This window comes from Lepidochelys kempii, chromosome 13 (genome assembly GCF_965140285.1).
Source record: "Lepidochelys kempii isolate rLepKem1 chromosome 13, rLepKem1.hap1, whole genome shotgun sequence".
Lineage (NCBI taxonomy): Eukaryota > Metazoa > Chordata > Testudines > Cheloniidae > Lepidochelys > Lepidochelys kempii.
The window spans coordinates 15,905,317-16,171,574 of NC_136392.1; the positions used below are offsets into that span (position 1 = coordinate 15,905,317).

General features: G+C 41.4%; 6 protein-coding genes across 21 annotated transcripts; 3 read left to right on the forward strand and 3 right to left on the reverse strand.

The window, feature by feature from the left end:
• The first annotated feature begins 22,415 nt into the window (after positions 1–22,415).
• Positions 22,416–38,781, forward strand: KCNG1 (potassium voltage-gated channel modifier subfamily G member 1). Of its 3 annotated transcripts, XR_012154680.2 has the most exons (4): positions 22,663–22,848; positions 31,067–31,871; positions 32,411–35,598; positions 36,398–38,781. XR_012154680.2 is itself a non-coding variant. In XM_073309392.2 (3 exons), exons 2-3 carry the CDS (start codon positions 31,113–31,115, stop codon positions 33,179–33,181), a joined length of 1,530 nt encoding a protein of 509 aa, XP_073165493.1. In that variant the 5' UTR covers positions 22,416–22,467; positions 31,067–31,112; the 3' UTR covers positions 33,182–36,355. The 3 variants fall into 3 exon arrangements, 2 of the variants coding, with proteins under 2 accessions (XP_073165493.1, XP_073165492.1); XM_073309392.2 differs by lacking the exons at positions 22,663–22,848; positions 36,398–38,781 and adding an exon at positions 22,416–22,467 and having other exon boundaries at positions 32,411–36,355; XM_073309391.2 differs by lacking the exon at positions 36,398–38,781 and having other exon boundaries at positions 32,411–36,355.
• Positions 38,782–64,447: 25,666 nt separating this feature from the next.
• Positions 64,448–66,421, reverse strand: MOCS3 (molybdenum cofactor synthesis 3). Its single transcript, XM_073309393.1, has one exon. It carries the CDS (start codon positions 66,077–66,079, stop codon positions 64,703–64,705), a length of 1,377 nt encoding a protein of 458 aa, XP_073165494.1. The 5' UTR covers positions 66,080–66,421; the 3' UTR covers positions 64,448–64,702.
• On the forward strand, positions 66,204–84,218 carry DPM1 (dolichyl-phosphate mannosyltransferase subunit 1, catalytic). 4 transcript variants are annotated; one of them, XM_073309394.2, is made up of 9 exons: positions 66,204–66,433; positions 67,553–67,652; positions 70,092–70,125; positions 72,422–72,498; positions 72,614–72,639; positions 74,195–74,290; positions 76,663–76,731; positions 77,001–77,115; positions 81,716–82,301. In XM_073309394.2, exons 1-9 carry the CDS (start codon positions 66,315–66,317, stop codon positions 82,103–82,105), a joined length of 1,026 nt encoding a protein of 341 aa, XP_073165495.1. In that variant the 5' UTR covers positions 66,204–66,314; the 3' UTR covers positions 82,106–82,301. The 4 variants fall into 4 exon arrangements, with proteins under 4 accessions (XP_073165495.1, XP_073165498.1, XP_073165497.1 ...); XM_073309397.1 differs by having other exon boundaries at positions 66,206–66,433; positions 81,610–81,850; XM_073309396.2 differs by lacking the exon at positions 81,716–82,301 and adding an exon at positions 82,308–84,218 and having other exon boundaries at positions 66,208–66,433.
• Positions 84,219–97,324: 13,106 nt separating this feature from the next.
• Positions 97,325–141,889, forward strand: ADNP (activity dependent neuroprotector homeobox). Of its 9 annotated transcripts, none has more exons than XM_073309408.2 (6): positions 97,325–97,697; positions 111,518–111,676; positions 114,146–114,217; positions 133,839–133,951; positions 135,456–135,548; positions 138,050–141,889. In XM_073309408.2, the coding sequence occupies exons 2-6, from the start codon at positions 111,640–111,642 to the stop codon at positions 141,188–141,190; spliced, it is 3,456 nt and encodes a 1,151-aa protein (XP_073165509.1). In that variant the 5' UTR covers positions 97,325–97,697; positions 111,518–111,639; the 3' UTR covers positions 141,191–141,889. The 9 variants fall into 9 exon arrangements, with proteins under 9 accessions (XP_073165509.1, XP_073165513.1, XP_073165507.1 ...); XM_073309412.2 differs by having other exon boundaries at positions 111,521–111,676; XM_073309406.2 differs by having other exon boundaries at positions 97,325–97,693.
• Positions 109,959–210,008, reverse strand: BCAS4 (breast carcinoma amplified sequence 4). Of its 3 annotated transcripts, XR_013634506.1 has the most exons (9): positions 209,111–210,008; positions 198,076–198,147; positions 186,010–186,144; positions 169,560–169,609; positions 149,979–150,056; positions 127,253–127,296; positions 121,910–122,085; positions 112,389–112,452; positions 109,959–111,593 (listed from the first exon to the last, which is right to left on the reverse strand). XR_013634506.1 is itself a non-coding variant. In XM_073309417.2 (8 exons), the coding sequence occupies exons 1-8, from the start codon at positions 209,240–209,242 to the stop codon at positions 122,006–122,008; spliced, it is 693 nt and encodes a 230-aa protein (XP_073165518.1). In that variant the 5' UTR covers positions 209,243–209,985; the 3' UTR covers positions 121,910–122,005. The 3 variants fall into 3 exon arrangements, 2 of the variants coding, with proteins under 2 accessions (XP_073165518.1, XP_073165519.1); XM_073309417.2 differs by lacking the exons at positions 109,959–111,593; positions 112,389–112,452 and adding an exon at positions 188,015–188,116 and having other exon boundaries at positions 209,111–209,985; XM_073309418.2 differs by lacking the exons at positions 109,959–111,593; positions 112,389–112,452; positions 127,253–127,296; positions 169,560–169,609 and adding exons at positions 132,167–132,248; positions 188,015–188,116 and having other exon boundaries at positions 121,914–122,085; positions 209,111–209,444.
• Positions 210,009–219,628: 9,620 nt separating this feature from the next.
• Positions 219,629–250,657, reverse strand: PARD6B (par-6 family cell polarity regulator beta). Its single transcript, XM_073309416.2, has 3 exons — positions 250,395–250,657; positions 238,163–238,385; positions 219,629–223,027 (listed from the first exon to the last, which is right to left on the reverse strand). The coding sequence occupies exons 1-3, from the start codon at positions 250,458–250,460 to the stop codon at positions 222,201–222,203; spliced, it is 1,116 nt and encodes a 371-aa protein (XP_073165517.1). The 5' UTR covers positions 250,461–250,657; the 3' UTR covers positions 219,629–222,200.
• Positions 250,658–266,258: the final 15,601 nt, after the last annotated feature.

Consider the following 266,258-nt stretch of genomic DNA (forward strand, 5'->3'; position numbering starts at 1 on the left):
GAATATGCTAAAACACTTCCGTTCCTTTTCTGTTATTAGGGGTCCAGATTTCCAGTTGGTATAACTCAGGGCAGTTTCACTGACTTCAGTGGACCTACATCAATTTACACCATCTTATAGTCTGGCTCTAGTACATACCTTAATGCAGAGGTTCTCAAACTGTGGTCTGAGCCCCATTCAGGTGGTCCGCATATAGTTCCTTCTAAGATGTGCACCTGGGCAGCCACACACAAGAGAATGAAGGGCTGCCCACCTAATTAGTGGAGCTGCGCAGGCGTGGCTCCACTAATTAGGTGCCTGGACCCTGGAGAAGATGCACATGTAAGCTGAGGTGGTGGACTTGGGGGGAATAGGGGGTAGGTGGGAAGGGGCAGTGGGGTGAGGTGGGGGAAATAGGAGGTAGGTGGGGGGCAGTGGGGTGAGCAGAGGGGGTAGGGGGAATTTAGGATGTGCAGGGCTGGGGCAGCCAGAGAAAGAGGTGACTTGCTGCAGCCCCAGGGTTGCGGCTGCCGGGGAGAGAACCCCTTCCCAGCCCAGCTCGGTGGCTGCCACAGCAGGGGAAAGACTACTGATATTAAAATATGAGTTGTGTGCTTTTATTTGTAGAACAAAAACATGTTAATTATTATTTAGTTTTTTTATATAGCACTTTTATCCAAAGCGCTTTACAATAGTTAGCTTATGGTACAAACAACATTTGGAAAGACCATGAAGTGGTCCGCCAAGACCCTCAGCGATTTTCAAGTGGTCCACGAAAAGAAAAGTTTGAGAACCATTGCCTTAATGCTTAAAACCATGCTAAAAAGTTACGCAACCATATGGATGTAAATTACACCCATACCTCAAAGAGGTACCTCAGGAATGCATCCGATGAAGTGAGCTGTAGCTCACGAAAGCTTATGCTCAAATAAATTGGTTAGTCTCTAAGGTGACACAAGTACTCCTTTTCTTTTTTCTCAGGAAGGCAGTTGCTACTAAACAACGCATGCAGAGCTAGTACTTGGGATGAAATGAGGATGGGGTTAGCTGTGCACTGGTATATATAAAAGGATTAAGGATTTCATCTTCATGAATTCTCTACTGGTTGGTTAGTTCTTTCAGGGTATTTAACAAAGCTTCCAAAGAAGCTCCATCAATTATATGGCTTAATGCCATTGAAAGATGTTTGCTTCCATCAACCTGCTGATTCATTTCACTTTGTGCATCACTTTTTTCCCCTCTCTCCCCTCTCTTTAATGAATGATTTTTGGTAAATATTTTTGGCTCATTTATAATTGTGCCAGGAGGTGGAGAAACAGTGCTGGGAACTGAACTCTCTGGGTTTATGACCAACCAGCTTGGTACAGGGCCATGGGCTGAAATGTGAGAATCCCATGAGTGAAGTGGCTCTTGCTGTAAGTGATCCAGCTAAGACTTTGCCTGGAAAATGCACCTTTCATTCTTACCACCTCACCCTCTTTGGGATAAGGATGCCAAAGTATTCGGGAAACACAGTGGGGAGAGAGGATTGGAGGGTGAAATGGGAAAAACTAGGGGGATAAGGAGTTAATAAGATCTGCCTTAAATTGAATTGAATAAAGGCTCCATTTCCAGGGAGTCTCCCTAGCTTCTAAAGAGTCGCTGATTAAAGAATTATATCATGTACAGCATGGTCAGAAAGCATGCTCTGAGAACTAAGATCATGCCACTATCATCAGTCAAACTTATGGAGAAGACGGAAGTAACTGGGATGGGACAGAGAAAAAAACTAATCTGATCTATAGTTCTGGTCCTTTAAAACTCATCCTATCCTTCAGGGTGGACTCCAGTAAATAACATTGAGCTCCTGTTAAAAATAAAAACACAACACTCTCTTCCTGAAGAGTAGTTGGAAATTTAACAGCCAGGACTGTCGTTAAAAAAAATGTTTTAAGTCATTTATACCAGTGCAGCCAGAGGTATTGTCTAACCACAGGGCTGGATTAAATTATATATTTCTATATTGCACCTAGAGGTCACAATTCAGGCTCCATTATGCTAGACACTATATATATATACACACACACACAGAGTAAGAGACAGACCCTGCACAAAGGGTTACAGTGTAAACAGACAGAGGGTGGGAGGAGAACCCAGAGATGAAGTGTCTGCCCAAGGTCATACAGCAGATTGGTGGTAACCATGGGATTAAAAACCAGGTCTCCTGACTCCCAGTCCAGTCCAGTGCCGTGTTCACTATGCTCGAGCTGACACCGATTTCCTGTGTCTTTGAGAGTGTAACTCAATCTGACAATTATCCAAAGTGGCTGCTGTCCTTTCTTCAGATTTAATTCCCAACATGCATTGACACTTTCCAAAATTCCAATAACATCTGGAAAGGTAGGTTTAGAATGGAGCACTTGTCCCTGCCCAGGAATTTTTTTTTAAATTATGCCACTTCCAACCATGCAGGACCCCAACTGAAATGGACCCAGGGCCTGTTTCACAGGGTCATCATGCACTTGCACAGAAACAGCTCTATCTGTGTTTTTTAAATTTTTGTGCCATGTTAAACAGTCTTGCCTGATCTGAGTTTCCATCCATCTGCCCTCACACGAGAGAAAATTATAAAGACACCTGGATTGATCCTGGGGAGTGCTCCACACAATTGCCTGAACTGCTGTGATTCATAAAGGATACAGTTTGCAGGTTTATAACTAGTATATTTAGAGGAGATGATTCAGAATGGATATTAAACAGGGAACCTGAACATCCAACTGTTGGAGACAGAATACTGGACCGGATGGGCCACCATTCTGATCCAAAAAGGAAATTGCTTATCTGAACGGGCCAAAGAATTGTCTGTCTCTCACAGTTTAGTGGCCATGCCCTTCAGATGTCTCCCATGGTGAGGGAGAGCACTCATTTTACTCCCAAAGTTACCTATGCCCCACACATCCCACTGAGTCTAATTTATATCAGAAATGAACTTAATGAGATTGAGGTTATAGTAAGAGGAATGAATCCAACAGCATTAACAGTTTCCTGCATGAATAATTTTTGTGTCACTCCTTTTGAGTCTTTGTCACACATTTAGGCCTTAGAAGCCTTAGAGGGGGTCCATGCTGGGAAGTCTAATGAGGTTCCAAGCCCCATGAATAGGCAGTTGGGTAAAGGCACTAGACTGCTGCTGTGCAGGCAACATTCACCTCTAGAGACGTGTTTCTTTTGCCTCGTGTTGCTCTTTATCACCTCCTTTTGGCTGAATCAGAGTCAGGTTCCTTGACTAGGAGGTTGACTTGGCATGTGGAGTAAAACTGGGAAGATCCTGCTAATTCCCTCCAAGAACAAGAGGATGCTTTAGTTGTACGCTATTGGTATGGTACAGTCGTTGTAACAAAGCAGCTTATTTCTTCAGTGTAATTTATTGCAGACTCTCACAATAATAACTAGTGCCTCAAGCTCCCTCTGCAACAGCACAGTCTGGCATTAGATGATATTCTCTCATCTAACTCAGATATCTGAATGCACAGTCCAGCTCTCAGGGACATCATAAGGATTTGTGATACTCCTTGGAGGACTGTAGGTCCATAAACCAGCAAATTATTACAGCAAAACATAAATACAGTATTTTCATCCGTGACAGATACAACCCTGTTCACAGTGTGCCTACGAACATCGTACCCATCTTGCTGAGACCAGCAATCAGAACGTCTCAAAGACACAAAGTGCTCCTCAACATTTGTAAATTAAGTAGAGTATTCAAAATTGAAGTGTAATTAACAATGATTACAAAAAACTGAAATTGAGTAATTAATTGGCTGTCAGTTCTTTGCTAAATTTCCAGTTTAGATGGCAAGCTACAAATATGGTCACATTAAAAAGAAACAGAGATCTGTGTAAATTACTTCTTATATGTACCCAAAATGTTGTTTTATGGATAATGTTTAATTTTTATGCAGCTCTTCATTCATCAATACACCCACACGAACAGATCACAGATAACGTGTGCCCCGAATAAAACATCTCCAGAAAACTGAGATACCTTTTGTGTATTTTTAAAGTACACACAATATCCAAAGCCATCAATATTATCATGATGTATAAGGATCAGTCAATAGGTAAACTTTTCAAAAGTGTCTAAGTGACTTAAGAGCCTAAATCCCATTTTCAAAAGTGACGTAGGTACTTAGAGCCAGATTTTGAAGGGGTTTAGGCACCTAAAGATACTTCTAGGCACCTAGTGGGACCTTCAAAAGCAGCTGAGGTGCCTAACTCCCATGGGAGTTAGTCTTATTCTAAGTCAATGGGCATAAGGCCTGGTCTACACCACAGACCTATATCGGTATAACTATGTTGCTTGGGGGTGTGAAAAATCCACACCCCTAAGCAACGTACATATACCAGCCTAACCCCCTATGTAGACCGTGCTATGTAGATGGGAGAGGTGGATTAACTATGTCCAGGGGAGAAGCTCTTCCTTCGGCATAGTAATGTCCTCACTAAAGCGCTATAGCCACGCAGAGACTGTAGCGCTGTACGTGAAGACAAGCTCTAAGTGCCTACATCACTTTTGAAAATGAGAAATGCTCCTGAATCTCTTAGGCTCTTTTGAAAATTTTTGCCAATATTCCTGTTATGGGCCTGGTCCAAAACCCACTGAAGTCAAAAAGAAAGACTCACATTAACTTCAGTGGGTTTGAACTAAGCTTCAAATCCCTTTTATAAAGGATTCATAAACTACCACAAATTGTCATGCCGGCCTAAACTGCGGCCTACAAGCCCACTCCAGTTAGGTACAAATTTCTTTATTTTTACAATATTAAAAGATTGGCTAACTGTTCTTTCTCTAGGCAAGTGAAACATTTAACAGCTACCAGAGCCCATACACATTTGAGAAAGTTTAAACAAAAATCCCCAACTCTGATTTTTGTAAAAAGGATTATTGAAAATAAATATGAGACCTATCAGAGCCCATAAACTAAGCAGAGTCAGGTCCAGTCAGTAGTACTTTGCTGGGATGGGGGAGCTGTCAAAAACCATCAGGATTCTGAGAGAGCAATTATTGGTAATTCAGTGTGTGGCAAACCATCTAGTGAGTTACCACTGAACCAATTCCCAGCACAGTATGTGGGAGCAGGGAGCTGTCAGAGGGGCCATTGTTCAGAAGAGGGCCAAATTCTTTATAGTCAGGCACATTGGCAGGTTTAAAAAAATAAAGTTATTGGGTCTGGAGTTCTGGCCAAATTCCAGTTTGGGGAATTATAATCTACCTACATTTCTTTTATAGTTTCAGCTGTTTCATATTCTTCACTTCCTGTCCAAACTGTGTAGTGTTGCTGCTAAACGAGATATCACATTCCACCCTAGAGCTGATTGCAGTTCACTGATGTCTGAAGGGACAGTAACAAAGCATTTGTAGATTTACATGGATAGCCTAGAGCCGGGGGACGGAGGGGGGGCAAACTTTTTGGCCTGAGGGCCACATCGGGTTTCCAAAATTGTATGGAGGGCTGGTTAGGGGAGGCTGTGTCTCCCCAAACACCCAGGCATGACCCGGCCCCCGCCTCCTATCCAACTGCCCCCTGCTTCTCACCCTGATGGCCCCCGCAGGACTCCTGCCCCATCCAATCCCCCTGTCCCCTGACGGCCCCCTCCCGGGACTCCTACCCCATCCACCACCCCCTGCTCCCTGTCCCCTGACCACCCCCAGACCTCCCATCTCTGACTGCCCCCTGCCGCCTCATCTAACGCCCCCTCTCATTCCTGACTTGCCCCCCGGGACCCCTGCCCCATCCAACCACCCCTTCTCCCTGTCCCCTGACTGCCCCCCTCCTTCCTGACTGCCCCCCCGGGACCTCGTCCCCATTCAACCCCCCCTGTTCCCTGCCCTCTGACCGCCCCGACCCCTATCAACACCCCTGCCCCATGACCACCCCCGCAACTCCCCTGCCCTCTATCTAACCCCCCACACCCCCGCCCCCATACCGCACTGCCTGGAGCACTGGTGGCTAGCGGTGCTACAGTCATGCCGCCCAGAGCACCGGGTCAGGCCGCGGCTCTGCAACTGTGCTGCCTGGCTGCCCAGAGCGTGGCGCGGCGTGCTGAGGCTGAGGGGGACGGGGAACAGCAGGGGAGGGGCCGGTGGCAAGCCTCCCGGGCCAGGAGCTCAGGGGCCAGATAGGAGGGTCTTGTGGGCTGTAATTTGCCCACCTCTGGCCTAGAGAGACTGCGCCTAACATTAAGACTGTTCTGCAGGCTACCAACGGGGGGGCACTTGTGGAGCAGTAATATAATAGAGAGCCTTTGAACTCTTGAGGGTAGATCAGTGATTCTGCAACCGGCCTGAAATGAGTTGACAGTTTCAGTCCAGTTCCTAAAACACAGGTGTCCACAGCATAAAAATCATTACTATAATGTTTTATCACTACATCTACAAAGAGAAGTGACAGGCTTAACACACTGAATGGTTGAGTCATTTTCATTTCCTGAACGTAAAAGACTTTAATTTATTGCAGTTGTGCATGCAAGTGAGGAAAAATATGCATGCATATGACAAATTATTAGTCTAACTGCTGTTTTATATACATACCTGCTGTTTTATATATATACTAACCATGAGTACATGCACAACTGCATTAAATGCACATACTGTTAAAAACCCGATCTTCCAAAGCCTTCAGCATGTCCTTAAGTTTAAACACATGAGAAGACCTATAAAATTCAGTGGGACTATATGCATGCTTAACATTAAATGCATGCCCAAGCTTTTGCAGGAGCAGTGCCTACGTATTCAAATACATTCATGTTTCTGCACATACATTTTCACACACAGGGATCTGAAATTATGTCCCCAAATTGCCATGATTGCAAAAAGGAGGGAGGGTTGTACATAAGTAGGTTATCCACTGAATTGATAAAAGGATTTCTGAAAGCCTTTTTGAAAATCTGAACCACATTTGTTTTATTTCTGTTTACTTTATACATCATTAAGGAAACAAAGATAGCATGGAATATGCATAATATGTAGCAGCACTGAAATCAGTCTCTTTCATTTGCCTTATTATTTTAAACATCTGAGGTATATTTTTATGCAATGGAAAATAAACATTACTTTCATGCCATTTGAGCTCATTTTTCTACTTTTCTGTGATAAATCATTCTTTTAATTTATAGTTTGGAAAAGAGACTGAAAAGCTATTTTCTGCAGACTGAAACATCATTGTCAAAGTAAAATGAAATCTCCAAGCTCCACAAATCTAGGGCTATTCGTAAGCATAAGTGACTGATGAAATTCCTGTGCTGTTCTGAACCCATGCGGCAGGTAGCGATGGTAACAAGACTAACAATGATGGAACCAAACAAAGATAATTGAGCACATGTATCTTTTTATTATTGCTATTTTAAAATGTCCCTGCTCTCTAAAGCAGTACTGTTGTCAATAAATGCTTTCCTTCATAAGAACATAAGAATGGCCCTACTGGGTCAGACCAAGGGTCCATCTAGCCCAGTATCCTGTCTTCCGACAGTGGCCAGTGCCAGGTGCCCCAGAGGGAATGAACAGAACAGGTAATCATCAAGGGATCCATCCCCTGTTGCTCGTTCCCAGCTTCTGGCAAACAGGCTAGGGACACCATTGCTGCTCATCCTGGCTAATAGCCATTGATGGACCTATCCTCCATGAATTTATCAAGTTCTTTTTTGAACCCTGTTATGCTAATGTTGCTAAAAACTATATATGGTTAAATTATCAAAACATTATGGGCCAGATTCTACCCTCAAATTAATTTGGTCCAACATGTAAATCCCTTTTTATGATGCTACCATGTAATTTATTCCTCAGATCTAAACTTACCCTAAATCATATTTTGCATAAGTAGGCCTGTGTGACATTGCACAGTATAGCCACTGTGCTTCCTCCCCTCACAAAGGACATCTGTTTTGAACAGCCATGCCTATTTGGACTGATCATGCTATCTGCATTACTATGGTCATGTTTCATTAAATATTGACTCTAGAGGCTCAATTCTCCTCTCCAACTGAGTTTTGCTCAGCCCAGGAGAGGATGAAACATCTGGGAGACATAACCAGCTCCCTGATTCTGCATCAGCTAGCCCCAGCTTGAGGTGTGCTCTAACTCATACCACTGGCATAAGGGGCATTATTTCAAAGAAGGATCAGTGTAGCAGAACAATGCTCCGCCACAGCCCCAACATGCCACCTCCCCATGCCCCAGCATGCCAACTGTACCAGGAGTGGGAAGAGCAGCTGGTGTAAGCAGGAAATTTCACCTGCTTTATGCCAGTTGGGGAGGGAGTGGGAATATCTACGCTGTTATTTTTAGCCTTGTAGCCCAGACCCCGGCCTGAGCCCAAGTCAGTTGATCCAAGCTCTGAGATTCAGTACCACAGGTTTTTCTTTGTAATGTAGCCATATCTGAGTAATGCTGAGTCTTGGACTATGGGAACAGCTCATCAGCATGAGTAGGAGCAGCTTCTTTACATAGAGCTCCTTTAGCTTCTGTGGAAAAAAACGAGGAGTACTTATGGCACCTAAGAGACTAACAAATTTATTTGAGCACAAGCTTTCATGGGCTAAAACCTACTTCTGTGTTTCTTTTGAATTCATCAGCACAGCCAGGCATGTAGCAGGATAGAAGGACATAGTTTCGCTGCCACCCAAAACAGCAAATGTTTAAGAAGAACAACAATAATCCTGATGTTTAAGCTTAGCAACTCAGTCAAAGATATTCCTGAGATCCAGGCAACTCAGTAGAGATGAAGAAAGAAACTCAGCAAAGCACAGCAGCTGAAGTGATTCATTTGCAGTTAGGATTCAGTTACCATCCGAACAGATAGAAGCACCACACCAATTGCTAAAACATAGGGCATGCCAAAGAGAGACTGCACCACCCTTTGAGCTGGAAGTTGAACAGCAGCATTATCCACTGGCCAGCCAGTGATCATTCTACACCATCCAACAGAATACCTATTCCATCTCAGTTGTTCAAGGTGCTATAGGCCAAATTTTGATCTCAGTAACACAAAAATAGAGTTTACTGTCTCTGGATTTATACCAGTATAGCTGGGAGGAGAACTGGACCCAGCTAGTCTATCAAATTTCTATGTTCAGAAAACTATGAGCAAGCAGATAGGTTTCTCCATTTTCTTCCGGCATATGAGCCTCACAGCAAAACAGCAAAGACTGAGAAGAAAGAGAGTCTAACCTTCTCAGATACTGGAGATAACTAACATTAAATTCTCTCCTTCATTGCCTTCAGAAGGAAGGCACTGAGGCAATGGAAGAGCCCCAGTCTAGTCTAAACGTGATTTTTTTTTTACCAGACAGTTATATTGGTACAACCCTAACGTGAACAGTTATACTGATCCAGCTTATTCCCCTTCCTACACAGGAAGAGCTATACTGGTATTAAGCACCATGATACCATTATAACTATATCCACACTGGGGAGCTTTAACTAGACCGAGAAAGTTATAGGAGTTTCTATCGATGTCAAAGGGAATTTTGCTGCTGATTTCAATCGGAACAGAATCAAGCCTTCCAAGAGCATCCTCTGAACTGCAAATGTATCCAACTAAAATGCATTGCCTAGCAGCGTTTCTAGGAGGAAGACAAAGCCGAGCACAATCATAACTTAACAGGAAATGTCAAGCCATAATATTTATTTTTAGATAAATACTTGATTTTTTAAAATATGGTAAATATGAATGAGTAATGCATAGTAAATTACCAATACAGAACCTTATTATATTTCTATGATTCCTAAAATAAGAATTATTTTAGAGGAATGTTTCATAAACTTAATAATAAGAAAATAAATCTTATTAACCAGAAAGCTGGTCTACATTTTGTGGCAATTTTATTGTAAGCAAGATGTATGGCTGAACAGTAATTAGGTATAATAATCACATTATGTGTGTTTTGCTTCTTGAATATTAGGTTCCATTTCTGAATTATAAGAATTATGTATTGTTTGAACTTGGAATTATATACCAAGTACCGTTGTTAATTTCATTCATAGGGAACGCTAAATTGCCTGTCTGAGGAGGTTTGCTGGAAAGATTTTTTCTGGTATTCTCATTTTTTATAATTGCTAATAAGGTCCATAGATAATTTAATCACAGTAACTCATCCAATCCCGAGAGGAGCTAAGCACCCACGCTGCCTCTAAGTCAATGGAAGAGGTATGTGCTAAGCACCTCTCAGGATCAGGCCCAATAATATTCTAGGGAAGAATATTTCCACACAATTCAATAACCCATAAATAAGCATTTGAAAATTCGTGAAAGGAATTTATTTTTGACACTACTTATAGGTAGAATTTAGCCAGTAGCTATTACCAGCCACAAAAGGAGGCATTATAGATGGATTTATTACAAGATACTATATGTAGCTGGGATCTAGCTGCAATGTAAGAAATTCTCAGGAAAGTTATTAGATTACTGTATAATCTGGTCACCAATTGTACCCAATTGTACCCAGATGTTCTGCAAAGATTCTGCAAAAATATCAATTGTAAACAAGTATTCCTGCGCAATGATTCTGCAAAATTGTTCTGCACTGTGGTTATCAATTTTAACCCAATATTCCTCTGATGGGATAAAATTTTGATTATGTTTGGATGACTAATGACTATCCCTTATCATGGAGTAGCCTGGTTAACAGCTCTCTGAAGATCTGTCATATTATCTGACTTATATGTACATTACTTTATCTATAACTCTTCCTTCTACAGACTAAGACAATACCTATGCTGCTGTTAAAACATCTCAAGGACTGCAAGAGACCCAAACCTTGCAGGTTACCAGAAGGCCCTTTTATGGTGCTGTAATGGGTTGCTTACATCAGCAAGAGAAAAATTTTAGGGTAGTCACATGTATAACTAGGTCAATAACTATAACTAAGCTGACTTACGTTGACCCAACTTCATAGTGCAGACCAGGCCTGAGACTGAAATGTTAAAATATTACACTAATATCAGACCACACATTTGGCCTTAATTGCAGTAGCAATGAAATTTTAAAAAAATAATCCCTCGAGTACGGCTCGAAGCTCAGGTGATTGGTATGTAAGTTGCCAGTTCAAATATGACCCAGGCCAGTACACCCCAAAAATTGCCACACCTTCTGTACATAAAATACATTGACACATGTCAACATCACAATTACCATTGAGCCTCCCATTCAGAGGGGGTTTAACTAGCAAAGGACCCATTAGGCACCCAACGGTATAAGGAACTGAGGGCACTCAACTGAGAGGAGAAGGCCCAGGAGAGAGGTGGTAGGAAGTGTGTGCTCTTGCTCTCTTGGAAGGGCCTGAGGTAAGCAGACTAAGGAATGCCACAGGGACAGAACTGATCCCTGTGGTTGGCCCTGGAAAGGGGCAATACCCAAGAAGAGTTTGCAGAGGACTCAGGACTCTTCTATGGAAAAACCCCCACAGGGAGTAGAGTAGGCTCCTGTGGGGGACAGCACTGAGAGAGGGTTTGCAAGTGGAAGCAGAAGATTTCTGTAGCACAAGGAGGCAGAAGAATTATTAGTCGGATTTTCATTCGGACCTTTCAGTTATTCCTGAAGGGGGATGAACTTTGTGATGTGGCTGGAGAGGGCCGAGCCATGGAACACCTGAAGACAGGCAGATGGCCTGCAGGAACTGAGAATAATGGCCACGTTATGCCCCGATGAAAGGGGGCACTCTAAGGGTGTACAGTAATAAAAATGCAGACAGTGAGCCAGATTCTTAGTTCATGTAAATTGGTGTCGCTCCACTGAAGTCAACAGAACTTTACAGCTTTACATCATCTGAGAATCTAGACTATTTTAGGTGTAACCCAGAGTAAGGCTCAAATCTGACCTACTTTACTCAAGTGAGTAAGCAAAATCCTTTCAAAGTCATGAGTGGGTAAGTAAGGTGAACAATTTTGAACCCTGTGGGCCTGTTTGCGATAGACTGTGAATAGGGCCTTATCCTTGAACATTCCCACTGAAGTCAATGAGACTACTTGTGGAGTCAGAGTCTCATAATCTGACTTTTTGTGTTTAAAATGCTGGCTTTCATTTTCATTGAGCCACAGTATGCAGAACATTTGTGGAGGTTCAGAAATGTCACCTACAGGGTTAGCCTATTATTATCCAGCTAAATCCTTTGTTTTGCCACTTTCAAAATTATAAGGAGTACTTGTGGCACCTTAGAGACTAACCAATTTATTTGAGCATAAGCTTTCGTGAGCTACAGCTCACTTCATCGGATGCATACTGTGGAAACTGCAGAAGACATTATATACACAGAGACCATGAAACAATACCTCCTCCCACCCCACTCTCCTGCTGGCAATAGCTTATCTAAAGTGATCACTCTCCTTACAATGTGTATGATAATCAAGTTGGGCCACCTGGATTTGTGCTGGAAATGGCCCAACTTGATTATCATACACATTGTAAGGAGAGTGATCACTTTAGATAAGCTATTACCAGCAGGAGAGTGGGGTGGGAGGAGGTATTGTTTCATGGTCTCTGTGTATATAATGTCTTCTGCAGTTTCCACAGTATGCATCCGATGAAGTGAGCTGTAGCTCACGAAAGCTTATGCTCAAATAAATTGGTTAGTCTCTAAGGTGCCACAAGTACTCCTTTTCTTTTTGTGAATACAGACTAACACGGCTGTTACTCTGAAACCTGTCAAAATTATGGCAATTTATTTTTTCTACACAGCCTTCAACCAATCAAACGTGTATTTACATTAAAAATGCAGAGCACAATGTGAAAGGTACAATGAAACATTCACACGCTGCATTTAACAAGCAGCACTGAGACACAAAGAAACAGCAAAACACTGTTTGTGAACAATGAAGGAAAATTAACAGGAAGGCCCCCCATTTGCACAACTCCATGCAACAAACAGACACACACTATGTGTTCACACACTGGTTTACCTCATCTGAGCACAACATTAACAATAATGTATGTGAGCATATGCTAAATTTGTGTGCAAATGACCAGTCTGATGCTTTTATTAATAACAATAATAATAACTAGCTGCATTACAGTAGAGCCCATCAGTCCCAAATGAGATTGGGGCCCCGTTGTATTTAGGCATTGTCCTCCAAATTACTTACAGTCTAAGAGGAGAGGTTTCCAAAGTCATAATGTGCCCTATGTGCCTTTAAAAATCTTCCCCTTAAGCAAACGATATAGACTAAGGTTGGGAGGGAAACAGACCCACAGGAGGTGACCTGACTTGCTCAGTATTGCCCAGAATTAGGAATAGAACACAGATCTCTTTACTCCCACTCTAATGCCCTATTCACAATAGATCCTGCTGTCTACCTGTGCAATTGCACATGCAGTCATGGCTACTGAATGAGTAAATTACGTGTATCTGTGCATTAACAAGTATTGGCAGGCCCCTCCATAAAGGGGTGCGGGGCCCAGGGCGAAAGTGACGTCACTTCCAGGACCGACCACACCCGGGGCGGAGTAGGGGAGGCTAGGGGAGGTGGTGCCTCCCCAAACAACGAGGCGTGGCCCCGCTCACACTCCGTGCCCCCACCCCCAGGCCCAGCTTCGGTGGCACCGCTAGGCTCCAGGGGGATGGGGCCACACCACCTGCCTTCCCAGGGCTGCCGTGTGCTCTTCCTCCCCATGCACTCTCCCTTGGGATTATGTCACCAGTTTTAAAAATGACTGAGATTTAGAAAAACAAATGTAATAGAAGTCCATCTCATTTCCTGAATTAAGAGTGTGACCAGAAGGGATTGGCTGGAAAATGTATCCTGAGTGACACTGGGTGACACTGATAGGCACATCTATCCAGCATTGTTTACTACAGCTCATTAAAATCCACACTTGCATCAATCGGGTTCAAAGACATATCATTAGAGTCATAAAGACAAATGTATCAAACTGGTATTTTCATAGTGCCTGAACACATCATAGGGGAAATGATTTTCTTGATTTAATTTGATACTGACCGATTATCTTTGCATCTGAGTATTTGGAACTTAATCCATTCCAACTCACAAAGCCACACAATATTCAGCACATATGTGGAAAAGCGATTTGCAGATCCTTACAATGCTCCTTCAGCTCAGCAGCTCCAAAAAAAGAGTGACTTTATGGAACACTGCCAGGACCCTGATAAACAATACACTGTCCCTGATAGTTCTCTATACAGCATTTCCCTAAGCTCATTATAGCTGAACAGCCTTCCTCTTCTGAAAATACTTTCACTGGTTATTGCCAGTACATGACGTACAATAATATTTACAATAAATAAATACATGAAATATTTTATTGCATTGAACTTCTGGAAGCTTAATCATTTAAAAATGTGGGTTTAACATTTGTGCTTAATTTGCTCTTGCAATAACAATGATTGTGCACAAAACCTGCATAGAGATGTGCAAATGGCTAATTATTATTTGCACATACAGATACCTGGGATACCCATGCAGTTGCAGTAACTGCATATTCAAATTCAGCAGAGATTTTGCGCATGCCATTGTGTGCGCAGGTCGCTGTTTTTCAAACTATTTCCCACATTCTTTGTAGAGTGAATGCTTACACTGACTGCATTTTTATACCCACATGTGCATCTCATTTATAGCATGTCAGACTTCAGCATGTTAGGACACATCCATCAATTGCACAGTATTCAGTCAGAAAAATAGGCAGAATACTTATCAGTGCATCTGCACTGGGGAGGTAAGAGGAGATTAACATCATAAAGCATTTGAGTAAAACGTAAGATATCTGTAAATTAATTTCAGTCACATCGGCCACCTTAAAAACATAAACAGAATAATTATGCAACCACAGATGGAGGAGGAGTACATTACCTTTGTACTCCATCAGTGCCAAAGATAACACAATACAGAAGTGGGGAAACTCTAGCACAAGTTTTATCTGATCATACTCTGATTTTGTTCAACAGCAAAAAGGAAAGTCTAATTCTGCACACACAAAAATCAAAAACAAAAGCTACAGTTTATTCTAGCAATACTAATACCCTTGTAGCTTTGTTTAAAAGTTAAAGCAGGGATTGTGTGTTCGGATATTGAGGCAGTAAATCTGGTTCTGCTCCTGAACCCTATGTGAGCTTATTCAAATGATTTTCCCTCACCAGGCAGCAGTTCCTCACCTACAAAATGAGGATATGACACTCACTTATCTTGCAAGGTGGCTGAACTAATATTTGTAAAGCACTTTGGGTTTCTCTAGAGAAAGACACTTAAGAAGGGGAAAGTATTCTCATAATCATTATGAAGACCTTGTGTTATCTGCCACATATGTTCCTGATGGATTATGTCAGGTGGATCCTGGAAACAGAGTTTGGAACAGTGGGTCAGAGGCAGTATAGCTGATTGCTTCGGTCTGGCTGTCTGCTTTCAGGGGCAGAGCAGGCTACGTCTCCTGGAAAAAAGATCCAGAAAGACAGGAGAGGGTGCAAGATAAGCATGCATCAAGGTGGCTGGGAGAGAGACTCCACCCCAAAGACTCTGGGCTTGGAGGAAGTATCTGCCTGTTGTGTGGCGAGTTTTGTGGGAGTTCTTTTGGCGGTTCAAAATGTTGGACCCATGCCCCTGCATGCCTTCCAGTTACATGAGAACAAAGGAATTGCCAACCAGAACTAGGAGATTTGTGAGGAAATTTCAAGGGGCCAGATTTTGAAACTTTTACTCTCATCAGTAGCTTTTATTCATTCATACAAACGTTCTATGTGAGCACTCATTCAAATAGTACAAGGAACATCTGTTACTGACCTTTAGAGGGCTTCTTAAGTTGTGTTTTCTGTGAATTCCTTCCACCTAAGAACAGACTCTGCCTGAAGCCCTGCATTCTGCTGCTTACAGTAAATCAGAGAGACTGTCCCTTCTTGAGCCTATACCTCATGAGTTTTAGAGCAGGTCATAATTCCACACTTCATTCTGATTACCCCCATTTAACCCCCTTCCATCCCACTCAGGTTCACACACAGTGAGACTGGAGCCTGGAACACTACTTAACACCACAGTGGCTGTAAGAGGTGCTTGTGCCTCAGGTGTTGCATCCCCAGAGGCTAAAAGCATGAGATAGGTGTGCTGTTTCTTTAATAAAGTAGCAGAAAGCAGTGGACCTGGGGAAGGCTCTGAAAGGAACTCTGATGCCTGGAAATAGAGGGACAGATTTCTTTATTTCTATTAATGGACCCTTGCTTAGTATTAGAAGAAAGCAACTCTTTGTCCCTGTGCATCCCAATCCATTCTGATGTGTGTGAGCAAAAGTTTGACTCAATTATAAGCTTCCAAAATGACTGTAGGCTGTGTGTGTTACCCACTGAGTCAATCAGTCAACCTAACATCTGGTGCATGCACTGAACAACATCTGCACTGTTAGAGGCAGAAGTATTGGGATTTCTAAGACCAGGTAAACAATTTGTAAAGAATAATTTAGTCAAAGAGTTTTGCCTCCTTCTCTGTTTACAAAGGTACACTCAAACAGATGGCATTTTTCTTTAGTGTACTCATTAGCTGAAATTGTTTGCTGAATAATTTTGTGTGGATAATTCTTGGTCTGTAGCTTGGTATTGGAACCCCTCACTACTTGACTTAGCAGATATCCTAATCCTACCTCATAAGAAATGAATTTGTTCTCCTATTTTATTTAGGGAGCAAGAAGGCAGAGGTGCCACAAAGATGAAATACTCTGTTTTGCAGGTACCATCACTCCTGACTGCAGAGTGATGCTAGAATTATCTGCAGCAGCCAGAGAGAAGGTAGAACAGCACTTCAACTTCAGCATTCAAAGGAACAGAAGGAAAGGCAGCCCGCAAGCAACAAAAAGTCATGAAAAAAGTATTAAAATTTTCCTCTGCAGCAATGTTAATTCTTCAAGGAGCACAGAGTGTTTGGTTTCTCAGGAAATCTCCAGACAGTCAAACATGCCGTCAATTTATCACTACAGAAAAAATGTTAGCCCCCTCTTCATCATCTTCATGGGCATGTATTTGAATTTGTTTAACATGTCAATTCACTACTCATGAAAGATGCTGGTATGACATCCTGCAGATCAAAGTCCTCTATTTACCAACAGAACAGATATACAGGCTACAGGATCAAAACAGAAGCTACCTTGTTTTCCTTGCCTGTGTTTAAGTTCTTTATGCATGCTTTTTCTTCTCTCGGAAGTTTTAATGTTAGCACCCAACACTCAACAACAGGCTTACAATAACTAAAAGGTTCACACATTCAGTGGTGGAATAATAATAAACAAGAATTATTTAGGCTCCATGCTTCTGCGAGGCTAACAAAAACCTATTTTCATTAGTTAATATTGTGCAAAAAGACCAATCATTCACTGTGTTTTTGCTGCATAAATGGCCTTCCCTACCCTCGATGGAGGTGAAGATAGGCACAAACGTAACCCAGAAAAAAGATTTACCTACATGACAAGAAATAAATCACAGGACGTAAATCATGGTGTCTCTCTGATTGCCGCTCGCTCTGTCCAGAACCCCATTAAAGTTTTACAGTCCTGGTCAAGTAGACCTGAGATTGGTGTTCATTGGTTCTGCTGTGTGTTACGGTGTGGGACAGGACTGAGTCTGATAGCTGCAAGGAGGGAAGGATCAAAAGAACTGCCACAGATTGATGGGGAAAGAGAAGCAGACCCTGAGAGCCTTGTACATATTTAGCCATTTTAAATAATTGTTGAATTATACTATTTTAGCAACATAGTGTTTCATGTGCCATGTCTACGTAATAACATTAAAACACTCCCTGCTTCTAAAAGTAAACTGGATCTTTATTAAGAGGAACTTTTCACAGAGATGTTGCAACTGTAGCCAGCATTTCAGCCATGTGCACACAGACAGACTTCCTGGTGCCTCCTCCAAACTCTTCCCTCTGCAACCTGTGCTCTTCTCTCCATCATTCCAAGAGGTTGCTGCATCATTTCCTTTTTCAATTTTTATTATTGTTGTGTCTTTTGTGCAAGCCTTTGTGGACTTGATAAGGTCAGAGATTACTAGTTCATAGACCACCTTTAGGGATATGACCTTTACCGTTAGGCATCAGAGTCCTTCAAGCATGCTAGCCTTTGAGCCAGTCTCACACTTTTTGTTTGTGTTATTGTTATTGGTAGGGAACTTGTTTCCATCCTGGTGTTATCGTCACTCTGTTGGGTGGTGTCCTGTTGGTCCTCCATATTGGTCATATACCTCACTTCTTCTAACTCTCCTAGGTTAGGTCAGCCAATGGCTGAGGCTGTTTCTGTATCCTTCTGATCCTGGCCTTGGCCCTGTCTGACTAGATGTGCCAGCTGCCAACCACTACTATGCAATTGTCTAAGTTTCATTTCCACCACTGTCCTGAGTCTGTAACTACTGCATATGACCAGCTTGGACTGTTGCCTTTTGCCATTGCTTTCTGTGGCTATTGGCAGTTTGGAACCAGACCCGCTCACTTGTGCATTGAGGCCTCAGGTTCTTGGCTCCTTTGTTGTAGCAGGCTGCCTGCCTACTTTGGTATTCCCTTAACTGCTTCTGTGTACTGGCTATTGACCTCCCACTAGGCTCCAAGAAATTACTCCACATGGGAAGCAGTCATGTTTCTCCAACCCCTCAATCCCGTCTTCCACACAGAGCTCATCCCAATCCTAGTAGTAGGGGGTGATCTTGTGTAGCACTTGCTCCTTACGACATAGCCAACTCTGGAGTATGAACTGTTCTACTGTCCGCTGTGGGCTGCTGGCTTTGCATCAGTGCTGCTCCTCAGCCTCCTTCTGAGGCATCGCACTGTAGCGCTAGCTGCTCTTCTGGGTTGTCAGGCTGGAGGACTGGTGATTCACATTTCATTTACTCCTTTCAAAAGCCAGTTCTTGTGTCTCTGGCCATTCCCACTCTGCATTGTGGCTCATTAACTGTTTCAAGAGTTCACAGGCTTCTGATAGCTGTGTGCAGAATCTGGAAAGATAGATGGCCATTCCTATCAATAACTGAACTCCACTCCCCACTGGCCTAGGCATTTCCCTAATGGCTTCACCTTCTCAGTATCCTGCTGGAGTCCCACAGAAGTCAACAAACATCCAATATAGGGGACCTCAGTCCCACCTTGTCTGCGTTCAGCTTAATATTCCACTCCTGACACCTGTCAGGAGTTGTTGCAGATTGATATCATGATCCTGGATTGCCTCTTCCTTGACATCTACTACAATAAGAATGTCAACAGCTACAGTCTTCATGTCTAGGAATCCCTCAAGTACCTGGTTTGGTTTACCTTGGAACACCTCTGAGGTGGGGCTGCTGCCCATAGGTTTTTGTATCCAGCAGGTCCTGCCAAAAGCTTGTCATCTTTCCATCACAAACTGTGCACAACTGAAGACATACTGTCTGGATAAATCAGACAGTATGTCTTCAATTATTGGTAATGGGTAGTGACTTCTTTTCAATGCTTTGTTCAGTGGTTTTGAGTCCATGCAAATCCTCAGTTTACCTGAAGATTTTCTCACCACTATTAGGCTGCTGATCCACTCTGCACTCGTTTCAGTGGGTGCAATGATGCCTGTTCTTGGCAGGTTTGCCAGTTCCTTCTTCAGTGGCTCCACTAGGCCTAACTGCACTCTGCATTTCGGTAGTCTCACAGGCTGCATGTGGGCTCTATTTCTAATTTACTCTTGCCTCTAGGTATCCACCTTCTTGAAATACATCCTTATCTGCTGTTAGAATGCTAGACAGGGCCCTGGGTGACTATTATCCCTCCTTGTCACATTGAGAATATTGTGGTGTTATACTGTGATCAAATCCCTGGCCCGCTCTGAACTGCTAGTGGGTGGTATTCCTGTGTGCCAATTACTATAAACTCCAAGTGATAATATCTCTTGTTACATGGGTTTCTTATCTACAGCCTGCATTTGCTCACTGGACTCAGAATTTATTGTACACCACCTGCATTTGGTTGCACTTCCCCAGACTAATATTGCTGCTTATCAGTGTTGCTGGGATTACATTGCAGCTGATTCCACAATCCATCTGGAATCAAATAGGTCGCTGATCTTATAATTTAGTTGCAAATGTCAGCTGAATGGCTGGAAACCTTCTTCTGCAGTACATATACACTTAGAGTCTTTGTACCTGCTAAAGTCACACTCTTTATTGGAAGTCTCTACTTCCTCAGTCACTGCATGTGGTGTCACTTTTTTCTTCCTGGGGTAGCTGCAGCATTGGGACATAAAGTGGCTCTGTTTTCCACACCTCTTGAACAGCTGCCCTGGCTGGGCTTTTTTTTTTCTGCCTTTCATGTTGCTTTCCATGGACCATGATGCATTCTCAGTAGGTTTCTCTCTGACCTGCTTCCTGCATTCCTTTAACTTGAACCTGTATATCTTTCCCTGCGCAGTTCAGTTACCCTTGCTATGGGAGACATTTCTTGAAGATTAGATCTGTTTCTCTCAATCTTTCCTTTAAGCCAGAATCATGTGTCCCACAAATGATCCTGTCTCTAATAAGGAAGTATTTTGTCTCCAAAGTTACATGTGAATGCCAGAGTTCTCAGCTCTGCAAACTAAGTCTCTATTCCCTCTTCTGCTTCTTGATTTCAGGCAAAAAACCAGTATCTCTCTATGGTGTCATTCTGTCTGGGACCACAGTGCTCACCAAACACCTTGATTAGTTGTTCCAGTGCTTCAGGCATTATTTCTGGCACCAGTGTCTGCTTGGCACAGTACATAATACTTTATAGTAAGAGGTAGTCCCTGCCCTAGGCTGCTTACATTCTAAGGTCCCAGTCCTACAAGTAGTTACATGTGGGTCCAGGGGTATGCCTTCATGGGTCTCTTCACAGGATTGAGGCCCAAACAGACAAGAAAAACAGATGGTGGACAAAAGGAAACAGTATTATCTCCATTACAGATGGAAACTGAGGCACAGAGAGATTAAGTGTTTTGCCCAAGCTCACACAGCAAGTCTGCAGCAGAGCTGGGGACTGACCCCAGATCCCCTAAATCTCAGTCCAGTTCCCTAACTACCTAACCAACATTTAACATAAAGAAATACTCCTTTAAAATCAAGATTAAATCCATACAAATGGATCTGTACATACGGTATAAGGGATTCTTACCTATCTGCTAGACCATACATCTTTCGTGAGAAATATAGCAAGGACGGTGAGTCATGTATTTTTCAAAACTTGAATAGGAGATCATTAATTTTAATCAAATTTTGTGACTTGCCATAGGAATGATACGTATGAATACTCATTTAGTTTTTATTGGTGTGGGTGGGATTATATTATGTGATTTATATTTTTAATTGTCATTTGTTCTGACTATTTTTAAATAGCATTCAGTTGCCTTGGCACAGAATGGGGGATGGAACCAAGGGTTTACTGTCAATAGTATTATGTGATGCAACCAATGTGTCACTGGCTGTCTCCCACAACTTCACAAAAATGTTATCAATTTGAGGTTACCCTGTTAAGCAAACAGCAGTGCAGCGACACCATGCGGTACAATGGCCCAACTGCAGGGCACAGCACCAGCTTTTCCGCATCCAGAACCACGCAGGCTAGTGTTTGCAGAAGAAAAAGGTGAAATGTTGCCATCAATTTAGCACTGAGAGCCTGAGGCCTTAGAGGTTTCATCTGAGTGGGACCTGGATTTTCCTTGGAGAACAGCCTGTAACAATCGAATAAACTTCTAGGCAGTCACCTGCCCACCCTAAATAGTTTGGTGCAGAAGGTGCAAAGTATCTCATGTATGTAGCAAACAAACTGCTTCTGTGGAAAGACATGCTCAGCTCCTCCCTTCACTCCCAGTCAGGTCAGGTCCTCAGAGGCATGTGGGCAAAGTAAAAACTGAAAGTCTGTGTAACAAATATCTGCAAAATACACATTCTCAGAAGGTAGCTTGGCCAATTTCTCTGCAGTTTTAACATGAAGATGTAGTGTGTGCAAATGTGCTGCACATGAACTATGTACATGCCTGTGCTTGCACAGGGAACATGCACATTGTATGCAGGTATTTCCAATCCACATACACACTTAGAATGGGCCAAAACTTGTCTTTATATTTGTGTGTAAAATACCTACCACAATGCTGGTATACTATACACAGAGTGTGTGTATCCCTCCTCGGAGTTTACAATGTCCATAGGCGTATTTTTGGGCAATATAGGTATGCATGCAGGTAAGCAATGCTGCATGTGTGCCTGCAAAGTGTGTTCGTCTGCCCGCTGGATGCACTGTTGGTGTGTATGCCTGCGCCCAGCGTGTGCACTATGGTGGGCGTATGCCACTGCCTGCGGCGTGTGTGGGCCTCTATCGCCTGTGTCCATGTTGAACCTGAACTGGATTCAGGTGGGGCTTGTCCTACTCAATACATGTTCATAGGTGTGTGTGCGTGTGAGCACAATGCACGTTGCACGCGCGGGGGAAGGGGGGGTGCAAGCCTGCAGAGTGTGCGGCGGCCTGTTGCCTGTGCGGGATGGGCACGCGCCGGTCGCCCGTGCGCGTCTGCGGTAGGTTGCATGGGCCGGGGGTGGCGCGGGTGCGCGGCTGTCGCTGGCGGGTGTTGCCGGCTGCCCGTGCGGTGCCCGACTCTCCGGAGCGTGCCGGCGGCTCCCGGGCGGCCCTGGTTGCTGCGGCAGCCGCCGGTTGCGACGCGAGCCACGGTTACCATGACTCTGTCCCTCTCCGTCAAAGGGACTGGAGCAGGGAGCGTCCTGTGGGCGCAGCCCCAGCCCCGCCGCCTGCGCGCTGGGCGCGGTGCCTCTGCCCTGCTCAGCGCAGCTCAGGCTCCCTCCGGAGCCGCCGCGCTCGCTGCTCCTGCTGCCCGGCTCCTCCACGCCTGCCCGGCTCCTCGGGGGACGGACCCAGCCGGCCGGAGCCGCCACAGCACAGTAAGCGCGTCCCGTTCCCCTGCCCAGCGCGGCCCCCCTCTCCCGCACAGCTGCGCTCCCCGGCTCCCTGCCCAGCCGCGTCCGGGAACTTCCCGGGCAAGTTTCTAGCGAACTTTCCTCCCCCGCGACGAGCCGCCGGGGCTGGAGCCCTGCCTGGCTGCGGCTCCTTGGAAGAGCGTTGAGCGCGCGTCCCCCCTCCCCGGGTCTCTCCCTTTCAGGCTGTTTATCGGTGGAGACAAAAAGAGACCAGAGGGCAGCCAGCTGCTTTTTACGCTCGCTCCAGTCCCCAGGTCACCAGCACTCATGGGACAAGAGCCACCGCCGCGGCCGGAAAGCCCTGGGAGGCTGCCCCTTGGCCGGAGGCTTTGATCGTTTCCCCGGAACATTGGGATGATGATTTCAGACTCATACACATCTCGTTCAAGCAACAGGTTTTAGCCCTCAGCAGGGATTTAACAGGAGGAATCCTGCTCCTTCACCCGGCCTCCGTTTCCTACTGTTGCACTAAAATAATGGCTCTTTAGCTCATTAAAGTGGCTTATCCGGGTAGTGAAAGTGCCGGGAGCTCCTGAACTTTCCGCTGCTTTCCAGCCTATTTTCTGTTTCCTTCCCTCCTTTCTTTGAGAGCCTCGCCGACAGCTGCCTCGGCTAATCCATCAGCTAGACATGGCTTTTTATTTACATCCGCTTTCATTCCTTGTTTCCTTCTCCGTGTCTTGTTCCCTCTCTCTGAGCTGTCTGTTTGCACAGTGCGATTTCCTGACTTTCAGAGTCGTGTGTCCTTTGCCCGGGCTCTGATTGTCCTTTATCCAGTTCATTTTAATTATTTTAAGTTCTCTGTTTCATCCTGTTAATTTCATGACTTTTTGTTTGTTTTGTGTTTATTGTCTTAAAAGCTGTTTTTAACAAGTAGTAGTGTGCTTCAGTCTTATTTATCCATCAGAAAGGGTTATACTGGGGGGGAAAGCTACTATATGTACTATGAGTACCCAGTGTTCACTTTTCATTTCGATGGCAAAAGGTGAACTAATTGTTTATATCTATATAAACACACTACAAATCTCATTTACTTATTAAAACCCTGCTTAAAATTTACTATAATATCTCATTTAAAATTCCTTACAATGAAAAAACTATTTGGAAGTAAGAAAGCAAGTTATCAGTTATAATCAATACTGAAGTAATCTCTGAGGAAGATAGGGATTCTTTTTTGGCAAAGTTGCTTCTCTTTTGGTTGTTTTTTGACAGAAGCATTAGTCTCAGTAACATGCTCAAATAAAAGGAAAGTCAGCATTTAGTTTGTGGGTTAGCACAACATAACATGCCCTGGCCTTAAGTATAACTGCTTGCACCAGATCAAACAGAGCAGCAGATATGTGCTTATTTATTTTCATAGGATATATTTATTAATATGATTTTAATGTCAGAAACTAACTTTTCCAAGTCTTGTTTTGATGAGAAGTAATAACAGTTAATCTAGTGGGGGAAACATATCGCTGAGGAACTTCCTTAGGTTGCAATGTTTAGGGTGTGTTTGTAAGTAGAGTAGAAGTTTGAGTACCCTGTCACTACATAAGTTGTTGTGTCCCTGCAGTCTGGAGTATTTCAGAATGGTAGCCTCAGACAGGTGTTCTAGTGTGAGCGCCATATGGTGGATCGATGAGCTTCAGGTCCTGGAGAATAACAAGCTGGATTTCCAATACAGCCTGAGAAGCATATGGAACTTTTCCTTTTTTTTTCATTTGGAGAAGTATAACACAGGGATAATTTTTAAATGGCAGGAAAGCTTTTTATGGCAGAGCCTTTTTTGGAGAGGTAATTATATAAGTAGTCGTACTGCATTGGAACATGTTTTACAAGAGGAAGTGGTAAACAGCAGCAAATGTAAGAAGTACTAGGAACCAGACTTGGGACAGAAGTCTGGGGAACTATTCAGATACTTTATAGGCTTTATAGGACCCATGTCCCCCTAGCACTGTTGTTATTTATCCAGGCACAACTTTGACTTGTCTCTGCAACAGAACAGTAACAAGGCTTCTTGCAGGATTTCTGATTACATCAGAGATGCACTGCAGAAATCAAAATGCTGCAGAGGACATTCAGAAAAATTTGGAACTGGAGTTTTAACAAGTGACTAGTTGTTTCTGTTTGCTTTAGAAGGGCATCCTTAATAATCCCTTCCCCCTAACTTAATTAGTCTGATAGTCTCCCTCAATTGTGGGGATAATCAGAGCAATCAAATGGATTTCTAACTTGGTTTACTTACTGAACATAATTGATAAGAACATACAAACTGAGCATGAGATATTTCTGAAGAGGTTGTGTCTGTCTCTCTCTCTCACACACACACACACACACAACTGCAACCTAACAAAGTTAACCAAGGATATTTCCCACACACACACACACGAATATTTGTTATTATGTATTACTTGTATAACAGTAGCACGTAGAGGTCACAAACAAGATCACAGCTTTCATTGTGCTAAGCACTGTACAAACACAGTGAGAGACAGCCCCTGCCCCAGTGAGCTTGCAAGCTAAATAGACATGACAGAAAAGGGTGAGAGGGAAGAGAGCCACAGAGACAAGTGACTTGCCCAGGGTAACACAAAAGGCCAGCAGCACAGCCAGGAACAGGACCCACATTTCCCAAGTCCCAGTCCACTCAGAACAGAGAGAGTGTTGTCTCAAAGGCAATGAAAGGAGCCAGTGGATTTTTATCACTGGGCATTACCCAGAGCTGTTTCTGTAGAGCAGGCTAATACAAGAGGACCTGTTTAGAGCTTGACCTGTCTCATCACGCAGAATAATTACTGATCTGGGCTGACTAGTTTGTCTAATGCGTTAATGTTCAGATGCAGTGTCTGACTTAAAACATCTCTTAATTGAAATTGATGTTTTACGGTGCTTTTGTGGAACTGGTACAAGGCTGATTTGCTATCATGGTAGTGTTGCTTGGTTCTTGGTCTGTTGTGTGTCATGAAAATATGGTTGTAGCTTATTGCTTTTATACACTATTTGGGTTGGGCTGAAATGGGATAAGTTCATTCCTGGTATAAATCCACTGCAGCCAGTAGAGTTACCCCAAGGATGGACTTGGTTGTTATCGAGCTTTGTTGTAGCTTCCTTGTAACCACAGAACATTTTTAATTTTCAAACTGACATTTTCTTTGAAAAGGGCATAGAAGTCAAATTGCTGAATGGAAACTTTACACAAATACAAGGGCTGAATTTACCTATCTTTTAAAGAAAAAGCACACTCGTAATATTTGCTTATAGTATAGTGTTCCTTGAGAGGTGAATAGAATTTGCTCATTGCTGATGAGCTTTTCAGCAACAGAAATCTGCAGTTGGTCATGTTTCTCCTGACCATCTTGGTCTTCTGGCAACACCTATAACCATAGCATAGGCGTGCCTCCCAAGGAATAATACAAACAGCACATACTAACACTGTACTGTTTCATTTTCCTTCCTGCTTCACACAGTCAGGGACTGTGGGCTTGTTTTTTATTATCTTTGATTTTCTTCTACTCTCTTGCCTCCTTCTCCTCCCTTTTTTTCCCCCTTCTTTGTCATATTCTGCCACATTTCCAGGAATGCCAAGTTGAAGGAGTGAGTTTTAAACCTCATTTTGAAGATTATGGAATATGTGGCCATTCTGGTCTTCCCCAGTAAGGAGTGCCAGAGACTTGGCCCTGTTGCCAAGAATGTCCTGTCTTCTGCTTTCACGAGATCCATCCTGGACGTTGACAGTTCCACATTTCCTGAGAAAAGCAGCTGTGGAGGGTGGTGTTGTCACAGCGCTCTCTGAGGTACCTTGGGACAATCCCCTGTAAGGCCATAAAGCTTAGCTCTGAGTTTTGGCACAGTATTCCACAGGAAATCAGGGTAGTGAGTGGAACGGGGATGGATGGATGCAACAAAGTGCTCCTGGCGAATTTGGTGTTGCTGAAGAGAAAGCGGCTGTGTTCTGGAGTTATTGAAGCATTGCTGATGATGGAGTGTTCATACCTAGATCCAGTGGTAATAGCCTAGTGTGGAGGGTAGGGTTCAGTTTTCTGGCTAGTCCTAAATAAAATAATTTTTGTGGCTCATCACTCTCCATGAGTCCAGCAGCATTGAGAAGACCTTATGTTGTGGACCAGTTTGGCCATTTTGGGGTAGACTTCTTCCATGGAGGGTAAACAAAAAGTGATAGCTAGCTGTTCAAAGTGTTTCCCACCTTCCAAATGTTACCACCTGTGGCTTGCCTGTGTTCAGCTTCAGCCAGACATAGGGATGGTTGGGAGGTTGTGCTTTTTGCATGTGAGGTAAATGAGATGTAGAGATGGATATCTACTAGGCATCCACCATTGTAGCATCTAGTTGTACTATCTAGGCTTCTCAACCTCTCGTTACAGGAAAAGGGTAGCCAATGGCCAAGTTTTATAGTCCCAGCCATTCAGTGGGTTACATCACGGATTAATTTGGCCTGTTGTCTTGCACACATACAGAGACAGAGGTGGGAAGGCAATGAAAACGCATTTTTATGGCTTAATGATTTCACAGTTGGTGCCTGTGGGTTACAGTGCAAGCCTGACACACGCATAACATTTACATTTTTTCTCCCATTTCCTCACGTTGTATCAGTGGATGTACTGGGAGAGCAAACCAATCACAGAGATTAGCTGCCTCCTCATTTTTTTTCTGGCTGCAATTAAGGGCATAAGCTGTTATTAACCCACATCATCTGATATAGCAGAAGCCCTCTTTGCTTACCTCAGAAGGGAAAACGGTTAATATAACTCCTCTTCTGGTTATTCACAATTTCCAGGAACTGTAAACGTATCAGCGTTCCCTTTGGCCCAACCCCACAATAGACACAGTCAAGTTGGTAAGAATAAAACATTTTTTTGAAACAGAACACTGGGGAACACTGAAGGAGGGGGTGTGGGTGTCAGTTCAGCATCTGACAGGGTCTCCCACATCTCAGCAGGAGTTATAGCCTGAATTCCCCAGGGCATCATTCTCACAGAGAACATCATCTCAGGAGTACTTTACTAGTAGACTAGCTGTAAAGTCAATGGGAATGCTTTATATGGTAGGACTATATCTCAGGGTAACTGCAAGTTTGGTTGTTAGTAAAAGCATTCTCTGAGAAGTAGAAGCTAACACCAACCTACCCTTGGAGCCAATCTTTGAAAAATGACCTCTAAATTTGCACCTCTTGACCTCTGTTCTTTGCAGGTGCAAACTTTTGCAGTGCAGCTGTCATTCTATACAGGATTTATTAGCTTATCTGAACTCTGCAGCTTTACCAGTAGGTAATGGCAGAGAACCGTCACTTGTCATGAAGCTTCACTAATAATCTCACTATTGGCTGGAATTTCCCAGAGCGTGTCTGTCATAAATATAAAGGGAAGGGTAAACCCCTTTAAAATCCCTCCTGGCCAGAGGAAAAATCCTCTTATCTGTAAAGGGTTAAGAAGCTAAAGGTAACCTCGCTGGCACCTGACCAAAATGACCAATGAGGAGACAAGATACTTTCAAAAGCTGGGAGGAGGGAGAAAAACAGAGGGTCTGTGTCTGTCGTTATGCTGCTTTTGCCGCGGACAGAACAGGAATGGAGTCTTAGAACTTTTAGTAAGTAATCTAGCTAGGTATGTGTTAGATTATGATTTCTTTAAATGGCTGAGAAAAGAACTGTGCTGAATAGAATGACTATTCCTGTCTGTGTGTCTTTTTTGTAACTTAAGATTTTGCCTAGAGGGATTCTCTATGTTTTGAATCTAATTACCCTGTAAGGTATCTACCATCCTGATTTTACAGAGGTAATTCCTTTACTTCTATTAAAAGTCTTCTTGTAAGAAAACTGAATGCTTTTTCATTGTCCTAAGATCCAAGGGTTTGGGTCTGTGGTCACCTATACAAATTGGTGAGGATTTTTACCAAACCTTCCCCAGGAAGTGGGGTGCAAGGGTTGGGAGGATTTTGGGGGGGAAAGACGTGTCCAAACTATGTTTCCCAGTAAACCCAGATAAAGTTTGGTGGTGGCAGTGGAAATCCAAGGGCAAAGGGTAAAATTAATTTGTACCTTGGGGAAGTTTTAACCTCAGCTGGTAAAAGTAAGCTTAGGAGGTTTTCATGCAGGTCCACACATCTGTACCCTAGAGTTCAGAGTGGGGAAGGAACCTTGACAGTGTCTTTTTACATAGGATTACATTTTGTGTTAATGTTTCTGCAGAAAATATGACATGTCAATCAATAGCCCATTACTCAGTCTTTATTCAGGCAAGACACTTACTGAACCTTGCCTAACAACCAGTGGATTTGCCCCTTTGTTTGCTCTCCACCTTTCAGTTCCAAAGGTTTTTTAGAATTGTATTTCTCTTGCCTTGGGCATTGCCATACGTGTATGTTCCTGGCCAAGACAGAACAACTTAGAGCTCAGTTTTGTGAATGAGAGTTTGTGTAATAAGGCAGGGAAAGTTGAACGTATAGGAGTTTTTGGCACCTTTCCTGTGAGTTGTGTTCATGGAGCACGGGGGAGCAGCAGTGGAGATCCTACTCCATGATACAAACAAGACGACAAAGCCCTCTTTGCTTACCTCAGGCCAGGAAAGAGTGCTGTGGCTCTAGCAGGATCTGAATGAAGCTTTGGCTATACTTGTGTATTCTACATAGGTTTTCCTTACCCAGGATCCTCCATCTTCTCTTTAAGGGCAGGTGATTATTGAATTCCTTTTATACTGAGAGGTGTCAGAGGCATGAAGGTATCACTCCACCAAGAACATGAGTCCATCTGCCATGAGGAAACAGGAAAAGGTTAGCTCCGGAAGGGGGATTAAACTTCAGCGTAGAGAATAGCTGAGATAATGGTAACATTAAAGTCTGCCATGTACAGAGAATTTGGACATGCATGAGCAGCCCATCATGCTGAGATTGAAATGCAGCTGTTCTGCAGCGTGATACTTGTGGTGCTTCTGGCTATAAGTATACAAGCTTTTAAAATAAATGGCTTCATTCATAATCTTTAACACCAGAGAAGAGTAGTTCTGTGTCTAATGGAGCCTACTGTCGCTGCTGTCTCCCTCCCCACCCATTAAAGGAGACAGAGTAAGTGTCCCAAGCACATGCAGCAAAAATATATTGTTGTGGAAGGCTGGAGCATGGAATATTTGCTGCCCCTCTGTGAGCCTGTGACTAGCAAGTGTGATTACTAGTTATTTATTGCACTCAATTGTTTTTCAGTGAAAACACTTCCCCCCCCCACCCAATAAAATTAAATAGCTACTCATGTTAAATGTGGCTGAATATACAGATGAGAAATCTAGAGCCAGCGTGGCATATTCCTTTCTTATGTGACAGCCACCTTCCAAAGTAATTCAAGTGAATGTTGCAGTGCAGCAAGTTAGGCAGAGAGAGTTTAGCAGTTTCAGGGCCAAATTTTTATATGGGCATGAACCCAAGATCACTCCATTCCTTGTGTGAAGTCACTCCAAATTTACACTAGTGTAACTGAGAGCAGAATTTGCTCCTTCATATTTTCAGAACCATATCATAAGAACCTTTTGAAGACTCTTAGAATGACAGAGAAAGGTACCTTTGCTCCAACTATATTAAATATATTAGCAGTACAGTGAGAACAATGTCTATTAAACAAAATTATTGAATCCAAAGAATAGTATATGATTTGTATGAAATTCATATAAAGTTATTAAACTATCTTCTCTGAATAAGGTTTGAGGCTCCAGAGAGCAAGCTGTCATGCTATTTATATGTCCAGTTACACATAACTGGCAAGCATTATATATGAATAGCAGTGCAAATGTTTTGTCAACATTGTTTCCATTTGACTTCCTTGAAAGCAGTCTAAGACTGCTTGAACAGACAAGGATACTTAGTGAAGTTCATCATAATCAACTTCGGATTCTTTTATATGTACGTAATTGTTACTAAAATATTTAAGAAGATTTTTACATATAGTAAACAAACAGGAATGCTTTTTTCCAATTCCTTTTCTGCACCACACACTTGAACTCTACATGTCTGTGCGATAACTTCTTTTTTACATTCGCATTCTGCTAAATATACAGAGCCACTTGCAGGCATACATTTTCTCTGTGATTTCTTTAGCAGCCCTATAGATAGTCAAGTTTCAATCACCATCTTTGTTTCAGATCCAGAGGGCAAACATATACATTAACACCAAACATCTGTATTTTCTTTGTTGCAGAATACTCTTGCTGGAGTGTCTAAGGGATGTGAAGTTAGCTTCCAAAATGACTCTTTTAACAGGAGAAAATTCTGATTATGACTATAGCGCCCTGAGCTGTGCTTCAGATACCTCCTTCAACCACACGTTCTTTCCAGAAACAGAAACCCTCAAGGGAGTTTTTTACCAAAGAGCCAAGCTAATTCACCCTAAAGAGGATCTCTTTAAAAGCATTCAACCTGAGGACCGGAAGCATCATATCATCATAAATGTAGGGGGCATTAAATACTTGCTGCCCTGGACCACACTTGATGAGTTTCCCCTGACACGCTTGGGCCAACTGAAATTTTGTAATAATTTTGATGACATTTTAAACATTTGCGATGATTACGATGTGACGTGCAATGAATTCTTTTTCGACCGCAACCCGGGGGCATTTAGGACAATCCTGACATTTTTGCGGGTTGGGAAGCTTCGGCTCATGCGAGAGATGTGCGCTCTTTCTTTCCAAGAGGAGCTGCTCTACTGGGGCATTGAGGAGGACAGTCTGGAATGGTGCTGCAAGAGGAGGTATCTGCAAAAAATGGAGGAGTTTACAGAAATGAACGAAAGGGAGGACGACCTCATAGAGAATGAAAACCCAGGTGAAACAGTGGAAGAGACAAGAGCCAGCCTGTGCATGAAAAAGTTACAAGACATGGTGGAGAGGCCTCAGTCGGGGCTTCCTGGGAAAGTATTTGCATGTTTGTCTGTATTGTTTGTGACCATTACTGCAGTGAACCTATCCATCAGCACCATGCCCGACTTAAGAGAGGAGGAGGAGAGAGTAAGTTGACTTTCAGGATGGTAAAACATCACTCTTTGGAAAAAGTAAAGCAAATACAGGGCCTAGTTCTGCTCCCATTGAAGCAAGTGGGAGTTTTGTAATTGTCTTCAGGGCAAGCAGGATAAGGCCTGTAGATAAAGATACTGAAAGTTGTAAATGACACTTTTCTCTGACAAAAACATTTTGTAAATATGCATTCTTCTGGACAGCCATATCATGAATTTTTGAAGCTTTGTTTGTGCTGCTTAAGAACACCATAATTACTGATAGAAACTAGGGAAGTTGGAGCCAGACCTCACTGCCTCTGAAGTCAAGGGGAGTTTTGCCATTGACTTCAGTGGAAGAAGTATTGGGGGTCTGGTAAGTTTTGTATTTAGCTTGTAATTCAGCGGATTTGCCAAACTGGTTACCCCTTAATACAGCTTCAATTCATTTAATATTATGGCTTTAAAGACCAAAAAAATATCATTCCTGTCACTTTACCAACTAAAACAGTGACTGTTCATTTACTTAGTATAAACTCCTTCTCTTTCTTCTAGGGTGAATGCTCCCAGATGTGCTACAATATTTTCATCGTGGAATCTGTCTGTGTGGCATGGTTTTCCTTGGAATTCATGTTGAGATTCATTCAGGCAAAGAGCAAGTTTGTATTTCTGAGGAGACCGTTAACCCTGATTGACATTATTGCCATTCTGCCCTATTATATCACTTTACTAGTAGATACCACTTCGGTGGGCTTTAAAAAGCCAACCTCTGGCAACATCTATCTGGACAAAGTAGGTCTGGTGCTCCGCATACTCCGTGCCTTGAGGATTCTATATGTCATGCGGCTGGCCAGGCACTCTCTCGGCCTGCAGACTTTAGGACTCACCGCTCGCAGGTGTACCCGGGAGTTTGGACTCTTGCTGCTCTTCCTCTGCGTGGCCATTGCACTTTTTGCGCCGCTCTTGTATGTCATTGAGAATGAGATGGCGGACTCACAGGAGTTTACCAGCATCCCTGCGTGCTACTGGTGGGCAGTAATCACCATGACAACAGTAGGCTATGGCGACATGGTTCCCAGAAGCATTCCAGGCCAGGTGGTGGCTTTAAGCAGCATTCTGAGTGGCATTCTCCTCATGGCATTTCCAGTCACCTCCATCTTCCACACGTTTTCACGCTCCTACATTGAGCTGAAGCAAGAGCAGGAAAGACTCATGTTCAGGAAAGCACAATTCTTATTAAAAACTAAGTCTCAGCTAAGTAATGAATCACAAAGGAGTGACATTTTATTTCCCAGTATCTCTTCTGAGACTAGGGACAACAACTGAAATTTAAGTTGCCATAATTGTCTGATATTGGGCAAAGTTATGCAGTCAGAGATCCCATCTTACCATTTGCTTTGGAAGCATTTAAAGAAATCTTTATACAAATAGCAAGAAAGGGGGTTTTAGCCATCAAGCTGATGTGGTTTTAAAAGCCTATTATTAAAGGCTTTTTCTTTTCTTTTCAACAAAATGTACAGTTAAGACAGTTTTTCCCCATGAGATCATGCAGTGGGATATTAGGAATTTGAGTTCTCTGACTGAAATGAGAACAATGTAAAATACATACTTGACACAGGCTGTGTTGTATTTGTAATATAAAGTGATGTACCCTTTTCCAACCAAGACATTATGTAGGTATTAATTTTGATAATTAAATAAGTTTTTCTTTAGTTTCTTCATGTATATAAATACTATAAAGATAACAAGTTCAAGTCTAAATTCATCCCCAGTGTACCTCCATTGACTGTAGTAGAATTAACCAAGTATGTAAATTACCCATTGTGCCCTTGGAGAGGATTAAACCAGGTGTGTGTCATTTAGGGCAGGCAAACATAGTATTTTCCTTGTGAGCCTTTCCTGAAAATAACAATAACAATGAAGAGGAGCTATTGGTTTGTGCGTGCTTTGGGACAGGCATGTGCTGAAGATGTAATTACTTATAGCTCAGCAGCTCCAAAACTTAAATGGGCTTATACTGTAGCTCTGATATAGTTCAACAAAATATTCCCAGTGATGGGTGAGAGGGTCTTGCGTTTTGTGACATCCAGTACAGATGACAAGGAGGTAGCTAGCTGCAAATTAAACCAAATGTGCATGATAACATCATAGTAATGATGTCTGTTTCAATGTTATCCCTTTAAACCAGATAGAAAACAGAAATTAAAAAGACTCTGTTTCTAGATGAAGCTGCAGCATTACTAATCAGGTTGATTCTGGTGCTGTGCATTGACTGTATGGCATCTGGCTTCTTTTAAAAAAAATCAAGGAGTATTACAACAAGTTGCCAGTGATGTAAAAAGGAAATAATACCAATTGAGTCATGGGAGACTAAGTCAGTCTCCAGTGACTCAAGACTATAAGGTGGAAAGCCTTCAGCTAATTAGCTCTTCCTTCACTGTTACTTGTAGCAGGCATCATAGCACTGAAGAAAAATTGTTTTGGGAAACTTAAAGACAACTAAAGAAGCGCGATCCTGCATCTTTTACTTTACTAGTCCAAAAACAAGTTGTTCTCTTGAAGTCAATGGGACCACATGGGTGAATAAGGCTTTCAGGATTGGGTCCTGATCTGGCTCCCCCAGAAGTCAATGACAAACTTCCCATTCATTTCAATCAGAGCAGGTTTGGGCTATATGGCAGCTCAAGAGACAAAGTCCAGAACTTTAACAAAGAAATCAAATTGGTTGATTTGTCTCTTAGAGAGTGTGTATTGTGTTGAAAATCTTAACTTTAGGTGAAGTTTCCCAGTTTAAAAGAACAATGTCAATTTCCTGTTCATTAACTGTCATGAGCCAAGAAATATGAAAGTTCCCAGCATCTCTGCCATCTCACCTTAAACCTATTTTTCAGAATCCCTGTTCTGGTCTCTGATCTCTCTCAAACAGGGACTTTCAATTGTGTTAAACTGTATGATGGTTTTGTCATTTATATCAAAGAGGTTGGGGATGAAATGCAAAACTCATCTTCACTTGAATTTTTGTCTGTGAAAGGTGAAACCTAGTGTATTGGCCTACACTGAATGGCCAAGTCTCCATGTTACAGTGACTTGACTTAAGTTATAAATAATAATAAAATAATATTAGATGTATACAATTATCATAATAGACATCTTATGTTTTCCTACTAAGAAATAATAGTTCAAACCTCCTTACCACTTTTTAACCAGAGTTCTCAGAGCACTTTACAAATATTAATGAATGAAGCTTCACAAAATTGCTGTGATACAGGTAAATATTCCAATGAAACTGAGACATGATGAGTCAAATGAGTAGCCCAAGGTCACAGCAATTGTGTGACCTAGAAGAAGTGGGTTATAGTCCTAGCTGACCCCCATTCTTGTGCTTTAATTAGAGTTGAAAAAAACAGGGACTATTTTTTCATGAAAAAATAGTCCCTTCTCCATCAAAAAAAATTCCAAATGTTTTGACCAGCTGTAACTTTAACCACAACACAAGCACTCGAGGTCTTTATTCCTTTGTATTAGCATCCATTATAAAAGGATTTGTTAATGGGACTATTTGAAAGAGTAAAATTACTTGTATGTGTTTGCAGGACTGGGCCCTAAAGGAGAAGCTGTATGTCAAAATAAACATGAATCAAGAGATTATGGGCCACATCCTCTGCTGAGCTCCATGCTATGCCAGTTTACACCAGCTGAGGATTTGGCCTAATTTCATCAATTTATGTTTAAATCAGCGTTAAGTAAGTTTAAATCAGCGTTAAGTAAGTGTATTTCAGATATTGTTTTTTCTGTTGTAAAATTATGGCCAGATCCTGAAGTCATGACTTGAGTCAAATCCTTAAGGGTGGGTACTAAGCACCAAGCCGGAGGGGGATTTGCCTGAGTAGGAAACAAGTAAGGATTTCAGGATGTAGCCCATTGTAATTTTGCACTTGGCAACAAATAACTTGTACGAGAATCAACATGTTGTACTATGAATCATTGTAACAAATTGCTTATGTTTTACAGCAAAGTGATACATACTGTAGTTCTTATGCTAAATTAATACAGCTATATGTCTTAGGAATACAACATTAGCATGAATCCCACATGCTGAATTCCAGTTTCTACTGTGAAGCCTGAAGATTTTAAATTATTATAACTCTTTACAGTGTATTATCTCAATTTGTAGACAAATTTATGAAATTGTAGATTGATTCAAAAGCTGACTCTGAAATGTTTCCAGCCACACAGCTGACAGCTACTGAGTCTGATAGCTTTCCTTTCTTGCTTTTTAACAGCATGTGAAGTTAACAAAAAGTTCCTTTAAAAACACTCTGTGCTTTCATGAAGTACAAAGGAATTGTTTAAATTGCCACTGATAAAAAGTGGTACTTGTCAAATATCCTACTAGAGCTGGATTCGCTTTGCTATTTGTATTATCCTGTATATACAGCAATAGTATGTATATTTTCAAATTGAATGGTAGTAGCTATATTAATTTTGATGAATAAAGAGTTGGGCTTTCTTTATATTTTCATGTGCTTGCTTATAATGCAGGCTGGCTACTACAAGCAGCTGAAGTGTCATCAGTGGAGCAAGATGATGATGCAATAGTGGAGTAAATCTCAGAGCGGACGAAGACTTTCATTCACCTTTATCCTCTGTTGGTGACACATTTCTCATGCCTGGCTGCAAGAAGGGAGGGATGGAAGAGGGTGCAAAGAAAGCAAAAGTGGGAGAACTTACATGGGTGATTGACGTTCTGAGGTCCCACGTAGGAAGTGACTACCAGTTGGGAGAGAGGATTTGGGCAATGAACATCACTAGCTGAAGCAGGTTGGCTACAGAAGAGAGCATTAGTCAGGAGTCAAAATCTCTCTATCTGCCTATGTACTTCTAGTGCACCCTTAGGCTCTAAGTGCCAATTCACCAGCTTGAGTACAGGAACTCTCTCTCTCATGTGTTTCTGAGAGCCAGAAACTTACGCATTCCCCCTGCCAGTCAGAACATAACTTTAAAATTGTTTGTAAAACTAAGTAAGAATGAGAAGAGAAGAAATCAGGGAGAGAAATTGAAGGAATGAATAGGAAATAGATGGGGAGTTCAAGTGAAGAGAAGAATCCCCGCAGAGACCTGCATTTCCAATTAGGATGACAACTCATTAAATTACACTCCTGAAAATCTCTTCTTTTTTCCCACTTTTCTCAAAAGTGGCAAAAAATAAAATTCAGCAGATCAGTGTAATATATATTTAAAATCATTTAAACACATTTCTATAGCAAAAAAATAGAGATACAGTGAGGTTCTCTTTGATTTTCCCTCACTGAACATCATTTGATGTGGATCGTTGACTGCAGTGGCAATCTGCACACTGCCATGCATTTGGAAGAATGGGAGACTTGCATTATACTTCCCTTACTAGAGGTTTACTCAATGCCACTTCACCATGAACCGTGTCCTGCAATTCTTACTCAGGGAAATCTCCCTTTGTGGCAGATGTAGGAATTGGGTCCCACTGTAATGTCATTCCATTGTACTCTCAGTCTTTCCTATATGAATATTCAATGCCTTTGGCTATGTCCTATTAAACAAAAACCTTTTGTGCAGGGCTGAGTCATGGATTCATGCATCATCTAGTACACGTGTCTGAGAAGGAAAACTGGCACATCCTGCACATTCATGACGTGTGGGCAGAGTTTAGCTGAGTGTTCAGATTGATGTAAAACTAAAAATTGCTGTGGTGGAACAGTACCTCTTTTCCACTGCTTTTCTTGTCTCTTGATAAGAGTTAGTCTTTACAGGATACTTCAATAAAAATACCCTATCATAGGTGAGGAGGTACTAACCCTTGAACAACAGTTTAAGTCTTCAGTTGTACAGTACCACCAATTCCATCCCTCATCCCCCATTCAATTGCTTACTGAACATCCTATTCATTACATAGTGCCCATTAAATCCAGATGTAGTGCCCAGAAAGGAGCTGGCCTCTATCAACTCAGAGCAGCTAAATAACACAGTAGCAGATAACAGATACTAAGAGATTCAGGACTGACCACTGATTAACTATACCCTATATTATAGGAGAGGAATTAAAAAAAAAAAGTTAATGAGTTAAAAAACAAAGAAACTGATAAATATTTCTGATAAAGCTAAGAAACACCAAATCCCACTCACAGATTTGCCAGTAGAAGTTAGCACAGCAGAACAGACTGAAAACTGGACAGCATACTCCCAAATCTGTGCAGATTGAAATGAACATATTCAATCAAAAACGAAATTTAAAGAGTGTCAAATACAAATTAGAAGATGGGAGGAGGAATCTCTGAGAACAGATCAGCCAATGGTATTAACTAGAACCTGAACTGTTTACTCTAGGGTCGTGGAAGGGACTGTCCACATGGCCATTTTAATTTACACCTTGTTAGCGAACACATATATGTTAGGCGTAGAGCATACCAGATTAATACTGTATTATACCCAGCATGTGGGCAGTTATGTTAACCAATTTGTATTACATCTTTCCCACAATGTTTTCCACTGCTCACTTATGTCAAGATATATACCCCACCATACTCTGCAAAGCTAAATGTAGCTTTTGCCATTAGCAAATATAAAGGCTGTCAAAGGCAAGATACATTCATTCTATGTCCTTGTCCTGGTAACTTCATGGGCAACTGGTTTAAAATGTAGTATCCAAAAGAGAGATAAGGGAAGGTACAGAACCACAAGGAACTCGGCAAACTGGTGGGTTGGATCTCAGGTGACACAAAGTGCATTCTAACTTGCAAGCAACAGTAGTATAAATATAAGTGACTTTGGGGGTATATTTTGAAGACCACCTACTGTGTAAGGTGAAAATGCTGTGAAATAAACATTTCTTTCCAAAAGGAGAGGTATGTATGTCTGTTTCATATTGTACTACTATGTCTTAAACAATAAACTTTGGCTAAGCTTTTTTATTTGGTGTTCTGAACATTTTTCATAATGAACTATAAATGTAGTCAATCAATCAATCAATCAGCTATACTATTAATCAGCAGCCTGGAACTGACTGAATTAACAGATGTCCCAGCTGCTGCATTTTAACAGCCCTTTTCAATTGCTTATCCCATGGAGGATTTTGCAGGGCTGCAGCATCCAGTTATCCCAGAGATGAATTAGGCCTCGTGTCTCAGAAATACAAACCATCAGTGTTTAAAACTAGGATGTAGAGTGTATTATGGAACAGTGAGTTTGAAGTCTCCAACAGAAGATCTCCAACATGAGATCACAAAGGGTCTGGCTACTCTGCAATTAAAAACCCACAGCTGGTCCATGCCAGCTGACTTGCGCTAAGGGGCTCCGGCTAAGGGGCTGTTTAATTGCGGTTTAGACATTTGGGCTCAGGCTGCAGCCCGGACTCTAGGACTCTGCAAGGTGGGAGCATCCCAGAACTTGGGATGCAGCCTAAGCCCCAACATCTACACCACAATTAAAACATCTTGAGTCAGCTGGCATGTACCAGCTGCAGGTGTGTAATTGCAGTGTAGACATACCCAAAGAGAGCCATTCCCAGAGATCAGGTAGTGTCACAGGGCATGAAACTGGAGTCATGTTTTATAAATCCTGCCCCACACTGGGAAAAAAGCCTGTAAGGGCATATTTCTATACTAATGCTTAAAATGCCTAACGCTAGACCCACCAGCTCATTTACTTATCATTGTTCCTTCATTGCCTTCTGAGATGCTATGGTAATGAGCAGTCTGAAAACCTGGAGTGCAACAGAGACTAGATGAGATCCTTCTAAAATTCAACCTAGTTCACTGCAGCATGCAGGCTCTGTGCATGTTCTGTATTGACTTGTACTGTTACTGTCCCTTTGGGACAATATTGGTTATCTGTTTGGCACTGACCCACCAGTGTATGCAAGTTTAACCATCATCAGTAAAGTTAATGGGCATTTTGTCTGTGTATTGATTAAAGAAGGAGTTCAGAATCTGACCCAAAATAATTAATAAAATGACAACTTCCTACTATTGTGTCTGTTTCTTTTGCCTTTCTTTGGAATGCTCCATTATCTCATATTCTCTGAAATCCTCCACAGAAATCACCATGGACACCATTAACCATGCTGAAAGCACAGCTGATAAGCTACAGCCCTTACTGATGAGGAAAGCTAGCAAGCTCACATGATATTGGCAGATCTTTCCTCATTCTCTGTCCAATAGCTATTTTGCCTCCTCTCTGCCTCAAACACCTAATCCAGAAATGAATGTCACCTGAACAGAAATAAAGTTCTGTCCTAGCTAGAAGCACAGAGACCCAAACAGACTAATTACAGAATGTGTGTTACATGTATACAAGCTACCACAACCACATTGTTACCCTGTAGCCCTGCTGATAGGCTTTGTATACCCATGTGACTCTCTGAAGTTAGTTCTGGCACTGTAAAATCTTAGCACCTTAAGGCCAAATTTTCAGCTTCTCCTTACCCAAGCCTCTTTTTCTGGTAATCATTTTGTTCCTACTTTTATTTTTGAGTCCAAAAAACAGCTGGAAAATTTGGTCATTAGCATGCATCAAATCTGATGCTCAAGTGGCGAACTTGGAATACACAGTATTACTCCATACTATCATCTGGGGATCTGAGTTAAAAGCCAAGGTTGTTTGCTTCCCAGGCTACAGAGTTGTCAATTTTTGAAACTTCTGTAAAGTACAGCGGGTCAGCAAGTATTTCCATATTTAGATGTATATCACTTTCTGCTCCACAGCTCAGTATATGTTTCTGCAATAAGCACTTCACTAAGTATATGGACATGCACGTATTTCCTGCACAGTTAATTATATTGGGATGGTAGCTGGATATTGTGTTTTGAGACATACAGTGTTTAAGACATGTTTATGTCTTACATTAAGACATACAGCTGCTGAGCTATGAATCTAAGCAGTACATACATATTTTCATTAGCTAAATACTTAATAAAAGAGTCTGATGTATTTCATCCTACAGCTTTTACAGTGAAATCTATCAGGTCATCCCAGGGAAAGATGACTCACTGCAAGAGTCACCAATTGCCATACCCTGTGGAGTGTAAAAGCAGCATTAACCCAAAGCAAAATAGGCCAAATGCTGTGCTAGTATAAAGGGTATTTTAAGAAACTAGGCAGGTACATTTTAGAGGAGCACTAGAGTGAGGCATTGTGTGGCAAAGTAAATGGGTCATAAATTATTTTACTTCTAGGGAGTGGTGGAAATAGGGCGAATAAACTAAAAAATGGACATGACAGTAAAAGAGGGCATGGTATAAGCATGGAAAGAGCACCTAAAGAAAAGAAGTATAAATTAAGGTTAGCACCTTGCCCCACCATAGGCCTTGTCTGTACACAAAAATTGCACTGATATCACTTTTCTGCACTGGGGACTACCATGAGTCCATACACACATCTTCTCCCATTACTGGTTCCCTGGCCTTCCATTTATAGATGCCGCTTGGTTCAAAACCAAGGCAACTCATAAACACTCACAAGGCCATGCTGCTCACACAGGCTTAGTGGATGCAACTGATATCCAATGCCAATGGGCAATTTTCCACTGTAAGCCAAAATTCTAGTCAGTGTTTGTAAACTTTGTAGAGGTTTATACTGCTCATTTTAAAAAGGTCCAGCCTCAGAAGATCCATGATAAACCACAGGAGCAGCTGTGTTCAGTCCTGCTAAAAGCTAGAGGTTCTGTGATTTGTAAAATATACACTGCAACAGTGCTTCAGTCTACGAGATACATAGATAATGATTTTCATCAGTGGAGAGTTAAAGAATGAGTCAAATTCAGGATTCAGATTTATGCATCCTACATTGCCATCTACAGCCCATTCATGGTATTTCACTCCAGAGGCTTGTAACCTAGTGATAAACAGGGATCCTAGTTTTCCGTGATTAATCAGAGAATTAAAAAAAAAAATCCATGTTTTTCTGCTATTAAAATGAATCACTGAACTTTAGTTTCCCTGGCTACAATAAGTATCAGTTGAATACAATGTTTTATTGATATATTTAAAGTTTTTAAGCAAGTTTGAAGCCTACCATCAAGGTTAGGGTTAGGGTTAGGGTTAGGATTAGGGTTAGGGAGTTTCAGAGTAGCAGCCGTGTTAGTCTGTATCCGCAAAAAGAACAGGAGTACTTGTGGCACTTTAGCGACTAACCAATTTATTAAAGCATAAGCTTTCATGAGCTACAGCTCACTTCATCGGATGCATAGAATGGAACATATAGTAAGATTAGATAGATAGATAGATAGATAAGTTGGAAGTTGCCATACAAACTGTGAGAGGCTAATTAGTTATGAGCTATTATCAGCAGGAGAAAAAAAACTTTTGCAGTGATAATCAAGATGGCCCATTTAGACAGTTGACAAGAAGGTGTGAGGATACTTAACATAGGGAAATAGATTCAATATGTGCAATGACCCCGCCACTCCCAGTCTCTATTCAAACCCAAGTTAATGGTATCTAGCTTGAATTAATATGCAAACTAGATAACATTAACTTGGGTTTGAACAGAGACTGGGAGTGGCGGGGTCATTGCACATATTGAATCTATTTCCCCATGTTAAGTATCCTCACACCTTCTTGTCAACTGTCTAAATGGACCATCTTGATTATCACTACAAAAGTTTTTTTTCTCCTGTTGATAATAACTCATCTTAACTAATTAGCTTCTCACAGTTTGTATGGTTTCAGAGTAGCAGCCGTGTTAGTCTGCATTGGCAAAAAGAAAAGGAGTACTTGTGGCACCTTAAAGACTAACCAATTTATTTGAGCATAAGCTTTCGTGAGCTACAGCTCACTTCATCGGATGCATAAAAGTGGAAAATGCAGTGAGGATGTTTTTATACACACAGACCATGAAAAAATGGGTTTTTATCACTTCAAAAGGTTTTCTCCCCACACAAACCCACTCTCCTGTTGGTAATAGCTTATCTAAAGTGATCACTCTCCTTGCAATGTGTATGATAATCAAGGTGGGCCATTTCCAGCACAAATCCAAGATTTAACAAGGATGTCTGAGGAATGGGGGGGGTAGGAAAAAACAAGGGGAAATAGGTTACCTTCCATAATGACTTAGCCACTCCCAGTCTCTATTCAAGCCTAAGTTAATTGTATCCAATTTGCAAATGAATTCCAATTCAGCAGTCTCTCCCTGGACTCTGGTTTTGAAGTTTTTCTGTTGTAATATCGCAACTTTCATGTCTGTAATTGCGTGACCAGAGAGATAGAAGTGTTCTCCGACTGGTTTATGAATGGTTTCAGAGTAACAGCCATGTTAGTCTGTATTTGCAAAAAGAAAAGGAGTACTTGTGGCACCTTAGAGACTAACCAATTTATTTGAGCATAAGCTTTCGTGAGCTACAGCTCACTTCATCGGATGCATACTGTGGAAAATACCGAAGACGTTTTTATACACACAAACCATGAAAAAATGGGTGATTATCACTACAAAAGGTTTTCTCTCCCCCCACCCCACTCTCCTGCTGGTAATAGCTTATGTAAAGTGATCACTCTCCTTACAATGTGTATGATAATCAAGGTGGGCCATTTCCAGCACAAATCCTGGTTTTCTCCCCACCCCCCCACACATAAACAAGTTTATGGTTTATGAATGTTATAATTCTTGACATCTGATTTGTGTCCATTTATTCTTTTACGTAGAGACTGTCCAGTTTGACCAATGTACATGGCAAAGGGGCATTGTTTATCTGTATGTTTGTGTATGTATATATATGTTCCATTCTATGCATCCGATGAAGTGAGCTGTAGCTCACGAAAGCTTATGCTCTAATAAATTTGTTAGTCTCTAAGGTGCCACAAGTACTCTTGTTCTTTTTACCATCAATATGAAATTTATCCTTGCCAAACTCAGTGACTCAGTCTTTCAGGATGATTTTTAAAGTTTTCAGCATCTTTTCATAACTTTATTTATTCACATATGGAGGCTGAAGTGAAATTTGAGATGCATTTACACACAAACCCCTATATTCCATTAAGTAACCTCTGTATGCCAGAAAGAGTTTATTGGAGTATGTTTAGCTATGTAAATTTAAAGCACATTCAGAAATCAACCCAAGAGGGACAGATTGCGCACATTGAAAAAATGACACTGGTACTTTCATTAAAATTTAGTTACTTGTTAGTATATATTTTCATTTTTGCACAAAATGTAAAAACTAAAGATGCTCTATAAAAACAGAGAGCTCTCTGGAGTGGCAGACTTGGGGATTTCTGAGCAAGGAAACTGCTTGATGCTGTTTGTTTCTATTGTGTTCAGAGAACAAGGACTTTATATACACTTTTGTAAATAAAACAAGATTACACTGAGGATATATCTGACCTATCATTTCTCACCCAAATGGAAACATCCCTGCCAGGTCCCGAATTCTGGTGAACTGTTTTGACCAAAGGAGCAATACCTGTTTAGCTGCTTCCCATCACTCCTGAGCAAAAAAATAAATAAATAAATCTGTTTCTCTGTAAATTGATAAATGTTTTAATCACATGGTAATACTTTAGCTTTTAACTTTCTCAGATAAATTGTATGTTGCTAGAGAAACGGCTACCTCCTGTTGCACTATATATGGTTTATATATGTTTAGGTGTGCCCTCTAGAAGAGGCTCCCCCTACACAAAAAAATTTGCACACACAAAAACTCACTCAGTCCCCTGGACACCTGAAATTTGAATATTCTGGGCCACACTTGTTTTAGGGACCATCTTACACTTCTTCATTTACAAGATATTTTAATAATTGCATAGTAGAGTGAATGTATGCATTTAAGTAGTTAGGCCCAGATCCTAAAAACACTTATTACACGTGTGCTTAAGTTTAACCATGTGAGTAGTTCCAGGGGACAAAAGTTAAGCAAGTGCACAAGTGTTTATAGCATCAGGATCTCACTGCCGTAAATGAACTGAGAAACTGAACAATTCCACCATACAAACAAAACTATATCCTGTGCACTGAATGCTTATTGTTTTGGGAAGTGTGTTTGGAAATGTAGTCAACATAAACTGAAATATAGGCATTACAGGTTCTAAACTGACCTACGGATGTAAATAACTAAACAATTAACATAACTGAAAAAGACCACAAATGCAGCCTATATAGCTAGACACCGCAAAAATCCATTGCAAAACTCATTATTAATACCACCAAAAGCCAAGGTAGAGCATTAAAATAAGTGAAGAAGGAAGCAAAAATGGCACTGTCATAAGTATAGGATCCCTGAAGTCAATTTGAATGGTTATAGTGGTACACATATACTGGCAGAGAAATGTCACACAGCTACAGAACAGTCTGAGCCAGACGCAAAATAAACTAAAACACTGTAAGAGGAAAAATGAAAACAGGACTTTTCGTCCCGATTAGCCCAGCTTTGTATAAAGCAGGCTTAGGTCAAGCACTTTATTCATTCTGAAGGTGCACCTGTGAAGTGGCAGATTTCAAAGGGGGAGGAGGGGAGGGCCTGCCGATGCCTTCGGAGCTGAGAGCCCTGTCAGCAACAGCATTCAATAAATCTCAAAGTGCAGCAGGGGGAAAATGCATGGGTTTTGAGGAAGGAATTAACAAATTTGTAACACAGCTTTTTGTGTATGAGGCCCCTTCTCTTTGTGAGGAACACATGAATCTCAACCACTTGTGGAGCTGATCCAATGACAGGCTTCAACAATCTCTTAACCTTTCCAAACAGGTAAAGTATCCAAAACTTCCCTATCATAAACCTCAATAAATTACCTTCTTGAAAGCAAGGCACCCCCTACTGGGCTAATCCATAAATCTGCAGTTTAGAGGAAACCTTTATTGTGTTCTCTTCAATGAGAACCAAAGCACTGAGGGTTGGCTGCTTTGTCAGGGAAGAAGGTCAGAAAACAAACATACAAGAAGCCATGCTGAAAACAACATTCTGGCCTCAATTTTTCAGAAAAGTTTGGCATGCAATAGCACACACAAACTGTGCACCCAATTGATTGAGCCAGTTGTGGTAATCGCATATGCAAATTTGTTGTGTAATTGTGAAAACTTGGGCCAATGGGGCACATTTTCAATGGATCCCCCCCAAAACACCCACAATATTTGTGGATATGTCTAGCTGCACACAGAAATCCTACATTTGCTTTATGTAGTGTGTGCCATGCACCCACAGTGATATCTCCATCACTCCATTCTGCAGGAGTATTTTTGTCGGCCTGTTGAAAATGTGACCCTCTGAATCGTTAGTAGGAGTACAGAAATTCAGAGTTTAGAGAGGCTTCCTGGATGAGATTTTCAAAAGGGCTGCGCTTAGCGTGGCCTTAGCTTTGTTCCCTCTGGTATCAATAGTCAAATCCACTCTGATCTCAGGTGGAGCAGAGTTAGGCCCAATAAGGAGCAATTGGTAAAATCTCACCCTCTTTTTTATTTGTGCCTAAGATTTGCAAGGCTTTGGGAAGTTAATAGTTGATTTATGATTTAAGTGGCCCAATTGTTTTGGTGTTGTACAAACATGGATTAAAAACAGTCCCTACCCCCCAAAGAGCTGATAATCACAAGACACAACAGATAAATGGAACAAACAGGTGGGACTGAGGGGTAAAAAGAAAAAGGTAACAATTAATAAGAGCATTTTTCCTATAGACTAGCTGGGCACACAGTGCTGCTTTGCCACCTGCCTAATCGATAGGTATTGCCCTGTAGGCATCGCATCAGAAGTGAGATCTGGAGGAGGAGAAGGGAGCAGATTAATGAATTTTGGGGGTAAAGTGGAAGTTTGTGGGTGATGCGAGCAGCACTTGCACACATATGCAGTGAGTTATACAGGTTCAGGGTGCCCATGCGCCACCAATATTTAGGAATGTGGGCCCGGTTCCATCAATGTTTGGGCTTACTGTGCTTTGGGGGTCCCTGTGCTTCAGGAAGATGCAGAGTCCAGGGAAGCCTGGGGGGTTAGCGAGCGACCCGGCCCCAGCACGCCCGCTCTGCCCCACCAGCTCCCGGTGTTGCTCAGGGAAGAGGGTGGAAGCTGGAAAGAGGTGGGGCGGGCGATTGGGGGGAGCGGTGGAATGGGGGCAGGGAGGGAGCAGAGCAGAGGCAGACTGGGTTGCTCGCTGCTGTCAGTGCCAGGCCTCCTGCTAACCCCCCAGGCCACCCTGGACCCCGCATCCCCCTGAAGCACAGGGACCCCCAAAGTGCAGGGCCCAGGCCTGTTGCCCCAGTCCGTCCTATGGACAGGACGGCTCTGGGTCCAGGGAAGCCTGAGGGATTAGTGGAGGGCCTGGCACTGGCAGCAGCAAGCGACCTGGCCCCAGCCTGCCCCTGCTCTGCCCCCTCCCCACCACCCTTCCACCCCTTCTCTCAATCCCCTGCCCCTGCCTCTTTCTAGCTTCCACCACCTCCCCCAAGCAATGCTGGGATCTAGTGGGACACAGCAGGGTGGGCTGGGGCCGGGTCACTCACTGCTACCAGCACCAGGCCCCTTGCTAACCTCCCAGGCCACCCTGGACCCCGCATCCCCTGAAGCACAGGGCGATTGCCCTGTTCCATCCTATGGACAGGATGGCTCTGCTTGGACCCGTTCTGGGCTCCACCAAAAATTATACAAACCTGGCGCCCATGCTTGCACAAGGCCATTGCAACATCAGTAAAGAGATATGTTGTTAACCTCTTCCTATTACTGACACCTTCAGAGAGGAAAAAAGGAAAATAAAAAACTGTCACGCAAACAAAAATTCCTGGAGCTCTAGAATAGCACATCCAGTGACCCAGCAATAGCTTCTCCAGAACTGCTGTGTGTAAATACAAAGGTATGAGTTGCTTGTGAACAAAAAGCATGTTCCTTTGATGCCGTATCAAGTCCACCACTCATGTAGAACCGGTCTGTATCAATGGAACCATTACTACGGTCGGAGTGAATCTAGTGATTCTAGAACTAGGAGGCACAACTTTTGGGTTCTAGTCCCAATATCAACCCTCCTGTGTTGTGTGACACTGTCCTCTTCATAGCTTAGCCCTTTGGCTAAGTCATATTAAAGTTCTCCCCCCTTCCAGGGCATCACAAGTCCTTTGAGACAAACTGTCGCAGACAGGCCACTCCCCCAGTGGCCAGTTGGGAACCTGGGCTCACACTGTATACCAGGTTCCAGACCCAGGACCCTCAACCCAGAAGCTCTTGGCTTTTTCTCTCTCTGCCCCTTCCCTGGGCAGCTTCCTGCTCTTCATCCTTGTATCAGGGAGTGCAACTGCAGGTTTTCCTCCCTTATTACAGCCTACCAACTTCCTCTCTTTATAAACCCTGCCCAGCTCCTCCCCCGGCTGGACTTCATCTGCAATTAGGCCCTACCACTCCCTAGGTACAGCCTAAGGTTAATTGGCCTAACTTACCCATCAGGTCTTGTGTAGGGCTGACACCCCCTTACAGGTAATATTTTTCTTCCCAGGGATGTTGTGATGCTGCTTCAGTCAATGTTTACATTTTGAGATCCTGGAGTGAAAAGTGCAAAGCATTATTATTCCCATCAACGCCCACCTGTTGCAAAAGATTCCCACGAATAGCATAAATATTTCTCATGCAATATGATTGATCTCTAAAAGTCTGGGACACGGAGGCTGCAGCAACAGGAGCTAGGGAAAAGAGGTAAAAGGAGGGGGCTTGTGATAAGAGACAAGAGCAGACACAATAAGGAAGGGCAGAGTTTTGAAGGGCCTGCAAGGTGAAGATGTGAAGTTTGAACTTGATGTGATGAAGCAAGGGGTATATGGATTCAAAGAGGAGGTGATGGGATCAGAGTGACCACGAAGAAAGTCCATCCTAGTAGCTATACTGTATGGACTGGAGGGGGCTATGTGGGAGAGGAGAAGCTTGTCACAATAAACAGGGGAGGAGATGGTATGGGCTTGGTGAGCTTTGACTGTATGACCAGAAAGAAAATGTCAAAAGTTTAGAAATATTATGAAGGAAGAAGTGCCAAGCTTTGGATATAGCCTGGATCTGCAGAGAAAGGGAGTCAAAAATGAGCCCTAGGTTTAAGGCCTGAGTGACAAGGAGAATGGTGGTGTGATCAACAGTGACAGAGAAAAGCAGAAAGAGAGAAAGTGAGGAGCTCAGTTCTAAGAGTCAGTGATGCGGGGCAGCAGGACAGAGAGGCACGCATATGTGCTTGAATTGGGCCTGATTATTATTACATCTTTGGTCACCCACAGGTTCAGTAACAGAATTGTAGTCTAGATCAGATGGCTCCAAAAATATATTTGAAACCTATAATACACAGCGTACATCTTTGGGAGTGCTTCCTGTACATTCATCTTACACCTGAAAAACTACCAATGATGCCATCATATGTTACCTTAAGTATGTTTGTGTTTGTATGAGAAAAAAATTAAATCCCTTATTGTCCTTTAAAAAGTTAAAACCCTTATCTGCCTTACAGAGAACTAACCATTCCTTAGCTGGTGGGGGCAAATACTTTTATCACAAGATCTGGGCTTCTGTTCAATATTCATGGGCAGGTGAATTCCCCTTTGTGTAAGAGAATTAATTTCCAAGTTAAAGATGGGAGATGAGCCAATTTAAATTTGGAAATAATCTTTCTTCCCAAGAAGAGAGTCAGTCTCCTAGCAACGGCAGGAACACCTTGTGAATAAAACAACAGTGGTTTGCACAGAAGGGCTTCATGCCAGGGGTAGGGAGAGCCACAAGAATGTTCAATTGTCAGTTTCTTCCTTCGGTGATCCATTATGAATGATTCTGTCAGCAAAATCTGTTGCAGATGCACACCTCAGGGCCGCACTGAAAAAAGGAAGGAAGGGATCTATCTCTAAGTACCTACATGGCCTCTATCACCATAGTATCTGAGCACCTCCCATGCAGTTATAGACAGTCAGTAACAACTCTCCTTTCCTTCCTTCCTAGCCTGTAGGAAAAATAGTTTGATTAGTTTGGGGGGCAGAGGGGTTGTGGGGAAGGGAGTATGTATTTTTATAAGTGTATTGTGTTTGTGAATTTATCAAGGGAAAAATAAGTTGAAGAAATTAGTTTTGTATTTTGTTCCAAGGACATACTTGTCTCTTGCAGGAGTGAGTGCCATAGACTAGGTCCAACTCCTTAGCAAATTCTGTCCCCGGAACTCATAATGAGCCTCCCCCTACTACTTAATAGTTTCATTGTTCCAGAGGAAGGCAGCCACAATGGGAGTAATGGTCATGCAAGGAGATGTGATCTCTCTACTACAGTAGATCCCACAAAAAGCTCTGCATCGCACATGTTGGTTTGGAGACTTTGAGCAGGATTCCTTACTTAGTGGGGAGTGTATGGGATCTGAGACTGGGAAGGCCAAAACCAAACTCATAAATTTAAAAAATAAATAAATGCAAGCCCCTTTAAGAAGGCCTCCAAACCAACCATGGCTGCAGAGTTCCCAGTGCCCTTATTGTTCTAGGAAGCAGGCAGATTTTCTCCCTTTCCCTTAGGCAGCAGGTCAGGGAAGAAGCAGCTTAATGAAGTTCATGAAGCCCTTAACTCACAGCCTTGAACCAGAGCAACCAAACATAGGGCTTGTATACATGGTGCACTATTCTGTACACTCACTGGCCTGCATGGACCCTGCTGGCGCACACTAAAAGTTCCCTAATGCACATTAATGTAGTAGTCTCATGTAGCATACTACATGACTAGTACGTTACATTACACACTAGGGAATTTTTAGTACACACCAGTAGATCCACATGTATCTGTTACTATACAAAAACTAGTGTGCACTAGAATTTACTCCCCTGTAGTGCAGACTACACATTATGTAGACAAGCCCTTAAAGTCAGAAAACAAAAGTCTATAGGCCCTAGGCTAGTGTCCTAGTGCTTGAGCAGGCCTGCAACCTGTAGCCATCAGCGTGACTTCTGGTCCACCCCACGCCCATCACACACACACCCTTTCCTTGCTCAACTTCCTTTTCCTGTTTATATACCCTGGCCCAAGGACAGGGCAGGATGCTTCTGGACTGTGCCCAGAGTGTCTTGGCTTAAACTCTAGATTGATTCTTAAAGGGGCGGAACACCCCACCACAAGGAGCAAGTTTAGAGATCAGAACACTAGGGTGAATACCAAATGTTACAGGTGAGAATGGAAGAGTTATTCCAGAGAAAACTCCTAGGACATCCTGCACTACTGACAGCAAGCACCACAGATGGAATGAATTTTGTTTAGAAAGAAAATAATTTCTTTCTATGCTTTAGGGAAAACATATATGCTTTCTCTCTTTGTTGACAGAGATAAAGAATCAAAGGGGTAGATCTAGTGTATTAATTGAACACATGTGCATACAAAAGGAAAGTGCAACTGGATGCATAATTTGAACATGTTGTTACAGCATCACAGTTGCTTTTATTGCACTCAGCTCTAAGGCTGACCATATCCATAACAGCCAATAGGCATAGTACCAGGGCTCATTTATACAAATTCACTTTTCTGACCATAAACCTATTTAAGTATATGGGAACTGCAGAGATAATTCTGCAAAGTCTCATAGGATGCACAGTCTGTCTAATCTACCTAACTAATTTAAGAAATTATAATGCACCCACCATCGCAGTATCTTGAATCCACAAGCTACCCAAGGAACCTACCTCATTAATTAAAGGTGAGATTTTCAAAAGCACTCAGTGCTGGCCTATCTGCTCCCGTTGAATTCTGTTCCAACTGAAGTCCAAGTTTTACTACTGACTCCAAAGAGAGCAGAGTAAAACCTATGATGAGAGTTCATAAAATCCCGCCTTAAAAGTATAACAGCTCTTCTTTTACACAACCCATAATGTTGGAATTTTATTAAACTACTTCACCAAGAGAAAGTGGGTAATTTCAAGTGTAGCTTTCCTTTCCAGCACTTACAGAGTCTGTATTTTGTGAAAGGGAAGGGGGAAAGATATTCCATGACTTGGATTAATCTGTAAGATTGTGAAATGAAAGCATTAGGATGGACGTCACAATTTGTAATGTGGCTGACAAAATCCAACTTCGCTAGTTTGGACACCTACAGAGGATGAATGAAGAGGACCTGGTGAAGGTAAGATGGCAGGAGAGGGTAGTAGGAAAGGGACCCCAAAGAAAGCATAGGAAGCAATGGATGTATTGCATCAAAAAAGATGGTAAGCAGATAGACGTTAGTACTGCCTCAGACAGACAAAGATGGTGGATGCTTGCATGATGACCCAACCCCAGAGATGCAGGGTGGGGAAGGAGAAGGAGGAGTAGGAGAAGAAAGGAGTGTGCAGTAGTCTCACTTTGAGAGATATGACTGAGATATTTAAAATTGGACTGGACAGAGGATAGAGGACTGGAGAATTCTCTGTATGGAGCAATCTTGGGCCCCAGGGCAAGGCTTGGATGATCGGATAGGTCCTTTCCATATCTTGCTTTTGTGATTCTATAGATTTAGCTATGGCTTGTGTCTAGACTTAATTAGATACTTTAATTTTAAGCAAGCTTGTTAAGACATAAAAATAGCCTCACTGTTGGCTTGAAACCTTATATTGAAATAGCCAGCATTTAGAGAAATGCAAATACTTATAATCTAAAACACTAAAAAGGGAATAGGCTAAATTTACACCATTTGCCCTTTCTTATTAAATTCATAGGACAGATATAGACTTTGACACTGAGTTATTTTTCTGTTCTTCACTGCAGTCTTTGGCATGAGAATGAAATATTAGAATTGCAAATGCTTTACAATAAAAATAGAGAGAACCAAGAGGTCAGAGCAGCACCATGACATGGACAGATTTCAGTGGGTTTTAACAATCAGCTGAACCAAATCACATGAAAAACACTGTAAAGAAAATTAATCCACCGGATGATAAAGGATTTTGAAAATGATGCAAACAAAATCCATTCTTCTTCCTGATTTCAGGACTGGAATGTAAGGCACTCTCTTCTGTTGCTGTACGGACAAGAAGAGCACACAAATGTGCAACTAGATTTACTGACTGTATAATAAAAGGATATAATACAGCTGTACTAGAAGTCACCAACAACTTATCTCTGTTTCCAACAGAGTCACAGCAATATCCTATCATCTGACCCCAGTGTGCAGTATGTGAGTCATATTACATGTTCAAGTTCTAAGAGCTGTTCCAGAATAACACTTATAATCAGGCTTCTCTGGGGTCCCATCACCATAGTATCTGACCACCACACAGGCACTGATGAATGTATCTTTACAACATAACAGATAGAGGAGATAAGTGAACTGCCCCAGGTTACATGGGAAGTCTGTGCCACAGCTTAAGAGAACCTAGATCTCTTTTGTCTCAGTCTATTTCCTTAACCACAAAACTATCCTTCCTTTATGCAACTCTGCTTTACTTATAGCAGGAAGCTATGGAAATCTCTTCCCACACTTTAGGAGAGATGTGGACAAGTTGGAGAGAGCCCAGAGGAGAGCAACAAAAATGATAAAAGGTTTAGGAAACTTGATCTATGAGAAACGGTTAACAAATCTGGGCATGTTTAGACTTGAGAAAAGAAGACTGAAGGGGGAACTGATAACAGTCTTCAAATATTTTAAGGGCTGTTATAAAGAGGATAGTGATCAATTGTTCTCCATATCCACAGATGGTAGGACAAGAAGTAAGAGTTTAATCTGCAGCAAGGGAGATTTAGGTTACATAGTAGGAAAAGTTCCTAACTATAAGGGTAGATAAACTCTTTATTAGGCTTCCAAAGGAGGTTATGGAATCCCCATAATTGGAGGTTTTTAAGAACAGGTTGGACAAACACCTGTCAGGGATGGTCTAGATTTATTGGCCATGCCTCAGTGCAGGGGGCTGGACTTGATGACTTCTTGAGGTCACTTCTTGCCCATTTTTATGATACTATGATATTTATTTCCCACCACAAAGTTTTCAAAGCTATAGCCTGAGGTAAACAGTGTGGCCTGATACATTTAACTAATGTTAATGAAAAACACAGAAGGTTTATACCACAAACCACAGAGTATATATAACTTTTCTGTGGTTTGCATTAGCACCCGATAAATATGTTGCAAATCCTACCATACCTTACTCATATTGGGCAGTACTTTGCTCTGATGGTCATCCCGGGACTGCTCAACTAGACGGATCATCCCCCCCGGTGGGAAATGGAGGAGGAAACTTATGCGGACACATCATCCCACTGAAAGGTGAGGAAAGAAGCTAAAGGGGAAGAGCCTGGCCAACACAAGAAAGGCCCTAAATCCGGCCTTGCTATTTATCTCTGTCCACAGCTTTGCGTGGCTTCCCTTCCTCTAAAGGCCTCATTAACCATGGGAGATTAGCCATGTTCATGCCTCTGCTGAGTTTGTCATAGTTACTGCACCCAAAATATATCTAACAGGCCTTATATAGGCAAAACTCCCATTGTGTCAGGGGGGAGTTACGATTGCGGGATTGTGTCCTGCAAACTCAATTTTGCTTGAAAGCCCACACAGCCGTGGAACAGAGAGGATGAATCTGCATTCTCCATTTTTGCTTTTCACAAAGCCATCACTCTGTATCTGACCTACCAATCCTAATCCTCAAAGGAAATCTGCACAACACTTTCAAAAGATGAACGTGGGAGCTTAAATTCATAATTTTGCTAGACACTAAAAATCATGGACTGACTAGAGACACTGGATTTATGGCTTATTACAACAATCTATAACCCACTAACAATGCCCCCAGCTGCCTTCCTCCCTCTTCTTTCCCCCCCATGACTGGAGGGATGTGAATGAGCCACTTCATCTTGAATGGACCCTTGAAATATGTGTTAACTACTTATGCTAAACAGTCTGTTTCACCTTGTATTTAGCTGTGACACTCAGTATATTTACCAGATGTGAAGAGCACTATGTAAGCTTGAAAGCTTGTCTCTCTCACCAACCGAAGTTGGTCCCAGAATAAAGATATTACCTCACCCACCTTGCCTCTCTAATATCCTGGAACTAGCAAGGCTACAACAACGCTGCATATAATACAATCTTGACAGGTAAATTTTCTGTCCTGCAATTTACTGACTAGGATTTGTGAATGAAAGGATGATGGTACTGGATTATCCCCCTATTAGTCTCTTCTCATTCAGAGGGAGCATTTCTCAGATGATCTTAGATAAATGTGACCTGCTTAGGTTAAACCATTTGCCTTCTTCCACAGCAAACAGCTGCCACATTTCATTAGCATTGAGTGATCACAGAGGAGCAAAAGACAGATGCTTTCAGTTTCACAGGGTGTAATCTTTGATTCAGATATTGCCATTAATATGTTTCGATGCAAAATTTAAAAATAATATAAGCCCAAGGTTCGGTCCTTGATTCGGTTACAGGTAATTTATTTAATTTGGTCAAAGAACCTTGAGTGCCACAATGAGTGATGAAATTCAGAATTTTATTATATGATAAAACTAAAGCAAGCATGCATAAAAGAATTACAGCATAACAATTTAATTCTACATTTATACTCATAGTTCTAAAATGAAATAACACCAAGGGGTAGTCAGTTCCTAGATGAAAAAATGGGTGTAGGGTCCTTCCTTTAAGCTGTGGATGATGGTGTATGGAGTGCCTCATAATTTGGGAGCAACCCTATTTATAGTAAATTATAATAAGCTAATTAACAATAAATCCCCCTTTGTATCATATTTATTCATCCATTACCATATTTACTCTTCCATACTCCAAAATCCAAATATCTTCTACTTCCTTACTGGCTATTAATATCAAACATCATTCTAATTATCATTTGCATCAATGCAAATCCTTCAGTTACCAATATTCCAAAACATCCAACAATTCCCCAACAACACTGGTTAAAAACATTTAAAACAAAAGCATGTTTACTCCATGACCACAGGATATGCCTTGAGTCACTTCTATTAATAACTCTTATTCACTTATGCTAACAGCTTAACTTTAGCTAATATGCAGCCTAAACTTTAGGCCTAAAGTCCTGCTCCCTACTTGCATTTCAACACACTTCAATTAGCATACACAAACATTACCTTCATAGTCTACAGTGGAAAGGAATTCCTGTCCTGAGTGTATACCTATTGCAGCATCAGGCAACTGCTAACCTCATTATAGGTCTGAGCCCATGCTCCTTCAAATCAATGAGAATATTTCCACTGACTTCAGTGGGCAGTGCCTGCAAGTCAAGCACTCCCAGAAACCTTATTGACTTCAATGGTCTTGCAGAACTGGGCATTATAAGAGTATTATCAGGAGCCATGTTGGCTATAAATGCATATATGATATGCTAGCTATAAATGCTGTTAAAGCTGAATTAGAATAGTCATAGCTTTGTAATAACTACGCTTTTATAAATGAATAGCCATCTGTTATCAATACGAATTTTAATTGAATCGTCTAAAGATTTATTTCAGAGTAGCAGCCATGCCACAAGTACTCCTTTTCTTTTTAAAGATTTATTGACACCTCGCAGAACACTCTGAAACACTTTCCATTTAGAACTAACTCCCTTTTGATATCATGTAGTACTGCATTCTTACTTACAAAGGACATTTGTATGAAACAGAATCTTTACTCTGTGTTAACACTACAAGTGTTCCAGTGGCACAGCTGAAGCAGAGCAGCTACTTCACTGTAGAATAGACGCTACAGCAACAGCAGGGTTTTTTCCACTTCTGTAGTAAATCCACCCCATCAGAAGGTGGTAGGAATGGAGGAATAGTTTCATAGTTTCATAGATACTAAGGTCAGAAGGGACCTTATGATCATCTAGTCCAACCTCCTGCACAACGCAGGCCACAGAATCTCACCCACCCACTGCTGTGGAAAACCTCTCACCTATGTCTGAGCTATTGAAGTCCTCAAATCGTGGTTTAAAGACTTCAAGGAGCAGAGAATCCTCCAGCAAGTGACCCGAGCCCCATGTTACAGAGGAAGGTGAAAAACCTCCAGGGCCTCTTCCAATCTGCCCTGGAGGAAAATTCCTTCCTGACCCCAAATATGGCGATCAGCTGAACCCTGAGCATATGGGCAAGATTCACCAGCCAGATACTACAGAATAATAATTCTTCTGTTGACCTAGCAGTGTCTATTCCAGGGCACAGATTGTTTTAACTATGACTCTCAGGGATGTGAATTTTTCACACCCCCTAAAGCAAGCTACGATAGACCTAAGTTGTAGTTGTAGATCAGGGCTACTATAGAGTTCATGGGCTCCTGTCGCTTCTTCCCCTCCCCTCCCCCCAGTCACAATCCCACCCAGGCATAAGATGAGACATGTTAAATTTCATAGGGATCTGTTTCTCATGGAGGAGGAGTTCTGAAAATCAGGAAGCTAGTTTCAAGCTTAACTACGGAATGACAACCACTGTTCCATAATATTTTACACAGACCTACTGGCACAGTACACATCTTCTCACAGTTGTTCAAAGTCCTTAGAAACATTTTACAGTCTGTGAGACAGGCAATTATATCATTTTTTCAAGTGGAGAAACTATATCAAGCATATGTCAAGTGACTTGCCCATGCCAAGTTCCCCTCTTTAACCTCTAGAGCAGTCTGCACAGGTTATCTGAACCCAGCTGGTAACTTTATGAAAGCATTGTTGCATCCCTGCTACTCTACATGCTCTCAGATTTCTCAGTTCTGTTTAAAAGCTATTGAAACAGTTAGTCTCAGAGACATTTATAAACCAGATGTCACCAGTGAAGTTCTAGCTGAGTTTGTAATGACTCAACTTTTTGTAAAATACAGAGTGATAAGTGAACCTATCATCTTTAGTGATAGAATAATTCAGTTTCAGGAACAAAAAGCTGAGTCACCTAAAACAAGATTTAAGCATATGTGCAGTTTAAACAGTTTCATGATAGTCTATTGTTGGAAGTAGCATATATAGGTGACATCTTTTTCATTTCTGTAGTCAGTGACATCTGGAATCCAATTACAACTGTTTTGCTTCAGTGTAACTGCAATGGAGTTCTGATTTATACCAGGGTAAGCAAGAAGTGAGTCAGGCTCTACCTCCAGTGTAATCAATCATAGAATATCAGGGTTGGAAGGGACCTCAGGTGGTCATCTAGTCCAACCCCCTGCTCAAAGCAGGACCAATCCCCAATTAAATCATCCCAGCCAGGGCTTTGTTTATGTGTAATGTTTATGTGTAATGTGTAATGTGAATGTTACACATTAAGCCTTTGTAATGTGAATGTTTAATCACAGCATTAATAGTTTCAGAGTAACAGCCGTGTTAGTCTGTATTCGCAAAAAGAAAAGGAGTACTTGTGGCACCTTAGAGACTAACCAATTTATTTGAGCATAAGCTTTTGTGAGCTACAGCTCACCTCGTCCGATGAAGTGAGCTGTAGCTCACGAAAGCTTATGCTCAAATAAATTGGTTAGTCTCTAAGGTGCCACAAGTACTCCTTTTCTTTTAGCATTAATGGTGTATCCAAAGCTTGGAAAGGTAGCCATCCATTAACCTAACGGTCTGAACAGATGTAAAGATTTTAAAAATATTGTCAAAGGATTGTCATTAAATTTGTATTTAATAAATAATAATAGTGTACTAAAATAATGACCAACTTTCCTCTTAATGATATTTTGGACAGTTGAAAATGAAATCAATATTGCTGTCCTTTCCCTGTTGCTTCATTGCATATGCAGAGTGTCTTGTTACTCTAGCGTTTCCATGGAGTGCTGGACTGAGCACACTGCTTTATTGCAGTTTCTTGAGAATTCTGCGCTGATGTATTGTTATCAAGTTGCTCGTGATTTCTAGACTGAGCACCCTGGTTTGCTTCTGTAGAGTTTTTCCTCAGTACCTGTCTGAGCACAGAGGTCTGTTATTTTTAGGATGCATGTCAATGTTGGGGGAATCAAAAACTACCTTGTTACTGTAGGATTGCTCATGAATTTTGGGCTGTGATACTTTGTAGGGTTACTTACATACATTGGGCTGTTGCTAGTTTTGTGTTTTGCTTCTGTTGTGTTTGGTGGGGCAGGTTCAGTGATATCCATTTTTGAGGGTTTTTTAATTTAAAAAACAAATATGGCATGACGGCTACAATAAATATTTCAGTTCCAGGTTTACAAAAGCAAGGAACAGAAAAAGAAAATCTTCTTGCATTTCCAAATGGATAGAAAACTGTCTTAACCAGGGCTGAAAATCCTGAACTCTCAGTAGCTCGTTAGATAAATATTTCCTTATGTTTTCCATTTATGAGAAGCAGATTATCACTCAAGTAGGAAAACTGTAATTTTTAAGAAACTGTTCCTGTAATGCTTTAAAAAACTACAATGCCAATTCTGGATTATTTTAACACACAAATTAGTGCTGACCTAACACAATTAAAGCTGAAAACAATCCTTTCATGTGTTAAACATCTGCTGGTAGTGTTGCTCTGCAGAATTAAGGCCTAAAATTTCTAAAGGTAAAATTGTGCTAGTAATTCCAATAAACTCTCCTTTATAGGATTTTCTACCTTGACTACAAAATTTCCTGAGAGATTAAGTTTACCACACAAAGTCTCAGGTTAGGTATCTAAAACAAATGTAGTGCTTTTTAAAATTGGTGGTTTTCATTGTATTTTCTTGGATTGTTGCATTTAATGTCAAATTGCAGCATTGCATTTTAAGTTCTCTCAACACATATTTGAAAAAAATGTGACCAGAACTATTTTTTACAAGGAACCAGACTAATCTAATCCCTTGTTGAGCTCTGCTAAATTGTAATCTCTATAAAAGAATAGTTTATTAACCTATAGTGCCACCTAGCAAAAACAAACATCCATTTTTAAAGGGGGCAGCCTACAATGGTATACTAAATAAAAAGAGAGAATGAAAATATTGAAAGCATGTATTTTAAGCACCCAGTGCAAGATTTATTTTTAAAATCAGCTTTGAACAGACATTACATTGATGAGTGGAATAATAAAGTTCTCAGAGAGATTCTGAAATTCTAGCGTTCACATTTTGAAAGCGCTAGGCCAAATTCTCCACTGACTTTTATGCAGCATAACATCATTAAATTCAATGAAATTGTATTGTATGGATAAAACCAAGGCAGAATTTATCCTATTATTGTAATTTTATGATATAAAAACCCCCAAACCAAGGAAATTCTTAATTGATTAAACCTACACTATCAAGGCACAATAGCATTAGTACCTTACCTGAAGACAATAGAAAGATTCCTTTGACTTGCCATGGCACTAAAATACCTAATAAACTTGTTTTGTCTTTGCAACATAGGAATTTTGCTTCTAGGCCCATGTGTGATTTGGGAAGCTCAGCATTCCATGGATTTTCATGTGGCGAATATTCCGACATAATAATGAAGAGGATGCAAGTCAAACTTCATAGTGGATGCTGTTATAATAACCTTTTTCTACATGCAATCGCCTGGATAATTCACATAAATCCTGTTCCTGTATGGAGAATTTGCAAGAGCACCTTAAGTAACTGCAGTTGAAAAATTTGACCTTTGCAGTATATTTTCTTCTATTTTTTGTAAGTTATAGTCCCATAAGTCCTTGTCTAGTTTACTTGGCAATATTGCTTAGTTCCCTCACTCTTTACCTATAACAAAGGTCTGGCTTTGCTTATGTCAAATTCTTCTCAGATTACTGGAAAATATTGTAAAGTTCAAACAGACACATGAAACTTGAGAGAGTGCCATTCACTTTTTGGAGACTGAAAATGCATTTGTGTTATCCTAAGCATTCACTTAGGCCATAATTCAGAAAACCAGTTAAGTATGGCTGTAATTTTAAGCATATGAGTTGTTTAATTGAATTCAGCTGGGACTACTAGGGCTTGAAGTTGCACGTCTTTAAGTGTTTTGTTAAATCAGCTCTTGGTTGGCAGTCTAGAAAATATCAGCATTCTAATAGTCAATAAAATGCATTCAAAAAAGCTCAGACTGTTCTTGGTGTAAAATTTGGATTGTACACTCATCAGAGCAAGGGACTGTATCTTTTTTGTGTGTCTAAAAAGTGCCTACGTTTTCAGATCATCTTCAGCAGTTGCTTCTTTAATCACTGCTGCCTGACTGAAGCTGGAGTCACACCTCACACTTAAGAGGATGAAATATCATCCAAGAGCAGAATACGGAATTCAGATAATCCCATGAAAAACTGGAGGTCAGTGGGCTGATATGATATTGATTGGCCTTTCAGAAGATATGGAGTATGTTCCCCCCATTAAGGGAAAAAGCTACATGGAGTAGGCTACAACATCTTGAAGGCTTGAAGCCTTCCTATAATGATATCACTTGCTAATCTACATACTTATTTGTTTTTAATTTTTGTATTGTGGAATAAAGGATTCTTCTGATTCAAGATTCTTCAGTTAAAGCTACACAAAATCAAGGGGAATTCAGGGGCCTTTGAATGAGTCTTTGGGAGCAAAGATTCCCACTTTTCATGATGTATCTTACAATATTTCCCATTTGGCCGATTTGATGCATTAAGTTTTTGGATAGTTCCAATATTTTTTGGTTGGCTCTTACACATCTGAAGCCTTGCTTTTTCACGTGGAGCCCTTCAGGCCTTGGCACACAAGTAGAATATTGTTTGCTATAAAACAGGATGAATGTTTACATTTTGTTTCCTATTTGCTGATTTGATGCAAAGACTCTGGTTACAGAGATCTCCTGTATCAAATTGGGTAGGCTTCATTTGGTTGATTTTGCCTTGTATTTCTTTCAGTTTATGTATAATTTCTGCTAGCAATGGCAGATTGAAGTAAAAATGTAATAAAATGCTTTATAATAGTGATCCTTATTCCCATGCACTGGAATTAATATACCACCAGATTTAGGATCAGAGAGGAATTTTCCACCAAAGAATAGCAGTGAGAACCTTGTGAGTAGTGGATTTTCATTGCCTTTGGATAACTGAAGAGCAATTGTTTGCTCACATCAAGTAGGCATCCAGACACACAATCAATTGATTGATATGCAGAGGGACCTTGGGGGTACTGATGAAGCTCTATCCTCCTCTTCTACATTTGTGTTTGGATTAGGTTTTCCTTCTTGCTACTACAGTGACTAATAATTTTAGCTGTCTCTGTTTTCAGATTCCCAACAATTGACACCCCAGGGAGGCCTGATTTTCAGGAATCCATCCAGCCTCTGAAAAATTAAACCCCATTAATATATCTCATGATGGGAACCTAAAACTCACTAATCCAGTTGAAAATCTTGGCCTTAGATGTTTTCATTGTACTTTAAATTGAAAGAGGTTTAGCCCTGTATTTATACATTCATTACACCGTTTCCTTCACAACAGAGTATATAGATTTGTAGTGCTAGGACCTATGGCATCTTATAATAAAGTAGATAGGGTATGGGTATACTACAATTTGTGCTATTACATTATGCCTTTTCAACTATAATATTGGTAATACTCCTTTTCTTTCCCTTTGTGCAGTGAAAGATTAGTCACCACAGATAGGCTTTTTTCTCCCCAGAATGTAAAAGAAATCCATACCTTAATTAAAATCTTTAAAAGATAATTTCTATGTGCAAGGGAAGAGGGTTCATCCTGCTTCCCTATTAGAGTTGGTTATTTCTTTCTTCCTGTCAGACAGGAATAGCTATTCAGACGCAAATATCTGTCCATGCAATTAAAGTTTTTCAGCACTCCGGGGAACATACAACCTACTGTTACAGCTAACAGATTATTGAGATTTTCAATGTTAATAAATATGAGGCCCTAGGACTTGGAAAAGGTGTTTTATGTCTTATCTTCTCTATACCCTACACTATCAATCTTTGAAAGCGCTGCCCATCCTTCACTATGGTCCTTTCCTTACATCTTCTACCAGCCCCCTTTCTGAACTAGAGCTTTTTGTCTTTTCAATGCTTACCCTTCATAACACTCCATTCATCTTCCCTGCCCAGAGAAACAAGACCAGTGCTGCCCAAGGGAGTTTCAAGGTATACCCCCAGCTGCAAATTCATACAGAGGCAACAACATCCATCATCAAATGTATGAATGAAATCTGAATACAGTAAAGAACGCCGTATAAACTAAACTGACCAAACCCCCCAATATGTAGCACTTTTATAGTGCTTAATATTTTTAGATCAGTGTACAAACTATTTTATATTTTTACACTTCCTTTACACAAATTTTCAAAACTACTACTATTTAATTATATTATTAAATTTAATTGCAAATTTGTTTATTTTTTAAAAGCTGCTTCTAGAGCAGTCTACAAAGGTTCTTATATAGTTGGCACTATAGAAATGTCATGAGACCTGGAGTTTAGCTTTATACTTGGCTGCATTCCAGGAACAGTCGCTGAACAAGGAAGTGATCCTCTGTGGTTTTGTTACTGTGAGTGTGGTAACTCTACTGTCCTTGTCCTGGTGCAATGATAATTTGTCTTTCATAACACTCAACATTTACATCACACTTTTCATTCTCAGACAGCACTAGAAAGAGCAGCAGCTGTGAAGCAATATTATAGACATGAAAAGTAAAAATAAAATAAAAAATTAAGTGACTTGTCTAAAGTGGCCTTCATATAATCATAGAAATGTAGAGCTAGAAGGGACATCAAGACATCATCTAGTACATCCCCCCTACACTGAGGCAGGATTAAGTATACTTAGACCATCCCCGACAGCTGCTTTGGCTAACCTTGTTCTTAAAAATCTCCAAGGACATGGATTCCACAGTCTCCCTAGGTAACCTGTTCCAGTGCTTAACTAGCCTTATAGAAAGTTTTTCTCCATATCCAACATAAATCCTCCTTGTTGCAAACTAAGCCTATTACTTCTTATCCTATTCTAAGTGGACACTGAGATCAACTGATCACCATCCTCTTCACAACTATCTTTTACACATGTTTGAAGACTTATGTTCCCCCTCAGCCTTCTCTGCTCTAGGCTAACCATGCCCAGTTCTTTCAAACTTTCTTCATATGTAATGGTTTCTAAACATCTTGTTGTGCTCCTCTGGACTCTCTCCAGTGTGTCCATTGTTCTTAGAAGTTTGGCACCCCAAACTGGACACTATACTCTCACTGAGCCCTCACCACTAAAGAGCACAGCAGAACAGTTATGTCCCATGTTTTACATACGACATTCCTTTTGATACATCCCAGAATGACAATTGCTTTTTTTGAAACAGCATCACAGTGTTGACTCATTTAATTTGTGATCCACTCTGAACCCAGATCTTTTTCTGCTGCCTAGCCAGTTATTTCCCCTTTTGTACAAATACATTTGATTTTTCCTTCTTAAGTGTAGTACTTTCAACTTGTCTTTATTGAATTTCATCTTATTGTTTCAGACCAATTCTCCAGTTTATCAAGATCATTTTGAATTCTAGTTCTGTTCTCTGAAGTGCTTGCAACCCTTTCAGCTTGGTATCATCCCACTGGTCTAACACTGATGCATCAACCCTGAATGTTATCAACGGTGGAAGTGCTAGTGCAATTTTTACCACTGCACCCTTAAAGCTTTCTCCATCGTTGGTATCAAGGGAGCTGAAATGGTGCTAGCCCAGCAACAGGTAAAGATTTTCAAAGGAAGTGCAACAAGTGAGTCACTGTCAGGACCAGAATTGCTACTCAGTAGTTCCCACATCCACGTTCAATTCATTACACCCAACATCCACAATTCAAACACAAAAAACCCAAGTGTATTATTTCTTTTATACAAACATGTAGAATGTTAACAAATTTCAATGTTAATGAATTTCAAACATATACAGATTTTTTAGAAGTGAACATGGAAAGCACTTAATACATAACTTTGTGGTATCTTCTCCCCATTTTGTACATGCACCATAGTACTTACTCAACAGAGTAGGTGTGACACTAGACCATTTAGCAGTAGAAATTTATTGTAATGTCTATTCTAATATTTAGAATGTTAGTACTGGGGAAATGATGGATCGATTTTGCTAGCCCAAGCCATAAGCCCCCCTCTGATATCCTTAGCCAATATCGAGCCAAGTCCTTTGTCAGGCAACTCCTGTAAAACTCGCACAGCTTTCTGGGAGTCATTTCCTAGTTTGCAAATAACATACACTGGGAAAGCTGTTTTGCCATTAGTTCTTTGCTTTGCTTCACATATTCTCTTTTCTAAAAATTTCAAACATTCTTCATTTTTTCCCTCTAGTTTACTTAAAGGAATATGGACAGAGTGTACAAGACAACAGATGTCCACTTCTACCTGTGGACGAACATCTACCAGTATATGAGGGACTTGCTCATCTAGTAACTTTTTGTACTCCTCTACAGATATCCTTTCTTCACCTGGCAGTAGGCGTAAAGTTCTACACTTGTCTGTTGCTGATGAACCACAAAATGCTTCATAATCCTGTAGGCTGGTCATAGTTGGCTTGTCACCACAAATGGCACAGTCTGGTTTCTTGGGTCTTAACTTGATGTTGCGAAATCTGCCTTCAAGGGCATCGAACATCAGCATGAACTGGTTGAAAGTAGAACCTATTCCTGAAGCTATCTTCAGCACCTCCAAGGCCTGGATGCACCCCATGATGCCTGGCACAACGCCCAGGACTCCCCCATCTGCACAGTTGGTCACGGTCTCTGCTGGAGGAGGCTTTGGGAAGAGACAGCGGTAGCAGGGTCCCCCTTGGTAGTTGTACACAACCAGCTGCCCCTCCAGCCGGAGGGCACTGGCTGATACAAGCGGCTTCCCAGCGAGGACACAAGCATCACTCACCAGGTACCTGGTGGGGACGTTGTCTGAGCAGTCGGCCACCACGTCGTACTGCCGGACCAGCTCCAGGGCAGTGCTGGGGCTCAGGGCCAGGTGGTAGGGCACATACTGCCCCGTGGAGTTCAGCTGCCGCAGGGTGGCCGCTGCAGACAGGGCCTTAGGCAGCCCTTCCCTAGCCTCCCCGTGCAGGACCTGCCGGTGCAGGTTGCTCATCTCCACCACATCGTGATCCAGCAGCCCCAAGCGGCCGATGCCGGCGGCCGCCAAATACTGGGCCAGGGGGCAGCCCAGCCCGCCGCAGCCAACCACCAGCACGGCGCAGCGGGACAGGCGCAGCTGCCCTCGCACGCCCAGCTCGGGAAGCACCAACTGCCGGCTGTAGCGCAGGATCTCCGCCGGGCTGAGGGCGGCCCGAGCCTCCAAGGGGGGCAGCTCCGGCCCCGCCGCCGGCTCCTCAGCGGCCTCTCTCACCAGGACGCCGGCCAGCTGCCCCTGCAGGGCGCGCAGCTCCTGCTCCTTCCGGTCTATCTCGGCCCGGAGCCGGGCCGCCTCGCTGAGCGCCATGACCGGAGAGAAGGCCCAAGCAGCCCGCGCCTAGCCCGGCCCGCAAAGCGCCACGAGGTGAGGGACACTTCCGCTTCCGGCCCAACACCTTAACCGGTCCGCCGACCGCGGGGCTGCTGAGCCCCGCCCGTTCCGCACACGTCGGTGCCACGCGCCGGGCTCGCTGGGCCTTGGCTGCCTCAGTCCCCGAGCGTAGTAACCGCTCCGCTAGTTCCGGGTGCTTTCTGGCCCCGCCATGGCCGCGGCCAGCCTGAACCGAGCTCGGGATAAGTACTCGGTGCTGCTGCCCACCTACAACGAGCGCGAGAACCTGCCGCTCATCGTCTGGCTGCTGGTGCGAAGCTTCCACGAGAGGTACCCGGGGCCCGGCTTCCCCCGCCCACCCGTGCCTGACTCCGCGCCCCCTCCCGGGGCCTGCCGGGCCGCGCCGTCGCCCCCTCCCCAGCACGGTGCTGCGTGCTCGCCGCGCAGCCCCGCGGTCCCTGTCCCCGGGAGCCTGCCGGACCCGGCGCCTCTGTGCGGGGATCCCTGCGGGGGCTGAACGTACGCCGGGCGAGCGCGGCCGCCGGCGGGGACGGGCCCGTCCAGCCGAGTTGGCCGCGGGTCGGCTGCCGTGGTAGCTCGCCAGGCTCCGGCCGCCGGGACGGCTGCTGCCGTGCGAGCGCTCCGCATTAGTAACCTCTCCCGCGTCACAGCAGTGGGAGGCCAGGTTTTAGCATGGCTGTTCGGGTTGTGGTAGAGCCTAACCCGGGCCCCCATTGCGTCCGGGGTCACACCTGTAGAGCAGCAACTGCGGTGCCTGCCCCAGGAAGCTTACAAATTAAGTGCTCTTAACTTCTTCTGGGCCTGCTTTTTGGAGCTCTTTGGCTTTTCGCACAGTTACACGCGCGCACACAAACACATTTTTGAAAATCTGAGCATAAGTATTCATATAACTAGTTGGTCCCTGTCCATAAGAATTTATAAAGTACTAGCAATAGCCTAGAGGGATAATAAAGTCATTCGGGGTGTGAAAACGTCTACATTCTTTCTGTTAGCAGTGGAAAGTGCATCTAACAGTGAAGAGTTCCTTTTTTCCCCACTCTTTATTTAGGGAAACAAAATTACTGTAAACACAGTACGAATCTGGCATTTGTAATCAGCCCTGCACCACTATGAGGAAAAATTACTAGATCAAGGGATCAGTGATCCTTTTAATATCCAGAGTCTAACAGGCTTGGGACTAGAAATGAGTCTTGTAGTAAGATGATGGACAGGCTGGTACTGTTTCAATTTGCTGTGAAGCAACTGTATCTTAAGATGCAAGTGAAACAGGAGTACATTAAAATATGTCTCTAAAAGCTGCAACTTTTTGTATTTTTGCTGCTAGTGGACCACTCTGCATTTTTTTTCTTCTGTTTCAAGCCTTTTGAAACAACATAGCTGCTGAAATTGGCTTCCCACGTGTTCATTTCAAAATAATTGTCATTTCAGTGGAAGCAACTTTGAAATTATAGTCATAGATGATGGAAGCCCAGATGGGACATGGGAAGTTGCTGAACAGTTGGAAAAGATATATGGTTCAGATAAAATTGTGAGTGTTTTTTTTCTTTGCTTTTCTTTTTTGTTGGATAGAGAAGTATTTAAAGTGGTTAGAATGGGGGTTAAAGTTGGGGCTTCTGGGTGCAAGACCTGGCTTTCTTTATATCCCTGGGCAATCTGTTTTAACTTTTGTGACCCAGTTTAGCCTACAATAAAATCATAGACTCATAGAAGTGTTTTACTAAAAGAGCTCTTAAGAGGCCATGATGATAAATGATGAGGATAGTAATAATAGCAGCCTCACAGGGAATATTGTGAAGCCCCATGAATTAATGTTTACAAAATGTTTTCAGTATTTTGTGCACATGCACCTGGTCAAAGAAATTATGATGATTGTACTTGGCCTGGGCATATTTAAAAGGGAAGATGAGGAGTAGATAAAGCTGAATTTTACTTTCTTTGGCTGCAGGTGTGAGTAACTAGGCAGATGTATATTAGAAGTAAATTATGAAGAACAGACTAAGTAAATATACTAATTAATATGAAGAACCTTCTAACAGGATTGTTAGGGGTTTCTGTTCTCTGTACTACTCCAGAACAATATCTTGGAATAAAGTGAAGTATATATGATGGGGTAAATATCACTTTAATTCATTCAGACTTTGAGTATTTACAGATGCTTCCTTTCAGTGATAAAAGCACATAACCATAATATGGTCTGAGAACTAAAAGTTCAATTTCATAGTGTTCTGAGCAACAAAAAATGTAATATGTTTTATCTCCCTCTTTCCCCCACCTCCTGGGTCCATTAATTGACAGTTGTAAAGTTTCATTTTCTGGGACTGAAGTTTAAGATTGTGTTTGTGAATTAAAATAATATTTTTAAAGATTGTGTAAGGATAAGTGTGTATATGGAGTTTGGAGTTTTTTGTTGTATTTTCTTTTGCTACTTTGTATAAAACAGTAATACCAAATGCAGATCACTACAGTACTTGTCTCGAAGGCCCCCGATCTTGCAGTCGGATCCACATGAGCTGACCCTTGATATTGCGTGGAGTCCCATATAATTCAGTGGAACTCCATGCAGGCATAGACATCTGCTTACCCTGATCTAATGTCAGGAAAATAAGAGAGCATCAGTAAAAATCAGTTATGATTTCTTTGTAGTCCAGTTTTCTTTGTTTCCTGAAATTAATTGTAGGTAGTGAGCAAAATCAGTTCTGACTGATGCACAAAGGTCTATATTTAAAAAATTTGATGGTGCTTCCTGTTTACTAGGTAGTAACTGTATCCTGGTCTGAGGAAACTCCATTACTGAAGGTCAAGAAGTTTACTTTTGGTTTTCTAAAACTGGCTGAGAAACAGAGGAACTGAGATTCCTACACAGAGTTGTGCAAAGATTTTTGGGAAAAAGAAAAGAGAATAAAATAACCATTCTACAGAAGTTCTAATGGCAACTGACTTTTTACAGGAGGTCTATCCTTGTTCTCCTTTGGTTTTCACACTAATGTTTATAATCTCACAGGCACTTATAATGGATCAAAAGAAGCCAAGATTTTTAAATCAAGGAGTCTAAAGTTAGCCCATAGTCCATATTTGGTTCACTTCAAAGTCCATACTTGGTTCACCCTATTCAGTGAGCACCCACCAACTCTTATTAATGTCAGTGGGAATTTTGAGGGGCTCAGCATTCTTGAAAATCAGACGGGAATCTAAATATGGACTTGAATGTCTAATGTTAGACTCTTTTTTTTTTAAAAAAAGAAAACCTTGGCCTAGGAACCTTGGTCTAGGAACCTAGACCTATGAGGTGCTGAGCTCCCTCTGACGACTTACTGATGATTTTCAAAAAGAAAAGGAGTACTTGTGGCACCTTAGAGACTAACCAATTTATTTGAGCATGAGCTTTCGTGAGCTACAGCTCACTTCATCGGATGCATGCCGTGGAAACTGCAGCAGACTTTATTTATACACAGAGAATATGAAAAAATACCTCAGTAAGGTGACCGACTATTAAGCTGAATTACACTTGTGTGTAAAAGTGTATATTCAGTACTGACTATTTTAAGTCACTCCAAGAGTTTGCTCAGATATTACCTCTTAATGTTTGTCGCCCCACAAAATTGGTGGGGCGGAAATTGTGTGTTCAGCTTTGTAAGAGGGTATTTCAAAAAGTGGGTATTGTGGGAGGAGAGGCTTAAGAAAACAACCAGAATGTTACACAGAAGTTCTTCAGTACAATTTAAAATAGATTGGCTTTTAATCTAGTTTATATATCCAGTTAATATGTTTCTGTTGAACCTGTCTTTCCTTAGGTGAATTTGATTCTGTGTAGTATCTAGATATTTAAAGGAAAAGAATCACTCTTTCGGTATTGGTTCAGCATCTTGAACTATGTAATGGTGGGATGTCACAGAAAGTGTGAGAAACTGTAGTCTAAGCTAATAGAACTTTATTAATTTATGACCTAATTTCCCCAAATATCTTGCAGCTTCTAAGGCCCAGAGCAAAAAAGCTGGGATTGGGTAAGTACTCATTAAGCTTCTGGTTTAGAGTAAAACTTTCTGCTATCTGTTTTGTTTGGTTTTTAGTTTTAACATTCCATAGGAGGAGTCATAGTGGAACCCTCAGACAGAAATAAACGTTTTCATCAAGTAATTATAAGCAAATAAATGTGCAGTGATTAAAAAACCACACACGTTATATTATAGTGAACTTACAGCAAGTTCCCCACAACCTCAAACCTGCAAATTGTGGTCTTGGCCAGTCTACATAGTAGCAGGAAAACAGTTACTATGCTCGTCCTCCTTCCCCTGCCTCACCTACTTTTTACGCGGTCAGATCCTAAATTTAAACAAGTTGCCACTTGTAGATGGGCAGACTGCTGTGCCCACATGGTACCCCATTGACTCAGTGAAATCACTAGGGTTCTGCGCAAGTGTAACAGTCTACTCATGCAGCAAAGTGCAGAACTGGGATCTTAATTTGTTAAGGTCTTCAGAGCAGGAACTCTTTCCTACTGTGTGGTTTGTACAGTGCTCATTGTGGCTTGAATCAATTTATTGGGACATGCTGGTACTACTGTAATTCAAATCATACATTTCCCTGAATGGGCCAGTCATGCAAGGGAGCACCATCCTCCCCTGTTAAGTTCGGTGTGAATTTGAAGTCTTTTAGGCACATTACAAGAGTTCCTTATCTCATACCAGGATGTAGTCCTAATTTTGAGGCCAATCCTGAACCACTGTAATCAATTCTAAGATTGCTGTGAATTTAAATGATCAAGATTGGATCTTCTGTAGCTCCACCATTGCCTCATTACTACTACTCGAGGAATATGCAGAACATGTCTGTTTTTCACTGTTATTTTTAAAAAAAGGCAAAAATTAAGCATTTCATAATTTTCTTACTCAAATGAAAACATTTATCACAAAACATACTGGGGGAAGGTTAGTCATGCCAGATTTCTTCACCTCCAGTAATTGAAATGGAAAAAGCAAGGGAACACAACTTACCTACTTGACTTAATGAAAATCAGTATTTGTTTCTTATTGAATCTCTTGACACCTCCCTCTCCCACAAGCTGGTGAAGTATTGTGCAATTAATCTACTTATCCCACAGGAAATGTTTAACTATGGCATGTGCCAATACTCAAAAGGAGAACAAAGTTCTAAGTCTTGATACTGAATTGTCTGTATTTAAATTCACCTTTTATATCAGATTGCATTTCTCATTTAGATATGAGCCCTTAAAAAGCCTAAGTATCTTTTATTTTCTATCTAATATTTATCTTTACCTTGGTTGTAATCCTCTGTTCCGTGTTTCAAAGAACAAAATCCTATATTTATTTATATTTATTAAAATTGGCTTGGTTCTGGGTTTTTAATGCACCCTGTCTTTCCTGTAATAAATATATTTACTAATTATATACACTGCATGGATCAGCTACGTTCCTGGCTTGTAATTTTGCAAACATCATGAGAAAGAGACAAGAGATGAGCTGTTCATTAACTAGAAGTAGAATTCCCTGTGTAAATGCTTGATATGGGCACCAAGGTCCACATCTGGATGCATGCTTTTCAAAAACTGACATCTACCTTTTGGAAAATTTCTAGGAGGACAGCAAAGTTAATCTGAGGTAATGAAGAGCGGGTGCCAGATTTTGATTTCAGTTATGCCATTGTAGCTTTATTGGAAAAAATGTGGACTTAAAACAGCATCACTGAGATCAGAAAGTGGCCTGCTTGAGGAAAAACTTGGATACCTTAGCTTGTTCTGTCTCTTATTGATATAGATGAACTGATTCACATAATGTGGTTAAAACAAAAAAATTTAAATTGAGGAAGGAAAGATTTTAAGCTTAGGCATCAGATGGAGCATTTTCGTAAATGTTGACTGACTGAACAAAGTAGAAGTTAATAAGAAGTATGTTTAAGGTCAATGGTAAAATTTTCAAAAGCACATGAGTTAGTTAGGTGAGTAAGTCTATTTTCAAGTAGTTTAGGCACTGTGGAAAATCTTACCGGTAGTGGCTATCCATTTACGAAGTCATGTTTTTCTGGTTATTTCTACTGCAGTGAAGTTTGTCCTGCAAAGTTTTACGTTTTTGGAATCTAGTACTGAAATTATTGGAGAAACGGCAATCTTCAAACATTAAGATGATTTTTATATCCTATTTTTTAAAACAAAAACCTCAGGGGTATTTACTTAATCCACGTTTGTAATATAATTTTGAGACTTTGTAGAAAGATTGAATTTGGTTAGAGACCTGTGTGCATGTTAAGATAGTGATGAAATTATTTCTATGATGTCTTTATCAGGCACTGCTTATATTCATGGAATGCAGCATGCCACAGGGAATTTCATTATTATTATGGATGCGGACCTCTCCCACCATGTAAGTTTTTATATCTTGTGTGGTCTTTTTTTTTTTTGTAGGTGTTTTTAATTAATTGTTACTGATTGTTTGTTTTTTCTTTTTCTTCTTTTCCCACCCATCTGCCTGTTTTCAGCCAAAATTTATTCCAGAGTTCATCAGGTGGGTACCATTTTTAATATTTGGAGTATAACTTTTAAGCTGTTGAAGTTGCATGTTAATATTTGAATACCTTCCATTACTGTATGGCTGTTGCATCAGAAAAAACTGTTTCAAGGCTTAGCACCAACTGCAACTGTAGTCAGGGCAAGGATTTGGGTGGCTCTGATAAGACCCAAATATTTCTAAAGTACCAGTACCGCAGATATTAACTCCAGCAAAATTCCCATAGACTTCAATGGAAGTTTTATTTGCTTAAGGACTACAAGAACATGTCTTTAAAGGAAGAAAGAATGTGTTACTAAGCACTTATTTTTATTTTTAACTGGTTTTACTTTGAAAAGTAACTTAGTAAAAATGGTATCTTCTTACTCTACAGTTCTGCTTCAAGTGTGCAGTTAGCATTAAAGATGCTGAGTTGAATGACTAAATAAAGTTTTTTACTCCTGTTGTCCTTGCAGGGGCTAGGATAGTGGAGAGAGAGCTGGATTCTAGTCCTGCTAGTGCATCATCAGTAGAGGTGTTTAATAAGTTACACCTTTGCAAACTAGTTAAACGTGATGGGGTTACACAGGTGTAATTGAGGTGGAATTCAGTTTACAAGTGACGATGCACAAGAAGGAGAGATCCTAGCTTAATTTTTGCAGGGCTTCCAGTTCAAAGAAAAAATATCTTTTGTACTTGCACACTGAGGATATCTGATATTGAGTCACTGATAAACAATAACCATGAAACTCCACAATTGGAATTATTAATTTTCAGAGTAGAACCAGACTTTAAATTTTGTGAGATAGCTAGATAGAACAGTTACAACTATTATTTATTATTTTGAGAGTAGAAGTATATGTGTAGTTAAAAGATCAGTCAAAAAAATTTAAAGACTAAAACTAGATTTTATTTTACAAGAACAGTCCCTGAACAAAAGTTTTGTTTTCCACAATGACTCAGTGATCTGTTAAAAGTTGCAGTACCCAGTTACAAAATAGAGTTAACTCTCACTAATTATGGAAGTTTTTTTTCCTTAACGTTAAAAGTTGTATCAAAAATAATCGAGAGCAAGTATCTTCAAAGTTAAGGGTGTCACTCTGTTTATAATTTTCCTCTTTCTGGGATGTAATGCAGAAGATCTCAAACAAAGGATTCTATATAATATTCTGAAGAGCTAGGTACAGTGAGGGGCGCAGGATAACATCAGACTTATCTTTTAATTTCCTTGTTACTGTCGGTTTGTGGTGGTGGTTAAATATTTTAATATGTTGTTTTTTTTAAATCTCCATTTTACATTGGAGTCTAATTTTTCTTTTTCCTTTTTAAAATAAGTAGGTCTAGATAAATTATTCATGAAGCAGTCTTTGAAGTTCTATGAGATGTTCTGAAATAGTTCTGCTTTTTAAGAATGTAAAGAGAGTAGTTTAAAAAGGTATATAAATGTACCCAACATAATTATCGCCTTCATGCCAATTTCTATCCTACCTTGTTTGAAGGTCTATACAATATAAATTTGCTTTAAACTAATACAGTGACTTTTCATGTTTGAAATAAATTATATTTCTTGAAGAAAGCAAAAAGAAGGTAACTTTGACATTGTGTCTGGAACTCGGTATAAAGGAAATGGAGGTGTGCACGGCTGGGATTTGAAAAGAAAAATAATCAGGTTAGTATTTTTACCTATATATTTGCGGATAAGAAAATTACTGCTCAAATTTTTTTCAAGAATTTCAAAGAAAAGCACACTCAACCGATAAATCATCATGCCTTTCATCTCTGGGACTCCCCCTTCCTGGGAGTTCAAATTGCAGTTCTGCGTGAACTGGATTAGATCTCAAATGACTAGGAAAGAATGTCCAGTGGTTAAGGCATTATAACATCAGACTTGGGAAACCCAGCCTTAATTCCTTGCTCCACCAGAGACTTGCCCAAGATCATACACACAAAAGTTACTTAGCCTCTCTATTCCCCATTCGTAAAATTAGGATAATAGTACTTCCCTACATCCCAAAGATGTTGAGAATAAAATTTGTGAAGCACTAAAATAAAACAGTGATGAGGGGAGGTATAAGTAGTTTAAACAGAACAGTATTTCTCATCACAAAATCCTATTTAATAATAGAATAGAAACTTATATGCTTTGATATTTTCTGGATAAGAGAACATCAAGAAAGAACTTAACCATGTGATCTTTTTGGGGAAATTGGACTACTTAGGTCAGAGTTGGAACACTACTGTGGGTAAATCTTCACTGTATCAATTTGGGACAGTTTTTGGTCTAGCCACCTATAGAACACTAGCTTCTACTGCTACATTTCTTCAAAGTTCATAGGTGTGTACCTTTGTATTGAAAGGTTGTGCTGGCCTTTCCCCCGGACAGTAAACCACTTGCTCTCTTTTTGGTTATAATATTGTCTTTCATTTATTAAGCATTATCTAACATAAGCTTTCATGTGAAAATTTATTACCAGCCTATATAAACCATTCCTTAGATCTTGCCAGAAAGTCTAATACAGTTCTAACCATAGACAGTTGGAAATCTTTTTTTCCTAAGGAGAAGACAAAATAAAAATGCTATAAGTCACATATGAACATGAGATCAGCTTCTGAATTCTGTGGTGGACTTGTAATCACTGAGGGCTGAATCAGCAGGGGTAGATTTCTCCCCTCCTCCCTCCCCCCCCCATAAAATCTTGCTCTTCTTGAATGTGTCTGAGGTCTGTTCACTCAAAACAAGTCTGACTCAGTTGGCCCTCAAAAGAATTGGGAGCAGAAGCCCTGGTGTCATTTTGAAAAGGAGTTGGCACCACACCTATTATGTTTATGGTTTTTTTATTTTAATGGCTAGAATAACTACTCATCTTTTTATGAGAGACAAAGGTGGGGAGGTAATATCTCTTATTGGACTAACTTCTGTTGATGAGAGTGACAAGTTTTTGAGCTTACACAGAGCTCTGTATAAGCTTCAGCTGATGTGGGTGCTTTTTCCTCTTGGATTTAAGTCAGACCCCACAGGAACTGATGGAGATAGAACAATCGTTCTTAGATTGGAAACTGTGGTAGAGTTTAGAACGATATAATATTGCAGCCAGGTTAAATCTGAAGAGAAGAGCTGCATTCTTTGAGAGGGACTACTTGTTTGCTAGCTGATTGGATAAGTTAAAAATTAAATGGGAACCCCAAACCAAGAGTTGGATACCTCAGAATAAATGGAAATGCTTTTTTTGTACACTTCAAACAATTCACATCAGTCTCTTAACTTATTAATAAGTTTCTGATAATTAAAAACAATCAGAAATGGCAGGATGAGTTATTCTCATCTTCCTGCCAACCAAACCAAACTGACTAGAGCAAAAGCCTGGAGGAAGTGGAATGTACTGATTCCATTCATATATTGGCTATATATAATTACTGTCTAGTGTCCAAAGTGTGCTTGGAGCTACAGAGTTATACATGAAGTCATGCCCCCTTACAGTTGTGAGACTTTAGGAATGACTTGCCCACAGTCACAGAGGAAATCTTCCTAAGCCAGGAACTGAACACAGATCTTCTACATCTAAGTTCAGAGTCCTGTCTGCTAGGCCATCATTCTCCTCCTCTTACAGGCGAACATTATCCAAGCAGAAGACTAATCTGTCTAAAATTATATTGCAATATAATTTTAATTGCAGTTTGCTTTACAGAGCAGTATAATGTGTGGTTGTATATGATAATTTTACTATAAACATGTAAAAGGATAGTAAATCTGGCTTTTAAAAACAGTGTTTTGTTTTTTAAAGAACATTGTTATCTGTATATTCACTTCCAGTTGAAAAGCAAAATGTGTATTTACTGATCTAAATGTTTTTTACTTCAAATTCCACATTTATTAATCCAGTCTAGTGCAGTGAAAACCTATTTAGCTATATAACTTTCCATATAAAGCAATAAAATCTTGCCTTTTTTATGTTAAAATGGTAAATTCTTTTATGGAAACCCTGCTTGTACTTTCTAAACTTTGTTTTGAGTGGTTATTGACATGCATATCTTCTTTGACAGTCGTGGTGCCAACTTTGTCACTCAGGTTTTGTTGAGACCAGGTGCGTCAGATTTAACAGGAAGTTTCAGGTACATGGCTCATTTGTTTTTTTTTTGTTTTTTTTTTTGTAACTATGAGGTTGTATTAAAATTTTCTCAATTGTTATCCAAGAATATGTAGTGGGAACTATGACATCTATTTGAGTAAAGAAAGATGGATTGGAGTTATAAAACTTTCTAGTGACTATTTTTAAACAGTATTTATGTGGGTAGGCTGCTAGTACAATGCCTGTACATGTTGTTTTTGTATCTGAAATCCAAAGTTTTGCCACAGGTTTCAATTTCATTTCAATTTACAGGTTATACAGAAAGGAGGTCTTGCAGAAACTAATGGAAAAATGTGTTTCTAAAGGATATGTCTTCCAGATGGAGATGATTGTTCGAGCTAGACAGTTAGGATACACTATTGGAGAGGTACAGTAAAAGCATAGAAAATCACATTTCAATTTTATACTGTAAATGTGGGTATGGGCTATTAGAAGCAAAGAAACTGCCGAGCAAGAACTCCTAGGAAGTGTCATTGCAGCTATGGGCTGGGATTTTCAAATGACCCTAAGGGGGTTATGATCACAACTCTACTTCTCCAACATAATTAAATCCCACACTTGCAATCATAGCTGATTTTTTTTTTTTTTTTTTTTTGCCACCTTTGACTCACTCTTCAGACCTTCCCCTCCTTCTTCCACTTGTCTCTCTGTGCAGGATCTTGCATATTTCTTCTAAGAGAAAATTGACAAAATATAATATGACCTTCTCTGTCCCCTTGGTTTGCTTTTCCATCCCCTCCTGTAACTCTCTTTCCTCCTTTTCTCCTGTCAGATGCAGAAGTTTCTCATCTGCTCTCTTCCGCTAACCTCTCCACTTGTCCCAGGGTCCCCAACCCATCCCAACTCTTGATCTCCCTTGCACCTACTCTTAGCTTCCATTGTCCACTTGCTAAATTGTCAAATCTCTTTGTAGTTTCTCACAATTGGAAGGAGCTCTCTGAAAACATCCGCAAAGATACCTCATTATCCTCTTTTAAAATCTCCTTAAAACTCTCTTTTGCCAGGATGCCTAAAAAATACTTGACAACAGTTAGGCTGCTGGTACACTGATATAACTGCTGATTATGCTGACCAACAATGTCTTATTGTTTGCTTGTACTTCCCCCTTCTGTCTGTCTGCCTCCTGTCTTATACTTAGATTGGGGCAGTGACAGTCTTATGTTCTGAGTTTGTATAGTGCCTAACACAATTGGGTCCTGGTCCATGGTTGAGGCTCCTAGATGCTATGGTAATGCAAAAATTAATGATGATAAATCCTCAAGCTCTAGGCACTCATGACACATTTTAAAATGTATAAATGTAGTTTAAATCATATATATTAGAACCGTACAAATATTTGTTGTTTCTGACAGATTCTTCCTGGAAATGCTTATCTAGATACAGATCTTTAAGGCCCTGATTTTCAGAAAAATCGGGCACATAAATGTGCATGCAGATTGGGTAATTGCAGGTGCTAGGATCTAAATTAGGCACGTTTGTGTGTATGTGTATGCTCACACCATTTCAAAATCTGCATGTGAAGATTAGGATTTCAGTTCTGTGCATACTTTAAAATTCAATAGTAGTCAAAGTTTAATATGACATAACTTGGCCATGAAAAGAAAAAGATAGTTGAGATCTACCAACTCAAAAGAGAACAGTTGTGTGGTGTGTAGCAGAGTTGGCATATGCCGTACCTGGATGGTCTCCTATGCTTCTCTGTTTTATTTTGCTGCTCTCTTGTACCAGGTGTGAAATTCACTTCAGTGCACAGGATGCTTACTCTGGTGGTATCAGGGTTACAGCCTTTGCACTATGTAAATCATCACCATTTAAAAATATGACATACTCTTGAACAAGAAGGTGGAGTCCAGCAACAGTTTAAGAGGTAAATTCTAATTCTGTGGAGGAAATTGTGCCCTAAGATACATGATGTTGGATGGCTTGTGACTACAAAATGTTCTCTTTTCACTGTTCATAGAATGCCATGCCACTTTAAGCATCCTGCACTGACTTCCTCTCCAGCATGGAGTTACTGATATTTTTTTTCCTTCCTATCCCAGCTAAATATAACTGTTGAGGTGCTTGTCAATGTTGTCAAAGGGATCCTAGTGAGAAAGCTAGGGGAGTTTGTTGGATGTCTTAGTTTATGTTCTTCTTTGGCTAGCTGTTCTTGTTGTGAGAAGTAGAACTGTATCTACCAGATGATTGCCTTGGCCTCTCTCTTGGCATAGGCAGCTGTGCCTGGAGATGAGACATACTCAGTTCTGGCACAATAACAAGGGCGTGGTGTGTATTTATATTACACATGCCAGCTGATTTCTGATTGAAACTGCCAGTTGAGTGCAGATCCAAATTTTTTATTTTATATGCTTCTGCAGAGATAATTTTGTTGAATTTGGGCCCTGGAGTATTCTTATTTTACACATGCTTTTCTATTCGAATATTAAGAATTCTTATAGAATTGTAGGACAGGAAGGAACCTTAATAGGTCATCTAGTCCAGTCGCCTGAACTGAGGCAGGACTAAGTATTATCTAGACCATCCCTGACTGGTGTTTGTTTAACCTGTTCTTAAAAATCTCCAATGATGGAAATTCCACAACCTCCCTAGGTAATTTGTTCCAGTGCTTAACTACCCTGACAGTTAGGAAGCTTTTCCTAATGTCTAACCTATGTCTCCCTTGCTGCAATTTAAGCCCATTGCTTCTTGTCCTGTCCTCTGTGGATAAGGAGAATAATTTATCACCATCATCTTTACAACATACTTTTACGTACCTTGAAGTCTATGTCCTCTTTCAGTCTTCTCTTTTACAGACTAAACAAACCCTATTTTTTTCAGTCTTTCCTCATAGGTCATGTTTTCTAGACCTTTAATCTGTTTTGTTGCTCTCCTCTGGATTTTCTCCTATTTGTCCATATCTTTCCCAAAGTGTGGTTCCCAGAACTGGACACAGGACTCCAGCTAAGGACTTATCTGTGCTGAATAGAGTGGAAGAATTACTTCTTGTCTTGTTTACAACACTCTTGATAGTACATCCTAGAACGATGTTTGCTTTTTTTGAAACAGTATGTATTACATTTTGACTCTCATTTAGTTTGTGATCTACCATAACCCCCAGATTATTTTTTGCCATGCTTCTTCCTAGGCAGTCGTTTCCCATTGAGTATTCCTTCCTAAGTGTAGTACTTTGCATATGTGCTTACTGAATTTCATCCTGTTTATTTCAGACCATGTCTCCAATTTGTCAAGATCATTTTGAATAGTAAACGTGTCCTCCAAAGCGCTTGTAACCCCTTCCAGCTTGGTATCATCCGCAAACTTTTAAAGTGTACTCTATACCATTATCCAAATTATTTATGAAGATATTGAATAGAACCACACCCAGGACAGATCCCTATGAGACCTTACTCAATATGCCCTTCCAACTTGACTGTCAGTCATTGATAACTACTCTCACTGTTTTCCAACCAGTTGTGCAACCACTTTGATAGCTTCCTCTATGCTATATTTCCCTACTGTGCTTATGAGAAGGTCATGTGAATCAATATCAAAAGCCTTACTAAAGTCAAGATGTATATCATATACTGCTTGCCCCGTCCACAAGGGTTCTTACCCTGTCAAAGAAGGATGTTAGGTTGGTTTGATGATTTGTTCTTGTTATCTTCTAGCTGCTTACAGACTGATTATTTGTTCCATTATCTTTATGGATACCAAAGTTAAGCTGGCTTGTCTATAATTCCCTGGGTTGTGTTTATTCCCCTTTTTATATTTGCTCTTTTCCAGTTCTCTGGGATCTCCCGCATCCTCCATGAGTTCTCAAAGAAAATGGCTCAGAATCTCTTCAGCTAGTTCCTTAAGTATTCTAGGATGTATTTCATTAGACCCTGCTGACTTAAAGACATCTGACTTGTCTAAATAATTCTTAACTTGTCCTTTCTCTACTTTAGCTTCAGATCCTATCCCAGTTGCGCAGATGTTCACTATGTTAGTCATTCCATTGCTGCTAATCTTTTTAGAGAAAACTGAAACAAAAAAGCATTTAACACTTCTGCCATTGCTCCATTTTTTTCTGTTATTGGGGTTCCCTCCTCATTGAATAATAGGCCTGCTTAGTCCTTGGTCTTCCTCTTTCTCTAATGTATTTATATCATTCTGGCAAAATAATGGACAGAAGTACTTGGGTGAAGCAATATGTTTATAACCTTTCATGAACGGCAAGTGAATTTGGACAATGTTTGTATAACTGAAGGAACTAAAAATTATGTACTTTAAGCAACTTTTTTTCTAAAAATAATATAACAGCTTGTTGAAGATCCATAGACCCAAGTGGATGTTGTATACCAAATGTGCATTGATTACAAGTACTGTATACAGCTCTGTTATGTCAGTGAAGTTGAGCAGAAGGCCACTTCATGATCCCCCCTCTTGCCAATGATGAGGAATTGATGTTGGAGCATCAAGCAAGTACTTGTTTAATTCTGCCACTTCCAGTTGTGGCAATCTCTGCCTAAACCACCTCAAAGGACATTTGCCTCACTGACCCAGAGGAAATTTAGATAAGGAGGTTGGTTGGAACTTCACAGCATGTTGTGAGCCCTTGGGTGTCCAGTTCACTGATCCTGTCTTTGAGAACAGTTTGTTCAGAAAACTCAGTGGCTAATGATAGAGTAATATCTTTAGACTTGTCCCTAGGTGTGATCCACAATACACTCTAGTATCTCAACCGTGAGACATAGTTAAGACTGATGGTAGAACAGTGATGATAAAGAAAGCAGCATGATCCCAGATATTTGCCCCATTTCCCTTACAAGTGTGTTCTCACAACTGTAGGTAAAGTGCTGGGCATTCCTCTAAGCCTTTTTCTCTGTTTCTGTGGCAGCTCTTAATGTAGTTATCCAGGATGGAAGCTCACTTAATCAGGGCCGTGAGCTCAGGCAGCAGCTTGCAAACCTAAGTTGCTCTTTTCTTCTCCTTTTACTCCTGAGGCACTAAACAATGAGAACACAGGCAGCCCAGATGTGTATGAGACTGTTAATGGACATCAATCCTATGCAACATGTAGCCTTCTGGTGACGGATCAGAAAGGGATTAAAAAAAACAAACGACAAATCCACACTAAAGGGGGGAAAAATGGAAGACAAAAAAACAGCACAGTGAGACCAGACACAACTATACCTGGCACAGCATTCAGGGACATCAGAAGATGGCATTCATCCACAAATCAATTGCTAGGAGAGGCTTCAACAACAAAAGTTAGGAACCACCAATGCAGATTCTACCCATCTTTGGAGACTTCAGGTGTTGTTGCTAAGTCTCTTGTCAACCTGAGTCTTCTATTCTGGTCTCCGTGTGGAAAAGCACAGTGGCTTTGCTAACACAACCAGCACACTACATATTTAAATCTGTAATAGTTTCACTTTTTAAATGATGATGTGCTGTGTTCGGAACATACTGATTGTGCTAAATGTAATATAAAATGCATAATAGATTTCAAGCTGTGTTTTCTTTATATTAATGAAGTTAAATTCCTAAAATAATTAGAATAAATTGTTCTTGTGGTTTTTGTTTTTTAAACAGGTTCCTATATCATTTGTGGACCGTGTCTATGGTGAATCTAAACTGGGAGGCAATGAAATAGTGTCTTTCTTAAAAGGACTGTTAACTTTGTTTGCAACTACATGATAAGAGCTTACCCTAAGTTAATTCTTATTTAAAATGCAACATTCTCATGAGTTAAATTTAATTTTTAAAATATATTCAATTGTGCAAGCTTGCTGCTTTGCCTAGTGACCAGGAAACCCATCACCTATTTGTGATTAAGTGAACCAACCATAATAAAGCAAATAAACTGTATCACAGAATATTATTTTCAAATTAGATGAACTAGTGTATTTATGAACAATGTATAATAATGAAAACCCACGCAGTACTGTTTTTCGTACGAATAATGAAGTGTTAATAAATTAGACCACACTTCAGTTCTGTGCTGTACATTTTTGTTGAAAAGTGTCATGATACCTCTTCCTATTACGTGCATGAAAATTATAAAGTGTGCAAATTAGCAAGAGCCTGCTGTATACAGAAAGATGCAGTTTTTCTAAATTGTATTCTGACAAAATATTTTTTCTTTATTCCAGACTAATACTGAAAATTTCAGTCAGACATACTGTGTTAAGAATAATACACAAATAAATCCAAATGATCTTTTGCATAAAGCTTGGTTGCATGCTTACATTATTAATTTATCATCTTATTCATGTTGAAGTTAAAGATGGCTTTAAAATAAGAGGAAAGTAACAACAGAAAAAACAGGATTTATCTTATCTTTGCCTTGTGGTTTGTAGATAATTGGGGTTTTATACATACTTGTACCAATAGCTGTCCCTCTTTTTCCCAACAAAAGTCTACATAGAATGTCAGAAAGACCATTTCTACAAAACTTACAGGGGAGCTGGAGAAAAGTAAGACTATGTAAAATGACACAATATTGAGTTGCTTAGGAATTTCCTAATACAAATGCTTACAGGGACTTGTTTTTTGTAAACATGCTATTAGACAGGAGTGATAGAAACAGAAGCCTCTTTAAAACAGAAATATGAAGATATACAAATGTGGACTACTCTAGTTTTTTGTGATTATAGATAATTTTTTCTTTAACGATCTGATACTCTTTGAACTTTTATTTTTTAAAAAGAGAGACCCATCCCACCTGAACCCATGGTGACACAGGCCCCAATTCACTTATCTCTGAAATCAATAAAGACCCCTCCTGTTGACTTCATGTGGGAAGGCTCTAGCCAATAGTTCTCCATGCAGAAGTTGTATTTGTTCTAGAAGCTGTTTAATGAATTTGTTGAACCTGTTGAATGAGAGCATAGTTCTATATTTTTTCGATGTTTCACTGATGACTTTTAGGTGGTGGAAACTTCAAAATCCTATTTTGTGGAGTGCAATCAAACATTCATGGGGGAGGAGGAAAGCAGAGGATACTGCTGTTCTAAGAATGTTAAATATAATTAAGACAAGTATGTCTCAGCCTCTGAAAAGAATTGGCTGTAAAGTACAAATACCAAATTATATGTAAAATAGAGTACTATCTAGTTGTGAATTGTAATAGAGTGTATAATTGGTACCAATAAAAAATACATTCATTAGAAAAATTAGAGTGGGGGTAGACAAAGCAGCCAAAGAATGAAATAAAACTTCATTAAATATAATTATTTTTATTTAATTGTTTGCATTTTATCTTGGTAGATATAAACATCTGATCTATGGTTCTAGTTAACAAAATGGAACACCAGAAGGAATGTTAGATTAATTCACACTTGGGATATTTACAATATAAATAATTTCTAAGCAGCATTTTATCACTGGGAAGTCTACCATATATTGGTGTCATAGCCTCCTTAAAGTTGTATATATTCCAAAATTTTACTTAGTTTAAAAGTTTTGTAAGAGTTCAGAGGAAATAATATTAATAATCAGTTATTTAAAAAAAAACCAAACCATTTGTGGTCACAACTTTTTTAATTTAATTGCAGTTGGATTTGACTTAGCCATCCACCTTATAATATCTTGTCTGTTTGTATATCACACTTCTAACAAATTATATCCATATTTATATATTTTCATTTGGTGCACTCTAAGGCCCTGATCCTGCAAAGGTGGGTAAGCCCAATGAAGTCTGAAATGAATAGGGTCCACCTATGGACATCTTATTTGCAGGATCAGGGCCCAAAACATAAAATGTTTGTAACTACTTTTATATTAAATTATAGGTCTTTTTACCTTACACTCCAAAATATTACAGTTGTTTCCATGTCACCGTAAAGCTTTAAAATGAGCTAAAACGTATAATGGGGGTACAGTGAGATCACATTTTTTCTCTAGGTAGTTTTATAGCCCACTGGTGATGAAGGTATGCAATAGGTCCTGAAGGTCACTATTGTCAGTTATTTGTAATACAACTGCAACACAGTGTGGCCTAGATTCTAAATTTGTGTTTAATTGGATTTTTTAAAAATGTGTGCACCTGACTTGTGCATACAGTTACTGCAGTTTGCTTGTGAAAGGTAGGTGTCTAACGTGTCTTTGTCCAGTTTACTTGATTATCAATGCAAGTGTGGTAATTGTGTGTGCAAATTAGGCTCACAGGTGCCTACACGTTTTTGTTTGCAGAGATGTGAAAATTTGGAACAAAATCTCTAATACTGGTGCATAAAAGCAACATTCATCTATATAGAGAACTTTTCTTACTTTGCATATTAAGTGTAAATTAACTTTTCTTACTCTTTTTACAAAGAGTGGTATTGAATAGCATGAACCAGTAGAAAACCTCAAATGAAAAACTATAATACTTGCCCCATGCTATCAGTGGGTGGGTGGGCAGATAATGACCTTTTTGAAATGACAATAGAACTTCACCAGTGTGAAATTCACCTCTTGGTGAAGGGATGTGCACCAGGGTCCTACACTCCTGAAGTTCCATGCTGTCCCTCAGTGAGGGTCTGGGGGCCCTCTGCACCATCCCTGTGCTAGAGAGGTTGCTTCTTTGCTGAATGTGAACAGGCCCCTCTAAAATGGAGTGTTGGGAGGGACAAGTAGATCCATATTTACATGGATCTAGTGGCCAGGAACCCTGGATCAAGGGGTAGTGGTCCCCATTTAAGTCATGGGCTGAAATAGTGGCTGCAACTATGCACCCTGTTTTCAAATTGGGAAATGAATTCCTTCCACTCCCAACCACAATGGAGTACCCTGTATGAAGCCTGTTTACTCATTCTTTGTGTATTGAGTGAATGTCACCCACTGTTGACCAGAAGACCCAATGCAGATTAGTGAGATTTGTGAACAGACAACTTTTTATTTAAGTAATAAAATCCTTTCAATGCCCTGCTACTAAATTTTTGAGAAGTGAGGAAAGAATACCAGTTTGTGTGAGAGAGCCCCCTTCTGCTATCTCTTAGAGGCAACATGCAAAGCAACGAAAAAATTTCTTCATGTCTTATAACACAGGCCTGAACACTGTTAAAAATAAATATTTTACACTGCTTTTACATTAGCAATATTGATTTTTGTCTAGTATAAAAGTCACTCTGTTAACTCAAAACTTGTCAAATTACAGAATCAAGAGAGTGAAAGTGGAGCAATTGAGGGGGAAAAGTCACTATTCAAAACAATGGTGTGGTGGTTGTGTGTGTTAACACATTTATATAAAACTTCTGTGAATAACAATTTGGAAAGAGAGAATTTTTGTTAATGTTTGGACACCACTGCTCCTCTAAAAGAGCGACAGCTCAGAGTTGTTGTAGCTATCCAGTATGTTCTCCATAAAAAACAGGAATGACCATTGTTGATATTTCTAAGATTCTAAAAAAAACAAGTGGGGGTGGGTGGGAGGGGAATTAGGCAGCAAAAGCTCATTTTGTTGGGAAAAAAAAAAATTAGGTCCCTTTTAACCTGGTCTTAAAAGCCTGCACCTCTGAAGAAGCAGCTCATGTTTGTTCTTGGAGTCTCTCTGGAAGTGGATACATGTGCTAGAGTTGCCAGGCATCTAGTTTTTGACCGGAACACCTGGTCGAAAAGGGACCATGACAGCGGTGCCGACCAGGCCGTTAAAAGTCCAATCAGCAGCACAGCAGGGGGTTGAGGCTAAAGCAGACTCCCTGCCTGCCCTAGCTCCACGCAGTTCCCTGCAGCCCCTAGGTGCATGGACGGCTAGGGAGGCTCTGCATGCTGCTCTGACCCTGAGGGATGGCTCTGCAACTCCCATTGGCTAGGAACTGTGACGTGTGGGGGCAACACCTCCCTGACTGCCCATGCATCTAGGGCAGTGGTTCTCAAACTTTTGTACTGATGACCCCTTTCACACAGCAAGCCTCTGACTGCGACTCCACCCCCATAAATTAAAAACACATTTAAAAATATTTAACACTATTATAAATGCTAGAGGTAAAGCAGCGTTTGGGGGTGGAGGCTGACAGGCTGTGGACCCCCCCCCCCGACACATAATAACCTTGTGACCCTCTGAGGGGTCATGATCCCCAGTTTGAGAACCCCTGATCTAGGGGCTGCAGGGACCTGGTGGCCACTTCCCAGGAGCCGCGGTAAGCACCACCAGGACCCTGAACCCTTTTCTGCACCCCAACCTCCTGCCCCAGCCCGGAGTCCCCTCCGGCACCCAAACTCCCTCACGGAGCCCACATGACCCCAACCCCCTGCCAAGGCCTGGAGCCCCCTCCTCCACTCCAAACCCCTCATCCCCAGCCCCACCCCAGAGTCCACACCCCCAGGTGGAGACCACACTCCAAACCCCTTGGCCCCAGCACAAAGCCCCTCCTGCACCCAAAATCCTTGGCCACACCCAAGAGCCTGTACCCCCAGTTGGAGTCCTCACCCCTCCACGCCCCAGCCCAGAGCCCTCTCCTGCACCCTGAACCCCGCATTTCTGGTCCCACCCAGAGCCTACACCCCCAGCCCGGAGCCCATACTCTCCCCACATCCCAACTTCCTGCCCCAGCCTGGAGCCCTCTCCCCCACCCCAGACACCTAATCCCTAGCCCCGCCCCAGAGCCTGCACCCCCAGCCAGAGCCCTCATCCCTCTCCCACACCTCAACCCGTTGCCCCAGCCTGGTGAAAGTAAGTGAGGGTGGGGGAGAGCGAGTGATGGAGGAAGAGGGGATGGAGTGAGTGAGGGCAGGCCTCTGAGAAGGGGCGGAGCCTCAGAGAAGGGGTGGGGCAAGGGTGTTTGACCCTAACACATGGGCTCAACAGAATTGTCTACTGTGAATGTATGCCCAAATCCACGTCCTAGAACTGGCCTAAGAGAGTCTTTGGGAGAACAGCTGCTCACCTTCTCTCTTCCTCTTGGACTGTGGAGCATTTTTTCTCCAATCAGGCTTCTCCAGCTTAGGGGCTAGAGTAGCCTTCACAATTTTAGTATACCCCCTGTTCATGGGACTGAGAGACTTGTACAACAATAGATCCTCTGCTCCTGACCCTCCTTAGCTCACAAACACTGTATTGTGCAGCATAGGAAGCCCCCATGAATACAAGATCTGCAACCAACCCCAAATTCACCATTTTGTGCAGTGAAATACTGGTTGCACTGCTGGGGGATAGGACTAGAAGTGCCACTGATGTGCATGCTAAAGCCAATATGTCAATAATAAATAGCGCAGTGTTGTCATCAGCTGGTCAGAACTTTAATGGACATGCTTTTTAAAAAAAGGCTAATATTTTTCAACTTTAGTGCCATTAATAGTCTTCATTAAGGGCCACTAACAATGTTACAAATTTATTCTGTTTTTGAGGTAGACAGACCAAAATGATAAAGATGTAATTTCTTCTATAATGGGGAAAATGCTCCCCCCACCCCTCCCAAACTTTACATAAGTCATACACTTGAATGGTTTGTCTTTTAACTTTTTAAAAATAAATAATTCTCTTTTGGGTAGAAACCAGTCATTGAAAATTGCAGACAAAAAGGAGATTTAAAAAAAAAAAACTGCATACGTATAAGGGGCTTATAATGTGAACTGCTTTACAGTCATGCATTGACTCCTGCAAAGGCTATTATTTTCAGCGGGGTTTATGTTGAAAATCCTGAGAGGGAAGATGGGTAAAATTTACTAAAACCTACTGGAAGTGTTGATATCAATGCCTGTTTTATCATAATTTCATACATTTTAGCTTTTCTGGGGAGGGTTATTACATTGCCTATATTTATATACCACAAAGTCATGAACATTATGTTAGAGTAGACGCACTGCGCTGCTCTCAGAAATCCATGTGCCCTGTGAGGATAGCAGGCCATGTTAAGTCCTGGTGTAAATTCATTGAAGTCAGGGATGTTACAGTAGGAATGAATTTGGCTCAGCATGCTTAATGGGTAAGAAGGAAAGGAAGTGCCTTGTACTTTGTATCAGTGACGCTCCCCTTCCCCAAACAGCTGATTGGCTAGCTCCAGAAGCAGGCAGGAGGCAGTCAGTCCTTGTGGACTGGGAGCTCATAGGTATAATGCAGGGCCTCTAGATCTGTGCAACTGCAGAATGGAGACGTGTTGACTGTGGGTAGGGGAAATAAATGGATTCTCCTTAGGGCTTTCACAGAAGGCTGTCCTGCAAATCCACTGAACCACTTAAGCATGTGCTTAACTTCAAGCATATGAGTAGTTCTAATGAAATTACAGAAATACTTGTGCCTGAAGTTAACCCACATGCTTAAGTATGTTGCTGGATTGGGGCTGGGTGCTCAGCACCTTGCTGCATTGAGCCCAGTACAACCCTAGCACTGGGGTATTTAGCTCAAATAAGCAAAGTTACATATTTGTGGTAGAATATTTAGCGGTTTGGGGGCTGTCCACTTCCTGAAATTCAAATTCCCTAAATTTTGGTATGAAAATTAGATCTGTTCTTTGAGCAGTTCTTCCACGAGGCCTCATGCCTCTTCCACTGTCCTAAAACAAATCACTTCACTCCATTACACAACTCCATGACTTGTTTTTTAATCAATGTAACTAAGCTGATGCTTCCTCAAATTTCTAATTCTTTATGTACTGGAAAGTTGTTTGTACATGATTCCAAACAATAATAGCTTACCAATTATGGTTAAATATATAAATAAAGCTTATTGAATTATATAAAATCACAGTACCAAAATTATGGAATAACTATCCAGAACAATTTTTTTCTTGGAATATTTATTGGAATATTTTCTTGGAATAGCATTTGAAAGGAACATAGAAGCAGGTAAAAGTTTGGACCTAAAAATATTAGTTGTATTCATTTTATAGATGTGGAAAATCCTGTGGATTACAAGGTCCTTGTTTTTTGTTTTTTTTTAATAGGTAGGGCACATAATTACACACACAAATTGGCTAAGGTCATTTGCACATACAGCTACCTGATTTGCATGCCTGACTGCATGGGAAATTAGACATACAATTATGTCTTAAAATCAGACCCTAAATCTAAATTATTTTTAAGAAAGTACTATACAAATCTTACTACTTCTAGGTTTTGCAAAAATAAAATGGTCTTTGCTCCCTCTGCTGTCCCTCCAAGTCCTTAAGCTGTGCTGACATTGCTGATGCCATTTTAACAATAAAGGTTTTTTTTTAAAAGTCTTGTTAACTTTACTCCAATTCAAAACACAAAAGGTAACAATCTGTTTAACAAAAAATAAAATTTCTTATTTCAATTCTTCAAATTCCTATGAAAATTAGAATTATTTAATGCCTTACTGCAGCAAAAAGATTCCATGGGAGCATCCCTTTCAGTGGACAGTGTACACAGGTGTGATTAATTCCCTTTCTATTTTGGTTTCCTTTGCATAAGTCTCAAATGCCAAATGTTGACCTTTGTGCATTATATTCTTGCACCTATAATATAACCACATATTAGTAAAAATAGGTGTTTCAGAATAGCTTTAATCTGTGTCTAAAACACACAGACTTCAGACCATATCTAGTTGCCAACATACAGACATTGGCTCGTCCAATGAAGTACCTAGAAAATTCAATGCAAGATTGTACAAATTTTTAAATAACAATACAAAATTAGTCATGCCTGGTCAATAATAGAGTGAAATACTGGTCTGATTGAACTCAATGGCAAAACTCCACCTCCATTTTGTGAATAGCACCTAGTTCCCCTTGTGACTCCAGGTTGAAAAATTGAAGCATGTTGTTTTGGTTAATTTCAATGTTTCCAAAAATCTTTTGTGCTTTTTTTTTCCTGATCAAAGCAATTTGCAAGAAAGGATCCAGATGATAGGTGAAAGAGAAAATCCATTTATGAAAAAAATGATAAATTATGAAATCACTGAAGTTAGGATTTAAATTATACTTTTTAAATTCAAGTTTCTCACTAAGTAAATGTTGTGTTTATGAAAGGTGCTGGATTGACAACAGAGGAAACTTCAGCAGCATATACAGAAGTGATTTATCTCAATTAATGGCTGTACAAGCTTCCCTACTGGTACGCCTTATCTCCAGGTCAGAGATACCTATCTCTAGGAGGACACTTAGATTTCTATGCCCATTTAATCCATGGTCCCTGTTTTGAGACTATGAGTTGTGATGTCCACAAGGAAATGGATGAAGACTGAGGCCACCAAACAGCCATTAGGGGATTTTACTACCATCTTAAGATGAAGTGATCTAGAAATGACTCATTATTCCATTACCAGTCCCATTATTCATCCAATCCCCCAATGACAAAAGGTAAAATTATCAAAAGCACCTAATCAGAGGCTCATTCACCTGCACATCTACCAATGTGATATATGCCATCATGTGCCAGCAATGCCCCTCTGCCATGTACATTGGCCAAACCAGACAGTTTGTACGCAAAAGAATAAATGGACACAAATCAGAAGTCAAGAATTATAACATTCAAAAACCAGTCGGAGAACACTTCAACCTCCCTGGACACTCAGTTACAGACCTAAAAGTTGCAATTATTCAACAACAAAACTTCAAAAACAGACTCCAACGAGAAACTGCAGAACTGGAATTAATTTGCAAACTGGACAGCATTAAATTAGGCTTGAATAAAGACTGGGAGTGGATGAGTCATTACACAAACTAAAAACTATTTCCCCATGCTAATTTTCCCCCTACTGTTACTCACACCTTCTTGTCAACTGTTTGAAATGGGCCAGCCTGATTATCACTACAAAAGTTTTTTTTCTCCTGCTGATAATAGCCCTCCTTAAATCGATAGGCTCTTTAGCGTTGGTATGGCAACCCCCATTTTTTCATGTTCTCTTTATATATATATCTTCCTATAGTATTTTCCACTGCATGCATCTGATGAAGTGGGCTTTAGCCCACGAAAGCTTATGGTCAGATAAATTTGTTAGTCTCTAAGGTGCCACAAGTGCTCCTTGTTCTTTTTGCAAAAGCACCTAAGTGATTTATGTCCCATTTTCAAAAGTGATATAGGCATGTAGGAGCACAAGTCTTCCTGAATTTTACCCCAAGTTCTATAGTGTCAAGCTTGTTTGACCTGGTACATGATGTATTAGTTCCTCACCTAGGAATAATTATTTTCCATTGGTTTAAACGCCATAAAAGTACTGAAGTTTGCCATTTTGGACTTTCAGGTATATCTTTTATGAGGGCTGAGACCTGACCTCTCTTTTTGTCAGTCTACATGAGGCTACACCTAAAAACCACTGAGAGATGAAAACTGGTGCAGAATGCAGCAGCTCACTTACTGAGTGGAGCAACATATTGGAAGTATATGACATTTGTGGTCACTGGTCTGCACTGAATGCTCCTTGGTCTGTGGGTGGAGTTTAAGGTGTTGATTATGACCTGTAAAGGCCCTGAATGGCCTGGGACCAACCCACCTAAGGAATTACCTTTCTTCCTAGGCCATACTGCCACAATTGTGGTCAGCAGAGGCACTTGAGCTGGATCCACCTCGTTATAAAAGAGAGGGGGCTGTTGGCAGGGCATTCTCTTTGTGGGTGCTGAGACTCTGGAATTTGCTTCCCTTGGTCTAAAATAGCCCAAATTTGATGACTTGCTGGGCACACTGGAAAGCCAACTACTTGTTTAGGTTTTTGGAGATGTCTGAATATGCTTCCTAGATGATGAAGGAGGGTCGGTGGCTGGCTGGCTGAGTTCCTGTGGAACTGATGATTAATGCTGCAAAGATTTAATGTAATTGTATGTATTGTGTAATTAATTATTTTGGGGTGCCTAGAACCTTAGATATGCATCCTTATTATTTTAAAACTAAATAAATAAGCATAAATATATGGCACCGATGTTGTTAAAGTGGTGCAACTTTGTATAAGGACACTTATATTGGTTTAACTTGCCCCAGACCAACGTTTGACTAAATCAGTACAACAACATACCTTCAGTTAAACCTATGTATCTTTTGTGTGTAGGCAAGCCATGACTACATCCCTTTCCCTCTCAGTTGCTCAACTTTAAGTCTCTTATTTCTTGTGATGCCATAATTTCACTAATTCTCCATGTGCCACAGACTTTCATAGTAGAAAAAAATCTGTATTTCGGATGTAAAGAGCAGACAGGATTTTTTTTTTAAATAAATTTTCCTGCAGTTTTATACACATCACAAAGAAGCAAAATATAGGCACAACATTTCCCCCCCACTTTGCAGGTAACTTTTAACACCAGTATACACCCTGACACCAAGGCATGCAACCTTAGTGTCCTCATTGACTCCTCTTTCCTTGTGCTCTTATGTCTTGCAACTGTTTGACCCAGTGTTATACTATTGAAGCCTATAGTCAAAACCCTCATTGAATTAATAGGAGCAAGAGCAGGCCCTGGATATTGCTGTTGCTTTCTAGACAGCATTGCATAAAATCCATCTATTCCTACTGCCAAAACTTTAGCCCAAGAACTGGTCATAGCCCATGAACTCCCATTCATCCCTGCATTATTCTATGCAAAATGCAGCTGCTAAATTTATCTTCTTCTCCTGTTGTTTAGACTCTGTGTTCCCTGCCTTCACAAATCTCTGCATGGGTTTCCCATCTGGTGCACGGACTGTGAGCTTCCTCTTGCTTTGCTGCTCTGTTCTGCCCATATCTAACTAAGTTTCCTCTCATACCTAATCCCCTTTCCTAAACTCTTCCCAAGTTTTTCTCTACACTGATCCCTTTGGCCCCAGTTCTGGTTTGTGAGCCAGCCGCACAAAGGGACTGGAAAGCAGTCTCCAACCAAGAATTCCGTAGCACAGGTGTTGTGGGCAGGAAGGATGTGCTCAGAGCATTCTGCACTCCAGCTATTCGGGGCTGGCAGAGAGGCCTCTAGATGCCTGTGGGAAGCCACCAAAACTTAGAGCAGGCTCAGAGGCTGCTCTGATGCTGCTAGCTGAGCACAGAACCCGGTGACGCAAACGTGGCTTGAATCCCCCATCACTCCCTCTCCTAAGTGAACGGCTCAGAACTGAGACACCTGCTTCCTTCACATGCCCACATTTTCATGTCACCTTCTATGTGCAGGTTTGTCAAATCTTACCTCTCCTTCAAACTGCTCATCTCTTGTTCTATAATGCCTGGCTTCTCTAAGGATTGCATCTCTCTCCCTGTGTGCTTTTCTACAACAAATATTAATGCCTTCAGACTGAAAAATGACCAAGGAATTTCTTTTTCTTTTTTATTATATATTTTATTTGCTGTAAAAGCTGTGTCCATTGACAGTGCTACATAAATAATAATACTGATTTCTAACAGACTTTCTGAATATTAGAATTTACAGTACTATCCTCCTTTTGTGCAGTCAATATTTTTACAGTCTGTTTTTTCAAGTGGTAGGAATACTACTCAAAATTCCTGGAAAAATAAATTTTAGTATTTGGACTTGACCACTGACTTAAACTGACAAATATAAAAACAGAAATTTCTATGCTACACATCATAAACTCATTCCATAGCTCCTCAGTATAGTGGTAAATAGTTAAGCAATCACTTTACTGATATACTCCTCCTTGCCTTCCACAGCTTCTAAGTACATACAAATACACTTTAGGACTATTTTGCCACCACAAATCTAAATTAATTCTTGGTGACTTCTATTTTACTTATCTGTAACTACTATTCATTTTTCTCAGTTAAGTCTGCACAATGTAAAGCATCTCAGTTATATATGTGTTTCAGCTCAAAACAATTAGCTGCAATAGTGCGGAGAGTACTTTTTTCTTCCATTGGTGTGCTTCCCTCCTTGACGCTAACCTATCAGTGTTCTTCCCTCTCTAGATCATCTTAGTTTGTCCTGTTTTTAATTTCAGCAAAAAGGTTGTGACTAGCAATTCTCTATTAAATGTGTTGCAAATGGCAAGCCACTACTCAGATCATAATTGACTGTAAAAAGAAAAACCAAAATTCTGACCAGATAGAGCCAAGTTTAGGAAATAATAGCATCTGTTATACTGCAATATTAATAAGCAATAGCTAAAAAGAGATAGAGTGGGAAAAAATCAAATCTAGCAAATTTAAAGGTCATAAGGCTTGTTTGGGGGTGTTTTTGTTTTCACATAGAGCCATCAAATTGATTTAATTGGATGTGGAGTACATATTACTATATTTCACTCTGTGGTATAGTCAATTTAGCAGTATCTCAGGAAAGGGTGTCTTTCTCCATGGGCTCTGTAGGGATGCAAACGTTGTAGAATGTTTCTTTTAACTGGTTAGCTTAAGAATATGGTTCCCATTTATCTATGCTTTGCAAATGCTTTCCAGCATTTTTTCCTATATTGCACTATAAAATGAAAATATCTACCCTCGTAAAGCAAATGAAAGTTATATAAGAACTTAAAATAGTTTTTTGCTTTGCTTAAAGTTGCACAATTATTGTCAGGTTTTCTAGAAGGCACATAAAGAACAATTAGATATCACCTTTCTAGAAGTTCCTCTTACAGTAAATAGCACTGGCTAATTTGTTTTTGTTTTTTGTAGGGTTCAATAAGTTTTGTGTATTTCAGTGACATTGTAAATGAAGGATTGTTTTCGTGGCTTACTGTTTCTTATGCCACTAAAGTGAATTTACTGTGAAAATGCATATAGTCATTTGGAATCAAAGAATAAATTCTAAAATCTGAGGAACAAGTAAAAGTCTTAAGCGAGAAAAAAATTGAAAATTCTACAAAATATCACAAAATTCTACCAAAAAAAGGGTGGGTGTGTTTCAGATTAGAGCCATTTGAAAATATGGGATTTAACTTTTGTGAAGTTTAAGTAATGTATTACAAGTTTTCCTTGCTCTTAAACTGCAGGCCATGGTTTGAAAAACTTGTTAGACTTTTGTTTGTTCAGTACTAGTGACCTAACTGTTATACACCTCATCCTTAATCAACAAGTTTTGAAATACTGAGAACTGAATGAATTGAGCTACATTGTATCCATAAAATATCCCAGTATTTTGGTGTAATAAAAGTTCCCAGCCCATCTCATTTAAAGATACTTTGTGCACTGTTATTGAATTAGACCTCGATCCTGCAAAGGGACCTTGCATATCCTTAGTTTACTTTAAGTTTATGCACCATGAGTAGCCCAACTGGGGCCTTAGTTTGTGAGATTACACTTGTTTTAATTCAGAAACTATGGTTTTGAAATATAACCTAAAAATTGTTAAGATACAATTTATTTACTTTTGTGTGTGTAAAAGCTGCTAAGTAATAAATGATATATAATATTACTCTAGTTTCAGAGAACCCTTTCTTTTCTGTATGTTAGATCAAAACCTGCCAAATCTCAATTAGTTTTGGAAAGTGGTGGCAAAAAAAGAGAGCAATATTTAAAGTGTCTCTCTCTTTTAGAATGAAAGATATTGCAATATACGTAGGTAATAAGACATTTACAATTTCCTTAATTTAATTTTAAATCTTCCTAATTCCAGTTGTCCCAGTTTGAACCAGTCTTATGATTTAACCTTAAGTCTTAGGATGAGTCAACCCTGAGCTTTTTCCATGAGGGACAATTTTAAGTAGGGAGGTTTATTATCCAAATATAAAGTATGACCTACTCCTAGAAGTCCAAACTGTGTAAAAGGAAGTTTTGTCAAGGCAAATGAATAGTTTACAAGAAGGTGTTGTTGCTATTTTCGAAAGCCAGATAAAATATGGGTAACTGTTGCAGTACAATAAAAGAAACATCAAAACCACCCAACTCTCTCAAAAGATTTTAGCTACTCATCTTTCTCTATTCTGTACCGTTTAAAGCCAAAGGGTGTGGTCACTACTGCTCTGTGCACAGTGTGATCACTATTGCGCTGTCCATGGTGTGAGGTGTGAATGCTATGGATGTGTATGGTCACTCTTGCACTGTCCATGGTGTGATTGCTACTTCTGTAAGTGGTCACCACAGCTCACTTGTGATAACTACTACTCGGTGTATGCTGTACATTACTGTCCTATGCATGCTGTACAACCTGGCCTCTATTGCTGCTGCTCAGTGCAATGCTTGCTTCAGATGTGCTTCAGAACACTATGATGTGCCAGAGATGCAAACAGGAGGCCCATCTCCCTATACCCAAAAGCCATCTCTGGCCTCCCCTGCTTCTGTCTTTGTGGGGCCAACCCCTGTGCCTGATGCTCCCACTCCTGGAGTGTCCCTGGTGCAAGGTGTGCACACCATCGCTAGGGCACGAGGTGGTGTGCTCACTATTATGAGGTCACGTGATGTTGTCACTTCTGTGTCACGTGGGCGTATGCTCCCTATGCTTGTACCCCCGCTCCAGACACAGCGCCTAGGCCCCTCTCCTCCCCTCCGGGCAGGATGTAGTTCCGGCTGGGGGGTGGCGGAAGGATAAGCAGGCGGCGCCAAACCCCGCTGAGGCCCCAGCCGCAGGGCGCGGCGCCTCCTAGCGGGCCCGGGGTAGATCCCGCCGCCGGCTCCCCCTCTCGCGAGAGCCCCCCCCATCGGCAGGGTTATGTAACCTGCTTCCCCTCCCCCTTCCCTTAAAGGACCCGCACCCCGAAGTGGGATGGGGTCTAGGCGAACAGGACCCCATCGGGGCTCAGGCCCCCTCCCCCCCGGGGCGCGGCCCCCTCCCCTCCCGCTGGACAATGAGTCCCGTATGCTAATGAGAGTCTCGCGTCACTTCCGCTCTTTCTCGGCCGCCATCTTGGCCAGGGCAGGTTCTGGGCAGGAGGGACCCGGCTGTATTGTCTGCAGGGCGCCCAGGGAGCCCCCCCCGGCCCGGAGCCTGACACCCCCCCCTCCGGGGACCGAGCGCAGTGGAGCCGCCACCGCCCCCTCCCCCCGGGACCTGCTCACCATAGGCCACCCCCACACACACTCACCCCCCCGCCATCCAGCCCCCTTTGTCTCCCCCGCGCCGCCGCCGGCTCCGCTCCGCCCGCCCGCCCGCCCAGGGACCCGGGCGGCGCCAGGGAGGCAGCTCCGCGCACCCCCACCCCCAGCCAGAGGTGCCGGGGGAGCGCCCGCCCTCCTCCGCTGAGGAGAGCCCAGGCAGGTAGGTGAGTCCGCGGGTCCGAGCTGGGAGCGGGCAGCCGCCACCTCCCGATTTGTGCAGCTGCCTTCCACCCGCAAGCATCGGGGCAGAGCCCCGTGCAGCCCTCTCCTCAGCCGCTGGGCAGGAGCCCCATGCCGGCCCCGCACAGTGCAGTGTCCACCGCGATGCCCGCTGCAGGCGGGGGCTGCGGAGTTTGCGGGCAGCTCCCACCCCTCTCCGCAGCTGCACACATGTGGAAAAGACTTGCGTGCACTGAAGAGGCCAGTTCTTCCTCGGTGCTCTGGCCCGTTCTCCCGCCTGCAGGGACCGCTACCGGCTTCCCCTCTCCCTTCCCGGGGCCCGTACGGCAGGCAGATGCAGCCCCAGCCTCCTCCCTCAGTCCCTCCTCACCCCCGGCGGCGGAGGCTGCACATGGATGTGCCTCGAGGGTGGCTTTCATTGCATGGTCTGCGCTGGCGGCGGTGGATGGGAGGTGAAGCGGCTGAGATGGATCAGTGAATGTATGGATCCATCACCTCTAGCATCTCAGAGCTGTCTTTAACATGCCGCCTGCCCGGTGAAGGTCCCTAATGGCAGAGTTGGCGCTGGAGAGTGGCCGGAAAGCAGTGGTGGCTGCGGTGCAATGAATGGAGACCAGAGCAGTCTCCCCCCACTAGCCGGGGTGTGTGTCTGCTGGAAAAGGCGCGATTCATGACTGGTTCCCTGAGCAGAACAGTGGCTACAGGCTGGAGTAACATTCACCCAGCCACTCATCCTCCCCTTGCTCTCTCTATCCCGGGTCATAGCTACTGTAACCCATTTCTCAGACAAAGGCAGGAGAAATTAAGCCCTAAAATGTTGCATTCTGCCTCTGTCGTTTGAAGGTTGCACCCTCCTCACCCACTCCATCATGTTGCTTTTCGTTCTTGTTTGCAGTCTAAGTGGATTTTTTTAAAAGCACCAACGTGAATGTGACTCCTTTTTTTGTATGCGTTGAGGCTGGATTAAAGCTATATTGTTGCATCTGGTTTATGGCCATGGAAGAAAAATACCAGCTCCCACCCAAAATGCACCGCAGCCAATTCGGTGGAAAGGAGAGATGAGTGTTCAAGTCAGTAGGGGGCGCATTCTCTGCACTGGGTAAGGTTGCTGCAGAGAGGGGGAAGGGCCCCAGATGCATAGAGAGGAGCTGCCACACAGCGCCTTCTACAGACCTGGGAAAATGGGTCTATCACTAAGTGCTCACTTGCTCTTATGAGCTGACAGCAGCATAGTAAAGGATTTAGTGAATAGAGCAGTGATTTAGAGAAGAATCTGATCACTTCAATATGTTTTTTGGAACTACAGTGACCAAATTGTGTTCTTGGCATCAAATTCTCAGTGCCATTCCCGATACTACTACTATGTACTTTCGTTCAGTTCATAGGGGTTGATCAACTCTGTGCCACTATAATCATCTGAGATCACTTTTGAAGTTGACAGAATACTTGTATTCAGAGATCATACTGATTAAATGGAAAAATGAGAGAAATAGAGCACTTGGATGACTTCTGTCTCTTTTGCACGGCTGTACATGGACCTCCATGGAGAATGTAGTAATTGTATGAAAACTTGATTGTGGCTTGTGGTGCCATCTGCTTTATAAACTTGCATGGCTTTTTCACACATTCTGAATGCATGGCAGTAGTGATGTAGAAACTTCAGTGTTATGGTGCCTTACTAAAGCATTGAGTGCTTTATCTGTAGACTGAGTTAAGCTGTGCTTTGCTTGGACAACTGGGATTCCTCCATAATTTTGATTCATGATTTTGGTTTTAATGAAAATATTTGACAGGCTTAAGAGCTTTGGTATCTTTTAGAAAAATAGGACAGAGCTTTCCTTAGTTTATGCCATGATGTTTCCACTAACTTTGTTCATATTTGAACACTGATGAGGCGGGAGGACGTGTTTAGATGAAGAAGTATTGTCACTACTTGTGCAGCACAGAATGGCTTACTTAAATACATTCAGATTGAATTGCCTGGCTCCCTGGTAGCAGCAGTGCCATTCAAGTAACGTGGGTTTCAGCTGGACCATCTGGAAAAACTGAACTTTCACTTGGGGAGAATGGTAACTGTAGCAGCTATAAAGATTTACCAATGCTTCATATCACAGTTACCATCCCTCTGGATGTGGAAAATGAACCATCCCCTTAAAATCAGTTGCTTTTAAAACAACACAGATTAATTAATGCCTTGTACTGTTTGTAATATATATTTACAGATGTTGGGTAGCGATTTAGTATCAACCAAATCCAACCAATATCTTCCTTACAATATGTAGTGAAGTTGGAGTATTATACAGAAATGAAAAGAAACATATTCTGTTGCTACTAAAAATTGCCACTTGAGGCTGATTCATTGTAACTTGGTGGTTAAATCTTTGCTGAAGATGCTTCCAGTTTACACAAAGATAAGCCTTAGAATGGAGATGTCTTTTTGACATACAGTTGATAACATGTCCCAACATAGAAATATTTAAGCAGAATATTAAGCTTGTTTATACTTGTGAATTTATTATGCTTTATACAGGTTTTAACTTCTCTTTGCTAAAAGTGATTTTGACCTGTCCACAGTAGTTTTTATTTATTTTATATTTGGCTTTTCAGCACTTAACAGTGATTGGCATATTTAACCTGTTCAAAGTTTGCAGTCAGCTTTAAGAAGCTAATGCAATCTTGCTTTTATGTCTGAAACAGTTAACTGTTTAGTACCCAGTGTTTCAAATACTGGCTTATATTTATAACTCCAAGTCCTGGTGACATGAGAATGAACTATAGAAAACAACTTCATTTTTTCCCCCCATAATGCTTAAATTTGCCTTTAACGCCTAAATGTGTATTGGGTAAAGCTACTAGAGTTTAAAAAAACATTAATGTAAGAGCATTAGTTTTAAATGTTGGGAGGTAAATAGTGTTTTGAATGTGTGTGAGAAAATATGAAAGGTGGCTTGTATTTGCTCTAAGAAAAAGGGCATGTAGGTTAAGAACAGAATGTGGTGGTATTCAATATGTTTGGGGCTGAGAGCCCTATTTCAGAAGAACTTCTAGATTGCTTGTGAAACGCATGCTCTGCAGCATTAAACTGAGAAGCTTTTCATTGTATGCAGGATTGAAGGTACCAATTGTCAGAAGATGCCAACTCTCATATATTATTTTGCATTAACTTACAATGGTGCCTTAAAAAAGCATTTTAATTGAGCATAGAAGTAATTCAGTGATATTATACTGTACTAGGCTCTCCACTTCATTAACTGACTCCTAAATTAGAAGGGGAATGCCAACTAGATTTCTAAATAAGTGCATATACAAGCCCTCTCTGTGCAAGGTAAGTTGTGCTTCCAACATACACCAGCATGAATAAGGGATGGCTATTCCCCCAGCTTTGGTACATGAGAATAACTGCAACCTTTGAAAATGATTATTAAAAATGTTATAAAGCAGCACTTCTGACATGCATGGCTGTATCTCAGTGACATGTGCATTGGCAGAATTAAGACATGTACACAGTCTAAACTGTAAATTTTATATGACTTGTTTTTAATGGGGAAGGTGACATCTAGCTATATTAGTGTAAAGGAAAAAATTGGAATAAATATTTGGGTAAGAGAAAAGACACGAGAACTAAAGACTCTAATTTACTTATTTTGGAGAAGCTCTAAATGAACAAGCTGTAGCAGTCAGATTAGCAATTTATAAAATAGAAAATTATCTTCACTTTAATATTTGTGCACAAAGGTTGAGAGAGAGAGAAAAAAATCAAGATTAGACTACGATCATCCTCATCAGGATCTGAAGTCTTTAGGACGTATATTTTAAATCAAATCCCCAAAAGAGCAATAGTGAATAGCTATTTGATTTAAATTGTTCACCTATTATGTGCTCTACCCAGATATGTCCTTTGGTAGTCACTGGCCCCTTAGGATACTTGTACCCTGTTTTTTTAGCTCAGTCCAGTTGGCTTTTCAGTTGTGTTGAGCCCTCTTAATGCTCGTTAAGATGGAGGCTAATATGTTTGAAGGCATGTTAGTTGGGCTTTCAGCTTTTAGCCTACATCTTAACAAGCATTAGGGCTTTTCAATCATATTAAACTAAGGACTGGTACAGTACAACCCCTAGCGTGGACACAGTTATACCGGTATGTGTATTTATATTGGTATAACTTTTTCCTGTTCAGGAAAGGTTATAAGCTATATGAATATAAGCACGTTTTATACAGGTATATAGCCTGTATGTACTACAGTGGCATAGCCACAGTGCCATAGGTATGCTGCTGTGACCCAGCGGATGTAGGCTACAGTGACAGAAGGGATTTTTCTGCTCCTTTAGGAGCTCCACCTTCCTGAGTGACGGTAGCTAGGTTGACAGACGCATTCTTCTGCTGACCTATGTGTGTCAGACTGGCATAACTATGTCAGTCAGGGGAGTGGATGGCCATAGCTGTGTTGACCTAAGTTTTATGAGTGGACAAGGCCTAAGGCATGGTCCACACTTACATTATATCAGCACAGCTATATTGGTCAGGGGTGTGAGAGAACCATGACCTCAATCAACATAATTATGCTTACAAAATCCCCAGCATGGACACAGGTGTGTCAGTGGAAGAGTGCTTCTGTTGATATACCTGATGTTGTCTGCGGAGATGGTGTTCCTACACTAACAGAAAAACTCCTGTCAGTGTATACTGTGTCTGCACTAGGGGACTATACCAACACAGGCTCTGCAGCGTAGACATAACCTAACTGTCCACACTAGCATGGAGGGTTGTACCACTTTAACTATATCAGTAAAGGTAAAGTAGTACAATTTTTGTGTTTAGACAAAGTCTAACTTGACTGGACTAACACGATATAAAAAACACACCCTTTTGGGGGAAATGGAATTGTTCATTCCGGACTTTCAAGAGAATCTTCAGCTTGACATAAAATATCTAAAGATGTACTTGAGATCAGATTAAGGAAACTAGTTTGTTTTATTTACCTGCCCAAAGGCCATATGTTTTAAGAAAAAAATGTATGCTTTTGACACCTTCATTGCAGTTGAGATTGGAAGCCCAAATGTGAGGCCCACATTTGGAGGGCATCACTTTAATCTCACATACATTGGTATTTTTTGAATGTGTGTGACATTTTTTGGTTTTAAATAAGAGTGGAACAAATGCCATATTCGTCTGCAGTGAGTCACTGTCAGTTAAACCATTTATATCCTTAGTTTTAAAAAACTTGGCATTTAAAAATGGTTTGGAAGAAAACTGATGTTGGCTGTTGGGTTCTAAACTTGTGTAATTGTGTCCCAGTGCGCACAACAGACTTACACGTTCTTGATTGAACAGGTCAGCTGGCAAAATATGTATTTGTAAAATAAAATACTACTAAGGTAATGTTTAAAACTTCAATAATTTAAAAAACCCCAACCTCCTCAGCCATTGAAAGTTAACACTCTGGGTGGTTTCAGAGTAGCAGCCGTGTTAGTCTGTATTCGCAAAAAGAAAAGGAGTACTTGTGGCACCTTGGAGACTAACAAATTTATTTGAGCATAAGCTGTAGCTCACGAAAGCTTATGCTCAAATAAATTTGTTAGTCTCTAAGGTGCCACAAGTACTGTGGGTGGATGGTTTTGCCTCATTCAGCCAATCATTTTAACATATGGGGGGGATGCTTTTAGCCAGGGCCTTTCAGTTCTGTCTCAGCTGTTCTCCAGTCCCCTGACTTTCATCTGTTCTCTTGCCTTTACCCAATTTTACCTGTCCTGTTCTGCCTGATTCCTGACATGATTCCAGAGCTAGCAGTTCTTTGTGCTGATGCAGTGGAGCTAAAAAACATTTTTTGGTATTGATGTGGATCAGTGGCAGCGAGAGACAAAAAGTTCCTTAAAACAAGTCTCTTGGTTACTTAGAAAAGAGTTTAAAATACTTTTCTCTAAATTTCTAAGAACTGTGTTGTATGGTTTTTGATTCCCACTGCTCAAACTATGAAGTCTTTTGAATATCAAAGGTCCATGAGCCAGCCCAAAGACAGCAGCTGAGGTGGATTAGTGCTGGAATCTAGTCAGGGAGTTGGAGTGCTTGGGAATTGTCTAGGCAAAAAAGGGAAGGAAGGTAGGAATATGTGGAGAGAGAAGTCTGTATATAAGGTCTTGTCCAACCCCACAGACTAGTTACATTTTTGTTTGGGATACATATGGGGATTGTGGGGGGAGAAAAAGCTGAATGGTCGTTACTTATTTAACTAGTTAAAATGTACATATAGCCTGTTAGTTAAGATCTAGCCAATTGGCTAGTGTTTTATCAATTTAATATATAATACATCCACTATCTGAGGAGTACATCACACATTGGCTGGGGAATTGACTAGATCAGGGATTCTCAAACTTCATTGCATTGTGACCCTCTTCTGACAACAAAAATTACTACATGACCCCAGGATGGGAGGACTGAACCTTGAGTCGGCCGGAGCAAAACCAAAACCTGCCCCGGGCGGAGGGGCCAAAGTCAAAATCCAAGGTCTTCAGCCTCAGGCCCGGGACCTGTAACCTGAGCCCCGCCACGCAGGGCTGAAGCCCTCTGGCTTTGGCCCCAGGCGGTGGAGCTTCAACTTTGAGCCCGGGCCTCAGCAAATCTAATGCCAGCTCTTGTGACCCCATTAAAATGGAGTCATGTCCAGTTTGAGAACTGCTGGAGTAGATTGTAACATGTTCCGGAGTGCATGTCCGTATATGCACACTTTTGCAGAGCTTTGCTACTCATCATTCACCAGCACACCCCAGCAATATGTATTACTGGTTTTGGCACATCAAATCACCTGTATGCAGCTTACATGTTTTGTTTCTGTGTTTTAAATTTAGAAAGACTTAATAAATGTCTCTTGGTAAGAATCTAAAGAGCTTACAAAGTGTCAGAATGCTTCTTGGAATGCTCCAAACAGCAAGTGCGAGTACTTCAGGATTCCACATGATTGGGGCCCTACCAAATTCACAGCGATGAAAAACGTGTCATGGACCATGAAATCTGGTCTTCTGTGTGCTTTTACCCTGTACTATACAGATTTCATGGGGGAGACCAACGTTTCTCAAATTCACGGTTCTGACCCAAAAGGGAGTTGCAGGGGGGTGACAGGGTTATTTTAGGAGGATCATGGTATTGCTACCCTTACTTCTGCGCTGACTTCAGAGCTGGGCATTGATTGATTGGGGATTGATCCTGCTTTGAGCAGGGGATTGGACTAGATGACCTCCTGAGGTCCTTTCCAACCTTGATATTCTATGATTCTGTGAGTGTGGCGGCTGTTGGCCAGGCGCCCAGCTCTGAAGGCAATGCCCCTCCAGTAGCAGCGCAGAAGTAAGCGTGGCAATACCATACCATACAACTCTTAGTTCTGTGCTGCTGCTGGACAGTGGTGATTGCTGACTGAGGGCCCAGCTCTGCCGGCAGCAGCACAGAAGTAAGGGTGGCAATACCATACTATGCCATCCTTCTCTGCGCTGCTCTGTCTTCAGAGCTGGGCTTCTGTCCAGCAGCTGCTGCTCTCCAGCCGCCCAGCTTGGAAGGTAGCGCCAGCACGAGCAGCAGCACAGAAGTAAGGCTACTGCAACTCCCCCTACAATAACCTTGCAACCCCCCACAACTCCTCTTTGGGTCAGGATCCCTACAAATACAAAACTGTGAAATTTCAGCTTTAAATATCTGAAATAATGAAATCTATGGTTTGTAAAAAAAAATCCTATGACCATGAAATGGACCAAAATAGACCATGAATTTGGTAGAGCCCTACACATGATTAAGCTTCCAGCAAAAAATTTTGCTTTGGAATTTTTCATATTTAGTTTCATTCCAGAGGAGAATTATTTTTGAAATTTGAGGAATATTCATTTAGCCTTTGTTTCCACTCATTGAACTATATATCATGGTATAAGAAAATCATGACCTCTTTTGAGGCTTTATTACATTCAACACAAAAGTCTTTAAGAAATAGCTATGGACAAGTGAGAATGGCATACTGAGCATGTGCAGTACATATTGATTTCACTGCAGCTATTGGTGTATATGTGTGTGTGTGTGTATGTGTGTGTGTATATATATATATATATATATAACATATCCTTGGCTATTTCAAATGCTTATTTAAAGGAGGTATTAAAGGGGCTACTATGTATGATGGCCTGCCTTCTCGGCCATTGGTGCCTCCAGTTTTAGACTTCCTGTACACTTAATTATATTGTGCCATACAGACGGAACAACTTTTGATATTAGTTTCTAGGGCACATCAGAAAGGTCGATTCCTGCTTTGTGTATTTAAATGTTTGCATGGTCAAATAAATGAGCAACTTTTTTTAAAATCACAAACCTAAATTATTGTGACATCTTAGTTCAGGTTCTAAACTAGGGGTGGGCAAATTTTTTGGCCCGAGGGCCACATTGGGGTTCCAAAACTGTATGGAGGGCCGGGTAGGAAGGCTGTGCCTCCCCAAACAGCCTGGGCCCCGCCCTCTCCCACTTTCTGCCCCCTGACTGCCCCCCTCAGAACCTCCAACCTCCCCTGCTCCTTGTCCCCTAACTTTCCCACACACACCCCCCCCGGGACCCCACCTGCTATCCAAACCCCCTTGCTCCCTGCCCCCTGGCTGCCCCGACCCTTATCCACACCCTTGCCCCCTGACAGGCCCCCTGGGACTCCCATGCTTATCCAACCCCCCTTGTTCCCCGTCCTCTGACCCCCATCCAACCACTCCATGCCCCTTATCCAACCCCCCCGGCCCTGGCCCCGCCCCAGCCCCCTTACCATGCAGCTCAGAGCAGCATGTCTGACAGCCACGCTGCCTGGCTGGAGCTAGATGCGCTGCCCTGAATGAGCGCACAGCCCTGCCGCCCAGAGCGCTGCCTGTGTGGCTGCGGGGAGGGGCGTGGGGCTAGCCTCTCGGGCCAGGGGCTCAGGGGCCGGGCAGGCCGGTCCCACTGGCCGGATGTGGCCTGCGGGCCGTAGTTTGCCCACCTCTGTTCTAAACACAATTCAGGAAATTCAAAGTTACAGTTCCCAAATAAATGAAAATTTGGCCATGTTGCACAGTAAATTAAAACAAAAACATTATTAACATTACATATGCTTATTAGCAGTTGGTAAGGAAATAGATAATTCCTGTTCAAACTGTGCAGTTAGTATACACATCCACTAGGTGGAGCTTCTGGTACCAGTGGAAAATTCCAGAAATCAAGAAAGAATGAAAAGTGTGAGTTAGAACAGGGGTTCTCAACCTATTTCTTTCTGAGGCCCCCCCCAACATGCTATAAGAATTCCATGGCCCATCTGTGCCACAACAGCTGTTTTTCTGCATATAAAAGCCAGAGCCAGCATTAGGGGGTAGCAGGCAGGGCAATTGCCCGGGGCCCTGTGAGGCTAAGTTGCTCAGGCTTTGGCTTCAGCCCCAGGCAGTGGGGCTTCGGCTTTCTGCCCTGGGCCCTAGCAAGTCTAATGCCAGCCCTGCTTGGTGGACCCCCTGAAACGTGCTCGTGGCCCCCCAGTGTGCCCTGGACCCCTGATTGAGAACCACTGAGTTAGAATATCCCTGTCTGATGGGCAGGGGATGAGAGAGAGATTTTTAACCTAAAAAGAGGAATGAAGAGGAAGAAATCTCAGCTGTACGGTTGATACTTCTGTCATTAGAACCTTGGCTGCCTTTCATTAGAGTTCTTTATGTATGATGGGAAGCTGGAGACCCTTATGCAAGAACAGCCAACATGAAGCTGGACTGTAAGCCCAAAGAGATCAGAGACAGTGAACTTCTCGAGCATTGGCTCATTATTGCTGTTCCTGTGGTCTTAGGCAGGGAAATGTAGTATGCATAAGAATTTCCTGCACAGGGATTTTTATAGGTGTGTTGTAAAACCATGCTGTAGATGAACTCTCCATCACTTCTCCTGCCCCCCAGCCCCCCGGGGAATATATACTTGGTTATATAAACAGTTAAAATGGGAAACTGAACAACTTCACATTGGTCAGGGAAGCAGTGCTAACAATCACTTTGTTTAGAGAGCCAGACAACCTGAATTTTTGTGATTAGCTAATTTAAAATATCCAGTTTCTGATACAGCATTTCTTAAATAGTATATTCTGAATATTTAAAAAAAAAAATTTTTTTTTAGGAGTTGGACTTTCCAGTAGTGGAGAAACTGATTTAGTTGGGTGGGAGGAGGTGGGACTTGACTGTACATAATGAAGTAAACTGTACAAAGTAAACAAACTGAACAAATAAAGAAATAATTGTTTCTTACTTTAAGTTATAGTGATATTGGTATTGAAACTAGCACATACAAAATTTTCAGAAGGTATGTGATGTCTTTTTCAAGTTTTCATCCTATAAAAGCAGCTAGCATAGTCTCAGTCCAACTGTGGACACAACCTATGAGCACATAGGATATGTCTACACTGCATTCGGATTGTGTGGTTAGACATACCATGCTAGCTTTTTGTAGTTTGCAGTTGCCAATAGCAGTGAAGCCATGGCAGCATGGGATTCAGTGAGGCCTACCTGCCCAAGTACAAGTCTGGGTATGCACTTGGGAGTCTAGCCCACACTGAAGTCTGTGCTGCGTATTCACTGCTATTGGTGTCAGGGCTAGCTAGATTAAAGGTAGGCAGGTATGTCTGAATGTGCTGCAATTACAACTTTGATTGCACCATAGATATACATGTAGTTAGGACCATCAGACTAATCTCAGGGCTTCACTACGGTGTTAACTCAAGGTATAACTCCAGTCACCCTTAACCTGACTCCCCTCCACACGCCCAAATCTTTAGTTTGAGTTAAGTTGAGCTTTACTGGCTCATCAGGGTTGATACTCAAGTGCTGCTGCTGTTAGAGCTAGTAATGCAGTGAGGATGCAGCTACAGGCTACAGCTGGAGTTAGTATAATTCATTATCTGCTAATCCCCTCATTCTGCAAATCTATTTGCTCTGTGTAGTTTGAGTGCAGTGTGGTTCACAGTGTGTCCACTCCTGAGCTAGGTTAGCTTGAGTAGAGTAACTCCTTAACTGTAGCAGTGAAAGCAAGCCCTTGTTTAAGGATCGATCTACCATGAGTGAACTCCTACCAGCTGACAAGCTGAGTACAGTATCTGTTGTTTGTGACAGAGTGGGGGTGAAATAGGTGTTTTTGTTGTCCATAAAGAAATTACCACGAGTGTAATGTGTTTTATATTGAAAACCAATCTCCTTCATAGGTTTATAGCTGTTACTGGAAGAGTGAAACATCAGTGGTGACTCTCTAGAAGTGGTGTGCACCAGTAAATCCCATTGGTTTCACAGGGAGCTGTGGGTGCTCAGCACCTCTGAAAGTCGGCTGGAGCTGTTTTACTACCATGTGAGGAGTAGTCTGACAGAGGGAAAATGAAGTATTTAATGTAAACAAATGGCTGTGTCAGGATTCAAACCATTTATTCCTCTCAGTGCAGGAACAAAGCTATCCAGAAGCCACACTTACCTTTTCAGGGAGGTTTCTGTGTCAGCTTTTCTTTCTCTGCCACTTCTCTCTCTGGCTTTTGTCACTGTTTTTTTTTTCTCTCTGTGATGTCCCTGACCCTGCTGTGTTTTTTCCTTATTTTATCTTGGCTTTCTCTCCCATCTCTCTCTATTCTGTCCCCCAGGCTCTTGGTGCTGTTTCTGCCTGCTGGTCAAATCCGCTTGGCTCAACTGCTGTGGAATGTTCAGGTGCCAGTGTTCCAGCCCCCTCCTGGTAAACAGGCATCTCCCATCATTCACCTTGTGGTGTGCAGAGCACAATAGGATACATGGCTGAATAGTTCATAGGCACAAGGAGGTTGCATTTCTCTTACTGGGGGAGCCATAATTTAATATTTTCAGAATAGTATGTTCAAAAATCTCAACTATAATGTTGTATTAACAGTCTTTTATTCATTCTACTTTCATGGCTGGCTTCTCAGAGCATGCTACTGCATATAATTAACTAAGGGGGTCTTTGGAAATAGACCACATTTAAAATGTACATTGACTAGTGAAGCCAGAGAAAAAAGTGGAGTCTCATAGGAAACTAACATGTTTTACTTCTTTGAATAAGAAGCATGCAGCTGCAGCCAGTTCTGATACATGTATTGTGTTGTACTTTTTATATCTCAACCAATAATTCCCTTTAACTCGTAATAAAGTGTCAGTAAAATGAGACTCTGCTATTGGAGAAAACTTTTCACGATTTTTAAAATTCAGAAAAATGCCAGAGGCTTGATGATCATGATTTGTACCATGTAGAGTAACTAGTTTCAGTCTTTGGGGGTGGACTTGTTTGACCCTGGTACAGAATGAAGTGCCTTGCTTTGCTCAGTGATCACATCTTCAGGTTGATGTAGTAATTGTAACTGATGTGCTCCAAACAGGCCTCAGCCAGGCAGGTAGTTTATATAATTGGTCTTCAGGTGGAAGAGAGGAATATGAAGTGATCGGGACTTGACAGAAATGCAAAGGACTGACTATTCATTCTGTCCAGTCCTCTGTCAGAAAAGTAATCCAGTATGGCAGGGAAATAAATTTATTGTTTATAGTAAAAATATTTTTCAAATAAAATAACTCAGTTCCCCCAATCTTAGTCAATAGCCCAGTTTACTAGTATGTAATGTAAATCTCTTCTTTAGAATGTAAATTCTGAGGTTTTTAAAACAATAGTTACATTTTAAGTCTTTGCTTTAAACTTATGTATTTAATATATTATATTGTGTCATATCAGCCCATTAAAGTTTTATTTCCATAATAAACTTAGTCCACAAATTTCCAGAAACTTAATCCAGTACCTGTAGTGGTGCCAATACTTTATTAGGGTGTGGATGTTGTCAGAAATTTTTGAAATCCATGAGACTATCACTTGAATCAAACAACTCATGGGGAAAATCTGGTAAACTTTTTCTCCTCTGTCTGAAAAGCTCTAATAAGTTAATGGTCAACTAAAAGATATTTTGGAAGCTTTGATGGATTTGTTCACTCCTGGTTCCCTACACTGAAGTTACCTGTCTTGTTCTGCTTCAAAACCTGCCTAAAATAGAAGTACATTGATTCATTTATTAACATGAATGAGTGAGATGAATTAAAGTGCAGCAAGTGGGTTATAGAACATAGTCTAATACATTCCAACACCCAGGATAATCTACTTCACATCTTAGTGCCAGCAGATACGAACCTGAATGAGACTGCTCATCTGAATCTTGCCCTACTGAATATATTTCCTCATGGTTGTGGTTGACAGCCGTATTACCCTGGGCTATATGATCTCCTAAAACCCTAGATTGCAAGATGGGTCTGTATTTGGATGGAAACCCTCCAAGGAGAAAACAGGTACAGTTGGTGACTCAGTAGGTGGCACTTCACCTCTTCATCAGGAATGAATCATGGCTGTGGAGGCACTGTCATGCTGAAGGTGCTGTATTTCAGATGAGATGTAAAACTGGAAGCCATAACTGCTTGTGAGATCAAAAGATGGCATGTGAATAGCAGTGTTAGTTGTGGTATCCTGGTGGAATTCCAGTTTGGGTAATTGAGTTCTGAATATCAAAATATTCTACTATAGTGTCATATAGTGTACTATAGAGGAATTTTTTGCTTAAAATTTAAAACCTGCTAAAATGTTTTGAAACTTTGCCAATGAAGGAAGGCTGCTGGGTTAAACTCTAGCAGTACCTCTATTTCAGTCGTGATACCTGTATGTATGATTCACAATGGGCATTAGTCCTTCATGATGAAACATAATTTATAAATGTAAGACTTACCCTTATTACATTCTTATCTCTTGTCTTTAACACTTTGTTTTGTACAGCAGGATATGAGCCTTCTCCTATGTCCGGGCTTTGGCCTCACACAGTAGGTGTAATATAATCGCTGAGGTGGGCGTTCTGCAAGGAGAATTATTTTTGGAGGCTTTTGCATGAAACTTGCCCAATGAGTCTGAGACACCCAAGCACCATTAATTTTGGAGGTAAATGCCTCATAATATGTACTGAATAAAAATGGGAAGAGTTTGAAGTATGGGCAAAAAAATTGAGGAAATGGGCTGAATGTGTAGAATTTGGCAATTTTACACTTAAAGGAACACCAACTTGAAATCTAGATACATTTTAAAAAAGTAAATTTTCAGGTACCATACCTGTTTGAGTCACCCTGACTGTCTTCTTGGTTTTACAGTTAATTTACTGGCTCTTTACAAAATGTTTTCCCTTCTTCTTATGTATAAAAACACACACAGAAGGGGAAGCTGATTATATGGGTAAATGATGAAACTGATTGTCAAAGTACTGTCATGCACAAAGTAAAAAAACTGGAAGAAATATATTCATCTCAATTGTATAGTAAACTTAGCTGTCACTTGTAATGCGTAGATAAAATAATCCTGAGAAAAATGTGATTGAGTGTCCCTTTAAGTGAAGTTATTCCTTAGTTTTACAAGGTATATGTTACTTTTAAATGACAACTTCATTGTTTATAACTCATTGGAAGCTTGTAAATGAAATGTTTAAAAACAATTTTCAATCATTTCCACATAAATTACTCTGAAAAGTATGCTGAGTAGCTGGGCTCTGTATAATGGGAGGAACGTAGGGGGAAGAGAGAAGGTCACTTATTTAAAAGGGGGAAAAAAATTACTTTCCAAATGGATAGAAGGAAAAAAGTAAAATTTTAACTCTACCAACCTTTACAGCAGCCTTATTCAGTTTCATGTGATATTTAGATTAGTCTAAGGTTTCTTCATAATATCTGTTGGAATAAAATCAAAGTACTGATGAAATGCTAAAGATAAAGTACACTGAAAATTGTATTGAATAAATAAAGTTTGGATTAGTAAACAACAATAATGTAGTGCTGGTTTACAACCAATGGAGAAATTAAATCTGTTTTAAAGATTTGCAATTTGAGAATTGCACCAATGCTTGTCCTGTATGCTGATTGAATCCTGGTTGTGCTGTTAAGTATTTTTTGAGAAATAACTACCTAATAGAGAAACTACTAAAAGGAGAGGGTGCTGCAAAGTGAAATGTAGCACAATCAATTAATAGAAAAATGCACATAATTTGGTAAACAGAGATTACCTCTCTCCACGTCTTGATTGAGTGAAGTTGGAAGTTGTTATATATGTTAACAAGGGCTTGTCTACGCTGCGACACTGTCCACAAAACTTTTGTCTTTCACGGATACTTTAAAAAGCCCCCCCAAGAAAGACAAAAGTTTTACCGACGCAAGTGGCAGTGTGAATGTGGCGCTCCTGCCGACAAAGGTAATGCCACTCCTGGGGCTGGAAGTATTTTGTTGGCAAAAGTGCTGACAAAATACCAACAGAGCATTTACACTGTGTCGATACAGTCTTGTTGCTAAAAGCTGCGTAGTGTAGACAAGCCCCAACAAACCAGTTTTTATGTAGATCAGACTTTGTCGGGGTGGGCAAACTTTTTGGTCTGAGGGCCACATCGTGGTTGCAAAACGGTATGGAGGGCCGGGTAGGGAAGGCTGTGCCTCCGCAAACAGCGTGGCCCCCACCCCCTGTCCACCTCCTGACTGCCCCCCTCAGAACCCTCAACCCTTCCAATCCCCCCGCTCCTTGTCCCCTGACTATCCCAACCCCTATCCTCACCCCCGCCCCTGACAGGCGCCCCCTGCCCCGAACCTGCGCCCCATCCAACTGTCCCCTGACTGCCCCCCGGGACCTCCTACCCCTTATCCAACCCGTTCCCCCCACCACCTGCCACTCAGAGTGGCAGAACAGGCTTATTTGAAAGCCTGGGAGCTGGGCGGGTGCAAGCCGCGCTGCCGCATAGCTGCAGGGGAGGGGGAACAGCGTGGGAGTGGCCGGGGGCTAGCCTCCCTGGCCGGGAACTCGGACTGGGCAGGACGGTCCCACGGGCTGTAGTTTGCCTACCTCTGCTTTATGTAGATCATCAAGACAGACATCCTACAAACACAGTAGACTCTATATAGATAGTGTATTGGCTAGTCCATTTCAGTTATGCTTGATTTGTTATGCTAAACCTTTGTCACTAGCATTTTTGATTAACCCCCACCGACTCTGGATTAGTATGTGTCTGCTGTTGTAGAGATGACAGGAAAAGACTACATAATGTGAAATACCTAATATGTGAGAGAGTGGTAGGCTTTTTTCAAATTCACTATAAAAATCTGGAGGTCTTTCCCCTCTAACGTAGATCAGCTGGGGTATATAACCTTTTGAATGTTTGCATTGCAATCGTATAGTCTGCATTGCACTTTGCAGACACAGCAAAAGCTCCTGCCCTGAGTAGTTTACAACTGATTTAACTAAATACAATTCAGTCATCTAGAAGGATAAGTGAAAATGGACTTCAAGTAGAGGGAATATACTTTTGCACAGGAAAAGGGAGGTGTTCCAAGATTAGGGTCTGTTATGAAATAATAGACTGTTGTCAAGTTTTCTCTGTAGGAGTGGTTGTGGAACAAGATGGAACATTGCATGAAACAAATAGTGTCCATGGGCTGCACCTCCATATTAAAGGTGAGGGGTCATAGAGACTATATTTTAAACTGCTTGAGTTGCACTTAGTTTTGGGCCTTAACTTTGGGCATCCAGTGTTGAACCTAATAATTCACCTGTTTTACCTGCTAGAATGTCTTCACTGAGTATTTAGGCCACAGCTGGATTATGGAGCTGAAGAGTTGCAACTAGAAAAGCAAAACTGAGACTTTTTTCAAAATGTGTAAAGATTTAGAGCAAGGTCTTTTTAGTATAGCTGTAGTAGTATAAATTCTCTCTGTGGTCTCTCTTGCTGTTCTGACCTTTTAAAATGCAGGTGTTAAAATATTTGCGAATATGTTAGATGTGAAGCTGGGAGACAAGCTTCCAAATAAAAATCCATCTGTTCAAAAAGTTTGGTTGTAGTGGTGCCTCTTATTGTCAAAAACAGCTTGATGTCATGGTGCATCCCAGGGAAATGTCAGATTTGTTTTTCCTGTGTAACACAGTAACTTGCTTGTAAAAACATGTTTTCTTAGGTAAATAAGATGGGACTTATTCCAACTCCGACTAAGTCGTCTTTACATTAATAGGGTGTACAAGATTGGCTGTTTGAGTGCAGGTGCATACAGATTACGCTTTGCATTATTTCCAAAAAGCGCAGTGGCAGAGACGACTATTAGGGCATACAAGTATTTGCAAACTTGCCCATCTCTTGTGTGTACACAGATCTGACACTTTCTTTTGCAGTTCATCACACTAATCCAAGTCACTGAAGTGCTCAAAAGTTTCCATACTTTTGTACAAGAGTAAAATAGTCACAGCATAGAGAGGAAGGATCACCCAAATATGTTTATGGAAAGAGTCAAAATTATATACATATAATTTGTAATGTCACCCAGAAGCATAGTTATTGGTTTTCCTGTTGCAGCCTCAATTTTGGGGAGGGAAAATAGCATTTTAGGGAAGTTGTCCTTATAAAAATTAGTGTGAAGTTACCAGTGTACACTTTAAAAAATTATCTAACAGGCTCAGTATTTTTAAATGGTGAGTCTAAGAAGTGTTGCAGTGTCTCATAAAATATCCATTTAATTGGTAGAAATAAATAGCAGTGCACAGTAGATAAGCAAGAAATTGCTTCCCTCTTGTTTAAAATCACATTTTTTAAGTCTCATGTGATTTTCCTTTCTATCCAGTATTATAAAAATGACTTGCAACGTTAATAAAATCCCAACTCTGCACTTGTAAGCTGGCAAAGGAATTGAGCTTGAGGAGAATCTGGCCCTCTGGAGTGCTCAGTTTGATACTCAATCAGTTTAAATCCTCTGCTGTTTCAAAATATAGAGCCCTTTGATAAAGGGATGGTATCATGTGTAAGTTGGATGTTTATTTGCTCTCATCTTTACAGCTTTGGATGTTGCTGTGTTTATTCTTGCAGGACTGGTGGGCTTCTGTGCTATCTAGGGGATACTGACAACAGTAAACACTTTTCAGGAGAGCTCATGTTAACGTGTCACCCATGGAACAATACTCCTTCTCAACTGATTGTAAATAGTAACACAGCAGTGATAGTTTGGAAAGACAGGAAGTCAGAAATGAATTAAATTCCATCTCATTATCTACCAGTTTCTGTCTTCCCAGTAATTGACTTAGGGCCGAAGATTTAGGCTCAGATTTTCAAAGCCACTGGCTAGGCATCCAGATTGTCTAGGCAGCTTTGAAAACCTCAGCCCTAATGTCCAAATCAGTGATTGCCTTTAATTTTTATTTGTGCTTTAACATTTGAGATTAAGTCGTAAGTAGGTGAGAAACCCTAGTATTGCTGCTATTATGTTGCATTTTGTGTTTTTCCTTAAATATGGCATCATACTAATTTTAACTTGTACAAAACATTTTATTATAGCATTAGCTATTTCCAGATAAACTAGCTGAGGCCTGGGTGGGCAAACTTTTGGCCTGAGGGCCACATCAGGGAATAGAAATTGTATGGTGGGACATGAAAGCTCACAAAATTGGGGTTGGGGTGTAGGAGGGGGTGAGGGCTCTGGTTGGGGGTGCGGGCTCTGGGGTGGGGCTGGGGATGAGAGGTTTGGGGTGCAGGAGGGTGCTCCAGGCTGGGATCAAGGGGTTTGGAGAGTGGGAGGGGGATCAGTGTTGGGGCGTGGGGAGAGGCTCAGGAGTGCAGACTCTGAGCAGCGCTTACCTCAAGCAGCTCCCGGAAGCAGTGGCATGTCCCTTCTCCAGCCCCTACATGTGGAGTGGCCCCCAACCCTAGGTGCAGGGCCATGCAGCTGCTTCCGGGAGCTGTGTGGTGCGGACCCCAACCCGGCGCCAAGCCACATGGTGCGGCTCCTGACCTGGCACCCTGGCTGGATCGCCGAAGCGGGGCAAGCCCCAGACCCCGCTCCCCAGTGAGAGCTTGCGGGCCGGCTTAAAACGGCTTGCAGGCTGTAGTTTGCCCACCCCTGAGCTAAGTTAGAGGGCTTGAATTTTTTTGAGTTGTAGGGGTAGGGTAAGGAAAGTTGCTTGCTGTGACAACTGACTTGAAAAATACTTGTTTCTTTAATTAGTTGGCAGTATTCTGCCCTAACACTACTTTTCTCTGACACCTTGCCAACCCCCACTCTGAAGGCTTTCCCTGCACAACAAATGCACAGCTCTGGGAGCCATCTGCCAGGAAAACTCAGTACCACTATGAATTAACAAATGTACTCAAGCTACATTTATTTTCATGCATTTGCTTTACATTCTGTTGCTTCCCTTTGCTCTCTTTTTATTTCTTTCTCATTCTTCCTTCCTAATTTTGGTTTCTGATGCCAGAAGAGCACTTCCTTGTTATCTTCCTTTTCTTGATTAATTCTGTTTTCCAGTCAGTCTAGTCTGTGCTCCACTGGCAGCTGTGTAGTGAAATTTAGAATTATGGTGCACAGAAATCACAAAGGGATTGAGACAGCCAAAGAGAGGTGCATAAGAAAGGAGTGAAAACTTATCTGTGATTTTGACTTTACATATTATTTATTTATTTATTTATTTATTTATTTATTTTATTTTATTTTAAAAAGCATGTTTGGTTCCATACTGGGCAAATACTTCAGTGTCCATTTTAAAAAGCATTGGGGTATCTAACGCTTCGGTATTTCAAAATTTGAGATTTTTAAATAGAAGTAAAATATTCTTAGATTCAATTTTTGTATAGTGCTTTAAAGGACTTTTTGTTTGGAAAAGTGCACTTTCGCGAAGTAGCTCCTTGCAAATTAAGTTCTGGATGTGCAGATAACTTGCTGGAATGTCTAGGTTCATACATGTAGAAGCTTATCTGGCAATTCCAAATATGCTGGTAATTGTAGTCTTCCAAGTGGCATAAACTGACCTCTTATTAATGAGGAGATGGTAAAATTTTGGATTAGTAATGCTTTGATGAAGTGATAAAGTTTCACCATGAGGAAAAGCTTGGGTTATCTTGGTTCCTTTGTGCAGGAATGGCTTCTTGTAAAATTATTCCTTTGTGATTGTTTATAGGTCTTACCACAACATTTCTGAAAAGATCGTGGAATTATGGACACTAATAATTTACTGTGTTTATTGGTATAGAACAGTAGTCATATAAAATGTCTCCTCCTTTAAGGGCAATGAAGCTTGGATCATCAAACCACTATTAAGTTAATCTTCTGAATAACTTTCAAAAATGTCAGTCTCTGATTCTTCTGTTTTTCAGGGACACCTGATTGGGTGACGTTCTCAAGTCAGAGGAAATATTGTCCTCTTTTAAAAAGTGACAAAATTTGCTCAGTGTCAGAAGTGTAGTATTCTCTGAATAGTCACTTTTCAACCTCAAGGGGCAATTTTTCTTATGAAATAGAGAAACTGTTCAGTTTGATTATATTCAGAGTCTATAAAATGACTGTACAGGAGTAACAGAGATGATGGACTCAGAGATTCTTCTCTGTAAAAGGCCTGGTCATTGTAGACTAGCTGGAAAGTGGGGCTTTTCTCATTCTGGAGTAGAAACTAGTTCATTCCGGGATTAAATTAAGAGGGAAGCTTCTTAGCAAGAGGGTATGTGATGAAGCTTCCTCTTTCCTCTTCTCCTTTGTGTGAGAAAGAAGCACCTGTGGCAAGTTGGAGTACATTCCCTGGACACATGCATTCCTGTGGGTTCTTACCTTTCTGGTTGTGAATATTGGTTATTTTTAGAGCCTTGTGACACTCTTTTATTTATTTAGTTATTTAGTTATTTATCAATAGATATATAGATATAAAATGTCAGGGTGTAATATATGTATATATAAAAGAAAGTGTCATGAGGCTCTGAAAATAGCCTGCCCCTCTCTCTCTCTCTCTCAGAATTTTGGGAATTTTGTTACTTTCTTTTATTCAAGGGGGGGGGGGAGTGCTGACACCCAAGAGGGTTGGGAGGCCCCGGGGGCTGTTGCAGAGTGAACATGACCCACACTCACTCCACAGCAGCAGCAGTTCTTTGGGGTTGGTCCCTGCTCTGGGTGTTGCAGCCTGACGCATGAATCGCAGCTGTGCTCAGGTTTGGCCCAGCTGTCCCTCTGTCACCAGGTTGCAATGCCAATCACTTAAATTTTGTCTGACTACCCCTTGTCATGACAGAGAGGCAGGCAGCTGGACCAGACCTGAGTACTGCTGTGACCCTGTGCTCCACGTTGCCACACCTTGAGTGGGGAGCCGGACAAAGCCCTGGGGGAAAGAAGCACCAGGAGCTACTGCTGATGGATGAGTTTTTTTCATTTTTGGTTTTGTATGTTTTGTTTTGTTCTGAATTTGTGGAAAATGGGGCTCTAGGTATGAAGCAAGGGACTTTTACCTTCCAAGGAAAACCATTAGCGTTTTCTAATACTGTGTAAAACATTGACTTTTCAGTCCTTGTCTATACTGAGTGTTAACACATAGTGTTAGTTAACATTTTCTAATACTTAGTATTTTTCCTAGTAGTCTTGCAAAAACCCTCTATTTTTCCATTGCTTTGAAGTGATTGTCTGGGTTGCTAACTGTCACATGGTACCTGGTTTGCTAAGGGGATTGGATTACATAGCTACCTTAGTTTGGAGGTGTGAAATTCACAGTTTTATACCATACAGTGAAGGTGATTATTCTTGTTAAAGGCTAACATATGGTTTAAAAGTTACCAGGCAAAGAAAAGTAAATTAACTTAATAGAGGAGGCTGTGCAATCTGCAACAGTTTAGATTGTTTTAAAATGGCCACTATATGTCTGCAGCTGCCTCTTCATCTGGAATTTAAAGAGCCAGGAAGAGGAGCTGAAGGTCACTTGGGGTCTGTTTGCAGAAGAGTGAGTAGATCTAAATACTAGAATACTTAAATGAGGAATTTGAGCTGCCAGTATCATGAAGAGTACAGGACTGGTTTAAAATTCCTCTTATGAGTAAACTCAGTTTGCCTACTAAGAGCTCTTTTTTTATCTTTTTTGCTCTTGTCATGTGTCCGTAGAAAGTGGAGTAACTTTGTGGTCTTCTGCATCTAGGGTATTCATACTGTTAATTCCTCTGGCAATGAAGCAAAATTCTTCCACAATTTTTATAATTCTGTTTTTGTTCAGAGCCCTGGTGTACACACCTCCCTGTGATCCAGAAAGTAATTAAAGATGTTATGCAATATTTTTCACACCATTTTAATAATTTTTCTGATATAGTTTGGTTGACAAGCTTATAAAACTGTAAGAGCAGATAGCTAGGAATTGTACCCCAAATGCTGCATTGTGTGAAATTTATATTTAAGGTCACTTTGCAGTGAAGCAAAAGTAATCCTCCGTTGAGGTCTGTTCAGAGTTACAACAGGTCTGGTCTAAAACCCTTTGAAGGCACTGGAAAGGCTCCCATTGAGGACAACAGGCTTTGTATTAGCCCCAATATCAGTTGACCTTATTGCATTACATTACATTAGCTAAGTACTCAGGAGTTTGGGTGACACCTTCAAAAGGAGAAGTAACTAATTTATAGCTGAACAATTCACCCCATGTCACAGGCTGGCCCAGTTCCCCTTGCTGGACAGACACCAGATTGTTGTGAATAGACTAAGCCCTCAGAATCACTATTCTTAGCTCTAGGTCTCTTATGGGACACTTCCAGGTTCAGACCCTGTCTCTGCCACCCTTCCTTGGGACGTGGGGCTCCCCAGCCCGGCTGCTATAAATTCCAAAACCAGCAACTCCAGTTGATAATACATGCTCTCTGAGTTCCATTTCATTGTAGGCATGCTCAGCTTCTTGATTAACTCCTTCAGGGACAATGTGTCAGGTAAGTAAGGAATACAGGCTTATCAAAGGAATTTATTAGCCATAATCGCTCTTAAAGTACTAGAGAGTTAGTGATCGTTGCAAAATCCCAACTAGCCCTGAGATACTCCTTCCCCTCCCCCCAATAAAAATATGATGTAACCCTTTCTGAGTCCAGTCAGGTCTGCCTAGCCTGAAAGACTGATCATTCTGCATCCTCTTCTCTCTCGAGCCTGGTCTTCCAGCATGTTGTGGTGAATGACCCTCTTGCTCAGGGAGAGCCCTCTCGCTGCAGTAGCCACTGCCCTTTTTTGCCTGTGTGCTCCAGCTGGGAAATTCCAGCCTTCCTCCAGGGTATGTCTACCCTTAAACTGCTACAGATGCACAGTTGCAGCATTCCAGCCACACTGCTGTAGTGCTTCAATGTAGATACTACCTGCACCGAAGGGAGGGGTTTTGCTGTCTGCATAGGCAGTTCACCTCCCCGAGAGGTGGTAGTTAGGTCGACAAAAGAATTATTCTATAAGCTGTAGACACTGTAGGTTAGATCAGCATAGCTACATCTTAGTGTTGTGGATTTTTCACACCCCTGAGAGAGATAGCTATGCTGATGTTAGCTCCCAGTGTAGACCAGCCCTCAGTCAGGCTTCAGTGCAGAGAGTCCATTGTCATATATGACAGGTTTCAGAGTAGCAGCCGTGTTAGTCTGTATTCGCAAAAAGAAAAGGAGAGTACTTGTGGCACCTTAGAGACTAACCAATTTATTTGAGCATAAGAGTGCGTCCGATGAAGTGAGCTGTAGTTCATGAAAACTTATGCTCAAATAAATTGGTTAGTCTCTAAGGTGCCACAAGTAGTCATTGTCATATAGTCTTTCAACTACTAGTGCAAAACCATGAAAGTTGATGGCCCTAGATTGCCCTGTGATGGCTCGTCAGCCATTGTCCCTAATACAAAATGGATGTTCTAATCCAAAATGGAGGGTACATTATTAAATGAAGGTTGGAATAGAAAATGGAGTTCACAGTTTGGTAGACACATCCAATTCTGTCACAGCCTGTTGTTTGACCATGGAAGAGTAACTTGAAAGTTATACTAGCAAAACTGTATAGTAGACCTGTGACCGTTGTATAGGGTTGCCAGCCCTCCAGGATTGGCGTGGAGTCTCCCAGAATCAGCATCGATCTCCCGATGACTGTTGAAAGCAATTTGGGAGATTTTAATAGGATATTTTATGAAAATGACATTATGTCATGTTGGAAAAAAATAATCCCCCGGAATAGCTTGTCAAAGTTGGCAACCCTACGTGTTTATGAAACTCAATCCAGATCAATATGTGTTTGTCACCAAACCACTTAGTTTCATTAATATTCAGGATTTTGTAGAGATAGGGTTCTCAGGATCTTTTTGGGGGTAATACAGGTTTTACAAAGAGATATAAATAAAGTTACTACCAGAAGGAAAGTAAAATCATACTTCTGTTTAAGCATCCATTTTTTTTTTTCAGTCTGGAGTGTTCTGCACAGCCTTTAAATGTGGATTTTAGTGTAACTTGGTTCCTTCAAGGAAAACTTAGGGGAACTGGAATTCATCACCTTCATTGGATTCAAATTCATTGGATTTCTCAATGTGCTTGTCGGTGGGACAGAAATCTAGAACAGGCAGAGAAAAAAGAAATGGAGGAGCTGGCACAAATTGCAAGTTAAATCATGAATATAAACTTAAATAGGTTGGCCTATGGGCCGATCTAACTGTTGTGGCTGACGACTAGGGATGATAGAAATGTTTAGGGAATCTTTCAGTAGAATTGTTTCAGCAGATTTTTACCGGCTCTCCTGCACCCCACACATTTTGTGTGTGTGCATAAGGGGTACATGGTATTTCAATACAAAGAGGATAGTCACTGAATTAAATATTTACTTACCACATTGTAAATTATTGTGCATGAATAACTAGGATCAGTGTGAAAATATGCAGGAGACTGGCAGAATCTATTCTGTATCCTGCTTGCCACTAAAACAGGATAAAATGAAGAAGCAGTATGGTCTATCAAATGTGGACTAGAGGTTCTGTTCTCAGCTGTTCTGTGACCTTGGGTAAATCACTTCACCTCTCTCTACTTAATTTCCCCATCTTAAAAATGGGAGGAGTAATGTTACTTATCTTTGTAAATCACTTTGAGTTCTACAGATGGGGAGTTCTCTATACAAGCATATTTTATTATTATTATTATTATTATTTATAACTTATTATTTATTTATTAATCAGATAAATAGTTTTCCTTCTTAACCAGTAGGGATTGGCAATCCAATGAATGTGTAAAGTCTACACTACTTCTATCCCGTCAGCACTCCTCCTTATTTGTCTTCTCAGTCCTGCTCCGCCTTTGCTGACGAGGAAAACAGCAAAGGCAATGTCTCTCATTTTTGGCTTTTCAGTGCAGTTTTTTAATGTTCTTTTTTCCTCCAGTTCTTCTAACTTCTAAAATGATAAGCGGGGACAAGGGGGGGTGTTGCCCAAGTGCAACAGCTGCTGTGGCACAATATGAGCCTTCATTATGGGTATCTTCTGCTCTTACTGGGATAACAGCCCAGAATGTCAAGATACAGTGCTGACTTCTGTTGGCAGATCAAAGTACCAGGCTGCTTCACCATTACCAGTCAATGCGGCCTATAGTAGAGCTTCCTGGTAAGAGTCATTAGATCTAGGATCTACAAGGGCAGTAGAGGACAGTTTCTACCACCCACATCCCAGGTGCAGACAATTTCCAAGACCTTTCCTTTCCAGGAGCTTTAGGTTGGGCAAGGAGTATCCAGGTCCTGGAATAATTTCATGCTTAAACAGCTATTTGGTAAGATTCATTCTGAACCCTCACCATTTATGCCTTCTCATCTCAAAGCTGTGCAAGAAGAGCGCGAAGTAATGTAGTGATGTAGTCACTGAAGCTGCTTGAGTACATTTTCTCTGCCATCATGGGCCTTAACAGTATGAGGTTCCTTGTGGCTCTCAGCTAATGTTGGTGATTCAGTGCTCACAAGTTACGCCAACATACAGCCACCACTGTAATTTAATCGCTGTTGCATGTCCACACTATGCTCCTTGTGTTGGTGGAGCGCATCCACAACAGCAGCTCTTGCATCGACCCAGAGAGCAGTGTACTGTGGGTAGCTATCCCACTGTGCACCTGGCTGCAGGGTGTTTTGGGAAGGGTTTGCAATGCCTCATGGGGGCAGGTACAGCATCATGTGATGGTTTCTCAATCCCATCATTCCATGGGTACTAGATTGGCAGCGGCTTTTCAATTGAAGTGGGAGTGAGTGGGGGGAAGGGTGTGTTGGGAGAGTGTCTGTGTGTGTGTTGGGGTTGGAGGTATGTGTATGTGAGAGACACTGTGTGGGGGACGGGGGACAGTGAGTGTGTTGGCACACTGTCTCTTTAAGTTCAAACACCAACTGGAAGCAACCAATCATGTGGCAGAAGCTGGTGCACAGACAACTGGTGTCCCCTTCTCACCCAGCTCAGGGTAGACAGGTACAGCAGCAGGGGGAGGTGGACAGTCTGCCTTCCTCCTTGGCTCTGAACAGAAGTCTCTTCCCCCCACCCCCAAGCAGCAGCCTGCCCTGCCTGCCTGTCGCTGCCTAGTGCCGGGGAGAGCAGGATTCTGCATTAATGTTTTGATTCCGTGATTCCCTCCAAGTTCTCCCACAGTCTCCTCTCCCCACTGACCAAGGAGATCCACCCCCTCCCTTGTAGTCCAGGCAGGAGTGTGTTTGCTGCTGGGAATTGGCATGCTCAGCTGGGCAGTAGCTGTGTGAGTTCTCCATGCTGAGCAGTTTCAGAAATTCCTGGGGCTTTGAAAGGGGAGGGGTGCATGCCCATATAGCTTGATGCAGGGCAGTGGAGTTCAAAACAGCAGGGAGGTCACAGTGGGCATTGTGGGATACCTCCTGAAAGCCGGTTACTACGATGAAACAAATGTGTCTACATTGATGCTTTGTCGATTTAACTTTGCCGCAAAAAGCTCTATACCTCTCGTCAAGGTGGTTTTATTTTGTTGGCAAAGCAGGGCAGTTTTGTCAGCGGGAGGAGCATTGTACTGTGTACACCTTCATTGTTTTGTCGACAAAAGCTGCCTTTTGCTATCAAAACTTTGTAGTGTAGACCAGAGCCAGGAGATTTTTCAATCTGCAGTGGCTTTCCATTTTTAAGGAGGATTTTTTTTTTAAGGATCAGGTGGATTCAGCTTTCTAAGGCAATTCGCTGAGCAAAGCAGGCTTTCTGGCAGAAGAGTTTCTACATCCTTTTCCAAGAGGGGAACGTTTTCCTGGCAAATATGACTATTAACAGATTTTGGTTTTTCAGGTACTAGAGGTGGACTTCTCTGTTTTGGGCACATTTGGTCTTCCTTGTAAAAGGAAGTCAGTTCAGATCTGAGAGACCTGATGAGATTTCTGTATTCTTGGAGATGGGTGGTAGAATTCTGAGAGAACAGGTTTTTTTATATCCACTAGATTTCACTAGTAACCTTGACAGAAAGAGGGTTCAAGTGGTATGAAGATCTCTTAATTGTTCCTCCCACCCATAACTAGTACAAGTTTTCTTTACTTCATGCTCTTGGAGCAGGATATACTTTCTGTTAATTGGCATTCGCAGACTAATTTAGTATAGCTGATCTCCTTAGAAATGAAGCAGTTAACAATGCTTGGCATTCAAATGATTGTAATTAAACTTCAAAATAAATGCCCTATTAACAAATAAAACTTACTCCTTGTTGACGTTTGTCTCGCTGCCTGACAGCAGACTCTACAGCAGTTGTTTTACGGTGTGAAAAAAAAATTCTTTGCAGTCAGGACTAGATCTGCTCTTTAAATGAAATCTTAGATTCTAGAGAATATAACAAAATTTGCAGAAAATTTAATACCCTCAAGCGTCTGCTGTCCTTACAGATGTAACTCAGATACTCATTGATTTTGTTAGAATCACGGTGTAAAGTGACTACTAAGATTTCATCTGTCTGGATTCAAAATTCATTGTCAGTTTTGGTCAGTCAGATTCTACCCATGTCCTACTATATGTTACTTCGTTTAGTCTTTGGTGTGTATGATGCAGACTGTGCAGACATCTAACTGTATGAAGAAGTTGCTGTAAAGTAGATATGTGCACCATATCTAGTGACTCTGTCAAGAACAATATTGCTTTATTTCTTTTGATTCTTTTTATGGGAAAAAGCTGTTGGAGCCATGTGTAATTTCTTGGTCAAATTCGGAGACTGCTCTTTCATCATTTTTTGCCTTAATACAAGTGCAGTTAATGAGAACTCGGGGTACAGAGAGAGAACAATTTCTTCAGTTTAAGTAAAGGATAACTTTGCTTTGCAAATATACATGCATTATAAGAACAATAATCTGTTCTCACTATTGTATGAAATAGCATTGTAAGTCTGGTCTTCATTTTTTTTTATTGCAGAATATTAGTATTGCAAATCATGTTTTCTGACTTCTTTGGCAGAGTGTGGGAGGGAAAGGAACTTCGGACTTTGTAGAACCCATTTTTTTAGTGCATTCCTGTTCTGAAGGTACAGCTTCTCTTCTCTGTCCCATCCAATTTGACCTCCTCAAAAATGTTAGTGGTGATCTCTCTAGCCATATTTAATTTTTGAAAAATAAATGAAATGCCTCCTTGCATTCCAGCTAATGGTATTTCTTTAGAATCACAAATCTAAGGTCCATTACGAGCCAGGTTATGTGTAAAGGCTTTGCCTATAGGTGTTTCCTAGCAACTCTACCAAGAGAATGCATTGCAAATCAGAGTTTCCATTTCTTTTTAGGAATGTTAGGGTCACTTAATTCACTCAACCAAAGACTAAAAATAAGGGGGGAAATGAAGGTAATTGGGAAATTAGAAATGAGACATGACCCTACTAACCATTGGCTTTAGTCAACCAACTACTTAACTGGTTTTCAACCTGTAGTCTGTGGACCTCTGGGAGTCCACAGATGGTCTAAGATTTCCAAAGGGGTCCGCAAATGAAAAAAGATTGAAAACCACTGATCTAGTTGAAATTCTTGCGTAACGGCAATTTTTCCAAGTGGAAAAAATAAGCTATCAGTCTTAGTCTTCTTTGAAAACAATTACTGTAGAACTTTGCTAATTCTCACACTTTACAGTTCTTAACTGAGTGTCACTTCATTTCTTGGCCCTATTGGTATAAATTAAAAGTCTGCAATTTGAATAGCTCTTGGAAAATATTTATTTTTTAATATATCTGGTTCAAAGCTGAGCCATATTAGGAATTTTGCTTCAATGATATAAAAAATATAGTTATTGTCACATTACGTATCTTAAACACCTAGGACTTTTAGTTATGACTTTACTTCTGTTTCATCTGTGGAAGTAATTACATGTAATGCTCTTTTTAATATTAAATATATTGCATGAGTTCTCAAATATGTATACTATTACGATGTTTCATTCACAGAGCTCTACCTAGAGGGCAAATACCTATTTCCACTATGAAACATTTACCATTCTTTTTATGGGTTTATATCTTGGCCTAAGTTGCATAATCTTACAGCACCCAAAAATGTGCTAAGCATTTCACAATACAAATAAGAGGACATAGTCTCTGACCAGAAGAGTTTTAAAAACTGGGACACGATGCTACAAAAAGAGGGCAACCTGTACGTTGGGAGGTGGGTGGGGGGTGGCAGAGATGGGAGACTATCAAAATATTATGTGGCTATTCAGAAGAGCCTAATGCACAGCATAATGGTTCAAGATACTCTTGTATTTTTAAAAATAGCTGAATGTTATGGTTACCTTTCTTGTGTGCGTCTTTGTAGAAGTGGGTCTTAAGGAGGGATCTGAAAGAGGAAAGGGCCTTGTGGACCAACTTGGAATTTACTTTAACAAGTAATAAATCAAGGGTTTGAATGCAGACTTCTGTACAATAACTAGTTAGTTTGAATCAGTCTTGTAAAATAGTAATGAAAATTTACCAGCTGAGGCACAAAATTATTTTCCTCACCTTTACCATAATTAAAAAAAAATTGCAAAAGGGTGAATAGGATTCACTAAGGCTGACTTCAATTATTTGAGCAATTAATTTTTGAATGGTCAGACTCCCTCTTAGTAACAGATACACTTCACTGAAAAAGATTTGTTACTTTAAATTACAAGTAAATTCATTGCTCATGAAAGATGCTGGATTCACAACAGTGGGCAACTGAAATCCCCTGTTCAGAACAGGTACAGTACAGGCAATAATTCAGGATTCTCTCCGGGCTCTCACTCTCCTCTGCCCCTCCTCCCCCGGAGTGTCACAGCACTGTAGTGAAGGACTAGGAAACATGGTCCACTCAGTCCTTGGCTTCTAATCAAAGATGTCAGTAGCAATGCAGTTATTTTGGTCTGCATCTTGTTCTATGAGAAATGGACTAGGATAATCTAACTGGGTAATTATAATGGGAAAGGTTTTGATTTTAATGGGAGGCAATATTGCCTAGTTGTTATAGGTTGGTTAGGGCACCCGTCTTCCATTCCCAACTTGGTAACTAAATTGTTGAAACCATCGATATGTCACTTAACCTCTTGGTCTCTATTTTCCTCAGTTGTAAAATAGATATACTTCAGGATGCTGTCACTAAATGTTTGTAAAGTGTTTTGAGATCTTAAAATTAAAGTGCTATGTAAGGGTGAAGTTTTAGTGTTGTTTTTTAAAAATAAATGTACCTTCTGAAAAGTAGCTGTGCATACATAAGTACTTTAGTGAAATTGTTTTAGTACTTCAGTCTCATTCAAATTTAAATCTTCTAAAGCTACATCAGTAATTTTAACTTGTATAGCATTCAGTTGATCCACTTGAATTTACACAGTATCTATGTCAAACAAGTCGTGATGTTTGTGGTAGTATTATTACTAGGGTTTTCTTTAAACGTGTTACTTAGAGGAAATTAAATACAAAAGTCTATTGAAATATCTTTGAATTTCCTTGTTTGTGGTTTGAAAATAGACCATTAGTATTATGTTTTCATTCTGTCCTTGTCATTCCATTGTTGCTAATACTCTTTACAAGTGAGTTAACTCTGTCATCCCTGAAACACTTTAAACACAGTAGAAATATTTATAGACAGGCAAACATCTTTACACTAAAAGAAAAGGAGGACTTGTGGCACCTTAGAGACTAACAAATTTATTTGAGCATAAGCTTTTGTGAGCTACAGCTCACTTCATCAGATGCATTCAGTGGAAAATACAGTGGGGAGATTTATATACACAGAGAACATGAAACAATGGGTGTTACCATACACACTGTAAGGAGAGTGATCAGGTAAGGTGAGCTATTACCAGCGGGGGGGGATATCAAGGTGGGCCATTTCCAGCAGTTGACGGGGGGGGGATAAACATGGGGAAATAGTTTTACTTTGTGTAATGACCCATCCACTCCCAGTCTTTATTCAAGCCTAAGTTAATTGTATCCAGTTTGCAAATTAATTCCAATTCAGCATTCTCTCGTTGAAGTCTATTTTTGAAGATTTTTGTTGAAGAATTGCCACTTTTAGGTCTGTAATCGAGTGACCAAAGAGATTAAAGTGTTCTCCGACTGGTTTTTGAATGTTATAATTCTTGATGTCTGATTTGCGACCATTTATTCTTTTATGTAGAGACTGTCCAGTTTGGCCAATGTACATGGCAGAGGGGCATTGCTGGCACATGATGGCATATATCACATTGGTAGATGTGCAGGTGAACGAATCTCTGATAGTGTGGCTGATGTGATTAGGCCCTATGATGGTGTCCCCTGAATAGTTTGTGGACACAGTTTGCAACGGGCTTTGTTGCAAGGATAGGTTCTTCAGACGTTCTTGTCAACTGCTGGAAATGGCCCACCTTGATTATCACTACAAATGTGTGTGTCCCCCCCACCCTCACCCCCACCCCGCTCTCCTGCTGGTAATAACTCACCTTACCTGATCACTCTCCTTACAGTGTGTATGGTAACACCCATTGTTTCATGTTCTGTGTATATAAATCTCCCCACTGTATTTTCCACTGAATGCATCTGATGAAGTGAGCTGTAGCTCACGAAAGCTTATGCTCAAATAAATTTGTTAGTCTCTAAGGTGCCACAAGTCCTCTTTTTCTTTTTGCAGATACAGACTAACACAGCTGCTACTCTGAAACCTATCTTTACACTAAATGTCCTTGCTTTTTTACCTTTTAATATAGTGGGTTATTTATATTAGTTTTTGAATGAAAATGTTTCCACTTCCCATGGTTTAGACACTTTTGAAATTTTACCATAGAGTTTTCTGCAAATTGGGTCTGGTTCCCACATAATCTGTAAATTGTATTAATAGGAAACTTCCATATTGTGACAATCCACAGCTTTTTTTTGGGAGCCATTTTTGAATTAATTAAGAATGAGGCAGTTATTGGCTAGCAGCACTTGCTGCCAGTAATGTTTGCAGCTTGTGAAATTGATTTCAGTGACCTGCACTAGCACTTATATATTTGGAAACCTTGTCTATTCTAGGTTTATTTTCTGAAAAACTTCACACCGTTGCTAATGCCAAATTCAGCTCCACCAGCAGTGTTGTTAACAGTGGGAGCCCTAGTGTAGGCAAGATGCTAGAGGCTGTCTGGACTTTGATTTAACAGCTGGTGCACCAGTGTAAATACCAGGACATTTTTCTGAAAAGGCCAGTATGTAGATAGTCAAAAGAAGCAAACTTTGGAAGGAGTGTGTGGTGAGGGTTTGGGGGGAAGAGGGTTTGTCAGATACCTAACTATAGTTCTGTAATCACAGTCCACACACATTTGTAGTTTACGAAAATGTCATTGTCAGTCTTGTTATAACTTAATAGAAATTGGTACTGATCTTATGATAGAATTAAAAGAGAACCTATTTTTTAAATAGTATTTTTGTAGATGTCTTATTAATAAGGCTGCGATTTCATCACGGAATCCATAACTTCGAAAGATCTCCATGACCTCAGCCAGCACTGGTGGGGAGCTGCAGGGTCCCTGCCACCTGTGGAGGCAGGCAGCTGCCCGGCCTCTGTGGGTGGCAGTGGGGAGCCCCGCAGCTTCCCGATGCTGCTCCCTTGCCGTGCCCCCCCACACACCCCCGGGGGCAGCAGGCAGGACCTGGCAACAGGGGGAATCCCCACTGGTCCCCTGTGGGCAGCAGTGGGAACCCATGCAGTTTGGAACTGCCAGCTGAGGAGGACCTTGGAGCTCCCAGCCCTCCTTCCAGCACATCCCCAGCTGCCCAGGCTACCCATTTTGTCACTGGTATTTTTAGTAAATGTTAGGGACAGGTCACGGACTTCCATGAATTTTTTACTAAAAATATGCATGACAAAAACTTAGCCTTACTTATTAATCATCTCAAATTCCAGAGATGACACTTAAGTAAAGATGAGCAAGAGTTAAAACTGTATCTACAGATGTATCAAAAGCCAAGTGACATGGTTAAAAATGACACTACTTTTTTTTAGTGGAGCTGGGATAGATTTTGGCCCTGTGATGGGGTTATTAGTTTACAAGAGCAGAAATGTGTATCATTCAAACAAAATAATATTTTATTGAATTGTTTTCCACTTAATCACACAGCATATCTAGATAATAGCTACCAACAGTGAAACCTGCTAGCCCTCTAAAGTATTCCAGTCACAACAAACATTACTGTTACAGTTCACTGAAACAAGCTCTTCGCCTCTGATAATTCCTTAGTTCTTAAAAAAAATGAAATTCACTTTTCTTGAAAAAAAGAAAAGGGTGAGGATACACTTCCTTTAATCTCTAGTACCCAGAAAAGGTATCTATAATGTCTGAAGAAAAGAGACATTTTTCAGATTTCTACCACTTGTACCACTACCATCCTCCAGTGCAAATGCCCCATTGTTGTACTTCAGGATATGACTTAATGGTTGTGCAGTCCTTTGCTGTTACAGTGATAGGAACAACACATAAACTGAGGATTCCAGTATCCACAAACCTGCTGAGGCTGTGGATCTAACTGTTGCCTTGTGGGTTGGATGAGCTCTTAATTCTGGTTGTTAGGGAATTCAGGAATCTCTGTAGCTTCAAAAGTACCAAATTTAGCCTTTCCTTTACAGTTGATCTGAAAATCAGTTCATAAACTTTCCCAGTCAGTAACAGACAATGGAGTTAGAATTAATTTACAAATAGTTTCTCCCTTATTTACCTGTGACAACCTCAGTGTAGGGTGCTCTGTCTCCCCCTCAGTGTTTGATTGCCTCAAACTACATTACTCTAGGTGATTGGTGATCTCAGCAATTGTTGAAAGAGAAACATAGAACCCTGAAATGGACTCTAAGTAAAGTCTTCAGTGCACATTTTAATGGTAAAGAAGTCTGCTGACTACAGTCTTTACTGATATCTTTAATTGCTTGTCAACCACTCAAATCAAATCCAGATATATGGAAAATGGAGGTTTCAGAGTAACAGCCGTGTTAGTCTGTATTCGCAAAAAGAAAAGGAGTACTTGTGGCACCTTAGAGACTAACCAATTTATTTGAGCATGAGCTTTCGTGAGCTACAGCTCACTTCATCGGATGCATGCCGTGGAAACTGCAGCAGGCTTTATTTATACACAGAGAATATGAAAAAATACGAAAAAATACTCTATTCAGAAAAACATATCTATTCAGGGGACACCATCACAGGGCCTAATAACATCAGCCACACTATCAGAGGCTCGTATACCTGCACATCCACCAATGTGATATATGCCATCATGTGCCAGCAATGCCCCTCTGCCATGTACGTTGGTCAAACTGGACAGTCTCTACGTAAAAGAATAAATGGACACAAATCAGATGTCAAGAATTATAACATTCATAAACCAGTCGGAGAACACTTCAATCTCTCTGGTCACACAATCACAGACATGAAGGTCGCTGTCTTAAAACAAAAAAACTTCAAATCCAGACTCCAGCGAGAAACTGCTGAATTGGAATTCATTTGCAAATTGGATACTATTAATTTAGGCTTAAATAGAGACTGGGAGTGGCTAAGTCATTATGCAAGGTAGCCTATTTCCTCTTGTTTTTTCCTCCCCCCCCCCCCCCCGATGTTCTGGTTTAACTTGGATTTAAACTTGGAGAGTGGTCAGTTTGGATGAGTTATTACCAGCAGGAGAGTGAGTTTGTGTGTGTATGGGGGTGGGGGGGATATGAGAAAACCTGGATTTGTGCTGGAAATGGCCCACCTTAATTATGCACATTGTAGGGAGAATGGTCACTTTGGATGAGCTATTACCAGCAGGAGAGTGAGTTTGTGTGTGTGGTTTTTGGGAGGGGGGTGAGGGGGTGAGAGAACCTGGATTTGTGCAGGAAATGGCCAAACTTTATTATCATGCACATTGTGTAAAGAGTTGTCACTTTGGATGGGCTATCACCAGCAGGAGAGTGAATTTGTGTGGGGGGGTGGAGGGTGAAAAAACCTGGATTTGTGCTGGAAATGGCCCACCTGATGATCACTTTAGATAAGCTATTACCAGCAGGACAGTGGGGTGAGAGGAGGTATTTTTTCATATTCTCTGTGTATAAATAAAGCCTGCTGCAGTTTCCACGGCATGCATCCGATGAAGTGAGCTGTAGCTCACGAAAGCTCATGCTCAAATAAATTGGTTAGTCTCTAAGGTGCCACAAGTACTCCTTTTCTTTATGGAAAATGGAGTAGCACTGAACCCAATGTGCTCAATGTTCTGCACCAGAAACTTCTCTGTGAGAACAGAGGTTCTTTCCCTGACTCCGTATCACAATGTGGTGGTGATGTGATAGGGTTATTTTAAAAATGTTAAGTGTATCTAAGAGCACAGCGTGGGCTACCCAAAATCTTGAGCGAAATGTCATTGAACATGTAACCAGTTCACTTTCCTGCTGTTGGATATATAGCTAAGAAACCTGCTATAGGTTGATTTAAAAGAAGTCTCTCAAAAAAACAAAATTCTTTGGAGCCCTGATTTCTCAACTTCCAGATGAGCTAGTATCCATATGCACAAAAGAGTGGACTGAATTTGTAAGAGCTTTGACACAGTAGGTAAATTTTACACTAAATGGAAATATTTTTTAAAGTTGTCCCCAGGTGCTGCTTGGTTCGACTTTTTTCTTTTCAGCAGTCATTGCATCAACTCTTCTGTTGAGTGTTCCCTTTAAAGTTTGACAACATCTAGTTTTCACAGCCCACCTCATTTTAAGAACAAACCGGAGAGAAAATGTACTAGTTTTTCTTAAGAAATGGTGACAGCTCTTTATGTTCCGTGATGTGGGTGAAGTAAGAATATATTACTGAGAATTAAAAATGCAGCTCTTCATGAGACCAAACATATTTTGACTTAAACTTCTTTTCCCCTTATTACTTTCTTTTTCAATAGAAACTATGTTCCAACTTCCTGTCAACAACCTTGGCAGTTTAAGAAAAGCCCGGAAAACTGTGAAAAAAATACTTAGTGATATTGGTTTGGAATACTGTAAAGAACATATAGAAGTAAGTATGACATCTGACTTAGCTTTCTGGTTTGAATTGAGGCACTTGGATTCAATTTTCTGCTGAAATATTTATTATAGAGATTTCATAAAAACATTGTATTAGCTACCACCACATCAGATTTTTTTCGGGGTCCCTATACGTTTCTGATAGACCTTTAAGGACCTTCAGTTTTAGCCCTTCACTTTACCTCAGGGGTTGTGACCTCCAGATGAGAATGAGTTATGTGGGGTTCTGTTACAGAATTACTGCCATCTAGAAGAGTCATTCTTAAATGGTTACTAGGAGTTGCTGCTGAAGCAAGTCACACACTTTTAAGCCTCATCTAAACTGGGATGTAAAGGTGTAGTGTTAGCTAACGTGTTTAGGCTTTAACTGTCTGGTTTGGCATGTGTTGAAGGCAGTGGGCTTTGTCTGTGCTAGACTTTTAAAATGTGTTAGCAGGTGCTAGCTGTTGTAGTAAAATGACACCTTTAAATCCTAGCCTAGACAAGGCCTTAGAGCCTGCTGTCCTAGGGGCCAAGAGATGAACTGAGATTTTTACAGGTATTTCAGTGCAGAACAATGGGTTACCATGTTAAGGACTGCCTTCTATAATGGCTTAAGTTGATATTTAAGAGATATTCTGCTATTCATCTTACTGACAAACTTTAAGATATTGCTTATCAAAAACCTTTTTCCTGAAATGAATACCCTGTATGATCACCTTTCCACTCATCTGCTCTATGGCTCTTCAGCACCCTATAGGTAGTAGCCTTCTGCGTTTTGTTCTAGTTTTAAACTAGCTCCTCTTCTTCATGTTGTTGTTCCAGATAAAATGAGTATTCATCCCTTTTTGTTTGGGGTCAGTTACTTTGAATAAGTATGGGTTGAATAATGGGCTTCAGGGTAAAATTTCCAAAGGAGTTTGAATCCAAATTTCAAAAGTGATTTAGGCCTGAGTCCCATTGGCTTTCAGTCACACTTTGGGATTAAGAGTACCTTAGGTGCTTTCAAAACTTGGGATTTAAGGTGCTTTTAAGAACTTCACCTAAGTCCCTATGCCAAAATTTTTAAAAATAGAAGCGGTTGTCCATCTTTAAACACGCATCTGATTTTAAAAAATACTCAACATTGATCTCAGTGGGAGCTGTCAGGTGCTGAACACTTTTGAAAATCTTGAAAGTCGGACTTGGACTGACTTCAGGATTTTATTTTTGAAAATCTTGGCCCTCGGTTATTTAGTGTCTTTGAGCCTGTACTTTTCAGAATTGCTTATTTGGAACTGCTAATTCTTTGGGAACCCACCTTTTTTGGTCAAGGGAAACTTTAGTTGAAATAAATGTATAAGATGCATTTTTACAATTTTCATGAGGGGAAATTTTCCCTTGGTTAATCTCTTGTACTACTTGTGGGTAGTTCTTGGTGGACACAGGGCTGTGTGGGTGTCTTCATGAGTAATTAATGGGGAGCAATCAGTTTTTGTTTTTGATGTTTCTCTGTCTTCCCATCCACCCTTTTCCAGGATTTTAAGCAGTTTGAACCTAATGACTTTTATTTGAAAAACACTACATGGGAAGATGTAGGATTGTGGGATCCCTCGCTTACAAAAAATCAGGTTAGTAATGGTTCCACAGAATCTCACCTCAGATCCTGAAGGCAGTAACTTTCAAATGGTGTTTTGCACAATTATACCAATTTCTTTTGTTGTATTTTACCAGTTTTAATGGTGGCTTTTATAATCTACTTAAAGGATTATTAGAAGGATGCTTTTGTTGTACAAGTAATAATCCTAGTCTTGATTGGGTTAAACATGCTAAGGGCCAGTTATTTGAATGAGGAACTTCACTGTTGAGAAATTTTAAGCACCTGTTCTATTCTTTAGTTTAAGAAGAAGAAGAAAAAAAAGTTGCCATCCTTGTTTTCCAGCTCAGCACAAACTCACCATCCCTCTAGTTAAAAGTATAACTATTTGTACAGACTGTTTCTACAAGATTTGCTTCACCTCTCCCTAATTCAGTTCCGCCATCTGTTTTCATGATGAATTCAGAAAAATATTAAGTAGAATAAATCCAACTGCTGCTTTATCCAGTCATAGCTTTCAGCTGTCTGCTACATCTCTGAGGACTTGGTGATAACCCATCTGTGTCAGAGCCTGTTCAGTTTAGGCACACAGTTAAATACAGCAGAATGGAGTGGCAGTGTTGTTGGATATCTTATTTATTCTTTTCTAGATGTTTCTGAATTGACTGTAAAGCTAAGGAGGTTTGAACTGAGCTAGGAGAAATGGAGGAAAAGAAATGTAACTGTGATAGTGACTTCTGTCTTATTCCACTGACTAAACAAATTTAACAGAAGCCCTTCACTTTGGTTCTATGATAGCCTCTACTTTTAGTATAATATTTAATAAAATAAGCAGTGAAACTGACAGGTGAACATTTCACTTATGAAATCAGGTGGTATAAGTATCAGGTATTGCTCACCTCTGGAAACAGGATGCTTATATTTGATGGATCACTGGTCTGGTATTTGTAAAACCAGACTTCCTTTATTGCTATGCGCCTGATGTGCATCAGTATGTTCTTCCTGCTTCTAATAAATTCAACAAAAAGATTTGTCACATCAAAGCAGACAACTCTTAATTCTGTGGCCTGTTTCCAGCAATGGCCAATATGTGAGGCTTCAGAAGGTGGCCAGAAATACACATAGCTCACTACTCACTTGTACAGAGGGGGAGAATAATTCATTCCTTAACTTCAGGGGATGCACTTGCACCTTGAAGCTTCACTTGCATAACTTCACTTGTATAGCTATGAATGTTGTTCATAGTTATTTCAATTGGTCATGTTTTATATTTAATGTTAAATTATTTTGAAATGCCAGGCTGACTTCAAAGATAGACACGAATCACATACAGTTTAATTTCAGTTTGAAGTGTAACAGTTGACACTGCATCAGAAACCCTTTCAAAGCTGCTACAATTTAGAGGGAGCAAGGGGTCTATGAAAAGCACTATGAAAGAGCTAGGTGGTATTATATAAAAGAGTAGAATTTTTCAAAAGCCTTGTTTTTTTTCTTTTTTTTTTTTCCCCCTGATCCATGGTGAGTTTTGAAAAATTTACAATTTAGCTTTGGTCAGTAGAAAAAGTTGGTTGCTTGTAGCTCTACTTCTCAAGTATCGCTGATAGGATGATTATATTATCTAAATTAAACATTACAGTTAAATAATGCCTTTTGGGATCTGATTTATGTTTCATGAAGAGTATTCCTTCTGCTTCATTCCAAATTTGCAAAATAACTTCTGCATCATAGTTTGCATGTTCATCCCCCACCGCCTATGTTACATTGTTTCAATTGTGCCCTGATTAATGTTGCTTTAATCTGTGTGGAAGCAACAGGACTGAGGAGCTAAACTGCTCAGTTTTGCTCCATTCTCAAAAGTGAGTAAGATACTATAATACAAAAAGAGGCACTAGGCTTGTGTGGCTATGACACTAGAAGTGGCAGTTAAAAATACCTATTTCAAAATACTGCACCAATTTAGAAAGCTTTTAAGGACAGTATTAAAAGAAAATTGTTAATTGTTGCTAATGACTGGATTAAAGCACATTGAAATATCTAAAAATATCATTTTGTGAAATACTTTGATCTGAAGTGACCTTTTTTGGCCTGAAAGCCTCATTCTGTGAGCTTGCCAACTAATAGTACATTACAGTTTTTAACAGCCAAGCTCACATCTTCTGGCAAAAGATGCTGGTAAAGTCTCTGTTCCATGCAACCTGACAGGCAGCATTGTTTCCATTCCCTTACTAAGAAAGAGTGATATCTTTATGAATTAACCATAAACATGACACACTGGGCTATGATTTCAAAGTGACCTCTAAATTGGCACTTTTCATTTTACATGTGCAGTCTGGTAATTAAACTTCTAATTACCTGATTTATAGGCCAAAAAATGTGAATGCCAAATTAATGGCAGATTTGAAGCTGGTCTGACCCATTGTAATGGTCTCTGAGATGAGCTGAAATTCCACATTGTCCATGTTGCTAGTGCAAAATGTCTTGTTAAAAAAAATGTGTTTTTTGATATCTAGTTTTTGTTTTGTTCTTTGTTTTAAGGACTATCGGACAAAACCCTTTTGCTGCAGTGCATGTCCATTTTCGTCGAAGTTCTTTTCAGCCTATAAAAGTCACTTCCGGAATGTTCATAGTGAAGATTTTGAAAATAGGATTCTTCTTAATTGTCCCTACTGTACTTTCAATGCAGACAAAAAGACTTTGGAAACGCACATTAAAATATTTCATGCTCCAAATGCCAATACACCGAGTGGAGGCATCAGCACTTTTAAAGATAAAAACAAACATGATAGCCTTAAACCTAAGCAGGCTGACAGTGTAGAACAAGCTGTTTATTATTGTAAGAAGTGCACTTACCGAGATCCTCTATATGAAATAGTTAGAAAGCACATTTACAGGGAACATTTTCAGCATGTTGCTGCACCTTACGTAGCAAAGGCAGGTGAAAAGTCACTCAACGGTGCAGTTCCCTTAAGTTCCAGTACCCGAGAGGAGGGTAGTATTCACTGCAAACGATGCCTTTTTATGCCGAAGTCATATGAAGCTTTAGTACAGCATGTTATTGAAGACCATGAACGTATAGGATATCAGGTTACAGCAATGATAGGGCACACTAATGTAGTGGTTCCAAGATCCAAACCTTTGATGCTAATAGCTCCCAAACCACAGGATAAAAAGCCTATGGGACTGCCTCAAAGGATGGGTCCCCTTTCCCCTGGGAATGTCCGATCTCTTCCATCACAGCAGATGATGAATCGACTTACTATACCAAAGCCTACATTAAATTCCGCAGGAGTGAATATGATGTCAAATGTTCACCTACAACAGAACAATTATGGAGTCAAATCAGTACCACCAAGTTACGTTGGACAGCCGGGGGGAAGGCTAAACTTAAGTGGTAATGCACCAGTTTCTATTCCACAACAGTCTCAAACAATGAAACAGTTTTCACCTAGTGGAAATGGAAGGCCTTATACCCTTGGAGGGGAGCAGAGATCTCAGACTCCAGCAAGGTACTCTCTTCAGTCTGCCAATTCATCTTCTCTTTCATCAGCCCAGTTGAAACAAACGTCATTATCTCAGTCTCAGGCAGCATCAAGAGTATTAGGTCAGTCTGGCTCAAAGCCTCCTGTGGCTGCTACAGGTCCTTCTGCTGTCAATACTTCATCGACACAAAAATGGAAAATTTGTACAATCTGTAATGAGCTGTTTCCTGAAAACGTGTACAGTGTTCACTTTGAAAAGGAGCACAAGGCTGAAAAGGTGCCTGCAGTAGCTAACTATATAATGAAAATACACAATTTCACTAGCAAATGTTTATACTGTAATCGCTATTTACCCACTGATACGTTGCTTAATCATATGTTAATCCATGGACTGTCTTGTCCATACTGCCGTTCAACTTTCAATGATGTTGAAAAGATGGCTGCTCATATGCGAATGGTTCATGTTGATGAAGAAATGGGACCTAAAACTGATTCCACTTTAACCTTTGATTTGACATTGCAGCAGGGTAGTCACACTAATATACATCTACTTGTAACCACCTACAATCTGAGAGATGCCCCTGCTGAATCTGTAGCTTATCATGCTCAGAATACTCCTCCTGTTCCTCCAAAACCACAGCCGAAAATCCAGGAGAAGGCAGATATACCTGTGAAAAGTTCTCCTCAAGCAGCAGTCCCCTACAAAAAAGATGTGGGTAAAACACTCTGCCCTCTCTGCTTTTCAATCCTAAAAGGACCTATATCTGATGCACTCGCACATCACTTAAGGGAGAGGCATCAAGTTATTCAAACAGTTCATCCAGTTGAGAAAAAGCTAACATATAAATGCATTCATTGTCTTGGTGTGTATACCAGTAATATGACTGCTTCAACTATAACGCTACACCTTGTTCATTGCAGAGGGGTTGGGAAGACCCAAAATGGCCAAGACAAAGCTAATGCGCCATCTCGACTAAATCAGTCTCCAGCTGTAGCACCTGTGAAACGTACTTATGAACACATGGAATTCTCTCTGATGAAGAAAAGAAAAATGGATGATGATGACTCACCATCTGCCTTTGAAGAGAAGCCTGAAGAACCTGTAGTTTTAGCTTTAGACCCTAAAGGTCATGAAGATGATTCTTATGAAGCCAGAAAAACATTTCTTACAAAATATTTCAATAAGCAACCGTATCCCAGTAGGAGAGAAATTGAAAAGTTGGCTGCCAGTTTATGGCTATGGAAATCAGATATTGCTTCACATTTTAGCAACAAAAGAAAGAAATGTGTTAGAGATTGTGAAAAGTACAAGCCTGGTGTGCTACTTGGTTTTAACATGAAAGAATTAAACAAAGTTAAACACGAAATGGATTTTGATGCTGAATGGCTGTTTGAAAATCATGATGAAAAGAATTCCAGAGTCAATGCTAGTAAAACTGTTGATAAAAAAATAAACCTAGAAAAAGATGAGGAAAGTTCTTCAGACAGTTACGAAAATATAGAAGAGGAATCTAATGAAAGCAATAGTCCATTTGGTCAACCAATTTCAGATGTTGGTCGTAAAACCTCTATTGATAGCATAATAGAGAATCCTGAAGACAGCATATCCAAGGAGACAGCTGATGAAAATCCCTTACAGTCTCCAGAGAAATCAGACCAAAAACAGGAGGAAGGCTCAAAATATGAAGAGATTCACTCTGCCAAGGAACCAATTAAACTGGTAGGTGATGCCTCAGATAGTGAAGGTGATCAAGAAGATCAAGATGATGCTGCTGAATGGAAAGATGGAGCTTCGCAGTCTGAAAGTGGACCTGGCTCTCAGCAAGTTTCTGACTTTGAAGACAATACATCAGAGGTGAAACCAGAAGTTTGGACAGATGAATCATCCCAGAGTGAAGATGCTGGTAGTAGTAAACCAGCTGCAGAAATAAAAGGGGTTGCATCTGAAAGTGATGAGGAGCAATCAAAATGGAAGACTAGTTCCTATGGAAAAGTAGAAGAGTTTTGGTCTAAGGACCAGTCACAATGGAAAAATGCATCAGAAATTGAGGAGAGTTTGTCAAATCAGCAGATGGAATGGCAGAATAGCACAATTGACAGCGAAGATGGAGATCAGTTTGACAATGTGACTGATGGTGTAGCAGAACCAATGCATAGCAGCTTAACTGGTGTAGAGTTGAGTAGCCAGCAAGCATAAGCTGCTCAATTCAGAAGCATGAGTAAATATGCTTCAATCTACAACTGTCTAAATACTTTCATTTCAATATGACTGCTGAGCTTAATTCTAACTGGTACTGCCTTTTGAGTGCTAGGTCATCTGGCTAGTGGTTGATGTGGCCACTATTATTCCAGTGGTTATTCCTAAGTATGCTGTTGGCTAAATTTGCTTGAGAATACCTACTGTGATGAGCACAGTAACTTAATGTGAAAACAGATAAGCTGGTGGCTCCAGAATGCACACAAAGAAAAGCAGAGGTTTTCTTTATCTGCATTTTCAACATTTATTTCACTCTTCGATATGTTCAGTTGTATGTCTTTTTAAACATTACCCTTTTTCACATGGTAGTATAGGGCCAACATGAGCTACCAGTTCAATGTGTATAGTAGACTATGGGGAAATTGATTTTTTTTCATGTATCATTCTGAATAGTTGAAATGTATATTTGTACAGTCTTTTAGACCTATTCAAGTGAAGCTTATGAAATTGTTCTTGTGTACCCATCATAGATTTGTTTCTCTTTTTTAGTGTTGCCCTGCTGTGTAATAAATGCTGTATCTAGTTTACCTAGCAAAAGCTTGAAACTGCTATAGTATGAATTTTGACAAACTTAGTTTTTGCACATAACCTTGTACAATCTCAAAACTGAGGCCAGCAACATAAAAAATTATATCTGGACTCTATTGTATTATAGAATTTTCTTGTTCTGAATATCCTTGACATTACAACTGATGACAAATGTATTTCAGAGCCATTTTCTGAAATCTTTTAAGCTAAAAAAGAAAAAATCACATGCAAGAAACAAGTTTGCAGCTACTAATTTTGACACCTTTTAGATCTGTATAAAAGTGTATTGTGTTGAAGCAGCATACAGAAATAAAAATGCTGCATTTTGGATATTTAGTTTTATCTTTAGTTAACACCAACAAGGTGTTGTATTCATTTATACCATCTAATATATGACACACTGTTGTAGTATGTATAATTTTGTGATCTTTATTTCCCTTTGTATTCTTCATTTAAGCATCTAAATAAATTGCTGTATTGTGCTTAATGTAAACATTTGCTTTATTACTAGTGCCATATCGCTGTTTGTTAAATTGTGCTTCATTACATGGACCCCTGTAGAAAGAAGCTCTGGGGATTTGCTATGGCAAGTTTGTGTGGTGCTGTTGTTTCAGATCTACTGATTGCTTATGGGAAAATTTAAAACATTTTCTATTTAAGATCAACTTAACCAGTAAGTTAATAGCTTTCACCTTCCTCCTTTACTTATTACTAGGAACAGGAGCATATAAATAGACTCGTATTGCTTCACTAGTTCCATAAGCTTCAGGATCTAAAGGCACCACCATAGTCATGTTTTTTTCATTTCTTGTTCTTAGTAATCAATTAAGTTAAAGTTCAAGCATACTGGAAGAATCTTTTCTACCTAGAATCTTTCAAGCTTTTTATATATTTGTAAGTGTGGGTAGTGGGGAAGGTACTGACTACTTAAAACACAGATTTTTGTGTCATATGGAATACTCCCTTGGAAAAATGCAATTGTTTAGTTTTTCAGAAACTGAATAAATCCCATATACAAATGGCACAGTTTAGTAGTTAATGTTAGTCATTTTGATTGGTGGGGGTCAAACCAGTCTTCCAGTAGTATGGCAAGAACATACTGTAACAAAGATTTGCCTCTTGTCCTCAGAATGCATTCATGTAATCTTTCCTTGAAAAATCCAGATGTGCTTAGAGCAAGACGTTTGCATATCAGAGCAAATGAAAGCTTGATTTGCTGAAAGTATACATCCTAAAATATTGTGGTTTTGAATTTCTTGTACCTTTTCAGGGTTTTATATGTTAACCCAGAAAGGGTATGATCAGGATATATTGGCAGACTTTACAACCAGTGATAGATAGCAGATGGAAGTTAGTTAGGGTATGATATGATGTGCCTAGGAAACAAAAGTCATCACTGTTTTACTAATAGCTTAACCTATCCACAGTTTTTCTGTGCGGAAGCTTTTCACAGTAGTGTAACTAAAGGAAATATTTTTAAATCCCCATTACGAAATGGATCTGATGTTTGAAACCATCTTGGGCAGAAATTTGAGTATATCTACATAATAAACAGGTAGGTCTAGAAAAGGACTGGTGTAACAAATAAGTGAGCCATGCAAGCCTACGCTGAAATTTATTAATATGGTCTATGTATTGAAAATGTATTATACCCCTTCCCCAATTTTTGGTCACACTGACTTCTTAGGGGATGTCTACACTACAATAAAACACCTGTGGCTAACATAGGGTCAGCTGACCCAGGCTTGCAGAAGTATACCATTACAGTATAGATGGTTGGGCTGAAGTTTGGCTCTGGGACCTGGTGCCCAGGTGTCTGCACTGCAGTTTTGTAACCCTACAGCCCAAGCACCACAACCCTGAGTCAGCTGTATTTTTATTGCTATGTAGACATCCTCTTAGCTTCACAGAGTGAGCTTTCACATGGATGACTGGTCGATCAATAGAAGTGGAAGTGATGACTGTTTCAAAGCAAAGACTTTTGATTGGATAATGGGTGGTGCAGGTTTTCTCATTTTCTCTTTCCCTTCCAAGGTACCACTGTGCACAAGAGGCTGCTGTTAAGTTTGTTCCCATTGGCTCCAGCAGGAACAAACAGGCAGGATAGATATTTTTAAAGATGATTAGTAGACTGGATATTTTGTTTATTTTTAAACAGGTTGACCGTACCTCTTTTGAGTTTCATATTCTCTTCAGTTGGTTTCAGACAGGTTCTACGATACGTATCTTCTGAACGTATTCACCACACTGAGGGCTTTCTACACTGCCCGCCGCATCAGCGGGCAGCGATCGATCCAGCAGGGGTCAATTTATCGCGTCTCGTATAGATGTGATAAATCGACCGCTGAGCGCTCTCCTGTCAACTTGGGTACTCCACCAGAACGAGGAGTGCAAGCAGAGCCGACGGGAGAGCGTCAGCTGTTCACGTAGCACTGTAAGTAGATCTAAGTATGTCAACTTCAGCTATGCTATTCATGTAGCTGAAGTTGCGTGTCTTAGATTGACGCCACGCGGTAGTGTAGACCAGCCCTGAGTGATGCAGTCACTTTAACTGATTCATCTTTAATGTGTGAGTCTAAGCTGATGTCCATTTAAATAAGAATTTATAGGTAGCAGGCTTGAAGATCGGAGGCAGCCTCCTCATCTGAGTTGCCATTTCTAGCCATCCAAGGGTGACTATAAATATGAAATATTTAGAATGGCTCCATTTGCAATTCTGTAGTATAGCTAACTGTTTGTAGTGATTAGATAAAACCACTTTATTCAAAACTGTATGACTTGACTTATCAAAAGGTATAGTAATGATTTGTTAGCTTTAGCAGAGAGCGGGACATTATGATACTTACCTCTTAATGATTGTCATTCCAATGCTCTGTAAAAAATTGTATTTGTTTGACCGGTCAGAGAGGAGGGGGAAACCTAAAGGCAACTCTTAAGACATTAGGAGACAGCTGAAGCTGATTTCAAGATTTTTGTTCTTTACAAGGTTTTACTCATCTTTGAGAAATCTACAGGCAGGGGGAATGGACCAATAAAATTAATATTAGAGAGCAATGTTCAAAATGGACGTAAGTTAATTCTACTGGAGCTAGCAAATTATATTTAAAAAAAATAAAAAATGCTGTCACAGTGTGGCAGAATGTTACTTACTAACATTACAGCTTTGCTTGCAGAGCAGCCATGTTGGGAGGCTGACACTTGAAAGTGAACTCTGCCGACTGGGATCCCAGGAAGGAAAGGGGAAGAGACAGCTCCGTGACTATCTTAGTACCACCTCAATCTGTCCATGAATCTGCCCAAGCTTTATCCCCACCAGTGGGGTTTGGAAAGATCACTAAGACACTTCTCCAAAGGGTCAACCTAACGATTTCTGGTTTTGATTCTTAAACAGGTTACATATATTTTTCCCCTAAAACAACTCACTGTTTAGATGCAATTTTACGAAATGTCTGCGCTGATGTAGTATGTTAATGAGTGCAAACAGAAGATGTCTGATACAAGGCTGCATAACTTGGAATCTAGTAAGAGCAGGTACAACTCCTAAGTTTACTTTTGACCAGTACTTGTCCTATTTGTGGTTGAATAATTAGTAATGAAATAGAAACCAGTGACTTTGGGGCCACTAGCAATTTGTATGGCCCCTTAATATTCCACTTGTATTTGTGTTCATGTATGTGTGTAATATCTCTCATTTTTTTTGAAGATCTCTACATGGGGCACTGATCTACATTGAGCCCACATTAAAAATGTATTGAAGAGGGGCTATAAAAGTTAGTTTTTTAACTCCCTCTCCCTGGAGTGGGGTTTGGATGAAAGTTTGTTGACCGGAACTGAACCATTCTTTTCCAGCAGAGAAGTGTGGGCTACTGGGCTACACTTAAGTGTCTTCCATTAATGGCACATTTGCCAGTCTTCATACATTTTGTTCCTTTGAATGTTGTGCATTAAACTTTTTAAGTACCTCTCTAGTTTCACAAGTGCAAACTGAACACTTTTTTTAATATGCTGTTTCAGAAATGTATGAACTGAAGTTTAACTTCTTTAACAGGCTATTAATACCACTGAAAGCTTAGACAAGATTTAATGCTCACATTCATTGTGATTCTTGGCTTTTCACTTAATCATAGACCAGTGAGGTTATAGGTGCATATTTGGAGATTTAAGATTTCATTTGTGCTAAATTAACTTTGAGAGGAATTGCTATAGTATGCATAATAGCTTCCTAGCAATGTGATGTACCATAACACCCACCCATTCACCCCAGTATTTGCTTGTTCATGCTGGAAACTGTACTGACTTGCTGATGGTGTATATAGTAGGGTAGCATGGCTAAAGCAAAACTCACTTGCAACTGCAGAAAGTTGAACTTTGGGCATGGAAGTATTCTAGAGCCCTACTCTTGTTCAAAGGGCAGCATATACCAGAGGTCATTGGAAAGTTATTTTAAATATTTTACCTACTATTTATTTGTAACATCCAAATCTTCTAACAGATTAGAGAGAAATCTCTCATTTATTTAGTGTACACTTGATAGCTTAAACAGACTAAAGTGCTAACTGGACAGGATGAACGGTGACTGTTTTCCCAGTTCATACAGGTCTTGCATACAGCAGCTGGGCAGGTTGTTTTTTTTTTAAACAAAAAAACAGTAGGAGAGTGATTATTTTCTTTTTAAAGAGAGTGGCAAACTTAAGGCACATGCAGTACTTGAAACTACTAAATGATGTTTGGTAAATTGAATGTTTCCCTTTAAAGTAGAAGGACCAAATCTTAGTCCCATTATATTAGTGGAAAGCTTGCCCTTGATTGGAGAGTAGGAGACAAGGATTTGGCCTGATGAAAATAGGACTAGAGCAGCCTTAATATTAAGCTGTTACTTGACAGGAGGCACTACATAAGGATGCAGTCACTACAGGGGTGGGTAGGTGAGAAATAATTACTTATCTTCAGATTTTGGGCTTGTCTTTTAGTGCAGAATAAACTAGCGTGTGAACTTAAAGTACAATAACTATTCTCTACTAACTCCCTGTGTGTGGGTCACTTATTGCCCACTAAGAGGGCCTTTGTGCAATTTGGCTTAATCCACAAATCACAGGCCCTTACGGTGGGTGACAGGACATTTCCTGAAAGAGGTCTTTATGACCTGCCAACATAATCTTATTAACAAGTGTGCGCTAAAATGAAAAACTATGTGAAAACTTGAACTTCTACCGTCTTCTCTCTACAAAAGATGTTACCTATGATGGCCTATAAAATAGGCTAAACTCTAGCGATCCGGTATCTTATTTCAAGTCAGGCTTTTGCTATTACAGCAGTAAATACAGCTATGATTGGCATTTGGAACATAATTTTGTATATTGTGGATGTTGGGACTTAGCTCATACAATTAGTGTGTAACTGTAATACTCTAATTGTGAATTAAATTGTTTGACCCTTTAACTCATCTTTGAAACAGAGCATAGGTATCTGAATATCTTCTTGTAGCAAGCATCTAAAAAAATTACTCCTTGTTATCAGATTTAATAGGCAATACGTTTACGGTAATGTGAATTTTTTCATACCCTAACTAGACCAGTGTTTCAACATTTAGGTATGTCAAAGGCTACAACAGGCATTTTATAATGCTAATATTTCAAAGAACTATTAGACCAAACTTAGTCAAAGCTGATACCTCAATTTTAAAAAAGTGACAGTAGAGAGACAGGCTTTGGGGTGTATTGAACATTGATGTTTGGATAAAAGCCTGTCAAAAGCAGTCTTGTTACTTAGGGCTCTTGATTAATCGTGCTTAATCGCACTGTTAGGCAATAGAATATCAATTCAAATTTATTAAATGTTTTTCTGCATGTTCAAATATAAATTTCAGTTACAACACAGAATACCAAAGTGTACAGTGTTCACTTTATCTTATTATTTTGATTACAAATACTTGCACTGTAAAAATGTTAAAAAAGGGTATTTTTCAGTTCACCTCGTACAAGTACTGTAGTGCAATCTTTTTCTGTTACATACTGCACTCAAAAACAAAACAATGTAAAACTTTAGTGCCTCCAAGTGCACTCAATCCTACTTCTTGTTCAGCCAGTCGCTAACAAACAAGTTTGTTTACATTTGCAGGAGATAATGTTGCCCGCTTCTTATTTACAGTGTCACCTGAAAGTGAGAACAGGCATTTGCATGGCACTTCTATAGCTGGCACTGCAATGTATTTATGTGCCAGATCTCCTAAACATTTGTATGCTCCTTCATGCTTTGGCCACCATTCCAGAGGACATGCTTTTATGCTGATGAAACTCGGTAAAAAATGTGTTAATTAAATTTGTTAAACATTCCAATGCAGAAACTACAGAACCTGAACCCCCAAAAAAGAAAATCAACCTTCTGCTGGTGGCATCTGACTCATGATGAAAATGAACATGCTTCGGTCCGTTATTGAGCAGAACCATCAGCAAATTCTCACTTTCAGGTGACATTGTAAAGCAGCAGCAAGGCACCATTATCTCCTGTAAATGTAAACAAACTTGTTTATCTGAGCAACAGGCTGAACAACAAGTAGCACTGAGTGGACTTGTAGGCTCTAAAGTTTCTGTACATAATTCTACATTTGTAAGTTCAACTTTCATGATAGAGATTACACTACAGTACTTGTATTAGGTGAATTGAAAAATACTATCTAGTTTTTTACAGTACAAATATTTGTAAGAAAGAAATATAAAGTAAGCACTGTACACTTTGTATTGTTATAACTGAAATGAATATATATCAAAATGTAGAGAACATCCAAAGATATTTAAATAAATGGTATTCTATTATGTAACAGCCTGATTAATTGTGTTTTTTTTAATTGCTTGACAGCCCTATTACAAATATGGTACTCTGCTTCTTGGTAGTACCAGTGTAAGAACTTGATACATCCTCTACAACAGGCTTTGATTGCATGACACACATTCCTTTTGGATATGTGCTGCAGTACTGTAACATCTCATCACTAGTTCCCACTAACCAATATGGAGTAGTGAGGTGACTTAAACACCTACTGCCACCCAAAAGCAGAGGCATTGATGGTCAGATGCATGTAGCTTCACTTAGAATATAAGTCCATATTTACATACAATTGTACCTTCCATCTTTAGTATTTCACTAATAGTTGTGTTCATATACCAGATCTGATAAAGTTGCTATACCTAGATGCCTGTATTGCATTATTTCTTCACATGTACTGCACCTTACAGATAAGTAACTTGCAAATAATCAGAAGTGACATCTGATTTGATACATTCCTTGTCCTCCCCCCTTTCTGCAACTGTGAGACTTTCTATATACCTGGCTAGCCTAAATTTGACCTCTTCTAGCATACACTAGTCACAAATCCTCTTCCTAGCCAAATGCTTATATTTTGTTTCAATAGACTTATGTTGGGTGGGAAGAAAAACAAAACTTTGTGAGAAGATGGCAAACCTTTGGCCCTAGCTTAGTAGAAGCTTCATGATAAAACTTCACATCAAAGGGTCCATAGTAGCTTTGCAGAAATTTATTTACACCATTCAAGTTACATTACACAACAGCTTTTGAAGCTGATCCTATTTTCAATGAAAGTCTCAGCCATGTGTAACTTACTGAATTTCCAAAATTGTACCACATTGATTTTAGAGGTTTGAGATTTATCTTGTAAATTCAAAACAGTGGGAGGCTATTGATACGAAATATCACCTAAAAACTGTGGTTAATATCTATAATTAACAATTATATCAAACGTGGAAGGAAAATCACATAACATGAAATAGTTTTAATATGCTATCCACACTGCAATCTGCAACCTTATGTTCAAATATGTAAACAAATTGGTTTCCAAAATGTCACTGCAAACAAAATGAGTTTTTATATATTTTTTTCAGCAATAGCATAAACACCTCCATGCTTAAAACCATTATGAACAAATCTATTCTGAACTATACGTACATTTCTTCCCCATGCATACCGTTTAGGCTCCCCTTAAAATAAGGGAGCTAACTGTATATATAATAAATCCGTAAGCTACTCTTACCCCATCACTGCTATACGTTTAGCTCTTAGCAGAATTCTCGAGATGTTATTCGTCAGGACAAAGCATGAATCATGAAAAAATTTCAAGCAACATCTCCCCAAAAAGCTGCTTATAAGATGAAGTCAGCTACTAGTGGCTTTGATACTTTGTACCTACGTAGTTCGTAGGAAAATAATCTTCAGTTCTGTAGAGTTTAGGCAGGTCATATGTATGCTGTGCTGAGGGAGTGTGCTTCTGAAATGAGAAAATGGGAGAAAAATTAACTTTACCACTGAAAAGAATTTAATTGGTAATATGTTTACCTGGGCATATGTGGGATGCTGCAATTTGTCAACATGATCTCTCACATACCTCAGAGTATATATTATGTACCAAACAAGGGGAGAACATTCCCCCTCCAACACACAATGGCTGGGGAAAGACTAGAACTTAAGTGGTTTCCAGGAGTGTCTGTCCCCCTTGATCAGGGAAAAATGAGAAGGCATGGCCTGAGCTGATGCAGCTCCCAGTGAAGTTGTACATCTTGGGTATGTCTAGGTGGTGATAAACAACTCAGCACTGAGTCTCAGAGCACAGGTCAGCTGACGCAGGCTCACAGTGATATAAAATTGCAGTGTAGGCTTCTGGGCTAGGGCTTGGAGCCGGGTCTCAAAGAGGCACCTCAGAGCTTAGGCTCCAGCCCAAGTCCAAACATCTACAGTGCAATTTTTTAGTCCCATGAGCCCCAGTCAGCTGACCCAGGCCAGTGCAGCTCTACCCTACTAAACCACATTTGAATTTGATCCTGCATCATCTTTTGTTACTTTGAGTACTGAAACAGAAAGTGCATCAGGATACAGGTCATTTTCTATCACCACATTGAATCTCAAACCTTTAAGACAATCCTTTTAGGCTCTGCCGCTAGGAATTCTCACTTCACATTCCATTCCAGATCATGGTGGACACTGATGCCCAGCATTAGAAAGCTCTTAAGACTTGGAGACTTTATTCTTTTTCTGGTGATTTGGGCAAATCATCGTCCGTGCAGTTTTTAGTCAAATTTCCTAGCCTTCATGTCTCAGTGTTAGGAGTTAATGTGCCATTAATGCAATTTATTTCACGTAGAGTCTCCTGGTCTTAAAACCGCATGCAGGGTTCCTATCTTCCCCAAATTGCCATTTTTAGTGAATTTGCTCCTTTATACAAAGCTATTCTCTTGCAGTGATTTGTATTTTCATTATTCCTCTTTTCATTGTTGTGCCAAACAAGCCATTCAAAAATAGTCAAAAGCATCTGGAACTAATATGCAGCAATAGTTAAGCAGCAGTAGAGAACTGTGGTATTATCTTGACTATTGAAATTCCCTCTCTTGCCATCCAGACTAACTTCCAAGGCTCTAAAAAGCTGTGGTAGCTATACCATATCACCTCATAAGATCATACTGGGTCAGACCAAAGGTCCATCCAGCCCAGTATCCTGTCTACCGACAGTGGCCAATGCCAGGTGCCCCAGAGGGAGTGAACCTAACAGGTAATGATCAGTGATCTCTCTCCTGCCATCCATCTCCACCCTCTGATAAACAGAGGCTAGGGATACCATTCCTTACCCATCCTGGCTAATAGCCATTAATGGACTTAGCCTCCATGAATTTATCCAGTTCTCTTTTAAACCCTGTTATAGTCCTAGCCTTCACAACCTCCTCAGGCAAGGAGTTCCACAGGTTGAGTGTGCACTGTGTGAAGAACTTCCTTTTATTTGTTTTAAACCTGCTGCCCATTAATTTCATTTGGTGGCCCCTAGTTCTTATATTATGGGAATTATATTCCCATATATATTCTTATATTACCTTCTTTGCATGTTCCTTACCTACTACCAAATTGAAGTCCCAACCCAACCCATCCATGCACTTACTCCACTTACACCAACTTACCTTCTGTCCACTCATCCAGCAGGCTTCCTCATAGGTCTGGTCTTGTAACTATTCACTCCTGGGGGTTGTTCTCTCTCTAGTAATCCTACTTCAATCTAGACCACTTCCCCTGCTTCTTTTTCTCTTTACATGTTAAGCTCTTTTGCCTGCAACTAAAAGCCTGCTGTGAACATTTTTTCAGTGCTGCGTATTTAGAATCACGGAGATGTAGGACTGGAAGGGACCTTGAGAAGTCATCTAGTCCAGTCCCCTGCACTGAGACAGGACTAAATCATATCTAGACCAGTGAAACTTAGATGGAGGTTCATGAGCTGCATGTGCCTCTTTAATGTGTCTCCTGCAGCTCTTTGCAGCACATATTAAAACACTGCATGAGTTAATTATTTATCAATCTAAGTTACTAACCAATCAGGATGCTTTTACTATGTTAAAATAATAAGACTTGGTCTGTCATTTTGCTGTGAGATAGATATATAGATTTCCCCCGTCATACTCTTAAAATATGTATATATAGTACTATAGTAAATGAAACAACAAATTCATGCTACTTTGGCTCTTTCGGGTAATGTTGATTGCTAATTTGGCTGCTGAATGACTGAGGCCTGAGTATCACTGATCTAGACCCATCCCTGAGAGTTGTTTGTCTAACCTGTTCTTAAAAACCTCCAATGATGGAGATTTCACAACCTCCCTAGGTAATTTGTTTCAGTGCTTAACTATCCTTAGACATTAGGAAAAACTTAATTGTAACATAAATCTCCCTTACTGCAATTTAAGCACATTACTTCTTGTCCAGTCCTTAGTGGATAAGGAGAACAATTTATCAGCCTCCTGTTTATAAGTCTTTTACATATTTGAAGACTTATATCCCACCTCTGTCTTCTTCTCCAGATTAAACACAATTTTTTCTATTTTCCTTGCAGTTCATGGTTTCTAGACCTTCAGTCATTTTTGTTGATCTCCTCTACACTTTCTCCAGTTTGTCCACATCTTTCCCAAAGTGTGGTGTCCAGAATGGACACAGTGCTGTAGCAAGTGGAAAAGTTACTTCGTTATTTTCTATCTTTCCTTGCAGTTCATGGTTTCTAGACCTTCAGTCATTTTTGTTGATCTCCTCTACACTTTCTCCAGTTTGTCCACATCTTTCCCAAAGTGTGGTGTCCAGAATGGACACAGTGCTGTAGCAAGTGGAAAAGTTACTTAGTTCCTAAGTGTAGTATTTTGCATTTGCCTTTATTGAATTTCATTCTATTTATTTTTAGACCATTTCTCCAGTTTGTCAAGATCATTTTGAATTGTAATCTTGTCCTCCAAAGTGCTTGCCAACCCCTTTCAGCTTGGTATTGTCTGCAAACTTTCTAAGTCTATGCCATTACCAAAAACATTTAACAATATTGAATAGAACCAGATCCAGGACAGATCCCTGCGGGTTGCCACTTAATCTGCCCTTCCAGTTTGACTGTGAACCACTGACAACTACTCCAAATGCTGTTTTTCAATCAGTTGTGCACCCCTCTTCTAGTAGATGCCATGGGGATTAGCTAACTGGTCTAAACTCAGATGTGCAAAATTTAGCATCCCAGCAGGACAGGTTCAGCTCTTAGTGCTTAAAAAGTAGATAAAATTACTTCCTTAGGAATTACTGCATGTGGTTGCCTTTTGACCGAGCCCTTATAAAACAGTGCTTTGCATAAATGCTAAAGATTCCCTGACACTTTTCATAAGAGTTCTCTTTTTTGGCCAAGGATATCAGAGAAATGAGGAGGGAGGGGCCCTGACAGTGAGGGTGGGAAGCTTAAACTTGATTCAGTAGAAAACAGGGATCCAGAGGAAAAAAAGGCACATATGGGTGTGGTTAAAGAAATTGGTCAAGGAATATCACCTTAGTAGCTGCAGTTTCGATAGACCAGAGGAAAGCAATGGGGGTGGTGAAGGTCAGAGGGGAAGCTGCAGTACTCAGGACAGGAGATGTTGAGGGCTTGGACAGTTTAGGAGACTGCATAGAAAGGAAAGCTGGAGTTTAGAAGAGTTAGGGACAATTCAGTATTATGAGGATTAGGATTCAGTGTGGGGCAAGGGAGATGCTTTGATTAGAGGCTAGAGTGAGGGAAGGGGTAGTGAGGTCATCCACCAGAAAGGCAATGGGGTAGGAGGAAAGATGCATTTAGACATAATCAGTCTAACTGGGAAAAATCATCTAGAGTCTACTTTATAATCACCATTAAGTGGTGAGTCACAGATAAATGTACTGCAGTTAACACCTAAAGGCTACAACCAAGTTGGGCCCATACTACTAGGGACAGTGCAGAGCCCAATAATAGACAGCTGCTGCCCCAAATTGCTCAGAGTCTAAGACAATACCATAGCCGTCTGACTTCATGGATGTTGCTCATATCATGACAATAGTATCTACTCTGCTTTTTAAAAATTGTTTGGTTTCTTAAACAGATTTACATTCACATTCTAACCAGTTCAAGACAACAAAATTGACCAGGGATAAATTTTTCAAAAGCACCAATGTGATTTAGATGTTAAAGTCCCATTCTCCAGAGTATCTTAAGCACTTGTATCCATTTTTTCAAAGTATTTAACTCTCAGAAATCAATGGGAATTGGGTGCCTAAATCTCTTTGAAAGGCAATGGGTCTTAGGCTTTTAAAAATCTTACACTAGAACTAATTAAGGGTGCAAACTGCCACTCTTATACAGTGAGGAAAGTTAAATCTACCTGGAGTCCCCTATGCTTATGTCTTTGGAGAGCACCCTAATTTATGCTCAGCAGCAGAAAACAGAGAGAGGTGTGGGGGAAAGTTAACAGAAAGGAATTGCAAACAGAGGTAGTAACATTGCAGAAAATGTCCAAGTAGAGAAGAAACTGTCTGGCTGAAAAAGTAACTTAATTCAGATAACGTAAGAATAAGATGAGCTACCCATTCTGCAAGGTAACACGCAGGAGACCACACTTGCTTCTCTGCCATGGTGAAGACCTTAACCCCACCCCAAAAAACAAGGTCTCTCAGGGTATGTCTATAATGTGTAGTAAACCCAGGTCTGTGGGACAAAGGCTTGTGGACGCAGTGTTTCCAAGCCCATGCTTGAGCATCCACACTGCACTGTGAACCTGAATTTACAATTGCTGAACCCAGGTGCCTCAGCCATGCTAACATAGTGATGCTGCACTAAAGAGATTTTCCGAGTTGGGTCTACAGCTTGAGCTGCAGCCACATTGCAGAATGACAGGGCTTGGACCCAAGTCACAGAGGGACTTGGGCTCTGACCCACCCCCTTACCAGGGTTCTAGGACTGGGTCCTGAATGCTTGCTGACCTGAATCAAACTAGTGTGTGTGCATGTGGATGGAAGGGCAGCTTGGGGAATAAGCTGAGTCAGAGGTGGGTTTAGTGTGCAGTGTAGACATACCCAAAGGGAAATTAAGAAACTATCCTCCATGGGATTGAGTGCTCTTAGCAACTCACAACGTCAGGCCCTCAATTCAAAGATATAGACTGTTGGTTAGATGAGATCATTTCACAACTAGCATGCTCTTGATTAATCTGTTTACTTACAGTTAATTGCAGTAGCTCTCTGAAGGTAGCTGTGTGCTTGTTTAGCAGTGTGGAGTATGGGGAACTTACTACATAATTCCCCAGAGTACCCTGACTCTCTATCTGCTTCTTGGGGCAATTCAGTGTGTTGTATTGATTTATAAAGCCCACTATGGCCTAGGTACTCTCTTCCTAAGATGCCAATCCCTCCTCTTCACCACAGCAGATGAGATGAGTTGGGATGGTTCTGCTGACACTCCCCTGGTTTGCACATCTGGGATAAGTGGCAGCACATTCTCAGTGAACTGCCCTCTAAGCCAGTGATCTCCAAAGTGGGGTGCGCAAGACCAGCTGTGGGGGTGCCCGGCAGGAGGAGCGCTCCTGGACCTTGGATTCTTTGGCAGCAGGCCGGCGGCAGCTCGGCTCTCCCTGCTCCGTCTTTGGCGGCAGGCCGGCGGCAGCTTTTTTTTTGCCTCCCCAGAGCTGGCCCTGGAGGTGCGCGATTCAAAAAGTTTGGAGACCCCTGCTCTAAGCCACTAATGTACACAGGCTGGAGGAGGGTGGTTATAGGAATACTGGACCAGTAAGCCACTCACATCAATGATCATGTTGTTTTAGAGCACCTGTGTGTATACGGACCTGAGGGGGAAGGAGGGATAGGCATCTTTAACACAACAGAAAGTTGCAAAAAATGAAATATAAAAGTAGTAGTATTAGAAAAAATAAATAGTGACAGCAGAAGCAGCTGGTCATCAGTTCCAGCTCTGCACAAGGCCAGGCAGACACTAAACCAGCAAGCCAGGTAGCCCTTGGAAACAGTTGCCAGTGACAAGGTGCAGTAACAGTGCAGAGATGTGAAAGCAGTAGATGAAGAATGCAGTCGTAGTGGAAAGTTGAGAGTTTTGGTGGTTTTACAGAGAACGTGGATAAAAGTCGGAAATAAAAGGAGACAGAAAACACTCTGGCTTTTCAAAGTAAAATCATCTGCCCTTCACTTCAGAGAAATCACTGCCAGTGGCTGATAACACTGATTTAAAACCTCTTAAAAGCAACAATACTACCATAAATGACAGCAGTGAAACTTAAGTAATGAAACTGACAAAGGGCCTGAACAGAGGATTTGCCATACCAGATCACATCATTGGCCAACTTAGTTCAGTATCCAACAGTGGCCAATACTAGATACTTAAAAGAAAGATTATTATTAATAATAATAATTTATGATATAGCAAGTTAGTTATACAATGCTGTACACTAGAGTGAGAGAAGAATTCCTTCCTAACCCCTGCAGTGATCATCTGATGCCTTGAAGTATAAAGATCTGTATACCTGTCTTCCCCTTACCATGCTAAACTACAACTACATAAAGTTATCCCATCCCATCCTAATCCCTATTAATCTATGTTTCTTATGATCTCCTGATGCAATGAATTCTTCTGGCTGACTACATGTTGTGTAATCATGCTGTGAATAACTAAAATTATTTTAAATAATTAAAAAAAATTTAATGTCTGTTTCAAATATACCTGCAATTAACTTTCATTAAGGCTCCCCTCTAGGTCTCAGATGATGTTAAAAAAGGATTGCTCTAGTCTGTTCAGAATCTTCTGGCGCAGCTGCTGAATCCATGCCAACTGCTGAGACAAAGATAACTATCCAGAGGACAGTGCTTCAGGAGGAGCAGTTCACAGGAAAGGATCTTGAACAACTGTACAAGTAAGATACGGAGGTAACACAGATACCAGGATATGAGGAATCTCTATTCATGTCACGCACTCAAGGGATGATATGGCTCTTCTGTGGTCAAGCTACAGTGAAACCCAAAGGAAAAGCAATAGCTCCATGCCAAGAAAAAAACCCTGGGAGAATCTGAATATCCAAAACTACAGGAGAAATCAAAAGGGAAAAAGGTTCAAGTAACAGGATTCTTTTGCCCTAGATCACTTGGTTCACATCTGGGGCAAATTAGTAAAGTGCAAAGGATGTTGTTGTATCATGGTGGTTTGATGTCTTTCAAAATAGGAGCCTTCAGTCCAATTCCCTGCGGGATGGCATCCATGCCACAAAAGATACCACAAGTGGCGCTGGCCCTGTCAGTGAGTATAAGCAGCGAGCCAAAGACCAAGTCAGCCAGACGAATGAATTCTGTTTATGTCTAATCTAGACTATAAGGTCCTCAAGGCAAGGTTTCTACAGTTCTATGCAGACCTATAGCACTTCATAAGTAACTAACTCCTTGTCACTTCTATTAGTGCTTTCTTAGACAGGGCATGGGGTAGGACAGTAGCTTGTACTGTTTCTGCCTGTACTGTATGAGAATTGTTGACAGAGGATTTCAGCCTCTCAGTCTGACACCTTTCACCAGTACTGAGAGCACTTAAAACAAATCCCTCCACACCAAATCTCAAAACTGAAAATTTAAGACTATGTACCAGAGGAACAGCCGTGTTAGTCTGTATTCGCAAAAAGAAAAGGAGTACTTGTGGCACCTTAGAGACTAACCAATTTATTTGAGCATGAGCTTTCGTGAGCTACAGCTCACTTCATCAGATGTTTACCGTGGAAACTGCAGCAGACTTTATATACACACAGAAATTTTCCTTTTCTTTTTGCGAATACAGACTAACACGGCTGTTCCTCTGAAACTAGTTATCATGTGTGATACACGTAAAGAAAAGAGAGAGAGACAGAGTTGCTCCGGAGTTCCTGAAGGGGAACACTGGAAGTGAAGAAACTACTCGATCCACCTGTAGACAGATCTGAAGTGGGATCCACCCCCCACTCCACTCTCAATTTAGGGAACTGTAACTTACACCTTTCAGTTGAAAGATCCCATAAACAGTGATTAGCTGAGGAAGTGAAGGATAAAAAAATAAGGGGAACTCAACATTCTGTAGCAGGAAACATGGGCCTTGATAAAACTAGACAGGATATTTATGATTTGAAACAAAACCATTAGAATTTGAGGCAACCTTTTGCAAAGTGAAGCACATGCAGCATTCTGTACTTACAGGAAAATTCAAAGGAATGGCATGTAGAATCATGCCTGAAGGATTAAAACCTCTGGTGGCAGCTTTAGAGACTTCAGTAAGTTAAACCTTATCAGGAGGCCAAGTTATCTAGGGAGAGGAGCTCTGTGGTTCTGTGTTTTTGAAGCACTGGGGCCTCTACTTGAGAAATGTACCCCAAATACTGTCCTAGAGAGCTAAAGGAAACGTGAAAGTAACATGAGTGTGACCCACAGATGTGAATACAGTAGTATTATTCTTGACAACTGCAACTCAGCACTAGAACAGTATAACTCAGTCACAAGGTGAGCACTTGTTGGTTGTGTGTTCTGCTCAGGAAACCATCCCCTCAGGGCAGCTTAATCCACAATCACTCAGACTTTACTTTTCATCAAAGGGGGAGGGGGGAGGAGTGCGGGCACGTTCCAAAGCCACACTGCACATAGTAAACGTAAGCCAGCCTGTATTAGTTACTGCATAGCAACATCACATTTATGGTGGGTGCTATAGAAAATACCATGCAGTATTGGTGTGGACAAAAGTTATTTTCCTTCCACCCAATAACTCACTCTTTCCCCACGCACAGACCAGGGATCTGCTGTTACTATAAGGCCTTCCTGTCCAATTCCAAACTATTGGTTTTCATAAGTAACTTGCAGTATGGCTATTTATCAGTGTCACATAATGGTAACTACTTCCAAAGGCTGAAAGAACAGGTAGGCCCTGAGCAAAGAGGGAGGAAGAACATACCTCATACAGGGAATGGAAATTAACCATGTAAGCTCCTCCCCAGTGGAACCGAGTTTCCCAGTACACAAGTGAAACTCAAACCAAAGCCTTGCAGCCACCAGACAGTTTTCTTTCTCTGAACCAAGAAAGAAAACTATCAACCACGACCCCCAGATCTGGACTCTTGCAAAGTAGGTTCCCTGTGAGCCTAGCCAATTTCAGGATTTTGTGCCTCAACTCAGATGTATTAACAGGAACTATATTCGCAAAAAGAAAAGGAGTACTTGTGGCACCTTAGAGACTAACAAATTTATTTGAGCATAAGCTTTCGTGAGCTACAGCTCAGTTCATCGGATGCATTCAGTGGAAAATACAGTGGGGAGATTTATATACACAGAGAACATGAAACAATGGGTGTTACCATACACACTGTAACGAGAGTGATCACTTAAGGTGAGATATTACCAGCGGGAGAGCGGGGGACCTTTTGTAGTGATAATCAAGGTGGGCCATTTCCAGCAGTTGACAAGAATGTCTGAGGAACGGTGGGGGGTGGAATAAACATGGGGAAATAGTTTTACTTTGTGTAATGACCCATCCACTCCCAGTCTCTATTCAAGCCTAAGTTAATTGTATCCAGTTTGCAAATTAATTCCAATTCAGCAGTCTCTCATTGGAGTCTGTTTTTGAAGTAGCTCACGAAAGCTTATACTCAAATAAATTTGTTAGTCTCTAAGGTGCCACAAGTACTCCTTTTCTTTTTGCGAATACAGACTAACCCAGCTGCTACTCTGAAACCTGTCAGGAACTATATTGAGTCAATTATCCCTCAGACTTAAAGTTCCTGTCCCACACAACAATTTCAAAACTAAAAAAGTAGTAGTAATAAATATCTTGTCCCTAATGCAGATCCATACTAGATCCTGCTGCTGCCTCGGCCTGCAGCTCTGCTCATGTTCCCAGAGCTCCTGAATCCATTTACTTTTCATCTGCTGTGAGCCCACCCACCTAAACTAGCAATAATGCACCTTCCCCTCAGTCCCCATTGAAGGTTTTGCTCCTGCCTATTACACTAAAGGTTTGTATACTTTACCCGCTGGATTGACGGGCAGCAATCAATCCAGCAGGGGTCGATTTATTGCATCTAGATGCGATAAATGGACCGCTGAGTGCACTCCTGTCCATTCTGGCACTCCACCAGGGCAAGAGGCACAGGCAGAGTCGACAGAAGAGCGTCAGCCATCGACTTACTGCAGAGAAGACACCACAGTAAGCAGATCTAAGTACATCGACTTCAGCTACATTATTCACGTAGCTGAAGTTGCGTAACTTAGATCCACCCCCAGAGACACGTGCACCACAGAGGTTTGAACTCCAAGGACATGAGGGACTGGAGGTGACCCAATTAGGAAAAAGAGGAATCTGATAGTCTGGTAAGAGGACAGGGTCAGCACTAAGGAGGGATGGGTAAGTGATATTTGGTAGGACTAATTATTCCCAGCACTTGATCGTTTTCACATGTATTTAATGGAGTACAACTCTGAGTAGAGCTGGTCAAAAACGGGAGTTTTTGTTCCACAGGAAATGCTAATTTTTTTAAACAATTGTTTTGAATTGGAATGAAATGCTGAAATTTCTAAATTTCCCACACAAGTGAAAATTTTTAATTCAGACCACTAAAATATTTCATTTAGATAACATTGAAATACAATTTCCTTATGGAGAGAGATTTTGTAATTATCCTCCATAGGGCTGTTTGCACCTTCCCCTGAAGCATCTGGTTCTGGTTGCTGTCGTATTGAATATTAGACCAGTGGCTGGATGACAATAGGCATTGCTATAGCACAGGGGTAGCCAAATCATGGCTCACAAGCTACATGTGGCTCTTTAAAGTGCGACTCACAGCATCTCCAACACCCTCTCCTTTCTCCTCATACCAGACTGGGGAGAGAGCAGCTCAGGGCTTCTGCCCTGCAGTAGGGTGGTGAGGCTAGGAGCTTCTACCAGAGATGACCGGTGCCTGCTGAGAGTGAGGGTCAGCAAACCCTGGCAAAAATCTGAGGGCATATGACCCCACACACTCATCACCTCTGCTTCTGTCTAGTGGGGAGGAGGGCCCTGAGCCCTCCTTCCCCACAGAGCTCAAGCCTCAGCAGGCATGCCTCAGCTCTCAAACTTCTGAAGATTGTTGTGTGTGACTCAGAGGGTCAGTAAGTACCTGACTACAGGTCAGAGTCTGAGGGAACCTAAAGACATTCGGTCCAATTGCCTTCATAAAGCAACAAGGACTCTATGGTATGAATCTTCAGCACATCTAAATTTGTCTTCAACACACCGGATTTTTTTTTTTTTTTTTTTAAAGTAGGGGAATACTTCTGTTGTCCAGATTTCCATGGTCTCTCACACACACACTTCACCACTGACAGGTTCTGGATAACAGGAATTCTCATGATCTTCCACCCTGCCTGAAATAATTTGATTTTTCTCTCAGCTGTCCCCTCTACCCACAACACATTATTCTCAACACCAAACACACCAATACCAAGATTCTGCAACCTCCCAGGGACAGTCTCTCACTTTAAAAAAAACCAAACAAAACAAGAAAAACCCCACAAATGGAATCCTGAGACAGTGAGTCTTGTCTGCAGCCCATCTAAAGCTTTGAGACCTACCATCTTTCATCAGACAAACTGCTAGTATATGCCAAGGAATTCAGTTAATATGGCTCCTTTGAGAAGCGTACAAAGGGGTCCTAAATGAAGCAGCACCATATCTAGAAACACTTCTCCTTAAGTTTGCTCGGACAGTAATTTTCATGTCACAGTTATGGAGCTGGCTCCTCAACTATGCCCAGTACCTTTCTCCCTGATAGAGGCTAGTGGCACCATAGGGCTTGTGTGTGGAAGGCTCCAGCTCCCCCCTCCCCTGAAGACATGGCTCGGAATGTCTCCTAGCATGTGGGAGAGAGTCCTGAGCTGCCTGAGTAAGGAAACTTTACTCTCCTTTGTGCTTCTGGAGCAGCACAAAAGGAATTTAACCAAGGACATGGATCTGCCTTTTCATGAGTTAATATCTGCAAAGCACTTTGAAGATTGATCCCAACACCACCTCTGCAGGTAGGTAAGTACTACAGCCCCCATTTCACAGCTGAGGAAACTGAGGCAAAAGGGTTAAGCGGCTTATCCCAGACACAAGCAAGTCAGTGGCAGAGCCAAGATTAGAATCAGAACTCACGCCTCTTTCAAATTATTTTTTTAGGGTGCTACAGGCACACACAGCACTTTGCAGGTAAATATAAAGAGGAGGTTCCCTACCCCCAGACACTTACAATTCAGACTGAGGAAACAATGAAAGACTAACACAGAAAGCACAAAGGCAAATAAAAGGAAGGGGATACAACCCTTGCAGGGTGAAGAGAAAGAGGGAATAGATCTGGTGACATCGTAGGTGGCTTCTTATATTTCTGTAGTGAAGTTTCAGAGGAAAACTATAGGTTAAGAGGCACAGCAGGAAAAGTGAGTTCAAAGCTCTGAATGAGGAAACAGACACTATCACAGCTATGGGGCAAACTGCAAAGACCACAATGAGGAATGAAGAGATGTTTCAGCAGGAGCATGGCTTAAGTTAATGCATGAAGGAAGGTCTGAGCGCTGAGGTATAGGCAGGAGCAGAGATGTGCATGGTAAGAACAATAAGCTTGAATGTAATGAGTAGCCAGCCAAGAGGTTTGAAAACAGGCGTGACAACAGGTGGCTTTGTCTAATATTTGCAGCCATAGAAATTCAAAGATGAGCAGCTGTCAATCCAGACGGTCCCTGGATTATGGGATAAAATGGGGTTGTGCTTGCATTTTTTATCTTGGCATAATGAACATTTCATGGGTGGATTTGCAGAACTGTGACCAGAGACTACGCACCCTTACCTCTGACCTCCAATGAAGTCTATCATTTGCACCAACGGAGCACACTTTTTTATACATATACTCAAGACATGGGAGATGAAAAGCAAAGCAACGTTTATTACATCAGGGCAATTTTTCTGATAACCTTGTTTGAGTTACAGACCCACAGCTTTGCATTTGAAAGAAGCAGAAGGCCCATATGCCTAAAGAGTTATGCAGAAGACGACACCTGGCTTACATGCTCACTTAGGACCACATGCCCACAGATATACTGAAACAAGGAACAACCAACCTCATTTCTCCTTTAGTGGGAGCAAGGAAGACAAATGATTGAGCATTTGGACTTTAAGCCAAAGTAATAGATTCTAATATAGCTTCACTTTCAAGTCTGTACATAACTCTAACCTTTTGTAATCTCTCTAGAACAGAGGTGGGCAAACTACGGCCCGTGGGCCACATCTAGCCCACAGGACCGTCCTGCCAGCCCCATAGCTCGCATCCGGGGAGGCTAGCCCCAGGCTCCTCCCCTGCTGTCCTCCTCCCCCGCAGCCTCAGCACGCTGCACCTGCCGCTCTGGCCCGCTGCTCCTACCAGGCAGGGCGGCGGAGTGACTGCGAGCTCCTGCCGCTCTGAGCAGCATGGTAAGGGGGCGGGGAGGGGTTGGATAAGGAGCCAGGAGTCCCAGGGGGCAGACAGGGGGCATTTGGATGGGGCAGAGGTTCGGGGGGGCGTCAGGGTATGGGGAGCAGGGGGGGTGGATAGGGGGTGGGGTCCTGGGGGGCAGTCAGGGCGTGGGGGTCTGGATAGGGGTTGGGACACACGGGAGACTGAGAGCAGGGGGGTTGGATAGGGGGTGGGGTCCCGGGAGGGGGGCAGTCAGGGGACAAGGAGCGGGGGGGGAGGGAGGTGTTGGATAGGTGGGGGAGTTCTGAGGGGGGCAGTCAGGGGGCGGAAACTGGGAGGGGACGGATAGGGGGCAGGGTCCAGGCTGTTCGGGGAGGCACAGCCTTCCCTACCTGGCCCTCCATAAAGTTTTGCAACCCCAATGTGGCCCTTGGGCCAAAAAGTTTGCCCACCCCTGCTCTAGAAGGCCACCTGCTCAATACTTTGTATAAGCTTCCTTTGCTTCCCACATTCAAGCACTGGACTCAGTCAGTTGATCTGGGTTCTACTCACAGCTCTGCCACTGAATTACTGTGTGAATGTGGACAAGTCACATTCCCGTGCCTCAGTTTCCCCACCTGTAAAATATAGACAACGATGCTGACCCTCTTTTGCTAAATGCTTTGAGAGTTACATATAAAAGTAGCATAAAAGTGAGCTACAGATTACAATTATGCTTGAAAAAAACTTCCCCATGGATGTTTTCCATGTACCCTCCCCCTCCTTCACAAAAAATAAGAAGATCCAAACTTCTGAAAGCATTCAAGCTGTAAGATGTGCACTCTGCTTTGTGAACATAGGAACTGCCAGACTGGATCAGACCTCAGTATCTGGTCTCTAACTGTGGCCAGAACAAGATGCTTCAGAGGAATGTGTAAGCATCCCAGACAGCAGGCAGACATGAAACTGGTCTCTTATAGAGATTAGTGTAAACTCTGAAGCACAAGGTTTAATACCCCTTCCAAACACACTGTGAATACATTGCTTTCTAGCATTATTTATACAGTGCCCGAAAGTGTGACAGGTGTTTTATACATAGTCAAGACGGGTCCCTGTCTTTAAAGAGTTTACAAAGTAAATAAATGACACACAAAGGAAAGGATTCAGAGTAACAGCCGTGTTAGTCTGTATTCGCAAAAAGAAAAGGAGGACTTGTGGCACCTTAGAGACTAACCAATTTATTAGAGCATAAGCTTTCGTGAGCTACAGATGAAAGGATGCAATTCTTAGTTTAAAAAAACCCTGTTTTCCACCTGTCACCATCCTGATTTGCAACCCTCAAGGCACATGCATTACTCTCCTCAGTGACATCATGATCATATTGCTTCACGCTCCTCTACAACTACCCCTGTGTTGCTGTCTCTTCCTCTTCTACATTTTTATTGTAAGCACTTCAGAGCAAGGACACTGTCATTCCAACTTTCTCTAAAGCAACACCCACAGCTGTGATGCTACATCAGTCAGTAGCTATCCTCCTCTACTGTTCCCATTTGTGCTTGTAGACTATGTTTTGCAGGGGGTCATCTTTTTGTTCTGCATTTGTACAGAGCCTAGCACAATGGAGGCCTGGTCCATGGCTCCTAAGCACTATATCACACAAATACTGAGTAAAAGATTCATTTTTCAGCCTGTCTTGTTCCCTTTTCTGTAACGCTTTACCCCATACTCAAAAGGGTCAGCATCTTTTGGTTCATTAAGAAGTGTTATAATTATAGTCATTTTACAAGGCAAAAATCCTCTTGCCAGGATTCTCAATGCAGGTGGGGTCATGGCAAAATGGGGCTTATTGGCTTTTTAGTGGGGAGAGGGAGAACATGGGGATGGGATGGTCAGCCTAGTCGACATCACAAAGCATGGGCGAGAGTAAAGTGAATCGTATCAGGCATATCAGTATAGCAATAGGCTCCAATTACAGGCAAAGTCACTCAGCTACACTTTCTTGTCTGCATTTAAACATTTGGAGCCTCTCACATATGAAACCTGTGGAAGCCCCCTTAGCCTCTTCCCCCTTATTCATTCTGGAGCAGCGTCACAATGAAAAGCTAAACAAAATAATAAAACTCATGTTAAATATGGAAAGACTCACACTGACTTAATGGGAGTTGGATCAGCTCGCTAATAAGTAAGTGTAGCCCCGTGGACAGGGCCCAGCATAACAAGACAGGATTCCTGGGTTCTAGTTCTGGCTCTGCCAGGGATTCACTTTATGACCTTGAGCAAGACCCTTCACTTCTCTGTGTCTCAAGTTTGCCAGCTGTAAAATGGGAACAGTGATGCTCATCCACATTCATAAAGCACTTTGGAAAAGCCGTTAGTATAAAATGCTATGATTTTATTAGTAAAGTGAAGGGAGCTCCTGTGACATTTCACAGAATATGGAAAATATGGATTGTGTCCTGCCTGTCAATTTACCATCTACATTTTCTAGCGGCCATCTGTGAAGAATGTGTGTATGTGTAAAAGTAAAATAGATGCTCCTTGCAAACACCCCAAAATAGTATTCTGGTACATTTAAGAAGATATACAGTATTCAGACAGATGAGTAGATTATGTCATGCTTATATATAACCTAATTTTTCTCTTGATAAACTAAGAAAAGAGGAAGTGTACAGAGTTTATTTTTAGTAATGTTATATTAAGGCATGCTACAGCACAAGACCACATGTGCATAGTACAACTTAAAAACTAGTTCAAAAACATACTTTTAAAAAAAACTGTGTACAGATTGTACCAGGATTTGATTCCAGCCCCAGGGACATGCCAGAACTTTGTAAAAAATCAGGATTTCTTAGGAACATTTTTGGTTTTCATATGAATTTCTGATGATCAGGGTTCCAAAAATATTAATAATTATACTAAACTGGGAGAGGCTGCCAAAAAACAGCATTGGCTAAGAAATAACATAAAGGGGCATAGGTGCCCTCAATTCCCACCAAAGGCAATGAGGGTAGGGGTCACTCATGCACCTTGCAGGATCAAGCCCCCACACTGATCAGAAATTATAGGTCAAAATGTGAAAAATAAGATTCAGCCTGGGAAAACATCCAACAATACTCTGAACACTGATGGTCAATGGGAGGGAGGTTCTGTGAGAGCAGTACTCAGATTGAGAGAGAGAGAGAGTGCGCCGAGGCAAGAGCAGACAGTAAACTGTGTATGAGCTTCTAGTGGCAGGAAATAAAGTGAGTTGAGATTTGGCACAAATGTAAACTTCAAGTCAGTGGCTGTGGCCTGTCCCATGGTAGCCTGAGGGGAGATGTGGCAGGTTTTGAGCACCTGGATCTCTGGCCCTGCTGGAATCAGCTGGCATAAAGATGAAACCCTCCTCCAGACCCCTCCTGTGGCAGGGAGACTTTAGAGGTACCTCTTTGCAATAGTAACAGACTAATGGAGCCAGTTCTCACCACTCATTCTCCAGCCAGGCCCCCATATCCCATCCATTCGGGAACGTAGCCTGTTAACTGTGGAGCAGAGGCCCAGATGCAGTGCTTAGGTACTCATGCCTGCCCAGCTGCAATGAGATGGGTGGTCCCATCACAGAGGCGTTGCTACAAAAAGAAATACAGGTATTGCCTGATAAAAACTGATACCAAAGGGTCATTAATGTGGCCTGAAAATTACCATGGTTAAAAAGCTCCAAACACATCCATATGCTTACAGGATGGAAGGTGCACTCTGGCAATGAAAGAGTTACACAAAACCTGGGGATTGGGGAGGTGTTAACTAGACTTTTTTGGAACATTCAATATTAGTGAATAGTGCCTGAAAGTTCCTATTCAATATGGCAAAGTTCTGCCTGCTAATGAAGGATAAAAATAGTCTGTGTATGCCTATGTGAAAGAAAACACACACACACACCCACACCCCCCCCCCCAATGGAACTGGCACTGCAGTATGGTTGGGGGATGGGCAGCTAGAAGAGAAGCTGCAGTAATCGCGGCGACTCCTGCAGGCTGAGCTCTACTGGGTAAACTGCACTGAAACGCTATGTAACAGCAACTGCCAGAGACACAGCAACTGCAATCAGCTAAACCAGAGAGAAAGGACTAGAATTTTCCAGGCAGGCCAGGAAGAATCCTTTATTTCTATTGGCTAGAGGACTGCGCGCACGCACAAATACACACACACACACACTCACTCCTCTCTTTTTCTGGAGACTGTCTTGGTATTTTTGTTGTTGGCAAACCAGACTGTTTCAGAATCAGCTTTAGAAATATTTGCAGGTTAGGGTGCCTCTGAAAAGGAGCAATGTGGCGAAGAGGGATTAACCACCACCAAAGATGATCTTGCAGCAATACTGCTATTACAGAAATACAATCACTACACAATAACTTTTCCCCCCCAAGTGTACCAGCTATGCTTCCTAGAGCACTTAGGTACACAACTGAATTAAAAACCCAGGGCGAATAAATTATTTTTCATGCATTTTCAGACCACATTGACACTTGGACTCTGCGGCAAAATGAATGTTACAAAAAAAAAAAAAGTGTATATGCACTGAATATAAATATATTATGAAATGGCTTTTAAAACTCTGCCCTAGAGAGAGCTTTCTGATTGGTTCCCAATGATGTAAGACATCTATAATGCCTGGTAAAACACATAGGTTAACGAGTCTGATTTCTGCATATAAATTCCAGGTAATAAGAGTATCCATGACACTCCAGGAAACATATTGCAGATTAATTATAGTGCTTCTCAGGTAGTTAAAGTCATTGGACCTCAGACCTCAACGCCATGCAAGCTTACTATTGTCACTCACACTGGACTGTCTTATTGCTTATTCACTGTTTGTTTCTGCTGAGGGAAGCCTTATTTAAGGATATGGTAAATCATTGTCAAATTTAAGTTATGAAAGATATACACAGGCACATCTTAAGCTACTTAGCTTTGTCTGGTATGGCATCCTGTGTGAAGTCAATGATGAGCTAGGTATTGTACCTCTTCAAATGGGAAACAGATTCCGTGCATTTTCACTTCTTATTGAATAAAGGTATTATTAAACTGATCAATGCATTTTTTAAAAAAGAGCCCTATGAAAAGACAAACCTACAGTTTGAGAATCCTACACATAGAAAGGGCTTATACCAGAGCCATCAATTAAATCCTTCTAAAAACTTTTTTTTTGGTCCCAAGTGGTCAAATAATAGTGAATGGCATTAACTCTTTAAATTCAGTGAGGCTTACAGGTTGTCAGCCAATGGACTGTTTAAGAGGACTGTCTGCAATTGCAGCTTCAGTAGTTTTGATAGACTCCATATTCCAAGTAGAGACAAGGTGGGTGAGGTAATATCTTTTATTGGACCAATTTCTGTGGGTGAGAGACACAAGCTTTTGAGCCACACAGAACTCTTCTTCAGGTCTCTCTAATATCCTGGGACTGACACAGCTACAACTACATTGCATATTCCAAGTGCAAGCTCATTTACATGATTACTGCATGACTGGAGAATTCCGTGTAAAATATTAATCGCACAAGGTTTGCGCCATAGCTTGCAGCTAGTCTTCTTTCTACATTACACGACCCTCAGCTTCCAGATATAAACAGATTTTTTTTGTTTCCCAGCATGAGTACAACTGCAGAAGAAGGCTTAGATTTTTGTGCTAAGTACATAGCAGGGAGCATGTTAGCAAGAAACCTTACACAGGGTCTAGAATATATTGAGTTATATCACGCCCTTCCAAGCACCTTTGCTGCAAAATGCAAGTTAACTTATATGAGACAGCCTATTTAATATTTTGCATTCATAGTTCCAAAACAAGAAAACGGGCTACTCAAAAAAAACAGTATGTTGTCCAATTTGCTACCCAAATTTGCATTTGTTCTTCAAATCCTTGCCTAAGGCTTATGGAGATCCAATACAAATATAAGAGCAAACTCTATAGCATAGGATGGGGTTGCAATTATCCATGGTATCACTTCCAGGTTCATAAGGTCCTACAAGCAACATCACTGAGGTTAAAGAAAAGCTGTGTATTATTACCTAATAAGACTGCTCATTCTGATCCTCTTTTCAGCACCATCGTGAAAATGCTAAAATTCGAAGAAAAAAATACGTCACCCATAACCACAATGCCTAGAAACACACAACATTCCTCGATTACTCCTAAAGGATCCCTTTACCACTGAACCTCTGTACATACCATCAAATATTTCAAGTGGAACAAATTCATTAACTTGTAAACACGACTTAACTAACTGAAAGGCACAGAAACCTAGAGCATTGTTAAATCACTTCTAGCAGGCACTGTATTGTATGTTAATATTTGCCATCTGCTTATGTTGTATCTCTACCACAAGAAAAAATGATGAATGTTGAGGAAAGGCACTTAAAAAAACCCAAGCTTGGCTTCTCATCTATAAGCTGTGGGGTTCATTTATTTATTTTACACACACACGCAGACACATAACTGGAGAAAAGAACCAGGGTGAAACTGTCTTTTCAGCTATTGCTGCTTTATAATAACTACACAGGAAAATTCAAAAGAGGAGAAAGAAAAAGGAAAGCACCCGTGCATGCTTGATACTCCAGACAGCAAGAAATTTGCCTCAGGGAGAAGCACTGTGAAAAGGGGTGGGGGAAGGGCAACTTTCTGGGAGAGAGAGAGCGTATGTATGTGCGCACGTTGGAGGCGGGGGAGAGAACTGCTAGGCATTACGACTCCTACAGGCTGAAGCAGAGCAAGCACCTTTCCTGCAACAACATTACATCATAGGCAGAACTGCTTGCAGACCACAGAAAATGGCCATAATTCCCAGCCAAGAGCAGATTCCAACAGACACAACATTCCTCGTCTCTGGGTGCCTGGAGACTTTAAATAATTTTTCAACTCCTACAAAGGGAAACTGTTTTCTTTTTTAAGAAATATATCAGTCAAACTTCTTATCCCTATGGCACATCAAGGTGCTTGGGGACCTTGCTCTCTGTAGCCTGGGCAAGGACGTGGAAGGTATTAGGGTAACAGTGAATCTTGTTTTAATCTCAACAAAAAATGTCCTTTGACGCTTAGCATACTTTATGTGGCCTTCAAAACCTAAATGGAGTGTAGTATCATCAACACTCTGCAAGGGTGATCTCCTGCTAAAACACTTAGGCAGTTAGGTGACACAGTGATAGGCTCTATAGAAAAATGATAGATCAGATACAGAGCTCATCAAGGAGTAAACATTCCTAAAGTTATCTGCCACATGGAGAGATTCTCAAAATGTTTTACCAGCAACAAAATCCTTCGAAACACTCTGACTCCTTCTAAAATCTGTCTATACTAAAGAGCGGCTCATGAAAGTTCTAGACTGACAGTTCTGGAGTCTGAAGTTCTCCATCAGCAGGCCAGGTGCATTATGGGCAGCAGCAGGGTAAACTTCCCCTTATCAATGGGCCATAACCCTGACCCGAAGAGATCACCTCTAAAACATGCCTCTCTGCTGTGGCTGGCTGCCAACGAGGAGGACAACGAGCACAATATATGGTGGTGGTTTCTGTGATGTGGATGCTCATCCACTGGAAACTGGATTATGACCCAACAAGCTCCTTTCATGCAGATCACCAAATGACCACTGGACCCCAACCCTGGCTCCCACACCAGAGGGCTTCCTCCAGGGCCCTGGGGGTGCTCAACCCCCTCCCCGCCCCGCTCTGCTCCCACCCCCACCTCTGCCCCACCTCTTCTCACCCTCACTCCACCACGCCTCTTCCTGCCCAGTTCCACCCTCTCCCCCAAACACACCCTGTGCCTGCTCCTCCCTCCCAGTGCCTCCTGCCCGCCATGGAACAGCTGATATGTCAGCGCCTATGTCCCACACGCTCCCCTGGTTGGTAATTGTGACAGACAGGGCAGCTTCCTGCAAAATCTATGGGAGACCATATTGTATTAAGAGTATAAATGGTTTATGTATCATTGTGGGCAGGGATTATATGCACTCTGAAAATAAAAGGGGATGATTAAGGCAAATCACTCAGGTTATAGCACTTCCAGAGAGTTAACACTTCCTGGGGAGGCTTATATGTTTTGATTCAGAACAGGTTCTCCAGAAACCAAAAAAGACAGAAAAGGGATTTTTGGATAAACAGCCCAAGCTTAAACTGACTGGGGGCGTTTGTTCTGGTTCCTGATATGGGCTTCTAACCACAGGGAAAACCCAACTGTGGGGTTTGAAGGACTGGCACCTACCATAGCCCTGTGTTGGAGTTGAGGGAAATGGGTGGTAAGCTTTTTAGCATGCTTGTAGGTTCTTTTGGTTTTATATGCTTTCTCTGTGTTAATGCTTTTTACCTTCAGAAAAAATGTGCTTGCTTAGAGAGAGCTGTGTGATAATTGTAACTGCTGGCAACACGTTGGTCATAGCCTTTGGCAAGAGAGCAAAGCACAGGCACAGACCTTTTCAGCAGACTGGCTTGCTGGGAATATCACAGGGTAGAAAAGGGAGCTGTAAAGACTTAAAACCCCCAGTCACAAGGAAGTGAGATGGGGGTCTCCACTCAGCAGAGGTGATGGCTAGGAACCAGAAACCTTTAAGTGGGTGCTCTCAAGGGACCAAGGAGGAGGAAATATAGGATATAGCCATTATCTTGAAACTGTGACAGTAGTGACAAAGTCACAGCAGGGAACTTGAACCCGTGACCTATGGCTGAAAAGCTCTATATCCCATTACCAGTCCTCAGGACCCTACTGGTCTCCATAAGACTGCAAAGTAACTTAATTTCTGTGGTGTTCCACAGACATGATAATTCCAAATATTATCCACCACAAAATGAGATGTTGATAAAATGTCATTTATCTGTGATCTTACTCTGAACTACTGGAAAAGTTAATCAAAATAACATCTTGCAAACAAAACAACATAGTACTCACCAAAATAAGGAAGCAAAAGCCAGCCTATGCTAATGACTAAAAAGAGAAGAGGACAATTTCAGAATGTTATTCATGTTACAATTGCTAAAAGGTAAGGACATTTTTGGAAGTAGAAGAGGCTTCCTATTTCTACACCAGATCACTCAATAACCTTTCTTCTCCACAAATAAATTTGGTGTCTCTTGAACTCGTTTAGAGTTTCCACCATTTCAATCACCCTCACTGTTGGGGGATTCCAGGTGTTTATGATCTGGAGAGAAGTCGTCTTATTTCAGTCTCCTCTTTATTGTCCTCTTCCTAATTTTTGACTGGCATATTTTTCTGAACCCCTCTGCCAGTAATGGGGGTGGGGGGGCGGAGTCTCATTGATTTTGTTACCCCTTTCATAATTTTGAAAATTTAGTACGCAAATTGATTGTTCAGCAGGAGACAATTTTGATTCTAGGAGAAATGAGAAAAGCCAATCGGGATATTTTTCATATTACAAAGAGAAAAGACCTATTTTCAGAAGTACAATGGGCCAAATTCATCCCAGGTATAACTCTACTGATATTAAAGGAGTTACAACAAGGATGATTTTGGCCCAGGTTATAAGGTAAACTAAACCATTCACTTACCTATAATCTTTCTTTGCTTTTAGAGTAATTTCATGTTTCATTCTTAACAAGCCTATAGCCTTTACCAGACAAACTGACTCAAAGAAACAATCTCTATGGAACACAAGGTGGAAAGCCACTGTTAGGATCTAAACTGCAACAAACACATACCAATTACTGAAAAGAACAGCATTCAAATAGTGTGTACATGTATACTGGGGGGGTGGGGGGGGGCTGGTTTTTTGGTTTTTCTTTAAACAACTTCTGCAGGAAAGTTTCACCACCACATGATACTCCTCTTCAGAAGGCAGACACCACAATATTGTAAAATCAATTTTTAAATGGATTTCCTGTTTGTTTACTTATCTATCCATGCACTTTTGTATCTTTTTCCTTTAAAATACACACACACAGATTATATATATATAATCTTACATTCACACACAAGAACACAATAATTTTCCAAATCTGGGTCCTGAACAAAAATTAAAAGTGATGGAGGTGTGAACAAATACAGAAAACCAGGAGCAATTATTCAAGTAATTCAGCAACAGAGGAGATGACTGGACCTGAAAAGGAGTCTGTTTGTCTACACCAGAGTCTCCCACTGAGAGCCAGTGACATCAGAAATAAACTGACAAAATGCCTTTAGAAGGTGGTGTGTGCCCAAGAAAAGTCAGAATGTCTAAGTGGCAGCGCTAAGCCACTGGGAAATGGAGGAAATAGTGTGTGGGGAGTTAATTGAACATGTGTGTGAGGTAGGGGGAGGGGAGACAGGAAGGTTGTAAAACTCCATAAACCAGATCATGCCACAGGGTAAAGAAAGAGCCCAGCTTTACTAGGAGCAAAACTATAGAATCCACATTCTCCAGAACATACCTGTGCTGAGATTATATTATCCTTCTATTGCCATAGCTGCCCTCCTTAGCCTAAAGTACAAGAAACCCTGGAAGTGGCTGAACTCAGTGTTGTCTGAGTTTTGTTATATCTATCATTGTTTGTCTTTTTGGTCTTGTGATACGCCCATTTTTGAGAGAGTATGCTTTATAAATCCAATAATCATTTTGGAGGGTAACATTATTAGCAAACATAAGACGATAATCACACAGCATTAATTATGGATTTCAGTTACATTCTTTATGGGGACCAGCCTACACATGATTTGTACAGTACTTAATTACAACTATGCCCTCTGACTATCCACTATATCTTATGTTTATGATATTTAACTATAAAAATATCCAAATCAATTACTACTGTGAGAGCTCAAATTTAGGGCCTGATACTGAAAATAATAAGACCTTACGAGTAACTTCACTGTCCCAGCTATACATGTGCTTAAAGTTACTTTCATTTGAAAGTGTTTACGCAGGGTGAGAGTTATTTTCTCAGGCTTCCCTCACATATGATTCTTCCTAACAAAACAAAAACAAAAACCACACTTCCAGCAAGTGGCCATGGAAAATAAACTGATTTACAAAGGAAGTCACTTCTGTTTGCACATTACTTTAGAATGATATTATAGGCATGGGTGTAATTTGGAAGGGGCAGGCGGGCATTGCCCACCCAAACTGCAAGTCTCAGGCAGGTGCGGAATTTGCCCTCCACTTCCAACCCCACACACGGCACCATTTGCCTGACTGGAGCTGCCCCCCCACGCAACTACAGAAGTCAAACTACGCCTTTAGGATAGTTACATAAAACTAGAAGTTCCATTTCAACATTACTTCAATGCATCATGCCAAGTCTGAATATAGAAACTATTGTAAATGGAATATTGAGAGTTAGGATTCCCCAATTTTATTCTCAGCTTTGCCACTAACTCAGTGTTTTCTAGGGCTTAATCTCAGTTCATTTATAAAATGGGTAGAACATTCACCTATTTCACCCAGCTCCTGTATTTAGCTTGTTTATTGTTTGTAAAATGTAAGAGATCCTCAGATGAAAAGTGCAATATATTGGGCCAAGCAGACAACAAGCCTCATCAAAGGAGAATCTTGAAGCTAACGTACTAGACTGAGATTTAGGATATACATGTTTAATTCCAGGCTTTGCCATAGATTTTTTTGTGACCTGGGGCAAATCGCTAAATCTTTCTGTGCCTCAATTCCTCATCTGCATGGTGGATAACACTTCTCTTCTCTCATCTTTTGTCTCTTTGGTCTATTTATATTGTATGCTCTTTGGGGCAGGGACTATCCCTTACTATGGGTTAATAAATACAGTGTCTAACAAAATAGGGCCCCTATCTTGGTTGGGGCCTTTAGGCCCTAGAGTATTAATAAAATAAAATTATTAATAATAATAATCTAGAAATATCTAAAGATATAGAATCTATTCAAAAGTGAAAATTTTGTGCCCATTCAAATTTATGCAAATACATCAATTGGGCACACTTAAAATTATGCCTTTGTAAGATAGAGACCCCAATTTCTATGCACAGTTCTCTGAGAAAACTCCATTATAAAATGTAACAGGAGCTTGTGGAATATTCCATGCTGGGAAGAAAATAAGCCACAGAAATATGGTAAAGCAAAGTTTCCATACAAGTTCACCACTAGCAAGAAAGTTCTCTCAGTGAACTATAACACAATATGTTGGGATGAAAAATCTCAGGTGCGATTTGCAGCACGTTTATGCATATCAACAGGACTTTACTAGCTGGCTCCAGGGAAAAAAGTGGAAATTAATGAAGGAAAATGAAATAACCCAAATAGTGGATATACACATCCCATTTCTAGTACAGCAAAAATACCCATAATTATTTCTGGGAATAACTAAAATGGGATTCTGTTGATTACTACGACAGGTAATGAATATGTACACACTCTAGCTGATGTCAGTATAGTGTAAGGTTTCAGAGTTACAGCCGTGTTAGTCTGTATTCGCAAAAAGAAAAGGAGTACTTGCAAGGTAGCCTATTTCCCCTTGTTTTTTCCTACACCTCCCCCTCCCCCCAGACATTCTGGTTAAACTTGGATAGTGGTCAGTTTGGATGAGCTGTTGCCAGCAGGAGAGTGAGAGTGTGTGTGTGTGTGTGTCCCGGAAAGAGAGGGAGGGTGAGAAAGCCTGGATTTGTGCTGGAAATGGCCCACCTTGATTACTATGCACATTGTAGGGAGAGTGGTCACTTTGGATGAGCTATTACCAGCAGGAGAGTGAGTTTGTGTGTGTATGGGGGTGGGGGGGTGAGAAAACATGAATTTGTGCTGGAAATGGCCCACCTTGATTATCATGTACATTGTAGGGAGAATGGTCACTTTGGATGAGCTATTACCAGCAGGAGAGTGAGTTTGTGTGTGTGGTTTTTGGAGGGGGGTGAGGGAGTGAGAGAACCTGGATTTGTGCAGGAAATGGCCCAACTTGATTATCATACACATTGTGAAGAGAGTTGTCACTTTGGATGGGCTATTACCAGCAGGAGAGTGAGTTTGTGTGTGTGGGGGTGGAGGGTGAGAAAACCTGGATTTGTGCTGGAAATGGCCCAACTTGATGATCACTTTAGATAAGCTATTACCAGCAGGACAGTGGGGTGGGAGGAGGTATTGTTTCATGGTCTCTGTGTGTATATAATGTCTTCTGCAGTTTCCACGGTATGCATCCGATGAAGTGAGCTGTAGCTCACGAAAGCTCATGCTCAAATAAATTAGTATAGTGTAAGTTATGTTACTCAGGGGGGTCAATAAGTCACCCCCTAAGCGAAATAAGTTGCACTGACCTAAGCACCAGTGTGGACAGTGCTATGTCAGCGGGAGAGCTTCTCCCAACAACATAGCTATCGCCGCTTGCGGGGGTTGGCATAATTAAGTAGACGGAAGAGCTCTCTCCTGTCAGCTTACGGCATCTGCACAAGCAGCCCTGCAAGCTCTGTAGCGTAGCCATAGCCTAACTTAACGGCACCTCTTCTCAACATGCTGCTCTCTGCTCTGAGGGAGCTCAAACTGAAGACACAGCAGTCCGGTTTTGGTTGGGTTTGTTTGTTTGGGTTTTTTTAAGTAAGTAGGGCAGCACAGGTTTCATGAGTCAGGGCCTAACCATTAGAGAAGCAAGAGCTAAGGGAGTATTTTATACCTGTAGTTTTAGAACGTAGAGAGTAGCTAGCCTATTTAACAATAGAAATAGAGGTTAGATCCCCAGATGAAGAGAGGAAACGTAACTGATAGGAGAAGAGGAATCAGATATAGTTCAAGGCACCACCTTCTATTTCCCCCAGAAGGCACGCATGTGCACAGCTGAAATGTATAACACGCAGATGCTTAGTCAATAGTGCAGCAGTAGCCACTGCTTGCTGCATTCCTCACAGCAGCAGCCAATAGGAACCCAAGGCAAGGGGGAATATCCACCTCTTACTTTCCCTGGAACCAGCTATGTCTCTTCTCTGCAGCAGCAGCTAATTCAATTTAATTCTACACAGAGCAATGTTCTAAGTGGAATTTATAAACCCACAAAAAATCATCATCAAAGCCTAGTGAACCACTCACTGTGAAGCCTATTTAAAGCTCAACAATAAACACCAATAGATTAACTGATACAGAGCACCTTCAGAACTCAGTAAGTGCAGAAGTGGGGTTTCCACCTTCTGGTACAGATCATACTTGTTTATTTGTTTTAATCAGTCTCATAAAAGCTATATATGTAGCCAGAAGTTCAGGACTTTCTTAGGTAATACACATATACAGAGCAGAGCAGGGTGCTAACCTAGACAGCATTCACCTAGACTAAGAATTTTTCTACCAGTTTTTATTTATTCATTATATTTCAGTGCCTGCATTTTGCTGCAGTAACTGTCTAGGCCTTTAGGTTAAGATTTTCAGAACTAGGAGCCTAAAGCTAAATTTCTAAATCCATATTTAGGCATCTGTCTGATTTTCAAAAGTGCTGAGCACCCAACACCTCCAGTGGGTTCAGTAAGAGCTGACAGGTGCTTAGCATTTTTGAAAGTCGGGCAGCTACCTAAATATGGACACAGGAGCTTAACTTTAGGGTTCTAGTTTAGAAAATCTTGGCCTTACTTGCTCTCTCTGTGCCCCTTTCCCCTGTGCTATGTAATACAAATGAAGGAAAAAGATTAATAAATACTTTGCCCTTTCCACCCAAGGATCTCTCAGCCCTTTACAGACAAATAATTATGCCTTGCAATATCCCAGGAGATCCGGATCATTATCTTCAGAAATTAAACCAGGGCACAAGAAGTGAAGTGTCTTACCCCAGGATACACAGAGAGTCAGTGGCAAAAGCAGGGGTAGAACACAAGCCTCTTGACTCCCAGTCTTAACTTAAACCATACCTCCTGTGAGTCTAGTATGAGGGGAAAGGACACTGGAAAATGTGATCCTGACATATATTAAATACACACCATCCAGTTACATTTTAAAGGTGATCTACAGAGATTATGACATAACAAGTACCAAGGGGGTGAAATGTGAGCAACTGAAAGGGGAAGGGCTACTTATTCAGGCAGTTTATAACCTTGTTTTTGTTAATATTAATTCCCCAGGAAATCAATCAGAACTTCAACCCTGACATGGGGAGAAAACTCTCCTTGACAGACAGAAGAGTTCAATCTCCTGATCCATTTGAGCAGTGGCCTTTCTGTTCAAAGGAGCATATTACTGCCACTGGTAACTACCTTTGTGGATACTTGCCAGCCAGAATCTGGACTGAGCCCACCAACCCACGTCACACAGGCAACCACAAAAAGAACTGTATCCCTGGGATCTCTATCTTAGACACTTAAATAATTGCAGTGGCAATGACTTGTACGCACTAGCAAGGTGGGCTGAGCTTGACCTAATGATGTAGCACAAAGTAAGCTTCATCTCCCATTATCAATCCCCCGAGCCACTTTTCCAACAATGGCATTTAGAAAACCATTCTCTCCCTTAGGCATCAGAAAAAAGTTGGTTAGCCATCAGTTGAAGCAGATGAATGAAGACTAAGTTAAGCAGCTGCTGCTCAAGAGCTAACATTACAATTTTAATGGAAAGGAAACTGCCTATTTTATCCTACCCAGTCTAATAAGAAATTCTGATAATTCATAGAAGGAAAGCATCGTCAATAATTATCATGCTCCTGACAATTGGCATAAATATATCTTTAATATTAACTTGAAAGCTGTTATTACAAAGAAAATGAAAGAGCATTCATTCCTGCAAATGGAATGCAAAGCGAAATACTAATGATGTTGTAGGCATGGAGTTATGAGTGAGAAGAAAGGAAAAGTGGGAATGTTCCTCTCTCTATATTTTAAAGGGACACTATCAACTAAATCAGGTAAACATGTTTGCTTACAATGTCATTAACATAACCGTATATTACGAAAGATGACCTGTAAAGGGAAGGAGGACTTGTGGCACCTTAGAGACTAACAAATTTATTTCAGCATAAGCTTTCGTGAGCTTTCATGATGCATCCGATGAAGTGAGCTGTAGCTCACAAAAGCTTATGCTCAAATAAATTTGTTAGTCTCTAAGGTGCCAGAAGTCCTCCTTTTCTTTTTGCAGATACAAACTAACACGGCTGCTACTCTGAGACCTGTAAAGGATTATTTTTAAATGGGTTTGTGCCTGTTTTGCTTCTTTATGATGGATAATAAAATCTTGAAAGGAGTTCTTAATTATTTTTTTAACTTTAGAAATATTATGAATGTCAACTCCAGTCTTCCCAGGTTTTACCTGAGGACCTCTGGGATGTTAATGGAGAGATCTCACACCCTAAAGGGCTGGCGGCCTCAGATCTTTAACAAGAGCTTTATTTATTTAAAATGTTAGACACTGGAGTTTAGTAGGTCTTAACACAACACACAATTCTATTGAAAGAAGTTTTAAAATCCAATATACTTTCTAATATTTTATGCTTTTTTCCTTTTCTGCATTTGTCTCAGCTTTGACTATACACATTGATCAAATTCATTTAACTTTTAAAAAATATATAGTTGGTTTCACTTTCAGATTCCCAATGCTGCAATATTTGGACACAAGAGAGCATTTACTGTTTTTTTTAAAAAGCAATTATCTCCATGGAATTTAATAAAAAGTCATGGAAACATTTCTATTGGTTTTAGATCTTACAGAGAACAGGGGATATTGTGAAGGCCAAAAGAATAACTGGGTTAAAAAAAGAATTAGATATGTTCATGGAGGGTAGGTCCACCAATGGCTATTAGCCCTAACCCTCAGACTGCTAGAAGCTGGGCATGGATGGAAGAGAATGGATCGCTCAATAAATTGCCGTGTTTTGTTCATTCCCTCTGAAGCATCTGGCATTGGCGACTCCCGGAAGACAGGATACTGGACTGGATGGACCACTGGTCTGATCCAGAATAGCTATTCTTATGTTCTTAATTGTTTTACAATTAAGCTGAATCTGAACTGAAGTTTCCCTTTAAAAAGGTGAGTTTTGGTTTTTTAAAGTCAGAGTGATAAGGAATTGCATCAAATGCAAATATTGTAGCCAATGGCTTTTTCTTTCCTTCAATATATTTGCAAAATTACTTTTATCCTTGTTTCCACATGCTGAATGTGGTTTTGGTTGTGAGAGAAGGAATATATTTGGTATCAAAGCTCTAGCGGCTGTAGTGTGGTTTTGAATTTCCACAGTATTGCTCTGGCAGGCCAGATACTAATGGAATCACAGGCTGGAGAGGGTTTTCAGTATTGCCAACCCCAAACATTCAAAAATAATGAGTCAGGCCCCCCAGAATAATATTGGCTTAAAAACCTAAGATTTTAAAAAATAGTAAGTGTTGGCTTCTTTATATTTGACTACTGAGGTTTGGGGACCTTTAGGGTAACAATTTCAAACTTTTCTCTACAACCATAAAGTCTCAAAACTTACAGCTTTCATCAAAAAAAAAAAAAAGTAATTCTCACATAATCACATGAATTCAGGAGCAAGGGCTTTTAGAAAGACATCAAATACCACGAGATCCTTGATAAAAGTGTGAGAGTTGGCAATACAGGGTTTTGATCCACTGAAAGAAAGAGATGGTATTGATTCTTTATAACCAGAACTCTGATATTTTCTAAAATACAATTCTCCAGTCTCCTCTGGATGGTGGAAGAGCCCCATTCAGCCAAGGGCACGGGTGAAATCTTTAGATAAAAGGTATGAAATGTATCAAAAACCAGCCAGCTTCTCCCTTACAGCCCAAACTCTATTTTTCTTCTGCAGAGTATATGGACTTCACAGGAGAAGGCATTTCTTTTGCTTTGCAATTTCCGAGTGATCTCTTTCGGTGTGACATTATATTTTGTAATCTGTCAGTTTTGTACAGCAATGCATATTTACAATTGGTGTAAAATTGTTTACACGGTTGCCTGCAAGATATGTTCTATAAATTGCTAAATGGAGAACTATTGAAAATTATACGTAATGGACAGTTTAAAGAAGCAGGGGAAAAAAAGGAATGGAAAACACAAAGAACTAAGAGTACTGTTCAGATAAGAGTGCTCAAAATTTTGGGAGTGTTTTAACACTCTCTGAAATCACTAGCAAAACTATTTCCTACACTGTGAGAGAGAGAGATATTGCACATATACACCCAGATAACATGATAGAAGAAGAAAAGAAAATGGAGCAAATTTAACTCCATTTTTGACATAGCCATCGGAGATACTATACTGCTATTCACTGAGAAGAACCTGCACATATAGGACTGAAATTTAGAGTAATAAAAAGCTCTGAAGCTACAGAAGTCTGCAAGGAACAACTGATCTCTGCTTTAGCAATTCTGAAAATTCAATAGGATTTCAATACTCCATACAAATACTTAGGGTCACAAACAAATGGCTTCAGATTGTTTTTCTGAAGGTTCATAAAGCAAAAATAAAGAAGCAGCTTCTATATTCATCCTGCTTAGAGGGAAGGATTATAATAAATCCTGTAAAACAGTAACAAAAACTAGTATGCAGTCAAACACCTACTGCTCCTAACCGTATGACCAGAGCTCTGTCCTTGTAGAGCTTTTCAGCTTATGGTGATAGAAGGAGTACTTGTGGCACCTTAGAGACTAACCAATTTATTTGAGCATGAGCTTTCGTGAGCTACAGCTCACTTCATCGGATGCATACCGTGGAAACTGCAGCAGACTTTATATACACACAGAGATCATGAAACAATACCATGATCTCTGTGTGTATATAAAGTCTGCTGTAGTTTCCACGGTATGCATCCGATGAAGTGAGCTGTAGCTCACGAAAGCTCATGCTCAAATAAATTGGTTAGTCTCTAAGGTGCCACAAGTACTCCTTTTCTTTTTGCAAATACAGACTAACACGGCTGTTACTCTGAAATCTGTCATTATGGTGATACAGATGCTTTACGGTTGAGCGGGGCCAGAGCGACACACCTGAAGAGTTCTTACATGCCATACAGGCAAGAACCCAGATTGCCCATACTTCCCACCTATAAAGAACTTGGGTACAAATTCTTATCTCCCAGCTGTTACTTTCATCCTCCAGCTCCAACCCAGACACAGGTTCCTGTTCCTGAAGGAGGAGGATAATCTTATGCTTAAGGCACTAGACTGGAACGCCAAACACCTGGGCTCAATTTCCAGCTGTGCCAGTATATTCTTGGGAAAATTACTTAACCTCTCTATGCATCAGTTCCTAGCCTATGAAATAGGGAAAGTGAGACCTCTCTATGCAACACTGATGCTGAGAGGATAAATTCATTAATATTTGTGAAGGGCTCAAATAATATGGTGATGGGGCCCATAAAATCCCTATAAAAATGGAGAGGAATCTCTATCTCCCACTCTCCTACTACCTATACAGAAGCTCTGTTTTCCCACAGTTACTAGCATCACCCTGGTGCAGTGCAAGTTACATTGTAAAGTGCTGACAATAATATGCATGAAATTAAGAAGTTCTATCACATTTCGGGGGGAGGGCGGGCGCAGAATACGTCAGCAAGTCTCCATCCATTTCCTGGCTAGCCATGCTGCCCTTCCTCTCCAACAACCCCCTACATGTTCCTAACATGAGGAGAGAACTGTATCAGTGCCCATTTCTACCACAGATTTTACACTTTGCTCAACAAGGCCCTGAATAGACAACTATGAAACTAACCACTCAATGCCCAAAATGCAGAACCACAGATGCAAAAGACCAACAACTTAACAAGTTGCCATGCAGCGAATGGTACCAGTCCTGGATGGGAGAGCCTAAACTAATAGTATGCATGGAGGAACCAAAACTCTGTTTCTGCAGCTGCACCTTGGGATATAGTAACAAAGAACGAGAATGAGATTTTCCTTGCACTTTTCAGTGTGTATATTTAATTTAAAAGCAGGGAAACAATAGGTGGAATGCACCGTCTATTCCAGCCCAGAGAAAGAGGAAAAGCCTGATTTCATTTTAGAGAAATGTAGTCAGTGCAACTCCCGCTCTTTTTCTTCCTGGGTCAAAGTCTAGGCAGCCTGCCATTTCAGAACCAGCCAAACATGTTAAACCTGCCTGTGACACCCACCCACGTTGCAGGATCCCACCTTTGCTATCCTTGAAAGTCTCATCACAGGATTCAGCCACTCAGGATGCTCCCCTCTTGTGCCTTAGCTGCTCAAGATTCAAGTCTCACTCAGTGTGGGCATGGGGGGGAAGGGGGAGGTGGTAATCCCAGACCATGCACAGTTGTCATTTAGTGGCAACAGGCCCCCCAGCACAGAGAACTGCCAAATTTGCTGAGGCACTGCAATGGGATCTTTCAGAATGAAGGAGAGGGAGTGATGAACCATTGGAAGGTGGGGGGTGATACGGGAAGCTGCCGAAGTGCAGGAAAAGGGAAGTGGCAGTTTGGAGCCTTGCGTTTCAGACAAGGGTCGAAATGGAAAAAAAAGTGGTACTCTCTGAAATTCCCACTTGAGACACCAAAACAAGACTCCACTGACAGCTCATCTTCATAGTAAGACGGTCCCTATCCTTTCCTGCATGCTTCAATCAAAGTTATTTATTTTATACAGATGTCAATTACTGACATTAGGATTCAGAGTTAACAACCCATCTGAAATAAACCGGGCGGTTCTCAAAGCTGTTGTTCCACGCTGTCTGCAAACTCAAGCAGGTATCACTATATCAGTTACACTCACTTCATATTTTGAAAGTCTTTGCAACCACAAGAGAGCTAGGGACTTTTCATTTAGTGTATGCTTTCATTTTTTTAAAATGTGCCCAGATAAAAGAACAAGTTCGCCATGACCCAGCCCAGTTCGACTTCTGGATGCAGAAAGAGAGAACCTCAATGTTTTCCCAGCTATGTATATTGTGCTGAAAGTTCATGTTTCCCTACCACTAATATCATCATCATCATTATTATTGTTATAGGTGGAGCTGATAGCGTCACCTATAGTTAAGGTTGCCCAACACTTCCCATTATAAGAACCTGTTGCCAGTTGCTTAAAACTTTACCAAATTTTAACCATTCGGACAGAAATTTTCCAGGCTGGTTATCTGCATCAGGCTGAAATTATTTTTTGTGTGGAAAATAATAGCAAAAACGGTTTGGCCATTTCAGCAAATGAAATCAAAGCAAAAGATGTTGCTTTGCCCATGTTAAAAAAAAAATGCTTAGAACCATTGAGAAGCTCTTGTGCCTCCATGCTTTGGAGGAGGGATTTGAAATTTGGCTGGGGGGTCATGCTGGTGTCAGGGATGTTCCCGTGAGAATCTGATCAAGTTATAATCCTCTGAACAATCACAGTTCAGTCGTTAGAATTTGGCATGCTCTGTCCCCTGAGAGCTCCTATGTGCTGACCGGACTGGGTACATGCCATTCCCACAGCACGATTGGGCATGCTCCATCCCAACATGGCAGGGGGTAAGCAGGACTTTCCCTGTTACTGCAGCTGCCAGGGGCTGCTGCGGCACTGAGCCCAGAAACTGAAAGCCGGCAGATTGTCCCTCTTGTGCTCTCAGTGCTGACCTGGCTGACACACAGGCAGCATGGAAAAGGAGGAGGAAGCAGCCTTTCTGCTGAGGATACAAACTGGACCACAAGGAGAGGTAGATTGAGCAGATTAGGACAAGGAGCCTGATGGAGGAAGACTGGGAGGGCAGGGGATACTGGGACAGGCTGACAAGGAGACTGGATGCTGGAGGGAGGGAACTGGGATAGGGAGGGACTGAGAGCGTGCGGGGCATGGGAGGACAGATCAAATGAGGAGCCAGAGAGGATGGAGACTGGAACTAGCTGGGCAAGGAGACTGTGATATAGACCCAGGGGAAAGAGACTGGGCGCTAGAGTGGTGGCGGTGGTGCGGGGTGGGAAGTGAGAATTGGATAACGAGCTGGGGGAGAAGGATGAAGACTGGAATTAGCTAGGGGAGGAGACTGGGATGAGGAGCTGGAGGGGGAAGAGGAAAAGAGAGGAACAAGACAGCACTGGCCCAGAGACAGGTTTGGAGGGGAGGAGAGAAGAGGGTGCCCACTACAGCACAATTCCTTCCAGAACCTGGAAAGGAAATCCAGCGTCCTGAGTCTCAACATTCCTCTGTTGTCAGTAAATATCACTGAAATCCACCGGCAAAGAGCATGTGCCTCATCCCCCTGTAGTGCTGGTTCACAGAAGATGACAAGTCTATGGAGAGGATGTAATTTCAACACAAGATGCTTATAGAGCATCTTTCATCCCAAGATGATGTACGGATTCTACAAACAATATATGTGTGTGCGCACACACACAGGGGAATTGTTCCATTCATCCCCCCACCAAATGTGGACATCTCTCAGATTTAACACAAAAGCTATTTAACTCACAGCAACACCACATAACAGCTTAGAAAAGGACTTCTTAGCTACTCACTTTCACTACAAGAAATAATATTCTTCTCTTGCACTGGTTAGTTACAATCAATTATCCAGTGTAATGTTTACAACACTTCCCAGAAATATCAAGCCTATTGTCTAGGCCCATGCTGGTAGTAGGAGGGAGGAGTATTTGTTACATCACTTTCCCCATGTGCTATAAATAGCTTTCAAACACTTACATTTTTAAAAGAAGGTATAGCTGCAGACTGAAGTAGTTTGCGAACAGCGTGAGACACAGTGTTGTGGTTCCCCTCAGCTTGAAGCACTTGTTCTTCTAGAAAAGAGACATGGCGTCCAACCATTTTAACAAATGCCTGTGGGGGGGGGGGGGGGGACAGAAAAAAATCTAATGAGAATTACCAGCATCTGCACACTGGTTTTCAATACTATCCTGGCTACTGATCCAGAGTCAAATCAATGGCTTCAGCAAGATACCAGAATGCACTATTATTAATAGGAGTCGCAAACGGGATGCATTTTCAAACCTGGACTCTAATTTTCCACCTATAACCAGTAAGATGAGTAATTACTCACGGGGGCAAATGATTTAGTGCCATTTTTTTCAATACACCTCAAATGCACAATTTTGCTCCTTGTTTGCACACAGACTAGATGAGCACTTGCACACTGGCTGAAAATCTGACCACAGACATCCAACTACACTATTTGCTTACACCTAAAAACTGGGTGGCTAGAAGACTAAACTCATTTGCACTCATAATTGGTTGTGGGTAGAAAACAGCAGAAGCAAAATTATTATTAGTCTTAGTGACTAGACAGAGGTCTCTGAACTTCTGGCCTATGACATCCTCTGACTTCTTGTTGAGCCCTGTTGTAAGAAGAGTTGGACACTGGAGTGTTCTAGCTGAACGATCACCAGGTTCAGATCCACAGAACAGTGACACGCCAAATCAATCACAAGCAGAGAAACGGAGTCTCCATCTCGCAAGGACGGCACGAGTCCCGCTAGACATCCTAGAATGCCAAGTCAGGGCAGCCAGGATAAAAATAGCTCCCACTAACTTTTTTTTTTTTTACCTGCAGCCGAGTGACACTCAAAGGTGCGAAATTCTTTTCTACCTTTGTAAACATCAAATAAAATAATACATCACTTCCCATATGATCCTTTCAGCTGAATGCCCCTCACTGGTCAGCACAAGCTTCAGACACACATTGGAACTGGCTTTTGGAAAAAAACTGATCCATGAATCCAAATGTTCACAATAGAGTGATCACTAAAACCCAGATTCCACTGTAATACTCTCCCATGTACACACAAATTGCTACAAGGCAGAGTTTATAGGACTGTCTTAATTGTGAGCTCTCTGCAGCAGGTACTCTCTTACTTTATCTTTCTACAGAACCCACTTTGTACTTTGCTGAATCAAGGCTTTGAAGAGTAGCTCTAGTCTGAAAATAAATCTTGTACAAACGACACCACCTTATTCAACAGATCGGTATCAGGGACAGGGAGAGTTATTTTGCTACTTTGTAAAGGGGCTGAGCTCAAAGCTTGAGAAATGCCCACCTGGAATTGATGCCATGAACATTTAGCTTCTTCCACTTCTCCGAGTCAGTTAAAAGTGATATTAAACATTATGTGATTTATCTTGTCATGTTTTAATTATATTCATCCCAGAGGCAACCTTGCCCTGAGCTGACACTGTAATTTTAATATACTGCTTACTAAATATGGTGAGGACATCATTTTAGTGAGTCGTACTGGCTTCCCTCATTCAGGATACAGCAAACACTAAAATGCTGCTGAAGAGGGGAGCACAGAGATATCTTTTACACAGTTACACAAGACTATTATCAACAAGCTGAAACTGATGGACATGAGACCTGACTTTCTTTTTTTTAAAACAGTAAACACCGTGGCATAAATCTCCCTACAAGTCACCAAGACCCTGATCATTATGAATACCTTAAATCTAATACTCGGAGTTGGTGAATCAGAAAAATAAATTATTCTTTAAGGCCCCAATCCCACAAGCACTTACACAAGTGCTATATTTTAGGCAAGAGTCCCACTGTTTTAAAACAAACAAGCAAACAAAAAACATACAGCCAAAGGGAACAAAATTAGTTGCAAATATGTGAGCACTCTGCACAAATCCAGAGAGAGGGCAACCTCAGAAGCACATTTCCCCCCCCAGGAACGCAAAATTCAATGTAACAAACCTCTAATTTATCAACTTTGGCATAGATGTTGTTCATTTCTACCACCTTGGCTTTAATGAGTGGAATGGTCTCGTCCAGGATCTGGGATGTATCGCTTCTAATCTGCACAGAAAACAAAGTATCTCACAGCAGAAAGCATCATCGTGATAAATACACAGCACCTCAACAGCAACTTTCACCTGACCGTTTCAAAGCACAAGCATTAGTAGGCCAAGACATAATGGGCTTAATCTGCAGCAAGGGAGATTTAGGTTAGATATTAGGAAAAACTTTCTACCTCTAAGGGTAGTTAAGTTTTAGAATAGGCTTCCAAGGGAGGTTTTTAAGAATAGGTTGGACAAACACCTGTCAGGGATAGTCTGGAACTCTAGGTTTATTTGGTCCTGGTTCTCCGCAGGGTGCTGGGCTTGATGACCTATTGGCGATTGTTCCAGCCCAACATTTCTATGATTCTGTGATTAATTAGGCAAATTACAAAACACCCCATTGAAACAGCTAGTGTTCTACCCAGGATACAAATGAGGAAACTGAAGTTATATGACTTTCCTAAGTCATTCAGGGAGTCAGTGGAAGAGCCAGGAGTAGAACCCATGATCCTGAGTGCAAGCCCTTGCCTCCTCCCAGTCTAACAACTAGACCCAAACTACTTCCCCACAAATCTTTTCTCAAAAGAGCTTTTCATTTTCCGTTCAGCAGTTCTGCTGTCAATACAACTAACAATGGTTAAAAATTTATTTATTTTCCTTCCATCCCCTGACTTTGATTTGATCAGAGAGGAATTGATTCATATTGGGAGGAATACAATTTCAAACAGTTTTTGATAAGGATAGCCTGTAGTTTAGCCTACAGCTATCAGCCCTGGTAGCCGATGGGGAAAAAAAAAAAAGGTTGATTTTTAGAGCTTGTGTACAATTAAAACACTGTGCCACTGCATTGCTTCAGTGCAGACACTACCTACGCTGACAGGAGGAGTTCTCCAACTGGTGTAGGTAATCCACCTTCCTGAGAGGCGGTAGGTCTTCCACTGACCTAGCGCTGTGTACACAGGGAGTTAGGTCAGTTTATCTAAACCGCTCAGGGGGGTGGATTTGTCACACCCCTGACAAACGTAAACTGACCTAATTTTCTAGTGTAGACCATACCGTAGCTGTCATCAAATCCAATAAGAAAGGCAGAGACAGTTTACACTTAACTAACATTGTTCGATTTGTGCTGTAGACAGGCACAAAGCACAGAAATGTAGGAACTGTCATCCTGAATCAGACCTGTGGTCCATCTAGTACAGTATTTTGTCTGTAACAGTGGGCTATACCTAGGGTTACCAGATAGCAACTGCGATAAAACGGGACAGGGAGTAGGGGGTAATAGGCACCTATATAAGAAAAAGTCCCAAAAACTGGGACCGTCCCTTTAAAAACGGGACATCTAGTCACACTAGCTGTATCAGATGTTTTAAAGAAGTGAGAATATCCATCATGCACAATGATGGCATAATCTGCACAGAGGAAGTTCCTTCCTAACTCCTGTCAAGTTAGTGGTAATTTGTGCCCTGAAGCAGGAGGGTTTATACCCCTTACATACATTTTTATATTATCTAATGGGAACTGTGGGTGTTTGTATTAACATTATTTGTATTACTGTAGGGCTGAGGAGACTCAGCCAGAGATCAGGACCCCATTGTGCTAGGTGCTGTACAAACGCAAGAGACAGACCCTGGTTACAAAGACCTTACTGTCTAAGTATGAAAGATAAGAGACAGCAACTGGATACAGAGAGATGGGGAGTACAAGAAAACGACGTCATATTGGCCATCATGATCAGCAGTGATATCAGCACACCAGCGGCCTAACCATTTTCAAGTTTTTTGGAGGCGTCATCTATATAAATGTCTGATCCTTATTTGGAGTTCTGTGAAGTTAGTGGTATATAAACAGCCTTAAGCGATTAGCTTATTGAGAACTAGTCAGATACCATACCTGTCCTCCAATTTTGGGCCCGCAAGCAGAACAGAGAATACAAAATAAAGTGAGGGATAAGGAAGGAATTGAGAAACAGCTATTCCTACAGGTTTCAGAGTAACAGCCGTGTTAGTCTGTCTTTGCAAAAAGAAAAGGAGTACTTGTGGCACCTTAGAGACTAACCAATTTATTTGAGCATGAGCTTTCGTGAGCTACAGCTCACTTCATCGGATGCAGTGAGCTGTAGCTCACGAAAGCTCATGCTCAAATAAATTGGTTAGTCTCTAAGGTGCCACAAGTACTCCTTTAGCTATTCCTACTGCTCTCCACTTCTAAGATCTAATGTATGATGACTTCTGACTAGTATATTAGAACATGACTCTACAAAATTGTACACTGCGCCAAATCACTTTTATTATTATGCAGATTAGGGACCTGACCCTGCATCCTTACTCAGGCAGAGCCCCCCGCACCTCGAACTGTCATCAGTGGGAGTTTTGCCTAAGTAAGGACTGCTGGATTGAGCCAGTAGAGTGTGGAGGTTTGTATAGGCAGCAGCATATTCTTAAAAGTATGATGCTTGTTTCATTTTAAAGTATCCGAGCAAACCTGCCCCTCTCTGTGTGCTAACGGGTTCTGCCATAAAAAAGATTGCAAGCACTTCCAGAAAGACTGTACAGTAGCAGTGAAGAGGCTGTAATTAGTGCTTCTCTGCTTCTGCTGACTTCTCCCCTCCTAAATTATTAACAATGGAAGCATCAAAGGCAGCAGCAAAGGAACCAAAAAATAAGGGGCCCTTACACAACAAGTGACACCCCAAACAACTGCTGCAAAGCCATTCATTCAAAAGGAAACAGTGCTGTGGAAGAGGGCTCCTGATGGGACTCTCTCCAACAGGCTTTAACTTCTATCCAGCAAAGAAGTGGCTTCTTTTAAGTGAATATGAGTGTTAAAGAAATTCCAGTTAACTTCAGGCCTTAATTTAACAAAAACAAAACAGCAAAGCACCCAAGCAAACAATGAGATTAGATAAATGGCGCACAGTGGCAACACGTGAACCAAAGGAACAAAGAGGGCGTCTGGATCTACTTATATAAGGAATCTTGTTGGGCCTAAGTGGGATGGAGCAGAGGAGGGTTTACATAACCCGTGGGCTGTCACGGCTCTGCCAAGAATTATAATTGCCTCGCTCTGGGAGCTCAGGGAAGCCTTCCCCAGAGGCATTTTCTGGCAGCCGTTTTGTCCCAGAGGCTGAGGATATTTTCCTCCCCCAGGCCCTTTTCAGACCACTGGCAAACAAGGTTTTATTGGAACTGACTAGATTGGAATTGGGGTCTTTCAGCTGAGGTGAAAAGGGAATGAAGCTGTGCTGACAGACCCTGGGTTTGCTGTGCATTTTGAGATTTTCCCTTTTCCTTGAGAACCCAATTTAAACGTGCCTACAGGAAAGGAACTTACACAGTGCTTTCTGAGGTGATGGACACTGGAAAAACTTTTAAGTGTAACTATTTTGGTGAAGGGTGTGATTTAACAAAATAGTTATACTGGCACAACTTGTAACGTGGACAAATTAAAATCAAGATGTTTCCTTGTATGGATAAACACTTATGCGTGCGATGTCTTACCATTTGGTCTGGTATGATGGTATGCATCCACACACGCACCCATATGTACACACTTGGATAAGAACAACATATTGTGCACATTATATCTGACAGAAAACCAGCTCAGACAGTGAGATCCCCTCAAAAGGGAACCAGATTCTCTCATTTCCCTTTTTAAAAGAAAGGTATTTCTGTTAAACAAAAATACAGAATGAGACAGTTAATACAGAGGAGCCTGGGAATCGTTTGGTTAGTGCCCTTTAGGCCAGGGGCAGATAGAACACTCTGCTACACAATATTTACAAAACACTGATTGGTGACAAGTTTGGGGTAAGTCATTTAATTTGCTTGACCCTCGTATTATCCAAGATAAGGCAGCAAACAGTGCTTTCCAGTGTTGGTTAAAAAGGAGCTGGGGAGAAACCACTCAGAGAGCCTACCACTAGATAACTACAATACACACAAACACAGTTTGGGGAGGTAGCCAAAACAACTAAGAAGTTATTCAGACCATGTACAGTGAGGGTAAAAATTATCGCTACAGCAAGGTCAAAGCAGCCATGGAATAAAATCTAAATTGTCTCTGAGGGCAAAAACAAACCACTAGTACAAGATGCAGGAGAGCAAATTTTCCAGCAAGCAGTCAGTGATGAAAGGAAATGATATGCAAATATGATTCAAGAAGAGTCATTCTGCAGCAGTCTGCAGAACCACAGCGACAGAAGAGTTCAAGAGGAGTCAGCCCATAACAAAGAAGGGAAGTACTTCTCTTGGTATAGTAACCTTTTTCCAACCAGAGAAAGCATGAGTGGTTTGGAAATTCCACATGATAAAACAAGATTAATTTCCCCTTCATGCAATTTGTTATACTTTACCTTATTGAAGATTAAACTGGGTGCTCAGCACAAGTACCAGAGCACAATGGTCCCTGGGGAAAATCTGCATTCCCATTACTGAGCTTTGCTATGTTAACTTGGAAGATTAAAACATTTTGAGCTTTGTTTAACAACGATTCGAGTCAGCAAGACTAATCTCAGGGAGGGAACAGACTGAGAGCAAAAGCCTAACATAGAGAGTAAACCGAGTAATAACGGAGACCTAAAACACAAGCCAGAAATGGCATGCAAGCTCCAAGTAGGACAGATATCCAGACACAGCAAAACCTAATGCTGCACATCAAATGGCATCCTTGAAGGGAAGAGCCTTATGTATCAAGGTCAAACCCTTAGAACCAAAACATGCAGTAGAGTTCTAGCAGCATCAGTTAAATAAGAACGGTGCCAATGGCAGAACCTTAGAACCAAAGCACACACTGGAATTTAAATGGTGCCAATTAAACATGGATAGATTTTTGATATATTAATATTTTTAAACAAACTTAGAGTTAATAAACGAAGTGATATTCAACACAACAGAATCCATGTGTGTGGCTGGAACAGTAACTGGAAGTCAAAGAATATGTCCAAAATCTGGTAATCCCAGAGATGTATTTATTTGAAATTAGAAGATATATCTGTAGGTTGCCGTCCTCTGCTCTGGGCACCCAACCCGTGGGTTAAAACACACAAAATAACACAAAACGGACTGTCCATAAACATAGCCACTTCAGCCCTCAGTTTACTTTCTCCCAAATTGCTGGAAAAAACAGAGAGCAAAGGTGGGCTTGGAAATGTTGCCGCAAAGGTTAGCAAATGCAGGTTTGGAAAGATCAATGAGGGGAGTGAGTTCTGAAAGAAGTTGCCCCCACCCTAACAAAGAAACACAGAAAGAATGGACTTCCTTTCTTTTAGATCAAGGACATTCCAGCCTGACATTTCAAATGTGGCAGTAGGGCGGGGGGGGGGGGGGGGGGGAGACGGCAGGATGTTGTTGGAGCGGGGAATCTGTCACATAACAAGGTTCCAAAACATCTAGGTTTTATAGGTTAAAAACCAACACCATGCCAGCAAGATTCTAGCTGGAATTCAAGCCTACCTCAAATTCATGCCTAGAGTCTTTGAATCACACACCTAATTTGCATGCAGAGTTACCACTGCTGTGCTGCTAAACCAGGTGATTGTGTGCAGCTATGCACAATTAGCCAATTGCACACGATCTCACAAAATTTTGGGTAACATCATGGTAATGGCCTGAGCACTTTAGACACAAATTGTGAGTGCACAGTTGTGTGCCTAATATGCTCATTAAAAAACAAATTCATCACAATTCAACAATGAAAACACAATTGAAATGGCAAAATAAGATTTCTGTCTTACGAATCTTTAGTTATAGAATTTTAGCACATGCTTTACTGTGGTGTCATTTATTGAAAAACAGAAGCCAAGATCCTCAGAGATTACACACAATAAACAAAACCTCTTACCTCAACTGAAAACATATTATAGAACTCTTGATATTTATTAGCTAGATGGATCTGGTATACAGTTAGACAAATACACCTAAAGATAATGTTTGCTGTGGACTGTAATGCAATACTGAACCAATGCACACAATGAGAAAGACAAAAGAATTAACGACGGGAGTCTGCATCCTTAGAAATGGGTGGGGTGGAGAACAAAGTCAAATGAAATTTGAACAAAATGCAAAGCTGTCTGCAAGAAGAGCTCTGTGAAGAACTCAGGATTTGTACCCAATGAGGGACAAAACTACCTTCAGTAGCACATAAGCTAAGACAGCACTGAAATCTCCTCTAAGCCTAAGCCTGATCCAAAAATCTTCAAGTGCATCATGCCATTCATGATTTATTCACTTTATTTTTTAATATAACACTTTATGTGGCCATTGTCATGTACGAAGGGTTAAACACAGCACAGAGCTGTCTAAACCAGTGATACTCAGATCTCAGTGGTTCCGCAGCCAAATTAGCAATCATCATTACCCAAAAGAGCCACAGTCGTGTGAATTCGTTTCATTTATTTTTTTTATATATACTTACATATATTATTCTCACAGCAAAATGACTGACCAAGTGTTCTACCATTGGTTAATAACATAGTAAAAGCATCCTGATTGGTTAATAGTTTAGACTGGTTAATAATTATATCACACAGTGTTTTAATATCACGTGCTGCAGAAGACACACTGAAGAGCCACTTGTAGCTCCTGAGCCTCAGTCTGAGTATCACTGGTCTAAAAAGACAAGTGGGTGCAATAAAATAGAGAAAAGATACAGCTATAACATCTCACATCCCTTTTGGGGTATTCTGCTTTCAGAGCCTCCCATGTGCTGACATCTCAGTGTCTGTACTTTATTTCTAGGAAAGATTATCCAGCTCTGGAGGACCGTAATAGATATTCTACTTGATGGGAAATATCCCATTACAAGAGATTACACCAGCAGAGATGTCCAGATGTCCATGCATTCCCTTCACGGATTAGAAATCAGAGCAAAGTTGTGAATTTTCACATCTGACTAAGCTAGTAGGTAGTGGGGCAGAGGGGTTGTTTTTAAGAGGAGAGAAGAGCAGCAAGTATAAAGACCCCAGCAATGAGAAGAAGAAAATGAAAAGAGTAGAATTAGATTGTTTATAGGATATCAACATTTCACTAATTCAAATCTGGACCAGCTCAGAACTTGTTAATTATACTTGGCTTGCTGTGAAATTAGTGGCTTTTGTGAAATTAATTTGCTAGGTCCAAGTCCATGTGCTACATTTGAAAAAACAGCTCCACAATTGGCACCCATGCTGGCAGTCTCCGAGGGAGGCCAAACACTGTCTAACCCTCCACCGCGATGTGTTCAAGGCAGAGCTGAAGAACAATGAAACGTGCGTTTCTCAACTGCGGCCACCAGCAGATTGTTTTTGCTGCCACGACAGCCTCCGAAGCATGGGTGGAGATTGGTGGGGGAGCGGGGGGGGCCACAAAGTGGCAGCCTCTCCCTGCAGCACCCAGCTGTTGCTCTTAAATAGCTGTTACCAAGGGCAGCGAGATGTGCTGCATTGGTGTTTGTGCTGTCACTGCCAGCAGGGATCGGTGCCCTGTACCACGCAGCCTCCTCGGGGGCTCCAGGTAGCACCTCTGGAGACACGTGGGGCTAGTGTGCACAGCGCCGGAGGCGGCGATGGTATTTGGTTGTTGGGATGCTCCCCAGGGCAGCTCTCCCGCTCCTGCTTGGCCAGGGCACCGGGAGCCTGGGACTCCACAGGTGTCCGGCGAGTTCCCGACCCACCATCCCTGAGGCAGGTTCTCGCTGAAGGGCCACAGGAGGCAAGGATAGAGAGACTGGCCACACTCTCAGGCCACCAAAAATGTTGTTATGAGAACGCTGCTCTGCCCATGTTACCTGTTCTACAGATAAACAGAAGAGTTCCATTTTCTTGGTTAAAGTACTATACCTCCCAAGGTACACCATCTGTGGTCCGAACATGGAAGCTCTCATACACTACGTCTTCCTATGGCTGGATCCACGCCTCGTACTACTTTACTATTAGAACCTGTGTGTCAAGAGCACTTACTGGTGAGGACAAGCAGCATGCTCAAAGCAGAAAAAAAAATTACCCTTATGTAAATGCTTTATGGAACACCTGATTGAAACACACAAAAAATTCCCCTTGCCTCTTGTTGGCATGTCAAAAGGCCAAATTATTGTTAAATACAAAAATTGGAGTCAATCCAAAGATTACATGATATCAGATTCTCAGACACCGTTTAATGTGCAGTTGCAAGGAACCTGTCACTGCAGGTACTGCATTGCAAGGCACAAAACCAGCACATGAAGTGCTCTTTGATATTCCCAGATAAGGTCAATCATCTGTATACAAGCTAATTATTCATAGCCTGCAGGTTGTGGAAAAATGTTTTCATGAGTAAAGCAAAGATGAAACATGGAAACTAGGTTAGTGTTTGCTGTAGAGGAGGTTGGAAAGACAGAAAGTCTCATGGGAGCTCTGAAAGCTCACAGACCCCTCACCTGAGGAAGCTATGATTTCCTACAGGATGCAGCCAACAGCGTCAGGTGTGCTCCTGACCAACAGGCAGAAGGACCCAATGCTTACAGAAGCTTTAATGAAAATCCCCCATAGGACAAATCCAGATGAGAGATGGACTATTTCTTTGGTTGTCCTTCATTTCATTTGATATAAAAACACCAGCAGGTACATTTAATACTTACTCAATATCGCTTTCCCATGTAAACAACTGATGTAATTGCCACAGGGATGTATGCAGTAGTGCAAGTGAGTAGGGAGGAGGAATGTGTGTGGCTGCTAACAGATGGGGAGATGGTGTGCATATTAGGGAACAGGAAGGAAGACAATCCCTCTATTCAGACATGGTCCACACTATGAAACTGTAAGAGAACCCCTGAAATAGTGTCCTACCCTCTAATGTGTAAGGAAGACGCACGCTGTAGCTTTGGATTGCCCTAGCCAGTTTGAACTCTTCCACATTAGGGGGAGGAAGGAAGAGGTAAAGTTGTCTGAAAAATGACATTTTCTTTATCGTGAACACCACCTCCAATTAGCCTGCATGCAGCTGGATCTCTCTGTGTAGGAGACCACAGAGCAGCAAAGCAATATCGTTCCTTGGTCCAACTGTATCTCATCCATTCTCCTGCTGTTCTCAAGTTCATCACAAATGATTAGGGACTGACAATCACTGGGGAGCTTGTATGGTACAACTGCTGCTCATCACACAAGCATAATCACCCCTGTGTTACTTTGCGCTCCCCCAGTTTGTCTGTTGCACCCATCCCTGTTGTCTCTCACCTTACACGTGGACGGCAAGCTCTTTGGAGCAGGGATTGGTTTTGTTATGTCTGTGCAGCACCTAGCACAAAACCAGGCCTCCAGGGCCTCTAGCTGCTACCACAATGCAAAAAGTAATAATATTAAATAAATGATGCCCACATGAGCCAGCCTGGTACCACGCCCTGGAAGTGATCCAAATATTGAGACACTACTAGAGCATGGAGTCTTTGAAGAATTTTCCATAAAACTCCTCTTAAATAAAGGGAAGCTTCCCAAGAGAAATAAAGTCTTCTGAAAAAAACCCATTCAATTCTCCGGTATGTCATTAGGGTTTATTTTACTATATCTAGAGGGGAAAATATAGCATGATACTAACCAAGCTGGGGAAAGGACTAAAAAAAAAAAAAGCAAAAAGTAAAAGTTATGCGTGTTGTGCTTTCACGTGTACAAAGAACAGCAGATCAGGAGATCTCCTAGATGCTTGTACAGTGAACTGTATGGAGCTTGTGAAAGTTAAATATAGTGCTCCATTCTAGGGTCTTAAATATTAATGCACGAGACTGCCACCTTGTGGCTCAACCGTCACTGCTTTGTGTAATAAAACCATCTCAGGGGATGGAAGAGTTATCAAGATGGCTGCCTCAGGAAATACTTGTGTGTGTTTTTTTCCCCTCCCCACTGCTGACTGCTGCCCTGTTTGAACTGCATGGTTTCAAATCACTACCAACATGGCCTCCTCAGAAACCTACTGGAGAGAGCTGATAATAGTGTCAGTAGGGATGAATCAGAGTTATAAGCTAAACACATACCACATCAGTCATGCCACAGAACTCATCCAGCCGTATTAACATCTCTTCTATGGTTTCTTCCACTTCTTTTACCTGAAAAACAAATATATTATATGTACATACGTATGTATTTAGTTGCTTCTGTGAATTAAAGGCAGCGCAGCCTTCTCAGAATGAACAACAATGTGAGCCAAATCCTGTTTTGATCAAAAGTATGTTTATTTGTCAAAAGCTAAGTCTGGGAATGGAAGGAAGTGTTTTGATTTCAGGTTATCCATAAGATATGGTACATCGTTCTTTCCTGCTCGGAAATACAGAATCTAGGTCAACCTGAGGAATTTTCAAGCAACCACAGTATAGCCAAATCCAAGAGTTCAAAAATCATGAGTTGGGTGCCCAAAATCATGGGATTGTTCTAAAAATCATGAGATTTTAAATAATTTTAGGTTCTTTTTATAATCCACTTTTTGAGCTTTTGGGTTTCATGTTTTCAAAAACTTACTTCCTCAGTCAGGAGGGCCTGATACTTACCTTGACTTTCATTTATAAAAAAAAAAGTAAGATCTCTTATATAACAAGATTCCAGGAACTGGGGCTTCATGAAAAGCTCCAAAAATAAAAAGACTTGAGATAATGACATAAGAGCTGGCAACACTGCAATCAGCCAGATTCTCTTCCAAGCCTGGCATCTTCTGGGTACACCACTATCTAAGATGTCTCCATTGCACATGTAATAGGTGTTTTAAGGTCCTGAACCTGCAATAAGTTCTCTGTATCACCCCACTTGATTTTAATGGCAGTTCACCCAGAGATGGCTCGTTGCAGGAACAGCCCTTACTGTTTAAAAGCTCTGCCTGTGTTTCAAAGAGAGAATAAATCATTCCATTCCAAAACCACCACTAACACTTGGACACAAATAATACCAAAGTGTGATTTAAAACTCAAAACACCTGTTATAGCCCATGTTATTTTTACTGACAGAATTTTTTTTTAAATCCATTAAAAGACCTACAACATACCTAGAAAAAAACACTTTGAATATATTAATGCACAACTCACTTGAAGAAAAGCCAAAAATTCTTGGAATAAATTTTTCGGGAGGGTCGCTTTACTGTTTTCTCATAAATTTATCAAGGATGAAGCAAAAATTCAGAAATACTGCAGATCTCAACAGAAGAGTTGCACGTGTGGCTGTCTGAAGCAAAGACCTTCAACATACCCTCTGTCTGCAGAGAGACAGGAAACCTGCCGAATTGTTGCTATTTATAGGAAATCTGGCAGTAAAAAGCTGTGATAATAGAAGATCTCAGTAAAGTGGTGTGACCTATAAGGCAGACAGAACTATCCATAGCCTGAAAATTCATTCTGGTCATATTTTCAAAAATAAATTAAATCATTGGGATATTAAAAATAGAGAGATTGTAAACAGAAAAGGTATATTTACAGTATAATTTGTCCCTCAACTTTAATCAGTTTTTGAATCCTGGATCCAACCTTCTGCCTCTGACTGGGACATGCAGTGAACACGTGATTTCTAACTTGGCCTCAGCTCTCCCCACACAATCCACAGCATGAAAATACTGCAACTGAAGAAAGTTTTACAGATCAAAGGGAAATTATCCCATTTGTTAAGGTTAGTTTGCTTAAATGTTCATTGAGAAAGCCAACTAAAGAGAGAAACAAGAGTAAAGGTGTCTAAGTAAGGTCCTTCATCATTCCAACTCATACTAACAATGATTTCTTCAGCTTTTATCCTAAATTTACTATTATTTTGCCTGGATAAAAGAAGATGAATCTAAGTTGCCAAAATGCGCTTTAGATTGGGTAGATATCAATACAGCACTCAGCAGGGTACCAGTGCCTCCCAATACAGATAAGAAAATCCCTGTCCCAGGGAGCTTACATGCTAATATCAGATGTTACATAATAAAGGAAAGGTACAAGATGGAAGAGAGGGGGTTGGAGGAGGAGGGATGGGGTAATAACAATGACGTTTCTTAGTGAGGGCTTATGCACAGCTTGGTGGAGTACAAACTTTGTTTTTATTAATAGAATAAAATACAGTAGCTTGAACTTGATACAGTGGAGGAGCAGGTGCCAATGAAAGGGTGTGATGTGGTCAAGGAAATAGGCAAGGAAGATGATCTTGGAGGTTATGTTTTGAATGGACTGAAGGTGGGTTCCATGCCATGCAATTCATCATCCAGTTTTACTTTGCAAAGTGTCATTTGTACAAACAATACAATCGAAATACTTCACATAGTTAGACTCAATATCCCAGCAAAGGGTCAAAGGACTTCAGAAGCATAAAAGCAATTTGCAGTTGAGATTGATAGTGAAACAGTCACAGCAGCACAGTGAGGCAGGGAGTCTGTTCCAGATGTCAGGAGTTGCAGAGGAGACAAGTCCTGCACCAACAGTGATAAGATTACATGGAAGGAAGGGGGAAAGCCTAATGCCAGAAGCGTGGGGGAGAGGAAGAAAGGAAAGACAAGCACTGCACAAACATCAACTCTGCATTCTCAGTACTCGGGGAAGGGCTGCCACTGGAAGTAGCCCAAGGAGAGACCACAGGACTACATGCATTCAGTGGAACAACCCTCCTTGTAAACTGTGGACACTATTCCAGACTACAGCCTTCTTGCAGGTTGTAGGGACTGGATTCTATCGCCTCCTAAACCCCAAGGGTTGGGAAGGAAGGGGGTATCTGCATTTCACCCCAGTGAACAAAGATTCACATTGTTTAAAATACTTGTGAATGAATAGTTTGAGTGATATCCAGACATGGATAGGAAACTTGCTTCTTATGTAGTGAGGATGATATTTAGGCAGCACCAGCTCGCTCGTTGCACATGTGGATGAGCCAAAGAGAAAAGGTCAACTGTATAATCTTAGCAGCAGAAAATTACAACACACTCTGGATTAAAGATTTTGACCCCATTCACACTAAAAACTAAAAGTGTGTAAGGTAAATTCACTTCCCATGACTGGGGCTCCTAGGCACTATTGCAAAAGACATAATTAATAAAGCAAATAAATACTATTGCAGTATTTCTCAACCTATTCTATAGCAGGACCCCTCCAATTTAGCAACAAGGAAAGGATAGGGTGTCATGACCCGACCCTCCCCCCCCCCATCTGAGAACCCGTGAACTAATGAGATGTCTTTACGCAGCTACAGCAAGATTACTACAGAAGGCAGGAGCAGATCAGTGGCTAAGGAAAGAGAACGCAGTCTGGATGGAATGCAAGGGCAGCAACTGCAGCTAAGGAGGAGTAGGAGGGGAAAAGTTCAGGAGAGCAACACTCAGAGGCCAGGAAGGGAAAACCATGAAATCACAAAATGGGTGGAGGGGACGAGCAGAACAAGGCACCAAACACATGGAGGCAGGACATAATCCGTTACCGGACATCTGTTTTCACAAGAGCAGCAACACCACAATAAACTGCACAAATGGAACAAGATCAATTTAACCTGCAAACACATGTATTAATAGTGCTAATATTTTGCACCTCAGTGACATTTCACTCTTTGCAAACATTAAGAAACTAAGCTTCAAACACCACCTCCATTTTACAGATGGTTAAACTGAGCCACAGAGTAGCAGAATGACTTGCCTTAGAGCACGCAGTGAGTCTGTGGTACTAAACCAGCAGGAGACATCTCAGGCACCTGCTCAAGTTTATGAAAGGAATCTAAGACTCATACATCTACCTAGCTGGTGAGACCAAAGCTTTGGCAAAAGAACTCAGCCATGGCAATATTACCAGAGGGGGGACTGGATGCAGTGTGTGTTTGCACAGGAAATATATATGTACCATTTACTGAGTGGTGTGGATTCTTGGTCAGATATTGTATATGAAGTTCCGCCAAAAACTTATTAGTTTTATTTCACTAACCAATGAGGCAAGGTTTAAAAAAAAAAACCTGAGCATGTTTAGTCTGAGAAAAGACAACTGAGAGAGGACCTGATAACAATCTTCAGATATGTTAAGGGCTATTATAAAGAAGACTGTGATCAGTAGACATGGAGAACAATTGAAGGTAGGACAAGAAGTAATGGGCTTAATCTGCAGCAAGGGAGATTTAGGTTAGATATTAGGAAAAACTTTCTAACTGTAGGGATAGTTAAGTTCTGGAATAGACTTTCAAGGGAGGTTGCGGAATCCTCATCATTGTAGGTTTTTAAGAACAGGTTGGACAAACATCCGTCAGGCATGATCTAGGTTTATCTGGTCCTGCCTCAGCATAGGCTGGACATAATGACTTGTTAGGTCTCTTCCAGCCTTACGTTTCCACAATTCTATGAAATAAGTGTATTGCTCATACAACACCATAAACAGGCCTGGCAAAGGAGAGACAGAATCCCTACTTTAGCTTACTTTCTAAGGGCTCTGATTCCCCTCCCATTGGCATCAGTGGAAGTTTTGCCAAGGACTTCAACAGGAAGAAGACCAGATTGCATGACAACAGAAGATAAGCATTTGGCAAGCAAGGCCAGGGAAAACAAGCAGGACTCGTGCTACTAATAAGATCACGTGTTTCTTTTGTTAGATGCATCTTGTAGGTTCTACAATTGCTTTATTCTTAAGATGTTACTGCTTTGAAGGGAAGGCTAAAGTTTAAAGGCCACAATAAATGAGATGCAAATATCCCCATTTTTTTTTATAGGTCTTTGATATGCTTAACCTTGTCCCTAGAGTTTCCACCTCCTTCATAGACCAAGCACTGTAACAGGAAGGAAGAATGGAAGGAAATTTGGCTATCTTTAGAAAGCCTCAGCAACAGTCAGAAGAGTGCCTGTACAAAGGAGACAAGTAGCCAGCTGGCTAATGACATCTAGAGGCAGTTGGAGACAAACAATATTTACGTATTTATATATAAAAAGCAAATGTACACATAAGCCCGTATGTTTGATTGCATCCCTCCTTCACCCTCTGTATATTGCTTGCCTTCTTAGGTGGCAAACACTTTACTTTGGGCCTGAAACGATGTCGTCTTCTGTGCTTGTACAGCACCTAGGACAAAGGGGTCCTGATTCTGATCAAGGCCTCTAGGTATTACTGCAATATAAACATATAATATATAAAATAATACAATAACAACAGCATCTTGAATGCTCTAAATACTTTTTCCTCACCAATTTATTTAATGATCAGATTTGCTCAGTTTACAAGTCAGGGCAGAAATTTTCTAAGTCTCAGCACTTACAGGCTTCACCTGGTGTCTGGAAACCAAGCTGTTTTTTATCCACTTGAGAAAGTGCCACCAGTAATAAAGATCATGGAATCCAAATTCAGGAGGGAATTTTGAGGAAGATATACAAGATTACAGAATGGAGCTTTACCATTCCACAGCCTTGCAGCACTGCCAGCAGCAAAAGCTCTCTCTCCTCATAAGCTAATAACTTGATTCATGAGAGAGGCACCCTGCATTTTCAAAGCACAGTAGGAAAGATTTAAGTGCATAACTCCCATTAATATCACATGGCCCTATCTACATGCACACATAAATATGGGCAGGAAGTCTCAGAAATGCACTTGCAGATTTGTACACTTTATTTCCTAATGTGATTTGCATGGTTGTGGATGACAATTGCACATGCAAATAGATAAATCATCTGTTTGAGCCATTACCGAGTGTGCGCTTATAGTTACTACTTGTAAATCTGTGACACAGTCACGTAACATCAAGTAGCCATTTAATTATAGTCACGCATCAAGGCCTAGATTTCCTGAACTGTGTGTGAAGTCTCTGATAGCATAGGCTATCACGCTATTTGCACATACAAGTTTTGCCCACAGAATGCTAAAACCTGGCCCTAAATGTCTAAATGGTAGTTGTCTCAATCAGAAGGATCTTCTGTCCAGCTGCAGACAGAGATTAAAAATATTAATATACTACACCCTCTGTCTCCTTCCCTTTTCGATAGGAGGAGACTCTCCAAGAGTCGTCACAGCCCTGTGGACTCTTTGAAGAATCATGGTGAAGATTCCAACTTAACAAGACTTATCAGTATGCAGTGTAGCCCTGAAAAAGAGCTCTGTGTGTGGCTTGAAAGCTTGTTTCTCACCCCAACAGAAATTGGTCCAATAAAAAATATTACCCCACCCATCTTATCTCTCTAAGACTTACCAGAACAGATTTTCAGCTGTTGTAAACTGGCATAATTATGTCAGGGGAGCTATGTCAATTTACACCTGCTGATGATCTGGCCCATCATGTCCATCAGAAGGTAAGTGCAATTCCCTAGCATACTTATAACTTTTACCACAATGAGGTGGAACCTGAGTCCCTACTCCCTATTCCAGAAGAGAGGGGAGAAATGTTCCCCCTTGGCAGGCACTGTACATGATAGCACTGGAGAAGACCACTGCTGGGGGAAAAAAACACAATTTACTTTCTTCAAATAAAGACTACAACTGTTCCCCGTGAGCTCACACTACTAAAGGACACGTTTAGCATGTGGATATGTGTGTGCGTTTAATTCCTGAGAATTTTTGTTTCTTGTACTGAAGCCCTGTAAGGGATTCAAAAAAGTCACACTCAGCTATTTTTCCCAGCATGCATCAAGTTATAGCTTACCAGGAATGATGGGGCCACACAATTTCTAGCCTTTTTGCAAACAGTACATTTTACAGTATAAGCAGTAATGATTAACACACTAGCAACTGAGACACAGCGAAAGCAAAGTATGTGTCATTCCACCAACTTCAGTGGAAGCTGCATCCATGGACTGAAACTGCATTTGGCTCCTGTCCTGCTTTGACTAAGGGCATGTCTACACTACCGTGCTACACAGGCGCCTCTGCACCGCTGTAGCGCATCTGTTGAAGAATGACTCCACCTCTGCGAGAAACAGAAGCTATGTCGGCGGGAAAGCGTCTCCCGCCGACCTAGCATGGTTTGGACAGCGCTTAAGTCAATGGAATTTACGTTGCTCAGGGTGGTGTCTTTTCCCACCCCCTGAGCAACGTAAATTACATCGACTTAAGAGGTCATGTAGACCAGCCCAAAGTCTACCAGGCACACAAGGAGAGGGCATTTGTCAACATCACTAACCCTCCCATGATCGGCAGTCTTTGGTCACAAGGACTGGAATAAGAAAGGATACAGGACAGGAGTGATGTTTATGTTCATTAAAAAATAGCTTAAGCCAATTCCAGCCAGACTGACATTATTTAATGCTTTACTGTTGGAAGCATTAGTTACCATTGTGCACTCCATATGAGGGCATAATAAAAATAAAAAAAAGAGAAGAGATAAAAACTCTAAGAGATTACTTGACACTGTCTTTTTAAAATACCCCAATGGGATGGCAAAGCAGGCTTAGACAAAGCCAACATCCTGTTTTTACACTGGACTCAGCTGCATGTGTTCAACTGTTTCATAGCAATTGTGAAAACAGGGAAAAGTAGACTGAGCCCCTAATTATGTATTTACTGCACTTTCTGTAAAGGCTCAGAGGGGCCTATAACAAACTGCAGCATAAATCACACTCGTTTTCAATCACCTGTAATTAAGCACTTACTGAGCAGACTGCAACAAGCTCCTTTCAGGTGATTACAGAAATTATCACATTTATATGACAGACACCTGAAGCATCTCAGCATTAAGGGTCTGAGAGAAAACCCACTCAGAAAATTTCAGAGCTATGAAAACAACACAGGGTGGCATTTGATCCTTTAAGGCACCAAGAGCACCAGTTCAGGTTGGCATTAGTCCGCCTCTGTCCCCTTTTGGGACTGCAGTCATATTTAACTTGAAGTGTTTAATTAATAAAGACCTCTGAAGTTCTCAATGCTTTTTGTTGTAAAGAAATAAAAGTGAAATGAAAACAATCACTATTTCACTTCTCAACTTAAGATGAAAAAAATACATGTGGGGTCTGGCCTTGAGAGTTTTCCTTTCTGTTTATTCCTTCATGCAAAACCACTGACCACAACACAAGGCCTGCCACATTTTCTGCAACTTGGTTCTCTCTTCTCTGCCCTTCTCCCACCTATTTAAAGCCACTTTCCTCTCTTACCACTCCCCTGTGAACCCCTGCACTGGCTTCCTGTTTCTCACCACACCAAGTTCAAACTCCTCCTCCTCTCCTTCAAAGTCCTATATAATCTCAGACCTGCCTTAGCATCATTCATTTACTCCCAGGTTCAACATTATGCCCCTATTCATCCCTGCGCCATTTTCTAGTTCTTGTGCTTCAAGAGTCCTCTCTATCTCTTCTTTAAAACACTCCTCTTCAGGAAACCTACCTTCCTTACTCTCCACACCAGTAACCACTCCCTCCTTTACACAAACTGCTGTCCTGGATCTGGTGTATCTTAGCCTGTAACCATTTCAGGGCAGGGAATGTAAGTAAAGTGCCATGTTAATTTGTTACAGCAGGCAATATCACTAATATTAATTTACAATAGGGAATATTAAGAAACAATATCAAGTTTCTTCTACAAGGTTTTCCTCCAAGCTCTTATCTCCCACTCAAAAGTTAAACTTCCTTTGTCAGAACCTGAAGGACTCCCTGGGAAGTTAATGGAGACCAAATGAAACAGATGACTCTTCAAAATAATTGAACTGAAGAACTACACATCTCTAAAAAATACTGCAAGTGCACACAGAAACATTCCAATATTTCTTGAAATTAACTGATTCTTCAGTAAGATGCCCTCCAATGTCAGGTTCAGGATATTACAAGAAGAAAACAGTAGAGAGGGAGAGGGGAAACATTCAAAACATAACAGGAAACAAGAGCACGGAATTTTGTAAATGAGACAAATAGATATCTTTAGATCAAAACAAAAAATAAATCAGAGTCTCTTGCAACTCTAGAGGATATATTTGGACCAGATAAAGTTATTTACTCCCATGGAGCATGGGCCTAGCAGTCACAACTTAGACTGTGATGTAACTTTGAGTTTGTTAAATGTTCTTCTGGACTCCACAATGCCTTTGTCATGCTTCTATAGGTTCGTTCTTCATCCAGCCTCAGAAGTTTCAATTATCATGACCAGTCAATGAACATAATTTAAAGATATCTTCTCCATGAAGAAGATTGCATATGTTGTACATTAACTTTTCCTTCTAATTTTTTTAATAAGTAGTAGCATGAGTTTTAGATGGTTGCTGGTGTTTACTGGGTGTTTTAAGTTTAAATTCAATTCTTGCTGCTGATGATGATAGAGCATAGAGCTGAGCTAGCAAGGGCAGGCCCCCTGGAAAGAAACATTTAAGAATATCCCACACATGCCATAGTTAATTTGTAAATAGAGATTGGATTATTCTGTCATATCATCTATATTGAACAGGATACAAGGGTGTGCAAGAGCAAACAGAGAACAGTGTTAAAAAAAGTGGTTAATTTCACATGGAGAGGCAGGACGGAAAGTTACAAATAACAAAGTTCATATGTTGTTTTTTAATATTCCTATAGGATCAAACAGGCTGGGTGCTCAGCTGCAACTTGGAAGATGTAGCCAATTTCAATGTGGGATAGTGAATATTATAGTCCAGCGGTTCTCAGAGTGTGGATTGGGACCCCAAAGTGGGTCACAACCCTGTTTTAATGGGGTCACCAGGGCTGGTTTAGACTTGCTGGGGCCAGGGACCGAGGCCAAAGCCTGAGCCCCACTGTCTGGGCTGAAGCCTAAGGGCTTCAGCCTTGGGCAGTGGGGCCCAGATTATAGGCCCCTGCCAGAGGCTGAAGCCCTTAGGCTTTGGCTCCTTCTCCCACAGAGCAGTGGGGCTTTGGCTTTGACACCCCGCCCCCTCCCCCCAGGGTGGCAGGGCTTGGGCAGGCTCAGGCTTCAGTTCCCCCTCCTGGGGTCATGTAACAATTTTTGTTGTCAGAAGGGGATCACGGCGCAATGACATTTGAGAACCCCTGTTCTAGTCTTACATATTATTATGTATTACTTATGTTGTTTATGTTTATATTTATTATATTATGTATATATTTACTTATGTTGCAAGACAGATAAAGATGGAGTTCCTGCTCCAAAGAGTTTACACTCTAAGTAACACTGCAATAAAACTTATTTCTATAACAAATGGCTCTAAATCTGAGTCTGATAGCACAAAACACCAAAAGTGGATAGCTAGTCAAGTTTCAGAACTTCTCATTTTGCATTTTAGGCAAAATTCCCTCCACTCTTGTTTATAGGTTGTATTATTAAAAATATGCTTGCCCCTGGTCCACTTAAACAGCTTTGAAGAATTCAGCTAATCAAATTCTGGATCTGATAACTGGTCTCAATGGTACAATGAGTGTGGAAATTCTTTGGGGATCTTGGTGACAGGGAAACTGCATGGATTTACACCTTGAGTAGGTACAGGGGGGAAAGATCTCAAAGCTGTGGGCTCAGCTAAGTAGCCTGGTTAAATGCACAGTACAGAGAAAAACACATGGGGAGATGAAAGGGGATGAGCAGGAGGAGGGGAGGGGAAGGCAGGGGTTGAAACAAACGCACACAGGGGAGGTGACAGGGGATACTACACTTTCTGGCTTGGGAAGCGTTTGAACAATTAGAGCAGCCTAAAGAATCACCTGGCTCCACACCACTACCTCTGACCTAGATAATAAATAAGCAGGGAACTGTACTGCCAACAAAGGGGCGAGGAAGAGGAGCTGGCATAGGAGGAGCAGCAATGATCCAGGGGGAATTTTCCCACGTCAGGGGACAAGTTTAACCATCTTGCCTGGCCTGGGGACAAGGTCCGGCGCCAAGGCACAGAAGAGAGTCACCCCTTATCACATCCACACCCGCTATCGGGCGGGAGCGAGCTACAGGTCAGAGGGGAGCGACCCTCAGTCACCTCCGCTCCTCCCACGCCTGCCGCAGAGCGAGCTATTCCCCTCCCTCCGCTGAAAGTGGGGGGCAAAGAAAAGGCAGGGACGTGCCCGCAACATCCTCCCCGAGCACCAGGGGAACCTTCCCCCCCCACGCCCCACACACGCCACCCAGCCCCCTAGTGCCCCCAGGCTGCCAGGGACCCCCGCAAGCTAACGCCCCCACTGCCTCCGCGCCCCGCTGCGACCGGCCGGCCCGCGCCTACCTCCTCCTCCCCAGGGGGCAGGCAGAGGGCGAAGCGCTCAGCCCCGCTCTCCTCCGCCTGGGGCTCCGGTTGCTCGCGGAGCAGCTGCAGCATCGCGGCGGCTCCCTCCTCCCGGCCCCCGCCTGCGCTCATGGCAGCCCCGGCTCCTCCCGGCCCAGGCCCGGCGGCTGCCCAGCGAGCGCCGCCCGAGCGCTTCCCCCAGCCCGGCTGCCCGGATGCGCCCGGCAGCTACAGCCGAGCTAACGGGGCAGCCTCCCGCTGCGGCCGCTCTGGCGCCCGGCAACCGAGCTCGGGGCGCCACCTAGCGGGGCGAAGCGGGAACGGGGGCCGCCGGCTGCGCTGCGCTGCCCCCGGGGGCAGGAGGCCGACTGCCCTCAGGCCTGGAGCTGGGCCCCGGCGAACGCGAACGCGCCGCCCTCCCGCCTTGCCGGCCGCTGGGGGGCGCTTCCCGCCCCGCGCGGGGGCTCGGTGGGGACCCCCCGGCTGGGCCGCGGCTCTGCTCCTAGGGCAGCCCTGGCGGCAGCAGCCGCAGCCGACGCCCGCCCCTCTCCCGTGGCGGGGCAGCTCGTTCCGTGCAGCCGCGCGTGGCTGAGGGGGGCCGCCCACGCGGCAGCCTCCGGCACAGGGGGTGGGGTGGTGCTTTGCCGCCGCCGCCCTCCTGCTGCAGCCCCGGGAGCGCTCCCCCCCCACCCCCAGGCTGGGGGTTGGAAACCTTGGTTAATTGTTCCTATAAAGGGGAGCTCCCCCCACCCCGCCGGGGAGCCCCCGGTGCCCAGCCCGCCCCTAGCTATCACCCAGTCCCCTGCAACAGACCCGGGGGCATCTGCCCCGCCCGTTGCTACAGCAAGAATGGGCCTTGCCCTGGAGCCGAGCGTCTCCGAGCCCGGCTCGTTCGGAGGGAGAGCGGGGACCAGCCGCTTTCGGAGCTGGGGCTGCCCCGCTGGCAGATCTGTTGCCGTGTAAAAGCATGACGCGGCAGCGGAGGGAGGGAGGGAGGTTGGCTCTTCTCCTTGCCTGGTTACGTTAGACATTCAGCGCTCGTCCACCTGGGAGAAGGCGCTGCGGCCGCGGGCTGGAGAAGCAGTGAAATTACAACTTCAGGAAAACTGAGCTAGGGGAAGGCCCTGGGCTCAGCCAGTTTGAGTGTGGGGGAGGATTCACCCTTCTTTAACTCCAAGGCATAGCAACCCCGCAGGAGACAGGACAGCCTTCCTAAAGATTCACTCCCAACTTTCCAGTTAAGACGACGCACACATCTGGAAAGACCAGACTCAACATACCTGATACATCTAAGGTATAGGGTGGCTGGCTTTATGTTAAAGATGATTAGAGTATGGAGAGGTATAAAATATGTGTTAAAGGCTGTTTTAGCAACCAACCCCCCCCCAGCAAGGGACATTTCATTAACATTTCTGTTGTGTAGAAAGAATAATTTTTTGTCAAAAATATTTCAATAGAAAACGTTCAGCCAGCTCTAATGGTGTTTGCCGGGGAGAAGGTGAAAATCCACTACTTCTTTGCAAGGCTATCCAACCCATGACTCATAGAACAAGACATTTAATTGGGCATCATACAGAAAACCCTTCTTCTGATAAGAGTTAAACTGCTTTCTTCAAAGTAATTTGATTCTTAAGACTAAAGAAGTTGCCACATAACTTTGTTGCAGAATTTCTTGCTCTAGTGGAATGTGGATAACTAACACAGTATTTCTCATTTCAGAATAGCAGCCCTTTTAGTCTGTATCCGTAAAAAGAAAAGGAGTACTTGTGGCACCTTAGAGACTAACAAATGTATTTGAGTGTGAGCTACAGCTCACTTCATCGGATGCATCCGATGAAGCGAGCTGTAGCTCACACTCAAATACATTTGTTAGTCTCTAAGGTGCCACAAGTACTCTTCTTTTTACAGTATTTCTTGTGTTAGCACAAGGCACAAACACCATTTCCTTCCTAGTATTTTTCTTCAAAATGTAATCCTATTTTTCTAATAGTATCTCTGCTTTTTAATAGTATAATGTGGCCTGGAGTACGGAGGAGTTAAAATAGTCCACACTCTAATCCCTGCCCCACCACCATCTCTGCATGCCCTTAAGCAAGTCATTTTCAAAAGCAGCCCTTCTTTACAGCTGCTCCTTAACCTGTTGTTTCAGTTTCCTCACCTGAGAAAAGGGGATGTTGTCTACCACAGAGGAGTACTATCAGCATTCAGTTAATATTTGTAACACTTTGTGAGGTGTAATTATTAAAATGCCAACATAAGGCTATGAATTCCATGACCCCCTACAGATATACTGTCTGATCAAATTTAACATGCACACACTATAAACTGGCATAAAGCAATATAACAGGAAACTAAATTGAACACTAACACACATTTATAGTATGATCCCTTCCAGGATCTCAAAAGATTGTGCAGACAGCGTATGCAGGTGGGCTGCCTAATAAAACCCTCCAAAGTAGAGCAATATTAAGCTAAATATACAGATAGGGAAACTGAGGCACTTCATAGGTAAGTGAGTTGTCAAAGGTCACAGAAAGTCAATGATAGAACCAAACTAGAACCCATATCTCCTGAGTCTCAGACCTGTGTTTTAAGTCCCAAAGCACCCATTCTTCACTCTTACATCACAGTGAGGACCAGTATAAGAGAATTTCTTTTAAGCCTGCAGTTAACTTGCATTGTTGCACACACACACACACACACAAAAAACAAGAAAAGATCCCTTTTATAAAGGCAGCAGCTCTGTGAAATGGGGAAACTATGGGCAGCAGTTACTTGTGCGTGTACTTGTCCAAGCCTGATTCTGTCAACTTTGGCTGAGATTTGGAACTGTTAAGTGAGAAGCTTTAAAAAACACCGAAGGAAATACCTTTTTCCCCCTCTCCTGTGAATCTCACAGATTCAGTCTTTAAGTAGCTTTGTGTCATAGGCGCATATATAAGATAGGAGGAGGAGGAGGAAGTGCTTAGAGGGAAAATAGGAAGGAAATTAAAAAGAAAAACAGTTAGGCCGAGTATAAGAAAAAGGTTATTAATAGTGACATCTATTAGATTGTGGAGTAGTCCCCCAAGGGAAATTGAAGCCACACTGAACAAACACACTTGACAGTCAACTGTAGGAAACAGTCATGCATTGATAAGATCATCTAATCAGTTTACCTAACAGATCTTCATTTATAACTTCCAGGAACTTTACTTTTAATGAAAGAAAACAACACCTAACTGGCCTAGCTTTAAGTTCAGTTTTATGCATATAAGAAGAAATATTGACTGAGTCAGCACACTAACCAACCATTCTGGCAACCAGGGATCACCACTAATTTAGATTAGAAGCATACAATAAGTGACCATCCACATTGCTTTGTATGCTTTTACAATATTTAAAAATCCAAATGTCAAACTTAGTACCAAGGGGAGAATACCCCCACCCCCAGAATTCATCTCTGCATTGTACTTCAAGTTCACCATATGTAGGGTCCTCCTAAATTCATGGTCCATTTTGGTCAATTTCATGGTCATAGGATTTTAAAAAACAAATTTCATGATTTCAGCTATTTAAATCTGAAATGTCATGGTGTTGTAATTTTAGGGGCCCTGACCCAAAAAGGAGTTGCGGGGGGCAGTACTGCTACCCTTAGTTCTGCACTGCTGCTGGTGGGACATTGTCTTCAGAGCTGGGCGCCCCGTTAACAGCCGTTGCTATTCGGCTGTCTGGCTTTGAAGGCAGCACAGAAATAAGGGTAGCAATACCACAACCCCCTTAAAATAACCATGTGAACCCCCTGGGAGCCAGGAGATCTGAGTTCTGTTCCCATGTACATTACTGACTGGCTTTAAGATTTTGGGCAAGTCACAACCTCCCTGTGTCTCAATTTCCCATTCTGTAAAACTGGGATATACTTCTACCATCGCTATCACGAGTAATATTTTTAGTGTCTATAAAGCATGATCAAATCCTAGAAAGAAGAACCCTATGCAGCAGAAGTGCAGTGTCATTTTAGTTCAGTAACTGACTTAGCATAATTTTATTTTGCATATGGGACCTAAACCATCTGTTGTTTTCGATCATACATTGGTCTCATGCAATGACTACCTGAAAAATTGTTAGTTTCTTTTGAAAAAAGATGGCAGAATTTTAAGAATACAACTGGATGAGATTTTTCCTCCCTTACAGAATAAGTCCAAATTAGTCTTTAATAGTTTTAGCACTAGACTTTTAGAAACTAAATTACATTTAAACATGCAAAAGGTTATTTGCTTGGATCCTTTGCATTTTTACCTTACATCATGGAAGAGAAGGAAGAAATGTAGTCTAATGTCTAGAACAGGGGACTAGGAGTTAGAACTACTTGGTTCTAGTATCAACTCTCCCATGCAGTCATTGTGTGACCTTGGACAAATCAGATCAGTCTACCTGCCTGTGCAATGGTTAGTATATAATTTGCAGAGATATAGTAAGGTTGGATAGTCAAGCGCTTTGTGATCCCCAGCTGAAGGAAAGGATATAGGTGTGCAGGTTTTATTAGGACAGTAGGGACAGGAATGGTCAATAATAGATTCGGTAGTTTCTCAGTGTCAGCCCTAATGGGTCCATTGTGTCCCCCATTATCATCCTTTCCACTATTCTGTTTCTGTCTCACTTCTTTCACGGTTCCACATTTACCTTCTGTTTGCTTAATTTCTCTCATGCCCCCACAACTGGCCAGCCTCTCTGGAGATCTGAAAGGACACCTGCAGATTTAGCTTTGCTTGGCATTTCTGCCTGGTGGCTACACAAGATTTGCCTCCTAGGTAAAAACCTTTGATTGATATGGCCCTCTATTTTCTGTGAGGCAACATCCCTCTATTTGCTGGTACTACGGCCTTTTCTTTTCTCTCCATTTTCACCTACCATCCCCAGCTCCTTCCCACACACCCTATTCTCAAAGTGACTGGAGAGGAGAGGAATTTCAGTTGTTTGCATATGAGTCAGAAGTTTGTGACTATGTAAATGAAGCAAAACAAAACAGTTTTCATAGCAGCAGCTGGGTGTTCAAAAGAAAATGTCATTACACAGTGCAAGGGAAAGGACAGCAAGTGTTTTCATGTGGAAATCAAACATGGGTGCAGTGTATACACTGTTATATAAGCTTTGTACTTACGGTTATGTAGAACATGCTCCAGGCATTAGTCATTATCCAAGCTCCTGAAGAAATATATGCTATTTCCTTGTTCTTCAGGCATTGAGGTAACTGCATAGGATCTGGAGGTTATATGGTATAAGTAAAGTTTCTAATGTAGTATGTTATAACTATATTAGGCTAATGAGATAATACACCACTTTTCTAAATCTCAGCACTTCACATTTCCAAAACACTGTACAATCTCTGCTCAACCCCCTGCGAGACAGATTTTTATCTCCCATTTCACAAAATAAATTAGCAAAAACAACGAGGAGTCCTTGTGGCACCTTAGAGACTAACAAATTTATTGGGGCATAAGCTTTTGTGGGCTAGAAGCCACTTTATCGGATGTATGGAGTGAAAATACAGGAGCAGGTATAAATACATGAAAGGTTGGGGGGTTGCTTTACCAAGTTTGAGGTCAGTCTAACGAGATAAATCAATTAACAGCAGGATACCAAGGGAAGAAAAATAACTTTTGAAGTGGTAAGAGAGTGGCCCCATTACAGACAGTTGACAAAAAGGTGTCAGTAACAGTAGGGAGAAATTAGTATTGGGGAAATTAAGTTTAGGTTTTGTAATGACTCAACCACTCCCAGTCTCTATTCAGGCCTAATCTGATGGTATCCAGTTTGCAAATTAATGCCAGTTCTTAATGCCAGTTCTGCAGCTTCACCTTGGAGTCTGTTTTTGAAGTTTTTTGGTTGAAGAATTGCCACTTTTAGGTCTGTTACTGAATGACCAGAGAGATTGAAGTGTTCTCCTACCGGTTTTTGAATGTTATGATTCCTGATGTCAGATTTGTGTCCATTTATTCTTTTGCGTAAAGACTGTCCGGTTTGGCCAATGTAAATGGCAGAGGGGCATTGCTGGCACATATCACATTGGTAGATGTTCAGGTGAATGAGCCATTGATGGTGTGGCTGATGTTGTTAGGTCCTATGATGGTGTCCCTTGAATAGATATGTGGACAGAGTTGGCACTGGGGGTTGTAGCAGGGTTTGGTTTCCAGGTTGGTGTTTTGTTGTGTGGTGCGTAGTTGCTGGTGAGTATTTGCTTCAGGTTGGGGGACTGTCTGTAAGCGAGGACTGGCCTGTCTCCCAAGGTCTGTGAAAGTGAGGGATCATCCTTCAGGATAGGTTGTAGATCTTTGATGATGCGCTGGAGAGGTTTTAGTTGGGGGCTGTAAGTGACAGCTAGTGGCGTTCTGTTACTTTCTTTGTAAACCCCACTCTATACCAGAAACCTACTGACCGCTATACTTACCTACATGCCTCCAGCTTTCATCCAGACCGTATCACACAATCCGTTGTCTACAGCCAAGTTCTAAGATACAACTGCATTTGCTCCGATCCCTCAGACAGAGACAAACACCTACAGAATCTCTATCAAGCGTTCTTAAAACTGTAATACCCACCTGGTGAAGTGAAGAAACAAATTGACAGAGCCAGAAGGGTACTGAGAAGTCACCTACTACAAGACAGGCCCAATAAAGAAAGTAACAGAACACTTGGTAAAGGAACCCCCCCATCCTTTCATGTATTTATACCTGTTTCTATATTTTCACTCCATGCACCCGATGAAGTGGGTTCTAGCCCACAAAAGTTTATGCCCAAATAAATTTGTTCGTCTCTAAGGTGCCACAAGGACTCCTTGTTGTTTTTGCTGATACAGACTAACACTGCTACCACTCTGAAACCTGTCAAAATAAATTACTTGCCCAGGGCTGCACAATAAGGGATTAGAGTTCTGAGGTCTTGGCTAGCATATCAAGCACTCAACTATGCTACCTCATATACCTGGTTATTAATCTAATCCAACTACTAGCCAAGAACATAACATCTTTATTACATAATGTATTTCTTTATGCTAATAATTATAGGCTAACACAAATATCTCCGACTGAAGTTAATAGATCTTCCATTGACTTCAAATAGGAATAGAATTAGGCCAACACTGGCAAGTTCTGAAAATCCTAATAAGTTTGCATATCTGCGGAGTTACCATATAAAACTTTGAATCCTGTATCTCAGTGTGATCATGTCATCTCACGCTAAGCATGGGTGAGTTCAATTGCTATTTGGAGGAAAGAATAAGTAGTAATGGATATTGATGATACAATACATGGCACTTTTCCCTTGAATGGAAGTTTGTCATGCAAGATGTAAAATCCACTGTAGGTGCAGAATCTTCACATCCACATGGAGTCATCAGAAGGATGTAGATTTGGGCATCATAACAGTTAAGGGCTCTTTGTAGATGGATGGCTGTATGGTCTAGGAAAACAGGGGCCTGAGAGACTAATCTCAGCATATATATAAAAGAGATATTGACCACTGTCATTGGAAATATCCTTGTACTGTTTTATAAGCATAGAGGCTTAAATTCCCTCTGCAGTTTTGGTTGGATACTTCCCCTGCCCCTCTTTTCTTAACTGTTGCACAGTGTTGCTATGTACTCAACAGCTGTGTTCCACCCTAGAAGTGGCTTTAGTGATGAGACACATGCTTTTACCTTCCCTTCTCAAACTAAATGAGATTCCACTATTGGAAAAAGTACAATTTTTGTTTAGTCAGTTCTGCTATATGTCTGTGTACAATTCAGCTGCTTCTATCTATCACATTCTGGGGGAGTGGATGTTTTTCTCTCCTGGCAAGTGCCTCTGACAAGAATCTAAAATGTCATCACTAGTTAGCCCAGGAGACTAGCACCCAGGTTAGCCTAGCTCACGTGAGAACAGCCACACCGCAAAGCCTTATCTTAGTTATTGTGTCTTCAGTGGTGTTCAGAAAATAACTCATCCCAATTACAATTAAACATAAACAGCCAATAATGAGAAAAACCTCCTCCTCTAGAGACCCCATCCCCCAAAAATCTCCAAACCCATCACTTTGACAATTCAAACATTCTCCAAAATTTTCAGGTACATAGGAATTGCAACATTCTGAAGCTTAAAAAATAAGGTTAATTTAGGTATGTAGTGAATTCTAAGCTTAATGTCTTCATCATAATTCTTGTTCCAGGCAGTTGGGTTAGCACGGCTCTTGGAAACAAAGGGGGTCTGCATAGACAGGTCCCATGCCAAGTAAAGAAATGTATTTTCCCACTACCAGGTCTACAAACTTGATCTGGAATCCAAGAGTTAAATTGCGTTTTTTCCAGCCTGTACATCAATAATAATAGATACCATCAGCCAAATTTCACCATCAGTTATGCTTGTGAAACCCTGTCTTCACATTAAAGGGCTGTACAGGTGTGAGGGGAATAGCAGCCCAGGTGAGGGAACAAGTGAATGTGGACATCTTCTTGCACCTTGGTCAGTTTTCTCCATCCTAACAGGGTTATAGAAGTACTTGATATTCTGGTGGTAAAGAAAAGCATGTACACAGTAAGAGTCCTTTGAGAACTGTGCCTGAAATGTATCCATGTTTTCATGTTTTAGAACAATACAAATTCTCTTGATTCTCTGACTTGCCAAAGTAATTAAAAAAGCAATTATATATATTTCTATATCTATTTATTATTCCAGTCTGTAAAAATATAAGACTAATATACAGCTAAAGCTAGTTTGATTTTGTAAAATCAAAGTTCATTTAGTGAGATATCAATGTACATTATACATTAAAGTTGTAAGAAAAATACTGATATTTGACATTTTAAACAAATTTTCATTTGCGTAAAAATCAAGTTGCAAGTAAAATTTAATTAGAAAATACAGAATATTCACAAAAGTACATGTTGCAGACAGCTCACGAGGACATTGTCCTAAATTTATTGAGGCTGTGGAAGAACATGATTCACAGTTAAGCTTGACTTTTACTGATACCATAACAGAGATCCAAAGTGAATGTACCTTAATTCCAGCAACATTTGCTCTCTTCTCATAAGGTGCACTTAAAAGGTTAATCTGTTTTCAGACTGCCAGCAGAGAAGAGGGACAGATTGCTTTTATTGTGCATGTACACATCCATATAAACACTATTCAAAGGAATTTTGGTATTCCAATGCATTTTGCAATAATTTGGATATAAATTAGTTTATAAAATCTGGATTAAAATATAATTTATGTGCATTAGGATACTGAATACATAAAGAATGTGCATTGACAGCAGCTTGATATTTTAAGTCATGCATAATTTTAGATTTTACAGTTAAAATCAGTACAAAATAGTCAAGCCTTGAATTTTCTTCTCCCCACAGGGAGAAATTTTGAAAGATGTTAACTGTTAAAAAAAACTAACTTTAAGAGGTAGTGTATAAAAGGCTAATATATGTATCATCTTTTAAAAATAATATACTGAACCGAGTACCATTTTATATATAAAGTTAAATGTAACCATTTATTTCAAAAGTTGATTATCCTGGAATAGTGATTTTTAAAATGTTTAGTAATAATTTGTCGAGTGGTATGATGCAGATAGAAGATATTTAGAAAATCTCTCTTATGGTAACTGCAGTGTTATGCAACTGCATATTGTGCAGTCTGTCATTTTAATTACAAAAACTTTTGTTAATCCTTCATGATGGAAATTCATGAGCACTTACATACTATATGCCCTTTTTAAGATTTAAGTTATTATCAGCATATATACCCAAAATGCATATGCTATGAGTAAAAAAACCTTCAAAATTAGGTAATGGACAAAAGTTTAGCAGCATACTACCTTGAAGTGTTTGTGTTTAAGCAATAAATTAGTATCTTGTAACTTGTTTTCAGGTGCCAGGCTCATGTGTAAGTTAATAGCTTATTCTACATCCAAGCTGCAACACTACTAATGTACCATATTAGATCCATAAAACAATTCCACTGAACGAAAGCGTTACACCTCTACATAAAAAAAAGTGTGGTACTAGTTTATCTTCATCTGTATCCGTGGATCTCATTCTCTTCTCTTAATCCAAGTGCATTTTACCACTTTGATTATTCACAATACATTCAAGTAAATAAAAAGGCATGTGAATGCACACTAACACGATACAGGAAAGTCGTCCCATTGCTGAAGGAATAAAAACCAAACCCAATTTTAAAGTAAGACACATGCCCTAAATAAAAAGGGAGCAGCATGGATAAAAAATAAGTTTAAAAAAAGAATCAGTTTTTAAATTTATATGTTTACTCCTGGGGGAATTCTGCACTTGATGTCCCCAGCAGATTTTAACAGGGAGGCAAAGGGAAGCTGCAATTACACCTTTCACTCACCAGGTGGCAAAAGGAGAGGGCAGCAGGCTCACAGGCTAGAGCAGCCAGCCATGGAGAGGGAAACCTGGATTTGTGCTGGAAATGTCCCACCTGTTGATCACTTTAGATAAGCTATTACCAGCAGGACAGTGGGGTGGGAGGAGGTATTGTTTCATGATTTCTGTGTGTATATAAAGTCTGCTGCAGTTTCCACGGTAAACATCTGATGAAGTGAGCTGTAGCTCACGAAAGCTCATGCTCAAATAAATTGGTTAGTCTCTAAGGTGCCACAAGTACTCCTTTTCGTTTTCCTCACAGGCTCCTGCTGGCAGGGCCATGTGAAGAGGCATGGGATAGGGGAGAGGGAGGAGGAGTGGAGCTAGTGGGGTGACCGCACTGAACCAGGGGCTGAATGGAAGTGGGGATGCAGGGCCACATGCGGATGGGGGGTGGCTGAGCGAGGGTGACAGGACACAAGGAGACAGGGCAGCTATGCCTGGCTGAATGGGGAGTGGGGATGCAAGGCCGGATGGGGGAGTGGGCATGTAGGGACACATGGAGACAGGTGAGCTAGGCCGGGCTGATGGAGGGTGCCAGGACACACGGGGATGTGCAGATATGCCTGACTGAATGGGGAATCGGGGTGCAGGGACACACCCGGGCAGATGTGTCTGATTAAATGGGAGAGGCGAGGAGTCAGCCAGCATCTGCATGAGGGAGACTCCCCAACTCCCTAACAATCACGCCCCCCTCCCTGCAAAACAATCTGTTCCATACTTCTCCCACCCACACTTAACAACCCTCCAGGTTTGTTCCCAGACTCCTTCCCAGCAATTACTCCCTTGCCATAGCTCCTCCATTACCCCTGACATCCCTCAGCAACAGTGCAGAGGCCTGGGGGCATTGAAATACACTTTCATATTGTACTTTAAATCAATTACTCAAAGTTCTGTATTAATACTCATGGTAAGGAATCTGTCAAAAAAACATTTCCTGAACCCTTTTTTGTTGTCTATATTGTTAGACATACTTGCTGACAAGTATTTTGAAATAAATTACCAAAATAACTGAAACTGGCATGATAGTATGTTATTTTGATAAGTAAAATATGCAGAATTTTTATTTTTTTGGTGGAGAATTTCTGCAGGAGTACCTGTTGCTAATTCTTACTTTTATTCCCATTTAAAGTCAAACTGTTAAGTGCATGTTTTGTTTTTTTTCTTTAGAAATCATAGAAATAAGGGCTGGAAAGAACCTCAAGAGGTTCGTTTCCTAACTGTAAATTTCACATCTTACAGAAATTTGTTCTACTAAGAAGCTACATCCTTACTGAGATAAATACAAAATTGATAAGGAAATTGCAAATGTAGCCTGGGCTAACACCACTTTCCATTAGACTGAATTTTCACAAGTCAGGAAGGCTGAAATACTTTAACCAGGCTATTTCTATCTGGGCTTGCAGTATGAAGGAACTTTGGAACACCTGAAAATTCCACCTTTAGAAGGCTATTTTTCAAAATTTTAGCTTGTATGTATAAAAAGTTAACTGTGTTAATGTATTAAAAGTTAATAGATTTTCATTATTAGCAGTGAACTAATTTTGTTTTGAAGACAATTTTATGTCTTAAATTTATTTCTTAAATACAAACACAATTTTAGCCCTTGATGCTGCAAGCAAACCACATGAGTAGTTCTACTGAAGTCAATGAACTATTCAGCTATTCATGAGAGTCAATTTACACTCCTGCTTAAGAGTTTGTAGCATCAGGATTTTAGTTTTCAATATTTTTGTTTTTTGCCTATAGCAGTTTTGTAATATTCAAAGAAGATACCCTACCAAGGGTGGTATATTAAAAAAACCCCAGCATTTATAATTTAGTTCATTATAAATTCTGAAGTGGTAACAGCATAAGTTTGCAAGTTAGTTTTACAAAGCCTAAAGTTGTGGATTTTTTTAAAAAAATCAAGTGATATAAGTTGTGCTGGATAATAATTTTTTTTTTTTTATAGTTAAGACAGAACTGTTCATTATCATCAACTTCAAATAACTCTCCTCCCATTTGTAAGAATCTTTATATCTTTTAACGTGACCATTTTTGGAGCATGAAATGGTAATCAGGTAAAATGTTATTTTCATCCTATTAATTTTGTATTTGATTTCTTTAGACATTTATCTAATGTAATTTACTACAATTAGTGTCTAAGCCTAGCATAAAACAACAACCTTATACAATACTGTAAACTAAGAGAAGAGAAGAGAACTGGTCCTCAAGGTACAAGAGGAGTAGTAGTAAGACTTTCACATTAGAATTTTAAGATCATTGTTAATTGTGTCATTAAGGGGTAAACTCACATGACCATAAATTCAGATTAGACATGCAGCTTCACTATCTGATCCACCTCACATGGTAATGGAAATTTACTCTTTAAAACCAGTAGTATAAGTACCTCTGGAAGTAAACATGCGGTCAATACCTCTCAACTATCCTTCATTTTACCGCCATCCCATCACAGCCAGGGTCATCTACCTTCTATCCTTACAAAATATTTACATGGAATTACAGAATTATAAAACTGACATTAATCAGCCCACATAATTTTAAGTTTCCTGCATGTACTGTTTTTCCTTACATTTGTTTGCAGGTCTTAAAGACTGGTAGGTTGAGAGGTATAAATTGCATTATACATCAAGCAAAATTAAAAGTTGTATGGCATCTTCAGTTAATGTAAAATACACCATTGAGGCAGTTTCATAATGTTATAATTGTCCCATCTTCTAAGGACTTTTTGTCTGGATCGTGTATTTCATACTCCATGTTAATGTTGCCTGCTGAATGGCATAAGTTTACTTCACTAAAAGGAATGAAACCATTTTGTGTTGACTCATGAAGGAGTTCAATTTGTGTTAATGATTCCAGACTCTCACTGGTAGGGACAGCTTTTAGAATCTGCTGTGGCTCACCATTATCCTCAATAATGATGTCTTCTTCATCACTGTCATCTTCTTCTGGATGGAAGTTCTGCACACTATGTGGTGTGTAACCTGGAAGACTAGTATCAGTAGATTGACCTGAGCTCCCAGAAGTCCTACTGTTCCTAACAACATTGTTTCTCTGATTTGCTGGTCTCACTGTAATGATCAGGTTACGGCTATTTGCAATCATCATGTCTGTAACTTGATCAAGGCTCTTCCCTGAGACTTCTATGCCATTTACCTCCAGTACTTCATCATTAACTGCCAGTAAGCCTGTGCTTTGAGCCAGGCCTCCAGGAACAAGCCTGGATATGAAAATCCCAGGTACTTTCTCCAATCCATGTGGTGTTACTCTGACACTAGAGCCATCCCGTATATAGAATCCAAGTGGTTTGTCAGTTCCATATTTGTAAAGTCGCACCCTGCGATGGGTTTCTGGGAGAATGTCCACATCAATAATAGATGACACTGGTCTGAAGTCTTGCGGCATGCTAATGACAATATGTGGTTTCTTTCTGTGGTTATCCGGACGCAACACATTTGATAAGACATTTTTCTTCCTTGTCATAGTATCTGTACCAAAGGCACTGTAGTCTGCATCTTCTGTAAAAAGACAGCATATGTTGGTAATTAGTACAGTGTGAACCACTCTGGTCTGCATAGCATGGCTGTCAGTAAAGAAAGTTTTAGGCTGACAAGGTGCAAAATGTCTAGTAAAAAGTTCTCAGCATTCTGTACCAGCAACAATTTTCTCTGTCAGGGAGGTAATTATTTCTAACATTAACAAAATAAACTATCTTGATTTAAAGTCACTTCACTTTACAATCACCAAAGAAAAAAGCTATTGTAAGTATTTCAAAAAAATTAAGCAAAATTAATAGTGTATTGGAGGAGGCAAGAATGAGAATCCAGCTGTTTTAAAACAAGATGTTTATCAAAAATAGTCAGAGTCTCTCTCTCTCTCTCTCCACACACACACACCCCCAAAATTCTTATACAGAAAGTGATTCAATTTATTAAAATTTCTCCCTTCCCCCTAAGTTTCAGTTCACTGGAACAGAAAGCATGAAAAGGGTTCACTGGCTGCTTTCCCTTTTATTGTCAAGTATCTGGATGTTAGCCAATTGACCTGGATTCAATCTCCAGAAAGTTTAGTTCATTCCACACAATATTGTCCCCTGCTCCTACATGGTGTAGGTAAAAATCGCTGGTAATAAACTAAAAACAGACCCTGCACAGCAGGAAATACTTAAGGCAAGTGATGTAGCCAATACTATAACTTCCATAATTTGGTTTCAGAGGGGTAGCCGTGTTAGTCTGTATCAGTAAAAACAACGACTTAATCTCTAAGGTACCACAAGGACTCCTAGTTGTTTTTCCATAATTTGGAGTGACAAAAGTGTCTGAATAGTTTATATTTGCTCAAGAGGTTTTTTTTGTTTTTTTCCCAGAGTACTTGTGGCACCTTAGAGACTAACCAATTTATTTGAGCATAAGCTTTCATGAGCTACAGCTCACTTCATTGGATGCAACTTATGAAAGCTTATGCTCAAATAAATTGGTTAGTCTCTAAGGTGCCACAAGTACTCCTTTTCTTTTTGTTTGTTGTTCTTGTTGGTTTTTTGGATGGGGGAAGCCTACAAAGCATAAGATGCACCAACTGTTTTTTATGGAAAAGAAAATTAGCTAGCTATAGAACACTCTAAAATTACTTGTTAGTTCAGAAATACAAATGCAGTGTTCTTATAGCCATGTTGGTCCCAGGATATTAGACACACAAGGTGAATGAAGTGAAACATATTGCCTCACCCATTTTCCTCCAACTTTAAACGTTGCTAAATATGCATTTCAAAGACAACTTCTATGGTTATATCTTTGCGCAGCATAATTCTCAATAAATGTTTTGATATTTCACAACAATCTTATTTCACTAGGCTTACTTGAATTAACATTAGGACTTCTTCAATGTTATGCTATAGTTTTGCCTCATCTTAAATACAAACATTGTATTCCCTTTATAGAAAAACTGACACCACTACATTGCTTTTCCACTTAGCATATGACCTTCTGGGACTAACTAGCCCTTTGATCCAGGGAGCTAGAATTTCTTTGTACACGCTGTTGGTGCCCTAATTATCAATTATGCCATATACTCAGAAGGGTTCAAAGGATAAATATTAATCCAAACGGTACATGAAAAGAGTATTTCCATAATTTCGGTAAAATTTGAGCAAACTTTATGAAGTTTCTGCATGGGACTTTGAAAGTAAATTGGATGAACTAAAAAAATATGTAGTGCACTGCAATGCTCCATATATGGGATTCATAAGATACACGTTCCAGAAAAACATGTCAGAGTAAACTAGCAAACATCTTCCTCACCCCTTAAAAAGTGAACTGTACTGATTGTGTTTACTTAGAACATTAATAGCTGCAAAGGAACCACAGTAGTGCAAGATACTACAATGTGCTTTGGAAATCTAAATACCGAGTTCAGTAACCAAGATGGCAAATTCTAAATAGTTAACCTAACTAATTTCTTTCAAATTTAAATACTAAAAAATGTAAACATTAAAGTGGTTGTTTGAAAGCGGGAAATACAAAACATAATAATGATGGTCTGAAAAAAGGGGTTCTGGAATGTAACAGTTGGAAAATACTAAGTGCCCCAGACAAAGAAATATCAAAGGCACAGATGGACCTTCAGTGTACTAAACAAAATGGTTTACAATGTCACAAGCTTTGCACATTCAAAAATTATCGACAAAATGCCTTTAAATTAAGTGAGACAAGACCTGAAGTATCCTCTTGGTTACCCATAAATACTATGCATCCCATTTAAAGCCCTCTACTGCAGGCCTATTGGAGACACAGTAAATCTGTGGCCTATAGTTTTGTGAAATAATGCAATGAAATTTAACAGTGCATGTTTTAGACAAGGGAAAAGAAATATATAAATCTTACCAGTTGATTATCTGGTATACCATGGCTTCATATAGAGTCAAGGTAATATAAATGTTAAATATTTAACAATAACTGGTCAATGCAATGTAAGGTTGAGAATTTAAGTGAACAAGAGAGCTAGGAAATTTAAAGTTAGCTGCTATGGTAACTAATATACCCCCTTAAACATGCACTATTTTATACTACACAAAGAAAACTAATTTACATTAAGGCTGCTCAAGAGCATTTTCAATCAATCGAGACACTACAAATCTAAGGAAGTCTCTAGTTAAATCAATACTTCCATACTACATCCAATACTACTTCTTGCCTTTATCTGGACTCCTATATAACTCCCACTGGGAAGGCCATGGTGTCTCCCCAAAATATCCACTCACCCCTCCGATCACCACTTACTCAACCCTGCCAATGCCAGCCTCCATGCTATTGCTCCCTGAAGAGCTGAGGGAGCTATGGTAGGACCACCATGGATAGTCCCACATATGCCACTGCTTCAAGTGCAAAGAAAATATTTTTGTGGTGCTGCTGCTTGAGGTATGCCAAGAATTTAAATCAGCAATGCTCTGGGGAGTGTCCTCCCATGCTATGGCCTCTTCCTCTCCCTCCCCCCCTCACTGCCTCCCCAACTTCCCAAGATCAGGAGTGGTAAGAGTTAAAGCAACACAGCTAACACAGCAAGAAAAAAAACTGGGAAGTGTAAAAAATGGGAAGGAACTAGAAGAACTTGACAATTCCAGGTTTCAGAGTAGCAGCCGTGTTAGTCTGTATTCGCAAAAAGAAAAGGAGGACTTGTGGCACCTTAGACTAACAAATTTATTTGAGCATAAGCTTTCGTGAGCTACAGCTCACTTCCTCGGATGCATTCAGTGGAATAATTCCATTGGCTACATTTCAGGGAGTTTAGTTAGGTTATAACAAGATTCACTTTGTTTTATTTAAAATTTAAAAAGCAGCCTGTTAGAGAAGTTTGGAGCTATTGTGGTTCTTTACTTAGAGAACGAAAAAAAAAAAAAAAAAGCAAGAATTGGGGCCAAATTTTTAAAAAACTTAGGTTGTATATCAATAAGGGCTCATTTTTAAGTGTTCCCTGTGCTAAATCTTTGTTGTAACCTTTGACAAAAAAAGTTACAGAAAATCCATTTGCTTCCTGAAGAGTTTGCATGAAATTTGGTGACTAAATTCAACTGCTCAAATGTGAAAGATGATTTTAGTTCACTGTAAATACAAACCTCAAAAGCAACACTAACTATGGAGTCACTTCCAATACTTCAAATTACTATGTTAAATATGCACAGTGCTTAATTTGTCATGAAAGAGGTGCTGAGGCTCAAGCATTTTTTTTTTTTTATATATTTATAACTGATGCAACAAGCCCAGAGGTGTTGGGGCTATGAACTGCCAAGTCTAGAGGTGCTGGGGCTCAGCCCTGGCACAAATTAAGCATTGTATATGCACCTTAAATAATAAATATGCAACATGGCAGAGTTCAGATTGCTGTGGATACTTAATTTCTTCTGCTCAGAGTAAGAAAAAAATTATGCAAAAAATTGATGCAAAGTTAGGAAAATTAAATGTGTTATATATTGGAAAATTAAATGTGTTATATATTGGAAAATGTAATCTAGGGACAGTACATTCAAAGTCCACAACTGCACTTTTAAGTTCAGGGTGCAAGGTGCAAAGCGTGTAACTTTAAACTGAATGTGTAAGCCAATGATTACACATTCAACAGGGACAGAGAGGTGATGGGAAGGTCCACAGAGATCAAAGTTAAGATGGGCTTGTCAGTCTCAGTCCAATTTGTCCACCCACCATATCAGACATCCTTGAGAACTCAATTTGGTATTGCGCAGTCCTAGGAATCAAGAATTTTAAGTTTTCATTAAATAAAATGTTATAAACTCATTTGCAGCATTATTGTAGCTCTGTTGGCTCCAGGATATTAGAGAGATAAGGTAGGTAAAGCAGTATCTTTTACTGGACCAACTTCTACTGGGGAAAGAGAACCTTGTGAGCTACACAGAGATCTTCAGCTTTATAACGTCAAACAGCTGTAGCATAAAATCAACAATATTCATCTGGAATACGAGCATGTGTTAGTTGAAAATCAGTAAATAATGGATAAAATGCTGACTATTTTCAGCCCAAAAAAGGAAAGGGGGTAAAATCAAGGTTTGGATTTTTAGGGTTTGGGCTCACAATACTGTGAATTTACATACTTGAACAATTGATTAAAAGTGGCCATTTGCACACAATCACAGCAATTGTGGTCTTAAGGTTTTGAAAATTCTGGCCTTAAGTAATCATTCTGAATGTTACAAAAAAAATCTATAATCAATTTTACTTATCCTTCTGGACATTGGTCACTCAGGGAGCATGAGCCTTGATCATCTAAAAAACTAGGAAGCTCTGAATCATCAGATTATTACAAACTTAGGTGCTCCCAATCCTTATGGAGAGCCTACACGTTAGGTTGCCAGTTTTCTTGAATAGAAAGGTCCCCATTAAATTAAGAGGCCAGCAAACATCACACACAAAACTGACAGGTCCTTCGGAAGGAGACTGGGCATGTTCTAAATAGCACTGTATCTTGGTGGAAGTTAAATAGGGAGAAAGGACAGAGCAACAAGCTTGGCCTCTTTCCTGAACCAGGTAACGTCCACTAGAACGACTACCTTCCAGGACAGTAGAGGCAAGAACTTCCATAGGCCTCCATTTCTGCTTCAGTTATTTTCTAAAAAAAAAAGTGCACTCTGTTGATATAACCATTAAAAAACATGTTGACTTACATTAAATTTGGTATATCTTTTTGCTATTTAGGAAGGAGTTCTATAACTACATATATTTAAGCAATTATATAGCTTAATGTTTTTAGATTCTCAATTGCATATTTTAGTAGGTTAGAAAATGGTTAATACATTACTTATTTACTAGATAATTAACTTTTGCTCATGATTGTCAAGCTGCATTAGGATAGTAAATGGAATTAAATTAAAACAAAACAATAAGCAGTTTTTATTATTAAACAAAACAACCTTAAGTGTTTTGGATTCCTAAACACCTCTTATCAAAACGTTTCACATTTAATACAAAATGATTTTAACTGATTAACTGAATTAAACTGATTTCAGGTCTGCCTGGGAAAACTTTCAAATTACTCCTGGAGGAATTCTGCACCAAAAAATAAAAAATTCTATGCACAATATTTTAAAATTCTGCATATTTTATTTGTTAAAATAATGCAATATAATCACACTGGTTTCAATTATTTTGGTAATTTATTTAAACTACAATACAATGGGTGAAGAATGGGTGTGGGGAGCACTGGAGAAAATCCCCCAAACACGCTCTGTTTAATAGTAATGTAACGAGTATTGGCCCTTTACTTCGGTTATTAGTCAACAAATATATGCAGCCATATGCTCAGTGTTACATCATAGGCAACTGAAGAGTAAGCGAGGGCTGGGGACTCAAACTCACAATTTATATGGGCTACCATCTCCAAAAAAAGTCAGGCAGGCTGCTACATTCTGCTCTACCTGAGGGGACACACCTACCTCCCCAGAAACACCCCAAAGCCACGCCCCTTCATGCCAAGCATGCCGCAATAGCAGGAGAGGACAGAGTGTCTCTCTCTGCCTCAAACGCATGACTGCCCCTCCTGTCCATGCAGTAGTTTATGTCTCTACCGGCTGCCCCAGGCGCCTGAACCGACCTGCCTGCGCCACAGGGAGGGCCGTGTGACCGCTTTTGCAGCTTTCCTTTGCTTCCCCCCATCAGAAGTCATTTTTCTGTGGAGAAGCAAAGAAATCCGTGGGGGGCCATGAATTCTGCGCATGCGCAGTTGTTGGATCATATTAAAGACGTTCTGTATTAAAATCACAAATGAGTTTGATTCCCCATAGTTCAAATTCCAGGGTATTACTAATTAAGAGGTCTCTTGGTTTTTGGTACTGTTTCTCTCCCTCTATGTGTGAAACTTGCAAGCTGCTAACTGTGTTAGTACATTCTAAGACAGAGTCTGTTCTCAAAGCAATTCACAGAGAGAGAGACTCAAAGCAATACTCTAAGAACAGAAACAGCACCCAGAGACTCCCCGCCCTTTTGTTGTATTAACAATTGTGATTAAAATAGAGATAGAGGATGTATGTGGATGGATGCTTGGTGTGGATAATAAGTGAATGATCAGGGAGGTGCCAGCCTAAGAATCCAGTGTCCATCGGCTGAAGAAGGCGTCAAGTGGAATTAACCAGAGGACCCCCCGGAGGGCAGACTGGAATCCACCCAACAGCCTCAAGAATGGGAGAACCAAAGAACAAGATAACATCTTGGAGCCGTCAGGAATGTGCTATCTGCGATTGATTCAGCAACAGCATGATGAAGCAATTCCCATAGACTGGCATAGGAAGAAATTCCTATAAAAATAGTCTCTAAAAAGTGAGAACTTTGGGGTCTGATTCTGCAAACCAACTTCCAGGAGCATCAGATGAGCATCTGACAAGGCCCTGCTCCCTCCTCATGTCCAGGCCACCTGGCCAGTGGCTTGGCATGAGCAACTCTAAGGCTGGTAACTATGATAACAACCTTGCAGAACGTGTGTGTGTGTGTGAATGTGTGTGTGTGAATGTGTGAATAAATAGGAGATTGAATGGAATGTTATAACTTGAACTAACTGCTTACTATGATTCTTTCTGTATTCACAATAAACGTGGTATTTTGCCTTTTTCCCTTTAATAAGATCCTGCTGGTTTTTATTTTATTGGTATAACACAGTTATGCAGAAGTCCCCCAGGAATATCAAATATGTGTAAGTGAAAGTGACTAGAGTTTAAGTTCCTACTCATCTAAGTCTCTTAAAAATGAGAGTCTCCTAAAGGGATCGTCTACCCTACAAAGTTAAGTTGGCTTAACTACAATGCTCAGGGCTACCAAAAATTGCACTCCCTGTGCGACGTAGTTAAGCCAACTTAAACCCCAATGTGTAGACTTTGCTAGGTCAATGGAAAACTTCTGTTGACCCTAGCTACACCTCTAAGAACTACTTCTGTTGCTGTAGTAAGTGTCTCTACTACACAGTGCTACAGAGGCTCAGTTGTAGTACTACGGCTGTGCCACTGTAGTGTTTCTAGTTTAGATGTACCCTAAGACAAGTTACTTCAGCTGACCTATCATGCCATATTTACAAAGCTTGACCTCAAAAGTTAGAATAATCTTTCTTTACATAGGAAAAGATCTTTATATAGAAACACAGCCTTTAATTCACTTGGTTTTTGATAGAGGCTCATGGATTCCGCATATTTATTTTTATTTAAATGAAAGAGATTACAATAAGTTTAGGCCTTATATTTTGTATTAAATTCAAATTTCATTTTAAAACAGGTTTATTTTTAAAAAGAAAATCATTTAAACATTTTTTAAAATAGATTTTATCCACTCTGCATACATGGTTGTAAACCAGAAGTTTGTAAACTTTTAAATATCACCATGTATTTTTTCTGAAGCTTTGACATCAATTAAGACCATTTTTAAAAAAAATCATACCCCTAGAATAAATACCTGGAGAAGTGTCTATCTTTTTCCAGAGATGGTTAATCCAAACAAGAGCACCACATAGCACCACAAGAATTCGCTACAGCACCAAAGGTACTGTAAGCTGAATGTGAAATTTAACTACTGAAAGAAACACAAACTATGAAAAGCTCTCAAAACAGGTCAGAGAATTTGTAACCCTTCTAGTTAAAAATCTGTGATTATAAATGCGATTTTTCTGGAGTTTAATTTTAGGCTGAAAGTTCACGTGTTGATTTTCAACTGATACTGATTTAAGTGATAGCTGCACAATTACTGTAGGTAAAGGGAGAAACTATTGTAGGTATAAACAATAGGTTACACAGCCTTGGACATTAGAACCTGTTTTATTAAGAAAATGTTAGCTGGGGCAAGGGATTTAGTTTTAGTCATGGGATCTTTAATTTCTGCCTCTCTCACTGATTGTTTATGCAGAAAAGGCCTTGTAATGATGTAGAAATATTTACAGGGCTTACTGTTACATATAAATAGAAATTTAGAAATTATCTAAATACCTAAGATTTTAGAAGTCTAGTTTTAAGATTGTACAATCAAGGCCAAATTCAGCTAAGCTGGTGAAAGGCAGTATGCGTCTCCCCACGAGTTCCTCTGCCCCTTGGAAAGTCCACCCTTGCAGAGGTGAGGCAGTGCCACCACCCTTCATGAGTTTACTACTGGGTATGCAAGAAGGTTTAACTCACTGTTGCTCAAAAGGTCAATTAGTGGGGGATTTTTTTTTTTTTTTTTAAGAGTCACTGAATGCGCTATGTAAATCTGTCAGGATGTATACTGTTTGAATGGGCCCCTCCTCTGTCAAACCTAAACACAGACTTCAGTTTTCATAATATTTATTCTATTTTCTGTAGAGTAGACCCATTTTAAAGCAAGCATCAGAGGTGAGTTGCACATGCACTGTATTTTTGCTTCATTACTTATTAATGATAAAATTTGGATTGCTGATAACATATCTAGAGTGCTCATTTTATGCAGTTCTCACTCCAATGCTCATGTTTTCCTTTTAAAATAGCCTGGTAACTTTTACTGTCGAAGTAGTTGTAACTTGGTATTTTAATAAAAAAGATGTGGAAAAATCACCTGTTTATTATAGCATTGGTAGTAAATATGGTTGAGAGTAAAATGCTGTCAGTTACAACTCTGTTTCCAGGTGCTCATCACTTTCCAAAGGAAATCTCTTCAGCTGAAACAGTTTTCCTTACTTTGTCTCATCAAAAGGTAAATTTTCTAGGAAAATCTGAGCCATTTATGATGAGCTGTTTTGAAGTTAAAACTACAGAAATAAACTTTGTTCTTGAGACTGAAGAAAATTAGCTTTAAGAAGCCTCAGGGGAGAAATTGCACATCCAGCTATCAGACCATGGAGTGTTACCCAGTATTAACAGGCATCAGCTAGTCTTTGGCTTACCAGTGCCCTTTAGGTGTGAAAATAAGACAGGCTGAGAATTATATTGCTTAGCCTTAGCGTAACTGTTGATTGTGGACTTCAGGGTTATGTTTGTTTGTTTTTTCATTAAAAACTGAGGGGTAGATAAGAACATAAGAACGGCCATATTGGGTCAGACCAAAGGTCCATTTAGCCTAGTATCCTGTCTGCCAACAATGGCCAATGCCAGGTGCCCCAGAGGGAATGAACAGAACAGGTCATCATCAAGTGATCCATCCCCCGTCACCCATTCCCAGCTTCTGGCAAACAGAGGCTAGGGACACCATCCCTCCCATCCTGGATAATAGCCATTGATGGACCTATCCTCTAAAAAAAAAAAACTAGATAAATTCGTGAACCCTGTTATAGTCTTGGCCTTCACAACATCCTCTGGCAAGGAGTTTCACAGGTTGACTGTATGTTATGTGAAAATTCCTTTTGTTTGTTTTAAACCTGATGCCTATTAATTTCATTTGGTGGCCCCTAGTCCTTGTGTTATGAGGAGTAAACAACACTTCCTTATTTACTTTCTCCACACCAGTCATGATTTTATAGACCTCTATCATATCCCCCCTTAGTAGTTTCTTTTCAAAGCTGAAAAGTCCGTCTTATTAATCTCTGCTCATATGACAGCCGTTCCATACCTCTAATTATTTTTGTTGCCCTTTTCTGAACCTTTTCCCAAGTCCAGTATATCTTTTCTGAGATGGGGTGACCACATCTGCACACAGTATTCAAGAAGTGACCCATGGATTTATATAGAGGCAATATGATACTTTCGGTCTTATTATCTATCCCTTTCTGAATGATTCCCAACATTCTGTTCACTTAGACTGCTGCTGCATATTGAGTAGATGTTTTCAGAGAACTATCCACAATGACTCCAAGATCTTTCTTGAGTGGTAACACTTAATTTAGACCCCATCATTTTATATGTATAGTTGGGATTATGTTTTCCACTGTGCATTACTTTGCATTTATCAACATTGAATTCCATCTGCCATTTTGTTGCCCAGTCACCCAGTTTTGAGAGATCCTTTTGTAGCTCTTCGCAATCTGCCTGGGATTTAACTATCTTGAGTAGTTTTGCATCATCTGCAAATTTTGCAGCTTCACTATTTACCCCTTTGTCCAGATCATTTATAATATGTTGAATAGGACTGGGCCCGGTACAGACCCCTGGGGGACACCACTATTTACCTCTCTCCATTCTGAGAACTGACCATTTATTCCTACCCTTTGTTTCTTATCTTTTAACCAGTTACCAATCCATGAGAGAACCTTCCCTCTTATTCCATGACTGCTTACTTTGCTTAAGAGCCTTTGGTGAGGGACCTTGTCAAAGGCTTTCTGAACATCTAAATACACTATATCCACTGGATCCCCCTTGTCCACATGCTTGTCGACCCCCTCAAAGAATTCTAGTACATTGGGGAGGCATGATTTCCCTTTACAAAAACCATATTGACTATTCCCCAACAAATTATGTTCATCTATGTGTCTGACAATTTTATCCTTTACTATAGTTTCAACCAGTTTGCCCAGTACTGAAGTAATTGCCAGAGTCACCTCTGGAGCCCTTGTTAAAAACTGGTGTCACATTAGCTATCCTCCAGTCATTTGGTACAGAAGCTGATTTAAATGATAGGTTACAGACGACAGTTAGTAGTCCTGCCGTTTCATATGTGACTTCCTTCAGAACTCTTGGGTGAATACCATCTGGTCCTGGTGTCTTATTACTTAGTTTATCAATTTGTTCCAAAACCTCCTCTGACGACACCTCAATCTGGGACAGTTCCTCAGATTTGTCACCTAAAAAGAATGCCTCAGGTTTGGGAATCTCCCTCACATCCTCAACCGTTAAGACCAATGCAAAAAAATTCATTTAGTTTCTCCGCAATGGCCTTATCCTTCAGTGCTCCTTTAGCATCTCGATCGTCCAGTGGCCCCACTGGTTGTTTAGCAGGCTTCCTGCTTCTGATGTACTTAAAAAAACTTTGCTATTACTTTTTAAGTCTTTGGCTAGCTGTTCTTCAAATTCTTTTTTGGCCCTCCTAATTATTTTTACACTTCATTCACCAGAATTTATGCTCCTTTCAATTTTCCTCACTAGCATTTAACTTCCACTTTTTAAAGGATGCCTTTTTGCCTCTCACTGCTTCTTTTACTTTGTTGTTTAGCCATGGTGGCTCTTTTTTGGTTCTCTTACTATGTTTTTTAATTTGGGGTATACATTTAAGTTGAGCCTCTATTATGGTGTTTTTAAAAAGTTTCCATGCAGCTTGCAGGGATTTTACTTTTGGTGCTGTATCTTTTAATTTCTGTTTAACTAACCTCCTCATTTTTGTATAGTTCCCCTTTCTGAAATTAAATGCTACAGTACATAAGAAGCATGTATTGCAACATTCAAGAATGTACAGTATACATTAAACAGAAAATGCAAGAGTTAGGACTCTAACAGTAACATAGCACAACTGTAGTATGCACTCCTTCGTTCATTCTTTCCTTGTAAAATGTACACCACAGAACCAAGTTAACGTTAACTTTTGCATTTTCTGATTTTACATTTAAGCTGCAACTTGCATGCAAATTGTGTACTTGCAACATTAATTGTTTTAAGATCTGTAATCTTGACATAATGGGGTTTGCAAATAGAGTTTAGCAGAACTAAGATTTTTTTCCCCCAGTTTAAGTCAGACTTATTGAAGTCACCATAGGAACCTAAACGCCAGTTACAAAAGCAGGTTTCTTAAACTCATTTTTGCAACTAGAACTTAAAGAATACCACAGAAGACACCTCCATTTGAACACATGCCTGAAAATGCAAGAAAGGGCCATTTAAAAGAAAATTAAGATTTTGGAAACTGCCTCTGTTAGAAAAGATCTGAACTTCAAGAGTACCCTATCCTACAACACAAAACAGCCCCCTCCCCCACCAAAAGAAAACCTCAAAACACAGTAAATGTAACTCTCTCAGAAATCTCTATTACTGAGCTGGTGTTTTACTTTTTAAAATCCATTTCTTAAAGCTCAATGATGCACAGTGCGGGACACACACACACACAAAACAGTATTCATGAACTTACAAGTCAGAATGCTACCACATTTCCAGATCAACAGACTATACAAACCATTAGGGTTTTTTGGGATACTAATTAGCTTTGGATGTTGTCTAAAGATTCTAAAATAGCACAAAATTTAAGGTAGAAAATTAGAGTTACATAATTTGGAGAAGTAGGGAAAGCTTGAAGAAAATTAATTCCCATAACTCTGCCAGGCAGCAAGATTCTGTTTAACCACTTCTAGATCCCCGAACAAATTTTCTAAAACAATATCCTTGAGTATAAAGACACCTTTGTACCGACATCAAGCTAATCAGTTTATAGTTACAGTGACAAATATTTTGGCAGAACGCCAAAGAACAAGGTGTTAACAACAAAGATGTAAAGGTGAATGTCAACTTGGTATAAAAACTTCCTGTTTTAATGGTCTCAAACTCACTGGTTATACTAATTTTATGTGTATGTGATGTATCATTTAAAAAAAGAAAGTGTTCAACTGTTGAAACTTAGTTTCAACCCGATATTCTTCAACACCTGGAATTGCACAATTTGTTGACAAGCCCTCTGATATGCTTCCAAAGGAATGGACTTATTGGTAAAATTATCCTTCAAGCATCAAGTTTCCAGAGATAAACAGAACCATCTGAAGACATTTGATAAGAGTACCACAATACTGGGGGGAAAACTGTAATTTAATGAGATTAAAAAAAATAAATAAAAAAGGTCACATTGAACCTAACATTAGTATTTAACATTTATGAAAAGAATGGAGATCTAAATATTGATTAGAGGCATTTCAAAACTCAATTGGGAAAACTTTTACAGGTGTTTTAAAAGACTGGAAGCATGGGAAAACATCTAGAGACATTCTTCAGACCCAGCTCTTCTTTCATTCCACCAGTTATCAAGCAGGACCAAAATTAATTGCATAGAGGATTAATGGGGTGCCAGAAACAATTAGATGGTTTTTCTGCAAACTAGTGACTAAACAGTTCTCGTTTTAAAAAGCAATGGTGAGCATTAGGACTGTTACTGCTTTTGTCTATCCTCAGAATCTCTCTCTCAGCCACCCTGTATCTACCTCTACAGGGAAGCATTAAGCTGAAGCAAAGTAGTATTACACTTGCAGCTGGTCACATAATGGAAGTGATTAGAATCACACAGTCCAGCTTTGTTGTGGGGTAATTTGTTCATGACATTAGCTGCCTATTAGTCTATGTCCTGAAGCATGAAGATTGATTACACCTGTAAAATCTTATAGCCAGTGTAACTGCAGGCTACCTTTATTATGCTATGGAATAGTCATCCACAGGTAAAAAAAGAAAGCCCCATACTGCAGGACACAAATGCCAGAAAGTGCTGCAGTGAACAAGCTTACATTAGCGAGGAAGAATTAAGTGATTTCCTAAGTCTCTCTTCACCTTTAGATGTCAAATTTATTATTTTCACTTTGCTGCTTTAATATTCTGTGACAGTGAGTTCTACAAGTTAAGTAAAGTAGTATTAAAAAACCCAGTATTTCCCTGTATCTTTTGTTTCATTGAGTACCCTGTGTTCTTATATTGTGGAAGAGGGCAAAAAGATATGCCCAGCTGGCCTTCACATTTGTTTCACCCCTAGGTCAGGTTTCTCTTGCAGACAGACTCCCATATATCTTGACTGAATTAAAGCCATGTTAGTTCAGCCTTTGAATTCCCTTTTACCCCTTCCAACACATCAACAATACCTGTTAATCTGTTATGAAAGGAACTTCAGGATGCAGACAGGAGTGAGCTACTGTCTCTTAATCTAGGTGATAATGTTATACTTAACCTAGACAATATTCATCTCTGGGGAAATTTAACTTTTATTCTAGCACAGCCATAGTATAATGAACTCTTTATAAAGCTAACAAATTAGAAAGAAGTAAAAATAATCACCACCCTGCTAGGGTGTGTCCACAGTAGGAGAAAAAGTGTTCTCTTACTACATCATAAAATTCCAGTGAAGACAAGGCAGTCTCTAGTTTTCACCTGTTCACAAGTTGAGGTAAACACTAGCAGGAATGCAATGTTTACCTCGACCTGCTAATAGTGTTAAAACTACAAACTGCCTTGCCTTCATTTGAACTTAACCTCATGTTGGTTAACGTGTGACCAGGCCACCTGTTTTCCTGACGAATGCATGATACTGTTAAGCTTTCAGTGGAAACAAAGGGAGACATGAGCAACTGCCTTTAAACAATATACAAAAAGTTCACTGGAGAATGCTGATTCAGCTTTAATGTTTCTATCCAATTTGAGTAAACTAAGCATTGAATATGTTCATAAATGAAGACTTCATATAAAAGCAGTATTTCTACTGAAGTGAGGATGGATTTTTGATGGAGCGAATGGGGTTTAAATCAATGTATTACAGACATTCCCAAATGTAAAAAGAAAAAAAGAGAAAAGTAGCTTAGTAGCAGAGGTATAGGACAGAGGGGAATCTCAAGCCCTACAGCAATGGTGCACAATATGTTTCCAAACAGCTTGCTGCAAAGGATAGTTGGGAGTTCCCAGTGAAGATCAGTAAGAAGTCAGTACATGTCAACATGGAGAAACAGGATAATGTCTAATTGGGACTTTTAAAAAAAAATTAGACTAGTGCAAATATGTGACCGTGTGCATGGATACTGCTTTATACATAGTAGACACGACCAACGCACAAAATTAGTGAACTTACCTTTTCTTTGAATAAAAATCCTGAGCAGAGGATTGGCTGTGGAAACTGCTTTATGATAATTGTCATCATTGTTGATAGGCAGCAGATCTCCATGAATGTCTATATACCCAACTAAAACTTCAACATTGGGGATCTTGTGCACATGCTGCAATAATCCATAGAACTCCTCAAACTTTCCAGGTTTGGATCTTTCCAGAGAAAACCGTCGAAATTCAGCTCCAAACTACAAGACAGACATCTGATTTTAGTAAGACAGAAATCACCATGTACCCCAAGACAACAGGACAACTTGAAAGTTACAGTAAGTGCTCACCAGATCAAAAATTTAATTTACAAAAATATGATAAATATGATAAACTTATTGCATAGCCAAAAGGTTCTAAAGATTTGAGTGAAAAGGTGACCTTTTAGATGTACTAATATCAGAGGCCATGCCACATAGTTCAGAATATGTATACAATTATTTCTGTCTTGAAGTAATCTGCTCCAATGCGAAGTCTTGATCAGAATGTGTTTACTTTTGATTCTGTGCAAATATTTTTGTTTTTACTGTTATATTTCACTCAGAGCCCAAATAACCACATGTAAAGTTAAAGCCTGCTCTACACCTAAAAAATCAGATCAACCTAGCTACACTGCTCAGGGCTCTGAAAAATTCTGCACCCTGTGCGATGTAGCTATATAAACATATGCCCCAACTGTACATTAAGTTGGTAGTGATTGCACGTCTAACAGTGAATGCCAGTGAAAATGAGGTAAGATCAGAGGCTAAAATAGGAAAAGAACAAGTTAAAAATTACTTAGACAAGTTAAATGTTTTCAAGTCAGAGCCTGATGAAATGCAACCTAGAATACTCAAGGAGCTGACTGAGGAGATAACTGAGCCATTAGCGATTATCTTGGAAAATTAATGGAAGACTGGAGAGCTTCCAGAAGACTGGAAAAGGGCAAATATAGTGAGAATCTACAAAAAGGGAAATAAGGACAACCCAGGGAATTACAGACCAATCAGCTTAACTTCTGTACCAGGAAAGATAATGGAGCAAATAATTAAACAATCAATTGCAAACATCTAGAACATAAGGTGATTAACAGTCCAAATGGCATTTTGGGCTGTATAAGTAGGGGCATTGCTAGCCGATCGAGGGACGTGATCATTCCCCTCTCTTCAACATTGGTGAGCCCTCATCTGGAGTACTGTGTCCAGTTTTGGGCCCCACACTACAAGAAGGATGTGGAAAAATTGGAAAACATCCAGCGGAGGGCAACAAAAATGATCAGGGGACTGGAACACATGACTTATGAGGAGAGGCTGAGGGAACTGGGATTGTTTAGTCTGCAGAAGAGAAGAATGAGGGGGGGATTTGATAGCTGCTTTCAACTACCTGAAAGGGCGTTCCAAAGAGGATGGATCTAGACTGTTCTCAATGGTAGCAGATGACAGAACGAGGAGTAATGGTCTCAAGTTGCAGTGGGGGAGGTTTAGGTTGGATATTAGGAAAAACTTTTTCACTAAGAGGGTGGTGAAGCACTGGAATGTGTTACCTAGGGAGGTGGTGGAATCTCCTTCCTTTGAAGTTTTTAAGGTCAGGCTTGACAAAGCCCCGGCTGGGATGATTTAGTTGGGGATTGGTTCTGCTTTGAGCAGGGGGTTGGACTAGATATTCTATGAACAGTCAGGGTGGATTTATCAAGAACAAAACTTGTCAAAACTTTCTGTGACAGCGTCAGGCCAGATGACAGGAGAGTGATTTGGGGGGGGGGGGGTCCAATGTGTTTTATTGGGCAGGAACCAATTCCAGACTAGACACAAAGGGACACAGATCACGACCTGGCCTGGGGGGGCTCTCCGCAGGACACGCCACCCCCCCAAGGCAGATATATTAGTCACAGGTTAATTAGGTCCCTTTTCCCTGGGTAAGGTAACAGGGAAGGTTCCAGAACAATCAGGAAATTTCTGGAAACAATTAAGGCAGACTGGCTGATTAGAACACCTGCAGCCAATCAAGAAGCTGCCAGAATCAATTAAGACAGGCAGGCTAATCAGAGCACCTGGGTTTAAAAAGGCTCTCACTTCAGTTTGCAGCACACATGCAAGGAGCTGGGAGCAAGAGGCATAAGAAGCTGAGAGTGAGAAGTACAAGCATTATCAGACATCAGGAGGAAGGTCCTCTGGTAAGAATAAAGAAGGTGTTGGGAGGAGGCCATAGGGAAGTAGCCCAGGGAGTTGTAGCTGTCACGCAGCTGTTACAGGAGCCACTGTAGACAGCTGCAATCCACAGGGCCCTGGGCTAGAACCCAGAGTAGAGGGCAGGCCCAGGTTCCCTCCATTCCCCCAACTCGATACCGGAGGAGTTGAACCGGACTGTGGGTTTCACTAGAGGGGAAGGTCTCCAGCCTGTTCCCCGATCCACTAGGTGGATCAGCAGAGACTGTGGGGATTGTTCTTCCTTTCCACATGCTCGCCAGTGATGAGGCTAACTGAGCGAACAGCAGATTTGAGCCATGAAAGTGGCCAAACTGAGGGCTGCTGTGAACCTCTGAGGCGAGCAAATCCATCAATAAGCGCAGGACCCACTAAGGCAGAGGAGGAACTTTGTCACACAGGGTAACAAGCCTTGTGGATGGGGGGGGGGGGGGGAAGTGGTAGACATGGTATATCTTGACTTTAGTAAAGCTTTTGGTACTGTCTCCCATGACCATCTCATAAACTAGGGAAATGCAACCTAGATGGAGTTACTAGTGGGGACATAACTGGTTGGAAAACCATTCCCAGAGAATAGTTATCAGTGGTTCACAGTCATGCTGGAAGGGCATAACAAGGGGGGTCCAGCAGGGATCAGTTCTGGGTCCAGTTCTGTTCAATATCTTCATCAATATTTTAGATAATGGCATAGAGTACACTTATAAAGTTTGAGGATGATGCCAAGCTGGGAAGGGTTGCAAGTGCTTTGGAGAATAGGATTAAAATTCAAAATGATCTGGACAAACTGGAGAAATGGTCTGAAGTAAATAGGATGAAATTCAATAAGGACAAATGCAAAGTATTCCACTTAGGAAGGAACAACCAGTTGCATACATACAAAATGGGAAATGACTGACTAGGAAGGAGTAATGCGGAAAGGGATCTGGGGGTCATAGTGGACTACAAGCTAAATATGAGTCAACAGTGTAACACTATTGCAAAAAAAAAAGGCGAATATCATTCTGGGATGTATTAGCAGGAGTGGTGTAAGCAAGACATAAGTAGTAATTCTTCTGCTCTACTCCACGCTGATTAGGTCTCAACTGCAGTAGTGTGTCCAGTTCTGGGAGCCACATTTCAGGAAAGATGGACAAATTGGAGAAAGTCCACAGAAAAGCAACAAATGATTAAAGATCTAGAAAACATGACCTATGAAGGAAGATTGAAAAATTTGGGCTTGTTTAGTTTGGAAAAGAGAAGATGGAGAGGGAACGTGATAACTGTTTTCAAGTACATAAAAGGTTGCTACAAGGAGGAGAAAAATTCTTAACGTCTGAGGATAGGATAAGAAGCAATAGGCTTAAATTGCAGTAAGGGAGGTTCAGGATGGACATTACCACAAAATTCCTGTCAGGATGGTTAAGCACTGGAATAAATTGCCTAGGGAGGTTGTGGAATCTTCATCATTGGAGATTTTTAAGAGCAGGTTAGACAAACCTTTCAGGGATGGTCTAGATCAGGGCGGCCAACCTGAGCCTCTGAAGGAGCCAGAATTTACCAATGTACATTGCCAAAGAGCCACAATAATACGTCAGCAGCCCACCATCAGCTCCCCAACCCCACTCCCAGTGCCTCCCATGCACCAGCAGCCCTGCTGATCAGCACTTCCCACTCCCTTCCCACACCTCTCAGTCACCTATTTTGTGGCATGCAGGAGGCTTGGGAGCTAGGGGTGACGAAGAGAGGAGCAAGGCCACTGCAGGCTCAGGGGAGGGGGCGGGAAGGGGTGGAGTGGGCGCAGGGCCTGTGGCAGAGTCAGGGGTTGAGTAGTGAGCACCCTCTGGCACACTGGAAAGTTGGCACCTGTAGCTCCAGCCCCAGAGTTGGTGCCTATACAAGGAGCTGCATATTAACTTCTGAAGAGCTGCATGTAGCTCCAGAGCCACATGTTGGCCACCCCGGTCTACAGAATACTTAGTCCTGCCATGGATGCAGGGGACTGGACTAGATGACCTCTTGTGGTCCCTTCCAGTCCTATGATTCTAGATGCAGCTAGTTGACAGAAGAATTCTTCCATTTACCTATGTCTAGGTTCCTCCCCCACTCTGAACTCTAGGGTACAGATGTGGGGACCTGCATGAAAAACCTCCTAAGCTTATCTTTACCAGCTTAGGTCAAAACTTCCCCAAGGTACAAAATATTCCACCCGTTGTCCTTGGACTGGCCGCTACCTCCACCAAACTAATACTGGTTACTGGGGAAGAGCTGTTTGGACGCGTCCTTCCCCCCAAAATACTTCCCAAAACCTTGCACCCCACTTCCTGGACAAGGTTTGGTAAAAAGTCTCACCAATTTGCCTAGGTGACTACAGACCCAGACCCTTGGATCTTAAGAACAATGAACAATCCTCCCAACACTTGCACCCCCCATTTCCTGGGAAATGTTGGATAAAAAGCCTCACCAATTTGCATAGGTGACCACAGACCCAAACCCTTGGATCTGAGAACAATGAAAAAGCATTCAGTTTTCTTACAAGACGACTTTTAATAAAAATAGGAGTAAATAGAAATAAAGAAATCCCCCCTGTAAAATCAGGATGGTAGATATCTTACAGGGTAATTAGCTTCAAAACATAGAGAACCCCTCTAGGCAAAACCTTAAGTTACAAAAAAGATACACAGACAGAAATAGTTATTCTATTCAGCACAATTCTTTTCTCAGCCATTTAAAGAAATCATAACCTAACACATACCTAGCTAGATTACTTACTAAAAGTTCTAAGACTCCATCCCTGGTCTATCCCCGGTAAAGATCAGCATATAGACAGACACACAGACCCTTTGTTTCTCTCCCTCCTCCCAGCTTTTGAAAGTATCTTGTCTCCTCATTGGTCATTTTGGTCAGGTGCCAGCGAGGTTACCTTTAGCTTCTTAACCCTTTACAGGTGAGAGAAGCTTTCCCCTGGCCAGGAGGGATTTCAAAGGGGTTTACCCTTCCCTTTATATTTATGACAACCTAGCTACCATCTGTCAGAGGTGATTTTCCTACACCAACAAAAAAAACCCTTCCCTTGATATAGGAAGTGTCCATGCTACAGCTGCAGTGCCATAGATGTGCCACTGTAGTGTAGATGTACCCTGAGATGACACCAAACAATCTGAAAGACTGACTGGCAACTATATATGAATAGCTAAGATGAGCAATTAAAAGCATCAGTCATTTAGGATCTGGGTCACTCCAGAATATGACATCCGATTTTATATATGTATAAGAATCTAAGCAACAAAAACGTTAGATACTGCCAACTCATGTTTCTTAAACTTCTGTACTTGAAGGCAAAACTTAAAATTTCAAAGCTATTACAGAGTGAGATTTTTCACACCATTTATCTGTATTATTGAAACTGGTTTTGTCTCATCTTAATCTAGGTTTAAAAAATTTTGCTGGTATCCAAGATTTTGCTTTCAGGACCCAATACAGTCACAAAAAGGCCAGCAACCCATTACCAGTCTAAGACCAAGCTTTAGCTTTAAAAAACTCCATTTCATCCTAATGGTTGAGAAGAAACTCATCAATATATGAAGAAAACTTAAAACCATGCAGTGACTGTATGCTGCAAGTCTGTATGCAACCTTGAAATAATACCTCAGAGGTATGAACCGACCCATTCATCTGAAAAGGGCAATACTAAAATCAGAGCAGAGGACACGTATCAATATTATTAAAGCAGAACCATCAAGTTAATCATATAGTTAATGATTCTGGTTTTGGATGCAGTGGCAGATATTGTGGTGGGGTGCCAGGGTGAAGTTAGTTACTTTCAAGGGTTGTTGGCATGAAGGAAATGAATTCATATTTCCGCCCTCCCTAATTTTAAGTCCCTTCTGCTCCTACCTAAAAAGGAGAGGCAAAGAGGGGATACAACCCCATTCCTCAAAAACTTCATAGGCCTGTTCACGCTAGCAAGATTCAGATTTTTATTTCACCACCAGTTCAGCCCTAATGACAGAAATGCTTTACAGCAGTAGTTCTCAACCTTTTTCTTTCTGAGTCTCCCCCCCCACAACATGCTATAAAAACTCCATAGCACACCTTTGCCAAAACAACTAGTTTTCTGCATAACGCCAGGAATGGCATTAGGGGCTAGCAATCAGGACAACTGTCTGGGGCCCCAGGCCACAGGGACACCCGTGAAGCGAAGTTGCTCAGGCTTCGGCTTCAGTCCCAGGTGGAAGGGCTCAGGGTCCTGGGCTTCAGCTTTCTGGCCTGGGCCTCAGCAAGTCTAACACTGGCCCTGCTTGGCAGACCCCCTGAAACCTGCTTGCAGACCCCTGGTTGAGAACCACTGCTCTACAGTGCAGCTCTACTGATAGTGAATCTACCTTGTACCAGCTTGCGCCACTCCTCCTGTATGGACCCTACTGATGTGCGTTAACAGTTCACTAATGCACTTTGCAGTAGTCCTGTTTCAAAGCAGACTGTCCCTTACTCAGTTCCCCAAACTTCAAGACTTCTCTCCCTCCTACATTATACTATTTATATTACAACAGTACCTAGAGACCATAACCAGCAAAGTGCCCCACTGTGCTAAGCACTGTTCAGACTGTATGAGTGAATGTAAGCTTTGGGGGCAGAGACTGAAGTCTACACGAGGAAAAAGGTATGTTTTTAAAATGTGATAGCTAACATAATCCCTTACATGAAACAAGAAGGCAGGTTCAGGGGATGCAGGGGAGAAAAAGTCAGCAATAAAACTAGCCTGTTTTTGCATAGTCTGGGTATACAATTTGTAGGTGTAATAAGTCATCAATTTGCCACCTGCCTAGTCATTAGTTGATTGTTGGAAATATTTTTGTATATTCTGTAGCTGATCAGTAATGAACATGAGGTTGAACTGGATTTTTCATAATCAAGATAGGGAGTCCAAACTGACTGCTATATTCCAAATAGTTTGAAAGCTGTCAAATAGATCAAAATAAATATCCCTTAAAATGAACATCACAATGAGATGACACCCAAAAGTTTCCAGCAATTTCTATAATACAGTCACTTAGCAAAGCAAGAATTGTACAATTTAAGATTTTGGGAGCCATAAATGTAATAAATTGTATAAAACAGTTTGAGTGGATCAGGGAAGGATTAAAGAGACAGCACCACATTTCTTGGGTTCATGTTGCATAGTTTAGGTCTAATGTGCCAATTAGGAAATGGGGCCTTTGCTATTGTTGTGACCAATTCTGTGTCTTCCTCATATTACTTTCAAAAATAATATCAGAAGTTTTATTTGCATTCAACTTGGGAGTCTGAAAACCCAGTAGAGACAAGGACCCTATCGTTTGCTCATTAGTAATGACACCAAGTCATCCAGTTAGCACACAAATTAAGAATTCTATACCTTCTGAACTCCAACACTCCTCCCTCCCCTAAAGATTTTTAAATAAAGGATTCACTGCAAATACTCTTCTATAGATACTCTAAGTACTGTAACATTAGTCAACAATAAGGTAGAATGAATGACTCACATACTGATTTCAGTCACACCTGTGCATAAGTAAATAAAACCTGCAGGAGGAACTCCCTTTAGTCAAGAGCAGTGTGCTTTATTATGACATCAATAAAAGAACTTCTCCTTTGTTCCCATTAACTGTTTCCCCAAGAACTTGAAATATGCAACATCCAAGGAATTTCCCACATATGTATATTGCAACTTTTTGTATATTACTTATAATTTTCCAGTAGTGCTGTAGTTTAATGTGACAGACATCAAATAAAATTTGACATGAGCTAAAAAGGACAGCATGTTTGAAGTTACAATATTGTAACAGGGCCAGCTTTTCAGAAATAATTGCACAGTTTCATGCATATGCTACAAGCATATTTATTGTGTCTGCATGCTTGTGCAGGTACTGCAATCATGCAAGTGAGAGTCTCAATCTGGCCCATATTTTTTCCAATGTAGTGCTTGTTGTTTCCACTTCAAAACAAATATTCTACTTTCATTGTAGTTTGTGTTCTTTCCCAAAACATAATTTTTGCAATTGTACATCATGTATTTACTCTTAAAGAGACAAGCTGCACTATGCAAAACACAGAACAAGAAAGTTATGGGGGATTATTCAGACAGGAGAGAGTGCTTGAAGAGGTGGATTTCAGAATAGAGTAGAATATTTATCCAACAGTGGGCTGGTCTACACTGGCACTTTACAGTGCTGCAACTTTCTCGCTCAGGGGTGTGAAAAAACACACCCCTGAGCGCTGCGAGTTTCAGTGCTGTAACATGCCAGTATAGACTGCGCCCCCAGCACTGGTAGCTATGCCCCTCATGGAGGTGGGTTTTTTTTTTAAGAGGAAGAGCGCTCTCCCAGCGCTCTGCCATGACTACACAAGCCAAGTTAAAGCGCTGCCATGGCAGCACTTTAACATTGCCAGTGAAGATGTGCCCTGTAGCACTTCAAAAAGCACAAATCTCTTCTCTATGCTAGGAAATTGTCAGATCTACACTGATAGTTACTGTTTTGAGAAAAGATAACCCTGATTTTCAGCATGCATTGTTACAGAGAACAGACTAATGCTGACTGGTCTTGTGCTGGCTGTAGCATCCTGCCTCTATTACTTGATAACTTCTTGGAGTAATGATCTGAAGTAATGCAGACATACCTATCCATGTGTCTAGAATACTAGAACCAGTTTGACACAGAATTTGTCATACCAGATTGAACCCCATGCCTCTAGGAAGAGGAACCTCAATACACTGCTTATTGTGCAGCTCTGTATTAAAGGGGGAAATGTCCCCATGACCTAAACAGCAATTTAAATATCATTATTTGGGATATAAGTTGTTACCCTTATTTCAGCAAATACAAACTACAAACATATCTTAGTGATAAAATTATCCAGTCTTTAAAAAAAAGACCTACCTACAACATTTGTTGCAAAGAATTCCAGGGTGTGGTAAAGAGTAAAGCTTTACCATAAGTATATCTCTCTCCTCAACCCCAACCAGGGAAGATGATCATTATGACAAAAGATGTGCTGAATCAAAGCATTTCTACTGCAGTAGCATAAAGGCGCTCCAATCATGGTCCAGGAACCATCCCACTATGCTAGCTTGTACAAACACTTTACAAAAAAGACTGTCCTTCTCACTAAGAACTTACAGCCTCTTCTATCTATGTTGATATCAAACAGGCATGAACCTATAAAAATCTCTGGTTCCATGATATACTTTCAGCCTGTTTTCGAACACCCACATTTGTCTGGGGATTTTTGAGACCTAGAAGTCTGGGATGAAATAGGGTTTGTTTTTAAATATATACTCATGTGTTGCTTTAGCTATTTACAATGAAGAGAGTTAGAATAAAACTTCAGAGCAACTATAGTTTCACTCATGCTTAACTACTACTTGGAGTCATGGTCAGCAGGTGCCACCATCCTTTAGCTTCTGTTCACACAAATCTTCTGAAATTCTCCCATGGTTCCTCACTTGCTCTAGCACCAATACAACCTACAGCAGAAGATACTGGTATATTTTTACCACCATGTCACAACCCTTAAAAATGCATATTCCCTGTCCACACTAAAGCTACCAGTTATTGTAAACTAAAATGGAATCTATAGAATAGACAGGACGCAGGATTTAAGGATTAGGCTTCACACTGGTAAAAATGTTTATAACCAGTCTGCATTACAGCTTCCACTAGTGGAGAAACACACAAGTTTCCTCAGTGTATGTGCACTCTTAAGCCTTGCCTAGACAAGGGGAAAATATGCTTTTTAGATCAGCATGAATTAAACTAAACCAAATTACAGCCATATTAATTCTGAACAACAGCATTCACACTGGGATTTAATGTCATTTAATGTTGCATCCGATGAAGTGAGCTGTAGCTCACGAAAGCTTATGCTCAAATAAATTGGTTAGTCTCTAAGGTGCCACAAGTCCTCCCTTTCTTTTTACGAATACAGACTAACACAGCTGTTACTCTGAAAACTGGTCCAATAAAAGATATTACCTCATCCACCTTGTCTCTAAGTCAATTTAGTTAAAATGACATGAAACACTCCTTAACACCCCGTTTAGACACAGTTCAACACCTTGACAATTGTGGGTTATATGAGCAGATAAGATTCCAGAGCTGTTGTACTGCATCTAAATTAGGATCTTGTATAGACTAGGATAAAAGATTTTTTTTTCCCCCAAAAAACATGTTAGGAAGGCAACTTATTTTTGTTCTGTTCACACAAGATCCTTAAATCATGTTAACATGTTAGCTAGCATGTATTTAAAAATACACTTATCCTAGTCTAGTCAAAAAGCATAGTATCAGGGGCATTTCAAAACATGTTAGCTAAACTGATTTTTGAGCGCCTTTTTTTCCTAGTAACTTTCTTATATAGTCTCCATTTGTTTTTTTATATAGTTTGCATTCTGTTAGTCTGCATTCAGTTTCAGGGGGAACCTTTTCAGTCTTGTTTTACAGCAGGACAGTGGGGTGGGAGGAGGTATTGGTTCATATTCTCTGTGTATATATAAAGTCTGCTGCAGTTTCCACGATATGCATCTGATGAAGTGAGCTGTAGCTCACGAAAGCTTATGCTCTAATAAATTGGTTAGTCTCTAAGGTGCCACAAGTACTCCTTTTCTTTTTGTAGGGAAAGCAGTGTGCCTGCCCAATTAGTAAAGTCCTACTGTAACTTTTGTTAAAGAATATCAAGTTTTGCAGTGGATAATCATCTACAACCCTGTTGGGGATAGAGGGGGGGAAAAAGTGAAGAGTGATCTGACAAGGGGGCTAGTGCTGAGAGAAGGCTACAGGGACAATACCCAGCATTAATTATTACTAGTGTCAACCCTATGGTGATAGCTGTTTGACTAATACCACATCTTGCTCCTAGGCCATGGCACAGGGACCAAGCAAAAGGAACAGCCCTAGATCCCTTGAAAACATGGAGATGCACCCCTCTACCCTTAGGCAACCTGGATCTTCCTTGCAGACATACTCCCCACCCTGGCAAGGTGCCATCTGCAGGTGAGTCAGCAGCTCTCCCAGCTCCCCCTCACCCCATACAGTATCCACCCAGTGCAGAACCAGCCCAGCCCCATGCCGGGACAACTCACAGGCAGCCCTGGGTGTGCTCCCACAAGAGATTCCCTGAGCCCAGATGGCCCCCTTCCTCAACGATCCCCTCCTGCTGGGGCCCCAATTTTCACTGGGGCTAGGGCTCGCCCTGCCCCCGGCGGCCCCTCACGGAGCGGACGCCCCCCCCCACAGCCTCCACTGGGGCTCGCCCTGCCCCCGGCGGCCCCTCACGGAGCGGACGCCCCCCCCCACAGCCTCCACTGGGGCTCGCCCTGCCCCCGGCGGCCCCCCACGGAGCGGACGCCCCCCCCCCACAGCCTCCACTGGGGCTCGCCCTGCCCCCGGCGGCCCCTCACGGAGCGGACGCCCCCCCCCCCACAGCCTCCACTGGGGCTCGCCCTGCCCCCGGCGGCCCCTCACGGAGCGGACGCCCCCCCCCACAGCCTCCACTGGGGCTCGCCCTGCCCCCGGCGGCCCCTCACGGAGCGGACGCCCCCCCCCCCCACAGCCTCCACTGGGGCTCGCCCTGCCCCCGGCGGCCCCTCACGGAGCGGACGCCCCCCCCCCACAGCCTCCACTGGGGCTCGCCCTGCCCCCGGCGGCCCCTCACGGAGCGGACGCCCCCCCCCCACAGCCTCCACTGGGGCTCGCCCTGCCCCCGGCGGCCCCTCACGGAGCGGACGCCCCCCCCCACAGCCTCCACTGGGGCTCGCCCTGCCCCCGGCGGCCCCTCACGGAGCGGACGCCCCCCCCCCACAGCCTCCACTGGGGCTCGCCCTGCCCCCGGCGGCCCCTCACGGAGCGGACGCCCCCCCCCACAGCCTCCACTGGGGCTCGCCCTGCCCCCGGCGGCCCCTCACGGAGCGGACGCCCCCGCCCTGCCCCTTCTCCTGGGGTCTCGCCCTCCAAAGGGTCGGTCCGCCCTCTGCGGCCCCTCACGGATCGTCGCCCTAGGCCCGCTACCCACCTTGCTCTTCACTTCCATGGTGCACAGGCCCCGGCTACCCCCAGCGCTGCGGTGGGTCCGGTTCATTCCGCCAGACGGTCCGTGTCCCCGGGCGCGCTGTGGGGAAGGGGGAGAACCCGGGCAGCTCCGAGCCCAGCCACAACCTGCCGCCGAGCCGCCTCCTCACACGCACCCAGGCCGGGGGAAGAGCCGCCCCACAGAACGCCTAGCTGCGCCTAGCACCTGCCGCTCCCAGGAGAGGGCTAGGGGCAGGTAGCGCATGCGCGCCTGACACTCACAAAAGGGAGGGGGAGTCTCGGTGCACCTGCAGCGAGCGCGCATGCGCACCTGTCGCCCGGCGAACGAGAGGGAAAGAGCGCGTTGGCGCACCTGCAGCCAGTGCGCGTGCGTCCAACGTGAGCCCCGCTCGCCTGCTTTCCAAAGTGGAGGGCGCACGCGAGGCGGGGGTTGGGAGGTGTCAGTCCCCTCCTGCTACTGAGGTTATTGTGGGTAAAGACCCACGCTCAGAACTGGGATTGTGTGGGGGACTCGGCACACCGCCCGATTAATCCTGGCATTGCAGCGGCGCAGTAACTGCCAGTGCTGGGATTGTGGGGGGCACAGTAACTCCCGGTGCTTAGATTGCAGGGAGCACAATAACCCCCCGGTGCTGGGATTGTGGGGGGCACAGTAACCTCCGGTGCTGGGATTGTGGGGGGCATAGTACCCCACCCGGTACTGGGATTGTGGGGGGCATAGTACCCCACCCGGTACGGGGATTAAAGAAGCACTCATCCCCACAATTCTGGGATTATGAGGGCCACAGTGCATCACCTATAGTGGGATCATGGGGGGGGGGGGTGAAAGTACCCCTGTGAGGCTGGGAATATGTGGACGGGGACAGAATACGCCTCCTCTTGGTGCTGTGAGACTGTGTTCAAGGAAATAAGGGCGGTAGTATCGCACCAAAGATCAGGATTGGCTTCAACTACAAATAAACATAATCAGCTTTGTGAGGCCCTTCACTTTTAGGGATTCCTGCACATAGTTTTCTGGAGTTTATGTCCAGAAAGGACCATTAAATCATAACCATTAAATCCTGCACATCAGAAGCCATCAAATTTCTCTCAGATAGCCCTGTTGGGCCCAATTACTTCAGTCAAACTAAAGCCTTTCAGTCCTCAGAAAAATAGACTGTCTTGTGCCACAGGCAGAGGACAGACTGCTGCCAATGCCCTGAGAGGCCCATCCAATGCTGGGAATTGATTAGGTGAGACATGCCAAGATGATCCTGGGAAGTGATCCATGCCCCATGCTGCAGAGGAAGGTGAAGAACTCCCAAGATCCCTGCCAATGTGACCGGGGGTAAATTTCTTCCGAGCCCCAAATCTGAGGATCACCTGAGCATGTGAGCGGGGCAAACCAGCCAGGCATCTAAAACACAATTCCTGATACCACCTCAGATGATCACTGATCTACCCCAACCAGTATCCTTCCTCTCCCAGATTATAATTGTACATTGGGAGGAAAAAATCCTTCTCATCCCCTTCAGGCAACCAGCTGAAGCCATGGAGCATGAGATTAGTTTATAGTCATTATTACAGAACAGAGCTACATATTTGGAATTTATGGGCCACTCTTCTCTGTCACCTTAGAGACTAACAAATTTATCTGAGCATAACCTTTCATGAGCTACAGCTCACTTCATCGGATGCAGTGAGCTGTAGCTCACGGATGCTTATGCCCTAATAAATTTGTTAGTCTCTAAAGTGCCACAAGTACTCCTTTTTGCGAATACAGACTAACACAGCTGCTACTCTGAAACCTATCTTCTCTGTCAGCGGCAGGCCCAGAAAAGGAACCAACTCACAGACTGATCCATCTCTCAAACATCTCAGCGTCATGCAAGTTCTAAAGCTTTGTATACTCAAAGAAGTTGCACCAGTTTGATTTAAATTGGTTTAAAATTATTTAGTGTAACTGGTGCAACTCACTGGGCACATTTAAAAAGTTCATTTGGTTTTAGAGATATTACCAGATCCAGCAATATTCCCTATACTTAAAAGGGGGAATTCTATTAAAACCAGTAATAGAATGAACTTTGTAAGTGTGATGGCTATATATTGGTTTACTCCTGGTTTGTATTTATATTTGGATATAAATCAGGATTAAACCAATAAAAGAGCATCCACACACAAAGTTGCACTAATTTAACTAAATCAGTTCAAAATCACACCTTTAGTTAAACCAGCGCAATTTTGCATGTAGTAGATCATGTAGGTCCAAGTCCAGCCCTACCAAAGGCAAAGAAACTGCAACTCTCACTCTGGTTCAACTCAGCCAGACAAGTGCTGATTAGTACAGACAGAGGTTGTTGTCCAGTGAGTATTTGCCAGCAAATCAGTTGGTATCCAGTTCAAGTCTTATGCCTTCTCTGGTCTATGTTTTCTTTACACTGGCAAAAGAGAATGCTTACATGACTTGCTAGTTCTTATCTATGTCTGGAGCCTTTTTCTTTTCTCACATTGATGTAAATAGAAGTCAGTGAAATTACATTGTGTGAGCAGGGTGGAATCAAACCTCTAATTCTATCAGTTTACTAATTACCAAAAACTAGAGATGGGCAGCGGCTCAACTTGTTTTTCTAAGCCTGCCATCTTCTACAAGCAAGTTGCTCAGCTCTGCCAGACCATGGTGGGAAGGTGCAGAGGAGAACACAGCCTTCCCAAGGATTTGCAGAGCAATTGAATTGGCCTTCTTCTGATGTGAAAAAGCCTGGAGGAAGGTCCCAGCACTTGAAACAACCATGCAGGTGATATTATTGCTACATATTTATTAGGATTCTTTTAAGGACTTTTTTTTTCTTCTCTTGCATTCCAGGAGTCGTTGGAGTTCCTCACAATGGGGTGTGGTCTCATGCTTTCTGAGACAGCCATGGTGATATAATCTCAAGTCACTGGAACCAACCTCATAAAAAGGTATTAATCACTAGCTAGCTTGCATCACAATGAACTAGTGTTGTGTAAGGAAGGAATGTGAGGAACAGTTTGATTTCAGATAAAGGTAAGGAGAGGGGAAGGACTTCCATGCCAGGCGGAGCACAAGATTACAGAGCTATTTTAGTCACAAATTCCATAAAACCTGTGATTCAGACTTACTCAAACTATTCACTGCCCCCAAAGAAAGGAATGTTTAGTTTCTACTGACCTATTTATAGCCGGAAGAAATGGTTGTTAATTTTTCGTTGTTTTTTAACTCCCTCTCACCCACATTTACCACCAAGGTCAGAACTCCAATACCATCAAGTATTCCCCCATAATGTAGCTTTCTCATCCCACGAGTTACTACTTTTTAAATAGTGTGTTATTCCACACACCCAGTAGCTGAAAGGTTGCATTGAGGGATAAAATTCAGATTGAAGGGCAGGAGGAAGGTTTGGCTCATACACTCAATGCTTAGTTACTGTGGTGATTGGCACTGCATCTATACTATATGTAGATCTTGATTCTGATCACACTTATAGGCCAGGTCTACATTAGAAAAGATTTGCTGATATAGCTATATTGGTATAGTTGTACTGGCAAACTTTCCTTGTGTAACTACAATACACAGTTTATACCAGAAAAGAAATGCTTTTACTGGTATAGTTTATATTGATTCCCCAAGTGAAATAAGCCATACCAGCAAAAACACTTTTATGCCATTAAAACTGCAGTTACACTATGGCTTTAGCTCGAATAGAAATCTCATAAATAATCATCCTCTTAACTGACATTACAATAACAGCAAATGTTTGTAGTGTAGAACTAGGCCTGTATTTAGCACCATGTTGGTGATTGCATCTGAAGTGGGGGGTTTTACCCATGAAAGCTTATGCCCAAATAAATCTGTTAGTCTTTAAGGTGCCACCGGTCTCCTCGTTGGTTTTGTTGACAACAGTGTGGTTCAGAAGTGGTAAAATGTTCTATTGTAGACCAGGGCTGGCACTGTTTTTACATTTCAATTAAGTTACTCTTCATTTAAAGTGTCAGATCAGAATAGGGCCCAGTAGATTAGATAGATTTGGTTTAATCAGGAACCCATTGAAACCAATGGTAGTTTTGTTCAATATTAGCAAATAAGTGGAAAAAAATATCAGTGGGAGTTGTATAGAAAAGAGAAAGATAGACATAGGAAGGTCATAACATAGGTTCTTACACTTTCTTTTCATAAAAGGATTTGAAGTTTGTAAACCATCATGTTTGGCATCATTAACAGCTTTTATTTGACACATCACCCATTCACCCTACTTCGTACTGAAGCTTCTCCCTTCCAAAAATGCAATGTAGTTATTCATTACTCTTACAGAGAAAAAAATAAAAGGAATTTAACACTCTCTTTCTCTCTGCCTCAGATAAATGCAGCTTTGTCAGAACGCTACATAAGCTTGTGTGACCAGATTGCTTCCCTCTTGCACACATAGTACAGTGATCATACAGATAAACAACACATTTTCTATGGCATTTAATGTTCATGAATGTGAAAAATGTATAGCTCTAGCTCAAGGTCCACTCATAGTCCTGTACATGCACTTCATTCCTTCCATAACATTCCTGATGCTGTCCATGATATATAAACCTATATACCACACATTAGATTCTTTAGGGCAAGGACTTTGTTTTATTTTATATATGTAAAGTATCAGGCACACCTGTGGTAATATATAAATAATAATATGCCACACTGGGTTTGTCCTAAGCAAAGCCTGCCAATTAACCCCAATTGCCTGATGATTTGGTTTATGTGCTAATAATAATAATATTAAAGCAAATAACAAGGGCAAATATTTGCTGTGGAATGGGCTGAGATGATAAATCACATTTCTTAATGTCCTAAATCAGATCCAAACAGTTTTCCATCAAAGCTAAAAGTTAAAGTTCCGATCATGCAGTGCCAGCTGCTGTGGAAGGCTTTTCCTGCATCAGACCTGCAAGCCCAGGCTGCTTTACATGGTTTTTATACAGATTTTTTCAGTTAAGGGGTGTGATTTTTTTTACCAAAATAGTTATACCAATACAACTCCTGGTGGGGATGCAGCTATAGGGGTATAAAGGTATCTTATACTAGAATACCTTATTGTCTTTCTGTACAGAAATAAGTATAATTGTGTCCACACTTGAAGGTTGTACAGATATAACTATATCTCTATATTTAAAGCAGTACAACTTCTGTGCATAGCTAATCCCTAAATGACCTTACTCCGTCAACTCATGAGCACTACTCCTCTGCCAATTAGGTTTTTACAGTGTTTTTCTATAGGTAACTGGGAAGGCTTAACAAATGTATTTCCATATCTGTAAAAAATTGAAAAGGGAATTTACCAGCTTGTTTATAAAATATAGAAGAAGAAATGTATGGATCCAAAGATGATGTATTTAAAACTATTCATTGGTTCAGTAAGCCGGTATTGTACATTATCTGTCTTGTCTACTTTTCTTAAGAACGCCTATTATCTCACGTATGGAAAGATGGCATAGTTTGGAGGAGTGACCAGAGCAGAGGTGCGCAAACTATGGCCCATGGGCCACATCCTGCCCACGGGACCATCCTGCCCGACCCCTGAGCTCTCTGCCGGGGAGGCTAGCCCCCAGCCCCTCCCCTGCTGTTCCCCCTCCCCTGCAGCCATGCTGCTGTGCTGGCAGCGCTCTGGGTGGCGGGGCTGCACGCTCGTGCAGGGCAGCGTGTCTGGCTCTGGCTGGGTGGCACAGCTCCAGACATGCTGCTCTGAGCAGCATGGTAAAGGGGCCGGGGCTGGGGGGTTGGATATGGAGCAGGGGATCCTGGGGGGGCAGTCAGGGGGCAGTTGGATGGGGCGGACGTTCAGGGGAGGGGCGGTCAGGGGACGGGGGTAGGGGGTGGGCTCCCAGGGGGCAGTTAGGGGTGGGGGGACCTGGAAGGGGGCAGTCAAGGGACAAGGAGGGGGGGATTCTGAGGGGGGCAGTCGGGGGCAGGAAGTGGGAAGGGGCAGGGACCAAGCTGTTTGGGGAGGCACAGTCTTCCTTACCTGGTCCTCCATACAGTTTCGCACCCCGATGTGGCCCTTGGGCCAAAAAGTTTGCCCACCCCTGGACCAGAGGGATGGGACACAAGAATTCCAATCCTGGTTCTACCACTGACTCACTGTATGGTCTCCACTCCAGCAAATCATTTAATCTCTGCTTTGGCTACCCTCACTATAATATGAGGATAACAATATTTATCTACCTACTTGGGATGTTGTGAAGATTAATTGATTAGTAAATGTTTATTCAGTGATTTATAATGTTTTATATATGTGTTATTTTCTGTAATAAAATATGCTAATTTGCCAGTGAGGTGATTTTTTTTGTAACATTGATTTTGTCCAGCTTTTTAAAAGTGTAAAATTGTCTTGACATCATGCCAGCTAATGAATAAATATCTGCTTATGATGCTGTATGAATTATGACCTTGATTTTGCAAATACTTGCACACATGCTTAAATTTAATCACATGAGCAGTCACATTGAGTTAAGATTAAGCACATGCAGAACTGTTTGCAGGATTGGGGCCCAAGTCAAATTCTTGCACATATGTATTTGTCAGAGGACTCAGGAGGGAGAATTGAGAACAGCCGTTTTGTGGTAGGGCCTATAGGACAGATGTGATGCACATGTTTATGTGAGTGTGTGTCTGGCCTGGCAGTGGTGGGTCCGAAACATACTTCTGTGATTATTCCTGGGCACGGGCTGCTGTTGGCTAGAATACAGGCTTTTGCATCTATGTGTGCTTGTTTTGGATGCATCTTTATTATGAGCCTAAAACTGAGCGATGGCCCTAATTTATTGATTTGTTCTATTGGGGGGTGTTGCAACTAAGTAATCCGATTTGTCTTTTTTAAAAACGGTTTTTATCCTTTTTAACCTTGGACTCCCCCTTGCATAAAACAACTCTGGATTTGTTTAAAAGGAAAGTAATTAACTGAACAAAGTAGTGCTAATCACAGTGCTCTCGTCCCAGCTATGTTTATAGCTTAATGATTTATTATTTCTTTTTATTTCTAAATTGGCTTGAAGAAAACAGTAGATAATATTTAATCCTTTCCATCTTCAGAGTACTTTACAAACATTAATTACTTAATCCTCACAGGTGGGTGTGTACTATTATCCCAATTTTACAGGTGGAAAAATTGAGACCCAGGGGGATTAAGGCTGTATCTGTACAAGACTTTTTCTCTTACCATTTCCCATTGCTGCAGGTCCACCCGCAGTAGTGCTAGTGTAGTCTGTTCATTGGTCAGAACTTCAGTTTGTCTCATTCCCAGCGACAGAATTTAGACTGAAAACTCCACAGTAAGTTGTTTGATGACTTTTTCTTCGTACCTGATGGGGAAAAGCACCTTGCACATTGATAGCAGTATATAAATAATAATACTCACTCCAGGAGAGCCTTTTTGACTCTTCTATAGAACAGCATTAATCCAGAGGAAAGACTGTTAGCTACTGAGTCATCAACACTTCTTGCAACTCTCAGACTGTGTCCACACTGCAACTGATGGTGTAATTTACAGCTTGTGTAGATGTACCTGCACTAGTTTTAACCTAGGCCTTGTCTACACTACCAATTTTTGTCACCAAAACTGCCGGTTGTCGACCCAAACAGTGAGTGCATACACACTGCTAGGCAACTTTTGTTGGGAAAAAGGCCCGGTTTTGGCAACAGAATACATCCACCCTCATGAAAGATTTACATCTTTTTCCTCTATATTTTGGTCGACAAAGTGCAAGTGTAGACACCACGCTTCATTTCATTGCTTTAATTGGCCTCCAGGAGGTGTCCCACAATGCCCATCCTGACCGCTCTGGTCAGCAGTTTGAATCCACTGCCCTGCAGCCAGGTAAACAACCATCCATCCTCTCTCCCTCCCCCTTAGAAGCCCTGGGAATTTTTGAAATTCCATTTCCTGTTTGCTTGGCCTGGAGAGGTCTCATTGCATCTTCCCAGATGACCATGGCGGGTTAACGCAGCAAACACTCTCCCGCTTGGACCACTGCAGAGCTGTTCTATGATGATCGCCTTCTATGATGAGATTACTGGTTCTGTGGATGAAGGGAAAGCAGTGGATGTATTGTATCTTGACTTTAGCAAAGCTTTTGACACTGTCTCCCACAGTATTCTTGTCAGCAAGTTAAAGAAGTATGGGCTGGATGAATGCACTATAAGGTGGGTAGAAAGTTGGCTAGATTGTCAGGCTCAACGGGTAGTGATCAATGGCTCCATGTCTAGTTGGCAGCCGGTGTCAAGTGGAGTGCCCCAGGGGTCGGTCCTGGGGCCGGTTTTGTTCAATATCTTCATAAATGATCTGGACGATGGTGTGGATTGCACTCTCAGCAAATTTGCGGATGATACTAAACTGGGAGGAGTGGTAGATACGCTGGAGGGCAGGGATAGGATACAGAGGGACCTAGACAAATTGGAGGATGGGGCCAAAAGAAATCTGATGAGGTTCAATAAGGATAAGTGCAGGGTCCTGCACTTAGGACGGAAGAACCCAATGCACAGCTACAGACTAGGGACCGAATAGCTGGGCAGCAGTTCTGCGGAAAAGGACCTAGGGGTGACAGTGGACGAGAAGCTGGATATGAGTCAGCAGTGTGCCCTTGTTGCCAAGAAGGCCAATGGCATTTTGGGATGTATAAGTAGGGGCATAGTGAGCAGATCGAGGGACGTGATCGTCCCCCTCTATTCGACATTGGTGAGGCCTCATCTGGAGTACTGTGTCCAGTTTTGGGCCCCACACTACAAGAAGGATGTGGATAAATTGGAAAGAGTCCAGCGAAGGGCAACAAAAATGATTAGGGGTCTGGAACACATGACTCATGAGGAGAGGCTGAGGGAACTGGGATTGTTTAGTCTGCGGAAGAGAAGAAAGAGGGGGGATTTGATAGCTGCTTTCAACTACCTGAAAGGTGGTTCCAGAGAGGATGGTTCTAGACTATTCTCAGTGGTGGAAGAGGACAGGACAAGGAGTAATGGTCTCAAGTTGCAGTGGGGGAGGTTTAGGTTGGATATTAGGAAAAACTTTTTCACTAGGAGGGTGGTGAAACACTGGAATGCGTTGCCTAGGGAGGTGGTGGAATCTCCTTCCTTAGAAGTTTTTAAGGTCAGGCTTGACAAAGTCCTGGCTGGGATGATTTAATTGGGGATGAGCCCTGCTTTTGAGCAGGGGGTTAGACTAGATGACCTCCTGAGGTCCCTTCCAACCCTGATATTCTATGTTGGATCTGCTCAGTATATGGGGAGAGGAGGCTGTGCAGTCCCAGCTGCGCTTGAGCCATAGGAATTGGGATACCGATGGGGAGATTTCTTGAAGCTTGTGCGAAAAGGGCTATGATTGGGACACACTGCAGTGCAGAGCAAAGATAAAGGAGCTGAGGCAGGAGTACCATAAGGCGAGGGAGGCAAACTGTCGCTCAGTTGCTTTACCTAAGACCAGCCAGTTCTATAAGGAGCTGGATGCTATCCTTGGTGGCGACCCCACCTCCATCGCCAAGAGCCCTATGGATACTTCAGCGCGCACGGAGGCAGCAGAAAGAGGACCTAACCCGGAGGACAAAGTTATTGATCAAGAGGTGGAGTTAGATAAGGATGTGCAGCTCCCAGCGGGGTCACCTGATGGGGCAGGCAGCCAGGAACTGTTCTCCACTCCAGAGGTGTCTAGCCAGTCTCAGCAGTTGCTCTCAAGCGAACAAGAAGCAGGAGATGAAACTCCTGGTAAGTGGCTGTGGCTTGTCTAGTGCAAAGGTGGGTTTGGGGTATAGAAATGTGGGAGGCTGGCTGTGTTTCTGTGAGGTGGACATTTCCCTGTGTAGCTAATTGGTGCGGCAGAACAGGGTGTTGATGCACGCCGAGATCGAGAGAGATCTCCAGGAAAGTTTCCTGGGAGTACTGGGCAATCCTCTGCCAAGGGTTCCGTGGCAGAGCAGCTTTGTTCCTTCCCCCACTGTAGGAAACTTTCCCACGCCATTCAGCAATCACTTGTGCAGGGACCAAAGTGGCACATAGGCGAGCAGCATAGGGAACAGGGTGGAAGCCACAAGCATGGAGTAGATGTATCCGTGTTTCCCTGCTTACCCTTAGCAGTGAGATGTCTGCTAGAATTACCCCTGCCTGTGGAAAAGTGTGGGAGAATTTTAGAATTTGTTCCGCAGAGTGCTGCGCCACAACCCTTTCAAAAAGTGTGTGCTCTTTTCCCCATGTAGAGCGCCCCCACCGCCGCCAACACTCACCAGGCTTTGAGTGTTCGCAGAGATGTGTGCCTTGCTAGGGTCAGTGAGAAAGTGATGGCAATGTTGCAAAAGGTGTATTTAACAGAAATGTTTCAATGCAGTGCGTGAATTTAACAATCCCACTTCTGTGCATTGTCCCCTGTGTTTCACCAGATGTAGCCTTCAGGAACACCCCACGCACCCCGGCTGAGCGTCTCCACCAGATAAGAAAGCGCCCAAGACGCAGCAAAGAAGATATGTTCCAGGAGGTCCTGCAGTGCTGCAATGCAGAAAAAAGGTTGTGAAAGGAGTGCTGGGAAGCCGAACGGCAGGACAGAAAAGAGAATCACGCATTTGTTAAGGATGCTACTAAGTGGATGCTTAAAGTCATGGAGGAGCAAACGCAGATGCTGAAGTCCTTAATAATGCTGCAGACTGAGGAGATCAGTGCTCGACCTCCACTGCAGCACATTCAGAACTCTTTTCCATGCCCCCTTGTAGGGGGAGAATTTCCATATTTCTGTTTTTGTTGTTAATATCCATACACCATTTTGAATTCCTGACAACAACAACAACTAGGAATCCATCTTTGCTGCCTTTCTTCCTCCTCCTCAGGGTTAGTTTCCCGCCCTTTTTTGCCAAAAGGCCGGAAACTGGGCAACCATGTGACATGCAATCTGTCCAGTAACAGTAGGGCATATAAGGGCTAGCATGTCTGAGGGAGGGTGCTGCCCGTCTAAGTGGCAGAGTGCTGTACTCAGGTGTGTATGCCAGAGCACCGTGCCTTAGGGTTGTGGGAGGGTTTAACATACTTGCATGCAGAAGATCTCATCCAGATCTTACTTGCACCCATGATGCTGCAGGGAAGAAGGAAGAAAAATCACAGTTACCACTTATCAGTTGCCTGGGGTCCACTTCTCACCCTGCCGAGTCATCTGGTCAGTTCCAGACCCGCTTTGTGCCATGAGGTCAGGATGCTCCAGATAAGCTGTAAGAAATGGTAGAGACCTTTTAAGTCCTTCATATCCCTTACCTGACATCCGTCTTGGGGAGGGAGTAAACCCTTTTGGACACAGTCAGTATAGTTATAATGTCACTTTTACCAGTTTGTTTTACTTACCTGTTTTGGGAGTCCCTTAAAGTATACCCAGTTTTCTTACCTTGTTGAACTGTTGTTAGTCTAATAAACATACCTGAGTTTTACTCCTGCACTTCCTTGTTAGTTTTTACTTTGGGCAATCTTAAAACGCCGATGATAGAGGTGGGTAGGGAGACGAATCTCTTGACTGGTCTCCGGCCATTCTAAATCCAGTCAACACCCCCCCCCCAACTCCGCCCACACATTCCTTTCCACCTTCTGGGACTTCTCGGTTTCCGCTTCACTTCACCCCCTCAGACAACTTTCACAATGACAGCTGGACCTACACACAGCTGTGAAAGTCTGCCCTTTACTGGTTCTTCCTTTCCCACCAAGCATCTGTGTGTTTGTGTGTGCTATTTCCTGTGCAATAAAAGCAAACTTTTATAATGGTAAATCATCTTTAATTTTTTTCTACAAGGTGAGATTGCAGGCACCGCCAATACATGCCCAGGCATTTAAATCACTTTATTACAGGAATATAAGGCCACAAATGTCACCATTGCCCCCTAGGAAAGCTACATGTAATGTAACATTGAACCAACTCAGACAGAGATATATGTTACTGGTGGTCATTGTCAAAGTGCTGCCTCAAAGCGTCCCTGATTGGAATAGCTCCCTTCTGGGCTCCTCTGACAGCCCTGGTATCTGGCTGCTCAAAATCAGTAACCAAGTGGTCTGCCTCAGCACTCCACTCCTGAGCAAACCTTTCACCCTTAGCTTCACAGAGATTATGCAACGTACAGCAGGCGGCTAAGACCATAGGAATATTATCCTCAGTGAGGTCCAACCTGCCATAAGGGCATCACCAGCGCACCTTTAATCTGCCAAAGGCACATTCAATTGTCATCTGGCTCCTACTGAGCCTGTTGTTGAACTGCTCCTTAGTGCTGTCCAGGTGTCTCGTGTAAGGTTTCATGAGCCAGGGCTGTAAGGGATACACACGGTCCCCCAGGATCATTATTGGCATTTCAACACCCCACACTGTAATCTTCTGGTTAGGAAAGAAAGTCCCCCCTTGCAGCTTTCTATACAGGCCAGTGTTCCTGAAGATGTGTGCATCATGCACCTTCCCAGACCACCTGCTTTGATGTCAGTGAAATGCCCATGGTGATCCACAAGTGCCTGCACCATGGAGAAGTACCCCTTCCTATTGATGTACTCTGTCGCAAGGTGGTCTGGTGCCAAAATTGGAATATGTGTGTCATCTATCGCCCCATCACAGTTAGGGAAACCCATTTCTGCAAAGCCATCCACTATTTCACACACATTTCCCAGAGTCCTTTGTAGCAGGATGCGATTTATTGCCCTGCACACTTGCATTGACGCAGCCACAACAGTCGACTTCCCCACTCCAGATTGATTTGCGACCGACTGGTAGTAGTCTGGAGTTGCCAGCTTCCACACAGCAATTGCCACACGCTTCTCTACTGAGAGGGCAGCTCTCATTCTGGTGTCCTTGTGCCGCAGGTCTGAGGCAAGCTCCACACACAGTTACAGGAAGGTGGCTTTCCGCAAGTTCGCAAGTTCTGTAGTCACTGCTCATCAGTCCACACCTGCGTGACGGTAAGATCCCACCTTTCAGCGCTTGTTTCCTGAACCCCAAAGCGACAGTCTACCCTGTGCACCTGCTCTGTGAATGCCCAAAGCAATCTCAAGTTGCTCCTATCCATGTCATGCAGAACGTCAGGCGCCTGCAAGTCTTCTTCAGTTAGGAACTTCACAATAAACTACACTACCATCCGCGATGTCTTCATGACAGTTAACAGAGCATAGGAGAGCCGTGCAGGATCAATCCCTTCTCACAGATATGCCGGGGTGCACAGCAAAGAAGGGCCATTGAAAAAATGCCGTGAAAGAAAGCCAGAAGCCCATGGAGTGCTGGGACAGAAAGCAATGCATCACGGGACATTTAGCACTGTACCAAGATGTGCTGTGTTCTGCTCCGTCGTCCCATAACTCCTAGTGACAGAAGAACTGTGGGATAGGTACCCACAGTGCATTGCTCACACTGTTGATAGTGGTGTCCCCACTGTGAATGCGATCTGCTGACAGAGGGAGCAAGTGTGAACACAAAATCGTGATTTTTAACATGTTGACTTTTGGGTGTCAACGTCATTTTTGTCTACACAGATGTGTAGTGTAGACATGGCCCTAGTTAGCTTGCTGCAAATAGCAATAGGGAAGTGTTACCATGGGTTGTCAAAGCCCACCTGGCCCCCTGGTTACATATGCGCATTGCTAACCTGCACTTAAGCCAATGCTGCTGCGTCCTCACTCCTATTTTTAGTGAGCTAGATATTAAAGCTAGCCTGGCTATGTCTACAGAAGCTGCAAATTACACCCCCACTGGCAGTGTAGATGTAGCCTCAGTTATTTGTTTGAGGTCTATCCAAGTACTGACCCAGCACAGCATGTGTATTCTAATAGTATCACAACACAAAGTGACATGGCTGCTGCCAAGGTATACACAAGATATACGCAAGCTCCAGTAGACACTGTCCTCAGTACTGGTTCCAAGGGATCCAGAGTATGTTGTCAATGAAATATGGATTCAAGGCTCCACTGTTCAGCTCAAAAGGAAATAGTGTGGGTTACTGTGTCCATCTGCAAATTCTTCATACACTTTCACTGACATTTTATGGCCCCCAGGATCCATTAATAATATACATATTAAGAAAAATAATGGTTCCATTAAATTTCCGTCACATTGAAGACGCTGCAAAACTCAAATGTCGTTGGTGTAACTGAGTTCAGAATCTGACCCTGTATCCTTAACACAGTCTTATGTGTCTAAGGTATTACAGTGCATATGTGATATATGAGCTTTCACACAAGATTAAGGATGGAACATAATAAATCTCATATAAGCCATAGGTCTGAGATTTGTAATGTCTCACTGCAAACACAAAGAAAAATCCTTCTGCATAAGAGGGATATGCTTTTAAACTCCCTTTAAATTAATGCAAAACAAAGGAGTCTCCCTCCAGATTAAATTTGGCAGGTCTGTTTAACATTACTTAAACAATGTCCCCCTCAGCCTCCAATAATGTATTACATTGAATTGTACAGGGAATTCAAAAAATATCCAGTAGAGGGCAATATGCACATTACTTGTACATCTGGTATTTTCAAATAGATTTACTAGGATGAAATCATACATGTAATCTATTCAGAATGAATGTTAAACATATTTGGATTATGTGAGTAGTTATTATGATTGATGTTAAATATAATTTTACTTTGTAATGATAGCATTAGCCTATGTCTATAAAAACAATTGTTTCATTGTACAATAACTAACCTTATAATTAAGATTGTTTAATAATTTATCTGCTTGTTATTTAAATCATAAGCCAAGGAAGCTAATAACTTTTAAAAAGACTACATAAAACCATGGATTATAAATTTTTAGTTCAGATCTGTGAAGAGTTTATTTCTCAGTGTAATTTATAAATATACATCAAAGGTCATACCCATTTTGAAACAAGTGAATTTAAATGTGGGAATACACATTTTTACACTGTAATAAACTTTTACTATTTACTAACCACTTTGTAACCACAATAAATTCTCTCTTTTTCTCCATATGTATCTATATCTATCTCATACAAAACACAATCCCATTTTCCCCTGCAGGTCACTTTTAAGACACATTTGGTTTATGGGAGTTCAGCCATTGTTGCAGCCCCCTTGGGCTTTCAAAAGATATCCTGACCTTCCCTCTGCTCCAACTCATCCCTTTCCATATAGTCCAACTCCCAAGAAAAGACATGAGCATACAAAGGCTCCGATTCAGGAAGGTACATAAGCAAGTGGGATTTTTCATGTAGTTCTGGATGTGCTTAACTACCTTCCTGGATCTGAAAGTCAGGATCCCTGTCTTTATGTTTAAGATTTGGTACCATCTCCCCTTCTGCCTACATTTCAGCACAAATATCTTCCTCCTACTTTCCATACCCCTTCAGCCCTTGAGCTCTTTTCTCAACCAGAACCTCCTGCCTTTCTGCTTTCTCTTCCCACTCTTATTTCCATGGCTTCCCTCATGCATTTCCTTGTGCCTGAAATGCCCTCCATAGCCAACTTCACAAGAAGAACCACCCCTCTCCTATTTCAATTCCTTCCTCAAAACACACATCTCTCTGCCATAAAGATTGACATGAAGAGAGTATTAATCTTCTCCTCAGGGAAGCTTGTAAGAAAACAAATAACGTTGTCCTACTAGGTTCTTTTTACTGGGCCTGTCCTCACTAGGTGCTTTGAGAGTCTTCCTTGGTGGATTTTTATTTTTTTAAGGTTTTAAACTCTGGGAGACAGGATGAAACATCTCCTGTTTGTTCTGAATGGTGCTGAGCCCACCAGCAGGGCTGAACAAATCGAGAAGGCCCAAACTTGGCAGGTACTGAGCAGCCACATCTCCCATGAAAGGCAACTCAGTTATCTCACAGGACCAGGACCAGACTTCTGTGGTGACAGTGAAAG

Excerpts from the sequence above, each read along its gene's own strand:
- KCNG1 (XM_073309392.2), top strand. The coding sequence starts at position 31,113 with ATGACTCTTTTAACAGGAGAAAATTCTGATTATGACTATAGCGCCCTG. Across the intron at positions 31,872-32,410 it reads TAAGAGAGGAGGAGGAGAGA|GGTGAATGCTCCCAGATGTG; the intron begins GTAAGTTGACTT and ends TCTTTCTTCTAG.
- BCAS4 (XM_073309417.2), bottom strand. The coding sequence starts at position 209,242 with ATGAGCGCAGGCGGGGGCCGGGAGGAGGGAGCCGCCGCGATGCTGCAG. Across the intron at positions 188,117-198,075 it reads TCTGTGGCATGACTGATGTG|ATTAGAAGCGATACATCCCA; the intron begins GTATGTGTTTAG and ends TTTTCTGTGCAG. Across the intron at positions 150,057-169,559 it reads AGAATGAGCAGTCTTATTAG|AAGCACACTCCCTCAGCACA; the intron begins GTAATAATACAC and ends TTCTCATTTCAG.
- DPM1 (XM_073309394.2), top strand. The coding sequence starts at position 66,315 with ATGGCCGCGGCCAGCCTGAACCGAGCTCGGGATAAGTACTCGGTGCTG. Across the intron at positions 74,291-76,662 it reads TTGAAAAGAAAAATAATCAG|TCGTGGTGCCAACTTTGTCA; the intron begins GTTAGTATTTTT and ends CTTCTTTGACAG. Across the intron at positions 76,732-77,000 it reads GATTTAACAGGAAGTTTCAG|GTTATACAGAAAGGAGGTCT; the intron begins GTACATGGCTCA and ends TTCAATTTACAG.
- PARD6B (XM_073309416.2), bottom strand. The coding sequence starts at position 250,460 with ATGAACCGGACCCACCGCAGCGCTGGGGGTAGCCGGGGCCTGTGCACC. Across the intron at positions 238,386-250,394 it reads CCATGGAAGTGAAGAGCAAG|TTTGGAGCTGAATTTCGACG; the intron begins GTGGGTAGCGGG and ends TCTGTCTTGTAG. Across the intron at positions 223,028-238,162 it reads GATTTTTATTCAAAGAAAAG|AAGATGCAGACTACAGTGCC; the intron begins GTAAGTTCACTA and ends GTCTTTTTACAG.
- MOCS3 (XM_073309393.1), bottom strand. The coding sequence starts at position 66,079 with ATGGCGCTCAGCGAGGCGGCCCGGCTCCGGGCCGAGATAGACCGGAAG.
- ADNP (XM_073309408.2), top strand. The coding sequence starts at position 111,640 with ATGAGTCTGAGACACCCAAGCACCATTAATTTTGGAG. Across the intron at positions 114,218-133,838 it reads GCTGCACCTCCATATTAAAG|AAACTATGTTCCAACTTCCT; the intron begins GTGAGGGGTCAT and ends CTTTTTCAATAG. Across the intron at positions 133,952-135,455 it reads ACTGTAAAGAACATATAGAA|GATTTTAAGCAGTTTGAACC; the intron begins GTAAGTATGACA and ends ACCCTTTTCCAG.